Source organism: Harpia harpyja, chromosome 3 (assembly GCF_026419915.1).
Source record: "Harpia harpyja isolate bHarHar1 chromosome 3, bHarHar1 primary haplotype, whole genome shotgun sequence".
Taxonomy (NCBI): domain Eukaryota; kingdom Metazoa; phylum Chordata; class Aves; order Accipitriformes; family Accipitridae; genus Harpia; species Harpia harpyja.
Window position 1 is genome coordinate 63,537,608 of NC_068942.1, and position 288,358 is coordinate 63,825,965.

General features: G+C 43.4%; 1 protein-coding gene across 9 annotated transcripts; it reads right to left on the reverse strand.

Moving 5' to 3' along the window:
* Positions 1 to 24,794: 24,794 nt before the first annotated feature.
* On the reverse strand, positions 24,795 to 240,431 carry FOXN3 (forkhead box N3). 9 transcript variants are annotated; one of them, XM_052782952.1, is made up of 8 exons: positions 240,330 to 240,431; positions 163,973 to 164,529; positions 134,785 to 134,921; positions 101,955 to 102,019; positions 53,866 to 53,931; positions 42,506 to 42,614; positions 34,853 to 34,876; positions 24,795 to 32,256 (listed from the first exon to the last, which is right to left on the reverse strand). In XM_052782952.1, the coding sequence occupies exons 2-8, from the start codon at positions 164,513 to 164,515 to the stop codon at positions 31,707 to 31,709; spliced, it is 1,494 nt and encodes a 497-aa protein (XP_052638912.1). In that variant the 5' UTR covers positions 164,516 to 164,529; positions 240,330 to 240,431; the 3' UTR covers positions 24,795 to 31,706. The 9 variants fall into 9 exon arrangements, with proteins under 9 accessions (XP_052638912.1, XP_052638913.1, XP_052638914.1 ...); XM_052782953.1 differs by lacking the exon at positions 240,330 to 240,431 and adding an exon at positions 167,327 to 167,582; XM_052782954.1 differs by lacking the exon at positions 240,330 to 240,431 and adding an exon at positions 166,914 to 166,933.
* Positions 240,432 to 288,358: the final 47,927 nt, after the last annotated feature.

The following is a 288,358-nucleotide window of genomic DNA, read 5'->3' on the forward strand; positions in this document are numbered from 1 at the left end:
AAATCCAGTGTAGGACCCTATTTATATTCAAGTATATTCAATATAGGAAATAGAATTTAAAAACAAAACAAAACAAAAAACCAGCATGCAGTCCTGCCCATGCTGAAGTCAGTAACAATTTTGCACTCCATTTTCCTGGACTGGGGTTTCACACTGAGGATTTCGCTGCCTACTTTCACCTCTAAAATTGTCTGCTAATGTTTCACATTTTATAATAGATTTTTATTAATTTTTCAAATATTATCTTCTATTTCATGAGCTCTTAAACAAAAATTTCTGAAGGAGGAGGAGAGTTTGTATCAACCACCAATGCAGAGCAAATAAGAATTGCATGCAACTTTTAATAGAGAATCAACTCCAAGAGTTTGCAATATTTTTGCCATGGAGTAGCTCTAGATCTGCTTTCCCATCTCCTGCATTATGCTACTGCTGGCTGCTGGAATTTGATGTTAAAAAACCAGACAGGAAAAAAGATGTCTGTACGCAAACTACTGTCAATTCCACAAAGAGATCTTTTTCTCCTTTAATGTGTTACGTATAGTTCTCTCAGGTGTTAATTAAAACAGCAGCATGAGCTTCCAGGAAGTTTTGCGGGGATTTAAAAGATTATTTTTTTAAAATATAAGGGTGTCTCTTTGAATCAGTCCTGCTATTACAATGCACTGTTAGCAGGAGGTTTTTTCCTTACCTCATTACAACAGAAATATTACACACAACATACTCTGCAGTTTGAGTTCCTATTGGAAGGCAAAAATGAATACCGAAATTTTCTAACAACTAAGCACCACATGTACCATGATTACAAGCTATACTACTGTTTCCCATACTCTGGCATCTAAACTTGGCCTTATCCAACTTCCCCATCAATCACTGCACACTACTCTTTGGTATCATGTCATCATATTTCCATAATCATTAATCATGTTGCCCAATAAATCTTTGAGCAATTATTTAAGCTGCTCTCTTAACAGCTGTCCACTTCGCATATTGGCACCTTGGCTGCTCATTTACCAGCATGCCTTTGATCTGGGAACTGTTCAATCAGATCAATAACATGTAAGGAAAATGCAAATGGTTTGAAACAAGAGAAATTCTTTCATGTGGAATATTCACATTTGGAACAAGCCTTTCAACTCTGCAGCCAAAGCTTTTCTTTATAGTAATAAAGTTCTTTATAACAATTTAACGAATTACAGCTAGGTAATGGCAAAGCATATTGCATTTAGCAGCAGAGTAAAAGTGGTGGGTGTGAGATGGAGCTGGGAGCTCCCAGTCACACATGCACTGGCAAGCCCCCTCCTTCCCGGTGACCCAGGAGATGAGATGCCAGACTTTTCCCTGTGGGAGACAGATGTAGCGAGAGACAAAGGCCATTTGCACGTTCAGGTCTGTGGGAAACTGCCTCATTTATCCCTGTGCCTCCCCAGCGGCCTCAGACATGCCTTCCCCATCCCTTTGCAGGTCCTGGTCCACCCTGCAGACTCTTTCCCATCAAGCTCTCCTGCTCCCTTTCCCACCCTTTCCTGCTCTCCTGTGCATTGCTATCACAGGACCACTGACTTTGAGGGATCATTTCTGTTGGTCTGGTTTTGATGATAGGTTTTGTCATGTATGAGAGGACCTCTTTGGCTTCAGGCAGATGCACAGCTCCTATCTGTCTGTCAAGAAGATGCATGAGGAATAGGCAAGATTACTAAATACAGTTTACTATCTGCAATGACTAAATGCCAAACGCAGATATAAATTGTAGTGCACTTGGAAAGCTGATTAATTAAAAACCCCCAACGCCACAGACAAATGCTCAAGTTTTGAACGTTACTTTATCAGCATCATCCTACTCTTCCTAGACTGAGGGCAGATTATCATCAAGTATTTTTCAGCCTCCTCTAGTGAAGCTTTCTTAAGCATTTCAGTATTTTGAAACAATACTTTTTCTGCAGCCCTGTTTTCTAACGGTACCAACTCTCTTAGTCACAATTTACCATGGTGTTGTATAAATTTCCCCCCTAAAGAAGACAAAAAGGGAGGAAGAAAAAGTAATATACATCTTTATAAATTATTATATTCCATGCTTTGTTTGTTGAAGTGAAGGCTGTGTGATAAATGATGCTGCATGGCTGTGCAGTTCATCATTTTACCACAAACCTGCACAGCTAACATTTGTATTGCAATACCACCCCTGGGCCTCCAGTGGGGCAGCCCCCCTGTGCTAAATGATGTACACATATAATGAGTGACAGACCATTCCTCCAAGACCTTACAAGCTAGAGACAAGAGATTCCTACTAATCAAAGATGTCTCCTTTCTCCGAACTGATGAACAGCACATTTTGTTTCCATGCCACTTGTAGCCACAGATAGGCTGGGAGGGCGGGAGGGGGACAATTTTTATGATGCCGTAGGTAGGGGCTGAATAAAGAAGTCTGCCTCCATGACAGATGGAAAGGATGCAGTGGAGAGTACTGGAAGAACCTGGAAATATCCAAAAGCAATCTTCCTGTGGTATATGATGTGGAGTACAGACTTCTGTGGTGCAGCAGTATGGTTTTACTGGCCTTCATTTAGGGTAACTGATTTGCCTGTCTACCACTTATCAATAGTTTAGTCCCCAAGCTTCTGCTGATAAATACATGATATATAGAGAGAGGTACAGGATCAAATGCACAACATATGAACAAGTGTTTGAGTACAACTCATTCTTTTAATATGAATAGTTACTAGGATATGATAATTTATGCAAGAGTTATGAAAATATATATCTGTGTAACATCTGCATTGGCTATTTAACGTAAGGATAGAATACTTGATCTCAACTTCAACATTTTATTGGAAAAGTTTGGCCAAATCTGATGCAGTTTGGTACTTTCTTCTCAACAAGGTGCATCATAACCTACTCTGGAAAGAATGGAAGAATTTGGAAGATTGTCAAAAGGTTCTTGCTACACGTAATTTATACATCCAGTTGAAATCCAGGCCACCTTCCATTCAAGACAATGTGAACACTGCCATTGAGTTCAAAATGGGTAATATAACCTCCAAACAGAATATTACAGAATGCTTAAGCAAGTGACAGAGACAAATAGGTGAGCTGAAAATTAACTAGTATAATTGGACAGTCCTTTGGGGGCTTTACTTCAGATTTTCTGTTACTCACACCTTGAAGTACAGCTCTGTGCTGAGAAAAACATCCTTTTTCCAAGGATTTTGCTCATAAGACATGCACAAGAAATCTGTAGGCATAAGAAGATGCACACATTACAACAGAAGGTCATGTCATGAGCTGGCATAATAAATGGCATAATTCCTCCGGCTTTGGCAGCTTCCATGGAGCTTCCATGACTTCATGTGAGCTATGAGAATTTCTACCAGTAAGATACTGTCCCTTGCATGTTTGTGAACAGTACTAGGTACGGCCAAGTTATGAGATCTGATAACAAATGATAACGTGGAATTTTGGAGAAAGAAGCTGGCTGACCACAATTGGAGAGCCATTCAGGTGTTTAAACATGGGTGTCTAGTGCCCCTTTAAAATCATTTAGGATTTCACAACATGATGGCCAATATGACTCAGGTGATCTATACCCTTTTCAAAAAGATGCAAAGGGAGGATGGGTGATAGCTCATCTGACTACAAGAGCACTCAATAGCTGCTACTAGGAACCTGAAACCCACTGCTGACCTCCCATGCAGGAGAAAGAAAAATGTTTCCAAGTGCTAAGAAGCAGCAGCTCAGCAAAAGCGTGCAAACATGAGTGGTGGAAATTATATATAGGAGGAATATTTAAGTTGAAAGAACAAAGATTGGGAGTAGGAGGAAATAAGAGAGGGGGAGGAAGGAATAGCATGGAGCAGATGTTCCTTTTGTGGTATACATAATACTACCACTACAAAATCTGCTTCAGAGAGGGACATGGTCTGTCACGGACAGGGAGCTGCTGCTGTTGCTGCTGCTGATAGCAGTGGCTAGCAAATAAAGTGTGGTAAGGGGCACAGTACAAGGAAATGAAGCAGCGGCAGAGAATGAGATATGGCTGGAGAAGAATGAGAAATAAGAGGTTTAAGTCCATCCCATTTTGTACAGATTGCGGTGGGAGCATGGTGTTTTCTGATGATATGAGCCAGTACTCAACAGTCGTGCCTGATGGACACCAGCCCATGCTCCCGAGGAAAAAAACCCCTGTGTTTATTCCTGTGATTCATATTCACTTGTATCTGTTCTTTTCATTACTTTCCAGGCAGGTGACAGTAAAATGAAGGTGGCTGACACTCTTTTAAATAGTTTTTAAACTGAGATCTCCTCCTTTAATTTTGTTGTTTTAAGGAATGGGATTTACATATTGATTTTTAGAGAAATGCTTCAATACTGTACTACAGGACTTCAGTGGTTCGTACGAATGGCTTACAGACTTACTAAGACGGAAGGCAACCAAACATGCTAATAACAGCAAGCATCAAGTACCACAAAATATTACCTGAGACTTGTAGCTTAATTCCAACTATATCATCACTAAGCTCTTTAAAGGCTACTGCAATATCCAAAATGCCATAAAAATATTTTGACTCTGTTTTGCTTAAAAATAGTGAATCCTTTGTACTACTGTGACAGCTGCCTATGAGCTAGAAAATTGTAAGTCAGTTTAGCACAGGGTGATCAGATACAATAATTAACAATTTTACCAGAGTATGTCAGAGACTGAGAAATGAGAGTGAAATCCTGATCCTAGTGAAACCAATATTCTCAGAGACTTAAGGGGTCAGCTCTTCACTCCCTAAGTTCTTTATCATCTGGATAAATAATTTGTATTATGATTACATAAATCATATAATTTTATTGGTGTCTTGGCAAAAAGTACTTGTTTATATGAATAGCTGTTAGAAGAGTATGTCAAGAGTAAATGTTCCAAAGAACACGCACAACTGTTCTGCAACAAAAAAACTATTATAATGTCCCATTTTCTATTAAGCAACTGTAAAATATTTTACCCCCTTTCTGGTTTTTGTTTATTTGTTTTGCAATTCATTTGGTTTCCAAAACTTATTTGAAACCAATCCCAGGACTTCAACAACGTACAGACAGTTAGTTGCTGTGACTGGATCTTATTTAACCCAGTGAGAAGCTTTCAAAGAGCTGGTCCCTACCAGTGATCCCAGTAGTATGGGCATCCCTGTTGATACTCTGCAGTCTGAGATGATATAGGCTAGCGTTTGTACTCCTGGCTCAGATTTTCCCCAATGGCTCATCCTCTTAAGTTCTTCTGAGGTGTAGCTCACCCAGATGCTCAGTTTCCACTTGTGGTTCACAGTTGCTACTAAGGAAATGAGTTTATTCTTAAAAACTGGCTTGCACTGTGGGATTCTAATGTCTCTTCTTCTGGCGTTGCTGGTTCTAAGCAGTAAACAAAGGCTGCCACCCAAAGTCAGAGTAGAAGTAGTGGGGAAGTGAAAGGGTACGGATATGAGAAACTAGTCAGAATGAATCCTTCTGGAAATGTCCTAATAACAGTAGCTCCCCATTCACAGACATATCTCATCCCACCAGGAAAAAAGTTAAAGTGGGCAGCAAAGCGGTCTTAGGGCTCAAATGCAAGCAGACAGATGGGGCTGCAGTATAAATACAGACAAACTGACAAGACATAAAACTGCTTTAGAAATAACTTCCAGCAGTGAAAGTCTACCAGCAGGGAAAGGTCATTTGTAAGGTTTGTTTAGAACAAGACAAGACTAAACGCTGTGTGCAGTCCCGGCTTTCTGAGACAAAAGAGGTTTTCCACAGGCCACCGACTCCTCCTTCAGGAAGATATTTCAGAAGTCCTGTCTAAACACATGCAGTGAAGGATTTAGAAAGTAATACAGTAATGTGTTGAGTCAAAGGTGGATCATAACAAGGAAGTTTATTCATCTTCCTTGTCAATAATATACATAAATAAGTAAATAAAAGGGATCTTGGAGAGATCACACACGCAGAGAACTGCAAAAGCAAACTGGCTTCTTCAGCTTATCTCTACCAAGTAAGTGGATGGGGCTCTACTTCTACTGCTTTACTTCATATTCTGCTACCAATTCTCATGGAATTAGAAACCCTCTTCTTCAACAGCCATCTCCTTAGGAAAAAGAGTTTCCGTTCCTCCCCACCACAGTTTCTGCATGCCCAGGGGCAAAACCTCCCCACATTAATCTGCTGTGTCAGGGTACTGGTTGGAAAAAGATGACCTTGGGTGCCTGAACACAAATGACTACCAGGCTTTTCCTCGTACCGGTAACCCTGGGAAGCTGTGTCTGTCACGAGTCAGCAGAAGAAAGCTTTCGTGGCCCTTCCGTGGCTATGCATCTGTATTTGTAAGAACAATACGCTCTCTGCCTTAGAACTCCACCTCCAGCCACGGGATGCCAGCTCTTGCAAGTATCGACAACTACTCAGAGGTGCTGCCCATGCATCAGGGCCCCTCTCATGCAGCACACCAGGGCACGGAGGGCACGTGAGCCCTTCAGCATATATAGGAGTTCAATTTGAGGGACAAAGCTGGCATTTGGGTTTGATATAGTAGCTACTACCTTACACTCATACATCGTGCCATCCTTTTGTGTTGCAGAAGATGTACTTAAATCACAGATAAAACGCGATGTCTATCTATCTGCTGGGTGCCAACACTCAAATAACACTCAGAGCAATCTGTGCTGTGCAGCATAAATAGCCATGGCCTTAATTTTTTAATCCCTCATCTGTAGTCTCCAGTACACAAGATATGTAACACAGATCATTATTTTTTCCATTCAGTGCTCAGCCAATTTCACCTCATTTTTGTTCCTGGAGATCTCTAGCGTGCATCTTATATGTTTAAAATAAATACACCATCCGTAATTGGATCCTAACCAGACAACACTAAACAATCATACTTTTCATTGATACTCAAGATTAATTTCTAATATGAGTGGAAGGCTCTTCTGTATGCTTCAGCCGATATTAATAGAAGACATAGGACTATTCAGGGTCTCATTCCATAGACTCCACTTTCTGTGTGAATTGTAGACATATTATAACTATGTAACAAATCTTACCAAGAAAAATAACTTTAATTTACACCATAACCCAACTGGAGAAGCTATGCAGAAGCCATGCCAAGAAAATATTCAGAAAAAATAGCTATTCAATAATTTCCCATTTATCATTTGCTTAGTCACATTAAAAAAAATTTGAAATCTGTAATATCTTTTCCTTTAGTTGAAGTGCTCAATTTTTCTGAAAGGCTGCATTTTTGTTCAGGATGGCAAAACTATTGTATTATTGGTCTTTTGCTTTACAGTGGCCTTATGTTTCAGGATATAAATTCAAATATGAAAAAACCCAATTACCCCTTTGAGGACCATATTCCAGCATGGAGGCCAGCAGAAAAATCTGCCATCTCTCGTGACAGAAAGAGAGGAAACACTTTCCCAACACATGGGCCAGTCATGCCATCACCAAACAAATACAGACACGTGGGATGGGGGAGAATATGTTACATTTTCTGTTTGGGTTTGGAAACTTGCCAGCCTAACTATTTAATTCTGTTTCCCGATGCTTTTATCCCTCCCTTTTGAGTAAGTTTTATTAGAAGACAGACTAATTTCAAGTGACCTTTCCTCTTGTTTTGTTTGCTTGTTTCTAAGCGTTAGAACTTTTGGATGAAAGCAGATGGCCAAAAGGCAAAAAAAGCGATAGATTAGCATGCCATTTACCCTCCAAACAACTTCTTTAAAAATTCCCTTGTGCAAAGTTAAGAAGAAGAGGAAACGAGACAAGTAGAAAGACTTCAGGATTTTTCTTTTCCTTTTCCCACTGCATAGTCAGAGGAATAAAAGAGGATATTTATGAAAAGCCACCATGGACTGAGCCTGCAGTCTGATAAACAACAATAACCTTTTTCTTGACACTAATTCCTTTATTATATTTTTAGAAGAATTTAAAAGCCACTTATTTTTGAAAACTATGATTTCAGGAAAAAGTATAATTTTCACATTTCCTCTGATGTATTGTATACCCTGCTGTGTTATGACATTTCAAGTTTCATCAAGTCACATTAATTTACATTCTCACATGTTTTCTCAGTGGAACCTGCTCTTTGGGTCAATTTTCATTCATTGCTTGATCACTTTAATGTATTTGTATTACTGAATACTTGGGCCGTATTAACTGATCTTTCCATACCCCATGCTTGCAATTCATTAGCAATCATTTCTCTTCTCTGCACGAAGAAAGGAAAAAAGAAATGAGAGAGAGAGAAAATGAGAGAAAGACAAAGACTTGGAAAGAGAGTGAACAGCAATTTAGCACAGAGCCTGGGATGCAGCCTGCTTTGTCACTCGGGATTTGGTTATATTAGGAAGTTTTCTCTGGTGTGACCAACGTAGAGACTGGTGATCCAGTAGAAACCTGTACAGTAAATGCAGTTAAATGGTTGTAAGCCATCCTTTATTTCAACCTTTTCAACTTTGGTAAGGGTGTTCAAAGCAGTGCAAGTAAGTCTGTGTTAGAGATTTGTGTTGGCGTTAGGTAAAGCAGTCTGTTGGATCCCATCCGTGCAGAAAGCCGATGAATTTTCCAGGCTCATGCAATGCTGATGTGAGGGAGAGCTGGGCACCAAGTCCCATTTGTGGGCTTGTTCCTCATAGCACCACTTTGGTTGCCCATGCCTCAGCTTGAGCTTGAGAAGGCGCCCGAATTCCCAACTTAGCCCACAGAATGCAGTTTGTTCAGAGTGGCCAGCACAGCAGACATACAATATTGCCACTCTTCATCTCCTGACATAGATAAAGGTCAAATGATAAAACATTAAGCAAAGGAAACAGCCAATTTTGTCTACCCTTTCCCTATATTTATTAAATTAATGACTGAATGAACCACGGTGTTTCCCCGCCTCTTGCCACCCCCTGCTTGAAAGCGGCACATGAATACAAAATGAGCAATCAGGCACTCGGGAAGCTTTGCAACCTCTCAGTAAACTCCCATTCCCTCCTCAATATAAGGATGCTTGATCTTCTCTAGTACCGCTCTGAAGCCCTTACTGCATGCCACGATGAAAATCAGGTAAAATGGGCTCTGACGCACTGTGTAGGCAGCTGCTAATCACCCAGTAGAGAAACCTGCAGCAAGGGTTTCAAAGACTGTGCAAGATGTGAGTCTTTTTCAGCCATGGTGTAGCCAAACATGGTGAGGGTTGGACACCTCAGGCTTTGGGTGGAAGGGAGCAACCTGCACTTAAAAAAATCATGTTGCTTGCACCTCTCTGTCAGTGAGGAGTCACATGTATGTCTAATATGATCATGCATCCTAATCAGTCCCCTCTGCTGTTAAGGCACTCCCTTGACTTACCCCATATTGAGATCTTGCTTGTAACCCCCTCTTTCTCACTTTGCAGCCAAACCATGACATCTACAGGAAAGTGGAGCCTGCAGCAACATAGAAGGTTGCAACTTGTATTCCCCCACCTATATCCGTGTGGATACACACCTACCCCTAGCAGTGAAGACACCACATAGAGTCCAGCTGTTGTCTAACCTCAAGCTATATAATTCCATCTCCTGTCCTAAAAGCAGCTTCGCCAGTGGAAGGAGACAAGGCTGGGGGTGGGGAATTGTCCAAGACAAACATTCCTGGCATTTTGCTTGCACTGTCATTAAGCTGTTTGGAGCAATCAGGCCACACAGTACTTTAGTGACAGCTGGATTTCAATTCAAACCTCTTCTCCAAACTCTGACAACTCTGGGGGGAGCTGCCGTGAAGGTCAAACACCGGAAAACTCTAAGGGCAGAGGGGAGACTCCCAAATGTGACCACAGCCACAGAGACCCCAGCCTGCCCGTTGTGATGTCCTCCTATCCATGAATGAGTAGGAGGATGATACTAAAGCTTCCTATAGAGGGTCGAATGGAGCAGCCTGATGTATCAAAGCCTTGGGAAGAGGGGGGCAAGGAAGGCTTATCCTGGCCTGTGTATCACTGATGGCAAGTGATCCGGTGCCACGTGCTCAGTAGGAGAGTGATCAGCACAGCCCAGAGAAAGCAGCACAGATATGACAGCATGTCTGTTATCCACTGAACACTGGTGACAGAATGGAATGTAATCTGCATGTTTATGTTCAGAGATTAAAGACAACAACTGGCTCCAACAGAACGTGCTGTCCTGCAATGGAGAACAGAAAAAGATGCTTACGTAAAATGGCCTGGCAGCAGTGCACAGAAGGTACAAGCGGACTCATTTTCTCCTGCAGGCAGCACAGAAAGGGATTACTATTCGGGGGGGAGGGAGGCAGGAACAGGGAGAAAGAAATTAGGAGTCCAGATGTCTACTCTCTATATACAGTTTCCAAGTGCTTTGGAAATAAAATAGAAAAAAACATACTGTGCCACAAAGTCAGACATGTATGCAAGGAGTCCACATTTATTCAGGACTGAGGTTGTGCTATGTGACTTTAAGCAAAACTAATCAGCTGGACTGAGTCTCCTCGGTCTTCTCCAGCACCTGTGAACCTGAGAGGCAGATTTTGCAGACCTAAAAGTCAGTCCCTCCCTTCCACCGGGATGCAGCTGTCTAAATGTCTTGGTCTCTCTTAAGAGATCTCGGACTATAGGGTGGGTGAACTGTAAGGGAAGTGGGGGCTGGTGCGATCCCCTCATTCATGGCTTTGGCAGCTACAGTCTATATTAAATTAGTGGCCATGGAATAATTCAACCCATTCTGGAACCTAAGTGCAAAAAGGGGCAAGGTTAGGTTGGCCATGATATAGTCAATCAGAATTTAAATAGTATTGTAAATAGTATTCAAGCTTAATTAGGGCTGAGAGAAGGAATGCCAAAATGCCAGAGGCTGCCTTACCTTACCCCTTGGAGGAATACAATTCCTGACACTAGCAGACTAGAAGAAAGAAATACCTTAGAAGCCCTGATGCCTTCCAAACACCAGGTGCAGCACGATCAATATCTTACCTAGACCTAGATTGACCTTTTAGTTCCTTTTTGTGTCTTTTCTCATGGGAGGTACCAGTCATCTCTGCCATGATGAAAATAGAAAAGCTGCCATCTGCATGTGCCCAAAGGTTTATGAAATAAGAGAAGAGTATAAGAAACAAAAACAAGTGGCACTCTTCTTGCTATCGCTTCCCTGCTCTCTTCTTGAAGCCACTTTCTGTATCCTTAAAGATGCTGTCCTACTGGTGGTAAGCAGCGAGGTGGGAGCCCGTCACAGGAAAATGTGCCAAAGTTTCCTATTTTACTCACTGCCAGTTGACAGCAGGACAGAAAATCATCCCTAGGCAGTTAGCATAGGAAAGTTACTTTTTAACTGATGTGCACTGCACAGTATATGGAGACAGATCAATGGAGGACAATAGAAATCTAAATTGACAGTACACTAATAATTGTTGGCATTAGCTAATCAGATGGGATTTTAAAGTTCACACTGTGAACATTGATATTTTCTGTGTGATGGGAAGACAGTTTGAACTGATATTTTTTTCTATTAATAAGTGTTTGAAAGGCTGTTAGAAGAAATTATTGCTGTAGTAATCAGAGCTCTCTGTGTGAAATCGCTTCATAGGCTTTGAGTTTCATAAAGCAGGAGATAGATAGTCTGTATTGAAAATAGTATGAGCCTTTACCTGGCTGCAATAACAATGTAGAAGTTAGCTTTGCTTTAAATCATCTTTTAATTCATTCACCAATATGCTGTTTTCATTATAATCTCTGGAAGACAGGCAGGGCACAGGGCAAGGCTACTGAAGAAATTTTGGTAGTTATCTGGGGAGGGGATTCTGCCACCCTCCACTGATGGGCAATAACTCTGCCCTACTCCCTAGCCCCTCTGCAGACTTCACCAGGCAGCACTCTGTCAGGCTGGAGCTGCCCATGTAGGCTACCCCAGGTCTCCGCCAAGGGGAACAGGATCAAAGGACGCCAGCCCTGTGTGTTTCAGATAAAACTGCTAGCTGCCACTGGCTTATATGCCTGCAGCCCTGAGAGACTCTGCATCAACACTGGAGCGGGTGCAGTTACGTTTGTTTAAGCAAACACTGTCATGTTTCTCTTCTCACTAATGAAGGTCAAACCATATCAGATTTAATGGCATCTTTAGACTACAGTGCACATCGGGTTAGACATTTCCCTGTGTTTGCACAGGTGTTCGATGCATCAGAGGAAGGGCCTGGCTGGTTCTTACAAATATAAACATGTTGGTTCATAAAGATGAGAATGTTCTTAGGATCGTAGAATCATACAGTCATTTAGGTTGGAAAAGACCCTTAAGATCATTGAGTCCAACTGTTAACCTAACACTACCAGGTCTGTTTCTTGAGCATGCATTGGTTGTGTGATTAGTGCACATAATTTAGCAGCAGGTGGCTACACACAATGGCTTCTAGCTCTCGCTTTGACTGGGGAAAAATGTTATTCCCATTTCCCAGAGCGGAGCTGAGACTAATACTGTAACTTGTATTGATGTTCAACAATGCTGCGCCAGCTACTGCATGTGAAATCCAAATGAACCTTCCTTTTGCCAAAGAATTATATTTATGACATAATACACCTACAATATTATGCAAGAAGGAGTCTGGAAATGAGCGTTTGACACTGTCCATATCAGAATAGCTCTTCAGTCCAGAAAAAAACAACTGTTAACACCTTCTGATACTCCTTCCCAGCAGCCTGCTACAGGGGTGAACAGATTCACCCCCGCTTCAAATAAAATCCTTTTGTTTTCACCTTGTGTTCCCCACTCTCATTTCTGCCTTTACCTTATGATCAATACAGTCTAAGCTTAGGGAATATTATCAGAGCCATGATTTCAACCTCTAACATTATAATCCATAGGGTTGCTGGGAGCATTAGAACATCCAGGATAAATTAATTCAGTGTAAGTAAAAACTTTGAAGCTAGGAGCATCACCAGGCTTTTGAAGCTTAAGCCCTGTTTAGATTACTTGATTAAAGTAGGTCCAAAGCTTCACCAATCAATATATTTTGCTTAAGAGCAGTGTTGATACAGAAGCATATTTAATTGGATCTGCAGTACCCCGCCCAGAAGATGGTCCTTTAGAGCAAAACAAGATAACGTGCATGGGGGGGAGAGGGGCAAAATCATTGCCATGTTTTTGTGCGTGCCTGCGGAGATTACTTCCAGCAGTTGTACAGAATAGCCTGTGTAAAGGAAAAGGGAGCAGGGAAATGACAAGAAAATTATAGGCTTGGAAAAGAAGTAACTGAATCTTCTATTAGTTTAAAATTGTAAAAAAAATGACCAAATGCAAATAGATGTACCTACAGATGTGCATTATTAAAGGGACAGACCTGCTATTTGGCCAATTTAACTTTGGCCGCTAGCTTCGGTGGAACCAGGACTGATGGTCTGGTTACCTGGATGGCAACATCTCTGACAAGATTACCAGCATTGTACCCGTGGGCCAATATTGACAAAAAGAATGTTGGAGTGAGTCTAGAGGAGGGCCACAAAGATGATCAGAGGGCTGGAGCACCTCTGCTATGAAGACAGGTTGAGAGAGTTGGGGTTGTTCAGCCTGGAGAAGAGGAGGCTCTGGGGACACCTTATAGCAGCCTTCCAGTACGTAAAGGGGTCCTACAAGAAAGCCGGAGAGGGACTTTTTACAAGGGCATGCAGTGACAGGACAAGGGGTAATGGCTTTAAACTGAAAGAGGGTAGATTTAGATTAGATGTAAGGAAGACGTTCTTCACTGTGAGTGTGGTGAGGCACTGGAACAGGTTGCCCAGAGAAGCTGTGGATGCCTCATCCCTGGAAGTGTTCAAGTCCAGGTTGGATGGGGCTCTGAGCAACCTGGTCTAGTGGAAGGTGTCCCTGCCCATGGCAGAAGGGGTTGGAACTAGACGATCTTTAAGGTCCCTTTCAACCCAAACCATTCTATGATGCTATGATTCTATTTGTACTAAAATTAAGAAAACTTTAGCCTGACCATTAGATCATAGTTGAGTGTGGTGGGTTGGCCCAGGCTGGATGCCAGGTGCCCACCAAAGTAATTCTATCACCGCCCCCCTCAGCTGGACAGGGGAGAGAAAATATAACAAAGGGCTTGTGGGTCTAGATAAGGACAGGAGAGATCACTCACCAATTACCATCACAGGCAAAAGAGACTCAACGTGGGGAAAATTAACTCAATTTGTTACCAATCAACCAGAGTAGGGTAATGGGAAATAAAACCAAATCTCAGAACACCTTCCCTTCACTCCTCCCTTCTTCCTGGGCACAACTTCACTCCTGGATTCTCTACCTACCCCCCCAGTGGCACAGGGGGATGGGGAATGGGGTTTATGGTCAGTTCATCACATGTTATTTCTGCCGCTTCATCCTCTTCAGGGGCAGGACTCATCACACTCTTCCCCTGCTCCAGCATGGGGTCCCTCCCACAGGAGACAGTCCTCCATGAACTTCTCCAACATGAGTCCTTCCCACAGCCTGCAGTTCTTCACAAGCTGCTCCAACATGGGTCCTTTCCACAGGCTGCAGTCCTTCACGCACAGACTGCTCCAGCGTGGGTCCCCTGCGGGGTCACAAGTCCTGCCAGAAAACCTGCTCCAGCGTGGGCTCCTCTCTCCATGGGTCCGCAGGTCCTGCCAGGAGCCTGCTCCAGCGTGGGCTTCCCACGGGGTCACAGCCTCCTTTGGGCATCCACCTGCTCTCATGTGGGGTCCTCCATGGGCTGCAGGTGGATATCTGCTCCACCGTAGACCTGCCTGGGCTGCAGGGGGACAGCCTGCCTCACCATGGACTTCCCCACAGGCTGCAGGGGAATCTCTGCTCCGGCGCCTGGAGCACCTCCTCCCTCTCCTTCTTCACTGACCTTGGGGTCTGCAGGGTTGTTTCTCTTACATGTTCTCACTCGGCTCTCTGGCTGCTGTTTCTGTGTGCCCTGCAACTTTTTTTCCTTCTTAAATATGTTATCACAGAGGCTATGATAACCACTATCGCTGATGGGCTCGGCCTTGGCCAGCTTCAGGTCTGTCTTGGAGGCGGCTGGTATTGGCTCTCTCGGACATAGAGGAAGCTTCCAGCAGCTTCTCACTGGAGCCACCCCTGTAACCTCCCCTGCTACCAAAACCTTGCCACACAAATCCAAGACAGTAAGAAATGCCAAAAATACAATCATCTCATGATTTTTTTCTCACCTGAGAAGATGAATATGCAACGGGTACAACAGATAATGGGGGAAAGCACAGGTTTAGTTTTGCTCCTCTTGCTTCCTTGCTTTACCTCTAGGGTTAGTTATAGCTGTTTGGTTATTCACATATAAAACTTCCTTCAAATGAGGGGTAGGGCAGGGCAAAGTAGCGGGTCAAGCCAAACCAAAGAACACACCAAAAATGCTTTGCTTTCTTCATCAAAGGGAGTAATTGTTTTATGTCAGTAGAATGCGGATGAAATTAGTAGTGCCATTGGCAGAATTGCAGGCAGCCCTCTGTTTAAGGGCTGCTGAAGCCTTGGTTACATGGGGACCAGTTTGGCAAGAAGTGCATGAGGTCCTAGGTCCAGCACACAAAGGAACTTGCTCACTCTCAGCTGCACAGCAGCTCTGCACCATGTGGACAGGAGGTGACCTCCAGCAATGAGCTTCTCTGGTAGGAAAGAAGCCATGCATGCATGAGGTATGCCTTCAGGGCTGTGGGGAATGCAAAATCATGGCTTCGATACCAGCACTGGTGCTTAGAAACAAGGCTGTTGTTTGTATCCCAATGGAAAACATAATCCATTTAGACTTCTAATTGGACTTGATTAGACATTTAGACAACTTTTTTGCAGTAGCAATTTAAATGAATTAGTTATATTTTCCAGCCTACTGAACAGATTAGACAAGCAAATGATGTGCTAGCTTCATGGCACGGTGTGCCCCATCTGCAATACCTAAGAGTTCTGTAGCTCCTTAAGGAGCACCATGAGGCCTGACTCCACCACAGTGCCAGCGAGCCATGAAGGTAAGCTGCTCCCTAAGAGACAGGGACCTCTCCAGCCAGGGCCTGGTCCCACAGTACCTGAGCAAGGTGAGCGCGGCAGACTTGGAGACAGTAGCCAGGTTCTACCAAGAATCCAGATCTCATCAGGCAACTTTGTGCTTATGAGGCAGCTCTGAAATCAAGCTGGAAAGTCAATCAGCTGGTCAGAGTCAGGTTCAGTGACAGTAACCAGGGTTGGATACAGCACAGCGATTGCTGGGCAGGTCCACAGTGACAAGGCAGGTCTGGGGTCAAGCTGGGAAGTCAGTCTGCTGGTCAGGGTTTGGATCCTCAGGGTCCATGGCCAGGCATAGGCATGGCTGTGGTTGAGCTGGAGACTGGTACTCCTACAGCATAGCTCAGGCAAAGACTGACAGCCCAGGGCTGAGCTGAAATGGGGCTCTTGCGTCTATGGGCAGGGGTGTAGGTAGACACCCCAGATGCAGCTGGTCAGGGCCATTAAGGTCTGTTAGTACCCTGACATTAAATGTGATTGTGCAAGACAAACGTTTGCTTTTTCATTTCAGCAAGAACCTCAGTTTGGAGCTGGTGTTTGCTCATGTCATGATAGTAAACACTTCACGCGCAGGAAAAGCTCACAAAGAGGATGAAATGAACATGCTATGATACTTTTATGTCTAAAAAGGATTTTGCTCTGGAGCATCCGCCCCTGTACTGAAAACTTTGAGCAGAGCACAGGGTGGGTTATCTTAGAGAAGTGCAGGTGTTTGCTCAGAAGACAATGCAAGGCAGTGCAGTCTTCCTTTGCTGTGTTAAGGATCTATGCAGAAAGCATTTCTGACAGTTTACACTGGACTCCCTTGACCAGCACAGCTGCTGTCTGGCCTGCTGACCCCCCTGGCACAGCACAAAAGACCCCCATGGAGAGTGAAGTGCAAAGGTATCTCAAGCACCTCACAGACACTGATCATCCCTATTGCCAGTGTAAGTCAATCAGTGCTCCAAGTACACAGTCCCGCTGAAGTCTATACAGCAATGCCATACGGGGGTGTCAGAGCTGGTCCTGAAAGAGTCTTCCTGCTATACTGGTCTCAAGGTAAGTGAGCTCTGCTGCTCAGAGCACAGCACAGCTGGGATGTGCTGACCTGTCCCCTGGGTAATTCATTTGGCACCAACCACCCTGTGTACCTGCACCCAGGGGTCCCACCAACCAGCCTCCTCTCCTCCCCACAGTGTGAGTGGGGTTAGTTCTGGCACGCTGAAGATTTTCCTCACCAGTTAGCAGTGGAAAACTGCATGTTGCACCATATCCCCACATGCCTCACTGGATGTGTAGCTTCCACATCCAGACTCTAGGTAGCGTGAGCCACAGTACAAGAGAAAGTGTAAGTCTCTATTGCCAGAGGTGACTAAATCCCAGCCAGGATGTGCTGTGTATTTTGAGGCAATAAATCTACACACTATTTGCCTCCGTAACAGCCAGAGACTGAGACAAAAAATTTGCAGTTTGGAAGCTCAAACCCAAAGATAGACAGGGAGTGAGATGTCTTGGATAATATTGGGATTAGGACTGGGGTCTTTTCCATGAGTTCATACCTCAGCAGAAGACTGAGCAGATGACACCCAGCAATCTGATACGACTCACTGGTAAGCAGATGAAAACAATTTGATAAGACTCGCTGGTAAGGACATGCAAACAATTTGATAACACTCACTGGTAAGGACATGCAACAAAACACCCTGGCCCAGATGAAAAAGTTGTCAGGGCAGGACCCTCTCAGCTGGTTATCCCTTCCCTTGGCAGCTCACACCGCAGCTCAGGCTCTGTCCATCTCCCCACCAAGGCGTGGGCTGAGCCTTTGCCCCAGAATCCCAGCCCTGGCTCCCATGAAAAACCTCCTTCTTGGCAACATACCCCTTCCCTTTGGCAGCCCCTTTGCAGCCTGAATCGTACAGGGGCTCCAGGCTTTTTCTCCCTCCTAACCCTAACCCTTAACATTGGGAGTGGGCTGAGTGTCATCTGACAAGCCCTGGCCATGCCCCATTGAAATACCTCTGAGGGGCTAATCCTTCTGGCAGCCCACCTCTTCCCTTGGCAGCTACTTTCAAACTTCTGTTTGTTGCAAAATCTGTATTTTATAGTAACACGTCTTCCTTCTAAAATGAAATATGTTTGTCTTTTTATTTTTATATGCATCAGACAGTTGTCCTCATAGTGAGCTCTCATGTATTTTAGTGGCATTTACAGTCTGCATGAATAAACAACTGGAGGCACTTGAAGGGCTACAAGCTTTGCCTGCCTTTGAGCAAATAATCTTTTCTTCTGCCCCTGAACCCTGAACCAGAAATGATTATAATTCTACCTTGCAAACACAGCGAGGCACAAGTTATTACTTGGCTGTTTCAAGATGAATTGCTTAAAAAAAAAAAAAAAAAAAATCTCCCAGCTCTTGGAAATAATGAATGCTTTTTTTTTGCCACTGCTACTTAACCCTAAAACAGGCCACCCAATGGAGGCTTCGAAGCCCAGCTACTCATGGCTACTTGGCCATGTCCAGTCCTTACTTCTTCAGCAGTGACTTGTCCTACAGACCGGCGTCCCTATATGATCCCTCCAGTCGCTGTAAACACCACTGTTGATGGAGGCGATATTACCAGCCTGATGGAGGTGACTGATTTGCTTCCAGTTAGATACATTGTCACAGATTATTAATTTTACTGCAGCCTCATTTGAAGGGAGTGGTAAAGCAGCAAAGCAAGCAAACAGCTACTGTCTGCTTGGGAGTGCTAAATGCCCAAGCAATTAGTCTTCTCGTTCACTGAATTTAAGCAGCCCCCTGTTTTCACATTTGTTTACACTCCAGCTTACTAAAGCAAACACAATGCCTGTGTAAGGTGAGACCTGTCTAAGAGGTCAGATGCTGGGTTAAGTCAGAGGGCTCTCTTTGCAAATAGCTGTAAAAACAGAGATAAGAAAAAATGGTGAAAGGTACTTAGTACCCTGATTTTGTGTTTGAGGCAGCCAGCCTGCCACTACCTAGGATATGGTTCAGTTGCTCGAAACAAAGCAAAACAGGATAGTAAGGCAGAAGAAAGGAGGATGGGGACGTGACTTTTCAGCAGCAGAGATGTATCCTAACACGGTACCTGGGAATCGGTTGATGATTCTCTTCCAAGTCATTTAACAAGTGGAATAATTTCAAGGCTGTGATTTTGTTCTCACTCACATCAGCATTCATCAGCCTCCATCCAGCCCACTGGAGGTAACGGCGTTTAGCTTAACTGAGATTCAGGCAAGCCCTCCAGGCAGTTTTTTAATCTCTTTTAACTTTGGTACCTGGGTGAGGAAGTCACACAAGACAGCTGGGCCCCAGATGGCCAGGAGCAGCCACAGTGCTGGGACGGTGGCAGTGATGGCACCGAATAGGCAGCCACGGTGCTTTGGTGCAGGCAAAATGCTTTAAAAAGTGGTGAGGGAGAAATCTCTCAGAAACAAAAGGGCTAGCAGAGACAAAGCCATGTTGGCTTCCTACCTCAGATGCCAAGCACTTGCTTCTGAGAGGGCTTCTCCCCCAGTCCTTTCCCTATAGCTCCTGGATGCCTCAGGCAGCACCAGGAACCTCCCATGCTATCACCTTTTCCTCCTTGGCAGCCAGTGGGAGCTTTCCTTTGCCTTCCCTTCCCCCCTACCTTGCTTGCTAAGCTCAGCAGTTCAAAATGGCTGACTGAATGCTGTTTGCAGCCTTTTAGACAATATTCCCCAAATCCATTTTTTTTGGCATGGTGGATCACCAGCTAGATCTCGCTGCAGGCACAGCTCCTCCCCACTGCTGCGCCAGGAGGAGATAGCAGGCAGTGGCCACCAGGAACAGGAGTAGGGTCTCTCCTCCTGATTGATGATCTGCTGCTTACAATACCGTAATACGCAAAGCTAGTTGTATTTGATTACACCCCGGGTAGTGTGGCTTCTGTAACTGAGACGGTGAATGAACTAGGTTGGAATAAGCAGTGTATTAATTAGTATGCTGATAGCAGAATAAAGCTATTTTTAAAATCACTGAACAGCACTGCTCTTTACAATGATTGCAGAGATTATGTAAGATGATGATTAAAATCAGGTCCCTGCATCACAGACCAATCCGTGTTTTAAAGATGCAAAAACAAAGCTGCAAAGGAATGAGAGGAGACTGTATTATTTTAAAAGGCTCTCTGTTTGCTTGTCCTAATTCAGGGCAAAGCAGCCACATCGTCAACCCCTTCGTTGTCATTCTAACTCATCCTACTTTTTCTATTATATTTTGCCAATAAGCCATTTGTTTTTTAAGACTGGGTGTGTACATATGGAAATGTCGGCTCAGGAGGAATCTGCTGCGTCATCCCACAATACGCAGCTGAGTTACAGGGTGTCCCTAATGCACAGCTTCTGACTCCTAAGCTGCATCTAGCAAAAGTCTTTTCCTCCTATTTCTTGATGTACTAACATTCATTTAAAAAAGCAGGAGAAGAAAAATGTCGGCACTATCTTTGTGTATTGTCTAACTGATTGAAAGCAGACAGATAACAAGAAGTTGTGTCTCAGCAGCAGGAAGATATGACATTTCAGGACCAACCTACCAAAAAAGATGCTGCTGTTTTCAATGACAGTTATTTGGGAAAAGCCTCTAGAAACTGATTGTCATTAAAGACCTGGAGAGAACATCGCTTATGATGATAAACAGAGATTTTAAAATTTTGTGTTTACAGTCTCCTGCACTGTAATGCTTAGATTGCTATATATACACAATCATTATTTGATTTCTTACACCATGGTGAATAGCAGCACTGCTGATCAAATATAAAGCAGCAACCAATCCTAATGCAAATAGAAATATAAACAAAACCTGCAGATTTATAGGCAATCAAAATTATGTCAAATAGTGTAAGATTAAAAGCAGAGTGTATGTTTGTTATTAATTCTGACAGATGTTTGCTGTAGAGTGTTTTGCACGGAGTTTCTCACCATTGTTAATCATCTGTGTTTTATGATGAAGTTTAAAAACTCTTTAATTATCTTATGTGGATTGAACGTGCCCAGTCAAAGCATCACAGTGTTAAAGCTGAAGATTTATTCCTTTATAATGGTTTTTTAAGAAGCAGACGTCACAGAAACCATTGTTATTTCATTTCCTGGCATAATACAGGATCTGGAGTACATAGAACAAAGCCTTTTGTCGTTATTTACATTCTCTTCTTTCTTTCTAGGCAACTTCACCAGATAGCGTGCATACATGAGCATAAGGGTCAAATGAAGTCTCTTTACAGGGAGGTCCATAGTAACAGATGTTGTTGTGTTAATAAAGGAATTTAACATAGAGGACATACAGACTTAGGCATCCTGGCCTGTATCAGAAATAGCGTGGCCAGCAGGAGCAGGGAAGTGATCGTCCCCTGTACTCGGCACTGGTGAGGCCGCACCTGGAGTACTGTGTTCAGTTTTGGGCCCCCAATACAGGAAAGACATTGAGGTGCTGGAGCGCGTCCAGAGAAGGGCAACCTAGTTGGTGAGGGGCCTGGAGCACGAGTCTTATGAGGAGCGGCTGAGGGAACTGGGGTTGTTTAGCCTGGAGAAAAGGAGGCTGAGGGGAGACCTTATTGCTCTCTACAACTACCTGAAAGCAGGTTGTAGTGAGGGGGGTGTTGGTGTGTTGTCCCAAGAAGAAGTGATAGGATGAGAAGAAATGGCCTCAAATTGCACCAGGGGAGGTTTAGATTGGATATTAGGAAAAATTTTTTCACTGAAAGGGTTGTCAAGCATTGGAACCGGCTGCCCAGGGAAGTGGTGGAGTCACCATCCCTGGAGGTGTTCAAAAAACGCGTAGACGTGGCACTTCAGGACATGGTTTAGTGGGCATGGTGGTGTTCGGTTGACGGTTGGACTCGATGATCTTAAAGGTCTTTTCCAACCTAAACAGTTCTATGATTCTTTCTATGATTTTGTGTGTACCCATTTTGTGCAAGACACCCATTAGGTACCTGCTCCCACGAGCAAGCTGGGTGAGCCTGGGGACCCATGTTTTCCCTCGAGTGCCCTGACCAGGCGAGGTCTGTCTTGCTTGCTTATTTGGGTGCCCAAAGCCTCGCACCTCTGGCTGCGCAGCTGCTGAACTTCAGCGAGGAGACTGCAGGTGGGGATGCACAGTAGCTCTGCGGTCTCAGTGGGAAGCACCCTGTCTGTGCTGTCTGGGCTGTTTGCACTTCTGTAGCCAAAATTTGCAATGTAAAAGCTCACAGTCTGATACTTATGTGACCACACGCTTGCACAACCACATCTACTTCTACCCAGTGAGCAGGGGCAGGAGCCCTGCCATCACACTTTACCTGGGGACTGCTAAAGGGGAGACACGCAGGGGGCCGGGAGCACAGGAGCAGCCGCCCCGGGGGGGGGTGCCCGTACCCGGGGGGGTGCGGGCCGGCGCTCTCCCTCTGCCCCGTGCGGCCCCCAGGGGCTCCATGGCAGAGCGCAGCCACGGCACCTGCTCCCCGGGTGTCTCGGGGCCGGGGGCAGGCCCTGAGCAGGCCAAACACCACCGCCACGGCGGCCGAGGTGCTGAGGGACCGAGGTGCCGCCCTGACCGGATTCCAGCACCACCCCTGCGGGCGCCGGCCAGGAGCCACCCTGAGCTGGTCACAGCCGGTTCCAGCCAGCTGAGGGCAACAACAGGGAGCAGCCTGCTGGGCGCCACCGCTGCGGGCACCGGGAGGAGCAGGGGGTGCTCCTCCTCGGGTCTATTTCATAAAGGAACCAGCAAACGAAGGGCTGCTGGAGACCCATCCGAGGTCGAAAGGGGTCTGTGCGCTCCTGAGGGACTGCGGCCCGTGGACACCCGTGCCGGAGCAGGGACACCCCTGAAGGAAGAGCAGCAGAGGAACCAAGCAGCAGAAAGAGCCCCTACATCAATCACTTCCACTGCTCACGCTGCCCAGCGGCTTGCCAGAGGTGTTTGGACAAACTGAGTGCAACCCATGGTGGAAAGAAGGGCGTTGAGATGGGAGAAGAGGTAGGACAGGTGTTTATGTAAGCGGTTGGTTGGTTGTCCTTTCTAAATACCCAAATGAGCGATCAGAAGTCTGTCTTAATTGGCAATGAACTAAAACTTGCAATTTGAGAGTGTTTTGCCCATGATAGGCAAATTGCAAGGTTGCACAAAAAGCCTGTAGCACAACTGGGATTCAACGTACCTCAGATAGTGTGCCTGATCTAAATGGTTTAAGGCCCTCGCATAGTGCCCTACGCTGAAACAAGCCCAAGACCGGTCTCTTGGCAAGCTCGCTGGCTTGCGCGTAAAGGCTAAAACATTTTCTGTGGAGTCTGTGGGTCTCCCTGCTCCTCTACACATCACTACAGATCCATCCACAGACCGTGCCGAGTGATACTTGCTTAACTGGCAGCGGATGGGAGTGGGTATCCATTAGAGGAAGATGGTCCAGAGCACAGTTAAGTGTTTTTTCCTTCTCACCAGTTTCCTCTCATCTCGTCTCCTTGGCCAAGTTTTTTTCTCTCCTCTTTGCTCCGTTGCAGCAGCAGCGGACACTGAGGGTAGGTTACAAACGGAAACTTTTTCAGGCAATAAAATGAAGTATCAATTGCCCGGTCAGATATTGGGGCTGGGCATTTTTATGCTCTTTTGTGTATATCTTGGACATTTGTTTCTTCTGCCCCACTCCTCCCAGGACCTGTTTACATCCACCTTGTCCCTCAGATGCCTACCACGGTGGTCTCCAATACCAACAGCTCAGGATGGCATCAAGTGAGGGGGACACTTTTATAGCTCTGGGTCAGCTGGAGTTCAGCCTCAGCAGCCATACATTCTCATTACATAGCTGAGAAACCATCCTTCCTTGCTTCAGCAGCATCTCAAACCAGGTGTGGGAAAGATTTTAATTTGACAGACGAACAGGGGGGCTTTTTTTCTTCTCAATCCTTTTAAAAGTTTGATCTATAGATACATAAGGGTCTTCATAGAACACTTTGAAACCACAGTGTTTGGGATATGATGTTATTGATAAGAATTTACTATTCAGTTTAATTGGAGAATGCTATGAGGCAACTACAATTTTTTATACCCTTTATTATTCACTCTCTGAAGGGCTGACTTTTGCACTGTTTTCTTCAATTCTAGACTTAGGTTTGATTGCTGGATCTATACAGAGGGGCACCAAACAGGCTAGTTTTTAGCACTGGTGAACAAAGAGCATTACTGATTCCTGCAGCAGCCCAAGGTGACCAGGGGAGGCTCCAAGTATTTGAAGAGCAGGATACCTCCTAGGTGGTTACAGATCAAGTCAGTTGAGGCAGCTAGCTTTGAAGCTCTTGGCTCTACAGGATTTCCTCCTGCAAACAATCCCTTCATGCTGCAAGATAAAGGAGTGAAGTGGCAAAAAAATTAAGAGTTCTGGTGCTGCAGAAACCAGAATAAAGCCTGGGGAGGGTTGATGCAAAGATAAGAAAGCAATGTTTTTCAGGACATTATATATATATACACCATTAGACATGTCTTATTACTGAATCTCTTCTGATTGTTACTAATTAAAAAAAAAAAAGATACAACTCCCAGTGAAATCAGCTTTGTTTCCAGGCTGCAAAACTGATGAGAAAGGAAGATCAGGCCCTAACTTAACAGCAATTTAGTATGTCTAGCTATTTTCACATGACAGCAAATTAACATGAGCTGGTATCTACTGCAGTGAAGATACAGGTAACATCCCATGGGGGCTATTTAATAATGTAGGAATTAATTTGTAAAAAAATCACTGTTGTTCCTCCTTAGTATCTGGGCATATTTTGAAGCCAATATTCACACAACTACAGTTGTTCAATTGATGCAACTCAGTAATTTTTATTGCAACTGGAAGACAATACATCACAGAAACTTTATGGTAGGTTTTGGGAAAGTGTTATTTACAATAATAATTGATGAAATAGTTTGTCTTTGGCAATATGATTACACATCAAGAAAATGTAAAATGCAAGTATGCCTCTAAATCAACATTTTCATATTTCCTAAAGATCAGCTGATTGCACTTGCCTTCGGACTGCTCATTTAGGTAAACACAAATACAACTTAACATCACTGTTCATTCCCCATCACAGTTCATATTTTAATATTGATGAAATTGGCAGTTTCAGACGCCAAGTACAGGAAAAAAATTGGCTTATCACTGTACTAAATTAACTTATTGGCCAGTTAAGGTCCTGTGACCCTTAAGCACTGATACTAAATCTCTTGGTCTTTTGATTGCTTTATCACTTTTTTCTGTAAAACAAAATATTTCAGAAATTACAGATCAGAGTATAAAAAAAATGTACAAGTCCATAATGCTTTTCATACACACACAAATCATTCCCCCCAACATTTTACATCATGGCAGTTTTAAGTAGTGAGTGTGAATGATGCAGGCATGGAACTGGTTATCAAATACAGGTATGACTTTAAATTGTTGTCCCACACACATACTCAGGAAATGGACAATGCTCTAGCAACTTAAAAATGTACTTAAGTTCAATGTCATCTGAATGAAAAAAGAAAGTCTTGGGATTTCAGGCCAGAGTAAACAAATGAAAAAGATTCCCATTTCTAGACAATCAGTCATTCCAGAATCCAGCACTTAATTTCAGCACCCACTAAAATGCCCTCTAGCACTGAGGGCCAGCACAAGTTGTCATTTATCCCTTAAACCCTCAGGTGATGAGCGCTCATAACTGCTGGCCTGATCCAAAGCCCAACGAAATCAACTGAAAATAAAAAAGTGAAACAAAACCCCCTTCCATTGACTGTGAAAGGATGTTACATCAGGTTGATTTCCCCCTCTTTGCAAAAGGAAACGTGATACAGTAGAAAAACCATTATATAGCTTCAGATAAATATACCTTGTTTCAATGCTAAAACAAAACAAACCCCGAACTCCCCAAACCAGGAAAGGCTACTTATTAGAACAACTCAAAAGTGACCTTTAAATCATTTCTGGTTTTAAATGTACACCAGCAAAATACAGCACCATAGACACATTAGGTTGAGATTTTTTTTTTGGTCAGTGAAGCTAGTACTTGTTTGCTGAACTGTGGAAGAATTATAAGGTCATGTACATGATCAAAGATAAAGCAACCCAGCTGACAAGTCTCTGCTTAATTCAAGAATAACCAGTACTAAAAATAAAAATGCAAAAATAAAAACCCCTAATAAACCACCATCAATTAATACTTTCTAAATAAAAGGGGATTAACAGATGAATTCACAAATGTATGCAGATTTATACAGAACACCGAATGTTGTGTGTAAATCGTTATAAACTCCAGCTCAAAACAGAAACACACAAATGTATAGTTTGACTTACACATCCCATTTCAAAGGAAAAGAGACATCATTACAACTTGGTAACTGTGCTAACTGCAATATAAACCAAACAGAAATTCAAAGTTTGGCAGATAACTAAGAAGAGGATTATCACTTAGGTTATATAGCAAAGTGTTGATGTATATTACATAGAGTAGTATAAATAATAAAAAAGTATTATTTAAATTAGATCACAGTGCTGCATTATGTGCATAACAGTGTTTGATATATTACTGGAGGGCTGTGAAGAACACTACTAAAACTTAACTGGTCAGACGGTCAACACTGATACTCTGTTACAATCAGGAGGATGTATGGTTCAAATGCTCTTTTGGTGGCAAAGTCAAGAAAATGTTTCAAAGTATTTCCTACAAAATATGCCAATGAGCTATTCAGGCAGTAGTGACGTACCTGAAGGAGCTGGGTTTGCATTCTCCATGAAGTGAAGTAAATTGCATTGCATCTGAAATTGGAAATGCATTCTCTCGCTAGTTTTATTCTGATCCTGGAGCACAGGAAAGTAATGTTTTCAAAAATGCCTAGGGCCAGATTCAAGGAAAAATGGTAATAATAGTAGTGAAACGGTGAAGATTTCCAGGAGCACTTGGATGTCTATAGCTCCACTGACTGCAAAGGAGATCAGACCTTTCAGGTTCTAGAAAACCTCAGATTGTGCTCATCTACATCTTTAGATGATTTGGGAGCCAAAATCTCAGTGAAAATCACTCACAGCTATTGAGAAACCGGGACAAAGTGTTGTTTTGGTCATTTTATCCCTGGTGCCATTTGGTGTACAATTTAGGATTTCATGCTCTGCTGAAGTACGTTGATGTAACTCTACCTCACTCCAGTGAAGAATGCAGCCCCCTGAGTTTCTCTGTATCTTTTCCAAAGGTAGACAGTAATTCAGCCGAACACTGGGAGCCAATGCACCTCCTTTGGGATTCCCTTCTCCTCTTAAGGTAAGAGAGGAGCCAGAATATGGACCTCAACTGAATTGCCAGAGAGAAGAGAACACAGTCACAGGACAGTTCTCTAGTCCATGCCTCCTCGCTCCCACATCAGGCTTTTCAGCTGTAAAACCCTGTGATCTTGGTAGAACTACTGCTGGTTTTGCCAGGAGATCAGAATCAGACTGCTTTCAGAAACAGCTATGGGGTGATACATTAAAGCTGTTCAAGACCTGCGCTTGAATTTTTAAATGCAGGCAAAATCTGCATCAAAATGCAGTAGGACATCCAATTGCTTGCAGAACACAAGCATGGCTGGAAGATTTCACTTCCCCGCAGACACTGGTGAAATCTCCTTGTGGCATTAGCTCTGGCCTGCAAGAGCTTCTTGCTGCAAAAGGCATATTCCAAAGGAACCTGCCGTGAAGTCCAGCAACCCTTACAATTCATGCCCACGTGAAAACTCGCCACTGAATGCTTGCTGACCTACTGGGATTCCCCTAGCCCTCGCCTGTCTTGGAGAAATGCTAATTTGGCAATACTGATAGAGTGAGGAAAATGGAAAGTCAGAGATTCAACGACTTCTCATCCCAAAATGGCTTAGTAAGGAAAGCAAACAAAACCAAACCACCTCATGTCTGACAAGTGAGAGAGTTCGTAATACAGTGCAATTATTACTCCTTTTTGGCATGATTCAGTAAAAGTAGAGACAACTGGATTGAAAAGCTGACATATTTTTTGGAAAACAAATCAGTCCTAATTCTTACAAAAAAAGAGAACTTCTCTGATGGAGTAGAACCAGTTCTGACAAAGCTAACGTTGTCAGCCAGGCACAAAAATGGTTTAAAAGGTGACTCCTGAATATTTTATACAAATCCGAGTTACGTACTTCTCATCAATACTCAGAGTAAGGGTCAGTAAGGACAAGTTGTTTTTAAACTCCAGAAATAATCTGTTGATGGCATTAGCCCTCAGCCAAATTGCTGGTTCCTGAACATAACTTTGTACAAACTCCTACCGAATAATACCTCCTTAGCAGATCAGATTAAGAGCAACGACTTTTACATGAAAATAGATGCTTGCCAACATTTTAGGTTTACCAGCAAGTATATAAAGGAGTTGTTGAAGTCTTAGATAGATTATATATATATATCTATATATATATCTATAAATAAAGATAACCTGCCTCATTAGATATTTATGCAAAATGACTGTTTTCTAAGGTGAGTAATACTAGCAGTAATTATATATTTAACCACCAAGAGTCCACATTAATGAATGGTACTTGTTCAGCAGATACTGATCTCATTTGCACTGACACACTGCAATCAGTGAAGCTGCTCTGGAATTAGTGTCGTGACTGTGGACAGAATCTGGCCACCGGCACACAACCATATCGCTTTCCCTGGAGGACAGAGACGGCTGAGCCATGGTTTGAGTGTATTTTATGCCACTAAATTTGACTTTTCAGTGTTGCTTTTTGACAAATATTACACCACTCCTGAGCTGGTACAACTATGCATTAATGAGCAAAGGTGGTGGCAAACTGATACTGTAGTATTTGATATTTCAAATGACTCTCCCCAAAGTCCGTAAAAAGATGAAGGACCAAGTTTTCTTGTGCAGGGGTTGTGTGGTTCACATGCTGTGGACTCTGGCTGTAGGGAGCGTCGATCTGGGAAGAAGCTGATTATCCCAGTCCAATCACACAAGGGAAAAGCTATGGCTCATTCATCTCTGTGCTACCTGGCCACAGGACTGGTCCTTCCTGTCTTCCCCAACTTTATCTTAAGGGCTGCACACAGCCAACAAAAGTTAGTATCCACGTACTCCTGACTTAAGCAATGCTGGGAATCAACCCTGCATGCATCTGCCCCAGCAAACTGAGGGGAGCGCAGAGCTGTTCCTTGCACCATCTTTGGCTCTCTCCTTCCTTATCTGCAGAGTCGGCAGTTGTGCTGGGCTCTGGCAGCTGTCAGGCAGCTCCTGGATCCCAGGACATGCTGGGTGAGATGGGAGGAGAGGCACCATTTTGCTGTGCTGCCCCCAGTGTGGCCCTGTTCTTTACATGCCAAAATGCTTGCGGAGCACAGGAACAGGTCCAGACCAGCCCACCCTTCAGTCCTTCCACTTGGCTAAATGAACACACACCACCATGGGCATCTCCAAATGCAATTTTTAGTTCACTCCACTGAGTGGGAAGTCAAACCCTTCTCTAACTCACTCTTCATAAACTAGATCCGTCTTGGTGAAGCTGCTGCCTGAAACAGTTGTTAGGGATAAATATAAACCTATGTTCTTTTTAAGAAACAGACCATTTTGTTCTGTTAAGTGGTTGGTTCCTGGGATTTTCTTCTTGCCTCTAGGATATTCTAAGTGTAGAATGTTTCATGCCAAATTCATGAAGCCAAGTGAGAGAGACTGTCTTATTTATTTCACAGCTTCCCTCTGCTGTAGGGATCTCCAATCTAATAGTCATCATTACCAGGAGAGTAGCACTGTATCTGAATAACACTCTCTGTAACACTATTTTTTCTCTGGACACCTCAGTAAGGCTCTTTACTAACTTCATTTTCTCATGGCAAATTAGCAAAGCTATTTTCTTGGCTACTTATTCCTGAATCAAATCAGAGAGTTTTCCTCAATTAACCTCCCATTATTCTCTTGATTCTGTCATACACACTCACTACTAAATTTGCCCTCAGATTATTGCGTCATGTTACACATGTACAGACGAAGAAAGGACACACTTTTACTTTTTTTCTTTTTTTTTTTTTTCTTTTTTTTTTAAACAGAAGTAGGGAGAGGGGGGCTGAATGTGCAGACAAGGCAGTATAATTCAACCATCCAAGCCCTACCAGAGCATGAAGATTTTATTTTTTAATATTGCAGAGTAAGTTCCCCAACAGTCAGTGTTTGTCCCTGAAGAAGGTTAAACCTTAAACATCTGCTTCAAAAAAACCCCAACAACAACAAAAAAGAACCAAAACAAAAACAAAACAAAACAAACAAAAAATAAACCCCCAAAAAACAAACTCTAAGCCTAAGGGCTTAAAAATTAGAGGCATAGCCTTTTTCTCTATTTTCTATATTTATATGAAAATAATTCATGCGTCATGCTAAATACATTATTTACCTTACAAGAACTTTGTCATCTTTGAATAAAAAAAATTGTTTGCTTTTTGTAATCCCCCCCTCCCCAAAGGAATCCATGCAATGTGGATCAAATTTCTTCTGCTGGCTATGCTGGTTGAATCTGGAAACCTGTTGTCATTTTTGCACAGATGAATCCTGACTGACGGTAACTGCACACTCATTTCTGAGGGCAGTGTAGGAGCTCTTTTGTTGCACTTCTGAATTTTACTGTTCACCAATATGCTTTCCTTTTATTTTTAAATACAGAATGCTACTAATGGCAGGTTTTGTAGCTTTTTTCCCCCAGTTAGATCAAGGATTTGATCCACAGAAAAAGATTCTGATGTATTTCCTTCCTTAATATCTACTGTAATTTCTTAGACTTGATTGCTTTTCACTCAGGCAGTTTAGAAGACATAGCTTGTTTTTCCCTATTACTATTATTTTTTGCACGCAGTGCCAATCTTCGGGCTTATGGCTTTTTGAACATTCTTTTAATTTAATATAGAAGACAGAATTCAATGATTAACGATGCTACTAACAGTGACCCCCCCCCCCATTTCTTCTCGTTATTTCACTGAAACCCATTGCATACATAGTTCAAATTTCCCCAAACTTAAAGTTATCAGTCTTCACATTATGAGCCACATATAGTACGTGAAGCACTAAAAGTGCATTATGGTTTGCGCAGTTGCCACCAGTGGCTGTCCAAAGACTTCTATGGCACAACGCATCCAAGTGCCGCTAGATGGTTCTTGGTTTGGTGTTGAGAAGTAACGTGCCTCCTCTTTCCCCAAATCTCTTTATTCACATTCACTTCTAACCCAATCTTAAGGCCATTAAAAAAAATTCTTAAGGGCCAGGCCTGAATGATTACTAAATTATGCACAGCTCTTCTAGTAGAAGAGAGATTTCCAAGTGCCCAATTTTACTCCCATCACGTTAATGTTGATGTCACTGCGTATTCAACCATGCATTTTTGACAAGCCGGAGAAAGCAATGGCGATTTTGGCTTTTTTTTTTTTTGTTAACTTTTTGTCTTCAGGTAATGAAAAGCTTTTGTAAATTAGCTGAGTGTCAGTATGAGTTCTATGGCTTCAATCTCCTTTAAAAATAAAAATCTTAAGGGTCCAAAAAAAAAGAAAAAAAAAAGAAAAAAAAGAAAAAAAAAAGAAAGAAACAAACCAAAAACAAATAGAAAGAAAAACAAAAAGGAAAAAATTGCTGATATTGCCACAAATCATTAGAATTCACCTGACGTGCTGAAACAAAACTTTGTAAGTTCAAACAAATCATTGATTTGTTCTAATTTTTTGTGGTTTCCTTTTGCTCTTTCTGCCCCTTTGCCGTCCGATTGGTGATGTTGTTCAAACAGGATCGAATTCCTGCTAAATGCAGGAGCGATCCTGCTGCTTCTTTCATCTCCTCATCATCACTCTCAGGGGGCTTTTCTGTACGTCTCTTTTTAAGAGGCAGTGTGTCACTTGGTACTTTTTTCGCCTTCATTAAATGTTGCCTTTTCTTGTGCTGGGATGCATACCCACTGTCAGCTAAAGAATCCTTGGTCTCCTTCCGATTTTGCTTTTTGTCCTCCTCTTCTGTTTCACTATGGCTCTCGTGGCTCTGGAAGCTAACTTCACTTCCTTCACTGCTGTCTTGGCTACCTTTAGTTGCAAATTCATACTGGTCGTCAGCAGAGGAAGAGGAAACGGAGTCACTAGCAGGTGATGTGCTCCTGTGGTTGGAAGATTTGGCACTGCTGTAGTTGTGATCCTCCTTTGGGTCACCGCTAACAACTGGAGAGCCACAGGACTGTTCGCTTTCTGTCCGCATCCGGCAGTTTGTTATTCCATTCCTGTAAAAACAAATCAAAGCAGTCTTAGAAGCCACAGAGATGTGATCCGGCTTCAGTGCAAAAGATGATAAAGCCAACTGACAGATAGTATAAAATTATGACTATCAAAGTAATGTCCATGCAAGCTGGTTTCAAAGCCTGACTCAAATTGCTCATGGATTGGACTCCACGCATAAAACAAGACAGAAGACACGTAACAGCACAAGAGGCAGGAGCAAGTAGGGGATGATTACAAATAAATGATGTCTGAACAGTCCTGATTTACATTTCAACTAATAGTTTACACTTCCAAAATAAAAAGAAAAAAACCCCATTCTTTTATCTACTGGATATTAAATAAACTCTGATGAGTTGCATAAATATCCTCTCTCCTTTTCCATATAAAATGATACTACCAAAAACGTGGGGAAGAGACACTAGCTTTCTAGAGTAATTCTTTGCCTCCTCTCAAAGAGCTCTAGCGTTCCAAGGGTAGGAGATGTTTCACCTGGAAGTAGCACAGCTTCCATTTAGGACTCTTTCCAACAGAAGGAGCAACTAAGTATAAATCCCAGGTCCAGTCACATTTCTGATTGTGATCAGTTTATGAATAATCTTAAAAGCAATACAATCTTAAGCCACTAGCTGCCAACAAAATATTACAATGTGTTTAAAAACAAACAGTAGGAAAAAAAGCACTGGTTTTGCTCTAGAAGTTGTCATTTTCCCCTTTGGTTTTATGGCACTCGGTGCTCTGGGAACTATTGCAACATGATATATTTAAAAACTAACACTGTTCCTTTCTGCACTGGAAAGTATTAGAGCATTGCCACTGACTTTACAATATGGAATACAATGCTTGCAAGTCTGTTAAAGAAGGGACTGACCCTGTGCAGTGCTTAATTCCTGCTGAAAAGGAGAGGAAGATGCTCATCACTGAGTAAAGGCATCATCATTGCCACCTACCAGTCCACCAGCCTTGAACTCCTCTATCAGTTAAAAAAACCAACCAACCAAGCAAGACTGTTTAAACTACCACATGACAAACTGCTTTAAATTCCACTCTTGCCATCTTCATGCTATCACTAGAGTGCTTTTGCACACTCACGGCAGCGTTGAATTAAAACCTTTTCTTAAACACATGCACTGAACACAGATATTTCTTAAGAGGAATGGCACAGTGGCAAGCCCAGAGTATTACTGCTCTTCTACTTAAAAATGGGAAAGTGGATGTCACGTCTGGTTTCTTTATAGAAGAAACAGCAGAGTATTACCCATTTCTGAAAGGTAAGGCTGAAAGGTGGAAAAAGTAAGAGTGGTATATAATTCCACAGTTCCTATTCATCTAAATGCTCTTGTCTGTAGAGCTTGCTGTAATAAGAAACAGGCTTTTGTGAACCTATGACAGGACAATGCTAGAAGGTAGCAAATTAATCAGGCATTTCAAATGTTCTTATTTACAGTATTTTCAAAGAAATGTATATAATAGAAGGCCCAGTTATTAGCAAAGAAAGCCTCTTGCCAACGTCTTTTGCTCAACAAAATTATTTTCCCCTAGATTTTTGGGGAGGTTTATGATCCATAAATTATATACAGAACCCAGAAGGAATACACAAAGCTCCTTCAATTATTAATAACTAAATGCAGTGTCATTCATGATTGTGCAGCAAGCCAGCTGCATTTACTCTGTGATGGTTTGCCACTGCAGGGGTTGTCATTAGAGGATGCCAAATGCTTAAAAGAAGAAATCATCCATACTAAACTAGTTGTAAGGTGAATTTATAACCAACTCCTTAAGATCAGTCATTACAAGGAAGCATGTGATGCATTTTAAGTGACAGATTCTTCATTTTTAGGGTAAATTTACATTTAAAGATGTTAAACATTATCATAAATTAGCATAAAATTAAAGTTACTTGATTTTACTAGGCAGCTAATAGTCAGAGCAATGTGGCTCAATAAAAATCACATGCTACCAATTTTCCATTAAAAAAATAGCAATAAATTCTTGCTCCAAGGAAACAAACACAGGACAGAATAGGTGGGAACTCAAATGGGATTCCTACTGACTAGGTTATTAGTGAACAAGGCTTCTAACAGATGGGATCAAGATGCCCATTTTCATGTTATTAGATCTACTCCTATTTCTTAAGTTTGTACTGAGAGACTCAATAAAAGGAAAGCTACAGTTCCACGGAGCAGAGCAACCATGTGCCAAAAAGACATCCCCGATTTGCCCCACTCTTGAGTCTCTTGTGTTTGCTTTTACATAAAGGGGCTATAATTTGGATTGAAAAGCTCTGCCCATGGGACTGACTCCAGATCCCAATCCTTTCAAAAAAGCATAAAAACAGAATGAAAGGCCTGGGGATTACAGAAGCAGTGTCCTGGGGGAATGTGTACTACTATGGGGTTAGCATCCCACAGGGAGCAACTGCAAATAGGGATGATGACAAAGAAAAACAGAAGTCCACAGAAAGGTGCAAAAAAGAAATCACTTAAAAAAAATGGAAGGAAAGGAAATACCAATACACTTCAGAAGAAAGGCATCTATGGTGGAACTGGTCAGGAAATGGATAGCATTTGCATCTCAGAAAAATCTTTAGTTTTCACTTACATTTTGAAAGATTTCCAACCAGTTCTGCTTGGGGAAATAAAAAAGGAAGAGAAAGCAGGTCAAGGAGAGAATTAGCAAAGGATATTCGCAGAAATGAAAAAGGTATACAGGCAGAGTGTTTTAGGATATTCACAAGATCAAAAGTCATGTACCCTGAAAATAAATTAATCTGATTTGTATTTTGATACACAATAGCTCAAACATAAGATATGAAGAATTACTTATAATTGATATTAGTAGATTAATAAGTTGAATAAACTAGTATCTAAACCATTCATATTCTGCACATGCTTCTGAGACATTCTAAAGCTTTATATTGCTCTTATACAGTCACATTCCCACTAAGAAATGAATCTGTGATCTACTTAGTTCAATCTAGATCATCAGTGGACAGAACTCCCCTGGGTTTCAGGGCACAGATTTTGGCCAGCTGAATCTATTTTTGCTCACAGTTCTGGTTGTAACTCTAACTTTGTTACTGAAACAATAATAGATTTTTACAACAAGTGCTTGCTCTGATGTTTGGATTATTTTTAAATTACAGAGGGGATGAAAAGATATTTAAGAATTCTGTGCTTACTATAACAGTGAGGGGAAATTTATTTCAAGTAATACCTTATTTTTACCCTATTTTTTTGTTCAGAACTTTATTTCAAAATTTCCAGAAACTGATGTATTTTTCACATGTTTTAAAGCAGTGGCTTGCCCTTTCAGGGGAGTCTATGGGACAGTCTCTAGAGCTTTTCATCCTACTGACATGGACCGTTTGATTTGCTTGAAGGATCTTAACCATAGTTATACAGATAAAAGTACCATGCACAGATTCTTCTTAAAATACTTCAATTTGGCTGTAGTGCAGTGACACAACCCTCAAGCACTGCAGAGGTAAGTTTGGACTTTTGAAAGCCTGACTCCATTCCCATTGTTAATGGACAGGAGTTCTGCTACTAATGTCATCAGGAGCCAGATGGGACTCACAGCAGCTGGATCTCAAGTCAGCAGGGAAATAATGTCCTTTGCACAGTATTAGTGCCTCAGCCTTTCAAAGGGGTCTTCCTCAGGATGAGATGAAAGTAAGTCTCTGTCGTTTTACCAAAGCCAGACATATCTTCCTTAAATTTCTCTACTAGCTTTAAAAAAAGATAGGTAATCACATTATGTTTGCAAAATGGCAAAAAGTTTTGCTGAAAAATACTTGCTGTATTGCACACCAGAGACAGGTATGGTCCTTTGATGAACAAAGCAAACCTACGTGGAGTTTAAACATCACCTTGTCTATCTCTGATCCTTCTGGATGACAGACACTGTATACCCACAGGTGACAGTTTTGGTATGTCATTGGAAAAGCTCAGTTAAAGGATATGAAGAAAGCAGTACAGGTAAGTTGGGTTTGTGGATTTTGACAGGTTCTGGGTTTGCTAAAAAAACCCCCAACACTCTTTTTCACTGTATAGGTAACGTAATTTCAAAGGGAAATTCAGACAGTCAGAACTTTGAGCTACAGGTTGTTGAACTGTTACTTAAAACCACTACATGCCAGCAGACAGGAGGATGAGCAAACATACGAAAAGTGGTGCTCACTTGCTGTATGATGAGATTCTATCAGGGATTACTGAGTTAAAAGTCAACAAGAACAAGTCGGTCACAGTATTGATAGAAGCTCTTACAAAGGTACTTCACAGCATAATTGTATGCAAAGGACCACAGTAAATGTGAGTCATGAACTGCCAGCAGAAAGAGCACTCTGTCAGTATCAACAGCAGATCTGAAGTTAAGACAAATGCAGCCCTCTGGATTTTGCAAAAAAGAATAATCAAGTCAGCCAGTATTTTTGTCCTTTTAGTTACTGAAGGATTCCTTCAGCTGCCAAGGATAACTCATCCTGCCTGTTACAGGTGGGAAGGGGAATGCAATGCAACAAGGATGATTTGGGGTTTGTTAAGCTGATCATGCCAGCAATAAGCAAGAACATTAAGAATATACGATGAAGAATTTATAAAAGGAAGTACCTACCAGTTCCCTTACCTAGGCAAAAATAATCATTCACAGAAAATGTAAGTATATAATTTTACTTATGCTTTGGCACCTACGGTGCACATGTTACTTATGTTTGGTTTATTTAATCACTGCTTGAATGGCTGCTTCAAGGGAGGAAAAAATAAGCAAAAATAAAGCCAGCATGAGAAATAAAGTCACTATAATGAAAGCTAGGCCTGAGGAATAATCTAGTAATTGCCCTATAAATTTGAAGTGAAAATAATCATAAATAACAATTTTCCATCTTCGAATAAAGTTAGGCACAAAACTCATTCTTGTCACACCCCAATGATCAGAAGCGGCACAAGGAACTGTGGCATTAATAGCAGGAGAACAGATATTTTAAAATCTACTCATGACGAAGTAGGGAAGTAGGTAAGGTTTGTTAGTGTCGCATTTTGGGGTGTTTTATTGGTTTTCTGTTGTTTTTTAATTTTTTTTTTTTTTTTCAGAATAAAGGAAGAGCAGTAGCTCTGCCAGTGCAGATGCACTTCTTTTCCCTAGGAAAAGGGAACATTTTGTCTTGGAAACTTGAATGGAAAATTTTTTCTTAGGGAAATTCCCTGGCAAGCTTGTGTTTGCAATTTACAGATAATTGGGAAATTCCTTGAGAAGCTACACGTTTGGTGAGAAAGGAAAACTCAAAAAAAGGGGGGAAAAACCTAAGTAATTTCCCATTAATTTTTATTTTTAACCTGCAATAATTTAAAAACCCAGAGTAATTCCAACAAACACTACCAAAAGTAATTTAACCTATTATCTAAGTATAAGTGGCATATAAAGAAGTTTTCCCTAAGTTTTCAGCTAGCCTGAAACAATAGCTTGGATTCATTCTAGGGAAATACGAGCTAACAAAGGCAGTTAAGCCATGAAGTCTATGCTATCCTCCATCCTGACATTTCTGATGCATTGACAAACAAAGAGAATAGCAAATCCAGCCAAAGCATCTTTACTGGGACTGGCTTTGCTTAGCTCTTCACAAATCCTAAAAGTTTTACCCACTCCTTAAGGTTTCCCACCAAAGTAGCTGCAAACTCTTTCATCCCTTTTTCACCTCCATCTCATGTGCATTTCCTGGCTACTGTTACGGGATGGGGTTTTCATTTGGTCTTCTCATCAGAACAGGCCACTGAACAGGCCATTAAGCCTTGTTGGCCGGGTGTAACAGCACCTTAATCTGGCCAAAAAAATGGGGAAGCATGGCCTACGCAGTACAAAGTGCACTGAAGACCAGAGCTTCATAAACCCTGGATTCCCTGGGAGCCCATCTGAACGCTGTTCTGGCCTCTGTAGCAGTCAACATTTGGGGCAGAGGAAAAGAAAAAAAGGCCTAATACATAAAAATTACCAAGGATATTTTGTAAAACATCTTTTGCAGAATAACCTGGACCAAATTACAAGGCCTATGCCACACAGCTGGTGAGATTCTCTGTGGGGTGAAATTCCACCAACCTCACCTCAGTGCATTTGCCCACCTCAGGCAGATGAGGCTTAGGCTCAGTAGGTCTACTGTAGGACGAGGACAGGACGTGGACATAGACACAAACCACTCGGGCACTATGGATAACCGAAGAAAAGCACAAACATCATAGTGGAGGCTGTCTGCTGAATGTACTGAAACCACAGTTCAAACAGATCTAATTTTATATCAGCTTCCAAGCTTCTGCTCCTCCAAAGGCTTGGTGTAACTGGTAACACCTTACCCATGTGGAAGGTGATTATATATGATAGAGCTTCTTGCACCTTGCCAAGATGCAGGTTGGCAGATGCATTGGCCACTTTGATAGAGACTATGCCTACTAAAGTGGACACAGAAGTCCTCCTAAGTAAACATTTAAAAAGTATTTTCCAATGGATGTACATAGTAAGACCGAGAGCTCACCTTCTCAAAGCACAACCAACTCCTTGCTGCATGTAAGGCACTACTGACTTTGCTTGCTTTCATTTAATACCTTTGTAAGTCAGTATTTTCTTTTCTACATATCCAGACTATCACTGCATTTGCTTTTAGATTCTCTCAGGGAACTGTATGGGGATATGGTCTGCCAAAAATATTTATGATGGATCTCATGTTAGAGACATGCTACACGCTGTGCAGCTTTGAAGCGTTATTTTCCCCTGCTGTCTTTGGGTGGGTCTTAGACTTGTCAGCCGCAACATGGAAAATATGGATGGTAAACAAGCTAAAAGTGGTGTGAATAAAGTAAATAAAAAGCTACTGTCAAAACACATCCAATTATGCTCTGCTGTGGAGATTTAACACCAGAGGATGATTTTCAAAGTAAAAATAGTGTGGGATGCCTTTTCCATTTGTAGATTAGTTTGGAACGAAAGGCCTATTTGTGCAATTTAAGCCAAATGCACTACAATATAATGATGCTCTCCGCAATTGCTATTCTTTATTCATGGAAAGTGGTAGATTTGTTGTGTTTGTTAAATACTTTTCAGTAGGGTTTTTTAATCCAAACTACTAAATTCAATCGTACTTTATTTTATATATAAAAAATAATTACATGTAATTACATGGGAACAGCAACACATCGATACCTTGTGCAGGAACAAAATACGCTAATACATTCAGTCACATTGTTGAAGAAGAATAGCACAGTAAACTTTCCAACTGATGGGAGCTAACACATCAGAAATCACAGATTTCAGCATCTTAGTCCAGTGCTATGGTTTTGGCCTCCTTTCTGAATAACAGATAGTCAAAACACTCCACCTAATTACAACTGCAAATTTAACACAAGGCAAAATTTTTTGTTACTCTTTTGTGACACTAATGGCAGTCTGGACAACAGGAAGACACACTGCAAGTTATTCGCACGCAGTTTGGGGGACAACAAAACCAAAGACCATTAAGGTATTGATGAAATAAACATGAAATGAAATAAAGAGCTCAGACAGCAGGAAGTGCCAACAGAAGACCAGCACCTTACAGAAGAAGATATAACTCCTACATATGGTAACTAAAGAAAACCAGGTAAGAGGTTTAATTTATTATGCAAGGATCCACTACCAAGAAAATACTAAGTTCCCTATATGAATGGTGAAAACCACCTTTTTTAGGCCTTTCATTTAGAGCACTGAAGGAACTCTTCTCAAGAAAATATACATTTGAGTAAAAACTTTTTGGGAAGAGCTGTCTGGCTTTTCAATATATAGGCAGAGGCACATAATTTCTGCAGGTAACTGTAACAGGAGACTGCACCACCTCCCGTGGCTGCCCAGCAGATCTCCTTCCTGGTGAAAGCTGGAAGGAGAAATCAACCTTCCTGCACCTGAACAGGTCTAAAAACATCCCCTGCCAGCCTGACTGGAGCATCTCCTCTATGCAGGAATGACAGCTCTGTGTCAGCAGTACTCCTACTCTTAACTGCAACAGAAGAAGGCTGCACGGATGCCGTGGTAAATTCCTCCTGCTGCGCACGATAAGCAGAATTTATTCTCATGAGATGCCATGAAAGCCTGACATGACAGTTCCTATTTAGCCCTGTGTATCTGAGGAGAGGGGTAAGCACCAAGAAACAGGGTGTCATTTTTACAGTAACTGATAACAGAAGTATCCAGTCTGGAGAGGACCACATGATGTTCGAAGAGGCATCATGCATCCAGACTGACCTTCCTCCTAAAGAAATCCTGAATCTTATTCTCCCTGAGAGAAACAAGACAAAACTGCCTGCTGAACTTGCTCTACTGCAGAGTCCCCTAACTTCTTAAAAGCTTTCAAAGCCTCTTCTTCCCCCCACCCCCCTTACAAGAATTAGAAGAGGTGATATTGCAGGAGCTCTTAAACATAAGCAGACATCATGCAGACCAGGAATATATTCATAGCAAGCTATTTCTAATACTGCCTAAGGCTGGAGAAGAGAACAAAAAGAATTAGAAATGTCTGCATTAACTAATTATAAATGCTCTTCTCTGAGGCAGAGCAAAAAGAACATAAGCAAGGGAAGAGGTAAAATCCCTAATTTCCCAAATCTACATTAGCAAGTAGCTGGTAAAGATCCTGTTCTACCTGCTGGAAAAAAAAATGAGAATTAGTCCTCAGAAAACATGTAAAATTTAACTACAGACAGCCTTATGGCATAGCAATTTGAGGATGTCTACACAAAAGGAAGTTTTCAAGTGGCCTGGAAGGAAAAACAGTTCTATCTCCTCCTTGAGTCAACCCCGATTATGAAACAGGGTCTAAGCAGGAAATGCAGATAAACTCAAGAGAGAATATTCTGACCACTATGTCCTCCATTTAGTTTTGACACCTCATAAAAATTATATATAATTAACGATCCAGTAGTCCCACAGCTCCGCAATCCCCACTAGAGCAGAATACAAGTCCTGGCTAAAGCCAGTGGCAAAGCTACTGAAGACAGTTGACCTCACTGCTAGCAAGGCCATACTGTGGTAAAATGAGATGGAGAGGAACTCTGCAGACTTCTGGAGGATGACCCTCAGGGTTGCATCCCTTCAGTGTAGCAAATGTGAAAACCAGCTGAAACAGCTGCCCATCAAAAAATATGGATTTTATTCCAATTAGTGTCTTCCCCTCTATGCATTTTAAGCATCAAGAGTATATGAATGTCATAGGTTCTCTCTCTCTCCCCCCCGCCCCCTCCATTTATTGGATGGAAATACTGCGCGCCCAAAGGGCTAGACACCGATTCTGAAAAGAGATGAAAAAATAAAGAGCAAATGGGAAAAAAATCCCAAGTAAATAAAAATGGAGTAAGTAGCTATCAAGATACTTTATTTCACTGCCTTGCAGCCATTTACTGAGATCAGAGGGTGTAATTTCAACAGCCCAGCAAAGCAGGGTCAGCACTAATTATGAAACCCCACCCAGAATACCCAACTGCCTGAGCTGAAATAGCTTTTGCAGATACTGAGAGTTCTGAAAGAGAAGGGCACTGGCAGCACAGTTGACCAAATCAATCTCTGTTGTGACTGACTGAAAATGGAGCTACACCTGAGGCAAATTATTCTTCCACCAATAAACCACCACTGCTTTAAGTAAAGCAAACCACTGAACCACAGTTCTTATTGTCATCACTAGATGTCTCTTACTGCCCTGCTTTCTGAAAAAGTTGAATATCTTCAAACAACATTTTACCCTTGAATGTTTCGGTTTAACCTTGAAATAGAAACTGTAGTGAAACAAACTGCCTCACAAAGACCTAAGTTAATAACAAAATGACAGCGACATGTTTAGATATCTTTCAGAATTTGCTTTAATATTACTGTTATTCTTCTCACTGGTATTTAATCCAGGAAAAGGTCTTTAGGAAAAGGGAGTGAGGGAGGAGCAGGAAAAAGCATTTGCACTTAGAAAAACAGGTCACTGTAGGAGGTTCTCACCATAAACGGCCAGCAATTTGCTAGTGAAAATAAAAGTGCTTTTTACAAACCAGTGTGCAACAGACAGATATGCTATGACTATCTTGCAAAGAATGATAACCCAAGAATTTTAGGTGGCAGAGTTTTATTTCATTTAGAACCTCAGAAGTATTAGCAAGCAGCAAAGTATCTGTTGACCAGAGCTTACATATACATATACTTTTACATTCTCTGCAAAATAACAATTTATTTCATAAAGATCCTGCAATGAGCCACACTTACCTTACTGCAACAGCCATGCTTCCTATAGGGTTGATTGGCAATGGCCTGGCTCCAGGAAATATTCCTCTACTCAGAACTCGAGCTCCATTTTGTATCACTCCCGGAGAAACTAAAAAAACAAACAAACAAACAAACAAAAAAACAACAAAAAAAAGAACATTTTTTCTTTTAAAGGAAAAGTTAGAAAAATGTAGGAGCAAAATATGGAACTTAAGCTTTTCAATGAATTGAGAAAACATTAGAGAGGTTTGTGTAGTACACTGCTTACCTTGAACTTCTCAGCTTCAACTCTTGTGAATGCCATGCTATTTCCAATGCTATTTTCATGGCAAAAAAATTAACAGCAACCAATGATAACATAGCTTGTGGAAGCCACTGCCTAACCTAGTTGCTGCAGATCATTCCTTGTACAACTGAATCACTTTTGTTTTGTAATCGTCATCCTGCTGGGAATGCATGTGCTTAGAGTCAAAACCAGCTATAAGCGTAGATGTAACTATTTTGTCTACAAGAAGAAACAACGACCCTTTACAGATCAACAGAATATAAGCACTTCACTGCAAGAACGTAGGTCATAGCTTTTTATCATCCCAGCTTACTTTCTGAGCAGCAATCTCTCGGCCTCTGTCTCCTGCAAAATATTAACTACAAATGTGTATTTACCAGGAAGGGGAAGAGAAGAAGCTAAAAAAGCGTTAGCTCCATACCACTAATTAGCCCCTCTCTCTTGCCACCAATGACCTCTGTCACCCAGCCTGACAGCAGTCATGCGCCTCCAGCACACGGCCGGGTCACAGTCGAGCCTCCCTCATCCAACGCGGCGCACTGATGCCACTGACAGGCAACTGCGTAGGTACTGGCCACTACAGATGAGAGATTTCACTGGGGCCTTTTAACTTGGCTGTGTATCAACAACTGCAGCTCTGGCCAAAAAAATTTTAACCTACAACCAAGTACTTCTCTTCTATCCAGGCATGTTTCTGTGTGCTGCTCAGCCTAGGGCAGCCAACCCCCCAGCTGAAGGAATAGCAGAGGAAGCACTACAAAGGCACCACCAAAGGAGGAGTCTGTCCTTAGCAGGTCCTCGGCATTTTCCTCCTCCACTGTGGGATGCAGGACTACTGAACACAGTTCTTATCCTAGGCACTTACCAGGGACTTATGCGTAATGCCATTTGTTTGCACAGCTATTATGTCCCTTCAGGTTGGAACAGTAACCTCCAACAGCATCAACCTGAACTTGCTTCTTTAATGTCCACAGCTAGCCAGTATGCTCATGTTTTCTTTACTGTAAGTCATCAAACCATAACTTCCCCTGATGGGGAATGTCCAAAAAGAGAATGATAATCATAACTCTGGGTGTATTATTTTTAAACATACAGATATTATATAAATACATATAAGATAAATGTAAACCATATCACTTTATGTACACCTACAGAATTTTATTTTTAAACACATTACAGGGAGACTAGAAAAGTCATTCAGCCTAAGAATCAACGCATATACTTTACATGTCCAACTTCAAACGCTCACATCTGAAAATATTAGTGTATTCTGAGGCAGAGAAATATGGGCTCAGAAGTACATTATTTCTAAGCTGCTGAGGTACACTTCAACTTCCTATCAACACCAAGCCAGATCCACACCTCCCTTGCTGCCATCCTGATGCTCGCCTTGCTTCACTCCAGACCACACAGATTAGTTCTGGGAAAATAATCTTCTTTCTCCTGTTGGTGAGAGAACATCACCCCCCTCATCATATCCTGTCACTGTGTTATACCCACCCTTGCTTTTGAGCACCTGTGAAGAATAGGTCATTTCTATTTAGGTGCTTAAGTACAGCCTCAAATAGCTAAAATCACAGAACCTACTTTATAACAACTAGGGTCAGGTTTCAATGATCAAAATGATTTAAAAATTGCTATTGATACTTCACTACTTTGTGCACTTTTCCTTCAGCACTAGATTATGAGAAATCGGTCAAATCTGTTTCACTCAGGGGGCACTATCAGGATTTCAATGCTCCGATATTTGAGTTTCTAGATACTGTAGAGGAATGTTATCTTGCTAAAAACTCCAAAATCTGAATTTCTTGTTACATTTGTTTCAAAGATGGCCAAAATACCAGTGTCATAAAAGAAAAGCAGTCTGCTCAAGGATATGGCTAAACTAAAATGCACAGATAACAGGTAAACTCAAAGTAACAGATAAACCTGCTAAATATCAAAAGATCGATAAAAAGGCATCATTTCCAATGGGCATGGTTTTTCCAACAGGCTTTTAAGTGGGACAGATTTTGTACTGCACTACATATTACAGTTTCTCTACATATACAAAGTCCCGTTAAAAGAAATGAACCAGAAGTTTTGACCAAGAAAGATTTGGGAATTTTCTCTTTACTCCGATACCAACCATAGAGTTTTATACTGAAATGAAACATTTATGCATACACACAGAGCCATGTGTCAGTTAGCTATGGATGTTGCCTAAATATATACACATACAAAACTTCAAAGCAACCACACTGACAGTTCTACTGCAAAAAAAGAGCAACAGGCTCCTTGATGCCCAAACTCTTCTTTCCTTGGTTACCTCATTATCCTGATCTGTTGGCAGAGTTAGCTGATGCTTATCTTATCCTTTCTCCTCCTACCCTCTCTTTCTGCCTTATTGACAACTCCCATTGCTTCTTTAAAAAATCCTGTTTACTTCCCCACCACTTCTCTAAAAATACTCTCATCTTTCCTTCTTTACCTTCTCAGAGTTTCCTTTTTTCCTGCACTCCTATAGATATAAAATACACTGCTAAGTCTCATAGCTTAGACTTTCTATATATTGACACCCCCACTTGAACCCATCCTCCATCTTCCTCGACCCTTTGCAGCACACAATAGGTGTGCTATTCAGGAACACCCTCTTCGAAAGCTTCACCTTTAAAAACATCCCCCCATCAATACACACTCTCCACATCTTCCCTTCAGGAATTAACAACTGTTTTTAAAAAAAAAAAAGTAGACGTTTGCTGTCCTCTGAAAATATCCCCAAAGAGACAACTTGGTACCTATTCCTGCTTATGAAATTCGCCTCAATTATGTCTTGTCTGTTCAGCATGCCACCACTCACTGAAAGGCTTCAATAGGACTATTCATGCCAGAAGGGACCTTAACTTTTCTCTGAAGTACACCACCGCTCTGTATATTGAAATCACTACTCAGAATTCAGTAACTATTTCAGCTTGCAACAGCAGTGTTATTGCTACTGATTTTTTTGTTTCCCAAAACTCTGAATTACAATGCAGCAATACCACTACATCACTACTTAAGTTATGCAGACAGACAAACAGAAAGGTTGTACGCAAGGAGTCAAATGAAGAAGGACACTGGGTGTATCCTTTCAGTAAACATCTGGAACCATGGAAAAAAAACCCAACCCACCACAACTTGCTGGTAAATTAGTTTCTGTAGCGTTCTAAACCTAAAATGAAAAGCAGGATCAAACTAATTCAATGGTAGAAGTTATTAATTTCTAGTTATCCACATAACCAATGTACCACTGTAAGACTGATCTCTATTGCTCACACATCTCTACTTATAGCATTTAAAGCATCAATACCCATCCTTCCCAAAATGACATTAATTACTTTATTTTTAAAAAAATCTATGTATATAAACTGCTAATACATTGTGCCTGCTACCCAGACACTTTCCCTGCCTTCGTGCAGGCTGTATGAAGATGGCTACTTATTACCCAAGGAATTATTTTCACATGTTGGTACTTTTGAAGGGTTGTGGATTATTTACTGGAAAATATGTGGTGCTTTTATTCCAAAGATACATGCCTTACAAGCTTTAATTACGTTTCAAAACCATACTTTGAGGTGAGGTATTTATATTTTAGATTGAAGATTCAAGGTGTGGAGGTAAGATAATTTACTCTAAGCCATATCATCAATCAGCACCAGTCTGGACTAACACCTTACAGTCCAGACTCCTCTTTTCTAATGCTTCTTTAACCAACAGTACAGGCAGGTTACAGGGTTCCCAATTCCTAGGCAGAAGTGTGAAATGTAATTTACACCTTTTCTGTGCAAGTGCCAAGAGACATTTATGTCTGAGAAACTCAGCTCAAGAAAACATGCAAAAAGATTTGTGCATCTCTTTGATAAAGGTTTCCTCTTTCACAAAATGTTCCTAGTGAAATGCAAAGAGTCTTGAAACAAAATCATTATTCACCTTTCAGCTTTCATCACTCATCACTGCTATGTTTTCAAGGAGGCATTGGATCTCGTTCTGCTCTCAGGAAGCTTAAACCCAGGAAATACTTCCACTGGAGTAGAGTTAAACCGTGTACAGAGAATCTGCCCCTAATCTGCTGCATGAACGGGGAAATTATTTTTGGATCTTATGCTGCTCTGGTGGAATTCCACAAGCTGGGTAGGATCTGCTGGCATTTCAAGTCTCTACCAGCTAACTGCAGAGAGAAGCAATGCATCCAATGTAAAAAATCAAGACTGCATCTCTGAAATTCTCCAAGGGGGAAAATAATGGGTCTTTTGTAGCAAACTTCCACATTACAGTTTAACAGACAATGAACTGAATGCCATGTAGGAGAACATACCGTAATCTGAATCCATCGAAACACTATGTTCAGATAGTGTTAAAAATACCCAACAGAAGCCCTCAAAAATCCAGTGTTGTTTTGTAGCCTGTACTCAGCCTCTGGAGGTGGAAAATAAGTAGAAGGCCACATGATCACTCCACAGCCAGTGCAGGACTGTTTTAATTCAGAGCATGGTCTTGTGTGCACATTAGTGAATAGAATATCCCAAACTATGGACTTCTTTCATTACAACCCTTGACAGACTGCATCCATAATCTCTTACTTGCAAGCATGTGTGCGGGGAAAGCAAACTTCCCCTATCCAGCTGAGCTAACAACCTCATCCAAGACCTTTGCAACAATCAAAACCATGTTAGACTGGGTCCTTTGCTGAAGATTTGATTGTGTATCACACAACAGAGCAATTTGGCAAAAATGAAATGGAAAAAAGAAGGAGGAAATACTCAATGGATAGAGTCATCAAACACCCCAACAGCTCACTAAATAAGGAAACCAACTTCCTGCTTAAATGTTGGCACGTGGAAGTTAAGTGAAATATCAGCGCTGAGAGTGATTTGTTGTAAATCAGGAAAATTAAACAGAAATGGGTAACAAACATGTCTTTATGTCATCGAGGAAACAAGCGTACAGTTCATCAAACTGTCTAGCTCAAGGTAGCCAACATTTAGACTAGTGAGGAAGACTGAATAATATTTATTGAAAACAAACTTTAAAAAAGTAGAATATTAAGAGTATGAAGGTATCCTGTAGGGACAGACTGGTTCTCTGCCTCTTCTGTCATCATGTAGCACATGCATTTATCTCAGGGCTGTCTTCCCTGACCCATCTCTTGTAGCACAGAAGAAATCATTATAGACAAGAGATACTGAGTTTCTGCTAATATTTGTCAGCTTCAGCTTCTTTCTGCCAATCTCTCTTCCAGGACAGTGTTCAGCAGAATACTTTATCTCAGGCTACAAGAACTGAAAATAGAAAATTGCTAATGATGTATAATCTATGGGACATCAGAAGTTGCCAAAAGCAACTGTTATCTGCCAAATGTGTAACTTTATTCACTTCAACTCTCTTATCCCAGGCATAAATTTGATGCCATCTGCCTAACTTCTATTTTACTGCTCAAGGACAATCTTACAGCTCTTAAACTCCATAGTCTGTAGTCCTAACAAACTGCAAATCAAGGATACATCCAACAAGCCATTTACTCTAAACAAAAATTTTGGGGTGGGGTGGGGGTGGAAGAAGTGTATCCTGATAAACCTATCACACTCATACCTTGTCTAAGGACGTTTAATAAAAATAGTTCAATCTTCTGTGTTATTTTTTGTGCAAGCAGAAAACCACAGCAAGCCATTCTTCATTTTGGTGATGCTGGAACTGCTCAACAACAAACTAAACCATGGTGCTAAATCAAAATACGAGGAGCAAGGAGAAAGAAGTAGAAAGTATTTTGTAAAAGTAAGTTTTCTTCCCAATTCTGTTTCCTCACTTTAATGACTTGGTACTGAAACACTGAAGTAAAAATAAAAAAAAACATCCTCCTTAACAGAAGTTGAGGATGCCATTCCCCCCAAAATCCCAGCAACTGGTAGGGAAAGTTTATACCCTATGAAAATGTCTTTTCCTAATTTCCAATTTTCACTTTGATACAGAAACCATGACAGCCAGAAAAAATAGCTTTATGAAACATTTTACAGTCAACGATTTATCATTTTCTGATATAAAAAGTTAGGCTAGAAGCTGTCTAATAAGTTACGATAAGTGACTTGTCCACAAGCAGTACAAACAGAACATTACAGTCATTGAGTTTCATATACAATAAAAATGTCGCAAGAAAACAGCATGTTCTATTTGATCCTATTTGGAGGACTACTGTCTGTTATTAAGGCAATTTTATATCAATTTTTTTGTCTTGATTTTGTCTTGCATTAGCTTAAAAAGCAAATTTCATTGGGGTACAATTTTAGAAGTGTAGAGGTACAGTATTAGTAGATCTCTTTAGGGAATTTCTTCTCCCACCAAATTTAAAATACATGTATCTATTCTGGGTTTTATATGCTTTGAGACAAAGATTAATCAAGATTTCCAAACCAGAGAGACATTGATCTCACCACTGGAAAGCCTGCTTTTTAAGAAGCACCCAGCAAAACTCCATGGTCATATCTTCCCAAACATCTCTACCAGAGCACTTCGGTCTCCTGTAAGGAACCACCCATAAAACCAGTGTTGCAAAGTCTCCTGAAGGCCACCACTTTTCAGCTAACCTGGGTGCGTAGTGGTGAGCAGTATCAAAAAGAGAAAACGGGATGTTCAGAGCTGAGGACTCTCAGTTTCCTGGTTTCTACCCAAACCCTTTCTGTGAGCACTGTTTATAGCTGTTTGCAGTACTAAACTTCAGCTTGAGCAACGTACTTACATTTGTGTGCGATTCCCAAATTATATAGCAATGGGCAAAGGACTACTCATGAATTTGAAGCTATGTATAATATCACTGAGTCAGGAGCTTCTTGAATTAAATCAAGATTTCCAGTATAATCACTTTGACGGCAGCTTTGTTTCACTAGCAGTAGCAGTAATACACTACACACGCTCCCTTCTTACTGGTCCTTCCCTCAGAGCAAATGGTTCCAAGTTCAGAATGACCCCACCAACTAAGAAGGTACTGCTACTTAAAATGCTTACAGTGACTTGAATCTCAGGAAGTCCAAACACACTGCAAAACCACCAAAACCACAATGTTTTGGAAAGACTAAATGACATGCCCAGGATGATACTCTTGAGAGTCGGGAACGCTACACTGAGTGACAGCTGGTAACATTTCCTTTCAAAACACTGGTAAGAATTGAAGTACTGAAAATCTTAGCAATTGTACAAAACTAATCCATGGGCTTCATTGAGTTAGTAGCCATGACTTCTAAACTGAGCTTTACCATTTGTTCACTCTCTCCTTTTCCTCTGTCCTCTCTGTGAATTAGATTCCCATCAGGGAAAACAGGCCCAGAAATTTGATGCAACTTGCCCAAGATGGCCCAGCCAGTACCCAGTTCGCTGCAGGTCAAAATACAGTTTTCAATGCAACTCATGTATTTTGGAATTAATATTCATGTACTGGCTACTAATAAAATCCAAAGTATTCGTAACTTGTGATAGCTGCTGTTTCTTTTTAAACGTAATCAATCCATACAAAACTTGATGAAATACAAGGACTTCCATAAACCGAAGCAAAAAAAGTATTAAAACCATGTTCCTACATGCCCTTTCTTAGCATATCACAGTATCTTTCATGCTTTAGTCTTGGTGCCAGCTGGATTGTATGTTTCAGTAGAGTCTTGCACAGAGCTGGGTATTTTGAGCTTCTTCCTTTAGTTACAGCCTAGAAATATTTGGTCTGGGAAGATACTGCAAAGTGTTAATATTTTAGAAATTGATTTCTGATGTCAACACCCCAACTATAATTGCATTATTTCCAACCTTTAGTGACAATGGGAACACCCAATTTCATGAGTCTATAAAATAAAACCTGCACAAACACAAATAATCCCAATAATGTTGTTTTACTCTTTCATTCTTCCATATTATTTTTTTCCATGAAAACTAAAGCATGGGGTGATTGGGGTAAATGGTAAGCAATGTTTGTGCCAGCTCAGACACCATCTCAAGATTTCATATAAAAGCAAAAGCTGATTTTAAAATTCATGTGTGGTTGTTAGTAGTGTTTCACACATGGGTATGGAATTTTAAATGGTCATTTAAAACCATAAAGCCAATTAATCAATCTGTTACAAAGCAGGAACAGTTTACTTTGGATCTTCTAATGCCACTGAGATGGGATTCTTTTCTGACAGACTATATTAAAAGAATAAATTTTAATAAGACTTTGAATGATGGCTGTAGGTAACTTCATCCTAAAGATGCTTCTAGCACCCACATTGCCTAGACGAGCAGAGATTTTTATCCTGCTTGAAAGGTAGCTTTTAATCCAAGGAGATGCCTTCAAAGTCAAAAGCCAACACATGTAACCATCCACACAAACATGAATCCAGACTCTGTCACAATCTGCTCTGGAGGTATCCACATTTCACAACAATGGTTAAGTGTTTGTAGGACAGGCAAAGGCATTAATGGACCAGAGTTTTGAACTTTCTGACTTGTCAAGTTGTTATACCATGAAATAACACTCAGGATCTGCTTCCATCTGACCATCTTTGCTGTGGAAGTATCTGACACACTCGGAGTCAGAGTCTCAGACTGAAAGGGTGTTTTCAGTCAGGTATTAACACCTTTGGCCAAACTGTAAATTATGTCTGTCCCTCTTCAAAGCACTTCCAGGCAAGCTTGTCTTCAGAAGATGGGGCATTTTGCAGCCCTGATGGCTTGAGCACATCCTTGACACCACAGTCTGATATGATGAACAGAACTCTGAATCTTCAAGGGATCAAATGGTACCAGCATGCTTACTGCCCTGATCATTCACAGCTTGATTTACAGACCACTGTAGTCACTGACAAAGCAGAGAATGAACTGTGAGCTTCTAGACGATGCTCAGCATTGTGGATTGTGGATATAATTGGATTATAGTCCAATTGCCTTTTATTTGAAAACTAATTTTAAATGTGATTTTTCATGCAATTGTTTCTCAATATGCAGTAGTAATTAATTTGCTTTAAGTTGCCTGAGATTTTCCTAACATGGTAGATAAGTAAGATCCAACTGCAATTCATAAGACAGGCTGATTTACTTCCTCAGGTATCCATTCACATACACACACACAAATGTTTCTCCTTTGTAATTTAGAGGACTTCTCAGGAGGTTACGATAAAAACTTCGGCCCTTCCCTCCTGGCACCAGCCAATTCTACCCAATATGTGGAAGGACTCATGAAGTTCTGAGCAGACCCTACATTTAAGTTTAAAGGCATAGAGGAAGGCCTTGTTACTTCCAGACATCAAGGAGGGAGCAATGTGAATGAGGAGCCACCTTTCTGTTTTCATCTTCCTCTCACTTTTGACATCCCGACACAACAGTCCACTGGGAAGGTGACATGGGGGGAGAGATATGCCAAACTCGTAGAAGGCTAGAACTTCCTTCCTCAGAGCAACCTCTACAAACTAAAATAGCAATAAGCCATTTGCCAACCTGCAAGCTATCATCTCTATGAAGTGACAGTGCCCAAGTCTCCAAATCACTTCCACGCAAACACCTGCAATGCTGGCAAACATGAGCATGTGATAAAAATCTGCAGTGCGTTTAGTACACGCAGCTTACTATAGATCTCCTCCCTTTCCTCTCTGCAATCTTCTGCTCTCCAGTTCCTCCAGGAGTTCAGATTATTCTGCGTTTTCCCCATCCTTTTCTGTGCACATACTGCTTCATGTCTCCTTCTCTCTCTCACATACCCTTTTAACTCTGCACTTTCATTCTACCCCAACTTCTTTTCCCCTTTTCTCTGCCCCACAAAAATGGCTTCTTTAAATTTCTGATCCTTTGAAGATCTCTCATTTTATTCTTCCCACTAAGCCCAATGATAACCTCCTCTCCCCGATAAAATTTTTTCATTTTTCCTACCTACACATTGCTGGGATTGCTTGCCCTTTTACCATGCACAGTCCCTGAAGGCTGTTTAGGAGAGGAGGACAAGGACCACTCTTGGCTCTTTCCGGAACGGACGGTTTCTTGGTACATTGCGCTCTCCCTGAGAGGAGCTTCTCAAGAGGCATTTCTCTGGCAGGGTCACAAAGCAGGCTGACAATAGCTTTCCTTGGCTGCACAGGAAATGCTTTGATGGTAATTGACTCTCTTCCCCAGGCAGAGTATCAAAGTGCGAATCAAGGCTTCCCCTGGAATTTGGATTTGGTTGCCTGAGCTAGAACAATAGTGGTGATACTAGACAGGCTTGATAATGGCTTCTATTTTAACTTCTGCCTTTATTTTTTAGAGCTGCCTGTCACTTGGCATTACTACCATGCTTGCTGACCAGCAATATGTTTGTTTTCTTGTACTCCCTACTTTTGTGCAGTTGTATTCCTCTACGGATTCCTCTAATACCTTCACTGCAAGCTCTGTGGGGCAGGATGATTCCTGCACTATTTGCACAGCCCAGTACAGTGGGGGCCAAGGCCCCTTCAGAGCTCTGTTAATACACAGCATCAAAACCTTGGGCCTGGTCACAGAACAAGAAGGACAGCATTGGCAGGAAATGAGACCCTCCCTTGCTCCCCGGAGCCTGCCTACTGCCTTGCATCAGACAGAGCAAAAAAGCAAAATGGGCAGGATGTGTGCAAGGAAGGAGTTGAAACAGTGCCCAAGTGAAAGGAAAGTATCCAGATGGCTGTGGTAACTCGCACGATGGGAGTCAAGTCAAAACAAAATGAAAACAAAACCATATGCCATGTACCCTTCGCTCTCTTGCTCTCTTTCTCTCCCTGCCTTTCTCCTGGCTGTTGCCCCAGGTCTTTCTATCAGTACGGATAATAGTATGTTACTCAGTTATGTGTACGTCATGAATAACAATAACCCCTCTTTTACATTAGAGATCATGGATTACTATTATTCATGTAACAAATAATGTAATACGAACCACAAAATTACACTCATGTAAGGGTCAAGGAAGTGTAAGGGTCTACAAGGGAAGTTGAAGTCCTTCATTAAACCCTTCTTTTTATCTGGTACGCTGTATACTTATAAAATAGAGTATTAACTTTACACGTCTATGTTGCTATATGCTATAGAAATATCTACTCACAACCTGCTTGTATCTCAGGGGGAGTATTCAAAAGCATCATGGCAGTGGCAGCATCAATGTCAGGATCTGGAAAAATCAACCAATAAATACATTATTTACAACTGGGCTAATCTTCTTGCCCCCGTTGCTAAACTATAGGTTCAACCAAATCTCTGCAGTAAAAAGGTATAAGCGTTCATTATTCAGAGGGCTCGTTGATCACACATTGAATTTACCCCCAAACTTGCATGTGATCCCATTGCTACTATTAAGTAGAGCGCGGTGGTGAGTGTCACCAAACCATACTTCTGTGTGCATGATACCTTTGCTGTTAGCCTCATGAATTTGCTGTTTAATTCTGTGGAGAGTATTTAGATTTCATTACAAAGGATCTGTGAAAGCAGGTGCAACATCACAATTTGGAAGCAACACACAGGGATGAGCTGATGGTGGAGTGGCAAAGCGTAAGGAACACCTACACCTGAGCAAGTACAGAAGATGACACTCGGTCATTTGGATTTGTCGATAAGGATTTCAGCGGTTTGAGAAACTGTTGGAAGCTAAACCACTACAATTAAGGGAAAAATAAAAAAAAGAAACAAGCATTTCATTGAAGCACCAACTTATTTGCATCCGCATCCATTGTCACTTTAATATAACCAAAATCATCGGCTGGCTGCTGTTATTCTTAAATTGGTTTCTGAATCCATCATGAACAGTCACTTGACAGATGGTAAGTTATAGAGACAGAACAAAATATGATCCTTTTATAACTATATTCACTGGCTTCACACACAGCAGCTTGGCTGCTATGGAAATATAGGTAGCTATGACAACAGTAAACAACCCCACAACGGCCACTGAATAAGCTGAAAAGAACATCTGCCCCAGCAAAGCGTCCCAGCTGCCCTGGGGCGCAACTTGCTAATCGTGCAGTGATGCCCTGTGACAGAGAAAGCCGCCTATGCCATGTCCAAATAAATGAAGTGTGCAATTGAAGCAGACATAAAAACGCACACCCTGGCCGACTGCTGCCTCTGTGCTGCTAAACTGAATGACTAATGAGTATGCATTTGTTGTTTGGTTTGGGTTTTTTTTTTTTTCAGCTTGTCAGTATTTATACTAAATTACATACCAAAAAATTCAATTTAATGCTAATAGCTCCATGGCACTTTATTTTGGCTATTATGTCAGAAAATTACTTTTCACTGTTAAAAGTATATGTGTATTGTACCTTTATATATTTCAAATCTATTTCCAGTAATGTGATGTGGTATAAAGTCCTGCAATTTATTAACAATACAAAAGATGGAGAGGATTTCAATATCTGCTTAAGGAAAACAGAAATTCACTTGACCAATTAAGGAAAAAAAAAGGGATTTTTTATTAGTTTAAGTATGTAGTATTTTTCTGTGAATAGCTGGAAACACACTTCTAATGGCTACTCTATTATTTAATTGCTGTAACAGTAAAGAGAGCAACAGTGCAGCAGGTGTAAAACTAAAGTTGAAGCAGCAGCAGACTAAATTAGTATAAAAGGTGCTCTCATACTGGAAAGCAGGTGTCTGTCTGTCTCCTGGACAGGTCAGCACATCCTTTTCCAAAAGTCATCAGGAGACTCCTCAGAAAAGCAGCTTTACCAACTTATGTTCATCTTCAGGTTTGAAGGTACACCAAAAGCAGTATTCCTGCTGTGAGCATCTATGCTGAAAGTGCCATTTCCAAACAGCTTCACTCCCAAACACGTGCCATGTTGCAGGACTGGGTCCACACAGCACAAGGCCCACAGCCCACGCAGCAAGAGTTTCCCTTTAGTCAAACTGAAGAGGGATAATCTATCTAACATTAAAAAGCAAGACAAAGAGCAAAGAAGCCTGAGAAATAAAGCAAACCAAACCAGAATTCTTCCATCTCTTTCATATCATAAAATCAGGAGATTGTTAGACGTTGAATTTACTGTATCATAATCCATACAGCCAACTTCAGCATTCATTTGTTGGCTGTTCCTAAATTGTGTTTTCTTGTTTTACTTTAAAGAAGAACCCACTACTGGGTAACATTGTAGCATAATGTTAATTTTGCTGTTGAAAGAATAGAAGGACACAACCAGAAAAAACACATTTCCTGCTGACTTCGGGTTTTGCTTGTGTAACAAACTCTGTGCTTTGAGATAAAATTGATGCAGCCAGTTTATCTTGAAAGGTGCATTCTTAGCCTTCGGACCACTAATGGTACCACCATGTTTCTGTAATGACTTCATGAAAGCAACACGAGCTGTTTACAACACATGACTACATCCACAGCAGCTGTTTTCCAAAGCACAACCATGATTCAAGCCCATCCACGCCTGCTATGCTGTCTCCAGCTCTGTTTCTCTTGGTCTGTTCTTGAAGAAACCAGACAGCTGTTCCATAATGCCTTCGCAGAGGTAAGAGGGCTTGGAGACACGGACCCAGGGTGGTGTCAGTAGGACCGAGGACAACGTGCTTTGGGTTGTCCTTCTGCAGAGATCAAAGAAAAAGGTGGAGGGACTGGCCGCACAAGGAAGACAAGGGCCGAGGGCCAGCAGCCAAGAGACGGCACAAAGAGGTGCAGAAGCAACATCCAAGGGCAAATTGAAAGGCCGGTTCATTCTTGTGCAGCGTTTACGCTCACAATTTGGAGGTGTTCTCCTGAGAAGGATGTCAAGAAGAAGAGCCAAGAAGTAGTCATGAGGAGCAGCACTGAAGGCAGGCGAATGAAGGGCACCCTTCCTTGGACTGGCATTTCCTGCTTAGGCTCCTGGTACCCACCAGTGCCCACCCGCTGACGGCCCTTTCCCCACGGATGGCGTCTTCGTGAAGTCTCTTCCATGCGGATCCTCTCACTTCTAGCAGTAAGGGCTGATCTCGCGTGGCAGCCCAACCAGCTTGGTAACTGGATCCTCTCCTTTTTACCTGTCTGTCTGTGTTCGTGAAGCTGTGGATTTCATAACCAAGATCTCTGCCCTGCCTAAAGTCTGCAATTAACACAAAAGCTCCTGAAGTTATTAACAGTGGGTGGTTAGTGAAAAATGATTGCAGGAACATCTTTCCCTAGGAAACCAGGTTAAAAATAACTACATACAAAGTTTCGGAATTTGGAAAAGTAAGTATTTAAATGAATGCCTTCTGGTTTCTTTTTGCTAATTAAAGTGGTGAATTGACGGCATACACAAACTGTATGTTCGGTTTTTGCTAGTGGAAAGTAGAAGATGCCCAACTTTCCCAGTGGAAGAGGAAAGAAAGGAACAACAAAGAAAAGGAAGGATTGTGAGTGTTGTACAACAAAGGAAGAGTACATCAAAGTCTCAACAGGCAACATCGGAGAGTGACAAAAAAATAGTGACAAAAATTGCCAGCAGCCACAGCTCTCTCCCTAACAGATGACTGCTGTCTACACACTCAGTGCTTCATGCTACAATCTGAAGTTTCAGTGCTTGGTCCCTCATTCACCAAGTGTCCTTTGCCAGGGTATCAGAAAGGACCTGTAAGAAACCTTAAGCACTTAGACTAACTCATAAGGCATGAAAGCATACATTGCAATGCAGTTCAAAGCCACCACAGCTGCAGTACCTCCCCTTGCAGTGGGAGCCTACTGTTATTTTTTGCCAGCATTGCTTTCAAAGACAAAACTTCTTTTGATGAAGGCAATACAAACAAAGGATAAGTCACAAACCTCACGGCAGGTCTGTTCGCTGCATTTTAGATTCAAGTCCCTATTATTCAGCAAAGCGTTCAAAAGTGAACACCAAATCAGTAAACAGCATCTAGTTCCTTCATTGAGGAACTAACCTACAATTTATCACTCTGTGGAATTATATATAGTGCATATTGTCAAGATGTGACGTGCTTTGAGCCAAACTTCACTCTGCACATCACCTGTATAGATCAGAATCTGTCCTGCACAGACATGTGAAGTGGCAAAATAGTAGGCATGAAATATTTTGGCATGAGATTACATACAAACACTCAGCAATGCAGAGGATAGCCCTCAGGTAGCAGACTATTTATTCTAGAATTGACAAAAAATAATTAAAAACAAACAGGTACCTGAGAAAGCCGGATGTGACAGCTGTCCTTTTATTATGTTGTGATCTCCGATCCGAGTTCATTTAATAGAGAGAGGAAGTGTTTTGTAATCTTCCATATTATTTTCATATTTTTACTCCAAACTTTGATCTGATTTCACTGAATGCTTCAAATCTATCCCCTTCCAACTAAGTCATAATAAAAATTAGGATAACACAGTCCCTCTTGATTTTGCTAGATGGTATTTATTTTTACAGCCATACTATAAGGCTTTAAAGAAAACAGCAGTTGAAGCAGTTCAAAGCAACCATGGCCTGAATTTTCCAGCACAGATGCCTAGAGAGAGGCACTTAAGATGCATATTTAGGTACTACTAAAATGTTACTGCCAACTGACGTAAAAAATATAGTTAGTAAATAAACTGCACCATCTGTACACTACAACCATTGCCATGTTATCTCATCAGGAAGGAATTTATAAGATCTTCTTTAATTTAAAGTTACTACATCTAAAATAGAACTGTTTTTGTAAAGAATATCACTTCACCATTCAGTATGCTGGTTTTTGGCCCCTTCTGCCTCAGCATCCTCCACTGCTTTTTTCCATTCAAATGCTCTCCTCTAGCTGGAATGCATAAAACTTACTGCCACTGTACTCAGAAGATAGAAGTCCAGTTTATTACTTTTCTACAAGATCAGTCTTTTTACTCCCTGCCTCAATTCCTAGCACAGCCCATTCCTACACATTTTTTGTGATTCGATCCTTTGATATTTTCAATTTTCAGCAGCAGGAAAATGTTGCAAAAGCAACACTCTGTCTTCCACCTTTTACCTTCAGGCTTATTAAACTGCAACAGAGCAAATAGCAGCTTGCCTCTCTTTAACTTGTCTGTTAATAGATGTGCCTTTTCCCTTCCCACATCATGATGGTTAACCTTGGTACGAGTTGGGTTAGGTCAAAGACATAGAGAATAATTAATAGAGTGAAGGCTTCCCCCCCCCCCCTTTTTTTTTTCTTTTCGATTTTTAATTTATTTTGCCTGATGACAGAATAAGAACATAGCTGTTAAAATAAAACTGCAATGTGCAAGACAGAAAGAAATACCTGAAGAGAACTGTAAGCATGGTAATTCTGTCAGAGTCCTTGGTGTAGGATGCAACTCAGGCCACTTCTGAAATATTTAAATGAGGTTGAGAAGAGCTCTTAAAATAAACAGAATACTTGTGGAAGCGTATGGTAAACCAACAGGATTCAGAACCAAGAGCTTGGGAAGAAACAAGACATTATATTCATACCTCAAGAACAGTGCACGAAAAGACCAAGAATAAGAATTCTGGAAGCTGTATAATAGAGGCCAGGAGGAAGCAATTTCACTAGCAATACAAAACTGGTCTGGCAGTCACAGTGGTTCTCCCATGCCTTTGAAAGGATCTAGTATGAGACACAGAAGAAGAAAGGTACGGGTCTAAACGAACCAATAATTTTTCCTGTTTTTTAAGTTCATTTCCAGCACTGCCAAGTAAGCTACAGCACAAATTATTCTGAGAGGTCTAATTTAAAAAACCATACAGAATACTTGTAACAGAAACCTTCTTCCTGCTCCTCTATTTTGTTAAATTTGTATCATCATGAAGCTATACATACAATTTCCATTCTCTAGCAATGCCATTTTATCAGCTGAAAAACTGTATAAACAAACAGTTACAACATATATGCTTGTTAAAAATATTAGCTTTAATAAAAAGAATGGTAGGAGAAAGAGTTACAGAAGGTCTTGCGCATGCACAAACTCAAAGAGGTTCATCTATCATTTGGAAAGCTGTATGAAACCAAAACATATCATCCTAACTTTTCATCTCAGTAGTAAAGATTAAGATCAGTTAACTGTTAAAAGAAAGACTCACAACACTGATATATATTCTACCAGTGCAAGATAAAAATCTTTTAAGAGACAGCTAACTAAAGAGAGATGAGATATAGATCTTATACATAAAAATGGCGTATTATAATACATTCTCTGCTTAAGAACATGGTGGAGATGTTTGCTTTGGTTTTGTTCCTTTATTTTTAAAGTATTTTTTCATTTTGGTGTACACTACTGGCAAGCTTAATTTTCAGTGCTGAAGGATGTGAAAATAAAATTTACCCATCACAAATGAAACAGTAAAGTCTTTTTTGACTCCATGCAGTCTGTGCAGTGTGTAGTACTGAACAGAAAACATCAGCTGGAGAAAGCACCAGCCAGTGAGCCTAGCACAGAAGAGAGAAACAACGTGCTGTTCCATCATGTACTTACCTTATTTGTGATGAGGAACTTCAACCATCTTCTTAACTGCTTGCTGCAGCCTCAGCTTCGACAGTGGAAGATGGGATTATGAGGGCCGTAACTCCTTGCAGCCTTACAGATTGCACACAGATTTTTTTTGACCAAAGGATACACATACCCACAAATGCACATGCTCTTTGTCCCCAGTTATGCAGATGTGTGTTAGCTCTAACTGGGACATCAAGGTCATCCTTGCTCAAGCTTTCATAATGTCCCTGCTGCTTACAATAGGTTTTTCTTCCAGCGAAGTAGGAGGATGGCTTGCAGGAGGAAGCCCTCTAGAAAACTCTTACCATTTAAGACCAAATAAACCATACCTTATTGTCCCATACAAATGTTTGCTGTAAGGACTCATTTCTTTCTCAGGCTATTTCAAAATACATTTGTGTCCACCAGACCTTGAGAACTGAGTATGTCTTTCAGTCCAGCAAGCGCAGGACATGCCAACTGGAAAAGAATTGACACATCTCGCATAGCCCGAGTGACCCTTGGGGGAATGTTTACAGTCCCGCCCCCCAGCCACTGGCTCTGTAGGAAAAGGTGGCTTTTGGGTACTTTCACTGCAAGATGAGTCTTCAGGAGGGCTTCACCCAAACATCCCAGCTACTGGAACCACCATGGCACAAGCCACAGCATGAACATGGCAAGGGAAGGCTTGGGGAGGTGAACATAAATTCCACACCAGTTTCAGGATCCAGAAAGCAAAGGGGAAGATGTCAGATAAACATGAAAACAACAGTGAGAAAGGTATTTCAGGGATTTAAAGGAAAAAAATGCTACTAATGATGAGAAAAGGGGTCAGGCATGTGACACCGACAGTGAAAGGACTGTATATAGTCTAACTAGGGAGCCAAATGCAGTCTAAAACCAAAAACGAGAGCAGAAAAGGTGAACAAAAAACCCAGTAGCTAAAATAGCTGTGTGCTAATAATGCAGGCAGACTGACATAACAAAAGAGGAACTCAAGGCACTAGTGTTATTACAGGAAAATTCACAAACAGGGTGGAACAGCAATTATTATTGAAACAGGTGTCAAAAGGTCTGTGCTTTTCAAGGAAAAGAAATACGGGTTTTATATGGTAGGACACTGTCATGCAATAATGAAACAGCAGACTTTGGAAATAGAAGAAAACAGAAAATGTCTGGAAATGCTGTGGAAAGATGGTCAAAGAAGACATCTAAGAGAGACACTGGGTCTGCTCTTGACTTCCTGCACCAGATATGGATCTGGATAGCACTCTGCATCATTGAAGAAATGGGAATTATGTCAACACAGGAGACTAACTTCACAGTACAGACTGGAGAACAAATGCTATTAACCACAGTAAGGCCAGTTATTCCTGGATGTGACAGCTGGCAAGTTTCTTTATCCATGTTGCTGAATGAACAAGAATAGATTCTTTTCTGCTCTTTATCTTAAGTAATGAGGACGACTTTGGAACAGGGGACCACAAAATGATTTGGTTTAGATTAAGTGGGAAGGATAACAGCAAGCCTAATTTTGTTTAAGATCTATAATTTCCAAAGAGCAAGTTTTGATGAACTAAATGGCTCCTGTGGAACCTCTGGGAAACAGACTGGGCTGAGGAACTCTAGACCTCAGCGTGAGGGATGCTGCAGTTTCTGTAAGTCACTATGCAAAGAGCTCACTCTAAATCGTATCCTGAGAAAACTAGGAAAGATTCATTCTTTCAAAAAAAGAACAAAAAAGCTAAAAAGCCAAGCTGTACAACTGAACCGACGTGGAAACTGACTTTAGGAGAGAAAACAGAGAGCTTGGCTTACTCAGTTAAGCAAAACAAAGGCAGAAAAGAAGTAAGATTCTGCCAATACAATGAGGTGACCATGGGATGCCGGGGGGAAAAGCAAGGAACAACTATTAAGTTTAAAGACAGTTTCAGTAAAGCAACATTGGCTGAAGACAGAATGGTAACCAGAACATTTCTATAAATAGACCAATGGTATTTTGGGAAAACTCTTCTAACAGGAGCTGGAACAAGTAAAAAGTTTGAATGTGAGTTTTCAGAAGTATTTACGCAGTGTTGTTGCTCACAGTGTGACCCAGGGAAAGGGACTCTCCAGAAGCTGCCTTCCAAACTGTGCTTCTCTAGGGCAGGTAAGCCCGCTGCAAAACTCTATGACAGAGAAGGAAAGAGCACAAAAACACAGTCATGAAGAAACTATGCCAGTGGAAGCCTATTTGCACAGAGGCTCATCTACATGCACTTGCAGAAGCACCAGGATGATGTCTGACACTCCAGGACCAGACCTTGCAGCACTTCATGACAAAGCCAACCTGCAAAAAGCTTACGGGCAGTGCTACAGATGCACAGGACCCATGCCTAACAGCTTCCAGGGTGTGATGTGCCCTGAGCTGCTGAAGTCAGGCGGGATGCCTGAAGCTTGGTGGCTATCTGCACTTGGAGGAGAGCAGCGCAGAGCTGGAGCCTCGTACCTGACAGTCAAGGCAGTGTGGAGTGGTGATGTAAGCCCACAGCTGTCATATGCAGCTAGCCTGAACTCTGTGGCAGCAGCCTTAAGCGTGTAAGCAACACTCCTGGTACAATGAAGAGGAGCTAGACAAAGGCTACTCCAGTAGCACTTGAACCATGGCACTATGAAGGAAAGCCAGTGAGCAAGCCACGTGAGACCTGGCTTGCAAGTGGTCTCATGTCTCCCATTGCACTCCCACGCCTGCATATCAACTTCTGTTCAGACTCTTCTCCCTTCTGTTTTCCTCTGCAGGACAGTGGAGCAGGTCCAGGCAGGAAGGTGCAGAGAGGTGCCCGCAGGCAGAGCCTCGTACGTGGGGGACTGGGAGAACCAGAGGGGCAGGATGGTGGCCCACAGCCTAGGGAGGTTTGTGCACAGGGGCTTCCTCGTGAACCTAGGAAAGGCTGGGAAAATTACTGGCAAGCCCAACAGTTCCCACTCTGGTGTATGCTGTGCAATCCTGGGTTTCAAGGCATGGATGTAGGCAGGACAGCTAGAATTGCCACCAGGAGTATGTTAAAAAAAACAGTATAAGCATGACCAACTAGCAGGTACACAGACAGGCAGGCATGCAGTCTGCCGGGGCTCAACTCCATACCACACAGCCATGACAGCCAGCCCAGGCTTGCCCTCCTGTTCTAGATTAGGTGTTTTTTCCTCAGGAGGGAGGCTGGATAAACGGAGGTGTGTAAGTGCTAATTCTTGGGTAAAGTCCCATGTGAGAGAATAGATCACTTTTTGTTTGTAGAGTTATGTCCAAGACAGGCAGGCATATTATAAATAGAAAAAAATGAAAGTCTGTACCATTTACTTCCCTTCTTCCTAAGATTGAGACCAACTAACAGTCACTAGTATGAATCAATCAATAAACAAATAAATCAAATTACTAGTTTTGGAAACCTATTATTAAACGCATTGCAAAACCCTGCTGGGGCAACTGTTTCTCCCTTGCCAATCTCTTGCAAGTATATCCCCATTAAAGACCAACAGGACTAGACACAAACTTATCCAAACAAATGGAAGCAGACTAAAGCCTATTTTCCATCAGAGCACACGACAATCATTATTTTGCATTGCTGCGAGGCAGCCCCAGCCTGTAAATGGAGACGCTAAAGACTCGCCCAGGTCCGTGGATGATGGCTTAGCACTCTCCGCAGGGAGTGATGTTCAACATGGCTGGAACAAGCTGCTCTTCTGCTTCTCAAAAGGAAATCAATGGAGGAAGGAAGACAGCCCCAGCAATACGGCCATCATCTGACAAAACTGGTTCCACTCTTCCTGCAATACTCCTTCTAAACTTCTTTAATTTTCAAATAAAGGAAATGACAGAAGAGCAGGAATCTAGTGTTTAGGGCCTTTTGACTTTTTTTGCTGGAGAGGTTCCCAAGTGGGCTGAGGGATGACACACAGGCCAATGGTAAGGCAGTGCAGGAAGTAACATCATTTTGGAGGATTATTATCATGAAATATGAAAACAAAGATAGCCTTTGAAGATCTTGACATTCCCACTGCAGACATCTACAAGATAACCAATGGAGTAGCAGAATTACTTTCTAATTACAACAATAAATATTCTGAGACCATTTTGGCCTTTTTCAGTGAAAGCTCCTGCTGAAAGCAACACAGGGAACATAAGCTGCCTGAACACTGAAGACACTTTTAAGAGTGAAATTAGTCAGCCTTAGGTTGGGGCTTTAACTTAGCTTAAATAGCGTATATAATACTAGGATTTATTTAAAACAACTGCAACACTGTTTAGACTAAGCATTACATCCTAGTCATTATGGGTTTTTTTTTGTTTCTTACTTCAATACTTCATAGAAGAGATTTTGTAGAAGATATGTTGCAAACCTGAAAAAAACTATCAAACTCGCTTTCACTTACATTCTTCTTGAATTCAGTTGCATATGTATCTCAGACCTTCCAATAAACACTTTGCTAATGCAAAGATTTAGTACCATCTGCGCTATATAGTAGCAAACGTGTAAGTTAAATATTGGCTTTGCTGGAATATTTACTTAAACATTTCAAAAACAGAGGAAATACGAAATGCCATGAACTGAAATGTGAGAGAATGATTCACTTGAGTCTATAGAGAGCGAGCACAAATGCAAGACTGCAGCTCAGTCGCATTTACAGGCCCCTTGGATGCTTCTAAGGTGCCAAACTGCTATCATGTAGCTTCTTTCTAACCAAAACGGTTGAAACAACTTTTTACTGACTATGTTACATTTTAATTAAAAAAGAAGAAGAGACACAAGATTCGACTTCTGCCAACCTCCGATTTGCTATGAATGATCCTGTTCAAACTCTGAATTGCCGCTAGCTGACAGGTGAGGTTATCGGAGGAGTAAGGAATGGGCAGAATACAACCAGAATTCCTTTACAAACTCTTTCAGATCCTCAGCTGAAGTGTATTTACTTCACAAAACAGAGTGGGTAAGCTAAGGGGCTCTCATCCCGTTCTCTTTATGCAGTGAACAGGGACCCAAACTGACCACATGCACAGGCTGTGCCTAGAAGAAGTTGCTGGACATTAAAAAAAAATATGAAATTAAGCTTTATCCAGATAGTAGTGAGAGTTGTGGCTGTAATCCAGGAAAGCACTTATATGTGTATACAAGCCAGACAACGCGTGGTGCCTGTGGAAGAGGATCAGAGTACCAGCATCCTGCAGGGCTCAGCCCCAGACTGGAACAGCTGGGCAGCTTAACTATAGCTCAGGACAGTTTTGTAAAAAATTAGTGCTTTCATTGAAAGAAATCACAAGTGTCTTTTGCGCCATTCTCACAGGCATACAGCAAGGCCGGAGAGGAAACCACCTTTTAAATGATGCTAGATCTTGTTTGCCTTGCAGCTCCCCAATGTAGCTCCCCATCCCAGGCGGCCGTGTCCTTGCTGGGGAGGGATGGCTGTCGCTCCAGCCAAGTGAGCAGCATGACAAAAGCTGCCATAAAGAAAGAGAAGGCTTGCTTCTAGTAAGTATGAAGTCTTCTCGTCAATTTTGTGTTTATAACCAAGTAGAAAAAATGCTGCAAGTTTCTTTTTGTACTCCAAAATGTCAACAAACTCTTGTGAGAGCTGGTTTACTCATTTTAAGCATGAGTTTCTTGTCAGTGCAGCACACAGGCATCTCTCCGGCCTTTTAGAGAGTTCTGTTTCATGTACATACAGCAAATGGTTCATACTAACTCTGCCAGCTCAAATTCAATTTACTAGTGTGATCTGTGTGTCAGTTCTGTGTGTCTGTGAGAGTAAAGCACCAGCTGTCTGGGGAAACAAATCTTAATAATGTTTGGTAATCAGATCGATTACAACAAAACAAAACAGAGAGAACCCATTTGTCTTGCTCCCCTCCCCATCTCTGCCTCTCTGCGCACTAATCTTTAACGATCGCCTGCCCTCTCACGGGAGAGTCAAATGGACAGCGACCCACCACCGCACAGAGGCCCTCCCAACTCATCTCACCACCCTTCACGGCCAGAAGATGAAGAGTTTCTAAGCAGCCCAGTATCTGTTGAAGATTTCCCTCCCCACTCTGAACCTCCCTGCTTCTCCCTGTCTCCAGCAGGGGGTAGAACTATCTCAGAGTATAAGGGTGGCAGACCTCCAGAAAAGCCAATGCAGAAAGAAAAAAGCTCCTATTTATTTTTCATTTTAATGCCATCATTTACAGGCAAACAGCTGTCTTGCACGCAGTCAGGAATAGAACTGAAAACCTTACAGGGATCCTTTCCCCTCCCCTAACACATACCTGATGCCCCAATTTAGAAACAATTATTCATAAATCTGGTGCAACATTTCATCCGGTACAACAAACACGCTAATGGCATGTATTACAGTCTTTGTAGGGCCTTTGTTATAAAAGCCACAAATATTCTGCCATTGGGAACACACAAACGAAAATATTTCTATTTTATGAAAAACTGTCAGTGAAATTCAGTGAAGTCAAAGACCTGGTAGTTACAGGACTTCTTAGTGCAGAAAACCAAGTGCTAGATTGTACAACGACAATACAGTTATAGAAAACAGTGTAAGGCCTTAAAATGGCTGGAGATAAGTTCTATCACTCACTTGTTTCAGAGGAGACTAACAGTGGTAATTATGCCTGATTAAAAATCAATGTTGCTAGACTTGACGTTAGCTGGGAAGGGCCTGGAATTCATAAACCCCAAAACTTTTAATGCCAGGAAAGCATTGAGCTACATCTTCCTTTATCAGGGATGAATGTAAGCAGCTCCCTTCCTTTTAGTTTCAAGGCAAAGTATATAGAAACACGTTTGAGGTTGGTTTTCATGTCATTACTGGTATTTTAACAGAAGTGTGAGGATTTATTTGCAATGTTACAAAGAGCTTATTTATAAAGTTAGTTTTAGAAGTGGGAAAACTTCCTTTTCTACTCCTCTCATGCCAGTCAGCAACATCAAATGTGATCTGGCCCTCAAATCATGATAATGCAGCACAGCTTGCTTAGGCTTTTTACTGATGGGACTGCTTTGAGATTGCTAGAAAGGATGCTGATGAGTATTAACTATGATGTCTGTCATTTTGTATCTCTGGGTAATCCTACAGCTCTACCATTATGATAGCAGAGTGCCTCTCAAGAACTGAAACACAGAAATTCTCTCTTCTTTCAAAATTTTTAGATTAAGTAGTTTGACTAAGGGTATATGTGTACATCAAAGAAAAAGAGACATGCATGTGCATACACGTTACTGGAGAAAAAGTGCAGAAGGTAGAAAAATGAATTTTTTCAGCAAACCCTGTAATAACACTCTGGCTGAGTGTGTATCCTACATGAACTCTACCTTCCCCGGTCCTCAAAGCTAAGGCTACACTGCAATGTAATTACCGAAGGAGGTCACAGCTTTTCAGGGGGCAGAACTAGAGGAAATCTCTTGGAAAGCTTTGACTATTTGGACAACTATGTTGGCTTTCCAGGCTGGAAACTAAACAGATACATTCGTAAGAGCCTCTATACAACATAGCAGTAATTTTTTTTTTTTTTAATCAGCTGAAGGGTTCTGTCAGAGCAGCAAATCCATTTTTACTGGAAAGTCATGTAAGGGTATATATTCCACCCAGACCAACAGAGAGGCTCTAAGACCACTGTTAAAGATAGATGGAGCAGATATTTCTCGCCGGCCTAGCAAAATGGTCATCCAATAGCTCTGAAAAACTGAAAGGCCCCCAGAGCAGAGGCAGAAGCAATGGTCTGCCACAGGAAGGACATTCCCTAGTGCTGTCCCATGTTCTCCACCACCACACTTTTATCATTTGCTCACAGAAATCTGTATTTGGTACAACAGACCAAAGCCCTGGCTGCAAAGAGCTGCGCGATTGCCTCCCATGTCAGCTGATGCCATCATCTCCATGACAGGAGATGCACAAATCTTGCATCACCACAGTGCTACCAGCTGACCAAATCTAGAGGAAGCTCCTCACTGACCCCACACAGATGTTTAGTCTTCTCCAAATTTGCTCGTTTGCACACGTTCTTATCAAACCGACCCTTACCTTGCTTTAGGAATGTGGCTAGGGAAGAGCAGCTGACTACAATTACATCTGTATTTCACAAGCTGGCAAAACAGTTTTCCTTTCAGATACCCTAAGCGTACCCAAAGCTATTGCCATTAGTGGCTTGCCCCTCTTTACCCCACAGAATGCAACTGAAAACACCTTTCTGGTCAAAACCTTTCATAATACTTAAAACATCACTGCCCTCCAATTTTCCTTTCTTTCCACTTTCCTGTTCCTCTTTGGCATATATCAGTCCTTCCAGCAGGCTTTTTCCCTTTTTCCACACAGATAAGTGCATGGTACCCATCGCTGTGGTACCAGAGCTCCTCACTGCTGGACAGATGCACCAACACACTCTGCCCAAGACCCCCAGCAAGGCTGGGACAGGGCTGGGGCCTGAGTTTCGGCGGGGTCAGAAACACAACCCCTCCGGGGCAGACAGCCATAGCTGAACACTGAAATACAATGCGTTAATAAGTAGGTCAGCTTGTTCCTATAAAAGCAACGGGTTTAATGCCAACCGTGCGTACCAGTGGAGTAGGAAGCGACTGCTTCCCCCCCCCCCCCAGTTTCCCACATTCGGCCCCTTCGAAGCCTCAACACTCCTGCTCTGCCGTTGCCCTCCAGGCGGCAGGGCAGTGCTCATGGGGTGCCTGCAGCCCCGCTGTACCTTGGCCCGCAGCAACTTTGCCTTTGCAGGGCTTCGGTCAGGAGCCACCGCTGAAACCTTGCACCAGAAAGCAAATTCCAAGAAAACAAACACTATCGCTAGGCAATTGAAATGCAGTTGGTAGCAACAAACAAACCTGCAATGTCTGCAATGAGGATCTAAGGCTCTGTTCTTGCCAACAGGTTCAACAGGTTTTGACTATTAAGTCACCTCGAGCTTTATTAGTGCCTAAAAGGGAAACACTGCAAAGATCTTGTCACTTGGGGTTTCACTGTTGTCCCTGCTTTAGTGCAGCTCCCCCCCCTTTAGCAAGGAAGTATTTTGACGCTCTTTAAATTAGTCAAGAAAAACATTTCCCTCCTGTCCAACCAAAACATTTAAGCGTCCCCACGTACTATGTGTGCCTGAAGCAGGGCTGCACGCGAGCACCTGCGGGAATGGGAGGTGGGGAGGGGGCAGCACCCTGCCTGCAGGGGAGTGGGAACACTTTTCAGTTTGCAGGAGTTTTCAGTTGCGCAACGAAGCGGACCTTGGAGTGAAACGTGGTGCGAGATAGCACACTGGGCCTTCGCGCAGCAGAAGCACACCTGGGCTGCCTGCTCACCAGGCCCACCAATACAGTCCTCAGTGATCCCACCATAAAAACCTGGGGCTGAGCCTTACCCACACAGCTTCTTCACCTTATCACAGCTGATACAGAAAGCTCCCCTGAACAGAAGGATCACTGCTTGCAAAGGACACCAGTTTATTTTAAAAAAGGCTCTGATACACTCTTGTCATTTTCTTTAAATATAACAGCAGTCAATGGCATTTACTAAATACAGTGCAAAAGGCAAGACAAACGTTTCTTCTCTCAATGAAGCAGCTCACTATGATGCCTCTGCAAATGGGTCTCCATGAATCAACCCAACATGGCATTGCATGAACTGCAAGACCACAACACAATGCCCAAATACCATCTGCTCCTCCCATGAGCTGGTCTTGAAAGCCTTTAGCTTTTGTAAACAACTGCTGGTCCACTTTATTTTGAGATGCTCCACAATGTAGCAGAACACACTTACAAGCTGACTATAATCAAAAGCTTTATAGTCTGCTAAACTTGTTTTAAATAATGCATAAATACCAAAAAAGACACACTGTACTCTTCATCAATTTTCATGTGAACTCGGTTCTCTGTCTGTTGCATTTTCTGTTTATAGCAGCACGGCTTTAAACCACAGAATAAATAGTATTATTCTCTGTTCCCTTTTAGCTCTAGCCCAGAAACATACCCTACTTTTAATTACTGTTTTGGTAGAGTCCACCTACGCAGACGGGCTATGCTTGCATGAATCAACTGGTATCTCTGGATTCAGAGCACAGAAGAGGTTAAAAAAAATGAGGGCACTTATGTCAGCCCCTCCTTCCTCTCCCCTGCATTTCATCACACTGAAAGGGTTTAAAAGTAAAAAATTCCTTCCACATCATATAATCCTGGCATCTGCTGTGCAGCAAATCAAGCTCACTCATTTTGCTGTGTTATTCCCAAAAGTAACTGTACAGATTTGGGTCTAGAACTCCATTTTCCACTCCCTGAAGCTTCCAAATACCTGTTTTTCCTATTTAGGCACATCAGAAAAAGCAGTAAACACAGCTAGTAAATACAAAGCAATCTTCTCTGTCTAAGTGCAATTCTGATTGCATTACTTAAGAAATACAATTTCCTGAGGCTTTTTACTACCTTACTTTATGATACACATGATATGGTATCAATCTACCAACTTCCTTCTGCTGCCCCTTTCTTCAGCGGCCCGAAGCTCACCCGTGACATTATGTAGTTCAAATATGAAGCCATTACCAAGATTAAGCCACAGAAAGAATCCAGTCTAGAGAGTGAGTAGGTCGTTGTGGTCATGTTTATTATTTAATAACAGTGGGAATAATTCATATGACAGCAACAATTCTCTACCACTCCATTTATCAATTTCAAAGTAAAGTACCTCAGACTCCAGGCACTGATGGCAGACTGAAGGCTCAATCCATCTGGACTCTCTCTGTTAAGCCCTGGGTCCATATTCAAGGATGGAGTCTAGAGTATGATATATGGGAACAGTCCTTCTTCACCTGTACCTACGCCTAGCAAACCTGTGCCAGCAAAACCTTGGGAGTAGCACGGCCTCAAATTCACATCCTATTTCCATGCAGACACTGTGGTTTCAGATAATGTGTTTCATTCTCCCTTCTAAATGGATGAAGTTTAATTATTCTCCTTTGCATAGGCTGCCTGGCCGGTGTACTCACTCTGCAAGCTTTTTGAGGCAAAGACTGTCTTATTACATATATGTCCTGAAGTCTACAATTTCTCAGGTTTTTTTAACTTGACTAAGAAACCTAATGTCCTCACCGAAACCTTTCTCAGATATATCTTTTTTTTGCGAAACAGAGCAGTGTCAGTCATGAAGCTAACATAATCATTAATTTTCTTCTTTAACATGCTTTCCTTCACACCCTTGCTATTTGTTAATGTGATTTTCAATACACATTGAAGCTACAATGAAACAGAAACAGGAAGAGAAAGGAGGAGATGACCGTAAAACTTAAAACGTTATCCCAAGAATCCCCCTATTCCTACACAACTCACAGATGAGGCATTTTACTTTCAGCTTGCTTTTTCCTACATGCCTTCATCCTGCAGTCTCGACAAGTGATGAACTACGAACTGGGTTTCCAAATCCTTACAAGAGGGCCAAGGTTTTTGCTTTTTTGTTTGGCTAATCTTTTCACATCTATTTGCCTTGCTGCCACGACAACTAAACAGCACATAAGTGATTTGGGTTCATTCAATAGATTCCAAATTGGGAGCTGGCCTATTTTATTTGCTTTAGGGCAAAAGGAGGAAGCAAACAGCAGCTTTGTAAGTGAAGTTGCCGATACTCTCCTCTCAATTATGGCTGTGAAAAGATATAGAAATGCAAAGTACTCTTTATACAAACAGAGTCACTTCATGCTGATCCAACTTGTTTCAATTCACTTTAATTTGATTCCACCTCTAGAAGTGGTTTAACTTTGATACCTACTATGGTTTTTTACATTTAGACAGATTGTTTTCAACTCAGCAGGACAAAGTAATGTTAGTAAGTTCCATTTAGTTTTGAGTATTTGCTTAAAAGGGGGGTGGGAGCTCACAACCAACAAACCCTGTGGCTATGACTAGCTCTCTGGGTGCACAATGCCATCTTCTCATTTGTATCATCTGACCAATTCCCAGTGCTAACATTGCTTAATACTTTTAAGACTTTTCCACTAAGGTGGAAAAGAAAAAGCAACTTTAAAAGGTCTAAAAAACACCCACAAAAGCATTTTTTAATAATTACTTGCAAAGGATGTACTGCTGCATAATAATTTTGCAGAGTAGCTGCAGCAGGCAATCAGGTCTGGCATATGGTACTTCAGCTGCAGTTTGAAATAGGTACTGCTTTGAAGCACAACTTTACTGCTCCATGACTTTATGGCAGTAATTTGAAGACTTCTTACCCAATGTAAAAAAAAAAAAAAAATTAACAAAAAGAACCCACTGGAATCAGCATATTCTTTAATAAAATAAATGTGTTTTGAACCCTTCAAAGTTCGTTGAGCTTCTTCCCAGCCTGGCCCTGGCAACTAAACAAGTACAATACACATCATGGCAAGGGGCCAGAGTAATATCACAGCTAGGAATCCCCTTTCTTTAAAAGTTTACCCAATTGCACGAACGAGATTCAGCATTTCTTACATGGGTTTTAAAAACCAAACAATTCCTGCATCTTCACTGAAATGTAACTCTGTCTCTTACAAAATTCTGCAAGGAGCAGAGTTCAAGAGCAGGGGACACAGACAGGCTCACTTGGCTCCTCCAGCAGAGCAGGGGCATCTCCCCTTTCAGCTACTCCATATGCACTGCAGGCATTGGCAGAGAACTGTGAATTCAGCAACATCACGCTGGGATGTAAAACCCCATAGCCACTAACACACAACTATCAGAAAGTCCCTAATGCTGCCTTACTCCTTATTTAATACATGCTCAAAAACCATCATGGCACCTATATGATTAAAAATTTAAAAAGTAATTGGGATTCTTTCTGGGGGAGAGGATGGAGGAATGGAGGAACGGGAGAGGAACAACAGATTTCTCCCCCGGTAACACCACCTGAAGATGTATGAGAAAAGAGCCAAAAAGATGCTGCCTCAGAGGCCCAAGAAATTCTGGGCAACTGGTCAGGCAAATACAAAAACGTACAACCAATACAAGATTCACGGACCTGGAGGGGGACAGAAGTTTGCTCCTTTGTAAGCTGAAGGTAGAAAGTCAACCAAAAAAGACATAAACAGACCTCCACAAAGTTGACCCAACTCTAGTTTCTGGTGTTGATTACAGCCCTGTAGAGACACCCCCCCGCTGCACTTCCCACACGAAGGTTGTCGCATTACACAAACACTACAAATGATTAAAAATTACATGAAATTTTACAAAATTACATGGTATGCTTCTGCTTCTGTTGCCAGCCCCAAAGTGTTTAGCACACTGTTATGCTATCAAGTTTTGTACTCTGTGCCAGTCACTCCCCAAGGTGTTTATGTGAAGCACTCAGGCAAAATGAACAGAACATCTGTATTCTATTTGCTAATGAGCAATCATCATTTCTACAATTCTCCAGCCAGGGATTTTGCTGTTTGGAATACTAATGTCATTTAAAAAAATTAAAGGGAAAAAAAAAAGTTCTGCTCATTAGTACTACAGTTACTAAAATACTTTTGCGGTATTTACAATGCAACCAGGCTTCCATTTCCATTGCTTTCCAGTATTTTTACAAAATTAGAGCTTTCAGAAATAAAAACTTTGATGATATATACTTAATATATTTTCAGAATTAGCATCATTCGCAATGCAGCTCTTGCTTTAATTACATTTTACCTGCACAGAGGCAAGGATTTAAAATAAACTATTATAAAAGCTTTTCAAACACACCCTACTGAAGATTCCCTTCATTTCTTGCTTTTTATATTGTGGCAGCACCCACAGCAGGCTAGATGAGGTAAAAAAGGAGTTATGAAAATACAGGCCATGGTCTACAAACTTAATTATATGAAATTCCTATGTGCGCAGAGAGAGTGAGAGAATACAATAGCTTTGAAACTCAGGACGTGTTTTGTCTGTAGACAGAAACAGCTATCAGTTTCCCTTCTAACCAATAGATATTTGCATCACATGAGGACGAGGATTATCCTCTGACGGAAAGGTCACATCGTGAAAACAGCAACATGCAAGGGAGCGCTCTCAGCTGCCTCCCCTCACTGCAGCACTTGGGCATTTTGGATGTGAACCTCCCTTATCATCCCGTGCATCAGAAATAATTCTGCTGAAGTCAGTGAAGTTGAAGAGCAGCAAAAGAGATCAGAATGGGATATTAAAGTCGACAAACTCAATTGAAGTGGCTTATATAAGAATCATCTTTATACTTGCTCATGGCGTACCGAAACATAACTTCCCAGGCAAGAGAAAGATGACTAAATACAGGATTTGATTGATCTAGCTAAGAGAGTCCGATATGGTACTCATGCTGCCTGTGGGAGGAGGTGAGGGGAAAGCATCCCTGCTAGGCAGAAGGAACACAGTACACCAGAAAGGTCTGTTTTTCCACACGAGAGCAGAGATGTATTTCAACACACCGTGATACCCTTTCGGTCTAAAAATAAACACCCTCATCCTATGATCCACAATTGCATCAGGTAGGGTCAGTACATTTCAATCACCGATGAGATACTCAAAGGCAGCTCTGCTCCCCAACAGGATGAGATGTCTCGGTCGCTGTAGCCATTTCCCAGCGAAGACATCACGATGGAGCATTTCTGTCCTCAGCTGGGGAGGCTTTCTATTGCCATGGCAACCGGCAGCAGTCCACACACCACAGAGGAAGGAACGCATCCCATCACCCCGGCAGGACCGGAAATGCCGTGCCATACTTAAAAGCCACCTTCCTTAAAGACAAAACAAAACCACACAGAAGAGAGCGAGAGACCCCAACTCTCATCATGCTGGATGAAATCATCTGCTTGTCAGAAACCGCTCCCTCGCCCCGCACGCTCGGCTGTGGACTGTGCTTTAAATCACTCTGAGGGAAGTGTTTTGTTTGGCCAAAATACCCAGCCGGCCTCATTTCGGTCAGCCAGACAGGAGGCAGCCTTTGCTTTTTCAGCATTTACCTCTCCTTTTAAGCAGTTGCCAACCAACTTGGACATAGTCATGTCTCCTCCTCACAGAGCTTCCAACTGGTGGCAAAACCAGACCCAGCCTGTGCAGAGGCACTGTCTGCCTCAGAAAGCAGAAGGGCCCCCAACGCCCCCCCCACCTCAGCCAAGTATGAGGCAGACCAAAAACAAGGCTAGATGATAAGGCAAATAGTTGTTTCTTGTGCCAGGATAAGGTAACTTGCACCCGTCCCCTTCTGCCCTCAGAGCGCAGGCTGCTCCACCCAAGCCAAGGAAAAATGCACTACCAGGACTACTTCAATTTGGTTAAAGCTTTCTACATCTGTTTAAGGAAATAACACAGACCTATTTTAATACATGGTTGACCACAAACTGTAACTCTCTTTCGCTTCCCCAGAACTAATTATATACATGTCACTAGAGTGTCATACATCTCTCTCTTTCTACCTAGAGAACACATTTTTCACTGCCGCAGTCTAACACATTATATACTGAATGGTAGTCTCCATGCAACAGTTTAGGGAAAAAAAACCCTAGTCCTTCACATGATGTGTGTACTTTTATAAACTTACCTAGAAATAACACTGAGCTATAGCGGTTATTATTTAACAACACATCCAATGGGGAAAAATAAACCACACACCTTATATAAATACCGATAAAAACCTTTCTTCTTACTATGTTAGCAGTAGCCTACATTCACACCAACAGCAAATATAAAGGAACACCGTGTACTTGCACTGAAACAGCCAGCGTGCCTTTACTGTGAAAATAAAGCATGAAACCATATTTAAAAGCAAAAGAACTTAGAACCTAACCAATGCTAAACACAAAGTTACAGTTCACTTGAAGACACAGAATTTGTGACCTCGCAGTTTGAGCAAAGCTGCCAAATTATCTACAGAGGGACAGAAGATTCTTTTAAAGGGAAATACAAGAGTAAGCATCCAAACGAACCTGGAAAACCCCAGAAACTATTGAAGAAAACTGTTAAACTGACCACGTATAAATGCCTGCAATAGACAAAATAGCAGGGAAACACCAGACTGAAAGACCAAGAAAAAAAACAGTTTACGCAAACACAGAGTGCCCTTCATTTGCACATCAGGATTCCCCTTATCACTGCAGATAAAATGGATACCCAGAGGCAAAATTAGTTGTTTTCATCATGCAATGCCTATGCAATTTTTCTAGAATATACTAGCAAAGAAATATGCCAATTCTGTTTCAAAGTGTGTTAGAATCACAAATATTGATGTGTTTCCTCAACTTCAAGAACAGAAAAAACAGAACTAGCATTGGAAGTTGAATGGCTCACACTTATTAAAAAGCAATGAACTAGAACTGAACAAAAAAGCCCAAACAAACATAAAAAAGTACAGACAGGCCTTTGCCTCCTCTCAAATCTCCAAACATCCCCCCCCCCGCCAAGTATGACAGCATGCTATATTGGGCCATGTACTGGAGACACACTACAAATAGAACAGGCTGCCATACTGAACCAACATCAAGAAACTACCTCTTACAACTAAATTTTAAACAAAGCACTTTCATGAAAATTGAAAAATATAAGGACACCAAGAAAATCTGATGGAATTCAATGTAACAAATAAATACGATTAAATTTTCAGTTTCTGTTTTAAGACAAAGAGCCAGATCTAGAGGATATTCTCACAGTAAGTCCACTAATGAGGAAGTTAGATGTTTTGAGCACAAAAAAAATAGTATATTCAAATTTTAAGCATGGGAATAAAGTCACCTACCTTCAAAGTACTTGTGACCAGCAGAAGTCAAGGGAGTTGAATCTTACTTTCTTCTTACACATTAATGAAGTAATGGCCACTCTCGTCATTACTAAACTAGTTTAAGCAGTGCAAGATTGTAATTAGGAGAGAAAATTCATACACTAGTCCCCAAAGGAGAGACATACAAAGAGCATCAAGCAGCAGGACTGCAGGAAACATCTGATAACCAAATGTGTGCACACAACATAAAATGGAAACATTTGTTTATTGACAGTTGCAAAGTAGGCTAAACATTTTGTTTACTGTTATCTCATTTTCAGTATTAAACAGATCATTTGAAAAGAGGGCAACAGGGATATAAGTTTAACAAGCATGAAGCACGTCCATGTACATATGTTCATGCTAACAACCACAGGGAACTTCAGCTCTTTACCTTCTGCCTTTTCCCTGCATGGGACTACAACAGCAGAACAACTTCAGTGCATGCCAAGCACGCAGCACAGAGTCTCTCCTCCCGACATCTTTAGGCAGCTGTTGAACCGGGCTAACTGCTGGCAGCCAGGGCTATTCCCTCTTTGGTAGCAGCGCTGCCCAATCGAGGCAGAGTTTGCAGGTTTCTGGCTTCTTCCCTCCCCACCCCTCTGAAGTGAGGGTTCAGCTCTTTTTCCCAGTCAGACCTTGGCTCCTGGTACAGAGAACTGGCAGAAAACTCTTCTGCCAGTAGAAGACAGAGCCATGCACTCTGTGTTCTACAGTCAAACTTTTCAGGTTGGGCTAACACACTGGTAGGACATCTACTGCTATGGATATAAAGGCTTGAAATAAGAAGTCCCCAAAACGTCAAGCCCTCCCACATTGTTTGGATCCCTTTTAAGATGGAGCATTCAAGCAAGTTGTTGTGTTTAAGTTCAAACTAGGGAAAGAACAACCAACCCAATTTTAAATGATCAGGGTTGTGATAGAGACATACTGACAAAATGAGAAGGCCAAGTCAATGTCAGTGCTGTGCAAGCAATGGAGGATGTCTCTACCCCTTCCTGTAAGACAGTACGCACAATCGCACAGACCCAAAGGGAGACAGACACAGACACCCTCAGTCCTTCCAAGTCAGCCTCTCTCCAAGCAGCTCTGCACTAGGTGAGCCTCGTCCTTTAAATGCACCATGTTAGACAATGCCGTTTCCGAAGAGCTACTCACTGAAAAAATTCTTGCTCCACAATTAGCACCCACGTGAGTATGGAAAATCAGACCTATGGCTCTTGTCCAGTTCCGGCCCTCCTGTACTGAGTCCAGGACAACAATTTTATAATACACTACAGTATCCCGTACAGCTGTGTCAAAATGCCATAACACTGATCGCCTGTGACAGGAGGCATTTGTACTAAGAGATTTTTGAAAGCAATACAGTATTTCTTTGTGTGAAGTAGCTGAGAAATAATACTCTCAACCCCCCCCAACCTTCTTTTCCTTTGTGCACTGCCAAGCAAAATGGGCCCAAAAACATGCTCTCTTTATTCTTTAACTGATGGAAATTACGTTAGAGAGAAGCCCAGCACAAAGGAAGTTTTGGCAAGGAATGTGCCTTTTATGTTACGTTCCATAAAACACTCAAAGATGTATTGACTGATATTTACAAAAAGATGTTCTTCATACATCTATACACGGTGGCTGCTGCAATGCTGACTTGATCTGCACTTCAAACTGGCAATATAAAACAAAACATTTTAAAACATATTTGATACAAGCAATTTTTTAAGAAAAAAAGTCTTCAAAAAGCCCCCAAACCCTATTCCTTTATGTCTATATTTTAAACTAGTTATAGCAAAGAAATGCCAACTTACAATGTACTTCTGAGTATTACTGAAAATAGAAGTGGCCTACAGTGTAAGCAACTGGTTACAAATGCATATGGAGTCTTTGTTCCTAAATAAAACCCACCATAAATAATGGCATAGGCAATCCTTGTAACCTCCTTTTCAGAGCCTTAGAGTTGGATTTATTCCCCCTGCTCGCTTGGTGCTTTGCCACTGGCAGCATTGATTTTCTGCCCTCCTCGATCACTGCTGGAACTTGAAATCCAGAAAGCGTTTTGGTTTCAAACTTGTGCTCCATTTTCAGCAATAGCAACAGTTGTCTGGAGTAGTTTTTGTTGCAAGACAGCAAAGAGCCAACAAACCACACAAACACAGGCAAGGTGTGTAGCACTGTGCCAGAAGAAACAGTCCTTCCCAGTAAAACCTTTCCACCACAGGTGTGATCTAATCTACCGCTATGGAGTTTTGCTTATTGCTGATACTATCACTGTGCTCTCAAATGCTTTAATAGTGGCAATTCTTCCCCAAAAGGCAGTCTTATCCACACAGCCATGAAGCTGTTCAGCAGTAACAATGCTAAAAAATTTTCCAGTTTTAGTAAGTATAAATGATACACACTTGCCAATTCCAACTTCTTGATGAGGTCTAGTTGGCATACACTGGTGGGGTCCCCCCTGGGGTGGCACTTGGCTACTGCCCCATGTCCCAGTGCAGCAGGATCCTGCCCCACCGCTGGCCAGGGACATAACCACGTCACCTTCAGATGAAACCAGGGGTGAGCAGAGTGCAGCAGGGCTGGGGCATGATCCTCTCATGCACCGTCTTGCACTCCCAAGGAACCGGATCACAGCCAGTTCTCAGCAGGTACTCGGGCTTGGTGAGGGAGTGCTACGTCAGTGTAATGCAGAGAGAGTCACCACATGCCAATTTGTATTTGGTGATGCCTCTGAAGATATATTCTAGTTAGTAAATGCAACTGTGCCAGCAAAAACACTTTTTAGTGGTACACAGTTTTCTTGCAAGGAGAATTTACCTGTAAAACCACATTAGCAAACCCTCACCAACACAAAATTTGCCCAAACCTAGTGCTCAGTACAGCTACAGTTCTGCATTTCTTGTAGAACGAAATACAGCACAACCCATGAAGTAAGAAAAAGTGCTCTGAATTATTTCCAAATAAGTACTTTGAAATATAGTAATTGCAGTGATGCTTTAAAAAGTTACTCATATTTCAAAATATTGCTGCTTTGCATATTAAATCATTTCTACTGCACTTGCAAGAATTAGAAGCTTAAAGATCTGGAAGGTCTTTAAAGAAATGAGTTTTCAAAACAGTACAGAAACTTAATTTTCTTTATTTCTTTTGGCAATTGAATCAGTACCATAACTTACTCTCCCTGACTTTGGTAAATCACCCTCTTCCCTGAACACAAGAAAGCATTAAAACCGGCCCAACGTTTGGGAAGAGTTTTAGGTTACAGACAAAATAAACATTTTAAAATACAGAAACTGAACTGAAGTAATGACTCATCACCCATTGCATCTCCCTGAAATCTACTTCAGATATTCTATTACTTCAGGTTCTGTCCGTTGTTTCTGGAAGGAAAGGAAGTGCTTGCTTGAAAGATCCAACTAAATAAAAGCCATGGGGGGCTGTTCTCCTCCTGTACACGTGTTGCCCCCAATAACGTGACTGGCAGTCAGACACACCCACACAGGCGAGAGAACTGCATACAAAGAAAATATTTCAAGTTCATTAGTAGTCAAAAGGCCCCTTAGATAACATGATAGTACTACTGCAACCTCTTCAGAGTTTCAGTCTGTTTACTTTTGAACACGTGCCCCAGCTCTAAATCATACAACTATCAAAGTGCTGCATAAAGGTCCATCAGTCACTAGGAGGAAAAGTTACACACATAGAAATCTTGCTTCTTTAATGTCTTCTAAACCCACAATAAAACTTACACTTTTTATAATTAAAGTTAGGTTATATCCAGTAAATGATGTTTATGTAATTAAACACTCGTCAATACTGTGGGCAAAGGAAAGCCACTGGGAAAGTCAAAGCTGCCAGCTGAAGCCTTGCATACAAATGGTGCACTGCCACAGGATTTGCCTTGTGCAAAAGCCCAGCAGAAATTCAGGCAATGCATGAGTCGCTTCTCTACCGCATCTCTTGAACATTAAACTGTTACAGCAAGATCATTTCACCTTCAATTGCTTGCCTCCTCCCCCATTTATCACTCAGTACACCTCTCTGTGTTAATTGCTTTTTAAACATTGCTCACACTTAAAATTCAGACTCAGCCTATACCATTTACTTCCCAATATAACTTGATGTTCCGAGTAAAACACATAATTACTGTATTAAAAGTTGTACAAATACAATTAACAATAAGGTGGAAACTTCCCCCCCCCCCCCCGCAATTCATTTTACATGCCCTACATGTAATTCATATACACGCAATTCAACATACATGCCCTAATTAAGCTTAAAGTCCCCAATTTATGCTAATATTTTGGAACAAGCTCTTTTTTGCCTGTTCAAACTACATGAAAGGGTCTTGTCAGCACTAACTTCCACAGCAAACTCTCAGCCTTTATGGGAAAGTTTTCTTTAAATTTCCTTCACTGAGAACACGCGCAGTCTGAAATCCTTTGGCGAAAGCTCCTGTAACTCAACAGACTTCCAGGGGCCAAACAGCTAGTTCTTCATGTGACATAGCTGAACATCACTGCTGGTGTTCCTGTCACCTACCAGTGATAACACTGCACTGTGTGTACCAGACGTGCAGGTTGGTACCAGGACTCCACACATGGGCAACAAAAAAGTGGCTTTAGTACTCGTATTCATAAACTGTGTACGCAAAACCTTTTATTCCGCTGTATCAGCTGATATACCACTCCCTGAAGCTCCCTTATAAAAGAAGAAGAACAATTAAAACCCGTCAAATTTTAGACAAGGCAACACTGGAACACTGTTCTCTGCATCAACACTAGTAAATATGCACAGTGCAAATCTTGTGCAAACTTTTTTTCTTTATTACTGTGTCTGTGTGAAATCAGGACTTCCCCAAAAACTAAGCAAAGCAACACTGTCAAAAGGTTAGGGGGGGAAGTAACAGGTTTTCCACCTAAAAAGAAATGGTAAAAATTTTCCCAAGACTACTTTTACCAACACCCAGCACTGCTTGCTGTGAACACTGCCTTACACCACAGGCTCAAGTAAGAGGAATCTGTTTGCTTTTATTCTGCTAATGGCCACAGGAGAAAATGACTGCAGGAATTATCATCAAACCTGAAGCATCATTATCTTGAATTTATTTACCCTCTCAGGAAATGTAAATTTTTATTCATACCTCTGGACAACAAGAAGTTCAGTTCTTCACTGCAAAGTTTAGGGTTAATTGTTCTTGGAAAATAAAGATTTTCAGGAAGAACTGAAGTTGTAAGATGTTCTGGTTTTAGTTCAACAGGATAATACTGACTTTCTTTCCTTTTTAACTGATCTCCCATGTAGTGCTTTGTCACTGCTGATTTTTTTTATTTTTATCTAGCAGCTCAGCTACTAAACTCTTCCTTCTCTACAACACTTGCATCTGTTTCCACAATCTCCCTTCTAGGACAGGACAACCTTGCCTTGGAAAGCGTAAATATGAAAAGCCCATCCTTCTTTCTTGATTCAGTCAGTGGCTGCTGCAGAAATGGAGGCAATTCAAAAGTTCAAACATTTTGAGAGTGCGAGCCTACTTCGCACTTCAGAGCAACAACTTCGAAGTTGAAGTGGCTGCCACAGTACACGGCAGGTTCAGATGCGCAATTGATAGGTGGTCCCAAACTTTAAGTAGTTGGTGCCTTATTTGGAGCTTTTGATTAGAGAGCTTGCTAGCTACTGACGGATCCCTCCACCAGCCACAGCAGAGCTTCTGAGCGAATTTAATCATAAATGACCTACAAAATCATCTTTTTATAATGCTGGTACAATGACATGTGCCTTCCTCTACAATTACATGATTTAATTGAAAGTGGTAGAGAGAGGGGAAAAAAAGAAAAAGCACAGCTAGGAAACCATTATCAAAACCAGCTAGAGTGGATCAACAATTTGCTCCTGCTGTTTGCCCTAAGCAAACTGGTCAGTGTCTCATGGAGCGGGCACGTATCATCCCCCATAATAAACAACTAAGCTGTGCTAAAACACTGCCAATAATACGCATAGAGCATCAATGCAGCAAAATACTCTGCCAGGGAAGAGAAACTTAGGCTTGCAACAGATGCTGCAATTAAAATGAAAAGAGCTGCAAAGCTACTCTTAATTTCACTCCAGAAGTAAATTGTTTAACTGTAATTAATGATCAGTTTATTAAACAAGCATGAGGCTTTTACGTCATAATTCTCCTAAAATCCTCAGCTGTTACATAACACATAAGACTGAATTTACATGGGCTACTTTTATTCTGAAACATCAATGTTCATTTATCCATCAGGGGTCCAGGAGGATAGAGTTTACCATTCCTTTTGAAGTCAAATACAATGTGATTTTACTTGCTTTTCAAGATTAGCTCAGTGTTTGCACTTTCGTGTGTCAGGCCAGTTTTAAAGACTCACTTTCAGAAGTCCCTGGAACCTACTGCATTTATCACAGCAACAAAGCCACAGGAAAGGTCTTTTTGGTTTTTTTACGTTTGCCTTTCCCCCCCCCCCCCTTTGTAAAAGTATAGTACTTTCTAGCATTCTTTTCTTTTCACAGCACTTTTAACAGACTAACACTCCAACAAAGGCAACCCATTTCATCACATTTACCGAGTCCCAATTGTGAGGAGAGACTATAGATTTGCCAGTGAAATGCTGAAGTTACTATCCTCTGCTAATAAAACTTGCTGTAATACAGTGCAATGCAAATATTTAATCCTAGCTACTTTGCAGAACACAGTAAAAACAAGCACGTTCTCAGTGGCGACATCGTTATGCTTTCTAGGGTACTACCAGACATCTCAGCTTCAGTATTAGAGAGAGAAAAAAACCTTCGAGTTATGCTTCAAAACCCCTAATCCATAGTGGAGCAAAGAATCACAGGTTTTATAGCCCTTTCCACTAACTCCAGAGAACACAAGCAAAGAACAAAATACCACCCTGTCAGCTTTGAGAGAGCCGTTATGGTCTGCTACCCATCAATGCAGAGAATGATTAAGTCTTGATTCCTGGTGCCAAAGACCTCAGATAAAGAAGCGAAGCATTAATTTCCAGCCATGATCACACTTAGCAAAGCAAGCGAGGGAACCAAGAGCAAAGTATGCTCAGCTACTGAAGTTTGTTGTGAATCCCTTGGAAGTAAGATTTCTTTCTATGATGTCAAAAAATCCATTACGTGGAAGCACCAGCAGATATTTATTTATCTGAGGTTAGAATGGCTTCATGAAGAAGTAACAAATACTTAGTTTGGATGACAAATCATTCCACAAACATTATTAATCCTCCAAGCGGTAAATATTTCAGGTTTCAAGAGCCAATTAGAAAGGTCAGCATTTATCTTTTTGTCTGTTTCTAGCCTTAATAACTTTTGCACTCTGCCTGTAGAAAAATCATTGAAGGCAAAGATACAGAGGTTTATAAATAGGAAAAATAATCTAGGCATAATAAGAGAGGGTCCAGACTGGACAAAAATTATCTCTACCTGTTCTGGTTTTGATGACTATAGCCTACCTTAATCCAAAATCTAATTATTTGGATTAGATTAGGACAGTGGATTTTCCTGAAATGCCCAGGCAAACCACATGCAATTTCATATTTGGGGCACATATATTTGGTTGCATTTCATTTCCTAATCCCTTTTAATTCCACAAAGGCATTTGTACCTTCTTTTTCGCATGACAGGAAAATTTGTCCCTCTGCAAAAGTTTAAAAAACAAAATCCCTGCCTCTAAACCCAGCAAAAGACTGTTATTTGGCTTTCATTGTTACTCATTTGCTACACCTGGGGTCATTGCAATTACTAAGAATCCGATAAATTCTACAGTTTTTCAGCTGAGAAATATTTTGCAGGGGGATTGGTTTGTTCGTTTTTTTGAGGTGGTATGTGCCTATAGTTCCATAAAAAAGGCAAAGCAGCAAGTACAATAGCAGTACCCACCTCTGGCCACTGCATGAGATCATTCCACCCGAGACACAGAATATGGGATGTCATGCAGAAGCAAGGATGCATACAAATCAGAGTTATGAATGCACAGTAAGACAGCAAAGAAAGCAAGATTGACAAGATAACAAAAAACATGCCTCCCATGTAAACATTTTTTGATTACTAAATGGGAACCTTGTTTCTACACTTACAATAAATATACGATCAGTCCCACCTATAACAGGTTTAACACATATAAACTGGTTCCTGGTTAAGTTTGTTCAAGTAGTCTTCACGAAGAAGAATCATTAAGAAATAAGTAAAACTTCTTATCTGCTATCAAAAAATTTCTTTTAAAACTGATGACTCTTTTCTGTATTCTTGAAGCAGAGTCCTCCATCTCACACTGCTAATCTCTACTGATTTGACAAAGATGGTTTTGTTCCTTCCCTGACAGAAGGAGGATACCCAAAATACATTATTAAGAACAAAATAAAAACAGTTCCCCCAAAACTATCAACATACATAAACCCCCGTTGCTTAAAGAGGGCATATAATTTGGACTGTTTGCTTCAGTACAGTTCATAGAGGCTGCACTGAGCAAGCATGTAGAACTTGCAATTTACTTCCAAAACATCCCCTTAGGGAAAGATCCTCGGAGAGATTTCCTAAATGCTAGTTTGTACACTATGTGTTTTAATTAACGTACAGAATAGAAATTACCATTTAGATAAGATAATGCTCCCCAGCCACCCCACCCTTGCATTCTGAAACTCTGCCAGGTTTCTCAGCCCCTCATCCGCTCGTATTTCTAGCAATCGTCAGGCCCTGGTTAGCATTAATTCAGCTGCAGTTGGAGAGTTTCTCCAAGGCAGTCTCTTCAATTCCAAAGTGCATGAACTGCTTAATTTGAGTGCTCTGCAATTCAAGTACTTTAAATAGAGAAAATACTGCAGGAAATGACAGACCTTATAATTGCTTATATGACTGCTCCAACAGCTGTACGGACAGAGTGAGCTGCACAGGTATGCGCAACCCCAGCTGCCAGTAGAGACACTCGAGCAACAACACCTGAGAAATCCTTAGTCTCCTGACTGAAATTTCAGAGACTTCACATGCAAAAGTTCAGGAACCCACAACAGAAGATGTCACTGGGGTTTGTCACATGGAAGCTAGCCCAGATCTTACACAGCAGCCATGCCTGCAGTGAAGAGTCATACAGATTATTGGAGATAAAAAGATACTTTCTGGTCATGGAAGTACTAATGGGATTTACAACCACTTCACACAGATAATCTGTTATTGCCCGGTTCCTTTCCCCACTCCTTGGTCACGATGTGCACTTCCTCACTTGAACAAGCGCAGGTGGTCTTTCATCCCCTTTACCACCTGCCTATTCCTGGTCTTTTGTGAAGCTATCTTGCAGTATATGTCCACCATCAACAAAGAAAACCTATGGCAAATTTCCTACCAAACTGAGAGACCATGCAATTATTCATTCAGTCCTTCAAAACTCCATGTCCAAAACATACAGGCAGATACTTAACAATTCTGGGGCACGCTCCTAGACTATGATGGGAACCTCTTTCAAGGTGGATTTTTTAAAAGTGTGGAGGAATCAAGGAGGGATCAGGGATCCTGTGGCTCCTGCCACACCCAATGGGCACAGGCTTGCCCTGAAGAAGTTGCTCAAACTCTCCATTTAAGCCAGGGGTACTGGTGCTCACCCAAACCAACTAAAAAGGGTGCTGTGTGATTTAATTAGATTATGCTTTAAAGTATTTTGAAGATGAGAAGTGCTGTATGTGGCAACCGCTCAGAGTTTTCCAAGTAATTTATCATTCTTGAAAACATTTCATAATTTTTGAGGACAAAAAAAAAAAAATATCTAAGGGGTCCTATTTAGACATGTTCCATTTAGATGCTGGATACTGCAGGGCAAAGGTCTGTCATTTTGATCTTCTGCAAAGTGCCATGCCACCTACAGAAAAGTACTGCCTGAATAAACCTAGGTATCATAAACTACTTCTATTAGAGTGACCAGATTATGAAGTCCTAAAAAATGCAAATACTTTTCTTTGGTAACAGAAACTGACCCAGAGATTCAATTCAGTGAAGGAAATAATAAATAATGACACCAGCACGTGTAATGGGCAGAGGCAAGGGGAACAAACCCCCAACTAAACAACTAAGTAACAGAATAATCTTTTTAGTTAAATGGATACCTCAGTCTCTACCTGAGTAGATTCAAACTTTTAGAATGGGTGCTCAGGAGTTCCTTTTTTATTATCCTTCCAGCACCTCAGATAATACAATAAACAAACTCATTCCATCTTATACAGAATTGGCATGCAGCATGCAAAAGCATGGCAGAACCGGTAGTCCAGATTTTCTTACATATACAAATAACTGACCTAAGTGAAAGTCATGAAGGTGGCAGAACCAAAAAACCCCAAACCCAACTCCACCCACCAAAAGGTGAAGCACTTAAAAACTAAGAAATGCTATGTTTTGGTAGATTTGCAGTAGCCCCCCAAATCTCAGTTTCCACAGTTAATGCACTGAATAAAGCAGGAGACTAATGGAAAAAAAAAGATTAAGCAATTACATAATAACAGGATCTGTATCCTAAGTACACGTAACAGGAGAGTTGAATTAAACTTGCATGGAAAGACATAAGCTTTTTTTTTTTTTCCCAGCCTATACTTTACTTGTAGTAGACAAATCACTACCAATAGCTAATTAACGTAACTGACAGTCAGCTTTGTCAGTAGAATACATTAAGGCAGAACAGCAGCCTGACGGGGTTCAGCAAGCATAGAAGAAATACGACTTGTGAAACCACTACCACAAAGCAGTGCAGCGAAAGCTGGGACGAATCTTTGTGTTGGTGTAACAAGAACAGCATGTAAAAATCTTCCCAAACTTCAGCATTTGTCCTGAACTCATGAGAACTGGCTAAATCATGAGTCATTTAGGAAACTTAGCACTCAATGTAAAACTGTTCCTTGCCAGCTCACAGAATCCAAGCAGTGAAAAATGTATACCCAAATTCTCAGACAGGTGAGTAGGATGCAATGGGGTGTTTCTCAAGACATCTTTAATACTAAGTATAGTCTACCCCAATTAGTCCTCATCACCTGGTTTCTCCTTTCATGGGTTTCAATGTTGCTTTTCCAATTGCCTCTTTTCAAAACAGTAGCTGCTCACACAAACTGTGGGGTCAAACTGAGAGGCTGTTTCCTTTTACAGAAGCCACCTAGCTCTGCCCTTTGCAGGGGCCTCCTGGCACCAGCCAGCTGAGGATCACCACCTTCCCCAAGGAGGGCTGACTGCAGCTCCCTGCCGCGTAACCTTAAGCAGCCAGTCTCCTGGCCAAAGGCAACCACCGCCTTTCAACCAGTGAGGACAACGGGAAACCCTCGTTTCTTATTTTGCATGCAGTTTGCGTACCTGGAGCTACTTATCACACAGGCTTTTTTTGCTTCTGAATGACCAAATGTCACGCCTGCAGGGAAGGACTTCTAACAGGCTTCAGCTTGTTGGCTTCCTATGTAAATTCAACAGCATTTCGCTTCCCAATTTTAGGTTAATGAATACTGAAGAAACAACCTAAATGAAGAATCCAGGAAAGCTGAGGTGTTGAAAAAGATACCTGTAGTAAGACAGTGCCTCAAGTGTGTTGGGTCCTATACTTGAACACAACAGGCAGTCCCAAACAGCAGTGCAGGTGGCTATTTTAACTAGCACAGACATACACGTGGAGGCTCATGATGCTAATTACAGTTACCACACAGTGGTTCATGCAATTCATGTCCTTTGATAAGAATATTCCAATTTTCATCAAATTATTTGTGAAGTAGTATTTGTAAAATAACCTAAAATATGTGCAAAGGATGGCAGAGGGGTTACACATTTACAGACACGGTTGCCCACATGAGTTAAGAGTTCAAAATGAAACCACAGCTAGTCATTTTCAAACCAGAGTCTTCCAAGGCAGCAGACAGGCAGAATGAACTGCTGAAGCTCGCAGCTCCTCTCCTCTCTCAGGACCCTTGGCCAGCCACTGCAAAACTTGGGTGTGCCCCAAATTGCAGGTTACAGGCTTTTCCAAGAAGCAGTTTTAAGATTCTTCGCGTATTGTCTCAGGTCTATAAAGCTGTCCCTCCTCCTGTCAGGCTTACAGAGCACGCTCCCCTAGGATATTATCTGGAAAAGAATTTCAGCTTATGGAACAGGTTTACCAGCTGAATAAAACATTTAGAGGAACTGTATACATTAGGATCTGTTTTCACATAACAGACCTGTTCTAAGGTACATTTTTTCCTTAGTATTATTTTAAACTAATCTTCAGTGGAAAAGATTATTATCCTGCTCAAAGTACTGCCACAGCATCTCTACTTGTTCAGATAAACTAAAAAACCCGAGATGCCTTTAGTTATATGCAAATCTCACTAATTTTCCTCCTCTTGCAAAATAAATATTTAAGATTTGTTGTTGCAGTTAATCACAGAGAAAGCAAAATATCAATAAAAAAACTCAGCAATGTTTGTTTTATAATCTTTGCTCACTGTCCTCCCAAGAGTGGAGACTAAGGGCTACCTGGAAGAGCTTAATGTGTGTCACTCTTCAAAAAAACCATCTACATGTAGACAGAGGGGGCATCTCTAAAGATAGCAGTCAAATCATGAAATGTTTACAATATAAATCATGACACCACCAACCTATATGCATCTGCAAGTCTGGCAAGAGAGTAACTGCTGATCCTAGCAACAAAATTTCAGAAGGATTCATTTCAGAAATCTTCCAGTAAATTTGGATCCTGTTCTTCAGAAGTAACTGGAGCTCTACTAACCCCATCATGACTGAAGACAAAAGCCAGGGAGTTGTGACCTTGCAGTACCGGGTGCTCGCTAGGTTCTGTCCCCATCCAGTTCTGCCCTGTCTCATTTCTGCCTCCAAGCATTAAGCTGTTCAACAGATGGTATGGGGAAATTAAGGGTTTGCTGGGTATTTTGAGTATCAATTTGAGCAGACTGTACCAAGCTGTTTCTCTTGCTTCTCTGTACGAAACTGCACTCTTGAGCACTCATGTTATACACCAGGTTGCCTTGTCAGTGATTAATACTGTCCAAAGCACTAAAAACAAGTGTCAGTGCTGTATTCTGTACTGGTCATTGTCAAGCCCCTACTCAGATACCAGTTCAAATGTTTCAGGCTTCATCTTCTTACAAATACTACACTGGCTTCATTGGCACAGGAAGGGTAGACACAGCTGTATTTGTGCAAGATACTGTAACCCATTTAAAGAAGCAGCTAAGTTGCAGGCACAATAAAAAGGAACTATCTAGAAAAGCAAAAAAGCAAAACCAAATAGAAAACCTCAGAGACTGACTACAACCCAAATAAATAAATAAATAAATAGATAGATAGATAAATAAATGTCTCTAATTTCTGAATTGATCATGCATCTTGGCCAGCATTTGTTATTTTATGCTTCTAAGCCACTAACTCATTTCTACAAGTTTGAAAATGTAGACCTAGTTATTCTTACAGTTTATCAGTGTGACCAAGGCAAGTTGTGATATTATTAAAACCAAAAAAATTCCCTCCTCTCTCACCAGCCACTATAGCAAAATTTGCAAGAGACAGATCCAGAAGTATACCTTGACCTCTCCAGACATCATAGAGCAAATACACTGTCTTCTACCTAAGACAAATATAGAAACCTGTCTTTGTTTGGTAATAGAGTAAGTTGCTACTGACATAATAACATCCAGGGGAAAAAGTCAACACAAACTCATGGTAGTGCTTACACTAATTAAACTAATTTATTTTTTCAAAAAAACCCAGACAACTTTACAAGACACCTAATTTTTTTAACTCCAAATTGCCTTAAGCATTAGCAATTTCAACTGCAGTGATCAAAACTGGAACTGCTTGAAGGGGAGAGGGGAGGAAAAAAATCATTAAGGGAACAACTTCAGAACAGGGTTATTAGTTAGTTATTTGTATATATAAGAACAGGGCAGATGCACCAGATCTCTAGCACAAGAAGTGATACTTTTCTACGTAACTGTGTATTTCTTCATACATGTTCAGTGTATTAGATAACCACACATATTTATATTTAAATGCATTTATTTAAATATACACACAGGCACAGACATATTTGTACACACACAGCTGATCAGGTGGTCTGGCCTTAGCCATTTTATTTTTTCATCTCCAGGAGAAACAACTTATTGTTCTTATTTCTCGGGAGGAAACAACTTAATAAATTAGTATCAGAAACTGAGTGCTGAAACTCAACATGTGTTTCACACAGCAGCATATCCTATTTTATTAGAAAGAAAAACAATGTACATATTCATAAAAAATAAATAATGTTTAAAAGCTGCAAAGCATGGATATACTGTAGAAATATGAAAATGAAAGATACGCAGGAAGTGTTCTTAGTATTTTCATTCAAATTGGGCATATATGTAAAAATCAGGACTGGAATTTCCCATCACTGTATGAACAATTTTAATTTCAATTTCACCTTATCCTTCACCTTATTGTGCACTAGAGAGCAGTATGATGGGCTAGATATAGAAATAAGTACTGTCAAGAGGGAAAGAGAATTTACTACCTTTATTGTATGCAATTGCAAGCACTGTGAGACTCTGACCTATAAAGAGAAAGGAAACTAAGAGAAATAACTTATAACATGAAGCCAAGGATCCTATAATGGTATTTCCAAATTGACAGAGGTTGTCCTGAGATAATTTAAAGAAAAGACATGTTTTCTTTGCTAATTTGTGATTGGTATTAAATGCATTAAAGAGAGGATAAATTCTTTTACCAGCCTAAAAGTCTTACAGACTCTTCTCAAAGGTCACCTTTTTAAGAAAATGAGAGTTTATCCCATTCTGCTGATTAGAGAGGACTGTTTTTTAAAAGTTCATCCTTCAGGATCCAGATGCAACTTATCTTTCCTTTACAAAGGGGGAGGGATGCGAGCAAGAAGTGCTGTATACAGTAGGTTCATGTTCACAGCCTACTGCCTTGGCAGGTGTATTTCAAGTGGCTTGAAACCAGTAGTGTAAAACAATACTTATCCCAAAAGGCTCCCTAGCTTTGGTTTGGTGGTTTCTGAACATCTGTGTTTCTACTGATAAAGAAAAAAAATTCTGCCTCCTTCCCTCTTGAAGTCCCAGTTCAGTTTTGGGTCTGTTATAAATTGCAGGAAAATAAAGTGGTGCATTCACAGTTTTAAGAACCAACTTGGCCATCCCAGAGCTCTGCATACCCTCAAGTGTACCACTGAAGAGTTTCTAGTGGTAAGATTTATTCCAATATCTGAAACCAACAGATTTTTTTCACATTTAGCTTAAATAACGCACAGCAGTGAAATGTGCAAGCCACTGACCACCCTTCCCATTTAAGATAGCCTCTACTTTTCTCAACTGTTCAAATAAAATTAAGCTCTCTTAGTAGTATGTCATTTCCATTAATTTGCCATTTCTTCTAGATGTTTAAGAAATGCCTTTTATATAACCAAGAACTTACCAATCTTTAACCAGCAGCACACAGATCTGCTCTGACCAGCAGGGAGAAATTCTTAGCATGTTAGAGAGGAAAAATTATTGCCAATGTCAACCATGAACAACAACAACACAGACAGCATACAAAAAACCACAAGACATGAACAGCACTTGGACTTCATCACCACTGTTTTTCCCCTAATGTTCTTCTGTTTACTAGTTATGAAGCCTTGGCTTCCCCAGGGATCCAAAAACATGTAACTGCCCATCACACAAGCAGGTCATAGTAAGAGAGCATCTTAAAAATTCCCAGAGCTTCTGTTTTAATTCTCTCAATATAGGTCTGTCTCAAGAAACCTGACATGTAGGCAAGGAAAGCCCAACTTGACAACAGCTTTCCCTTTCTCATAGAAATCTGCACATCACCAAAACTGCTCATAGCAACACAACTGCAATATTATTATTTAAGTAATCTCCATGTAAAGCACAGGCTTACGCCTGTCTCGTAGCTGTGCTCTCAAACAGAATCTAGAATTATGAAAGCTAAGATTACTTCTAATATCAGCCACCTTCACATCTTAGGAAAGCCAAACATTCACAGGCTCTCAGCATGGAGCATATGCTCCAGCTCATCAGCCCAGAGATTTTGATGGCAATAATCACAATAATCTCACAGTTACAGAAAATAAATCTTTACACACTCCACCATTTTCCGAGTTGCCATACAAATTTTACTGCTAGTTTCTAACTGTGACTTGTTCAGAGAACTGCTGTTGTAAAATGGGATCTAACTGGTGGTACGCTACATCCCTGTCATAGGCCACTGAAATTTCCTACTCCAAGCCCCAGCCCAGCCAGAGGTGGCCTGGCCCCAAATTCCACCTACAGAAAAGGTTTGACACCAACTGCTGTCAGACTTGTCTCTGTATCTGCAGTGATCATGCCCAGGACTTCCCAGCTACATGACAGTGCCTTAGCAGATGCTCTCACTATGCCACCAGGCATGCAGAAACCCTGGGCACTGGCAAACAACCCCCATGCTCTGAGCAGATTATAGCTCCTGCTGGGGAAAGGAAAACATTGATGGAATCCTGGATTTATGGCAGTCCTGGTAAAGGAGAAAGCCACTGAACAGGAACTTGCCATTTCTCTTGCTGTATCTAGTGTACATCTTCCTTCACTGAACTGAAACCCAAGGGTGGCACGGTTTTCCATTTGTAAGTCCCACAGCTGTGTTTGGGGGTGGGGGGGGACATGTCTCTGGACACCTGTGCCAATGCCTACAGAAGGGCCAGTCACAGAAAATACTTTTCCTAAAAAAGCTGAGATCAGCTAATGGCAATTTAAAGGAAGTAGATGCCAGTGTTCAAATCGCAAAGTCACAGTCACATCACCTGCAGGACCAAACTGAAAAGAAGCTAAGAATGTATCTGAAGCCATTTAGCAGCATCCTTGGAGCAACACTAACTGTAGATTACCTCAGCACTGAACTCTGGTTAAGGACCATCCAACTCCTCACCTCCTTCATGCTTTGGTTAGCATCCCTGTTCTTTCCTACACTTACACTAGTTATTGAGGCAGCCAGGCCAGCACTGCGGGGACTTGCAGCAGCAGCAGCAGCAGCAGTTATTTCTCTCTTTGGTGTGTATTGCGAAGTGCTGTTTTACTGCCACAGCTCACACAGCCGTTGACACTGAAGGTGAAACGGGCAGGTACACATAGATGTATCCTCTTCTCTGCCCAAGGTTAGCACTGCAGTAGGACTTGCCTTGCAGCACTCACCCACACTCTCCAGTTGGCAAGGAAAGTAAACAAAGCCAGTAAACTTCATCTTGAGTCACTCAGAAGTAATAATTTCAAAAGTCACTACACAGGACTGTTAGAAAATAAGCAAAATTATCTGTAAAGACAGCAAAGACACCTATGCAGATCTAAAACATAAATTACTAAGTTTAAACACAGTAGAAATTTAACTTATCTTTGTGTACGTTGCAATGTGATCTACTATTAATGACACCTGTCTGCCGCAGTTCGGCTTTCTTCCATCTCAACTTTAGAGGCCAAAGGTAGCTCAGATGTTTTGGTCACAGGGAATATAAACAGCCAGTGGTCACATTTCCTTACTAATGGCTCTAAGATCAATGTTAACAGTACCACACTTCAGGCACTTAATAAATTACAGCTTTTGCCATTGTCTTACACACTCAACTAGAAAAATGGGAATAAAAAGGCTATATACATACTGCATAACTAATCCATAGCACCCTATATAAAAAAAGTCCTACACAGAACACAGAGCTAAAATGTCACACCAAAGTGACCATTTCTGTATGAATCACTGCAAAATGCTGTCTCTCACTGGGTTTTTATTGAATGCACAGTGTTAAGCCATTTTAAAATCCTCTCACAAACACAAGCCCTTACCAGCACCCTCAGGACCCCAGCAGCCCCCTAGGGTTTTACCCACTTTCCCAAACAAAGGAGAGCTCTGCTGTTCAAATTACTCCCTTAGAGACACAGTGCACAACCCCTCTGACTTAATTCTACTTTTTCAATAACACCACTGCAAACGCAATGAACGCTAATCATAAAAAAATTATTCAAATATTTGGTCTCTACGGAAGCACCCCGCGAATCATCTTCCTGGAAAGAAAATCCTGAAGAGATTGTCAGGTAACCTTCATGGGGGGTTGGGGGGGGGGGGGGGGGGGGGAAGAAGGAAAAAAAAAAAGCTGATTTAAATAATAATGCCACGTGAATGAAGAGTGATTTATTGTAACAAGGAGACATAGTAGCTTTGCTGTTAATTAAATTGGTCGACCAAAGCCAAGTCACCAGCAAACATAGAGCACGACTGTCACCACAGTTTCAAAGAGGGTGGAATGGGAGCTTGGAGAAGCAAAATTTGAAGAGAAAACATGGTGAAGTCAAAAAGTTTGGTGTTCTTCTGATGAAAGCAACCAAATGGGAACTAATCTGGACACTCAAAACCCCAGATCTCCATACAAAACAGTCATTTATGGAGTTAAACAGCCAATTTCTTATAGTGCATCTCTAAGAGTAAGGAGCTTAATTGAAATTTCAATGGGAAAAAACCCCACCCAAAATCTAAACCACACATCCCTGCAAAAGATAACAAACAGCACTGTTGCTTTTCACAGTTAGGTTGCCCCTGTTTAAGGTTTTCCCATTAGTGGAGCATTGGAATATGATACAGAGCCAATATTTTGTAGACTGACAGCTCAGGGCAGTGAGAACCACTATTATTATCCTCATTTCAGAGAGCAGAAAACCAAGGAATTATAAGCCGAAAGCAAAAAAAGTATTTAGATTCTTGGGGATCATGAGACATCCAAATGCACATTAGGAAACAATGTTTAGCTGGATTTGGGCCTAAGGGTCTTGCCCAAGGTTCTGTCACAGATCACAGCTACAGATCATAGCACCTAAGTCTGGACTGTCTTGCATTTCTTTTGGCCTTTCTCCTTATGGTCATCATTACATTTAAGTATTATAAAATATTAAATTATCTGTGATATATATGCTACCTTGACATGTTGGTTTTTGTTTGCACCTCTAGGTAGCAGAGGAAAACAGAGCATTTCTCTCCAAGTTTGGTTTTCTTTTGAGGTATTAAGACATGCAATTCTGAAAGTTAAATGCACATGAGACTTACTGAATCCTCTTGTCTTTCAGCTCTCCCCTGCTCCTCCTCTCCTCACCCCCGTTAGCACCAGCAGGTACGGATACCTTGCGTTCCTTGAAGGGCTGCACCTCTCCCCCACATGCCCAGGACTTGCACCTGTCCTGCTCGTGCAGTGGAAAGAGCAGGTGAACTGCATTTCCACCAGAAGAAAGAAGCCCACTATGCCTGCAGGGGCCCTCAGGTATTTGTTGGTAGGTGCTGACAAACACATCCCAATTGTTCACATTACTAGAGAGCAAATGCATGTGGCTGCATGCACGTAGGCATCTTCTCTTTGCGAACTTGTTGTCAACTTCCATCTTGAAGGTAACGAGAACAACTCCTCCCAAACCTCTCCAGAGAAAAGACTGAGTAGCTTGGATGGGCAATACCTGTTGTCCAAAGAAACCGTTCCCTGCTGTTGTTATATTTTTATCCTCATGTCACTATTAACATAAAAACGCAGGCTGAACATCTTCATTTGTAAGAGCAAATGATTCTAATTTAGCCTTCTCAAGGGAAACCAGCAACAGTTGCCCCTTTTCTGCCTCCTGCCCGCCAGCTTACTTCTACCTCAACAAGTACCTCTATTAATAGCTAACACTTGGAAATGTGAAGTCCCAAATCTGCTCTCATTTCTTACAACTACTCAATGGACAATGGATTAAACAGCCTGTTTGGTCATTTCAAGGATTCTCAAGCTTACTAGAGAAGAAAAAGATCTCTGTACAAATGTGTGCATGTGTTCATAAATGAGCTGGTTACCCATCTTTTTATGTAGGATTTCTCAGGTCTGGGCTGTCCACATTTCATACAAAATAAACTTTCTGAATTAGGGATGCAATTTTCTCGCTCTCTCAAATAAATCACCATTCTCAACCAAGAATAAAGTGATCCGTGTGCTTTGGCAATTTCCTTAAAATCTCATGTTATGGTCAGGTATCAGATGTCAGTACACTAACACGTGAAAGCCACCATCTTAGATTGAGGGCATCAAGGACTGATGCAGCAGCAGTGCCCAGGGTTTCCATCTCCGCTCTGCAACGAACTGCAGACTCACTGTCTCATGCTGGTTTTGGTGATACCTGACCCTGTGAAGACAGTGTCTTCCAACTCTTTCCTGCCAGAGCTCCTCACAGGCAGTGCCAGCTACAGCTATGGCAGTTGGACCAAGGCAGATCACACATGGGCTGCTGGAAACATCGGTCAGAGATGAAAGTGTCTCATATAGTGCTTTCCCAAAGAAGAGGGCAAGCCATCCCCATGTTAGCATCCTATCGTTTGCTCTGTTCTGGAGCATGAGGATGCCTGTTCCCTGCAGCCAATGGTAGAGAGTGAACAAAGCAGCTTGTGAGGTCTGGGAAAGACAATCCCTCCTTTCTCAGGCTCCCTCAGCCAAGAGGGACTGGAGGCCACACGCGACTCCTCACTCCTCCCCTCCTGTGTTCTGTGAATGGGAAGGGATTTTTGCCAATCTTTTTTTCCATCCTAATTAAAAGAGAATCACGGCTTGAAAGGAAAGCCATGCAGTCTGGACTCAGTTCACTGACTGCTGCAATCCTGTTCACAGGTGTGAGTCCAGGTCTGCAGGATCTGTGGAGCAAGAGCTCGTATCTTTGATTTAACATCCACAGGCAGCAGATTTAAACTGTACTGATCATCAGAAGAGGAAGTGTAGGACTTTGCTCACAGAAGAAAGCAGACAGCACGGCAAAGATGATTGTACCTCCAGTTGGTTGGGAACTGCTGGAAGCAGCAATCCAAGGTGGACCACTTAGTCACAGTGATGAGGGCCACCTCCGTTTTCAGCTCCAACAGCAATAGGGACTGGATGACCCAGGTTCACTTTCCTTCCCTAATCACTAACTCTGCTACCACGAGGGCCTGCTTCTGCCAGGCTTTCACTAGAAACTCGGGAAACTTACCCAAGAATGGCATTAAGCCCGGCAGACGCGTACTTGCTGTAAGCCAGAGGGAAGGCATTGTTTTGTGTCAGCCACTGCCCAGTCATGGGGCTCTCACATCTTCTGGGGCAACTCCCACAGCTCTTGCACTCATTTCAATCCCCACTGCAGCAGCAACAGCAGATGCAGATCACTGTTTTCACTGCACAGCGCTCTGTTTCTGTGCCAGCTGTAATTACACTCACAAGCACCTTCTACATATGCTTCCTTGCAACTCAGGACAGGACAAATTCGATAAAAGAAGACATAGTAATACGCTGCATTTAGTTTAGCGTGAGGGCAAATAAGACAAAAATAAATAGAGTGGTAAGTTCGGTATTTTTTTTCCTCAAAATGAAAGTTTTATCTTTAAGAAACAAACTCCAAACCCTCCACAGTCCAGTTACATCTTACAGGTGGCACTCAACTGCTGGAATTTATAGGACTGCTGCTAAAAGTTAATTTGAAAATGTATTTTTAATTTATTCAGGGAGAATGTTAGGTATCTTGAGAGCAAAATAGTTCTATTATTACCATTGATCTGTGAGCAACTGCATCCTCAAGTCTATAACATGAGCTTAACACCCAAGACCAGAGCAGACACAATGAAACTGACCTTATCTGAACACAATGCACAGTTTCAAGGTCTTGAAGTTAATGTAATTATGTCCCCGCCTATCTCACCCAGCACAAGTTCCTGAAGAGTTTAGAATACATCTAAACCTTTTGCACTGTAAAGACTTTTTTCTGTCATACATTTTATTAAATAAAAATTGATGTGTTATGACAGCTGAGAACACAAAAAACAGTGGGAACAAAGGCTCTCCATATAGCAAGTTTAAAAAAATTAAGCCATGATTTGAAACAAAACCACATATGTACAATAACAAGTTACAAAAACCAACAGCAAAAGTAAAGCAGTAAGAGCAAAAACCTGTTTTATCTGGGAATCCTGAAGGCTGGAATGCAGCAATATCCACAGAGGTACAAGTAAGTTTTGAGAGAAGGTATCAGAGTCTGGTAAGGCGAAGGTCCTACCTATATTAAGCTCTGCATGGGACTTCATGAGAAGACCAAAGAACACGAGGATATAAGGAGCAATCCTTACCCAGTAGAAGGAGCTCAACATTTCAAAAAGCACCTGAGCAGGTGACTTACTCAACACAAAAAGTCAATTTATTGTTTCTTTGTTTTGATTAGAGAGTTATTGCTAGGAACAACAGTACCATGATCCTCAAAGAAGAAACTGAGGTAGCTGTCTTGTATCTAATAAAATCACAGGCAAAAAGAAAATGGCATATAAATATTTTGTTCAAAATTCTTCAACAAAGTACAAGCAAAGATAGCCAGAAAGGAACAGAGAATTAATCCTGCTCATGTCAAAGACATTAAGGCCACAGAATAGCGCCAATGAATTTTAGTTTCCCTTTCTCTTCCTTTGCTATTTTGAGGTACACAGATAACTAGTTTCTCAGTCACTTTCTCTGGAGAGATATGTTAAATGCTTTACAATGGTTAAGATTACTTTGCCAAATAGTTCAGATATAAAATGAATGGAAACCAGGAGCCTCTACAAGTCTTTCTTGGCTAAAAAAAGTACGACTTACATTGTGGAATTTTTTTCTCTTCATTCCCCAGACCAGAAAATGAGCATTTTCCTTAACAACTCAGAAGAAATGAGGTGTGACAAGTGCACATGAATATCACATTTACTAAAATTTCAGAACTATTCTGTATTATTGTCTATAACATGCCCTGAACATTCTTTTCAAATGCAGCAAAACATTTATCAAGTAAAAATAATTTAAAATCCCTTTGTTACCTAAACTTTTGTCAATCAAAAGGTAGTACTATAACTTGAAACCAATAATTGAGTCAATTTTTCATTCTCCTATTTGCATGAAGCTGGATATAAGCACTGGAAAAAAAGACTTAAGATGGTCATGTAAGGTAGGACTCGACAAACCTCTCCACCCCCTCATCTCACACCTCCCCGTACCCGCTAGCATTCCTCTACACAGGTCTTTTGGAAAAAGACAGTCAGAAGCAGCAAAGAGGTGGATGCACTATTTCCATACAACCTGCTAAAGCCTGTATGTGAAACAGCTTATTGTAGGGAACAATGAAAGACAGAAAGAAAAAAAAAAAGGCTTAGTTGAGTTATTTTCTTTTTAAAATTAAAACCAGGAAGTATTAAAAGATTACTTTCTTGAGGTTTTTCTTCACGCTCTCTCATCCTTCCAACCTCAGTCATATCATGCATATTAGAGTTCAAATTGGCTTGGTTTTCCACTTGAAATGGCAACGCAGAATGCCAGCTCAGTTAAAGGTCTGTTAGGCTTTGTTAATTGCTTGAAAAGGTAGTCATCTCTTTTTCTCTATTTCTTTAATATGCTGAAATGTTTTGGGCTTTTAGGGTTTTTTCCCAATTGGGAAGGCAGAGGAGGGCAGATGAGAAGAAGGTGGAGAACAGCATACTATTCTTTATTGGGAAAAGGCTTTTAGCAACAACTGAGGTAGGAAGGACTACAAAAGAGTTGTTCTTAATTCCTGAATATCTTGCGTCATAAGAAGGGGTAAAACATTTGTGCCATACAGACTTGACAGAGTAGTTTACATTTTATGAACTCAAATTATGAAGACTGTGTATGTGCAGATACACATTTAAAACCAGAATTGTTGAACAACTGAAAACGAATCAAGCATATCCATTCACAACAGTTTCTTTTTTTCCTTTACCAAAAAAAAATATTAAAAACTCTAATTCTTTCCATTAGGAAGGACTGCAAAGGTAGCAGATCTATCCCATCAAGACTAAAGCCAAAAGCTGCCAAACTCTACAATTTATACCATCTCCTAGTGTTAAGAAATAATCTGAATGCTTTAACGTAATTAAAACTTGTTTGACCAAATCTCAGTATATATATTAGATAACAGAATGATGCAAATTCCTAAGTATGTGCAAGGAATCAGTTGAAAAATATTCTCCGCTAAACTACAGATGCTGGATTACTTTGGCGTGTGGAAGGTGAGCAGTACTGCCTGCCAATTACTTGCTTGTGAGCCTAGTTGTGATTAAGGCTCCATCCTAGGTGATTTGGATAAGTGTTCCGGAGAACATTATACAGCATTTTCTGCCAGAAAGAAGGCCAGAAAACTCTTGGCACCATGAGAATGAACACAAAACTGAGACACTTCATGGACAAATACTTGCAAAGACCATAAAATTATCCTAAATGGTGTAAGTTACTTTTGCACCAGAGACAAATGCATGCAGTCTGGGGAAACAGCCATCTGTGTTCCCAAGACACTTCCATTAAGAGCGACAGTAGTTCTATGTACTCAATGGCAGAAATATAAACACACTCAGCAGTGAATAATGATTTTAAGAAATCTGGTAAGATAGACTGAAGATCTTCACCTATCACAACTGCAGTCATACAGCTTCTGTTTATATTGCCCATCCAATGGAAGTAGGATATTTAATATTCCTCTATGAATATAAGCACCATTAAACATGGTAGGTTTCTTGAGACAAATACTCTGCCGCTGTTTTCCCCACAACACCACCACTGTCTACCTTTGGGCACATTTTGCTATCAGCACAATTAGGGAGTGAAAGAAAGGATCTCCCTCAAAGAACAACCTCGCTTCATCCACAGAACTAAAAGCAGTATTCCTGGAACATTTCCTTCTGGGCACTCTTTATCCACACAAAGGAAAAAAAAAAAAAAAAAAGCCACCCTTTGCCATATTTTACAGTAAGCAAATTAATAATCTGAGGAAAGAAAAAAAGCAGCAACTTTCATAGACTACACTCACTGTATGTAGTAAATTGTCATTTTCAAGGCACCAGATGCGCAATAAAGGAGACAGGTTAAAGGAAACAAAAACCATTTGGTTACTTCTTGCCCAGCGAGTATTACAAAAGCTGTGCAATTTGCAAGAGGTATTTGTTAAGCAGAACAATTACTCCAAGATGTAGTATCCATCACCTACCTTGTAGAAGGGCTCCATTTCTCTTGAAAAAGGTGCTTCCTGGCCAAATGGGTGGACCTGATGTGCTAGAGGTAATAAGAAATAAGTGTAAAGAAGATCTCATTTACATTAATCGATTATAAATTACTATTTGCATTAATTCTGTTTTGGTTTAAAGCTAATGTAACGTCATGGCATTTTGCCTTCAAGCAAGGGTTTACAATTTCACGTTAAAAATAGGTTAATTTGATTCAAGATTCACATTCTCTTCACATTCTCTCCTCAGCAAAGCACACGCCCACACTCTCTTAGAGGAAGAGAGAAAAAAGCAATTTGGAATAAATAATAAAAAAACCCTCAAATCAGTGTCAAAAATATTTACTGAATTCTCAGTACAGCAACATATACGCCTTTTCCCAAAGCCATCTGCTAAAAACCCAAATGCTTTATGGCTTCTACTCAGCTGTAACAACCCCGGCTAACACATCAACCCAGAAAAGCCTTGGCCAGACACCGGGCGGCTTCTGTACTTCCACCAGAGCACTTCGCCCACCAAACCCGCTCACACGCAGAGGTCACCTGCCGCATCAGAGAACACACAGCTCAACGAGCTGTCCCGCGAGCACCAGCATTAATGAAGCTCGGCCTCTGCCGTGCGCGCCTGCTTGGTGACCATGACGGTTCCTGCGAGACCCCCGGCAGGGTGGTGGCCACGGCCGGCCCTGGGGCACCTGCCGCCTGCGAGTGCACGCCTGCCCCAAAGCCCTTCCCTGAACTCGGGCCACCGCCAGCTCCCTCTTTCACTTCACCTCCTGCTTGCGCAGAGGCTGCACGAAGAGAATGGCCTCCGAGAGGCCTCTCCTGTGACAAGCGTGGCTGCAGGCGAAGAACGGATTCAAACTCAGGAAAGGGAAGAGGAGGAAGAGGAGGGAACATCGGGATGATCCTCTAAACCTTGCTTCCTTCACTGCCTTGGAGCAGCCCCACGGCACTGCGGGCAATAGGACTGTGGAGCACCCGCTCCAACAGTCCGCGGTGTCAGCGGGTCGGAGAAGCAGGGAGGCTGTGAGGAAGGGCCTCACGGCCGCCCACACCCCTCCTCTCCCGCAAAGGCACGGGAGCACCGCTGCACCCACACCACCACACCAGAACAGCTCTCCTTCCTGCAGCAGCTGCCCCACAGCCGCGTCTTTCGGCAGAAGGACCAAACTTCCCAGGCATAAAAGGCAACCTTGCTCTTTTCTTAACAGCGCAGAGGACTGTTGGCCACGTGCACCCCTCCTTCCACTAGGGCACAGCTTGCCCTCCCCAGGGAAATCCACAAGCGGTGCTGCCCAGAGCCAGAGTGCCACCGCTGCTGCTGCTCTTGCTGCGTGGGGAGTCCTCGCCAGGAGAGGCACTACCTGTAGGAGTTCACTGATCGCATCCGAGGGCTGAGGCACAGCAAGTATTTTAAAAGCACAGTACCTAGGGGAAATACCTAAAAACACGGAAAAGATTTGTAGCAGCGCTGTCAAGGCAGGTGGAAGAGACAGATTGCCAGGGGGGTCGTTCCTGTAGTCATGAAACATGTTTCAAAGTCCTCTAAAGCTTGAAGACAATCATAGATATTTTAATATACTAAGCTTTTATTGACTTTAGTATCATGATGGCATGAAACTATGCTATCAATATATAAATAACTGCCCTATGCCCAAATTCAAGCACAAATTAAAAGCAAGGGACTAAATATCCTTCGCTAAGATTACTGTAAGGCACTCTGCCTTTTTAAGGTAATCCAGCTTCCTCTTTGGATGCAAATTGTGAACCAAGCCCCACACGCCATTTCTGTTCAAAGTTACTTTTGTCTCCTCTTGAGTTGACTACCACTACGCAAAATGCGATGAAATGAAAACAGATGTTGTCTATTACATTGACAGCATTAGCAAAGTTCTGATAAAATGCCATATATAAAAAACACACTGCTTTCACAATTATTCTGCAGAGACTCTTGTGCTAACGTATAAAAACTTCACTGTGTTAAAATACAGACTGTAAAAGGATCCAAAGCAATTACATGAGTAATAAAAGCCTTTAATACTCCTGAACAAAAAGGGGAGTTGAGAGCGAGCGAGCGAGAGCAAAATGACCAAAAAGAAGTTAAGTAGGTCTACATTTGTAAGTGCTGGAGTGTGCTGGGGCATGCACTCATCTGAATACACATGCTCACTTCATAGGGCTTAATGTAACCAATTGTTTGCATTCCTTATAGTAAGCGCCAGCTCTTCAACTCACATGAAGGTCAAGAGCTGTTGAGGGCATTCACACTCCTGTAGGACAGGCTCACAATTTAATAGCGCATCAGAGTCCAGGATAATCTCTGGGACAGGACCCATCAAACTACAAGTGGAAACCCATAGCGTAGTCTTCATACTGTACAAATTTGCCACAGAAATCAGAAATCACAGCATGGCAACTACATACCTTTCAAAACCCCAAGAAAAAAAATGGTGAAATTCTGAAATGAAGCCATAGAAAAAATTTACTCCCAGGCTGCCGTATGCCTGTATGTGGGTGGAAGAGGGTTAAAGCGAAGAGAGGGAAAAGCATATATATTTGAATAGACAAAATGTCTCCACTAGAGAAACAAAGCCATAGTGATTTATCTTATTTTCCAACTTGAAAAAAGGCCCAAGGCTCTCATAAAAAACTCCATTTGATTCAGCACAAACCCACATGAACTGAAAAAATTAACTGTGCCTTCCCAGGGAAGGAAGCTAAGGAATTCAGGCATGTAAATAATGTACCACAGCAACTGGTCAAGCCTTTCAAACAACAAACTTCTGTGTTTGCAGGGCTTTGCTGAAGTTGAGCTATGCCTGATCTGCGTTGTATAAATTCTCTTTCTGTTCCGAAACTTTTGCACGTGAAATCTCAGATGGTATTAATTATTAAAACATACTTTAAGTTGAGAAATGACAGAGTTAAACTATCTCTCACTTTAAAGTGTTCAAAAGCTGCTTCCTCCCTGTTCCACATTAAGAAACCATTTGAAGAAGTTCATTCTTCTAAAGACCATCTATAATAAAATAGACCTGGTCCATCCCAGGTGTTTTTTCGAACAAATTGTTTCTTCAGTGTAGTCTGTAAGCTACTGGAGAAAAGTGGCTGGTTGTCCTATAGAAGCAACAGCATATTGCGTATTTAGGCAAAATAAAAATGCAAAATCTGGCTTTAGAATTTCCTTTTATAATCAATACATGCTGTAAGATTAATACTTATGCAATTAGCATTATTGATGGCAGAGTTTTTCCCCAAACTTATCAACTAAACACACTGACTAAAGTAATATTTAATTTCTAATAAATCCCCACACACCTACTAGAAGAAAAGCAGTAACTAGTTTGAACTCTTATATCAGTGCAAAGAAACTTGTGGCCTAATACATTTTCATTATACACAGGTTTGGACTGACTTAACTCCCACCACAGGGCACTTGGCGGGGGCGGGGGGCGGGGAAAGATGGACTTGGATCAATCATGAAGACCTGAGATTTCAAATTAACAACTTGAAAGAACATGAATTAGCATAGTTTATGGCTAAGACGACATGTGAAACACCAGCAGTTACCTGTCAAGGACTGTTGGTTTGATTTGCAGAAAATACTATCGTTACAAGCAAAGGGCTATCCAAGCTGCAACAGTATTTGTAGCAAACGCATAAAACAGGATCCAGGGGTGCAAGTTCATGTCCGTCTAGTGCAGAATCCACCTCTCACTGAAGCACAGTCATTGTCACTGCAGCATCCATGCACCACCACAGGGAGCAAATGAAGTATTCACACGCTTGCTGAAAACCAGCAGCTGAGAGAACTGACAACTAACAGTGTTTAACCCGTGAGCATCTGCTTGTGTGAAATGAGATAAATGGAACTAGGAGCCACCCCTGATCAAACGCAACCCTTCCCGGGAATTCACTATCGATTTTTAACAATAAGTGGAACTCGATTTCCACTCAAGGCAAGCGATATACTGTTTCTCCTCTGATGACACAACCAGTAGGAAACTTCGTCACGCTGTAGGGCCCTAGGCATGGGAAGCCGCCTGACCAAGAGCTAGCAGGGATTTTTCTGAGGGCAGGCTTTTCCACAGGAAAATGTTGCTTTGCTGAAATCTAAAACATTCCATGGGAATGTGTTGATTTTGATACCACTTGTGCTGGAAACCAGGCCGATGTGAAGGTTGGCTGGCCAGCCAGTGAGGGTTCATGGCAGCCAGCCAGCCCAACCAGGAGCTCCCAGGGCATACAGAAGCAATAATGCATGTGAGCCCCCCCCCCCCTCCGATTCATTATTTCTACCAAAACATATGCCACGGATTTATAAAAATCTTTAAAAGGTGCATAGGCTTCAAGAGACTTAAAAAAGGAAATACATATCCTTTGTCTTCTGGAATTCACATTACAGCAAGGAGACTGCAGTTCTTAAAGCCAAGCACTAAAAAAAAGCCAGGGTATGAATTCTCTCTCACAGTTGCAGTATTTCACAACTATGCCAAAAACTCTCACAGGCCTCTTTGTCAGAGGCCTGATTAGTAGATTTAAAAATGCCAAACAACTAAAAATTCAAAACAAATTCAATTGTGTGGGACTACACACCACAATTAATGGATGATGAAAACACAGAAGAAAGGCAATAAATATAGGCCAATGACTGTGTTACCAAGAGGGTGATGGTAAGCAGGAGGACAAAGAAAGGGGGGAAAACAAACAAACAAGGCAACCCGCCCCCCCACCACCCCCAAACACACATGTCAAAGGCCCCTGAGGCTAAGAGCTATTAGCCCGAAGAAGGAAGGCTCAGGCAGTGAAGATGCTCCACACATAGCTCGGCCCACCACGGCCAAGAGGTGGTGGGCTCAGCTGCTGGGGCATAGCTGGTGCCAAAGTACACCCTGGCTCTCAGGAAAGCTTAGAGGACAGGGTAAGACAGCTCAGTAAGGGATAGAACCATGAACGGGGTCAGCTGTAAGCTAACAAGCGGTTGCACACAGTATACCCAACACAGAGCCTGCAGTAAGCAAACAGCTGCTAGACCAGAAACAAACATGCTGCAGTGACACAGAAGACCCCTCTCTAGCCCTTACCCGTGGCAAAAATGATGAGCACAAGCCTAAGAAGATTGACTGAAGCGCCTCTACATGCAGCTCAGCCCACGGATTTTGCAAAAAGGTGTGGCAGGAAGAAATACAACTCTTCCCCTCCTGACAAGCACAGTAAGTTCCCAGTAATGCAGAATGAGTGGACAGGAGAGCACCCAGTTCACTGCGATCACCACCCTTTGCCCTGGGGTCGATGGCAGTTATCAGGACAGCAATACAATTGAAAATTCCCAGGAGCAGAAGCTGTAGCTGACAGATGAACTGAACAAAGGCATTGCTGTACCCTCGCTGCAAGTACTCCATTACCAACCACCCACAGTACAAAATACTTCACTGCAAGTCTCACCTACACCTCTGATGAACAGCAAACTGAAGGAAATATCAAGGACACCAAACCTAGAAACAACAAACCATTTTGTCAAAGAGTAACCAACAGAGCATCTTGTAGGTATAGAAACCCACCTCCGAAAGTTTCTGAAAAGCAACTAAACCACAATTATTCTTATGTTCAAGCTGCTGAGATAACAATAGCTGTAGATGCCTTTATCTGGCTGGAGCCCATGAAACCCTGTATCCAGTGGCAGGAGGGAAAGATGCTCCTGACAAGTACATTCAGCTCCTGATGCAAGCTGGACTCAAGACTGCTACCATAAGGTATATAAATGGATGTCCAAATAAGCTGGAAAATCATAATTTTTACCATTCCTTGAGAAGTAAATTTAGGATGGGGTGGTAAGTGAGAAAAAACTTTTAAGTAGTCTACTTTTGTGGGAATACAGCATCCCTTGATGCTGAAAGATGCGTAGTACTTCATTACGGCAGTCACCCTGTGTAAGGCATGAGAAATATTCATCACTACAGCAACAAGCAGCCTTCTTGGCTCCCACGCTACACAAAGACAGTCTGCAGAGCGGCCGTTGGATGGCATGGGAGGAGGTCACTCGGTCCAAAGCACACAGCCACGAGCTTGCAGAGTGAATATGGGACAGACGGCACCTCATTCTGGTTGAGGACTCCCGTAACACTTGTCAGCTCTTCACTGCTTGCACAGCAGAGCTCAGATCCTTCTATTGCCATATCAGCTCAGTTTTCTACACTCAACTTTAATGCCATTACTGGACAGGGGCTAACAAGACTATTGCACTGCGAAGAGGGGTTAATGCTCTGCACCTGGGTACATAACCATAGTTCTATTAAAGAATTTATCACTCCCATTATGAATTTTGAGCAATACAGAAGTATTTAGATACTGCCACACCTCTAACACATGCGATTTGTTAACATGGAAAAAAAAATTTATAATCCCTGCCAGCAGCTTGCTGGCAGTTAATATCACAATTAGCAATCACCTAGCAACAGGCAAGGAAGCTTCCTCTCCAATCAAAGGGAAAAAACCTCTACTAACCTGGGCTAATGACAATACATTAAAAAATATCTAGAAGGTACGTGTTAAGGTATTTCCTGATTTTAATGAAAACTGATTACTTCAGAGATTTTAAATACATAAACCCATTACTCCATCTTCTCGAATTTTCCAGAACTAACAAAACATTATTCTTAAAGCGATTTATGAATTCACAACACTAATTTTTAATTTATGAAGGCTGATCTAATATTCTGGTAATGCTTCTCTTTCCTCTGCAATTCCCTCTTTTATTGTCTCTCGGTATCTCTCTACTTACTGCCACATGTGAGCTTGAGACTTTAAGCTCCTAGATGGTGTCTTTCCTGGTTTCTCTAGGGTGTCTAACACATTTTTGAGCGAATAATAAAATTTTGATCTCTTGCACACTCTAAATGAGTTTTCTATATGACACGACTGCCAGAGGGATTATATCTAAATTTTTATTAAAGACAAAAGAAAAGTTGCTTGGGAAAGCTATTCACGAACAAAATGCCTGAAAATAAAATTTAATGGTACTTTTTGAAGGATGAAGGGGAAAGTTAGCCAAATCTTTACATTTTCCCAATAGCCAAAGCCATTCTCCTTCCACTATCTCCACTTAAAATAAGTAATTAAGCAGGAAAACAGAGAGAGGGAGAGGGAGAGAAAGAAAAAAAAAAATCAGGATAAAAAAAAAATCTTCTCAATTTTTCAGAATTTGGGATAAAAAGGGTAATTCCTGATTTCAAAAAAACCCACATGGTCATGTGTCTTTTGGAGCCCATCAATGATTCTGCTGTGGTGCTCAAAAGACTCCTCTCACTGCTGACGTGATACATGAAGCTGCCTTGTCCCCTTGGTGAGACTCCGTAGCCTTCAGCCAGAATTTTGGTCTTTGCCAAGAGCTGAATATACGTGCACAACAGAGGATTTGTTCTTTAAATAAATAAAAATGTCATAATTTCTAGAGAGTTGTTTAAGAGATGGCTATTTGAGGTATGCCAGCCACAGTGCAAAATGCAAATTTCTCACTAATCCGTGTTTAAATATTTTAACACATTTATTGTGAACACATGTGCTGGTTTGGCTGGGATACAGTTAATTTTCTTCATAGTAGCTAGTATGGGGCTATGTTTTGGATTTGTGCTGGAAACGGTGTTGATAATACAGGGATGTTTTAGTTATTGCTGAGCAGTGCTTGCAGAGAGTCAAGGCCTTTTCTGCTCCTCACCCCACCCCACCAGCGAGTAAGCTGGGGGTGCCCAAGAAGTTGGGAGGGGACACAGCTGGGACAGCTGACCCCAACTGACCACAGGGGTATTCCAGACCATAGGATGTCATGCTCAGCATATAAAGCTGGGGGGAGAAGAAGGAAGGGGGGGATGTTCAGATTAAGTAAGCATTACAAGTGATGGAGCCCTGGTTTCCTGTAGATGGCTGAACGCCTGCCTGCCAATGGGAAGTGGTGAATGAATTCCTTGTTCTGCTTTGCTTGCACACATGGCTTTTGCTTTACCTATTAAACTGCCTTTACCTCAAGCCATGAGTTTCCTCACTTTTACTCTTCTGATTCTCTCCCCCATCCCACCAGAGGGGAGCGAGCAAGCAGCTGTGTGGTGCTTAGTTGCCAGCTGGGGTTAAACCCAACACATTCTAATTCCAGGCTGAATACTGAAATAGGAAAAAGTCCAGATATATTTGAAAAGTCATGGTGAGACAACTGTCACATGTTACTTTTAATTAAAAAAGATTTGTCTCCATTGGGAATTGGGAGATGCTGGCTATCAGCCTCCAGTTCTAATTTTGCCTCTACCACTGAATCACACAGTAACTTCAGGCAAGTCATTTCATCCTTTCTGTCTCAGGTTTTTTTTTTCTTCTTTTGTGTTAAAAACAGGAATACATTCTTATCGACATAGTCTACATATCTCTGGAAGGAATAAGGAATTGTTAAGTAACAACACAATAGGTAAGGGAATAGTCTTTTGAAGTGCATGTAGTTAAAGAAGGAACAACATAGCTCACTTCTAGTGCATGGGTTGTTATTTGTTCCTGCTTTCCTTATTTTGAAGCAAGGAAAAACACTGCAGGTTACTTCACATGCTGTAGTGTTGTGTTGCTCCTTATTTCACAACTGCTATTAAATGGTTCCTAGACTATCTATCACTGGATGAAAAGCTGGTGGTTGTCAGGCTGGGGAAACTTCACAGTTATCTAAACTTACTTATGTGATACAGAGCGTGCCTGTGCCAGCTCATGCAGGCATGGCAGGTTGGTCCCCTGAAGCCCAGATGAATAGAAAATCCCATTTATGGACAGCCATTGGCCTCTGAGACCACAGAGGACCACGGCCTCTTTTGGGCTGTAGCAGCATCAAACACTGACCTGGCCAGTGGGGAGAAGCTTGATTCCCTTATATTCCACAAGATCAGAAATGGAGCACTCGAGTTTTCTGAAGATAGCCTTCGTTTGTTGAAAAACAAGTGATGGGGAAGAAGAGGTTCATTTCTGTTTTGGTTTTACTTGATTAGAATTGCACTGGAAGGAAAAAAGTCTTTAATCTCAGATTCCAGAAAATAAATGACTCCTAGCAATTGCCTATATCTAGGCTCACCTTCATTTTCAACTTGATGTAATGAGTCTGCTCTGATAGTTAACGCTACAGCACAGACAAGGCTCTAGAGAACTTCCATGCCGACCACCTGAGCAACCAAACCACAGTGGACCCGCAGAGCTGCCAACCAGGCACAACACTGTAAAGCTCTACTAAAAGAAGCATTTCTCCCAAATTGAAACTGATTAAATTTTTAAAAAGCCCAGGGTCACCCAATTGACTTCTGTTATTCTAGTCCTGAATTCTCCCTTTATTATTTTTGCAGAACTTCAAACAGCTTTGCTGATAGACCTGCCTGGATTTTATAAATACTTTCTATAGGAGGCTCCCACTCACATTGCTAACCAAGGCTCAACCATGGCCTGTCAGTCAACTGGACTTGAGATTAACCAAACACACATCTCTGCTAGAATGGCTTGTCACCCGTTACTGAGAATATGCCTCTTGTTCATTTCAAAGACACTAACATACCTTGAACATGCACAAATTATAAACATGTGCATACGCAAAAGGGCAAATCTGATCTCCAGTGCAACAGAAATAGATGGGAAAAAGGAATGGAAGGCCTTTAAGTCCCCCCCCAAATGCTTCACATTGCTTGCTGAAATTCTTGCTTATTTGGTGTGGTGCGATTCCCCATTTCACCAATTTAAGTACTAAGGAAACTCAAAACTAAGCATGACCCACAGGCTGCTGCCAGTATGAACTCCCCCTCCACCACCTGCTCAAAGCCAAGGCGCTTACCAGCTGAAATTTTCCATACTTGGTCTTTCTCATTAATCTTGAATGAATGTGGTTCAGATGATTCAGAGCTAATCTGGCTTCTGGAATTACAGCAGCAGAGGACAAAACGAACGTTTAACCTCTCCCCTGGAACATTTAACCTCTCCCAGATGCTGAGGGTATTTTTCCCTGGAAAGCTTAACGTGCTCATAGGCTCCGCAGCACTGCTGCAGAGGAGTGTGCAGAGATTTGCAGCCACTGGGCCATACACCAAAACATTTGATGCACATGTCAGAATATCACATAAAAACGTGAGTCCTGCATTCAATGGTCACACTCTTATCCCCCAAAAGATCAGTGCCTGAGGATCATACTGCACAGCATGTAAGGTGCTCAAAAGTTGAATGACAGACAGTTGTTCTGGTTTCGGCTACGATAGAGTTAATTTTCTTCCTAGTAGCTGGTACACTGCTGTGTTTTGGATTTAGTATGAAAATAATGTTGATAACACACTGATGTTTTAGTTGTTACTAAGTAGTGCTTGTCCTAAGTCAAGGACTTTTCAGTTTCCCATGCTCTGCCAGGTGCACAAGAAGCTGGGAGGGAGTACGGCCAGGACAGCTGACCCAAACTAGCCAAAGGGATATTCCATACCATAGGACATCATGCTCAGGATATAAATGGGGGGAGTTGGCTGGGAGGGGCGGATCACTGCTCAGGGAACTGGCTGGGCATCGGTCACCAAGTGGCAAGCAATTGCATCATGCATCACTTGTTTTTCTTCTTGGGTTTTATTTCCCTCTCTTTTTGTTATCTTCCTTTTCATTACTATTATTACTATTATTATTATATTTTATTTCAATTATTAAACCGTTCTTGGCTCAACCCACGAGTTTTACTTTTTTTTTTCCGATTCTCCTCCCAATCCCACCATGGGGGGATGGGGGGGAGTGAGTGGCTGCGTGGTGCTTAGTTGCCAGCTGGGCTTAAACCACAACAATAGTTTGTGGGAGCTTCTATCTCCAGTGCAAAAGTTTAATGCATAAATATCAAGTTATCCTTGAAGATACATCTTTAGAAATAAATTGCTAAGGCATAAAAAATTGAGTATCAAAATTTGTCAGTTTTCACTCATTCACATTCCTGTGATTACTCAGTTTGAAGCACTCAGAGCTGTATTTTAGAGATGGGGGAGGGACAGACCAACACACACACGAAACTACAGCACCTAACACTGGGCTGTTTCATCTCACAGTCTGGGTCTACAGACGTAACAAAAGAGGGAAGAGAATACAGTATTTTTTGCGTAAGGAAGCATTGTAGAGACATCACCTAGATCAGTCCTCCCACCCACAGAGCTATAGAGATACCATTTCCATTCACAGAAAGGGAAACATACACACAGAGATAACAACGTACCTCCAAAAGTCCCAGTAACCCATGGCAGATCAGGACCAGCCCCTAGACGCCCCACCTCTCAGCTCCAGGCCCCTGCTGACAACCCACACTGCCATCATCTTAGGGCTCCTCTTCACTGACTGACATTAGTTGCACCTACAAGAGTTCAGTGTTTCTCCAAAACGGATCCCAAATGCCTCAGGTTGTATGCAGGGGAAGTTAAAAGCAGAATTATAATATGCCCTCCACTGGACAGTAAATTTAAAGCAATTTGCACAAGTTTGACTAAATTCTATCCTATAAGCCCAATCAATCAGGAGAAGATGGGAATTTTCCATTTATTCCAGAAAAGTCTTCAACTCAACAAAGCCTCAAATTCAAGGGGCAGAGCAGATGAGACCTCACAGGTATTTACACTGCAGAAGTCTCTTCCCTCTTTACAGCCTCTGCCAAAATGAAGAAGCCCCACTGAACTGTGGTTGGGAACTGTACATGACCTGTACTTCTCTGGTCTCCAGAACAAGAACACTCCTAGTTATTTTTACAGTAGCAATAACCACAGCACCCAACTCCCGCTATCTTCTACTTAACATTTTCAAAGCAGAGCTATGAAATAATGAATTTCACACGTTCTGCAAATCTAACTGTAAACAAATACTCAGAGGACTTCATTCTGACTCATTTTTAAATTATCTTTAGCCACTTTCATCTTAGCAGAAAAATAAACCTCATACCTGTAATGGGAAATAAAATTCAGTGTGCATCTTTATCCCTAATCCTTACCTCTCCAAACAGCTGTTCAGCCTGTTGAGAATACTAACATTGTACTTAGTAATATTCTAATAATTCTCTCAAGTTACAATATTACCTGCATGAATGAAGGAAGTCACTAAGGAAAAGAAAAGCTGACCTTCACATAATTTACAGCGAGAAGTCACCCTTCTACCTTTAAGCCAGCTATTCCTCATATGACTGATGAAGCTGTATCTCTACCAAGAAGGAGACTACTCTTCCAGGAACTGTCTTACAGCATTGTTATTTCAACAAATCTCAGCTTCCCTGGTGGAATCCACGATGTGGTCTAAGTTTTCCGCTGTTTGCTGCCTCTCCTCAGCTGTTGGTGCAGAAATTGGACGTGACTCAGTAAGACAGGGCTTAAACACTCTGCTCTTCACTTTGGAATTCATAGCAGAAAGCAGAGGTGTAGAAATAAAGGCTGTATGAAGGAAGGTGAAGGTGGGCAGGCAATTGCTTTTGTGATGAGATACTGGTTTCTACACCTCTGCTTTATCCGCTGTGACTTCATGCGGGGAAGGTTGAAAAAAGTCGTTATGAACATGAAAAAAAGTCACAAAAAGTTGCAAATATCTAAGTTTACTGTTTCTGCATGGCATATCTAATCAGCAGTTTGGTAACAACCTTGTGCCAAAACACAGAAGCCTAGAGATAGAGTTTAGGCCATTCGCTCGCTCTTGATAAAGCTCAAGAAAGTTAAAGAATAAAGCCAAATACGACAACTGAGCAATCCTCTGTGCCCCTCGCTGAACAGCTCTGGTTTAACAGCCAGTGGAGGAGATCACAAGCTCTCTCCTCAACAAACCAAGAGGTTCTGGGAGGTCCATCTGCTGGTGGGCAACACCAAAACCAGAGGTATTTCACTAACGGAGACCACAATCTTTGTGGGCACCAAAAGTTGCTGCTAAGGGTGGGCATGGTTATCTGTCAGGTACTGTGTAATTCTCCTGCCAGTTGTATCAGTATCTGCCACGCGGTTGCAAAAAATCCTCATTAGTATTAACTAGCAAAAATATGTTCATGAGTGTATGTGCACTCTCACTCTCTCTCTGTAATTAATCCCTGGAGTAAAGCTGTTCCTTGGATCACCTCAAATATAGAAAATCAATGAGTTAGATTACAGGAAACAATTAATTATGGTTCACTGGTGTTTAGAAAGAGACACTGACACCCTGACATCCCCAGATAGCATTTGAGCCCTCTAAAGCAGCAAATCACAGAAAGTAACAAACTATGCTTTTCAAACATCAGATGACCTCAAGCTTGCTCATTCTAGTGAAATGATACTAATCAGTCATAAAATGAATGGGACATAACCTTTTAAACATTAAAGAGGCAATTAATTTATAGCACATCCGTTTACTACAACCAATTAAGCAGAAATATTTTCTTCATGTGTTAATGTAACTTCTGACAAATCATGGGGGGGAAAAATGGAACAAACGACTTTGCCAAACCACTCCAGTTAATTCTCATGTTGGTGGTTTCATTGATAGCCAAGTCTCTTTTTCCAATGTCACGTACAGTGCATCACTGAATTTTCCAGCCAGCACACAAAGTAAATGCACATAAATTGGAAAGCAGCAAGCCCAGCCATTTGCAGCACTGATCCATCCAGGTAGCTGCCTCTGCTAGGTGCAGCAAATACCACCTGCAGTTCTCAGTTCAACTGGAACATGCTCAACCAACAACCCCTTTTTATAAATCCCTGAACCTAAATTTTAGATCATAGAGAAACACGACCTGAAGTAAAGCAGGACTTGGACACCACCAGCAGAAGTTGTTGTCATCTCATTGCACTCTTTACCCTTTTCAAACCATTCTTCTGTCCTACTCCTAAGAGGACTTGCCATTCTGTTATCATTGCCAACCCCTGCTTAAACTGTCTCCTCCTCCACATTAGCTCCTCTGCTGAATCCCTTTTGGGTTTTATTATTGTCTTTATTCTATTTCAGAAAGTTTATGGCTACTTTGTAGACCCTTTAGCATCTCAGCATGGGACAACTTCACAACGAAAGCCTTATTAAAGCCATTTACACAAGTCCCATAGACAGGACAAGAGCGTGTGTTTCTTCACCAACTTGCGTGGAAACTCTGCTGATGGGTTCGCCTCTCGGTCTCTCCCTCTTTTCTTGGAGGAACTCTAGAATAGGTTGTGAAGGCTAGGAAGCAGCAAGCCAGATTCACTAGATGATATGACAGCAGTGTAATGGAATAAAAAAAAATGGACAAAAATTTAGCATTTAACAAGTGCTTTGGATGGGAATTAAGACGCTTATTTATAAGCGAGTCCAAAGGGAAGAACTCAACTCCAAGAACAGTATGCAGAATGTCCTATTTTAATGACTTTGTCTAGAGAAAAAGGGTCCCTCTATTAAAAGAAAGGGTTTTCTCAAACAGTATATTCCCCATACCACCCGATCTTGCCCATTACTCAGGCTACACTAGTGACAAGACGATGCCTGCTAACCTCTCAGTGCCACACTGGAAGACAGCTTTAAGCATCTGCCTACGAAAGCAGGTTCAACAAGGGCTCATGTGAAACGCAGCAGTAAGGGAAATCAAGAGCGTGGCAGAACTCACTACTCCTTTATGCCAAGAAACTTCCCTAAACCTGTGGGCATAGCGAACTGAAAGCAAGGCTTTCAAGCCTGCCTACATCAGTGTTTCACACTGAGAAGTTCCACTGAAAAAGAAAAGGAAAGAAAGAAAAAAAAGCTGGTAATAGATACATTCATGATCCCTCCACACCTTTTGAGTCTCAGCCACTCCAAGAGAAACAGCTTCCCTCTTGGGAAGGGCAGAGAGTCAGTCACCATTTCATGCAGTCTTGCATGAATAGACTAAACCAAAACATTTCCTATTAAATCCACAATGTCTGTAATTCTCTTCAATAATTCTCCCTTTTGTAATTCTCCTTCTGGAGGGAGAGGGGAGGGGGAAGCCCTCTCTTTCTGCTGTCTCCAAGCAAGCTCCAGTCTTCAGCCTCTGACACTTGAATGCTTACTGTTACATGAGCGCATATCGTGGTCTCTTTGGTAGGGCAGCAAGGCTTAGTGCCCGCTTCCCTCCCAGAGGAAGAGGACATACACCACTATGGCACTGACAGGAGACGGTGCTTTTAATTCAAGTAGGAACTGCCTGATTTGCATCTCTGAGCAGGCCAACAAACAAAAACCGGCACTGAAACTCATCTGTAGGATGGGTGGTGAAAGGGTGACTCCGGTGCTGGTCTCGACCAGGAAAAAAGTTTCCCCAAAGAAAAAAAGGGAGTTCAATCTGCCTCCTTTCCTTGGCTCCCCTTTTAAAGAATACAAATAAGCTTCCTGAAAAACAATGGGCCTTTTGATGAGGCAATAGCTTTCCTCCGTGTTTTTGTTTGTTTGTTGAAAACACTTTGATTTCGCAGGAAGCACTAACAAATGCAACCGCGGATCAACTTAGTTAAAGAACCTTAAAAAGCAACAGGACATACATCTCCTACTTCAGCCACTAAACTGGATTGTCTCACTGGCTCGAGCAAAACTGCTGAATTATTTCCCTAACAAAAGAAAGGCGCTTTTAGGTCCTATAATCTCATTTCAAATCCTTTTACCCACTCCCTACTCTTTTTGGCCTTGAAATCGCAATCCTCTTTCAGGACTAATCTTGGGACTAATTGGTGCCAGCACTCCAGTTTCTCTCGCCGTTTCTTCCCCCTCCCTCTCGCATTGTTCAGGTGCTGAAAAGGACGGCGGGCCAGGGTTCAGCGCCCCTATAATGAGGCTGTTCCTACAGAGTAACTGTTAATAATTAGCAGGAAGCATTTTGTCTTTAAATTGCACAGCACGAACAGCAGGATTTTGCAGAGCCAAAGAATTGCTTCACTGTTGCTCAAGGAGCTCCGCAAGTTTGCAGGCGATCTGCAGGCCGGGCACGCGGAGGGAGGGCCGGCTGGCACGCAGGGCACCGTGCCCGGGCCAAGCCCTGCCAGCCGGGCACGCAGGGCAGCACGGGCAGCACCGGCGCTCCCGGAGCTCCGCCGGCAGCGGAATGGAGGAGGGCAGCAAGGGAGACGCCTGCACACCTCACCTCCGGCACTGCGGCCGGCCGTGCTGCCGCCCAGGAAGGCGTTGACGTGACAGGACTGAGGCAGCGCGGTGAAAGGACAGGCTTTGTTTAAGAAATATTCCGGAATACAATTCCCTGAAGAACAACTAGCAAAGAGGAGATTGAAGAAAGCCTGCTACTTTTCAGCTAATGACTGTATTTGCAGGTAGTGCCAAAATGGAACAATGACTTCTCTTACTGAGGGACTACTTCCCAGCCAGACTTGGAAGCAAAATTAGTTTTTCTGTAATTGGAAACTTCAGTCTAGCAAGTGCATTAAAACAAAACCACAAAAAAGCTATTTCCAATGGATGTCCGTTTCCAGCAAACCTAAGGCTAACCTTGAGCTTTGATTCAGGCAAAATAAGCCAAAAGCTTCAAAAGTTTTTCAAGCTGGTAGGACTGCCTCACCGAGAGTCCACATAAAGTTGTGACACTTAGATGTTGTACAGTGTCTTCTACTGCCTCGAAGCTGAAGGACGACACAAGAAACTCCATCTGATGAGATACACATTGCTTCCATCGTAGCCCCAAGGAGTGCTCTGGAGTTTAAATGCAGTTGCGAGTACGTCCGCACCCTCATTCACTACTGCACACTTTTCGGCATCTGTAAGCAGGTATGCTATGAAGAATATGTTAGCATTAAAAAAGGAAAAAAAATACAACTTGCCTCACTCTCCTGAAAGATCAGTTCTTGCACAGCATCAATAAGAGACGGGCTGTCAGGTGCCGAGACTCGTGCAGAAGCCGGCACACAAGACACAAGGTCTCACTAGGTTTAGGAAATCTACTGCCAGTGCAAAGAGGCAACACCAAAAGTTTCTGTGTAAAAAGGCATACTCTCTCGCACACTCGGCTGGCATCTGACTATCACTGGAGAAAAAAAACACAGTCTGTTACTGCAAGTACCCTCTAGAAACAGTATGGGTACACAATAGCCACACAGTAAGAACCTGTTATTTACCTCCAGTCACAGAAATCTACAGCAGGTTTGAACACAGAGCTGAAATTACTGATGATTTTTCTTCGTTTGCACCATAGATTGAGATCAGGTGGTGTCTTGGTGGCTTTTGAATTAAGATGGGTAATAGGTATGCTTAGCTCTGTGCATATTACTATCCTCTGAATGTTAGGCTCCCCCACCACACTAAAGCCACCCACGGTGTGACACCTCGCTGAGGGAATCATGTTACAGAAGATCAGCTGGAACAAGTGCATTTAAATTCTCCATCTCTTGAAGATGCAGTCTGCAAACCTTGTGCTCAAGATCCATTGCTTATTTCTGTTTGCCTTTCCATCAGAAATTTCACACGGAGGACTCTCCTCAGGTCATCCAATTCAGCTTTCTGCCAACAGAAGACTCCTTCCTACAGTCAATTTTCTAGGATTTTATTGAGTCTGCTCTTCAGCACTCTACCAGATGGATTTCAGACCATTTCCTTTAAGAAATTAATTCAGTCTAGTAAGTTCATTATTTGCACCTGGTCAGTGACCAAGGAAAGATAAGCTGGAGTCTATGTACTTGCCGCCTCCTCACATGCTACTAAAATGGCAAGTTTTCCATCCAAGTGTCAAAGTCTGTTCACAACAGCAATACAACAGAGCCAGACAGACATCCCCATGAAAATCTGAGCATCTGCGTTCACAGAGGGATACTGTTTACTTGTTTATAGCACCAAAGAAACCTCTGTTTTCTACCCTGCAGTTTCAAAACTGGAAATCAGAAGACAGCAAGCGAAGATCAGTTCCTGCAGTCAGTTCCCTCTCCCCAAGTTGGAGTCCCTGGGTAGCGTTTGCGTGCTTCAGTGCGGTCCAAACTCCTGTGCCAGCCCAGGCTGCTCTACTGCTATTGCATTAGAGCATAGGCTGAGAGATGCAGCAGACTGCCAAACTGTGCCATGTGAATTACCCTCTCTCACCAAGCTTGTGAAGACTGAGGAATCATGAAGTTGAGGTGCAGCACCTCTTTCCCCAACTGTTGCTTTACCCAGCACTGGAAAACTTTTCTATAGCATGTAAGTGACGTGACAACACAGGTTTGCAAGTCAAGAAACCTTTAAGGCAGGTTTGTGGCACTCACCTACCAGAACACACCCGAGTCAACACTAAGCACGATGATGCCTCCATGCTCTTCTGTGCAGAAACTAAGCCTTGGGAGCCAGACGTAGCATAATTTTACTAGCACAGCACTGTGCCATCTAACTAGTCTCAGTAAGATTACGGTTCAGTGACATATTTTCTCTGGTAGGAATGCTTTAAGAAAGCCTTCACCCCTCCTTGACAAGCCCCAATCCCTTAAAAAAAACCATAAATCACCAGGATCCCATTTACAATGCAACTACAGAAGTATCTTCACCAGCACAACTGAGAGGACAGTTTGCTATTGTACAAGGGCAGCAAGAGCATCTTAAAATGACTTTGCAAAAAAACCCCAAAGAAAACACACAAAAAAGGAAAAAAAAAACCAAAATAAAACCAAACCAAACCCCCAAACCAACCCTCTACTGAACAACCAGAAGATACTGCTCCCAGGGCCCTCAGGTAGCTGCTTGAGAGCTAGTCTGGAGACTGCTGCACACCACTGTCACGCGTGGTATGGTACGCTTTTGTTGTCTTAGACAAGTCAAAGGGCAAACTCAGCGGCAAATCCGAACAGCTTGTGAAAAGTTTCCTCTGTTAGTTTGGGGGGTTTTAACTGATCAGACAGCAACTGTTAGTGGGGTTTTTAACTGTAGTGCCTGAAAGTACCACCCACAGAGTGCTAGCCCACTCTTCTCAGGGGCATCTCATACCCACCGTAGAGAACCGAGGATGGCAAATGGGCACAGAAACAGGCAAAAATGAACTACTTTTTTTTTTTTTTTGGCAGTGCCACTCAACACAAACTGAACTCCTAAAGCTCTTGCTCCATGTCATTACAAAATACAGAGCTCATCAATACAACTTTCCCGCTGTTTTCAAAGCAGGGTTTTGATGGTAATATCCCCAGGGAGATGGCAAAACACCAGCTCTACCACTTCCAGCACAAATTTCCACTCTCTTTTTCCCCCAAATCTGAGCAAGTCTATTTCTACATCCGAAGGCAAAAGCAGCAAAATACACTTAATAACCAAAACATCTACATCGCTTTAGCAATATAGCTGATTATGGCTCTTAAACTATCATGGAATAAATGTGTTTGTATAAAGTCTTCCTCTTACATTATGTTATATTTGGAAGTTACAAAATAAAAGCTGGCTACTCCGGAAGCTTTGTTTGTTATTAATTCCCTTAAGTTTAGAAAATTATTTCATTCTAATTAATTGTTTTACTTATTTTTTTAGTCTCATTAGAAAAATGGTCTTCATCTTTCATATGCAAAACAGCTAACGAGAGAACATTTTTCATATAGAGAAGGAACTCCAATTAATAGAGATCTTAAATACTTGGGGAGCTGTTATGAATTTTGCCATTGATCAGACAGCTACCTGGAAAAAAAGTCTTTTCAGGAAAGTTACATAATTAAAAGTAAGCCAATTCTTTTTTGTTTAGATTGTTTCTCCATCTGCTAATCCAGATTAAACATAAAAATTAATGAAACCCAAATGACACCGAATTTGCTAAATTTACATCTTTCATATACTTTTACTGGAACCTGCACCCTGCACTGCCATCAGTTATGAATTCCCAATGCTGCATGGACGTATTAAAGCATCACTACATTTTTAATAATCTTCAGTATCTGCCTTACTATGCAATTCATTTTTCCAAATTTTACATATTCTGTCTTAGAAAACACCACCACCACCACACTCACACAAGACTAAAACCCAGAATTATACATGCTTCCAAATACTGAATTGAAAGCATCAAAAAAAGAGTCTGTTCTGAGCACCTCAGTTTTTCAGACTAACCTTAGGAAGTTTTCCGTCAAGCCTGTAACCACTGTTTGAACAGAATTTCTTTTTGGAAGGATACATAATGGAATCCTGATAAAAATAGTTACAGAAAAAACCAGTGAGAGGCGTAGAGCTCTGCAATATTTATATTATTCAGGCAGACAACATAAGAGTACCCATCAGTGAGGTTAAAAAATGCAGCACAGAGAACAACTAGCAACAGCAGTCAGGTATAAGGGGCCATAAGCAACAAATGCAAAAAACCATCAGCTGTATAAAGTTGGACACTGACTACTACCTTTGAAAAGGGCAGAATAATAAACTACAGTTATTCCACTTTCACAAATAAAGTCCATGTAGTACTGATTCTAATACCAAAAATATGTAATACAAGCTAATGAAAAGAAAATTTAACAAGTGCACGCATGCTGCAGCAAGCCAAGAAAGAAATACATTTACATTTGTATTAGCAAGACCCATTGGCTGTGCAATCTTGGCTGCTTTAAGAGCAGAGCAATGAAAAATTACCATACATAACTGAACCATACACATAAGCCCACAGAGTGAGTTCTGGCAATTAACAGGAGGAGATTGCCAACAAAGCAGAAATGAGTCAGGATGAAAAGAAAGGAAAGATCTTTTATAGACCTCTGATCCACACTTATATCTGAGCTGGCCAATCTCTTCAGTCATTCCCCTTTCACAAAGGAAAAAACGATCTTAAAACACAGAGGTAGAAACCATGCTACTTTGTAAACAGATACACAGGTGTACGCGACAACCCAACCAACTCCACTCTGAGCAGCCGAACCACACTGCACCTTACCAGTGCTCCTCTTCTTGTATCCGCAAGTTATTCATCAACAAAATGAACTTCTCTAATGTGTTTGCTAGTCAAACTGCTTACACAAACCCACTTCAGACTAGTTGTCTCAAGCAATTCTCCTATCACTGTTGCTGTATTTACTCTTTTGTAATGAAAAGAGGTCACCCGCACTAAAACAGTACATTTTGTTTCTAAGTGCAAAAGAGAGCAGCTTCCCTGGCAGCCAGGCTGCCTTTTGACATAAAAAGTACACTGTATATACATATACCCATGCACTGAAACCCCCAGAGGTTTGCACGTTTATCACTAAAACCACATGCAGTCATAGGGGAAAAAAAGCCTCAGATGCAAAATGGGGAATCTTATCAAAAGTATAACAACATGAAAACCACTGAACTGGATGAAACCAACAGCCTGTTTGGTCCAGGGCTTCCATGACCCAATGCCAGAAATGAAAGTTTCACAGAAAGTGGAAGAGTGGCATAGCACGGTAAATCTGTGCTTGCTACTACAGCCCATGGGGACTTGAAATATCGGAGAGACTGATTTAAACCTAAAAATCCCACAAGGTCTAGTATCCTCTTCCAGATGTATTTGTATTAGCTCTGGACATGGTAGTTAAACAAAACTTCACCATTTGGGGGACTATTGCTTAATCCTTAGCCTTGGCATTTTCCTGCGGTAGCAACTTCCATTAACTAATTTACACACTGCCTAACCCTCCTGCCCTGCTTTTTTTAACCAGTAGCAAAAAAAAAAAAAAAAAAAAGCAAATGCTGCATTTTACAAACAGTTTCATAATTTAGAGACAAAACAAATGCCACTGACAAGCACCCCATGCACAGACACTGCTTTGGGGCCACCTGGAATGGAAAGAAACCCAACAAGAGTTTCTTGAAATCCATCTGAAACGCAGCCCCTTAATTCTCATTTATGCTTAGATGTACCAAAATTGCTTGACAGATTTTCTTTAAACAACTGTGGGGTTCCCAAAATTAAGTCAAAACATCTACAAAAAAATACAGTCCAGATAATAAAATATAACCTTCAGAGTTTCATCGTGGCTTTACTGAAAAAGAACAAGAAGTGCAAGTGCTGAGCACTTCTGTTTTGCAAGGGGAAAGGGGAAGGAACATTTTATCAGGGCACTGTGGTATAAAACACATTGGACAAGCAAAGAGCTATAGCTCTCACCTCCTGTCTTTTCACTTTGGGACAAAGAGGTGAACATGGGAGGAAGACAGCCTCTCTTCCCAGCCATACAGGGTTTTGCTGAGGATGGAAATTTCTCTAAGGACCCCCTACCTCCTCCAAGACACAGTTTTTATATAAGTGTTTCATTCTGATGAAACAAGCAGCTTGATTTTTCCTAGTCAAAATTCAAAACCTAAGTGTAAAAAAGTTTCAGTATGAAAAAATACTCTATGCTTTTTGTTCCAAAACTTCAGAATGAGACATTTTAATACCATTTAAGCCCTTTCAGTTTTTATTCCTCTGAGCCATGGAAGTTCCTGTGAAAGGAGACAACTGTAGCAAAATAGTTTTATTCGTATAAAACCCTCTTCCATCAAAATAGGAGGAATATCGCTTTTACATGGTAGGATCATACAATCAGAGGAGAGATTCACACACATTAAAAACTGGATACAACAGAAATCCAGGTATCCAGAAATCCAGGCGATGAAGGGAGTTATAAAAGCCAGAAAAAACATGGTCAGTAATCACGACCTGCACGTGGCAACTCCAGCCCTTAGTTGAGGTTTTATGACATCAGAAGTGAAGTCTTAAGTGGCAATGGTAATGAAAAAAATCACAATTCAAGCATTCAATTATTAACAAACAGAATTATCCCAAAACTTACTTTCTTCAACCAAACAAATTAAAAAACCTGCCTTCTCCAGAAAGTTTACCAAACTATATATAGAGATACTATACTATCAGCATAGAATCATAGAATCATTTAGGTTGGAAAAGACCTTTAAGATCATCAAGTCCAACCGTCAACCATGCCCACTAAACCATATCCTGAAGTGCCTTGTCTACGTGCTTTTTGAACACTGCCAGGGATGGTGACTCAACCACTTCCCTAGGCAGCCTGTTCCAATGCCTGACAACCCTTTCAGTAAAGAAATTTTTCCTAATATCCAATCTAAATCTCCCCTGGTGCAACTTGAGGCCGTTTTCTCTCGTCCTATCACTTGCTACTTGGGAGAAGAGACCAACACCCACCTCGCTACAACCTCCTTTCAGGTAGTTGTAGAGAGCGATAAGGTCTCCCCTCAGCCTCCTCCAGGCTAAACAACCCCAGTTCCCTCAGCCATTCTTCACAAGACTTGTGCTCTAGACCCTTCACCAACATGGTTGCCCTTAATACTGTATATACACATATCTATATGCTGGGATACCATACGTATCCCAGAAAAAGTGTGTTGGCTAATAAAGATTCAAAAAGACTAACCCATTGAAACTTGTTTTGAGCTTTTTATCTGAGAATAAATATTTGCAAAAGAAATAGCTTTCAAGGAGAACTGCCTTTCGCTTAAGATTTAGGGCCACTGGCACTGCAATATGATAGTGTAAAAGCTCTAAAAGTTTAGGACACCTGCACTTTTTTAAAAAAATCATTTGCAGAAAGACTGATTAATCCTTTGAAAAATACTGGGTCAGATACAGAGGCAGGGATTACGTGGACACCTAACACAGGTATGAAATACAGCTGCACTTTTCTCTTAATTGTATGTATAAAATAATTGGAAACACTATTGTGACAAGCCTGGCTTCGTACACAGGTGCCCCCTATGACTGGGAGATAAGGAAACCAGAGAAGATTTTGTTCAGGACAAAGACCAGCTGGTCTGTGAGGTCTGAAGGTCAGTCTACCTTTCCCTGAAGCTCAAGATCTCCCAACCTGCTGCCAGCTGGCCCAGAGCCCAGGCTGAGGCTCCACCATCTAGTTCAGTTTTTCACCTCTACTGAGTAACCCAAGGCCAGATGGGCTACCTCCATCACCTGGACCCCACCTTGTTAGGATATTCCACAGTCGCACCATGATCAGCAACGAAACGGGACCCTCTTATTGTTCTGCTTCTCACTGATGTTGCGCAGAGAAAAGAGGAATTGATTGTCACTAGCCATGCTCATCTCCCAGGATGTTCCTCTATGGACAACCAGCATTTTTATGGTACAGTTGTCACCTTCTGTTATGACCTGGGGAGAAGCCGGGTCACTCGCAGACAGTTCCTCCAGCTCTTGGACTCAAGTGGACTGTCCCAAGATGATGAGGAGCTGCCAAGCAAGTCTGCTCGGCCTCTTCCTTAGCCAAGGCCATTGAACCTGTGTGCAGAACTGACACTCTCAGAAGTATATTACATATGGAATATATTGGTTACACAAATATTGGGAGTTTCGCATGAACTGCAACAGCTCCCTCACACTTAAAGCATGTTCTCTATTCGCCAATATATATTCAAATGTTAGGTAAAAGGATGAAAGGTCCACCCAGGTTTTTAAGACAGAGCTGCAATTCTTGGAAACAGTTTACACACCTTACTTTGAGTCTAAACTAATATTAAATAAATAATGATGAGTTAAACTGCAAAATGCCTTAAAATCACATGAGTAACCATTACGGAAAAGCCATCCCTTACCTACTGTTTGAAAGACTCTGAAATGTTAACATTTTTTACTCATACAAAGTTTATTAATATCAGATTAGAAATTGTTCTAAGAATGTCAGTCTTACAACAGAACTGCAAATAAGGTGACTTTCCTTGTAAATCTCTCTTAATACAGGCACCAAAGAAGTCCAATAACTAATAGAGAACTGAAGAAAATCTAAAAGAAAAAAAAATTAGAAATAAATTTAACAAATTTAACTTGAGTTCTAGAAATAAAAAACCCTTTTCTGAATCCAACAGCGATAAAATGTGACACACTATGATACTATTTGCAGCTTCCCAAGCTTCATGAGTCTGTTTTCAAATGCAGAAATCAGATGATTTCCGCTGCTGTAATATTGTATGATTAACAAACGTGATGCTCATGTCGGCCACTTTTCATCACACAAACACTAGCTCCTGAGCCCTAATTTTCAACTACTAAAATTTCAGTGAACTGTTATTGAATTTCATTACACAGGCTTCCCCACCCATGCAACTGCTGCAGTTGTAATAGTGATGCAATGGCTATTAATGGGATGGAGAGTGAGAAACTAACTGAACACTGCCAAGTAACCAAAGGAGAGGTGTGCCACGTGCTCTGTTTTTTGCCATACCATACGGCTCATGCACTGCGCAACACATGCTGTAACTGCACAAGAACACACCTTGGGGACAGCGAGGAAGAGGGATGGGGAGCTGCAGAAGACATCTGCAGAAGCACAGCACTCACATGCTTCCAAGTTTCTGCAGTCAGCAATTCAGAGCTCTGTCAATGAGGCTACTCTAACAATTTTCATAGGGAAACACCCAGGGCTAGAGAGGGATTTACAAACAAACTAAGAAAGATTTCAAAACACATCCCTAGACTTTCCTTTTCTCATGAACTGAAGTGGAAATATTTATGGTTACCATTCCAAGCTATCTTTGGAATAAGGCTGTATTTATCTACAGAAGGCACAGAGAAGGGGGGAAAAAGCTTAAAAAGCCAAGTAACTGGGAAGACTGTTCAACAAATGGGTCTATGAATAATAACAACATAAAGCAAGGAGCTGGTGTTTGCCCAGCACCTAGAGAAACATGACAGGCTAAGGATGCTGCTTTACAGCTCTTTACCAAAGGTCTGCAAACACGCAGCCAAAACAAAGACTCAACCAAATCTTTATGTATTTGGCAAATGGAAAACAAAACATTTGTACTATTTTGGGTGTATGGATGAGAAAGAATTGAAAACATCTCAGCTGAGAAGGCTCAGAAGCTTTTACCTAATTTTGAGAGGAATGAAAACATGATTAGAGGGTTATTTTTATTTCCACCAGCCGTTCCTGCTGAGCACAAGGGTGCTGCAGAAAGGACGCATGAAACTGTTGTGTAAAAGAGGGCAGACTTGGGACTTTCTGCTCTTCTTTTTCTGTCCAGGGTCTGCTGCCACCTTTCCCGATTTATCTCCCTCCCCTTCACCTCCCTCATACTATAATGTACAAGAACATTCCTTTTAAAAGTTAAGAGCTGATCTGTTTTGTTTTCTGAAACTATGCTCAGTGGGATACTTCCCATATCACCAAAGTCTACTGGCTAGTGAGCTGATAAGAGTATGTTAGAAAACAAGTCTTGGATTGGCAAATCCTCAATTATTTATGCGCTGATAGCATTACAGACATCTCAAGCAAGACTCAAGCAAAAGTTCTTTTTTCTTTGCTATTGCTACTTGGCACCAAGCAGAATCGATGTTCTCTAACTTGCCAGAAAACAGAAATAAAGCAGCATAATCCCAAAGTATATATGCTCTCCAAATCAAAACATGTTATGGTGTCAGAGGGCACAATTTGGAAGAACTTGTGTTCTCTGTGATCTCTGAACTACAAAAACAGTGAAAAAAAATTCCCCAAAGACTCCACCTTAACACCACACCAAGAGAAGAAAACTCATTCTGACTCCATCTGGGAAGTAAAATACCTAGATTGGTCTTGATAAAGGGGTTGTAACATGCACAGAAATTAACATTAGACTGCTCTATCGTCAGCTTAATTTCCTACTGAAAGCAAAAACAACAATACAGAATTAAATCCATGTTTCCAGACTGCAAAGGACAACCAATTAATTTCCAAGTCTCTTCCTGCAGGGAGATGCCGTGCAGTGTCGTTCAGTGCTTCAAAGTTTTCAGTGAACAGAAAAAGGTTGTTTGACCAACTTCACCAAATGGCCACAGACAATCATTTCTGATCTCAACTTATAAAGCGTATGGATAAAAAGAGTGCTTATATGTTGTCCAAAACAATAACCTATAACATACTGACTTTGATGCAGATTTAGCGTCAATAAACAACTGCAAAAGGGAGAAGCTTGTGACAGTAAAGCCAAAACCCGCAAATATTTGGAGGAGCTGTTCCAGTAACATCAGTTTCCTAAGCAGTCGATTCACAACAGCCGTCCTCGGCAGGGAACACTTGTCTGTTTTGCAGCCGCGTAACAGCTTCAAAGTTCCCCATCCTGAGCAGGCTGTATGCCAACTGCGTACCGACAGCGTGCGGGGGTGACTGCCCGAGGGGCTTTGCTGCAGCAGTGCGTGGGGGGCGCGGGGGTCTGGGAGGCGCAGGCACAGCAAGGGCCCTGCCCGGGGAGCTCCCGCCGCACAGCCGCCCCTCACCCTCCTCACTGCACGGCGGCAGGACTGGTACTGGTGAGATGGAAGTAGAAAGCTAGGACTAAAGAGAGGTAAGACTGTGTGTTTTCAGTCTCAAGACAGGCAAATGCAATTTTTTTTTAGTTCAAATCCAAATGTAGGCGTACCCAGGCCACCTCTCCTGCCGTTTACCACAGGGCTTCCAGTCAGCAGTGATGGCAGGTCCTGGCAGCTAAAGCTTTTTTCCTGAAATCCAAGTTTCAGAAATTTTTCATTGTGTCTCTATTAATAAATTTCAAAAGTTAGACAGGGGTTCATAATCACAAAGTCACCTTTTCTTAATCTCTACCTCGGGATAAAGAATAAAGAAAAACACTTTTATCAGAAACAGGTATCAAAAGACAAGACACTGGAGAAGTGATGAACGTTTAAGAAGCTCATAGCATTTTTAGGGAAGCCAGCAGCAGCAGCAGGAAATAGTTAAAAGAGACAGTAAATTTCATAAAACAGAAGCCACTTCAAATTTTTCAAATCCCAGGCTGGCAAAGGTCCATAAATCGTTTGGTCACTCATGTACCTGCAGGCCCTCTGTGATCCATTGGCCTACACCTGTACCATATGCCTCAACAAGGGATGGGGAAAGGAAATTCAGATCACGAAGCCAAGCACATTTAAATGAAATGCTGTTCTGGAAAGTGACTCCACACAAGAAGCAGGAGTGTTTTTCTGCTGGCTCCTGGTGGGTCCTGGTCCCCGCCAGCCACCGAGGCTGCAGCACCAGCCGGGAGCCCGGCAGCGCAGCGGGGCAGCTCTGCAGCACCTGCTCTGCCAACAACCGGCAGACGCCACGTACACCTACTGCAGATCGACTCAGCTCTCCAATGACCAAAATTGCACTGCAGTTGAGTTTTTGCTACGTGTTTTCCTGTGGGTTCCAGCCCTGCAAGGCTCAAGCCCTCTCTATGGAGGGCAGCCAGGCTGAAATGCAGTGAAGCACGCCAAAGGAGATATTTTTCTGATAAAAGTGCTTTTATGTGCACAGGTGGACTCCACGTCCAAAGCCAAGCACAAATCCAGTTCAGAACTAACTGGGGTCTCAATCTTTCCTGAAGGAGAACCTATCAGCCAAGCTCACCCACGGAGCTGTTCCAATGGGAAGGAACAAACCAACAAGGAACCCAACGAAGCCTTTATGAACAGGCGGGCTGGAGCAACACAAGAAAGAAACCACTCTTCAGTTTCTGTCTCGGGCATGTTTGCAATCTCATCAGTTACACGGCAACTTAGGACAGATGCGTCAATGTTTGCCACTGGTTAAACAAACTACAACTAGCAAAACACACCGGAAAAATTAAAAGCAGTGCAGTAATGCTCCACAAGTCTGTAAAGGGATCTAGCCAATACTCCTAGGTGGTCACCCAGATCTTCAAATATTTTTTATCCATCTGTGAAACTAATAATTTCTGTTATTTTACATTACATTTCCTGATAGTTTTCAGCAGTAGAAGGAGAAATACAATTGAGAACTAGCCCCGTGTAATACACACAGAGAAAAGAAAAATCCACTTCAAGATCTCCTCAAAGTGCTACTAGAAGAGAAAATCCCACCTACAGCTCAGTTAAGAGTCAGAAAACTGGAAATAAAACATATAGACGAAATATCAGGGCACTGACTTACATAGTTACTTAACCAAGTTTGCGTCTATAAATGTATTTCAAGGTTGCTCTTGCCAACACAATTGTAAATATTTAAAAAGAAACACATTAGACTAAAGCAGCAATTTTTCCACACCAAGGAGAGAGCTTTTTCCTTGTAACGCTGTGTATCACTGTTAGTTTGCCCTTGAAATTCATCGTAAATGACATGATATATGCTTCAATTAGAAGAACCAGATAAAAATTCAATCTTTTTTGTTTGGCATGAGTATTGTTTTTTAAGAATACACATCCAATCCAACTAAAATTAAATAATTCACATTACTACAGTCTTCTTCTAGCTTACTGTTAATCTTCACCCTGAATTGCAGTAGCAATTCAGACAACTGCAGTTTGAAGTTCCTTCTTATGTACAAACACTGCAAGATTGCTTTTCTCCCTGAAACTATGGTCTTCTATACATGGAGCCCAATATAATCCAAACTTCCTGGTTTGAATCATATGTCTAATCTTAAACGATACCAGTATTAACACTGACTCAGCCATCCAAATGTGTGGGTGCGCATTGTAAACCTCCTTCATAAAAGGTCCTCCCTGTTACACTTATGCAGGATGCTCTAATGAAGCTGTAAAGCTAAATCATCTGATGTAATTAACTCTGCTCAGAAAAGGAGAATTTGTCTGTTCAGTGACCATCTTGCTTGAGATATTTTTACAATACATTCCTTTACTCTGTGCTCAATTCACCCCTAAGGTGCTTATGCAGATACTAAACAGAACATGTGATTCATTTGTGTATCGTTATTCTTTTAAAACATCTGATAAAGACAAGCAATAGGTCACTTTGCCCCTGTGGAATCGCACCAACTGATCTTTATAAACGTTGTAATTCCTCTGATTAATCCCGTTCCTAGAGGCAGGAGTAATATTGGTGAATTATCTGGTTCCAGACATATTTCATTAATATCAGGTGGCATAGTTTCTCGTAGTTGTGGGCTTCAGTTACGTAAGATGGATAGACAGCAAAACCTCTGCCACCCAAGGATTTTTTCTAGACATATTATCTTCAGCATCAGAAAAATTTCCCTTGGAATTTGTTACTATGACGATGTATTGCTCTGGAGATCTGACAACGGTGGAGTGGATTTACATTTTCTACCCGTTACTGGGTAGTCTTTGTGCACATGAGAAAGCAATCACATACATATGGGATTATTGCTTTTCCAAACACACAGGGCATGTTCAACTACTTGTGAATATATCAGAAATATATTTGAAAAAAGGATTTTGCCATGTAACTGCCAATGCAATTAATTCAACAGTCACCGATGGCCTAGACCAGCCTCGTGTTGATGTTTCACCAGTCATTAGTATATGAATAAATAAATATTTTAGAAGACCATGGGATGATTAAGATTTATTTGACAGCGGAACTGCTGCAAGATAGCCAGCTAAAAATATCAGCAAGACCACGATTTCTTCATACAAAACCTGGCCTCCTTTGGGCGTCTATTTGCGAGGCATTTGCTCCCGCAGCCATGCAAGCTCTTTGTTTTATGATGCAGTCACTATAAGGAAGACTTGAAAACCCTTGGCAGCAGCAGCAGTGTAGCAGCCGCTCTGACATCCCACGGTTTCCAAGGAGAGGAAGTTTCCCTTTCAGTTTTGGGACTCGCTTGCAGGTGTTTCGGTAGCACCCTCCCTCTCCCTCGCACAGAAGACAGCTTTCCCATTTGCCCAGCTACATCTGGGCATCGGCAAAAGCAGGCAGTCTTTCAAAACGCCTTCTTGAATCCCATGCTCTTTGGCACGTGCCAGTACACCTCTCCTCTCCCACACATGAAAACAGGCTATGAGGTTCTGGCCACCCACCCCATTAGAAGAGGGCAGCACAACTTTTACCTGAGGTCTGTGGCTCTGCAGATGTCCTTTGCCACGCACAGCGAGGACGGGAGAGCAGCGGGCACATGGCTGTGCAGGATGCAGGGCAGCTGCCCCAGGGCAGGCTCCCTGACACCCGGCACCCAGCCAGGGCATCTCTACGGGCTCATCCCTGCAAGGACCCCTCGCGCCAGCGCTGCTGCATCGCTTCCTTCCACCTAACCTGGAAAAGCTATCTGCGAGCTCCTGCAGGCAACGTCTGCCAGCAAATTGCACAGCGGTTCTGGCAAACCTTACCTATTAAGTCAACAGTCACTTCCAAGCATAAAAATTCGGAGATCCTCCTGCTTTCCACTGCGTGTGTTTGCTGGACTTTTTTTGCTTGCAGGGATTAGAAGGGATCAAAATCCCTCCATTTCTATGTCAGACGTGCATTACACTTTTACTTGATACGAGAATCTCTGAATAAATCTGTATGGGCATAATTAAAATACTCTTAAAAAGGCGACGGAAGTGATAAGGCTCTGGAGCCAAGCCTTGTTCAAACACACAAATTACAATTTTAATGCTATTATTCAAATTATTTATCTATCCTTCTGCAAAGCACAGCAGCGGTGGGATCGCTGGGAGCAGGGGAAAAGTGAAAAAATCCCTTCTAAAGGCGGGTACTACGGAAAATATTTTTCTAGAGCTCCACATGAAACGCAAGACAGAGTGACCCGCGCTGCTGCTGGACCACTGGTGCTGTGCTGCTTCAGGAAATCCCAAACTCCTGTCACCTCCGGCTGCTGGCTGACCCCAAGCTCACTTCAAAACGGGGGCGGGGGGGGTAAGAACCCAGCGCCTGCAACTCTCCGCGGACCGCAAAACCCGGTACAGGATCCCGATTTTCCAAAAACTTTCGGAGCGGCTGCCGTTGCTGCGCAGGGTTACCCGTTGCGATGGCAACGGCGCGCGGCTGAGCCCCAACGGCCGGTCCCTTTCGCCCGGCAGCGCCGTGATGCAACGGCACCCGCCTGGGCCACGCGTTGCCACGGAGACGCCCGCGTTGCTATGGCGACCATCACGCCCACCGGGCGCCGGCCCCGCGTCCCCGTCCCCACCCTCGCCCCCCGGCCCGGCCCGGCCCGGCCCGGCCCGCCGCCGCGCCCCGCCGCAGCCCGCCCTCCCCACCGGCCTCAACGCTGACGCTGAAACGGCTCCGGGGAAAAGAACAGAAAACAAACAAACAAAAAAAATCCCCCAAACAACAAAAAACCCCAAACCAAACAGCGCCCCCAAGCCCCACCAGAGCCACCACTGTCACTTCTTAGTCCCGGCGATGCTGCTGACCCCGACTAGGGCTGGTTAGAGACACCTTCCTGTGGTACAGCACTGGCCACGACCGGCATTTCTGCCCCAGCCGTGATGCGCTGCCAACATTTGGAAAAAGTGAAGAAAACGATTTCCATATTAGCAGTGAGGAGAAAGCAGTTGTGTCAAAACCTGCCGTTTGCTTCCCTGCTTGGTGGACGGCAGTCGTAGGCGATGCCTCTTCCTCCACTAAGGTCAGTCACAAGCAACGGCCAGACCAAAACCAAACGCGAGACAAATGAAAAAAACCCACCCCACACCTATTTCACCGAAGCAAGGCAGAAAACCGGCTCTTGCTCTCCCCCACACCCCTCTGGGATAACCCGAGGGCAGGCACTGGCGCGGGGAGCGCGTAACTACAACAAAGGCTGTTTAAGTCACCTGGGCAGGGAGCTCGCCTGGAAACCTGAAGGTTGCACAGGCAACACAGGCCCCGTAGCTCGCTCGGGGAAAAACCAAGCCCATCTGTCCTCCGAGTGAGGGTCCTGTGCTTTCACCTACTGCAAAGGGGATAAGCGGACGCCTCAGAGCTCTCCATTTGCTTATACGTATTTTAATTTCAGGCGTTCTTTTGCCAAAAGGCTCTGCAGCTCACGCAGGAGCAGGACTGCAAGCTCGGCTCCGGGGACTCGCTGCCGCCGCCCGCGCAGGGGGACGGGCAGGTAAGGCGTCCCGGCCGCACTCAGAGCAAGGCCAGGCTGCCGCCGGCGCTCCCGGGCTTTCTTCGCTAGCACGTTTCCAAATGGCATCACTTAATTACATTTAACGTCTTACCCAAGATTCATACACAACACTGGATGAAAACATTTAGAGTTGTAAAATGCATCTAGTTCTTACCTTTGATATGCCTGAGGAGATGTGGGAGGTGTATTGAACACATGCGAATATGGGTGATAGGGTGTCTTTTTCAAAGCCTGAATAAGATTTTGTCTATATTCTGGGTCTATACACCACAAGGACCCCTTTCCAATACTCTGCAAAGAAAAAAGAATTAAAAAAAAATCAAATATTTGATCTAATGGCATAGCCTTATTTATTTAGCAGTATTTGTCAGGAAAAGCAGTGGGTTTGTGGTTTTTGTCTGACAGAAGTGAACATAGTTTGCTTGCCAGAGATTATTGCTCCATTAATAACATATTGCAACTGTATGATTTAAATCACACTTCTGGGGGGAAAAAAGTAAGAACGAATGTTTGCTTGCTTCCCTACCCACCCCCCCCCCCCCCGCCCCTTGTTACTAGTGAATATGATTTAATAATATCTGGCAATTTCCCCATCACCCCACATTGGAAAAATAAGCAGCTACAGCTACTGTTAAATGGAAACTTTGAAGAAAAGTAGGTTCTTTTTAGAAGTGATTTTCTTTCCCTTTTGCTGTTATACGAACAAGAAACAAGGCGAAAAAGGAGGGTTTTAAACACCCTAGCAACTGTTTTAAAAATAAAAGGACTTCATCCTTCAACCCACATGACATCAGTGCCATTATACTACAAGAGGAAATTAATCATCTCTTCTCCCCTAAGGGGAAAAAAAATACCCCAAAAACCCAAAACAACAACAACAAAAAAGCCCACAGTATAATCAGAGTTTAAACCATTTAAGGGTGTTGTGAAATTGTGATCGGTGAAAACAACAGTTACTGTAATTACTCTTTCTGGACACATGGAGCAACTCAAGCAGTCAACTGGTAATGCGAAGACTACGCTACAACTCAGTATTTATTCTGCAGTTACAAGCAGTGCAATTTCAGTTCTTGTCTCAATCCCATCAGAGGTCAGGGTGCAGATATTCTGAATTGTTTTGTGTGAGTTCTCAAAAAAACAGAAAAACAACTTTCCCTCGGCTCCCCTATGAAAGCATACAAAATGACAGCTCAGGAGCAGCCTTGGTCTGCTTTTGAACATATGTAAAAACAAACACCAACCCTGACTGTTGACTGAACTCCCCTGGCAGGCTTTCAAGGCATTATGATAAGATTTTTGGTAAATGTTGATGTTTTCTGGAACAGGTGGGGGAGGCTGCACTACTACCTCTAGCCACTTTTCAGCCCAGGACAGGACCATCCCTTTTCTCAACTTCAACTTGAGCAAGGCTCTCGGTTTCATGTGTTGAAGAACAAACACACACACACACACAAAAATCACACCAAAAGTGGAATATTATTTTCTAAAGCCACAAGGGAGACCAAGACGTTTGTTTCCTTTTGAAAACTTGTCATCTTTGCAGAGCCCTACCAACTCCTAAGCCCTCTGCCTCACAGACAACTTTAGGCTACACAGGGCAACGTGCAAATTGCTTACAGACCTTGTTCCAAGCTTACAGACAGCAAATCTGCACTCAATTCTCCCCCCAAAAAATAGAAGACTAAAAAAGAAAAATCTTCCCCAACATCACTGGGTGGCTGTGTGGGAGCAACTAGCAAGTTCACAGCACCGCATGAAACTTGGCTTGAAAGAAGGAAAGGGCTGGCACAACCTGCAGGAGCCACAACCGCTTTCTTTCAGAAACAAGCACATCTGCTGGAGGGATGAAGAAGGAACCATCTTCTGCATGCTGCTCTGGTAGAACCAGGAACAGGGGGTCAAGCCTCTTCAGGATGGCAGGGTTCAAGCCTGCCTCTCCCCTTGCTTCCCAAGGACACTCTACCAGAAGGCCACTGAACAGTCTAAGGGGAGACTTCTTCCAGCTCTCGAGGTGAAGCAGGGCGCTTGCATGGTCAAAAAGCCCAAGATTCAAGGGGCTAGAGAGAGCGAGCAAGGAAGACTCTAAGGCTCTCATCTTGGTAAAGCACTACAGCAGATGACTGAAAGATCCACTGCTGGTGTCAGTGGTGGAAGCTGTGTGCCACACATCTCAAACCAGTTTGCAAAAAGGAGGTGGTTATGTTTAGCCCTCTTTTAAATATGGGACAATGAGCCAGAGACTTGACGTGATAAGCCTAGTAAGTGACTTTTTAGGCAAAGGACAGAGTCAAAAATAGCATCCAAACTTCTCAAATTCCACTTCCATGCTCCATCCAAGAGCCAGAGCAAGAAGAACATAAAATTTCCTTTTAAGCAAGCAACGTGCAAAACTAGGAACGTTTTTCAGGAGAAAACCTTTGCTGGATTCCTTACTCCTTACAGCACGGGATAAGCTTAAAAAAAAAGCTACACTTGAATACCATCTACCTTATTTGTACTTACTGGAACACAACATATTGTTTCCAAACTTCTCTGTTTTTTCATTTACTTCCAAGACAGGCTTTTCATCTACCTGGAAGAGATTACTCCCCAAAACCCATCAGAGTTAGTTCAAGTTGAGGGCCTTACAAGATGAAGTCACTACTGAAGAGTAACTTCAAAACCTTTCATTACTGTTAAGCTAAAATTGTTTGGCTTGCCCATATTCTTGCAAAAGCCAAAAATAATCTCACTGAAAAACAGAAACTCTCTCACACAGAAAGCATTGAGAAGAATTATACTCCTTGTTAGAAGAAACACTGGGAAAGCAGATTTGCTACATTTTCACTGCAACTGAGCTGTCTTATAATTTAGCAGCAAAAACAAATGCAATTTAAGGCAAAGCTCTCCAACCATGCAAAGCTCCTTTTTTAAGGTAGTTACTTTTGTTTTTTCCACAATCACACAAGAGAGCAGAAATAAAAAGAAAACTGAAGTGTCATCCGGTCAAGAATCCTTCTTGACTGTCAGAGGTGTGCAGAGCTTTGTTAACTGGCTGTTTAGATGTGTCATTATTCTTCGCATATACAGAGCAATCAACGGAAAGGAAATCATTGGATCTCAGACCCATCGGTTAGTGATTAATTTCCATCTTATGACACTTGGCGTGCTGCTTCACTACCTCCTCCAAGCCAAAAGTCAATAGTGGCTCCAATCAAAAACCAGCAAGGAAGGGGAAAAAAAAATCCCTGGATTACATTTGTCTCCCAGGCAACAAGTCACTGAGGAGTGGATAACAGCCCCCTGATCATCTCAGCACTGGAGTGCTTTCAGACCTCCTGACATGCTGCCTCCTCTCAAGGCCAGGTACAGCCACCTCCCTCCCTCACTCCTGCCCATCACAGGTTACCGCTTCTGCATTCATGTTTAAGGTTATTAAAAACAAGGGGAGTGTTACTACGAGTCCCCTTCACCTTGACCAAGAGTAGACTATAGTTGCAGGTAAGCTATTTCAGAGGTACTAATGGGGAGAGAAAGTAACACATAGAAGTTACCCCATGAAAATTTATGACTGAATACTTTTTCTTTTAAAAAATTCCTGATTATCTTTTCTATTAAGAAATTGTTATGCTTTTTTCTGTCATTTAATATTGTAAGTATTGTAGATTCTATCAGGATATTGTGTATTAAATCCCAACTCAATTCATTTGCTCTTTCTCATATCTGAAATATGAAAATCTGATTCCCCCCCAACAATTAAAACCAGTGCATTGCCATGAAAAGGTATGTGATACACTCAGTGTCCAATTGTTTTTTCTCCCAATGGACTGCATATAAAAGTTTTAAAGTCCTACTTTATGCAACCTATTAGGATCCAAACAAAAATGTTTGGTCATCTTTTAGTAGAATTGAAAAAAAAGTTTGAAATTCAAAAGAACTAAAATGCTGCCTGTCAGCTCTTTCAGTTGTTATAGTTGGGGATAACAGCATTATCCACTATTAAAACTCCTCTTTATGAAGATTTTGCTTCCATATACCTCACAACTAACTGCATGGCCTTACGTATCACCTATCGTCTGCCCAGAGCTCAATAAAAAAAACTTGTGTGTTGAGCTCTTTCCAAGACCAATGGCTGGGAAAAAATATATACCCTGTCTATATAAAAATTCCAGAAAATATTTATATGAGGAATTTTGTTCCCTGGTTATTTTAGCACAGACTTGAAATGTGTTAGGAATGCAACTTTTTTTCCTTTTCATTGCCATACAAACAGTCTGCCCAAAATGAAGCTTTGGGAAGAGAGCAGATACAGGAACCGCAAAACACGCGGGCTCAGAGGGACACTGGCAATTTAAAATCGTACCTTCTGAAGCTCCAGTTACACGTTCGCTTTGAATGCGCATGGGACTGCGCTGAAACCAGGGAGAAGCAGCTCCAGGCACCCACATCTCTTGCAGCAGCATCACCACCAAGAGGGTCCTCTAAGGGAACAGACCCCTAAGGGAACATCCCCCAAAAGGAATGTAGTGGATGGAGGGGTCTGAGCTGCTGCTTCCCTGGTCCTCGCTGCAATGCTCTCCTCTCTGTCCTCTTACCTGTGCCCGGCCCTTCTTCTACAAGCCCATTTCAGTCATTTTCCTCGAAGAAAACTATTTTGCTGGCACAATTTTATGTCATTTAAACTCAATGCATCTCTCAGAACAGCACACTGAGAAAAGAAAACCAGGACTCTGGCTGGACACAAAGCAGCTCAGAAGAGGAATGGGAAAACTGGTGTGACGTAGAGCAGGGGTACATGGGAGAGAGAGCTGGGGTGAGCTGGGCAGTGAGGCTGGCAGACACAGCCCCAAGGGAAAGACCAGGAGAGCCGCGCAGCCGAGACCAGAGACACCAAGATGCTAGGCACCGACACAGGGCTAGGCTCGGAGGCTTGGAGGAGAGGAACCAAAACAAGAGACCCACGAGTGCGTGAGTGACCCCACAGCTCTGCACAGGCATCCAGGCTACACCAGCAAGCTGAAAATTATTAAACTGAACTCTTCGAGTTAAGGACCCTGCTACTTCAAACAAGTGAACAAACCCAAAACCAAGCCAACAGCTCCCCACTGAGTAGATCTGTCCTTTTACTTCTCCACTACTAAACCAGGAGGGGATGAGTGGCCGTGGCTAGACTCTCCTGAACCAAAACTGTCAGCAACATGAATTAGGCATATGGCAGCTACCCAGGCTGAATTGGTGTAGATGTACACCATCTTTGAGAAACATGCCATGCTGGTTGCAGGGTTGCTTCAGGAACTGTAGAAGCAAACAGAAAAAGCACACATTTCCCATTACTTTGTCATGGTTTAAGTGCAGCCAGCAACAAAGCACCATGAGGCCACTTGTTCACTCCTCCCCACCAGTGGGATGGGGAGGAAAAAATGAAAAGCTCATGGGTTGAGACAAGAATGGGGAGGGATCACTCACCAATTATGGCCACCGACAAAAAACAGACTCAGCTTGGGGAAAAAACAAAGTCAATTTAATTTACTACCAATCAAATCAAAACAATGATAATGAGAAGTAAACCCAAATCTCAAAACACCTTTCCCCCAACCCCTCCCTCCTTCCCACTCCTGATTTTCTCGACCTCCTCCCCCTCCAGTGGCACAGGGGACAGGGAATGTGGGTTGCGGTCAGGTCATCACACATTGTCTCTGCCGCTCCTTCCTCCTCAGGGGGAAGACTCCTCACACTCGTCCCCTGCTCCACTGTGGGGTCCCTCCAACAGGAGACAGTCCTTCAACAAACTTCTCCAGCATGGGTCCTTCCCGTGGGAGACAGTTCTTCATGAACTGCTCCAGCGTGGATCCTTTCCATGGGCTGCAGTCCTTCAGGCACAGACTGCTCCAGTGCGGGCTTTCCCATGGAGCCACAGCCATCTTCAGGGGCACCCACCTGCTCTGGCGTGGGCTCCTCCCTGGGCTGCAGGTGGGCATCTGCTCCCCCGCTCCCCTCCATGGGCGGGGGGGGGACAGCCTGCCATCTCACCACAGGCTGCAGGGGCATCCCCTCCTCCCCCGCTCCTCCTCCCCCTCCTTCTTCACTGACCTTGGTGTCTGCCAGAGGGGTTCCTCTCACATTCCAATCCCACTACTCACTGCAGGTTCCCCTTCTTAAATCTGTTCTCCCAGAGGCACTACCACTGTTGCTGATGGGCTTGGCCTGGGCCAGAGGCGGGTCTGACTTGGAGCCGGGGAAGCTTCTGGCACCTTCTCACAGGAGCCACCCCGCAGCCCCTCCCTCGCTACCAAAACCCTGCCACACAAACCCAATACAACTCAGAAAAAGGACATTTCCAACTAGCATCTGCAGTCCCATGCTATCAAATCTTTAAATCACACCACTACGACTTATCAGTCCCTGCCTAGCTCAGTGTGAGTTCTTGAAGCCGTTAATGCAGGACCCGTAAGTAACACTAAGGACACCTTCTGCAGTGATGAGGAATCTTTTGGTTTCAGTATCCACTATTACTGATCTAAGCGTTTGCTCTCATGGATGAAACCTACTGTCACAGCAAATGATCTCTCTGCTAGTAATAGTGGAGAGATTACTGGGTATCAAAAGGTTCTTACTCGAAAGAAATATTTATCCTGAGCGCATTGTGCACAGCTACCCTGCAACAGCGGGCTTGAAGCAAGCCCTTCACACAGATTTGCCACCAAGTTTATCCACGGGAATGCCATACAGCTTCTACAGATGTCCGAGTATGCCATGCAAGCACAGAAATGTTTCTATAGGATCAAAAAGAATTGGATGATAGAAATATCCATGATGTCACCACAGAATTTAAAACAACTGTTCAAGTAACTACAGCCAGGACCAGAATCTGAAAAAATAATTTTTTTAGACCAGAAATAGATTTCTGTGCGTAAGGTACAAATAAGAACAACATTTCTCAGCTTCTGTGTCTGCACCACATCTACTGTGGCGGCACGAAGTCATCAGCCTCCTCCTGACAGATGCCATGTCTCTGGAACCACTGCTGACTGCTCACACCTGCACATGGAACCTCTTTGGGTGCTGAGAGCATGCCCAGGGCTGTCAGGCAGCAAGGACCCATACAAGCTCCCAAGAGAACCGGCAGGATGGAAACATCTACCCATGAAAAGAACAGGGTATTTCACTCACCACCCGACACTGCAGTCACCCAAAACACAGAGCGATTCTAGAAACCTTCACTAAAACAGGTTTCTGGTTGGTTCCCAGGGACAGCAAACACAAATTCCCCTCTTCTCATCTTATGAAAAAAATCTATTTGATAAGTGAGAGATTTTTGTGAGGAGATGGAGAGGCGGGAGGAGGGGAAGTAAAATACTTTCTGAGTGGCACCTCGTGACACCTTGCCTTCAGGTCTGAAATGCACCAAGAGGAACACAAAAATCACTCCAAAATCCACCTCAAGAGAAAATGACTTGCTTAAGTAACTTCCTTGCACTATGCAGAGACACCTGCCAAATGACTTAAAAAACACCCTGCATTACAACACAGATTACACATCCTTCACCAAATATGCCGCTACTCTTGAAGGTTTCCAAGCATTGTGCAGGCACTATGGGAAACAAGTGGCTCACAATTACAAAATTCACCAAGACTAGAAAATGCAAGTCTACTGCGACCACTAATGCCGTGTTGAATCAGCACTGCACCAGCAAGGGCAGAAAGGCTTTTCAATATCCAAAGAGAACTTGTGCAACCAGGAACACTGCTCAAAGGCCAGCTCTGTGCTATTCACTCACAGACAGCGATGCCAAGAAGAGTGTGCCTTACTTTTTTAGTTCAGCTACCCATCCCTCATGTTAGCCTCCTCTAAATGAAGGGCATCACTGCTAAAATAGGACCAACTCAGAATTGTAGTTCCTTCATTTACATGAGGCAGAATTAGCATACTAGTACAAAAACTGGGGAAAGATAGTATGTAACAAATTTTAAACTGTTTAACTGGCAAATGCTCAGGAAGATTTAAGATTAAGATGCCGAAGTTAGTCTGCTGGTCTGTTTAAAACTCTGCTGGTTATCTTTGCTCATGGGTATTTCAAGTTATCGGGACACATAATGTTGCTTTCTCTGCCTGCCTACATTTTTTTCTCCAGTTTTAAATAGTTTTTTTATGAGTGGTCACAGATAATAGTAAACCTTTATCCTCTTCAACAGCTATGCACCTTGCAGATGAGGCTGACAGGTTCTCTAGTTACTCCTTTTTTAAACGAATGAAGTAATTTGCAGAAAGACACAAACAGAACATTTGAATCATCTGAGGTCAGCTACTTAAAAAAAAAAAAGAAAAAAGAAAGAAATATAACTGCTAAGGAATTCTTAAAGAAAGAAAAACAAAGCCACTGCCAATGATTGCTATTATTATAAAACACATTCCTTAGATCCACTGTAATCTCACATAAAAATTACAAATAACTATTCATGCAGTTTAAGGGTAGATTTTCTTCATTCTCTTCCAACATTTCCAGCACAGATCAGTGAAATTCTACATGGTCAGTTCTAAAGAATTGCACTATAGACCTTAACAGCCATTTTAATGACAGTAACAAATGCATGGTAAGCATTTAATTTTCAGAAACCCTCACACAAAATCCCCCTTACCTATGAACTCAAGAGTTGGAAACTTCCCCTGCCCTCCTGAGGAAAGTTTGGCAATGTTATGTGACAGCTTGACACCAAGAGAAAACTAAAGTAGTATTTGCATGCAGCATAACAAAACCCTCACACCCACTCCTCCTGCATGGTTTCAACTCTTTTTTCAGTAAACTAGCAGTCACAGCTCAGCTCAGGCACAAAGCTGAAAAAGAGCTCTGACTAGCTAAAACACAATTACATGACCATAAATATATGCTCATTTAACGCATTAAATTAAAGGTTTGATGGGAAGTCTTGCTGAAGTATAGTGTTCAACCCAAGTAAACCAGTTGCATCAAGAAATCACCCACTTTTCTCAAGAAAACAAAAGGTTGGGGCCTTTTAAATCTTATTTTGCTCCAAGTAAAAACATCCATTAGTTCAAATCACACAAGTCCAAGTCTCTGCTTTTCATGTTTACCTCTTGGTATTTTAGCTCACTTGCTCAATGAGCTACCCCAGACACCACCACAGCCCTCAACCTTTTAAACCCCTGGTTTGCCTTTAGGAAAATGGCCTGATTCTGCCCCAAGTGGTGCAGGGGCATCAACCATGCCCATGCCTCTCGTGTCCTTCCAGTTACAAAATGGGCACTGTCTTTCCAACTGGAGAGGCTGGGTAGGTAAGTAACTTCACTGAGAATGAGAAGGATGATTATAGTGGAAAAGGCCTACTTAGCACAAAACAAAATAAAACAAAAAACCCCAAACCAAACGGGAAACCAAGCATGCAAATAAACAATGCTACAGGAATAAAAAGGCCAGACCAGCACTGTGAAGTAACAGCTGGAGAAAAGGAAAGGCTGTGGTACTCCACAGTCAAAGAAAAAAATGCCTATTTCACAGGCAAGATGTAGTGTAAGATCCTGCAACACAAGAAAGTGCTACCGAAATGCGCACTGTCCAGCAGTCTTCCAATGTTAAAGGAGTTCAAGTCTCGCCAGCACAAGACATATTAGAAGTTTTATTTTTACCTTTGGACTTGTACGTGCTATCAGTGTGAAGGGCCCTGCTCCCGTCAGCAGTGCCTTCAGAGGCTGGCCCCCATACAAACCTCTGAAGAGTGCCCCATAAGTAGAGCCACAGGCACAGGTCCTATGGCCTTGACTACCTACCACAAGTAGAGCAAAGAAACAGTGGGTAACATCCCACTGCAATGGCTGCGAGACAGCATAGGAGTGACTGCGTGGACGGTTCGGGTTTTACACAAATGAAGGCATTCATGGGATCTTAAGCAATTTTTTACCTCGGCACTCCGCCTCGTGAGTACAGAGAAGTCAGAAATGTCTTCTAGTGAGTGACCGACACCCACCAAGTCTGAACTGCTGCCAAAGACTACAAACCCAAGGCATGTCCGCAGAGTTCAGGCTCCTGATCCCACAAGGGGCACTTCAACACCGGGTCTGGAATGATTCTCTATTTTTATTTCAATCACGGTAACCCACTGCCAGATAACACCACGGGCACAGCTGGTCTGCTGCTCCTCCTCTAGCTCCTCCACTGCTCCTCCAAGCACACCAGCAACTGTATGTCCATTAGTACACATAAGCTCACACAATACTATTGCCTACAGCCGGCAGTGGATCTGCTACGCCACATTAGCTTCCCACTGCTCTCATCATCCTTCAACAGGCTCAGGAGGTGTTGCATTGTGTCACCCAACTCCAAGAGTCACATTTAGCCTGTTAAATATCTCCTTGTTGAGTTTACCTGCAAACCACCCTATAAAGCTATTAGGCTGCCATATGGAAATCCTGCAAGCAACTGAAGAAAGCACCGTCATTAACTGCCCTTAAACAATGCCTGGCTCCTATATAAAGTAGTAGTACGTTGTTTCATGCTAATGCCTAGCAACCCCAGACGTTCCACAAAGCCTCTCCAGGCTAGGTGAAGTCTGGGCGCTGAAGAAGACAACCTGTGACACTGCTAGGGAGGAACAAAGTGCAAGATCAAACAGACACAGGGAGACTGGGCTGGGAAGACAGGAGAGCCCAAAAGACAAGCCTGTCAGCATGACGGGCCATCACATGTCATTCTTCAGGGACATTAGGTAGCAAGTAGCATTAATAATGCTGTTTCAGCCTATAGAATTTCTGTGTATACATGGAAAGTGTAATTATCCCTACTCTATTGAAAAGAAAATTGAGGAGACACAGAAACAAAAGAATAAAAAAGAAGTTAAGTGCTCAAGGTCACCTATAAAGTCAAAGGAAAAAGAAAAAAGAAAAAAAATCCCTGAGACTCCAGACCAACAGCCCATTTAGTGGGATGTGTTAATTTCATGTCAGAAAGGCACTCATTTAAATACCCACTAGTCATCCGATACTCTTCATGTTATCTAGATTATACAATTGGAAAAGACACAAATTGCCTTTTCTTACAAACATATAGGAACATCATATATGAAAACCTAGTGACAATTTTAAAACACAACCCATCACACAACAGATATTAAAAAAATTATTCAACACTTGTATCTGCTAAAGGTTTACAGGTAATTTTTTGCCTACTAGTGTATTAATGATGAAATAAGCCAGTGAGTGAATTTCCAGGGGAAGGGGTTAACAGCTGGTAGAGACAGGTGGGAGGGAGTAGGTTGCACTAAATCCATTAGAAATAAGGAAGAGCTGACAAAAGCTAATGGATTTGCACCATTTCCCCCATAACTGTTCATTTCACACAGGGTTTTTCCTTGCTTAGTATTTAATACTGGTTCACACAATGAACTGAGGGGGGAAACCAGGCGCTTTGATAAATGGCTTGAGAGGCTGCCTGGATGTGGGGTTTCCAAGTGTCCCTGGGCTCCTTAGGGAAACAAAGCTGTGCTCCGTCCTGAGCCCTGCTTGGTAGCCTCAACAGATCCCCATCACCTGCAGCAGGCACACGCTGAAGAAAAACCATCCTCCTGCAACAGAGACCTCAGTGTCACCGCACATCTATCAACACACAAATTATTTCTGCCACTTACACATACTCCAGTCTGCTTGTGTCCCATTTCTACACTAAGTTCAGAGATACTTATTTTTTTACTATAATTTCTCTTTCCCACTCCTCTTTCTCATGGCTGAATGAAACCCCAGAAAGCAAAACAAAACACCACCCCATGCTGCAAACATCCTCCAAAATGAGGCAACTTATTGACTGCATTTGAAGCCTTCACCTCACTCACACAGCACAGATCAGCACAAACTCTCCAGGGCAGGGCCCAGCTTCAGGAGCCTCAACAGCCCAAATGTCACAATCTCAAACCCCACGGACTCTGACAAACCTGGGACTTCACTGCGACTCGGCACCTTTGCAAGCAGCCTACACTAATCCTCCTTCCTCCCAAACACCAAGTACCATCACAAGGCTCTGGAGAAACACCTCCTAAATTCACCAGTAAGATCGATGGCTCTGCAATGAAGGCGAACCATGGCAAGACCAAGTTTAGCTCCAGGAGCAAACCAGCCTCCTGTGGGGAGGTCAAAACCCAGCCGCTGCAGCAAGCGCGCTCCCTCTTAAGACACCAGGCACCCTGGCGGGACTAAAACGGCAGCACCTGCAGGAGGGGGCTTTCCTCGCCTGGTGGGATTTGGCATCTTCTTTTTATTGTAATACAAAACAAACAAGAAATCCCACCTGAGAGCCACACCACTGAGACATACACATGGCCAGACAGAGAGCAGCGAGCCCCCGCCAGGCCCAGCTGCAGAGGAAGAGCACCCCCACCTTCGGCACTAACCTCTTCCTGTGTATTCTGGAGAGCTGGCCGTAGAACCCTTCCCGGGACAGGCAGAAACACACCTCGACTGCATCAAAGCTGTCCGGCATGGGGAGGCTCTGACCCCAAGACTATAAGGGAATTACATACCCAGGCAGAGACGGGCAGTGGACTGCTAAGCCGCTTGCCTGCCTCCACCCACTACCATGTCGCAGGTCGCTAAAAAGCACCCTCTCCCGATCCTAGCTTTAACACTGGTCTCCGCCGACAGCTGCCCCGCAGCCCACCTGTGCAGGAGTGCACAAAAGCTCTTCCCGCTCTGGCTAGTGAGATGCCCCAACCCACTGGCGGCAGGAGACAGCCAGGGCTATGGCATTACCACAAGCACAAACTTGTGGCATACGGGTTAAGCACAGCATGTCCTCCCACCCCTGCCACACTGGCAGCAAGCACAGTCCCCTTGCCCTCCCTGCAGGTGTGTGGCACCGGCCCACCCTGCGCCCAGCCCCAGGGGATGAGCATCCTACCACGAAGGTCGGGGTGGGAGAAGCAGGTGAGAAATTGTCCTTCTCAGCAGAAGGATGCGGCGGCAGGGGGAGAAAGCAAGCTACGTTGCCAGGTCTCATCCAAGTCATCCTCAGCGTGGAGCAAGTTAAAAGAACAATAAGGGAACTTCTCATTGTGGGAGCAATTAATTCAGATGTGCTTACGTTTCCTCCCATTTTTACTTTAAGTCCACTGTAGAAGCACAGGCTTGTAAAAACAGTAAGAAGATTAACTTGCTTAGCCTTCAAAGCCGTATTCACAGCAAGATTCATTAAAACTGTAAGAAGACCCCCTTTATTATTTTTCTCCACACGGCATCTCAAAAATAGATTTGACAATTATAGGATTTTTGTTGCCTTGGGTTTTTTAGGTGCCTGTATTTTTACAAGCATGGCTACTGGTAAAATGCTAAAAGCAGCAGATGCAACAAAGCTTGGCATGAGGAACTTCTGAGCATGAGCCACTCAAGCAAGCATATTTTAGAGTGGATAATTAATACTGCATTTCGGCTTCCCTGAGCACCGCCACCAGTAAAACATTTGAAAGTGTGCAGATAGTTTATTAAACATGTCGAAGTGATTACATTAGAGAAATAAGATGTAGACTCACTGGTGTGCATGGATTTAAAGCAAAAAAAATGAATATTTAAGTCTAAATTTTTTCCAAGGAAGCTAGCAAGTCCCTGATCACAACCTACAGCTTGGCAAGAACACGATTCACAGGTTTATTCATGTTATTTCCCAGGCAGACTAGGGAGTGTCTAAATACTATCAAAGTCTAAATACTTAAGGATCCTGACTCAATATAGATTCTTCCTCTGTTTAAAGTCCATCTCATTTTTCCAGATGCGATTCCAAATCCCACAGTGATGTTGCCATTTCATACAAAAAGCAAAGGAAAAGCGTGGGTTTCCTCAAATTCACAGAAGAGAAATCAAAAGGCACGTGATGGAGGCAGCAGCAGAGAGCCAGCCTGCAAACTTACTGAAACAAACCCAACAGAAATAGAAATGTCACTCTTCAGGATGCTCTTTCAGCTAAGCTGGTAGCAAACAGGATGTGAGCATCAGTCGCTGTGTGCAGAGAAGAGGTTATTTAAAATAGCAAGTTCAGGCACAGACCAGGTTTTTTACCCAGTAAAGAAAGAGTGGGAGGAGGTGGGGGGGACCTTTCAACCGGCACACCACAGCCCTTCCTACTTGGGTTTTCCCCGGTCTCTTTTTAACTGAATTATCTCGCAAGCAGTCGTTTTCAAGTGTGATGTTCACAGGTAGCCCCCATGAAATAGGGCTGCGCGGGAAGCCTGTGCCTGATTCAAGAGTGCCGGGAGGAGGAGAAGGAGAAATAACAGGCTCCTCGGCAAAATGAGACCATGGACAAGCTCAGCAGTGCCAGCAGCCCTGAGAAGAGGGACCGGGCCGCTTGCTGAAAGACACATTGTCCACAGAAAGGAACGATTACTGCTTGGCTTGAACATGAGAACAAGAAGAAAAACAGTTTGGAGCAGGGGAGGGGAAAAAGAGAAGACAATGCTTTTTGATGGAGTCTAGAAACCTCTGGAGATTAGAAAAGCTGTATCAACTTCTACATTGCGCTAACTCACTGTCTTCACCCTCCCACTCCTTGGTGTTTACTAGCAAGCTATTACTCATTCTGATCCCCGTATACAAAAAGGCTGCTGATCAATATTGCACAAGGGTGATTAGTGCTCAGTGATTAAACATCAGTGTATGAACTTACCTGACTTAACACGCCTGAAGTGGAAGGCAACAGGGAGAAACAATTTCTGAGCAGACTCCAGTAATGAAAATTGACAACTTGCCCAACATCAGATGTTGATGTTGTGAAGAGTTCATAAGTAACAAGGAGGAGAAGATGTATGATAGTCTCAGAAAGATGGAAAATTGTTTTCCTCCAAATTATTCATGATCAAATATGCCTTTGAACAGATCTACCATCTAAAGGAAAAGAAAATCTCACTTAAGGATGCCAAAGCAAGGCTATTTTGATGACACAGGTGTCATGCAAACAGGCCTGCTGTGACCTGAGTCACTGCTCCAGGTCTCCTGTGATCTTTTTTTCTATCAGCTTCACACAGGAAGCCTTCATATTTGACACACCAAAAATAGCAGATGGTTTACAAATGAAAATCTTGCTTCAAAAAAGGTTGCAAATTTTTTCCGAAACGCAAATGCACTTTCAGCACAGTGCAACAATGATTTAAAGCACTTGCCCCTGCCACGCGTTCCTCAGACAGACTTTTATGAACAGTTCCATTTCTAGATGATGCAAGTAAGAAAAGAGAGAACAAAGAGGGGAAAAAACCCACAAAAATAGCAATCGGAAGTGAATACCTGAATGTGAAAAGCAACCAAAAATAATGTACAAACTCCTTTATAGAGAAAAATGCGTAGCTAGAAAACGAGGTCCAAACTGTTGAAAGTCCTATCCAAAGACTGACCAAAAAGGAAGGGGCACCTTGTAATTGACTCCATTCATCCTACTGATGATGAAAAACTTTGACAGCAGTGATCTTACCTTTCAGAGCTGCATAATGTATCAAATCCTCCTGAAAAACAGTAAGCAGCCCTTGAGCATGCTGGTGGAGTGAAAGTCCACCACTGCTTGCCCCACAAAAGGAAGCCAGATACACCAGCTCCAAGCGCCAGCCCATGAAAAAGGGCTGGCATCCTCCCAAGGGTCCTTCTTCTCTTCATAGTCACACCCAGTGACCACAAATGCTGACATCTGCACTGTACAGAGGAGGATTTCTGTAATTGCTGTGTTTTCCTTGCAGAAGACTCTCCAGGGCAATACTAAACACACCACCACCAAGAGTTTGAAAGAAACTTGACAGATTACAGCTTTATCGTAACCTCCAGAATCTGGCTTTAATATTGCCAATTCATAGCATTTTTAGTATGTTGGGATTCTAGGTGTTTCTAAAGTCATGAGATGGTGCAAAATCATGAAGGGGAAAAAAACCCAAACCAAAATGTTTCCATCTGTCTTGACTTCTGTAAAAGAGCCTGTAAAAGATCTTAAAGGCTCTAAAAGAAGGCACATATCTCCCCTCCCCCATTAAATGACAACATGATTTTTAAGTTAATTTCGTAACTTCTAAGGCCCAAATCTCTATATAAATAGCCCTCCACACCATCCTTATCATATCCATCCATATTATTACACACACACCCGTAGATGCTAACATTACTTGATCTAAGTATAAGATCCACGCAATACAAACACAGAGAATTTATTTGGGCAATTACAGAATTCCCTTCCTTTCCAAACAAAAGCATGTCTCTACACAGTGCAAGAAGGCCGAGGCTACATGTGGCGTGAAATGAAATGCCATTTAAACCAGCTCTGGAACCGTTTTATTGTCTAGCCTGATGCCAAACAATAGGAATCAACACATAGTCAAAACAGGAAAAAAACAAGAGTTTACTGATGAAGCAAATTCTTCCTCTTTTTAATGTATGTCTAAATTAAAGATTCAGAGTACAAATCCAACAAGTTTGTGGGCCCTGTTTTATAAATTGGGAGGGAAATAAATCGAAGTTGATGTGGCACACAAGTGGATAATTACACCACAATTAAGACACGGACTCTTGTCCCGTCAGCTCAAGCCCAGCCAAACGCATTTTTGGCACACTAGACGCTGGAGGGTGAGTGGGACTCAAGTGCTGGTGAAGGAGCAGATGGTAATTAGCAAAAGTGGTTAGATCATAAGCATGTTTACTTTGAAACTAAAATAACGCAAGGATTTTAGCGGGGGGGGGGGGGACGGACGGACATTTTCTTTTTTTTTTCCTAGTCAGCAGAAAAACAGGATGAGAAAGCAAGATCTTTCCTACAATTTCAATACTACAAATTAAAATCAAAGCTTTCGAAATGAAAATTTTATATTTCTTCTCAAACAAGAGTGACAGAAAAGCTTGTCTCTTAATGGAAAGGGTCATAATTACATTTCTGCTTTTCCAAATTCAAAATTACTCCACTCTAAAAGCCAACAGCAAATGACACATCAAAGCAGACGTGCTAAGCCAAGAACAGGGAACTTCAGTCCTCCAAAAAAAAGCATCACTGCCCAAAAGGCAGTGATGTCTTACAGGTGTTTTAGCAAAACCTGAAAGAACAAAAAATTTGTCAAAGTGGAGGTGTTTTACTAAATTTTGAGTGGTTTGTTTTGGAAAAAACAAGACAGACTGTTCAGGTTAGTTAAGACTCTTAAATTAGAATGATCTGTTTAGACTAATTGGTAACCAGTTGTGGCAAAAGAACACGTCTGTCCTAAGGAAATTTTGCAGAGATGTACCACTATGATAGCATCTTGTTTTCCTAACACAGAGATGCAAGAAGATAGAAAGCTTTGTGTGACAGCCCAAATCCATACTACTTTTTGCTCCCATTTTGCCTTAAAAGTGTTTGGATGATCTAAAAAACAGTATGACTGTGTAATGCTTTTTATATATAAAATATATTTGTATACACACACATACATATACAGATAGAGAGATACAAAAATGAATGAATTTAAGCAGAAAAGGAGGTACCGCCTGAACAATAAAATCCCATTTGTCTCAATAGCTGGGAGCTAGCACCGTACTGAGTCTTCTGCGCAATTTGTCTCTATGACAGCTTCCTTCCTCTTTCTCTGCTGTGCAGCCAGAAGTCTAGAAAGTATTAGAACTTGATATAAAATTGTAAAAAACAAATCTACCCTCTTTTACAACAGCAAGGTTTATAAATTTAAACCCAAGCGTTGAGGAGGAAAACATTCATCTTTAGAGAAGGGGGTAAGAGAGAGAAAATCCAAATAAATTAGTGCAACGAGGTAATTATGTAACAATAAATGCGCTAACGTTAAGTGCCAAAACAGGAAAAAACATTTTGGACAAGTTCATCTGCTTCAAAACAAACCATGCAACACTGAAAGCGCCAGCATTTGTCCGATTTCCAGCCATCTCAGCCACATCCTGACTCTCTAACTTTCCATCTCTCCCAAATAAAGACTGAAAACCTGCACCTCCCATGCACGCCATGCATTTCTTCCTAACTTAGCTATGCAGGCAAGCCAACGAATCACACTATTCATCTACAGCTCCTTAGTCCTAAAGTACTTCAAGAAGGGTGGAATTATGTAAGAATCGTATCATTATTTCCAGTTAAATTTATAAATAAATATAATCTCTGAAGGGGATTCCTGCAGAACTAAATACCTTTTGATCCAGGAGCTCTGTACCATTTTCTCTCAAAGTCTAAGCGTAATTGTAGCTCCATCTGAGCTGGCAGCACGCAGTTCTTACAGCCGTCAAACACTCCTCTCCAAAAGCCTTCAAAGTGCTCCCGGGAGCAGTGAGGACCTCTGGAAGTGCAGTGCTTCTGTGTTACTCTAGGGCTGGAGAAGGCTGCACGCAGACAGCCAGTGCAAGGTAGTGGTACTAAGGAGAATCTTGCAAATACAGCTTTTCCTGCATGGCAAAGACTTTATTCCTGAAGATGAATCATGCGAAAACTATTTAGTTCTCCCCACCAACTTAAAGAAAACAGATCTAATTGCAAAACTGCTATGTTTATTACGTTCTGTATCACTCAACCTTAACAGTGATGTTTACACACACACCCCAACCTAAAACCAGACCATTTCGTGAACGATTTCCCTATTTTCACTGGAACAGACATAACCTAAGGAGAGGTGTGTCCCCACTCTCCACCCTAAAGGGTGAGGAAAAGAGATAAAAATATGTAAATGAAAGCTTGAGATAAGGTATCCAAGTACCTAACCTTAGTCTTGCATTAACCCCTGCAGCCGCTGCAAGTTGCACCGTAGGCATTTTCTTTCAACTGTAAACTCAGAAAAACATTTACAATAGTTGCCTCATCTCAGTGAGTAACCCTCCCACAGTAGACAGCCATGGGATCTCATCAATACAGCTCTGGAGCAGAGCCTAATTTTCTGCTCATAGCTTGAGTGAGTGTGAATTCAGCATTCAACTAGATTATCTTATGCAAAATCCCATCAGTAGGTTTCTGTTCCATGTACTGTCACAGACACTTTTCCATGCCATTCCCCATACAGAAGCCTGTTCATTCCTCTGCTTACCAACAGTCGTCTTTCAGCAAGTTACACCAGCGTTTCAAAATCCTGATGGCATTCAACTAGTGGTAAATTGCTACCATTCACTGCTGCAACGAAATACAGCAATTCAGCATGCCGTAGATAGTGTTTTGGTATCTTAAGTCACTAGCTGAGGGCAGCAATTTGGTTTCTTTTCTACTGTAGCATGAAAAAACCCACTCACATTTAAGATCCTTGGAATGAGTCCTCCCACAAATTCCTACATCAGTTCCCAGGAAAAAGTTTCCGTAACACCCAGAACGGAATTTGAACAACATAACTAACGAATTAAGATGTACTGTCTCCAAAATTACTATTATGGATAACTGAGTAAGATCCAGAGACATCATTTATGGCCACAGCTGTTGCTTTCCACAGCTCAGTCCCAATTCTGCTGTTGTTTACTCAAGAGTAAATCAAAAGCAGCTCCTCTGAAATCAGGAGTCCAAATTGGTGGGAGAATAGAACAAAACAAGTAACGTCCCAGCCTAAGAAGGGTCAATAGTGATCTACCAAAAATTCAGGAGGAAAAAAAAATTATGCCAAAATAGAAAAGTCACTCCCCTTCTTCCTCCCTACTGTTGCTTATCTTACATGACCTCTATCACTGATGAGTCTGACACCACCTACAACTATAAGAAATATAGGACTTTGTGGAAGCCAGTTGAGTTGCCAGTAAGTATATAAATCTTGTCAGCATCTAGACTGTTATAAATGTGCTTATTCTCCAGAAAAGATAACCACAGTTTTATTGCCATTGCATTAATCTGCACTAAATGACCAGACATGGCAGCAATGATGAGCATGGTGTGGGTGCAGTATCTCAACTACTGGGCATCTAAGCAGCTCCAGCCACTTCATCAGTAAGATCTGAAGGCAGGCTAAGAGAAGCCCCAGGCCAGCCAGACCACTGAACAGTGAGTGAGTGTCCCAGTAGCCATCCACAGAGCCACTGTCCAACAGCAACAACATTTCTGCTTCTTCAGAAGAGCCGCCTTTGCCTCCACAATTAAAGAAAGTGTACGGTACTACTTCTGTGCCTGAATTCTTCCAAACTCACACAGGAATTAAGTCAGAAAAACTAAGATACAAGACTGATACAAGCATTCAAGCAGATACACAGGATCCATTTTACCTTTAAAGACATCAGAGCACAAGTGTCAAGGACAGGGACTCATAAGCGCACCAGAATGGACTGCCTGTGTTTCTCTGCTGCTTGTCAATTAAGCACTGCCAGATAATCAATTTTGGCACCTCTTCTCTCCCCCTAGCCCACCTGTAATAATTTCCCGGCTCTGGAGCTGAGCAAGTACCCTGCTTTTGGCCAGCTCTGAGACACTGGAGCAGGTGGGGAATGGTTGTGGGAGGGACTGAAACTAACTGGGAACTAGATGGAATGACAGATGTTAGGAAGCAAAATCAGACAGTTTTTTCCTTGAGACCAAAACTTAAATACTGAATGATAACAAGCCCGTTGCTACTACTGAAGAAAGCAAAATGTCATTGTTCTTAAACTACTTAATATCAAACTGACTTAAACCAGAAGTACCAGAAAACCAGCAAGATTCATATGTGTCTCATTAAGGTAAACTTTCTTCAGAATCTTCCTTTACCTAGAAAACAGGAGACTTGACTTATACTGGTTCAAAATACCAGATTATGAATCAAAAGATGGAAGTAAATACTTAAGAGAGAAATTTTTACTAGCTTAAAAAATACTTAGGAGCATGCAGCACAGTCTTTCCCTAGATGCTTACTGAGCAAAACTTCACCAGAGGCAGACATGTGGGTGGTTTTTTTTAAGCACATCTGTGTTCACAAGATTAACTGCATCACAACATATTGCTTTGTTATAGCTACATACCATGTTTGCACCACGACCTCATCTAGCAATGGTCTGCCCAGTCCTGAAATGACATAAGTCAATTACTTCTATACGCTAAGCCACCACTGACTAATGTACAAATACCAACAAACTAAATTAAAAATAGAGTCACACTGGGTCCCTTTTTCATAAGGATTCCAGCTTGTGCTACCCTGGACCACTCCTTTGTGTTAACTAGATTTACGATGAAGATACAGCAATTAGCTGAAAATAACGCAGAAGGAGCAGGTATGAGCAGCCTGGAGACTCCTTGTCAGACCCCACCAGGCCAGTCGTCCAAATGACTTTACCAGGAATGTGGAGCTGCCACAGGAATGAGCCACGGTTTCAGCTGCCTGGGTCAGCAAGTGGGACACAGCAACTGCCTGAAACCAGAGCAAGGAAAGGAAGCTTCTCCAGCAACTCAAAGGCTACTTCAGGCTGCCTGAAGAGTATTTTCAACTACTCAATTATTTTCAACTGCTCAATTACAATCAAGTCTCTTAAATGCTTTTTCATGAGGTCTTCATCCAGGAAGAGAAGCCATGCAGCACAATTTACTGTGCTCTTTACGCCAACTTAAAACACTCCACTTCCCTTTTAGGAAAGGAAGGAAGAAGTCTAAAGGACACGTATTTTGTAATTAAAATGGATTATTTGATGTTTTGTTGAAGAACTGAAGTGCGAGACAGAAAAGTGCATGCTTGGCCAGACCAGCAAGCCCAGTTCATCTCTAGCGTTCAGCCACAACCAGAGGTAGTGCAGGTGCCATCATCAGCCTGCTCCTCAGGGGCATGCCGTGCCTACCACCATAGGAGTTTCACGGGGATCGCCCATGGGCCAGCACTCGTTAATGGACACATAAAGCGCTCCTGTGTATACACGTACTCCAGCCCCATCATCAGCAAGGCCTCTTGTGCTGAAACCAGAGCACGGCCCCAGGGTCCGTGCTTCGTTTGCTGGCAGTGACAATGGCAGTTCGCTAGCTCTCCGAGAATTAGGAAGAAACCTAGGTGGTGATGGGGATGTAAAGACAGCTACGCAGAAACGCCTGACAATTGATTTTATGGATGTCCTTCCCTCTTCCATAATAGCTTTTCAGAGGATCCACAGCACAGCTCCACTCAGAGCCACCCCTACTGCAAGTATTAAGACTTTTGGGCAACAGAAAGAAAATTCTTGCAAAGCTGAGAAAACACATGTGTGTGTGCACACCCACCCTCGCACAGTTTTCTTAGGACCATTTCACCCATGTCATATGGGCCCAATCCAGCAACAAGCACGTATCTGACTGAACATACAAGCAGCCCCAGTGATTTCAGCACAGCTTGTGCTTTCGAGGGTAAGAGCATCCTCCGCCCTTTCCCTTCCCTGTCTTCTCCCACTGCCGCCAGGTCAGCTCTGAGCTGGCTGAAAGCCGTGGGCACGGTTTCATGCCAGATTAAACATTGCTGAGCCCACGGCCTGTGCTGACACGGGTGCTCGTCTGACCACAGTAACCATGAGCTAAGCAGGGAGCTGAAAATGAATCCAACTAAATTCGCCCACTGAAAAATAACCCAAACGAAAATAAACACAAATAGTTTTCAGCCCGCTTACTGCATGGTGACACACGTGCCAGTATGAGCTCAAGAGGGGAGGCAATACAGCCCCGGATCGGTTCAATCCCCCAGCAAAGGGAACAGGTGGTGGCCAGGTTGGGCAGGGACCATGCCTGATGGTGGCAGCCCAGATTTTGATCCCTTTAAATCAGCTGTATAACACCACAAAGAGCCACTAACGCAGGCCACTTGAACAACAAGTAACACAGTCCTGCTCCTAGGGGAAAACCAAAAGAAATGTCTCCAGCAGAAGCAAGCCTCCCACTGTATTTAAACTTCTTTTCTCATTTCACCCTATCCTTTACCTTGTGGTAGGGACCACATCCATTATCCCATCAAGCACTCGTGCACTGACTCTCCTTGCAGCTGCCAGCCTCTTACCAGACCTCTCTTCCATCAAGAATGGCTTGCCTCCTTAGCAATCCCAAACAGAGGTATGCCCCAACCTCCCCATCATCTCTACTCCCTCCGACATGCTGGCACAACTGTTTGTTGGACTGCGCTATGACCCAAATCAGGGAATTAAGCTGAAAATCAACTCAAGAATTAAAAAAAGAGGGAAGATAAAAATCCAGCCAGATCAGATCTCTGACCAGATCCCTGGTTTGTCACAGAAATGCAAAAGTTCATCCGCCAGGAACGTGTTGGAGCGAACAGCCAGGAGCAAAGGAGGTGCGACCATGGCTGAAAAACGGACTCATCAACCCCACCACAGCCCAAGCCCAACAGGTAAAGAGTGGCTTGCTCCTGCTTTCCTGTCTGGGCTCTTTCAGTGCTGCTTAGCATCCTTCATATCATCTTTACTGTGGGTTAAGAGCACAGACGCGGCCAGTTACTCCAGTTTATTTAACCTAAATAGCCAATACCCTCTGGTAGGTCAATAGCCTGTCAATGTGCAACTAACACCCCAGTTACCCAGCAGGGCACCTGCCCACGGGCTATCTTAACCAAGAGCAAGATAACGTAGGTACCTTAGATATAAGGTCCAGAGGAGTCTCTGGATATTGCCAGCTCTTCATCACTACTTGAAAAAGAACTGATTATGCTTTGCACAGCTCTAAACCAGTGTCATGGTTTAACCCCAGCCAGCGATTAAGCACCACACAGCCGCTCGCTCACTCATCCTCCCTGCCCCCGCAGTGGGATGGGGAGGAGAATCGGAAAAAAAAGTAAAACTCGTGGGTTGAGATAAGAACAGTTTAGTAATTGAAATAAAATAAAATATAATAATAATTGTAATGAAAAGGAAGATAACAAAAAGAGAGGGAAATAAGGTCCAAGAAAAAAACAAATTATGCGCAATGCAATTGCTCACCACTTGCCGACCAATCATGCCCAGCCAGTTCCCCGAGCCACGATCCCCCCCTCCCAGCCAACTCCCCCCAGTTTATATACTGAGCATGACATCCTATGGTATGGAATATCCCTTTGGCTAGTTCGGGTCAGCTGTCCTGGCCATGCTCCCTCCCAGCTTCTTGTGCACCTGGCAGAGCATGGGAAACTGAAAAGTCCTTGACTTAGGACAAGCACTACTTAGCAACAACTAAAACATCAGTGTGTTACCAACATTACTCTCATACTAAATCCAAAACACAGCACTGTACCAGCTACTAGGAAGAAAATTAACTGTCCCAGCTGAAACCAGGACAACCAGTTAATACAGGCAGACTCCACTGCAAAGAGTAAGCTCTCATGTAAAGAGAAGCTTCACTGGAAGCTAGTGAAATGGAAACATGTGATTTCCATGCACAGCTTTAGGAAATCTGTTATTTAAATATTCTGTATAATTTCTTGGGTTTGCACTTCAAAAACAAAACTGAAAGGGTTCAAGAAAAGCTCTCCATAAATCGTTTGCTATCTGGAAACCCCACATTACAATATGGTTCTAGAGACTTTTATGACTGCTCTAGAATGAGATGACCCTCATTTCTCTAAATAGCAATTTGAGGTGAAAATTTCTGATACTAGAGAGCTTTTTAGTATGACAGACTGGGGTATAACAAAATGGATTTCAAGTTACACTAGACGAATTCCAGCTTAAAAACCACAACATCTCCTTTTAACAATTTGGAAAATTAACAGTTGGACCAGCTTATTTAGGACATTATTTTATTAATGGAGTCAACATCATCTGAAGTCTTTAACATGAATCTGAGGGGTTGTTTTGGTCTGGTTTGTTTGTTTGTTTTTTACACTTTAGGTCCACCAGATGTTATAAACGCAGTGAAATTCTGATGCTTGTGTTGTTTGGGTCAGTCTAGGTGATAACAGTATTAAAAAGGGAGGAGACCATTCCTATTCCCAGAGTGCCACTGTGCTTTCACAGGAAATATCCTCGAATAATAACGTTAAAAAAGGGAGGACAGGGTCCCTGGTCCCTTGCCTTTGTATATATGCAGACTGGATTAGGGGATTCTAAGGAAAAACAAGTAGGCTCCTTTTCCTCTCACTCCAGCTAGGGCTTACATTTCTGCAGGGTTTTACCTGTCAAAAGCCCAGACATTACCACATCAGAGGAAAGATGTTGGCAGGAGGGACTCCTGAAAAGTCTCCTGTGACCAAAGCGTCCCCCACGGCTCTCATCTGGTGCCCTGGCAGAGCGCTTACGAGAGGCAGGCAGTGCATTAGATGAGGACAAGTTGGTCATCGGCTCTCACAGAGCCCAAGGACCACTCGGGAGTCCTCAGATCTCACAGCCTGCTCCAGATGGAGGAGGAGCCTGGCTGGATCTCCATGACCCAGTTATGGACCACGTACTTCTAAGAATAACTTCCACATCAAGCGAGGAGAATTTTCTTCTCCCGTCCCCATAAACATATCCTTTACCCTCATTACATTTTTATTAAGACATCCCTCAGCATGAGTGCCAAACAAACCTTTAAGAGACGTGAATTTCTTCAGCATGCATACAGCTAGGAGCATGTGTGCGTTTCCCTATCTCAGACAACACAGGGCAGACACAAAGAGGAACCCTCTTGATAGGATGGATGCACGAAGAAGCACAAACCGGGGAAAAGATGGCAGAATAGCAGAAAAGAGTATGGGATGACAGCCCCAGCTTCTCTAACCATGGGCTGTCCACGGAGACAAAAAAATTGCAGAGAAGCCAACGAGGTCAAACATCCCTTCCCCTCATCCACTCATTTGACAATAATCATCGAGAAAGTTTGCATTCATAAAAGGCACAAACGTATCACATCCCCTGAAAATATAATCCTACCAGCCCTTGTTCAAAGCAGGAATCCCTACACAATCCCTAAACAAATCTTCAAGGGGGGGGGAAAAATAGGGCTTAGAACAAAATTTTTCAATAGACCCTGAGCTAGAGCAGCACTAGTGGGCGCAGCTATAATTACAGCAAACCTACATAATGCGTCTGAACTAGCTTAGCCCTTTCCCTGCAAGCAGAGAAGCTGCCACATCAGTAACTCCGTTGCTAGGGCAACTGCTTACTTTCCATATCAACTGCAAACTCGTTGCTATGGAGACACATATACAAGAAAAATTCCTCTCTATAGCCAAGGACCAGATGGTAGGGAAGTCAGGGAAGTCATGGGCTAACGGGCTGTACTAAATGGGACACACACTAGAGGACATTTAGATCTGTATGTTCACAATAGGATTAATCTGAATGACTGAATTCACAGGTCTGGCAGTATAAACAAAGCCAGGGAACTCCTCATCTACTCCCCGTCATGTGATACTTCACACTCTGGCCAACTATTATTAAACTGCTGAGCTCAATGCAAAGAGGTTTGTACAATCAAGGGCTCAGCATTTTCCCTTCTTCGGCCCGGCTCTCTGCCTTGATCCAGGAGATCAGCCTCATCGCAAAGTTACATGAATAGTCACTGTCGGCTTGCCAGGTAAGCCTGATAGCACTGCAGCTGAAGTGGAATAGCAGCAATGCATAAACAAATCCAAGCAGAAAAATGTCTTTTCCTGGCGTTCCACACCAGACCTAAAAGCACCGGGACAGGGCAAGACAAAAACTGAAGTGATGCAGCCTGTAAGTATTTTTTTCCCCCATGATACAAGGATCTCACGTCAGGAAATGCAAGCATCCATAGACAGGCAGAAAAAGCTGCATACTACTAAATACATATTTAGCCCCATGAATATAAATTACTGGCACCCAAGATTGAGAAAACTACTATGCAGAGGGAATTCAAAAAAGAATTAAGTGTTCAGCAGAACTTTTTTTAAAAAAATCATTACTGAAAGGCTACACAAACAAACACTGGAAAGCACAACTATGAGAGGAAAAGCTTCTAGCTTTTCACAGTGTGTCAATGCACACCAACCAGCAAATGCCTGCAATTCCCAGCACTGATTAACTCCTTCCCCCCCATACTGTACATGTTTCAGAGCCTATCTTGTTAGCATTTTATAACATGCGATTTGTGAAATGCTTTTTTTTTTCCCCACAAAAAAATCAGTGAGACAGGCAGACTCCAAACCTGCAATTTGCAGAATCTGGCTGGAAAGGGGAAGGAGTGGCATGAAATGATTCCTTACCAAGGAGAGTACCCCCTTCCCCTGCCCTAAGCCTCAGCCCAAAACCAGAGAACCCTTCAGATGGACACCTTCCTTCTCAACAGCCGAGATACTTGCTGCAAGGTACTCAAATCAACACCAAGCATGTGTGTGTGTGCACACACACAAAGGTATTTTCAAAGCCAGCAGTTGACGTTTACAGCTTTCCAATTCCACAATTAGCTGTCAAGCACCTGATTCAGCAACCCTGACCAAGCGCCAATTCTGCACTCGGGACTCTGTCTGCCACATCCCTTGGCCAGGACACGAGAAAAAGCCCAGCAGGGGATTTAAATGACCTGCCTTGCTGCATTTTACATTTGAGATTCTCATCTCATTCACCTTAATGCTGGCAACCTGCAGTTATTAGCATCTCCAGGAGATGGAAGAAATTATTTCTCATAATCTGGAATTTTCCAGGAATGAATAAAAAGCCACATCGTTATTCATACAGGCAAGGCCTCCCACCACACCTTGTTGTCTAGCTATGTAACCATGGCTTTAATCATAAATTCGAGACGCAGGTGACTAGTCATGCATTGTGCTCCGCCACTTCCCTGTGGAGAAGCAGTGCGTCGTGGTATTGTTCATACGGGCTCAGCGGACTGCCGGATATTTGACAGATAGACATGAAGACAAGTTCCTCATAGGAAGGAAGCTGTAATCTAAATAGTCAACTTGTAAACAGAGGAAGAGGAATAGAACAAAACACAAATGGCAATGTTAAACACATGCCTTGCCTGTTACAATATTTTGTGGTTTTTTAAAGGTATTGTGTGAAGGTTTCTTATGGTCTGGGACAGGATCATAAAGGTCTGGTGCGGCATTTGTTATTATAGTCTCACTTCCAAACAAGAATTTAAGACTCAGGTTTACACAAAACAAGATCCAGTTCAGGAACAGGTTTTTTAATCTCACGCACAATCTTTCACAGCAATTAGTTTATAAAAATACCAACATACAGTGTGTGATCAGCAATATGTGGACAGCAGATTCTAGGGAGTAACATTTAAAATAAAGAAGAAAAAAACAAAGATAAAAGTGTCCATCGTCTAAAAAAGGAAAGCTCCAGAGAAAAGAAAGTTAAGTAATCTAAAATGAGAAGTTGCTAGTTTATGGTAAGGTATGACTCTTCCTCTAGAGTTACTTGAGCTCCTATTCCACAGCATTTAAAGTTAAATCGCACACAAAATAGGGAGAACAGCACCACCAACAGAAGTCTAGTTTCAGGGTAACCAGTTACAAGACAATCACGGCATTTACTTCACTGAAATACAAAAGTTGAGTGCATCTATTGTTTCTGCCAGGAGAAAGTGTCCTCTTTCTGATCTTCAGCCAATTTTAGAGACAGACGGTCAGTGATGCGATTTTACCCGCTGTTTATTTCACTAACCTGTGAGAAGGCCTGTGAAATTAATCTGCAAGCTGATATTTTTATCAGTATACTTGTACTTTGCCAAAGATTCATCCAGACCACTGCTTCTTGAGACGGTCCCCTTCGGAAACTGATACCTGCTCCCAGGCAGATTGACAAGGTAGAAGGCTATGCAAAGGACTGCCTCCACCGCTCGGCTCGCTTCCCCATTCCCTCACACACAGCCCCTTCCTGCAGACACCACTGAGGATTCAGCAATGAAACCAGGCGACAACAACAGAGATCTGAAAGCAAAAATGTGCTCCCCGGGCTTCTGCCACCACACCGGTCACAGAAGCTACACGAGCCCAGGGAGAGAACAACCAAAATTTTAGTGAATGGTAACTTTCACCTTTGATGCCAGACCTATCTCCTCTCCTTGAAGAGTTACTTTAAAACCTGCCTGAACTGGAATGAAGCTTCATCACCAAAATTCAGAACTACTTATGTTTGTTTAAGAGAAAGAACAGTTTTTTCAGATTACAACACAGACAGGGAAAAAGCGATGGGCTCTTACATAAGGCATACCCTTTCACTATACATTTGTATAAGCCAAGAACAGCAAGCAGCCTATTTATAACATGATTACATTCATCTAGTATAGCTGGAAACCATTACCACAGCATGATAACTAAAAACAATATTTAACCACTATGCATGAAGACACCAGCTGGGGGGAAAAGAAGAAACACACACACACCCCAAGTATTTTCTTACAGATGTCTAGACAATGAATTTAATAAAATCAGAATGAGCCACGCTAAAGAAATGTTGGCTCTCTGAATTTAATGAACTACGTTACCAGGGACAGCGTTGCATATCCTGCGTTTCACTGCTATGGACACATTCTGGGATTAGCAGGTGAATATTTTCAGAGCCAGACAGGTTTCCATAGTTCCAGACTTACCTGACTTCTGTCTTTGTCCACTTTCTTAAAACACTTATTCAAGGATAGATTATGTCTCACAGAATTTTTCCATCCAGTGGGTGCGTTTGCAAAATACGGAAAGTGTTCCAAGATCCAGTTGTATATATCCTTTACGGGCAGTCTTTTGGTTGGCGAGTCCTCAATGGCCATAAATATGAGGCAGCTAAAGGAATAAGGAGGTTTGCAGTTGGGGTTCTGCTTGGCATCATAGGGCATGTCAGAGTGGGCAGGAGACGGCGGCGTGTCATCACCGATGTCCTGAACAGGGCTAACGCTCCTTAACACTGAGTCCCCAAAGCTTTTCAGCAAGTTCTTGCTCTCGTGTAACCAGTTCAAATTAGTTAGTTCTTCATCTTCCATGGCCCCTTTATCTAATCTGATGGCAGGCAAAGAGAAATCTAGGTCCTCGTCATCATGAAGCGCCTTTGATAAATCGCTATCTTGGTAACGTTGGCTCAATCCGCTGGGAACACTAATTCCTGAGCCCTCTGGCTTCTTACTGGGAGGCATGACTGGACCCATTTAGACAGCAACTCCTGGGAGAGCAAATCCGAAGGAAGGGGAGAAAGAAACAGAGAGAAAAGTTAGCTCATAAAAAGATACCGCGTAACATTTTGACAGCTTTTCCCTAACCGGTCAGTCGGCCTTTTGCCATCTGTATTAAAAATGACAGACTCACATAAACACTCATCTGCAACTGTTGAGTAAAATAATCTAAAGTCAGGGCAAGGAAAGAAATTTCAGTCGATGGAACAAGACGATAATCCCGATACACTTCAGTTCTGCATGTATGTGAAGCCCCACACAGGAAATCGTAAAGACATGTCCCTTTAATGACAAATATGTGTATCAAATCATTGAATACTCTGATTGTATCACTTTAATAAGCATGTGAACTAAAAATAAAAAAATTTAAAAAAAAAAATAGAGGGGCTTAAGGCCAGTTGCTTCAGATTAAGTTCAGCTGTTTCACTTTTGAGGATGATACAACAGCACCGTGATTAAAGCCACTCTGGGTAAAGGCTGAGGCAGCAAGCATCCAGTCTCACCACAGTCGCAGTTGCAACAAAACTCAGAAATGACAGCAGAACTTCAAAACCAGTAAGGGTGGGAGAAAGGAAGAGGGAAAGCAACCACAGTAGTTTTGGGACCAAGGCCAAGACATGGGAGAACAAGCGCCAGAGGACTAGAGCACTTCAAAAACATATATAAACAGAAAAGACTAACATAAGCTGAACTGTATTTCAAACACAGTAGAAAACAGACTCAGAAAGACTACCGTGATGCTCAACAGTGGCCCAGGAGAGGTGGGACAAGCTGCCGAGTGTACTGCAGCAGCAAGCCCCGGGCAAACACCTGTGAGTGGTAATGTTCGGGAGGACCCAAGCCCTTCAGAAGCTGGCTGAGGTTGGGCACCTGACCAACTAACAGCAGCAAACAGGAGCCCAACAATTCTACTTCAGAAGCAGGAGACAGGCTCCCTTAGCTTCTCCGTACAGTAAAACTGCCAGGATTTAGGTCTGGAGATGTGAACAGAACAAAATAAAAATTGGAAGGAGTTAATAACGCATTTAAAAACAACGAAACTTCCTGCACAACCGCTGAAGGAGAGCAAGATGATTCCCTGTATCTAAAATGTATCCTCAGCAGTTCCCTGAAGTCATGCTGTCACACAGTCAATACTGTAAACGAAGGGCAAAAAACCTACAGGTAACATCAGAATGAACCACCCATCCACAGGAAAAAAAAAGGAGCAAGATAGCCATTCAGGGAAAGAGAAATGATGGACTTCATTTCAGCTGTTACAAAAGGGCAAAAATGAAAAAGGAAAGTTCTTTGGGTCTTCCTATAAACACTTTACACCAAAGCAGCCATTACTAAGAGAGAAACATACAGAACTTTTATGCAGAGAAGTCCCTTAATACACACCATCACCCAACAAGCTCAGCGAACATGTGTAGTTTTACACAAGTATCTGGAAGAGGAAAAAATACCAAGGCAGATATAAACACCGGGAGGCCAAACTTACGTAGGTTCCACTTCCTAGCTTTCAAAACAGCATCCCGCACAGCCAGAAGGTAAACACGAGTATCACCGGCGTCCAGGGGCACCGGCATCGCCTACCTACGCTGCACGCTCAACTTTGACTCCAAATGGAAGTTACATCCCATGAGCTTCTAAACAGGAAAATTATATGATGGCTGACAGTAAAGTAATTTAATTGCACTGTTGCTATGACAACATGCTGCTCTCTTTCTGTTTAATTTGCTTATTTGCCAGTATCCACCCAAAGGGCCGTATCACACCATTCCCCCCCCCCCTTTTTTTTCCCCTTTCTTTCTTTTTTCCCCTCTCCAGGCAGCGGTCCCCGGGGGTGACCGGGCGGCCGCGGCCCCGCGGAGCCCCCTCCGCAGGGAGGGCCGGCGGAGCCCGGCCGGACAGCCTCCCCAGCGGGGCCGCCGCGGGCGAGGGGGGGTGCCCGGGGCCCGGCCGTGGCTGCGCCCGGGGGGGTTTAACGAGGCCCGCGGCGGCTGCCGCGGCGCCCCGCCGCCAGACAAAGGAGCGCCGGTCACATGAGAGCCCGCAGTTGGGCGAACATTTTTAATCCGCTGCCAGTTGCGGGTGCTCCACCACGCATCTACGCGGCCGCTCGCCCGACGGGGCCTCCGCGGCCCGGCGGCGGAGGGGGGGGGGCGGGGGGGAGGAGTGAGGGAACAACCGCGGGCGGGGGGGGGGGGGGGGGGTGTGCGGCGGGGCGGCCCCCCTGCGCAGCGCTCCCACCGTACTTGTCGCACGGGGGGGGGGGAAGGCGGGGGGCGGGCGTCCATTGGCCGCCGCGGCAGCCAATCAATGGCGTTGCTAGGATACTGGGACTGCTCCGGCTGGGCGGGCGAGGGCGGGCGGCCGGCGGCGCGCATACCTCCAATGCCGGCCAGATGTCACCGGCCCTCGCCGGCCGCGCCGCGCCGGGAAGGCAACTTCTCCCCACGCCCGCCCCGCCGCTCGCGGCCCGCCGGGCGGCGCCTCTTCCAGCCTCTTTTTTGTACGCGCGTGTGTGTGCGTGAGCGTGTCCCGAAGTCCTTGCCCCAGCAGCTCCCGGAAGCCCCCGGCGGGACCACCTCGGGCCGGAGGCGGCCCCGCGGCTCGGCCCCGCGGCGCGGGCGGCCGAGCTCGGCGGGGACGCGGCGGCGCGCACGCCGCGGCCGCGCGCCAACTCCTGGCCAAGTTGTGGCGCGGGGCCGGGGCGAGCCGAGCCGGGCCGGGCCGGGCCGGGCCGGGCGGGCCCGCCGGCGCCTTGCGCAATCCCCGCGAACAACGACAACAACAACTTACCTGGCGGGGAGGGAGGGAGGGAAGGAGGGAGGAGGGGGGGGGGGCGGCGGTTTCACCGCGGTCCCTTCATGGCTGTGGCGCAAACTTTCATCTGACGGAGCCGGGCATCGCGCGCCCCCGCCTCAGCCCGAGCCCCGAGGGTGCCGCGGGGGTCCCGGCGCAGGGGGCACCGCCGCCAGCATGGGGCCCGGCCGCCGCCCGCCCCCCCGCCCGCCCCGCGCTCCCGACGGGCAGCGGTCCGCCTCGGTGCGAGCCGAAGAGCGAGAAATTGTTTCCACTGCAAACAAAAAAGGCGACACATGACCAGGGAGGGAGGGGAGAGAGGGAAAACGTGGGCTGGGCCAGCCGAGACGGGAGAAGCCGCGGAAGGGAGGGCCGCCGGCGGTGGGGGAGGGCGGCGGCGCGGGCGGCACGCCTCACGGCAGGCCGCGGGGACGGACCCCGGCCCGCCGCCACCCCCCAGGGGCGCCCGCCGCCGCCCGCCCCCGCCGCCGGGAGGCGGTCCCTCCCGCGGGGGCGCCCGCCCCGGCCCCGGCCCCGGCCCGCCGGCCCCCACCCGCCGGCGTGGCGGCGGGGTCGCCTCCGGGGCGGGCGGGCGGGGGCCGTGGGCCTCGCGGCGGCGGGGTCGCGCCGGGCCGGCGGCGTCTGCCTGGGGCGGGCGGGTCTTCGAGGTCGGGAGGAAGCGGGAAGCGCCCGGGTACAAGTCTGCGGTGCGGAGAGAACGGACAGCGCTGCCGGTCCGCAGCGGCGGCGGCGACGCTCCCACTTGTACGAGTCTCTGCCCCCGCCCGTGGCCTGGCGGCCGCTGGCCACGGGAGGCCCGGCCAGAGCGACCGGCCGCGGCTCAACTGCCATCAGCTGCGCGGTGGCCGCTGAAGGCACCGCCAAGCACCGGAGGTCCAAAGATCGAGACGCCGGAGCCTTGCTTCTCCCTCCCCCCTCGAGAGGAGCAGGGGAGACATCCTTCACCGCCGAAACGGCGGGCTCCGTCCTGCGCATCTCCCGGCGGGCAGTTAACTCCTGCCCAGGAGGGGGAAAACCTGCAGGGCCACCAGGGACCCATGACTCGAGCCTCCGGTGCGAGGGGAGCCCGGCAGGCAGCTTCGAGCACGTCCGTCCCGAGCCAGGTCCTGCAGAGGCGGGCAGGGCAGGGGAGGAGGGCACGCCTGCGGGCAGCAACAAGCGGGGGATAACGCAAGGGTCTCTGCTGCTGAGGCAGCGTATCCTGAAACCACGGCCTCTGCTGAGGGTCTGTCTTCGCCTTGTGCGGGGAAGAACCACGCTGCAGAAATCTGCAATAACTGCCGAGGAAAAAAAAACCACTTTATTTCTTTAGTCTACGGAAATGTGCTTTAAAATAAGGCCCGATTTAATTAGGAAGAACGGTGCATTTTCTCCTCTGCTACCGGACCTTGACATAACCAGTATTAACCCGAGTAAAAAAAAACTTAACATCGGTTAAATTAATTGGAGGGAACTAACTCGATTTAAAAATTTTAAAAAAGTTGCCCGGTCTAGACAGCGCTAGTTAAACGTACGGTCTCCCACATGCAACGTGCTTGACCTCAAGCAGCTTCAGCGATTCACAGCACAGAATTAAGGTATGGCTGTCCACCCGCAAAACAAGGACACGAAATTGTTTCGTAGCCGATCCACGAAAATCAAGGATTTTCCACTCTGGGCAAACAAGGCTTGCAGATTTAGCATACTTCATAATTAATTTTTCCTTTCAGTATAGAGAAGGTCTGCTGCAGAAAGGTATGAACAACATAGTATGAGTTAGAAATACAGGTATATTGGTAGATCCTTTCCAGTGCAGCCCTGGACACAGAAATTATCCCTAAGCCAAGAAGAAAAGCATTTTAGCCATTTTATTCAGAAAAGTTAGGACAGCTGTCTTGAGACCTTGCAGGAATACTGTGCTGGCCCACACAGTCGATATTATCCTGCTTAACCAGGATCACCACTGTATCCTCCTGCATGTCTGTGTCGGTACTTAGTCATTTCCCAAGGCACAGGTTACCTCTCTTAATCTCTCTGACACTTGCGAAATTCACATTTTTAGACAAGAGTGGCAACTACCTCATTCTCAAAGCGCAGGGCTGAAAAGCGTTTCCTTGATTCTCTCATACTAGAAATTCCTGTCATAACTCGCTAAGACCTTTTGCTGATAGCTTTCCCTCCCCTACCCAGTGAACTGCTATTTCACATTCTTGCATATTTTCAAGACGACAGGCCAGCAGCTAGATTGAAGAATGGTAAGAATACCTACCAGGCTGCAGACTATCATTGTTAGCCACTGGCAACCCTGCCCTGTGACTCCACCAGCCCCAGCGCTCCAGCAGTCAGCAGACCATTAGTTTACACAGTTCTTATCTCATGGCCGTTTGGTTTCAAACCCAAACTAAATTACCAAGTCCTAACTCCACCCACCTGAATTTACTCCAAATGCTTCAGACGTTTTTCTGAGTGAATCAACACTTCTCTTTATCAGCAAGCAAGGAGATTTATCACATTTATCATCACTTGTAAAAGTCAAGTGTCTTAGAACAGACTACCAAGAAGAATTCAGCTAATGAGAAGTATTTCTGAAGTGAGAAGGGGGAAGCCTCCTGAGATGCAGAATAGCATGCAAAGAATATTACACCTTGAATACATTATGTATGCGTCCTATTCAGGTACACGGCTCAGTTCTGTTCAAAGTTAGTGCCGAATTCCCCATCGATATGGGTGGAATAAGATCAGTTCCAGAGTTTTATACCTTTTCCGTGGTGGGTAGGAGTTTCCCCAGAGCACACACTAAAGATTACAGTGAAGGACCGCTGCGAGACATTTGCTGTGTAGACAGAAAAGCCAGCGTGATCGAGCGCAGGGGCCAGCAGCGGGTGACACAGAAGCCTAGGAGAGCAGGGGGACAGACTGCACGCCGGGTCGGAGGGCTGGCACGGGGCTCCCGGCTGAGGCACCCCGCGTGGGGCAGCGGTGCGGGGCAGCCTCTCGCTGGCTCCCACTCACCCCTGCGCTCAGCAGCAACCGGAGCTGCTGGCTTGCAGAGCGGTAAAACACCAGCAGTGAGGTAAACACCGATATCTTGCCTCTTGGGAAGACTGTCCCCCAGCTGCTTCTGACTCTTTGCTGGAATACTTAATACAACTTATTTAAGAAAGGAGAATACTGTCTGACACGGCACCACTGAAAGATCATTAACTGCTGGCTTAGAGACTACAGCAGCAGCAGAACATCTGATGTATGACCATCAAGTAGCTCACTGTAATCTTAGGGAAGCCACCAAATTTATTAGGGTGTCAATTTCCCCATTTCTAAGACAGGAATAATACTAACTCATTTAGCAGAAGATTTGCAACACTGACAGATGAAAACTGTTTGTACATCAAGAGCGAAGTATCTGCCATACTGAAGGCCGATTAGAAGTACCAACAGTGCAGAGCTACACTTTAGCCTTGTGGGCTAATATACAACACTCTAATCTTTCCACTCAGATTTCAGAATACTAACTGCAGATGTTGCAGCATCTTATTTAATGAGGATTTCCAGCCATCGCCCTATACTCCTTTATCTCTTATCCTCCTCTAGATTGGAATCCCTGATAACCTCCCACAAGCCATCGAGCACATGAACACAGCAAGGGTCATGGGCTCTTTATCAACCCTCCAAAGCTCATCTTCCCCCCTCCATTTCCATCTCTGCTGGGAACATCTTCCTTTGCTAGTATTATGACCATGCCACATGACCTTGCTAAATATTTCTACTTTCTGCCCTCTGACCTCACCAGTCTCACCATTCAAGAGACCTGCACTTTTTATCCTCACCTTTAAGCCCCCATTCCTAACCTGATCTCCAATTATAATGTCTTCATTGACTGGCATCCTTGTAATGTTTATTCTCTCTACATCAGAGTCAGATTTCTTCCCTGAGGTCTGCTGCAAGTTTGCCAACTAAGCTTGCTCATTAGGATTTATAATTTGACATGCAGCTATACCCAAAAACCTCCCAGTTCTGAAAGGGTCCTGATGTGCAGGGTACCTTTCAAAGATGGAAGTGGACAGGGCTGCTGCCCCTTGTGATCAGCGATCAGACCCTCATAGTGGGACACGTCAGGCTCTCACACGGTACCCTGGCCATCTCATTTTGTTCCCATTCTTCCCCCATGCAGAATGACTGGCGTCCCCCATCACTTTTGCCATTTCAAAACTTCTATTTTCTCTGAGGTAATGGATGTAAGCTTGTACAGAGCAGAAGCACGACGAACACCTTCAGGCACTATTAAAAACTAAATTGTGAATACAATACGTGTTTCTTCGTTTCCTCTTTCACAACTCCTGTTCCCAGCGTTCTTCTCCAGTCCCTCATACAGAACCTGCAGCATCAACACTTTTTTATTTTTAACAACGCCAGACCAGCCTGGTTTTGTTGTTTGCGCTATGCCCACTTTTGGGGCAGAGAAACAGCCATATCTGAATTCCCACCCGAACAGCCGGAGTCTCTGCCTCTTACAGAGGTAACACACCTAACCCGGATGACAAACAGTTCCTCGCTCCCGTGAAAAACAGCAGCTCTTGCCTCGCAGCTGCTCCGAGCGCAGTCCGTACCCTGCCTTCCTGCCCCATGTCTTCTACAAGCACGCACTCCCCCTTTCTTCTCCCACCCCAAGCACTAGAAAGATACAAGCTGCACATGCAATGAAGGCCCAGCTTACTCCAGCTTACTGATAGGAGATCTGTCCTTTGCTTACTCACTTGAGACCATGGAATCAGATTTACAAAGCATTTTCCCAGCCTTTCATTTAATTATTCTTCAAGTTCTCATTTACCCCAGCTGGCGAAACCCAACAGAAACAGAACTGAATCAGTGAGAAAAGGAGCACCGATATGAAGCTTTGTCAGAAGTGCAAGAAAACAAAAGTATCTACAGCATTTCTGTTTCACAGGCTAAAATATAATGCATTCCTTACAATAAAATCCAGCGTTTTTATGAAATAGTACCTTTATGAAATAATGTAGGCACATTTACGATGTTATAGTAGGAACACTTTGTTGTGGTTTAACGCCAGCCGGCAGCTAAGTACCACGCAGCTGCTCGCTCAGACCCCCCCACCAGTGGGATGGGGGAGAGAATCGGAAAAAAAGTAAAACTTGTGGGTTGAGATAAAGACAGGTTAATAGGACAGACAGGAAGAAAATAATAATGCTAATAATAATAATAATAATAAAATGACAATAATAATAATACAAGAATTGGAATATACAAAACAAGTGATGCACAATGCAATTGCTCACCACTCACCAAACGACGCCCAGTCAGTCCCAGAGCAGCGATCTGCACCCCCTGGCCAACTCCCCCCAGTTTATGTACTAGACATGACGTCACACGGTATGGAATAGCCCTTTGGCCAGTTTGGGTCAGCTGTCCTGGCTGTGTCCCCTCCCAACTTCTTGTGCCCCTCCAGCCTTCTTGCTGGCTGGGCATGAGAAGCTGAAAAATCCTTGACTTAGTCTAAACATTACTTAGCAACAACTGAAAACATCAGTCTGTTATCAACATTCTTCTCATACTGAATCCAAGACATAACACTACACCAGCTACTAGGAAGAAAATTAACTCTATCCCAGCCGAAACCAGGACAGAAGCAAAAGCAAAATGTTGCTGGGATAAACGTATCTTTACTGGAGTCTTCTGCTATAATGGCTATATTGGTCTGAAATCACACCTAACCTAACACAGCTGGAACATTAATTGCAATACAAGCCAGTATTTCTGGTACTGTTGCAGTGTTTGAAGAGGCTGAAAAAAGAAAGAACTGTTTTCTGAGGTTTGGTGCCTGGACTCTGCTATCTACTGTACAGGTGTAATGCCACAAAATGTGGCCTGGAGTTATCTCGACATTAGTATTCACCATTTGGCAGCTGAAGTCAAACTTACAAGTAATCAGCAGAACCAGAAATCAACTGGATTTTTGTTCTTAAAAGTAAGGTGGAGGAAAAACAGCAGCCAACACTGTACAGAAGTAAAGATCAGAAGTTTGGGGGAAAACTGTAAGAGAACCAAGTTCTTTTATAAAGTTCCCCAACAGTATTGCCAAATTTAATTTCTAAAACTAAGACAAAATTCTTTCTGGACAACATCTCAAGTCCTGCCTCAGCCTTCCTGAATACAAGCTGTTCATTTCATCAAAGACTTCAGGAGTTTGTCCTTTATTTTTGCATCTATGCACGCAAAATTAAGTTGCAACAGGACCTCACAGGTAGTAGTTTGTGTTCACATCTCGTTCAACTGAGGATCTCGCGACCTGACACTAAACACAATTTGCTATCACTAGAGCTGTGAGCTAGTAGGCGATTATTCTCCTCTGACCATTTGTTTGCGCCAGGTGGATTTCCTAGCCACGATTGTACCGAGTCCCAGCTTGATTTCCAGCTCTTTGTAGCACAGGATATTCCAGGGTGCTTTCCTCTACTTAGCACTCGGCACTACTCTTCCTGTACATTTCTTGAACACTGTTCCCGGAGGAAATCCTGCGAGATGTGGGTCTAGATTCCCAGACTGCGGCAACGCAGAGACAGCTACAAGAGCCTGTATGAGGTGATGCAGTGACGAAGCACAAGCAAGACTGACCTACAGTTGTGTCTGCGAAGGGATGCTGAGAGGATGCAGGTTTGGGGAAACAACCAACATGTCATAAAATGATTAAGCAGACTTTTATCCTTGGTGTGTTTTTAGTACTACATACCAGCCTACCAAACGCATCAGGGAGCAAGGAATGGAAAGCAATGAAAAAGTGCAGTGGGAGGACTAAAAAGAGTCAGTAGCATCTGCAGAAAGCTTCTGCGCTGTCCTGTGCTCCCCTCCACAGCCACAGGTGAGGCGGGCTCCATGGCTGAACCTGAGAGCAGCTGCCAGGCAGAGCAGGTAAGCAAGACTTGGGAAAGAAGGAGGAAAGCTGGCACAGAAAAAAAGCACAACTAAATTACCCACATCCCAGCAGCAACTTCTGTTGCCAGCTATGGCCGGAGAACCACCCCCTGGCTGCCAGATTCATGTCCTGTGAGGTGGGTTTCCCTGAGTAGCTTTTGGCTTCTCCATGGTGACAAAAGTTCATTATGATTATGGTCTGACTTATCCACTGGGGCATTAATTTATGCCAAGTCTTTTGGCACTGCTCTAGTCTTTTTGGCAACAGGTAACTTCAGTTAACAGCTGCAGACATCTGGATACGGCGCATCTGACACCTCACAGATATTTTGCAGGCAATTTTCTCATTCCACAGGTTTATCACAAGCATGCCACAAGGACAGAGTGGGCCTCAGCAGCCAAAGCACTACGAAATTATCTTGGGAATTTTTTTTTCTTTAAATCTGCAGTCCTGTAAACATTGATAGTTATGTCTCCTTCTAAGGTTCAGCTAGTTCCAGCCCAGTTTAGCACTTCCACAAACATTTCAAGGACAAAAAAACGCTATGGCTATAACAAAATTTTGAAGCACGTTTGAGGAGAAAAATCATTTTTATTGCTTGTACATAGGTAGAGCGTTTTACTTATTCCACATCATTTGTCCCATAATCTTCAGTATTTTTTTCCATAATGGAAAAAAGAAATACAACATGAAAACAGCACAGTATCAAACCAAACGTCACATATAACCAAAAAAAAAAAAAAAAGCTATCACTGGAGAAAACCCTGCAGGTTACTGGACCAGCACTGCGCAGCAGAGCAGGGGTTTCAGTAGAAGACAAAGGCCAGTTGAGGCTGGAAGGAGACAGGCTGTCCTGCCACAAGCCAGCCAGCCGCTGAGCTGTCCTTTTGCTGTGCTGTTGAACAGAAGGCCCATGTAATGACAACCACAAAACTCATTTAAGCTCTGAAAAGGTGACTAATGAGCTCATTCATGCTGCCTATAAATTATTCACTACAACACTGACCCCACTCAAGACAAACTGCAAAGTAAACTTTAAATACAGGGATCCGGAGCCTCCTATGTTGTCAGCTTCTGCCTGTAAAACTTTTTGCGATCAAACAGACACTTCACTTGCTTCTGCCCCCTTGTTAAACTCGCTGCGATGTTTAGGCCTTCTTTTTTACTACCTCTAGCAAAGTTAAAGCAGCGGCAGCTGCTACGTATTTATTTCTCTGTCGTCAAGTCTTTTTCATTAGTAGTTGCAGGTAATCGTGAAATGCTATAAATAGCTTTAAATTACATTCTTCAGAAATTAAAGTCTGACCTCAAAATGAAGGCCGGGTCTAAAGAAGTAAGAAGACAACGGCACATGCATGTTTAATGAGAAGCAGCCCATCTCCAGAGCCTGTGCTTATTGATACTTCTGTGAACACCTATGATTTGTGCCAAAATGAAAACAGAGGACTTTAAAAACACACTTTTCATTTTTTTAGGTGCTGGACTGAAACAAGCTTCTGATATGTTTAGAAACAGCCCATTTCTAAGAATGCTTTTGTTATCCTGTTTAGCGTGAAATAAGAGACAGGTTATAGTTCAATGTTAGCAGCGCAAACGGCGGTGTTTGCTGCTGGGGTGGCTGGAACAGGCACTGGCTCTCTTCAAACAGTACTTTTCTTTGGAAGATAAATTGCTCACAATATTTACCAATTAACTTCAGTAACTCGCTGCATGTTGAACTAGCAACTACAAAGTGACATTAAAGACACTGTCTTATATGACATGTGTCTGATCTTCAGTGGAAAAACGTTACTCACACCTCTGGTTACACAATCGAACTCCAAAGGTTGGAAACAACTAGATAAAAGGGAAAGCCAGGAATTACATAGCTAAAGTCCAGTCACTGTGTAAGGTATAAGACAAGGTAAAGTGTGGGAGACGTAAGGCAACATCATAGTGATACCTAAATACAAGGAAAAAAAGGAAGTTTGCAAATTAAATAACCATTGCAATTTTACTAATCACTCTCTTTCTTCCAAGCTGGAAGTGCTGTAACTAAGCAGAGTAAGAACTTCTGCACTACTTGAAGAAAAGGACTTTACTACCTAGCGACAACCATGTGATTGGTCTTCATTTATTTACATCCAGGATTCTGAATTTACCAGAAATGCACAGAAACCCTGTTGCCCTGTTAGTACTGCTTTGTAAAATGATGATTAAAAAAAAACCCCAAATCCCCTGACAAACACAAGACAGCAACAGAGCAGCCTACACCACATAGCATGCAAGTCTTAACTCATCAAAAGCTCTCCACCTGACGAGATTCCTGAGCCTCTTGTAGCTGAAGGGTGTTGGCAAAGGGCTGCTTTGAAACCCGTCACATGCCGGACCCCACTAACCTGTCTGGCAAGCGGAGTTCACCTCCCGGTTCAGTGGTGGGAAACGGAGGTGCTTCCTGCAGCCAGCTCCCCCACACCCTGCTCCTCATTTCCCTAACGAGGCCCAGCAGTGATGTCAGTTTTGCTGCAAGGCATGATTTGGTCCAAATAAAAACAACCTACAGGTGGCTACAAAATCAGAGGAATGCCAAATCTGGAGGAGGATGAGCAAACAAACTGACGGTACAGCTTTTAACTGCATGCAACAAAGCCAACACTTGGCTACAACTGCCAATGAATCTGTTGACTGGTCAATGCCACTATTGTTGAGGGTGCCCTGGATGGCTTTGACCTAAGAGGTCACCTGGGGGGGGTCCCTGAGACACCGGTCTCAGCAAATTCATGCGAGACTCCCATGCCATGGGTAGGGTGCACAGCCAGCACCAGCCAACTGGGTAATCCTCACCACCACTTTGAGGCCAGCTGATGTCGCTGAGGTGAAGGCAGCTGGATGACACTGGGTACCAGGCCAACCTCAGCCCAATCCAAAGCCGTGTGCAGCTGTTACCTCTACTGGAAAACTGCTCCTGCAACTCCTCCTTCCTCTCAGCTCTCCAAACCACACAATCTCATGGTTCTCAAGACCCTAGTGTGTGCCCATCTGTCAGGAAGGTTGCGCTTCTCTGCGCTTTGGTCATACTGTTACCACAAAGTGTAGAATTTCTTACCAGAAATGAGCAAATTCAGACGTTCACAAAGCAAAAAATTCACATATTCAACTCAAACGAAAAGTTGTGGCTTCTTTGAATTGCACAATGCTCACCTCCTTATATATGAAATTGCCTCTCTGCTCATCCATTACCACGCACAGGTCCCAGTCCAAAGAAAGCTAACATTTATATGCTCCAGCGATTACAGGGTAGTCAGTGGGAGAGCGCAGCTTTGCAGAGTGAAAAAGTCCGTAAAAGCTGGCCAGATGAGGCCAAAGAATACATGTATCACCCTTACTTTTACTTACGTCTACCTATTGTCACAACTTCTGCAATAGTGGAGAAGGCAAAACATATGGGCTAGAACAAGCACTGCCATCAGTAACTTGCCCTTCTGCTACAGTGCTGGTCTTGCACACTCCTTGTACACAGCCATGGTTGACTCTGGATTCTCATACACACCCATCAGATTTAGGGAGCCAGAGGCATGCTGCACTCACGCATGAAGCACAGGACTGCAACTGGGCCTAAAGACACTCTCTGTCTGGAGACTCCCCACAAATCCAGCGCAGGGAGGGGTCCCTGGCACATGAGCTGCTCTGGGAAATTAAACCTGGCACGTGCTCCCTAGCTGTGGACCAGGATCCTGTGGTGTAAGGTACCGAGCAAGCAAAGGAAGAGCAACTGTCTCTGCATCAAAATCAGCCAAGTTCAAGAGACAACAGGGAAACAAGAGGACAATAAGGCAAATTTGACCACTTAGGTGCCCACCGCTGGATTTGGAGGACTGCGTACTTTCACTGGATTTTGTTGATGGCTCTCCTAACGCACCTGTACACGCTGACTTGGCATCCGTGAACCCCTCTGTACTTGCAGAATGGCCCCTGTCGAGCAGCTAATCTCCGTGAGTGAGCAAGCACGTGTGTGCGGGGAGGTGTGTGTGTGTGCCTGCATGCCATGGCAAGTATGTGCTCCAAGTCTCTTCAAGACTGGGATTTTGGTTGTCAAGTACCCAAAGTGGGTTCTTACTGAAATTAACGGGTTCCACTTGAGCAGAGTTCCTTCATAGGTCAGGCAGATAGAATAAGATCTTGAAAGTGGCCAGATGGAAATTTATGCCTGTGCTTGCCTTATTGAGTGGGAAGCGTGATACTGGTGCCTGCAGAGTCCTTAGGGAGGTGGGCTGAAGCTACTCTCAGGTACCCCAGGGCACTGTGGCTCTCCTGCACTATTTGATTGCACCCTTGGATTTACGCCAGTGCTAACTAAATCAGCATCCAACCCTCTACCTTTATTTCTCCCCTTATGTCCCTGTCACATAACTCCCATTTAACCTTTACTGTTAGAGCTGAAGAAGCTGGTCAGACCAAAGCTCCTCTTGCCCACATCCAGCCATGTCCTAAGGAAGAGGCAGGGCAAATGCACAGTGATACTCTGCAGCGTCCTCCTGTACTTCCAGAGACCTGCTGCTTAAATGCGATCAGATGCTGTGGTATGCTATAAACCCAAAGATACTTTTTCTTCTATCAACTTGTCTAAAAAAGGTTCATGTAAGCTTCAGCATCAACAGCCTGTAGCAAGCAGTTCCACTTTTTAACTATTGACTGTGTGAAAAAAGTTCTTCCTTTGCTTTAAACCTGCCACCTGATAGCTTTACTTGAAACCTCTATTTCTTGTACTATGATAATTACTGTATATCTAGGACATGTGACTCATGTCTATGCAGACTTCTCTTGATTTTATAGTGCCTTTCTAGTGCTCAGACAGTGCTACTAATATGATTAATTCTGCATTTCATTCTTTGAAGTAACTACAGGTATACATTAACAATAAAACATAATACATAAACATACCCATCAATGACCATCTATCTAATCATAGTCATAATTATCAATATTGTGTCTACCCAGATAGGAGAAAAGAGTGTGCTTTTTCAATAAAATGGTCCTAACAACATGCTTTCCCCTGTAGTCGCACTCTGTAGTTTTCCCTTTATACTCTCACTTTAAGTACCTGGAGCTTTTCCAAGCACTTAATATGTCCATACAAAATGTGGAAGCAGATCATTCCAGCTGACGATATCTTTATCCATGGAGAGAACAGCAGCTGGAATATACTGCCTCACACAAACACAAGCTGTAATGGATCAGGCCCTATGCAGGTTCAGTCCTTTAAAAAAGCTGCAGCTTCAGAGCTACCAAACTTCTCGGGGTGGTCCAGTGCAAGTTGCAGCCTCTGGCTTACACCTGGCACCTGCCTAAGACAGCAGGAGCATGGCCAAGGTGGAAATGGTCTGGGAGATAAGGAAGGACTGTGGAGTGTGGTGGGGAGGGCTATGGGGAAGGGACAGAGAGAGAGTGCTTTCAAAGAGTGGCATGGGGCTATGTCGAGTCCAGGGTGGTGATATGGGAAGCAATGCCCTTGCATCATCTTGTACTCAAGTTTCAGCTCTGGCCCCATGTGAAAAGGGCAACCCCTGCTCCAACAACCTGCACTCATCATTACACATTACCTCCTTGTGCTTGGATCGATGCAATAATAATAACTGATAAATAAGGGTGAACATACATGCAGGAACTTAATTTCTGCTCAAAGTATCCTCAATTCTTTACCTGTGCTTCCAGGTTCTGGGAGCACTTCCTAACCGCCATGCACAGTGCAGGGCAGGAGACCTGTCCATTTTGAGGCAAAGACCAGCAGTGTTTTGCAGCTCAGCTGGCAGGATGTTTCTGAAAGCAGCTCAGTTCAGTCAACAATCTCCCTCTAGAGTCCAAGCACATCACCTCAAAAATATGTCTCAGCTCTTCTGGCGCAGAGCCTGGGAACCCAAATTTGTTTCTGATCCAGGTCCTCCAGCTGGCAGCGTAACAAATTGCTGTCCTGCCACCAGGATGGATAAAGCCATTTTTCACTCATTATGTTATTCAAAAATAGAGCAGGAGCTTTATTTAAAACAAGAAAGCAATACACTGTGCTTCAGGAAATTAACAGGGCAAAAAAGCTCTTTTGCTTTATAAACCACAAGGACAAGAGATTGAGTTAGAACAATGTGAGTTAACATCCCAAGGAGCTTGATGAGAAAAAACATACTCCGGTTACAAATTCTACCGCTCCTGGTCTTGCGGCTAAGCCTAATGTTACATCCATGTCAGGCAGCCTGGCTTTTCCTGCGGATTGCTAATATTTTTCCCTGCAGCCTACAGAATGGCTTCAGGCAAAATGGTACAGATCCATACCAGCTACTGGATGGGATAACCTACGGGTGTTCCCCTCCATGAGCATGGGATACAGGTGAAGTGTGCTGCAGTTAGTGATACCTCTGCTGTTCTGATTGCACCTTCCTTGGGTGTGAGGCATCACTCACTTTCTTGGGGCACAATCCTGCAGCTGCTCCCCCCGTGAGAGGCAGGCCTGAGAAGCAGCACCCTGAGCATGAACCCTGTTTATCTAACAAACTGCGAGGACTCCACTGGACTTCTGTCAGAGGCTTGTGACAGCGGTAACAACAGTTCCTTTAAATTCAGGTTGTTACTTAACAGCCAGAAAAAGAAGAGCGGACAGGTGTTATCTTGTGTCACCCGACGGTTACCTGGCTACAGCTGACTCATTCACAATCTCCTGAGGAGACCCTGCTCTCCCTTGGACTCTCCCTCGCCATGGTGAGGGAAGGACTGGCCGCGCAAGCCACTCATGCCGACTTGCTAGCCTTTGCCTGCAGGATCCTTCCATCCTCACACTGCCCATCACCCACCTGAACTGCGCTCCTGGAAAAGTGATTTACCATCAGCTTTTATTACTGACTGGGTTATTTTTCCTATTAACCTAAATCAATATACTCATACAGTAAACATCCCAAAACTCAAGTCAATATAGAGAATTCATAAGGTATTACAGATTTATAGATATTTACAGCTTTGATTAGAGATCCTCAGATGGATGGTGCAATGGAGGCATAGCCAACAGATTAGATTTTCAAGTACTGATGGTAACTTGTAAGGAAAGCACTGGAAAGATTTAAGAGCCCAAGTCTCACTGACTTTTAATTGACTTTCAGTGAAGTTAGTATAGCTATAGCCTTCAGGTACTTTGAAAAGTGTCATCTTAAAGCCCTGCCTAAAGGTTTGCCTGTCTCTCCCCACTGACACAGCACTCCTGTGAGAGGGGAGGGCAGTTACAGCGGGATATTCATCTTACAAGATGCTTGTCTTGCCTAAGGGCAATGTCCTGCACAGAAATGAGCGTGACCCTGGGTATATTTGGCCCTCAGCCATTACACAAACCAGTATGGCCAAACTGTCTGTGGCTGCTGTTAGTCCTGTGCCCGTCCTGCTGCGCAGCAGGCAGGAGACAGCAACACAGACAACTGAATCATTGTCTCCCCCTCCTCTGATAGCTCTACTTTTAATTTCTAACTCAGATGGATGAGATGGTAACACACCCTGTTATACAGATTCTTCTGTGAATTATTTCAGGACTGTGCATTGCAAGTACTGGTTTAGGTCCTACTCCTAGGAGGTTGTGCTGGTTTTGGCTGGGATAGAGTTAATTTTCTTCAGAGTATTTAGTATGGGGCAATGTTTTGGATTTGTGCTGAAAACAGTGTTGATAATGCCGAGATGTTTTTGTTATCGCTGAGCAGTGCTTACACAGAGTCAAGGCCTCTTCTGCTTCTAACACCACCCCACCAGTGAGGAGGCTGGGGGTGCACAAGAAGTTGGGAGGGGACACAGCTGGGACAGCTGACCCCAACTGACCACAGGGGTATTCCAGACCATATGACGTCATGCTCAGTATATAAAGCTGGGGGAAGGAGGAAGGCAGGGGGATGTTCGGAGTGATGGCGTTTGTCTTCCCAAGTAAGCGTTACGAGTGATGGAGCCCTGCTTTCCTGGAGATGGCTGAACATCTGCCTGCCAATGGGAAGTGGTGAATGAATTCCTTGTTTTGCTTTGCTTGCGTGCGCAGCTTCTACTTTACCTATTAAACTGTCTTTATCTCAACCCACAAGTCTTCTCAGTTTTACCCTTTTGATTCTCTCCCCTATCCCACTGGGGGTGAGTGAGCGAGCGGCTGTGTGGGGCTTAGTTGCCGGCTGGGGTTAAATCACGACAGAGGTACTGATCCCCAAAAGGGACGTGCCCAGCTCTGCGCAGACTGAGAGAGCACACTCAGCGCGATGGAGGCCCGAGCCAGTCCAGAGGATGAAACCACTGCCAAATCATGTTTCTGCAGAGTCTACTTCCCATATGCTTAAATCGTCCCTTCTCTGTAACTATTAGCAAGCCTCCACTCTTGGGAGCACATATGAGCAATCATCTAGATTTGGAAGCTAGTTGAAACTAAGGGGAATCACAACATCCTCTGGTGTGGTAATCTCTAAGGATATATCTGCTACCCCCTGCATGGTACGGTGTAGGGACAGCCAAACTATGGCACGTCCTGTAAGCAATATCCCCATGCTAACACAAAGATAAACTCACAGTCCAGGTAGATGAACTTCAAGAGAGCTCCCCTGCAGTTCACTGGGATACCTTCAGACAGCACTAGGATACCTTTACAGAGCACTACACAGGCATGCCCCTGGAGACAACAGATTGTTTTGGTTTGGTTTTTTAAAGGATCTTTAACAAGCAAAAGTCACATTCAAAATATTAATTTTTATTTAAATAAAGGAAAATGTACCAATAAATGAAAACTTGTCTTTTTGTCCTGGGCTTCTACACTGCAGAAGAGGGATTCTCTGCCCCGAAACTTCTGTAAGACTGTTATACAGTATTTCTTATATTTAAATAGGTCACCTGACAGGGAAAAATATCTATGCAAAATTTCAATAAAGCAAACAGATTTCTGATCAAGACTGGCATCTGGCAATAGCTATAGATTTCCACAGATTCATTCCTCATAGCACAGAAGTCATATGTCTGATGCTAACTCAGATGCTTATGGAAAAATCTTGCATACATTAATACGAAACACAGCAACTTCCTTCCATGCTTTTAGATCATCCTCTAGAAAAACAGAATAGCACATCCCTGTTACAGAGTTCTGAAAGTAGATCAAAAATCCTATATAAGGAAAGATTTCTGTATTTAGCTCCAATTAATTTGACTTCAGTACAGATATGCTGCAGCCAAAAATAGACCCTAGACTGTTTGGCTCCCATTTTCTGTTCTAGCCACTACACCACACTTTTGACAATGATAGGTACTTTACATAAACATTGGTTTCTCTCAGTATTATATATGTTCAGTTGCCCTTTCAAATCCACTCTACTTCAAGTGGGCTGCCACATACACATATTCTTCAAATCAGAGTTCAGTTTGACACTTTGCAGAACTACCTCCTTACAATACAATCCTCGTGGTATATCAGCTAATTACTAGGAACTAAATACATGGGTTTTATCAGAATACATCTATCAGACTTCATTACCCTGCTGACTGCTGCCAGCTGAGCGTAGTATCAGGTACAGGCACAGCATCTAGAAACAATTGCTTGAAAGCACAGAAATAGGAATGGGACTTCAGCAAGAGGTAAGGTCAGGGCAAACATCTGTGAGAGAAACATCCCAGTATTGCTGCCACCAGTCCCATGCAGGCCAGGTCTCACCATTAAGTGTGTCAATTTAAAGACTCTGCAAAAAAAAAACCCCCAAACTTTACTTGGACCCCAGCCTGAGGGCCCAGGAAGGGCAGGTCTCTCCAAATTGGCACCAAATCCTGCACTCTTTATTCTTGGAAAGGTTTTATTTACATTATTGCAATTCTGGGTAAGGATTGCAAGATATAACTCTGAGATCAGACCTATAATCCTGCCTCTCTGTTTACTGCATTGATTGTGCTCTTTTAGACTCTGATCTCGCCATTTCTGCTTAGCGGAGGCTCCCCTCTGTTGGGGATGGGGAATTAAAATGGGATTCAACTGAAAAGCTGAGGCAGAGCAGGGAATGATGAAAACACATCATCTGCCATGAGCAGCCCTCACCATGGTTAAATTTAGAATGTAGGCTCCTCAAGCAGAGAGATGATCCTCTTTCTCTGTGGGGCACCAGTCACACAGTGCTACATAAATATTAAAGTAATAATTGATGATTAATTAATAATGGCTTCCTTTTCCTCATGACCATCTCTCAGCTGCCATAAGAAATACTCATTTCCTTTCTTCTAGATGCAGATACAAACAATCATTCAAAAACTTATCTCCTCAAAGAAAATTCACTTTCCCACTCCTTTTCACTAAAATATGTTTTCTGCAGCATTGGACATGAGATTCTGGACCATTCACAGGCACTCTGTTTAAGAAATAAGCACTAATTCAAAAAGCCTCAGAAGCCACAATAACCAAAATAAACATCAAGAAGGCAAAGCTGAGGTACAGAAAAAAAAGCACATCTATTCATTCCCTCTTGCTCTATAACCACATCCTCTATAAAGACAACAGTCTTTCAATAAAAACCATTTTAGATGCTGTGAGAAGTATCTAGGGATACCTGTGTTCCTTTGGTGACTGTAGAGACGGACATCTGACTCTGATCTTACAGCTGCCTTGTATCAGTGTATTGTTCTTCCTTTTGATCTGCACCAAATCTGGTTTCTGTAAAGTTAGAAAACCTCCAGAAATTCAGCAGCCACCGGTTCCTTTTGTTCATCATCTTGCTCTGCCCATCTCTTCCTAAGCCAGGGCAGCCTTACTGCACCTCCACCTACCAGCCTCAGTCCTGCCACCAGCAAGTCCTCTTGCTAGTTACTTAGTCATCACACAGTCTTCTAGCAGATCTTCTAGCTACTAGACTCTCTTGTAACCCTCCTAGTTATAAAAAAAAAACAACAACCACCCCAAAATCCTTTATTCTCCATCTGCCATATTCTCCTAGCATTCAGCCCTCAAGCTCCAAAGTTTGTTTCTGCTGCCTGAGTTCACTTCTCTCCAATTTTGCCTGCTTCCTGAATGTCAGATCCTACCAAAGCCTTTCCTTACCAATGACACTACTACTCCTCTTCCTTCGCACCCTTTTTTCTGTTGGTTTTTGTTTGTTTTTTTCCCCCAAATAATCAGCCTTAGTCTTTCCCAGCTGCTCAGCTCTGCAGGTGTCAACCACCTAGAAATCACTGACCAAGCCTTAAATCACAGACTAAGCCTTAAAATCCAATTTAGCTTTCAAGATAATTATTAAGATAATCATGCTTTTTAAATAAAATTCTGTTTCCTTGTGGAAAAAAATTAACAACATCCAGAACATCAACATTTGTCTAGGAAATTTCTTCATGGTATTTTCACTGATAAGGAATGCCATCTCTTAATAATCCCCCAGGTCCTCTTTAGAGACAATTATTATAAAAACAGATCTTCCTAATGAAGATAGAGTTACTGAGTCCAGAAGTTTTAAATCACTGATCAGGATGGCTGTGAGACTCTGTGCAGCAATTAGTGTTAAAACCAGTTTTAAGATGAAGTTGGATCGCTTTCTGAAAGTGATGCTACATCGGTGAACCCCAAGGGGCCCCGTGTGCCTACAGCTGCGCAGCAGCCACTTACCGGGACCCATGAGGTCATATGCAGCATGTGCATTGGCGTGTATGTGTTACGTAAGCATGGAAGGACTAAAAGCACATGAGAAGATTGTAGGAGAAATTAAAACAACCAGAAACCCACGTGCAGGAAGCAGTGTGGGGAGCGCGTCGGGGAGCCCCACAGCCCAGCCCCCGGGAGGCTAACAGGGGCACGCGCGGGCAGCGTGCCCCGTGAAGCACGCAGCACGAACCTACATGGCCGTAAACGCGAGAGACGCTGGGCTTCACCTGGTTGTCCTGTACACGCTGAATGGCAGCCTGGATGTAAGAAACTCCCTCTGTAAAGGTTTCACCCCATGAAATAGTTTCTCTGCATTTTTAAAGCCCATAGCAAAAGGACAGCTCCTGCCTCCAGGAACATCATCTCACAGCAATGGCTGACGTTCACCACGATGCTAAAAACGTGTTAAAAATTCTTGGGCAAACGAGTGAGGGCCCAGTACTTCAGCCCGGATCCTGCAGCTCCCACAGCCCTCCATTCAGGCAGAAGGCTCCTGCCTCCTTACGGGAGGAGGGCCTCAACAAATGAGTGCAATTAAAGCATAGATAATGCATCTGAACATGTGCGTTCCTCATTTATTTAACAAGCACAGTTTAGCTTTAATTATTTATGATAACACTTCAGAAGAAACTAGTAAACATAGTGCAGTAGACTCTACTGAAGTAAGAAAGCCCTTGCTGTGGGAGACTGCCCTGTGGCCTCCTGCTCTGAAACCTCTACTGGGACAGGGACTCAAGCCTCACTTAGTAAAGAATTTATGAGGTGCAAGGATTAGCACAAATGAGGAATTTGAGGTTGTATTTGACTTTAAAAAAAAAAAACCAAACCAAAATGTAGCATGGAAAACAGTGAGCAATATTATAAATGAAACTTTCCATTAACACGAACAGTCTTATTCTGAGTTGTCAGTGTTGAAATCCTCTCACCTCACCTACATGTGCAGGATAGTAAGTAGGTGCGAGTGACTCAAGGAATCTTTAGACCTACTCCTCCTCCCTCTCCCACCAGGAAAATCAGGAGTTGTTGCAAATCAACGTATTTACTATACAAGTAGCTAAGGAGAAGGGGAGGCCTTGGTCCGTTTGAGCCAGGCCATGCAGGATCAGACATTGCCTGCCAAAAGCCCACAGCCTGCCTTAGGGCTGAGGACAGCAGCACCCTGCACGAGCAGACCGACGGTCTGCAAATGTCGGGTTGGTACCAACAATTTCTTAAACACAGCTGGGGAGGGGCTTTGTTGGGGAGGACGGGAGGAAAGGGGCCCGTGAAAGGAAAGGGCAGGGGACGCCTGGATGTCGAAGAACAGAAAGAGAAGCAGCTGTGAGAAGAGGGGTAGGAGCACACAGACAGCACCCAGGAGCAGAGCGCCTGGGCCAAGGCGGTGCAGCGGTACGGCCATCTCTGGCCACCGCCTCCTGCAGCTCCCGCTGCGGCCGCGGCAGCACCCGGTGTTGGCTCCTGCTGCCCTGAGCCCCGCTGCAGGCAAGGGGACCTCCCGGGGCACACCTCCGATACACCCCTCTGGACTTCTGCCATCCTTCCAAATCCAGCTATCTGAGGAGGAAACGGAGCTTTTCTGGCTGTCTCCCTCCTCATTAGCAAAGCCCTTGTCCCCATCGTGCATGGCTCACTGCTACCTGCTTTCGGAGATCATTGGAAATTTCAGTGGAGAACGAAAGGGCGTTGCAGCAGGAGGGAGATGGTGCCAATACTGAGGGCCCATTCTCAGTTGCACTGCTGCCTGTCAGTTGCCATAGAACATGCTGCTGTCTCTTAGCCTGGATTAGTGCACCCAAAGGTGTAAAACAGAATGGCTTGAAGCTGAAAATACTCCAAAGTCACGGCGCTATTCCCCGCCTTCCTGAGACAATTGCAGTGCACGAAGAATCTGGGTTGTCTACTGAAATCCAAAAATACCTGCTAATAAAGATCACCACACAGAGCACTGCCAGGCAATTTCAGGACACTTGAACCGTCAGCATGTTCAGTTGGTTTACATGGATCTTTGGTGAGCGGATGAATAGCCTACCTGCAGGAACTGACATCCAACTCAAAACCATCCTGATGCACAGACGTACAGAAAGACCATGCAGCCCTTTCCAGACAGCCGTGCGTGAATGCAGAGATGTCCAAGTCTCAGGCCAGCTTGGGATTGTTATTCACCAGGGAAACCTGAAACTAAGTTTAGCACTTATCTGGAATCAATTCTTTCGCCCTCACTCTATACAAGTCAGGCCTCTTCCTTAATGAAAAAGGTGCTATGCACTCTAGTTTTGCCTTTTCTATATTTCGACTTAAGGTATCGCTGGCTGTGTGTAATAGTTTTGCTCCTGCAGAGCAACCTTCTGAAAAGGTCAAAACAAAACACTAGGAGCCAAATTCATCGCTGGTACAACTCCATTGACTTCAGCAGCATTACACCTGGGATAGATCCAGCCGTAACTGTTTCCATTAAGGTAAGTGGAAAAGAAGTGTACTTGCTGTCTTAACTTTACTTTTCAATTGATCTGTTCTGTTCTACTCTGTGTTTCATTGCAATCAATAGGAATATATCTATTAGAGAAAGTTACAGCACAAAACATCTAAATAGCTTTTAAAAAAACTTGGCTTCTCGGTTTATAATGAATGTCAGGGAGATGAGAAGGTAGCACGCATTCAGTGTGCACTCAAGTGCTTTATCTTTCAGAAGAGGATAAATGTAAGCAGCTACTGCAAATATTTTTATGTATAAGCTACATCATAGCCAACAGAGATCTTCCTTAAAGATCTGCTCTTGATAGCAGACATGAGCCGCCAGCCCTGAACAACAATGTCAAATATAGCTCAGATATTACACGGATGGGCACCATAAATGCTTCTAAGAAGTTAGATTAGGGGGAAATAAACTTAACTTCTCTGGGATTGTGTTCATGTTCATCATGTTCTGCTCTGCACCACGTCAGCCATGCTGACAGACTCCTTCTTCTAGGCAGAGGTAAGATTATGGGAATCTTATTTGTATTTCAAATGCTTGTTTTGCTTTCCAAACTTTCAATGCTTCTTGCTTCAACTCTCCTGTATATGCCATGATGGCACTCTACCACTATACCAGTGCCCATTGCTCTGGCTGAAACAACACCCAGAGCACCACTAACTGAGCCATTTTTAATAAGTCATCCTGGAAAAATACCACAAATCAATCTTTGGGATCAGCTTTAGTCATTGAGGATGTCATGAAATGAGATGACATTACCAGACTAGACAGCTCCTAGCATTAAATTGTAGTCATGTGGCTCTTTTAATTTGACATTTAGAATTTCATTTAAATCTTTGCCCAAAAACTACAGAAATATCTATTAATGCCTTCCATTATTCCAGATTTTAATTTTTATTGCATTTCAGTGTCATGCATCACTGCACTGGAAGCTTCAAAAAGATGTTGCAGACTCTGCCTAGCAGTGAGTGTGCTGCACCTCCCAAACTGGGACGTGGGACAGGCGATGGGTGAGACCAAGAGACGGAACAAGCGAAACTAAATTGCAGTTGCATCACTCCATTGCACATATGCTATATACCGGTTTTAGATGTGGGATTTGGATTTTTAGACAGGTTACTGAGGGAGAGGCTCATCTGTTGCTGGAATGCTATTATGCTCACCTACAGCCACAGCGCTCTCTCCTTCGCTTATGCCAATGCCAACAAAAACTGTCTAAGGTCGTCTTAGTGCCCTGAAGGACCGGGCACTAGAGTATACCCATGTGCTACCTCTTCCACAGGATAAAGACCCTCTATCCCGTACTGGCGACTTACACGCGCTCTCATTGACTCCCTGTTTGAAGGCTCCATTGTGAAATTCAGAAGGATTGTACCAACTCTCGCACAGATCCTTCGCAATTTATCTCATGTCAGCTCAGTCAGCACCAGTGACCAGGTCTCAGGTGCTAATAGCCATCATTTAAAGGTTGCTTTTAATGCACAATCAGTCAAGGAAAAAGCAATCATTTTAAGGAATACTATTGTATTGATTTAGTTTGCATCACTGGGATGTCTTAGCATAATGGATAAGGTATTCATGAGGAGTGTGCCACACTACTCCCTGTGAAAACATTCTTAAGACGTAAATCATGAGGCAAGAAGGATTTGGGAAAGGGCCTTTTTCTGCTCTTCATATTTGCTTGCTCTTCTTTTCAACTGAGTATCATTCACTTTAACGTACATATTCTGAATAGCTATGCAACTCAGAGTAATTCAATTTTCCCACCACAATCAACAAAATGTTCTTCCCTTGATCACTCCACTTCGTACATTACTTTGTGGCCACTTCAGTGTCAAATTTGGTCTTCCCTGCAATATCCAAATCCTCCTAACACAATTTACAGCCTACTCAGAGAGTACCTTATTGGAAATAATAAGGATAATTTCTCCTCTTACTTTAAAGAGCTCTTGATTGGGTGCTTTCAATCAGCTGTTAGCCAGAGTTACCTCAGGATTTCTCAAGTTCTTATGGTGAAATGGGACAATGCCATTTAGCAGTCAGAGAGCATGTTTAATGGATCACACTAATCTCAAGGAGGGCCTATGAAACTCTAATTTGTCAGGTTTCATTACTTTCAATAATGACTGTAATTTTCCTGAAGCATTCTGCTCACTAGGAAATTATGTACCATAGTTTTGCACCCCATTTTGTCTAACTCTGTATTCAGAAAAATTGAAGGCATCTCGTTCTCCATGGCTACTACCCAGAAGGGGCCTGCAAAAGAGGGGTTAAGAGTTCACTGTCAGATGTATTTATCTCAGAAGCAGGTATAATTCTTTTGCAAACAGCAAAGTGTCAGTGCAAAGCCAAGCTGATTCAGGGTAATAAAAGCACTTCTGCAAAGCTTTTAGGTGACACTATATACCTCACAAGCTTTCTCCACCCCTGCATCTACTTTATCATCCAATACCATCATTACCTTGACCAATCTGCACATTATTTCCTTTCCAAATGGATCGATTTCAAAACAGCTCATCTGCTAATGCTCAGCACAGGTTTGGGCGATTCTTCTATTGTTTCAATCATTTCTTTGAGGAAAATTCGATCCTGTTAAGCAAACAAAGCTTTTATCTCAGCTAAAGATGCCTGAGCTACGGTCGCCAAATCTTGACAGATCAAGAGCTTCTTCTGAAACCCTCCTTGCAGCTGTAGCACCCTCAAGTGACAGAGATGTCCCAGTTTAGTTCATTACATGTAATAGACGGTGTTAGCTATAACCCAGCACATTAAATAGGTGAGCTATTAAAATTAACCGAGTCCTGCACATTTCTGAAGGAAGATGTGCCGTCTCAGTAAACGACTTGGTGATCTCCCGGGTTTTGATCTGCTGCAGCAAAGGAATGGCTTCCCAAAGAGCAAAAAAAAAGGCACATACGGCTTCACCCCAGTTTCCAGGGGCTACTGTCTGTGCAGCTAATTCTGATTTGGAGGGCAAACCAGCATTGATCAAGATTCGAAAGTGAACCTGTCAGGCTTTCTCAGATGTCTTTGGAGATTTGGCTTGGCAGTCCATAAGTAATGCAGAGTGTGCAGATGAGAAAGCCCCAGGCAGAAGAGAGTGGTCACAAAGGAATAAATAGAGCAAAATAGATGATCTTCCAGTTGCTCCTTGTGTGGCGAGTCTACTGTACCTTTATACCTCTTCACTCTGCGATAACCGTGCCTACATGCTTTATAAACAGAGACTGGAGCGGCTCTGTCCACAGCCATTCAAAATCCTCTTTACAAGGCACTATATACTGAATGGGTGCAAAGTAATTTTATTATAAATGTCTGTGGTTAAATTTTAAACTCTACAATCATCTCCCAGGATCTTTTTATGTAAAATTTTGTCAGCTATGCTAAGGAACAGTGTTTACCAAGACCTGCCTTTCATACAGTCCAATGTAGCATCGCTGGAAATAAACACCAACTTGGTTAGAGATTCTCACTTGCAGGTTCGTCATGCCGGCATTTATATGATTTTCCTAGCCTCACTCAGATACGCATGAAGGGCCCAAAACAACAGGCTGTAAGCATGAGACCAAAGAGCATTACTTTCAGTTCATTATTGCCTTTAACACGCCAGTCTGGTGCTGGACGGACCATTCTGTTTCCACCAGTGAAGTCCTGAGCAGTAGCCTTAGCTTTCCTACACTGGGCACTTAGTGCTAGTCCAGAATAAACCAGGAGGAACTTAACCCTGCAAAAAATGTTGCCCAAACCCTAATCAGATGGTAGAACACTATTTTACCTGAATCCCTCTAGGTTTCCCACAGGCACAATTTTTCACACACAGACTTTTCAGCTCTTGTACAATAGCCAGATGTGCCTATCTTCACGTGGTGCTCACCTGAATTTACTTCACAAGTGCCTTATGTCCCCAAGAGTGTAGCTGCTGGAGACTAGGAAATCAGCCCTGTTCAAAGCAAGAGATTCAAATGTCGCTTAAACTTGTAAATGGCTGGAGCTGAATGGAAACTTTGTGGCTCAGCCCATCACCAGGTATCTAGAGATGCCTTAGTATGCCAAAGCAAATACAGTAAATAACCCTATTATTTCTACATGGCATTCTCATTCCTGATTTGAAAAAAGCTTTTCAAGTAAAACATGCTTTGCTTTACCTGAATGCAGAAACAGCTCTCTGTCCTGCTGTGTTCTGTTAAAATGCTTCAAATGGCCCTTGGTCTTCTGCGCCTAGGGCTGATGCACACGCGCTTATTCCAGCAACTCCTAGGCTTAAGCCCTCATTGACAAAAAAGCCAATTTGTTGTTCACTGCTTTAATATCAATGTCGCAAGAATCAGAACACTTTTGAAATATCCCCCTTGATCATGTTTGTGACTCGGGCACTTGGGAAATTCAAGTCACTTTGAATGACGTCGTTTTATTGGGAGAACATCAGAAGTAGCAGGATCTCTTATACTGACATATTGGTTCCACTTTGCTAGACACACGGGATCAAAGTCATCCCTGGCGGAACTCCATAACCTTCAACAGACTGGATAAATTTGGCCCCGTATGCCTGTAGCAGCTGGGTACTACAATTGTTTTCCTCTTTTCATCCATATTTTGAGGCTACGGAGCCTGATTTTCTGCTTGCAAAGCAACTTGAGATTTTTGTGTATGTGCAATGTGAGGCAATTTGTATTATCTAACATACATGATCCTGGTATGATTGTTATGGTCATCTGTGGCACATACCTAAATTTTAAATTAAACACATACTATAAATAGCCTAGGAAGAATCAAGCTGGAGATTATTTTATCAGACACTCAGCAATCTGTTCAACTGGCTTTCCCGCTTACTAAACATGGCATCAGAGTCCATTTTGATTGTACAATTATGTTTTCTTTATGTAGCATCTCCTATCATCTATTGTATTCATATAGACAGAAGCAGCTCGTAAATACCATTTCACATTCCAAACAATTTGCTATAGGCAACTACATCATTGCTTTGTTCAAATAAATTTACATAAATCATTATTAGAATGTTTTATCTTTGCAACTTTATTTTGCTCCCAGAGCACAGATTAAATGCGTGCTTAAAGCAGAATATTTTAGAGGGAGTTATTCCTGAACTGCTTATGAGACAGGAATAGACATTTCCATCTAATTTTTCATTCGTAATGTAATTTCTTTAGTTTTCTCTGTACATTTAAAAACCGCACATCTAATTTGCAGGGGTTTCCCTGGAAGTGCGCAGTAGAATAGATGACTGTGCCACAATCTGTTCATCCATCAGCTGGTACTTCCTTTGACTCACTCCGCATTCTGCTCCAAATACTTTGTGGGAAAGGCCAAGAACGACAGTAAGTCCCACTTGCTGCTTGACATGATTATATTACAAGCAAACTGTTGTTGTTAACCAAAATTTGCAAATAAAGTCACTGGAAGATAAATCTATTTCTAGTAAATATTTCTGTGTTTGAATTAATTGAACAGAGCTAGTCCTTGCTAGCTCAGATTTACAGCCCGGCATCCACACATGCATCTCGTAACGAAACGCGTTGTTGTTAGTATTTTTCAATTACAAACACATACATCCTAATTGTGCTTGACTCAAGCACCGTGACAAGTGACTCGGAGAATAAAACCAGAGGGCACAGTCACCCAGTAACTGTCCCTCAAGCCCAGCTCTTGCCGCTTGCCAAGCCTGAAGACACAGCGGACCCGTCCCACGGCTGTCTGTGCCCGGCAACAGGCTCGCATCTGCTCTCCAGAGCCACCGACGGGAGCCGAAGGACAACCAGCGCCCGGCAGCTCCCAGCTCCGCAAGCGTCCCTTTCCGCACACCTCCACCCAGCGCCCCAGGGCCAGCCTGCGGGATCCGTCCCTGGCAGAGCTCCCTGCGCAGTGACCAATTTTTAGAGACCTGGCAGGCCCGTGTGGGGCCCGGGAGGTCGACGTGGAGACACCAGCTCTCCACGGCGGGCTGCAAACTCCCCGCGAAAGCCCGGCTGCAGCTCTTCCAGCAACGCTGCTCCCACTCCCACAGCTCGCTGGTGTACCACGGGATCTGGCCCCTCCGCGCTGCAGACCTGCCCTAGGACAAGCCAACCTACTCTTTCAATACGCTCTCAAACTAAAATACAAGCTTTTAAACACAGGCATGTTAAGCAAAACTTGATCTTTGATTTATCTCTGTGTCCAACACTGCTCCCACTTGCCCCCCTCCTCAACTTCTGTGTGACCATTCACAGAGTTGCTTTATCCCCTCAACTCCCTTCTAGGGAAGAGCGAGCCCAGAGCAAGTGTTAAGACCCCAAGTAAAGGCCTCAGGAAATAAGGAAACCAGAACAAGACCTTTTGTTACTCTGCACTGCTATCGTAGATCACCTTTTTATAGATAAGGAACCTCTCCTGGCCGAGCAAGTACAGCCACCGTTTTTTGTACCATCTCCGCAGCTGTCCCAGTTTCCTTTGAAATGAAACCCAGGTACGTGGATGGGAAAGAAAATGATAGTCCAGATGATCCACAGAGAGGTCCCAACAAGTGCTGTGGACACAGCCATAATCTTGGTAAGTATTATAATGCAGAAGCCTTGATGAGAACTTCTGTATGACCCTTTCTTCCTCCAGAAACGTGGCATACCACGTCTTCTGTTACACTTAGTCCACTTGCATGTCCTGTTGTAGGCATCGCTGGTATGTCTCAGCTGCCAGCCCATCAGCTATACATCAGTTTCAATGGACATGAAAAATGCAGCAGAAGCAGAGACACAGCTGAGAAGCCTGTATCAGGATTCAATGCAAATACCACCTGCCCCAGCGGTGTTTCATCTCAGTCTTGATCTCAGAGATAAGCTGGGAGTTGTGCAATTTGGAGCTACATCTGAGTCACGCCCAGGGTGTGGGAGAGGTTCAGGCCAGAGGATGCTCACTTCCAGGCTCTTACAACTTTGTGCTAACATAGATAACTCTCTGCTATTTGGGATAAAGGGGGGGGGGCGGGTGATTGCAGATACCAGAAAAACCTCTTGCAGGTCCTTGCCTTTCCCCTTCCCGAGCATTCCTGCCCTCAGACACCAGCAGAATTTCATCCAGAGCAGAAGGACCGACTCAAATCTCTTCACTTATACTTAATCTAAGTATACTGCATATCCCTATAGGTCTGGCTAGATCTATTCTCGAACTAGCGTATCATAGAAAATTGCTTCAAATGTAGAGGCTTTCCATTCCACAGCCACGGTGATACCGTGTGAATAGCAAGTAACTGAGTACTGGGAACCCAGTGAAGCTTCAGTAATACAGCCATGGAAGATAGCAATAATTTATCATCTCTGCAGTAGTTTAATCCCAGATGCACCATTTGCTAATTTATTTCCATATGTACCTGGCAGATAGATTAATCAGCCATCTCTCTCTGAAACCTAGATTGCACTTTATCCCTTTAGTAAGCAAGAGAAAACAAATGTACACAGCAAAATAAGAGTCCCTTACTGAGGAGCTTCGTCAACCTTTACAGCTTGCAGTTTTCTTTTTTAGCTTAACAATGGCTTTTCAAAAATGTAACACCCAAATCTGCTTTCCCATCAGTGCATTTCTCCATCTACTGAAGTGTCTTTGCTAACGCTTGTGAAAATGAAGGCAGAGGTACGGAGGGGATATCCCTTCTACTTCTGGAGTCAGCTGAGAGAGCAACATAGTCCAACAAGAGAGGCAGCAGCCCTACACCCAGGGCCAGGGCCATCTCCATGGCCAGCAGCGACTCCTCCGAGCCGAGGAAGCTGTTTCTCTGTGCTGGGGTTTGCAGAGTTGCAAAATCGGGATAATAATATTTTACAAAACATTTCGAGCTCTACTGAACTGATTACTATTATCAGCAATAATGCGCTTCCGATGCACTTAGCCCTTCTTCTGGAAAACTCTGCAAAGGGGCCGCACTTGCCAGAGCCAAGCAGCTGTTAGCACTTCAGTGATGTTATTGGTAATAAATACAGTGTCAATTCTGTGCCTGGTGCCCTTTAAGGATCTGTTTGCAATCCACTCTTTATTTTGATTATAAGACATTATCTGCATTAAACATAATTAGTCATATTATATCATTTGCCAATCTAAGCATAGTCACTTGAAAAGGCGGGATGGAGTTGAATGAAAGCGCAGCATGGTCTGAAGCCCAAGGAGATGAAGTAAGTGGGAGACGGCACGGACCCGGAGGGGACACAGGCTCAGGCATCCCCTGGCCACAGGCTTTTTGTGTGAAGGGTGTCACTTGCATAGCCACGCTGTGACTCTGTTCCCTATGTCAGAGCCTAAGCGGGCACATGCAAAACATCATTATCAAACCATGGAAGAGTAATAAAATGATTGCTGAAAATGAAATTATTTATGAGCTTGAGTATCCTCATAACAGTTACAATAATCAAAATACATAAATATTTGGATATGCTACTGACAGATGGCATATACCGGAATAATCATACAGAATATGTCAGTTTTCAGAATCAGCTTATTCCAGAGTTGGCATGTTTCAGGGATTTCTGCTACTAAAATAAGCACCTGCTATTTGATCCTCCAAAAATGTATTTTCACAAACACATGGGTGTCTTTTGATAGAAAAGCTACAGGGCTTGTCACCATCCACATACACTACCCAAATAACAGTGTACTGCCACCGGCTTCCTTTGCTTCACCTGTGTGTCAGTTGGAAAGGCAGCAGCGACCCGTCTTGTTAGAGCTGGAGTTGTCAGGACAGAGTGACAGTGCCTTGCCAAAGTGTATCGGCAGTTTGGGTTTGATCCACATGTTGCCTCTGAGACAAAATTTTTCATTTGCAACCCCAGGAAGAACAACCCAACTTCTTTTGCTAATGCTCCTCTGTCAGCAAGTCTGAAAAAAATCAAGGCTTTTGGAGACCTCTGGTTGGAAATAGTTAATGTTCATTAATAATGATTAAAACAATTACAGTGGACAAATACGCATATTTGTGGTGGGCACCAACGAAGCGGCAGCCTGTGCCCGGGACTAAGAAATCTATGTGGAGAAGACAGCCCCAGGTGGAGGAAAGGAGGAGAGTAAAGGCCATGTCCCCAGCAGGCTGCTCCTCCGTCCCTGCACCCAGGACAGTGGGGGACAGGACCAGCATGCACACGGGAACAGGGACACTGTGCCGTCACCCCCCCAGGATTATTACTAAATAGCAGCCTCCTTCCTCCCCTGAGGGGGGACAGCCTGGAGGAGACCCTGCCTCAGGTGAGTCTCAGCCACCGCTGGTGTCCTCGTTTCAGCTGGGATAGAGATAATTGTCTTCCTAGTAGCTGGTACAGTGCTGTGTTTTTGAGTTTGGTATGAGAAGAATGTTGATAACACTGATGTTTTCAGTTGTTGCTAAGTAGTGTTTAGACTAATGTCAAGGATTTTTCAGCTTCTCATGCCCAGCCAGCGAGAAAACTGGAGGGGCACAAGAAGTTGGGAGGAGACCCAAACTGGCCAAAGGAATATTTCATACCAATAGACATCATGCCTAGTATATAAACTGGGGGTGGGGATTGCCGCTCGGGGAGTAACTGGGCATCAATCGGCAGGTGGTGAGCAATTGCACTGTGCACCATTGGTATATTCCAATCCTTTTATTATTACTGTTGTCATTGTATTAGTGTTATCATTATCATTATTAGTTTCTTCTTTTCTGTTCTATTAAACCGTTCTTATCTCAACCCATGAGTTTTACTTCTTTTCCCAATTTTCTCCCCCATCCCACTAGGTGGGGGTGGAAGTGAGTGAGCGGCTGCGTGGTGCTTAGTTGCTGGCTGGGGTCAAACCACGACAGCTGGCCCCAGGACTCCTCCAGGCCCCATCCTCCCTTTAGTGAGTCCAAAATGCATTGGCCACTGCCCTCCCAAGTAGTAATTCCTCTCCATGAATACCAGTATTTCAGAAAAGCTGTTTACAGCACCACGCAACAAGCCATTTTAGCATATAGTAGTTGGTGGTAAACAGACAAATTTAAAAGATTAATAGCATTCATTTATTATGTTACACTCTTTTCAATTTTCCCAGACAATCAAATTGGTAAATTAGAGCCATAATTTTCCACCAATTAATACCAGATGTGACACATTTTGACATTAAAAGAGTAAATATAAAAGAACTGTCAAATACTTCATACCCCTAATACAACACTGTCTGAAAGGAAAACCTAAAATCCTCACGCCTCAGACCTGTTCTGAAACACAGACACAAAGGATGCTGATGTTTCCAACGACTGCACATTCACATGCTGCATGCTGACCCCTTGACAGTCACTAGCACCTTTCCCAAATGCATGTTGACTAAAAAGCTCAAACCTCGAAGCAATATTTATACCTGTAAGCCAGTACAGGACATACTGTCATAATATAAATGGAAATGCCAATAAAAAGTAATAGAAAATGCCAAAGAAAAACCAGGGTCATTGCATGTTTTTCAGCACAGTACGGGAAAATGATAGTTACCAGAGCTTTTAGAAAAGAAAATGGAATCCGAAAATCTTGATTTGGCTGCATTTATAATCAGCTGATCTGGTGCTTCTCCTTCGCAACAGCTTCCACACTAGGATATCGCAGCATCAGTTGCAGGACATTCTGCAGCATGCCACGGTCCCAGAGTCAGCCAGACTCTGTGTTCATACAGCTGACTGGCACAACCAAGTCAAGGGAACCTGCCTGGCACGAGGGGACCACAACGCGCAAGATCCCAGGGATGGGGACGCAGAGGTGCTCTCTGTGGCCATCCCAGCTCCCCCAGGTGTGCCAGACCCTTCTGCACAGGACCCAGCAGTGCTGCCCACACTGCTCCAGTGCAGCTCTGCTATCCAGAGAGGAGAGACACACAGCTCTGGGAGCAATTAAGGTTCATCTGCTTTTAACTCTGCATCAGCTACAGTTTTGGGGAGGAGGGAACATACCATACAGCAGCTCTCCTTTACTTCAGTTATAGCCATACCCCCTTTTTCCATATAGTCCCAGGCGGCATGGATTTTTGATACAGGCTGAAGGTGACTTTGTGAAGAAGGAAATATCCCCTTCACACACCACGCCCCTGCCCAGGCCCTCGAGCAAATCTCCCTACGAATCTTCCCCATTTGCGCTGTGGAGCTGAACTGGGATCACACAGTCCATCACCAGTATCACATAGCCCTCTCTCCATCAGTTCTCCACCGCAACCTCCAGTATCACTTCCCAAACTCACCAGGCAGCAATTGCTGCGGACTTCAGGTTTCACTACAATGTACAATGAAAGGGAGTGAAACGAGGAGGATGCCTGGAAGACAAGAGGCATTTTCCATCAGTGGTTGCTTTGCAACCCAGGGCAACAGGCAAAACTCCACCATAATTACATCCCACTGGCAAAGTCACTGAAGTAAAATGTGTCTAGGTGGAAATCACTCTCCCTCTTGTGTCTCACCACGCTCACAATGAATGGGCTTCTCACGCACAACCATATGCCATGTTTTACCAGTACAGACAGGTATCTGACACGTTTCCTCGTGGCCAGACTTAACCAGCCAAATCTGGTACTCAACTGACGTCAGCAGAAGTTGTTTTTTCTGATTAGAAGTCATGGGCTTTGCCTGCCTTTTGACCCAAATTAACTGGCTCCATCAGGCTCCAAAATCTGCAGGGACATTGAGCCACAAGAAAAAAGCTGGACTGCAAAGGGTCTCAGCCACATCTTCAGCGACATTACCAGGAATCTGCAGAAGCGTCCCCGCAGGGTCCTGGATCCAAAGCAGACAGTGCAAAGCTACAGTCTGCTGGCACAGGGGAAGACCATCCCTACTGGCCCTACAACATTTGTGATGGGATGAAATAACAGTCTGAGGCTTCAGAGCAACTGTGAAGCCCAGCCCAGCCTCTGTCTGGACACTTTCCTGGAAAGATATGAGAATAGGGCTTGAAGCAGGATCAGCTATCTCCCCTTTTCAGTCTTTTCCCATAGACGGGCAATGGGGGGCAGAGGAGAATGGACTTTAAATGGCTTTGCAAGAGGAACCCAGATGAAAACAAGTCAGCTACAACTGAGAAAATCCAATCTACTTACACTGTCCTGCACAGAACTAATTTTGCCCGGTGCAGCTGTGACCTTCATGAACATCAGGTTAGTAGCAGCCTTACTATCTCCAAATGAAGGTGGAAGACAGTCGTCCCTTAGCAGGCCACCACAATGTCAGAGAGAAGAGTTCTTTTATAAAGCACAGTCTCCGGATCAAGAGGAATGCTACCGGAAGATTACACTGCAAATCTAATCCCCTATCCCTGATGCTCAACAATCTGATACATGAACCTGCCTTTCATCAAAGAGGCTGGCAATTGCAGTATTAGGCAATTCGAGCAGTGGGTAGGGAATGAGGTTGCCAGTTGTATCAGCCAGCTCAGGTGCAGGTGGATGGCCACACCAGCTCCTCCCACTGAGGAGTCCTTACACATGTGTTCATCCAGGTACATGTTGCAGCACATCTGAGCAACAAGTTTTAAAAAGGGTCTTAACATTTTCCAAAATGCTGGTACAAACTGTCTCCTGACCATCTTGTCTCCAGGTATTTGCACAATGCCCATCAAAGTGGCATCTGAGAGCTTTCAGTCTTTAATGTTCAAAACGACTTTTGGCAATCTCATTCGCACTTCCCAGAAAGGGGGGGACAGCACAGGCCAACTACAGAAAAAAGAGTCATATCCATTAACCTTGGCTACCCAAAAGCCAGACATGTACAAAATGTAGTTGTCCAGGTCCCACCTGCACAAGGCAGAGGAGGTCAGAGGAGCAAAGGGGCCAAGTGACTTGCACCAGAACATGTTGGCCAGTTAGTGCTGCTCAACTGGTGATGTGTCACTAACAGACGTTACTGGTGTTACTCCTCACCTTCCAATAAGCACCATACCGGGGCAGGTGGAGGAGGCTATAAGGCTTGTATTTCTAAGCTGAACATCTGGAAAAAAAAGGATCTTGCTTTCATAGTCTTAAATCAGGAATAACCTTACCACAAGCTGATATATAAACGGTACTTTGAAATCAGAATCAGGCCCATCAGCTACAGTAAGTTGTTTAAAAGTACTCAGAGCATATAGCCTAAAGAAGTGTTTTACATCTATGCCTTCCCTGTAGAAGGGATCTCAGTGCACAGAAACTACCTGTGTCACAGACTAATGGTTTTCTACCAGCAAAAATAGTGAACTACATTTAAAGTATCTGCAAATAGTAATGAGGAGGAGTAAACCTCTTGACAGTAGGTGTACATTTGCTATACAAGGAACCCACATCACCAGGAAAGATTTTTAAGTGGTCCACAGTGGAAAGAGGTGTAAAACCACTGCTGGAGACGTCTCTGTAATTGGCTAAGGGACAGAGATTGCCACCTATCTCTGCAACAGGTAATTCATCTGGGTATTGAAAAAAATAATTTGGCCAAAGGGAGAAAGATGCCAAAAAAGTTTCATCTTAATTTTATTCATTCAGTTCCTATCATTTCAATAGAAATAAATAGCAGATTTGGTTACAAGCACAATGCATGCATAGCACATGTAAGCACAGTGCACAATACTATTCACCACCAGTAGTGCTGGAATAGCTAAACTTTAGCCGTAACCTTTTTTGTTATCTGTTTTATCACACATTGTTCTTATGCATGATTTGTTACCATACACTGGTTTTGCAGGAGCCTGCATTCCCGCTCTCTGAAGACGAGTCCCAGGCTGTCGTCCTGAGAGAGCATGGCACCTTCAAAACATGGACCTCCTTGCTTTGCAGAGAGATGCACGTCCAACTGATGGCTGGAGGTGAAAATTAAGCAGCCTAAGATTAAAAATAGCAATAATTTACCAATGGGACAAACTACTAAGGGAAACAGTGATCTATGTCTTGTCATCTCTGACATGTCAGTATACGAATTCGAACAGCGTTTAATAAAAGACCAATTATTGGGTGCATTACTCATCTGCGTTATATAGGGTGTGATGTTACCTAGAACACTGGCATCTTCTCCACTTAAAATCTGGGACTCTACAAGTCCTTGTCCACATACACAACACAGTGACTGCTGTGCTCATTTTATGATATACGAGAGATGTGAACCATTCTGGGCTTTTTCCAAATCAGCAAACAATTTTTTTTCCTGTAGCAATCTCCATCCTGGACTTCCTCTAGTTTTGTCGGAGGAGTTCTTGGTGACTCACATGTGGATTGGGAGCTTTCTCAGCCCACAGCTGAAGGCAAGGGTGTTAAATATTTAATAAAGAGACAGCTTTGCTCCCAAATGTTTTGGATAAAGAGCTGCTGAGAAAAACCAAAATACAAAAGGGTTTTAGCTGCTGGAATAAAAATATCTTTTTCCCTTCTGAACAACCTGGCTGCCCTCACCTGGGTTCCCTCCTTGGTGCTCACAGCTGTCCCCAGCTGCCACCACCGACCCACGCCTGCACTCGGGAGGGAACCACACTTCAGCCAGGCTCCTGTGGCTGTACCCATCCCACAGCCAGGCTCGGCTTCAATCAGGTTTAACTAGCACAGTAGTCTAAAAGCTGGTCTGGCCTTAGGAGCCCGGTGGTCCCAGCAGGGCCTCACTGGTACTAACAGCTGTCAACCAGCAGAGATGATAGCAGTGGTAGGGTGTTTTGGGAATTGTTTGTAAAACACCCCACAACTGTTGCCGCATAGCAGGGCAAGGGACACATGTACCCTCACTTGGTCTAACGTTTGTCCGATTGTTTTTTAACAACAGGAAAGGAGTGAACATTCAAGAATTTCTGCTTTTTAACATCCAATATGATATTTGTATTAAGCAAGTAACTGGACCTTCCTAGGTCTATGGTTCCCAACACCTTATTATCTGCTGACTTGATTCTGTGCAACTATTATGTGACTATGTTCTTTGTTTCCTTATGGTAATTTCTATACAGTTAAAATACTGGAAGTTGGAATGCAAAAGAAAGTGAAAGAAAGGATCAAATCCTTGGACAGTGAATTATAAACTCTATTTGTTATCTGCCTACAGACAGCAGGATGAAATCCTTATCTAAGCATCAAACAGGGTTTATTTCGGTATTCTGTTATCTCTGTTGAAGTATTAAAACAGCACATACCATTGTAATGCCAAACCCTCCTATCAGAGTACCCACCCCATACAGAGGTGGTAAGATGTATACACATTGGGCCAGGATTTGGCCACCACTCAGCTGAAAAACTGAAACACACTTTCACTGTGGCTGTCCTCTAGCTCCACAACCCGAGTATACCCTGAGGGCATACACCGCCATCCTCGGTTACTAATCTAGCAGCTGATGATCTCCAAGACCCTTGACTTTTCAAAATAATCCTGAAGAAGGTTAGCACCAAGCCATCCATAGCACCAACTTCTACCTCACTAGTTTATTTGCTGGGAACATGAAAACTGATGAAATTCAACTTGTGCAGCCATGAGCAAGGACCTTCTCAGCGGGGAACCCTGGGCTTCAGGGTGGACCGTCACCTGCAATGTACTGTTATAAAGGTTAGCTTCGGCATTTATCATCTGCAGGGTGAGGGGCAAGACTCATCCGCTTTGGTGAACTTTCTTCCAAGCCAGCGGCATTGCTGGGACACAATCACCATGTCCTGTGTTGTTCCAAAGCTGTGGACATCTGTCAGGAATAGTAAATTTTACTTTCTCTCATTTAAGTGAAATGGGCTTCCAATAAAAAATTATGTAAATAATGCTAAGAATAATAAAGAAAACCAGTTGAAACGGCATGGCAGCAATTAGCCACAGGTCTTACAGGGACTGGGCAAGAACCACAGCAACACACTGCTAACAGATGCAGCCCAAGCCCTGCCGTCCACAGGAGGAAGGTGAACCAGAGGCGAAGGCTGCGTGGGCGTACTTGGTACAATGCAGGACAGGACCCGTGCCTAAAATAACGCTTGCTGCTGGAACTCAGATTTTAAGATTCAAACTTCATGCCAACTGTAGCTAAAAAAACAGAAAGCCAAAATTTGAAGAATCCAACTTGAAAGCTTCTTACTGATACAAACCGAACAGAAGAATAATGACTAACTCGGAAACATCAAGTAGAGGTCAATGTCTGCCTCTCTCTGTACCTCACATAAATACACAGTCCTTTCTACCCACTTCAATGGCCACTTCAAAAGAAGCAAGCTCTTTGAGATATTTCACTAGACCAAAATCAAAAATTCTGATTTTGCTTATGCCTTTCTTCTGCTGCCTGCAGGCTCCCCATCCCATTTTACTACAGGATGGAACTGCAAGCAGAATGGGACCAACCTCTCCTGTCCCAGGGTGAGCAACAGACAGGACCGAAGCCCTGGGACTAAGTGAGTCAGCAGAGATGGTCGGCAGCACCTAAAAACAGACCTAGGCTGTTGCCCCTCAGTAACCAGCAGACAGTAGCTAAGCATCTGCAGTTATAATCATGGGAACAGTTAACATGCCACATATATAAGAAATTCCTTATTTTTGAGGACCTGTAAGTATGAATGGTTCACCTCTCAGAAGACTAAAATAACAGATTTTTTTTTTCCCAAAAAATATCACTAGTTTTTGCCCACTTGACTCAGAGAAAGAGACTTTGCTTTTACTATCTTCAAATATTAATAGTGAACTGCCAAGGCACATTTCTTATTGTGATACACTTGTATAGCTGAGTAATTCCCACTGGCATTAATGAGAATCGCTTATATAAATCTCCTTGCAGCAGGTTAAAAACCTCATCCCATAATCACGATCATGGCTTTAAAGAGGGTCATACACAATTTCTGTCTCTCTCCATTACAGGACAGTTCCTGTGCTCAAGTTCTCTGAACATCCCCAGTGTAGTCAAGCTACCCTAGTCAAACACCAAGTTAGGGTATCATCCCAGCTCTCTCTCATAGAGCCAAACTGCATTCACTTTGCTAAGGAAAGTATTGTCCTTGCCTGGATGCAACATGCTGTCTGAGCCATTGGTGGTCCTGCTTTGGGATCTCAAATTCCTGCTGGAAGGAAGAGCACAAAATGCTCACTTTCATTTGCTGCAACATCCCATTATAGTGGTTTCCATTACTATCATTTCATGCACCCTTTTCCCTGCCAGAAGAGCTTAGAAGGCTTTTAGGGTGAAGTAAAGCCTTCCATCTCATGGTGACAACCTTAACTCATAGTGTTCATCTGAAAGCAACTCAAAGAGCAGAGACAGCCTCCAGTACCAGCAGGTAGATTCCCCGATCTCGGGGGCTTGTGGGAGCTGCTGGCTCCTTCCTTGCCCAGAGACCTTCCTCGATCCATCCTGGGAAGCTTCTTCGAGGACAAGGTTTCCCCAGTGCCACTCAGATGCTGCAGCTCTGGTCTGCCGAGCAACGACGCCTGTCTAATTCTGAAACAACTCTATTCTTGCACCGCAACAATGTCAGTTCATCTGAGTCCAATTAAACCCCCAAAGAATGATTCACAGCAAACTGAACCGTATTTACTTTCAGTTCATTATCACACTCGCGACTTGTAATTTTGGAAATTTTATATTCTGAGTACAGCAGCAGGCTACAGGCTGCACACCTCTTGCTACTGTATTGAGACATGCCTGAGAGAGATGTCTTTCTCTCTTCTTCCCCTCCCCCCCCCTCCTTAGAGGGGAATTAAGGCAGCAGAGAACTTTAAATGCTTTGATCTATTCACAGTACCCACAATACAAAATCCTAGGTAACACACAAACCAGAGTAAACTCCATCTTTAAGCTGCTGGACCAGTCCCAGGATAAAGGTTTGCTCTGGGCAAGGACAAGACAAGCAGGTTCTTTAGTATTTTTTGTTTAATTTCCTTTCAACATGAGCCTGGGCTGGCGCACAAATGAGCACGACTGCTCAAATGAGCCACACTTCTTTTTTAGGGCCCTGTTCTGGCAAAACTCCCACTGAATTCAGCAGGGATTTGGCAGAGCGGGAACTGAGGAGCAGCCCAGGACCCAGACCTGCAGGACGGGTACATAAGCACCGGGCAGCATTTAATTAAATACATCCAAGTTCTACAACGTGCAAATATTTGTAATCTTCACGAATGCAAAACAATACAATTAAACCCAAAATGCTCAGCTCGGAGACAAGACAAAACTGGTGCTGAGATGCCAGATTGTATCGTTACCAATTCTTAAAGCTCGTGGTACCTTAAGTGCATTTAAAGGATCATAACTATTACAGCCCAATTACCAGTGGGACCCCAGAGCAGGTGCACTCATCTAAACAGAAGCCTCAGAGAAAGCAATTCAAATTGAAATTGCTACAGGATTTTCAAAGTGTGAAAGGGACTTGTTGAGAGTAATTAAAGGCTCCAGGATGCAAAATAAAAAGGACATACTCTATCCAGACATGCAGGAAAGAAAGCATCATCTCCAGGTATGCAAATTGATGGTAGGAGGTGAGCTCCCCAGCAGCAAAGTGGATGCCCAGAGGGTGCCAGGGCAGACAAACTGGTGGGATAAGCAGGGCAATCTGTCTGCGTGAACCCTGCTTGATACTATGTAGTTATCACAAAGCGATTAGTGTGACAATTACTGGCTAACGAGCACAACGATCTCCAGATAAACATGGTATCCACCACAGGCTGGCATGGCCAAGGGAAGACCTTGGCAGGCAAAGGAGGGTAGTGACTCATAGAAGATTGCAGCCATGGATTTAGGGTGAGACACTTTGGTGGTATCAGCTGGAAGCACCAGGAGGTTTCCAAGATGCAGCGACCAGCAAGCAGAACAAAACATGCAGCAATGCTGTGTCACACATTAGACTTGAGCCAAAAAAAACCCCAAACAACCCTCCCCCCCCCGCCCCGAGATAGAAAACAATACAACAAAGAAACTACAGGCAGTAGAAAGGAAGAGGTTTCCCAGGACACGCTGCAGGTGCAGGTGGGATCCAGACAACCCCGAGCCCAATCCAGGAGATGCTCCCGGTGGCAGAGCAAGGTGAGAAACACAGGGCCTGTTGCTATTTGGGTTACGATACTTCTAATTTTTCTTCTGTTAAAGTACTGCTGTGGGGTGGTCTCAGGCTCTGGTTACCTCTGAAGGAAAAAAAAACCAAACATGTAAGTCAGAAGACTAGCAGCTCCAGGGTTACTCCAAGGAGACTGTGCTTGAACTCCAGAGAGCAGCAGGCAGGGAAGGGCTGCCAGGACCAGATGAGCAGCAAGGTGGGATCCATCAGGACCCCCGGGCATTGCACACTGTATGTTGCCTCTGCTTTGGGTCATACCACAGAGACTAGGGCCTCGGTCTCCTCCCCTACCCTGGGAGCTGCAGCTAGGAAAGCAAGCCAAGGAAAACACAAGAGAAACCACCATCTCCCACATTTTCCTCCTTTTCAAGAGCCTGTGACGCTCCAGCTCAGGGATTTTCACAGTCCACAAGGGCACCTGGGCACTCCAGCTTAATCCTGAAAGTCAAAAAGAAACTTAAACATTGGAATAAATAAATAGCAGTGCTACCCTGCAGAGGTTATTAAAGCATTAATTTCAACAGACAGATGGTGTGGAGAGAGAAGGGCTATGTACAAAAGAGTGGAGCCAGGAGCTGGACGTGCATTTTTACCCCTGATATTTCCACCCTTTGAAATACCTCCTGCTCTCATGGAGAAGCAAATAAAAAAAAAAACTAAAAAAAACCCCAAACCCTAAGAAAAACCGCCACACAAAAAAGCCCCAAAACAAAACCCACACCTTGTACCTTCCATTTGTAGCAGTAATGTGGAGCTAGAAAAGTGCTGCCATTGAAGAGCGTGAGCCTGAGGTTTGCCACAGGCAGATAAATAACGTCTTTCAGAGGAGGTGCTGTAGCAGTAGCTTGTTTCCTACTATCCAAACCCACACAAAAGCCCCCGTTGTGTTTCGGCGCTCCAGCAGCCCCTCGTGGTGCCACGCGCCAGGGCAGAGTGCCAGGGCCCAAGGTGCTAAGCAGGAGGGCACAGCGAACCCAGTATCATCTCTTTCTTCTACAGCTCTGTTTAGTTTATATGCCATCTGACTGGGACAATACACAGAAGTGAGGAAAAGTTACGGGCACATGCCTAGATCTCTGACTGCCATAAATTTGTAATTTTATTGCAGTAATATATCTGTCATAACAGTGATTTGCCTGTGGCTATTCCACCTTGTGTCACAATCCCATCAGATCTCAAAACTCAAAGGAGGAGGCGCAGGGCAAGAGCAGGAGGTGCCCAGGCACTCATCCTGCCACCAGCGCTCGCCCCCCCCCGCATCAGCCCCGACTCTACGCCCCAAAACCAGGTCGGGGGGGCGGCGTGCATGAGGATGCACGGCCCTTCGCCCCAGCCCACTGCTTTATGCACCGCCTTGCCTGCCCCACATCCCGGCTGCCATCACCAGAGGTCCTGTTACTCCCGTGGCAGTGCTCTTCCCTGCTCTCCCTGGTACCCCCTTACCCTGCAGCTCCCTGGTGCTGAGAAGACAGGGCTGGTGCTCATGCCAGCCCGGGAGCGGCAGGGAGTCGAAATCAAGTTTTGCCAACGCTGCTGAAATAACCGGATTCCTCTCTGGGCATATGGTGGTATCTTCAGGGACAGAGGAAGCCGCTGCTTCCTCCTTGCCAAATTCCTAGTATTTATGGAGTATTTACATGTTGTGTATCTCAGGTTTCTCTTCTCACTCCGGCTGCTTGCTGTGGCAGCATGACGCAGCCTGGCCAGTGGGGGCCGAGGATATCCTGCCCACAGCACCCACCACGCTAACTACAGACAGGCAATTTTAGCTACTTCGATCTACTACGGTTTTCCGCCAGATTTAAGCAGAATAGCCTGCAAAAAAAATGAGCCGTTTTTAAATGCATCCGTAAAACACCATGGCCTCCCCCTTGAGACCACAGCACAGTCCAGGGAGAGCTCAGGAGCAGAAGGGACCCACCTGAGCCCACCACAGAGGTGGGTTCCTCATCCCTGTTCAGAGGTTGCTCTGAATGACCATGAAGGATACAAGCATGAAAGCACAGCTATGTCTTTTTAACACAGAAAAGGTATTTTCCAAGATGGACCAGCTTCACTTTTTAAGTGAGCAGGGAAAACCAGAAAAGGGGAAAAGGTACCAGCCAAACAACCTCTGGCGCTGGAAAGTCCCCAGCCCTAGAGGAATTATGCAGGAAGGATGATACAGAGGAGAATCTCAGCTTCCACTAAAAAAATGCATTGCCCTTGCTCTCAGAAATGAGCCAGAAAAGCTAAAAACCAAAACTGAGTGGACAAAGCAGCTGACTGCCCAAGCCCAGAGGCTGGGGAACCAGTGGAGATTTCTTCCAGATCCTAACTTTGATTTGGGCTTCACTAGAAGAAGGTCTCGCCCAGCCACCCCACGTGGCAGCTCATGCCCCAGCAGGAAGGGGCTAGGCAGGCAGGGGGGCAGACCGCAGGAGCTGAGACTGCTGCTGACCGGGAGAGGGGTTCAGCTTTACCAACACAACCACACAGAAGTTGGTTATATTGCAAAATCACTCTCCTGACTTGCAGCCCTGTGTTTAAACACGAACATAAAAAATGACACGTGTCCTGCAATGTTCAAAACCTCAAGTGAGGCACAAGCAGCTTGCAGCATCGTCAGATGAAGAACCACAACCACAGGTCGCCCCGTGGGAAGACAAAGAAAAGCCAGCAAGCACATGGCACCTGAGGTGCCTCCTTGACCCGGTGCTCGCTCTGTGAGCCACCGTCAGCCACAGACTCCACCTGCCCAGCAGTCCATCCCCAGGACCCAAACCCGTTCCAGAGCCACAGTTTCAGACGTGAGGACATTACAGCTTACGTACCTTCTAGACAAAATGAACACAGCCATGTTGATGTAACCATTGGCAAGCACAACTATGTTACTTTGAATTGGGAGGGGGGGGAATCACTCGCATGTCCAAACTGAAGCCAAGAACAATTTTGCCAATATATCCAGAAAAAGCATAGTCTTATGTTTCCCAAATATTTCCAGAAGATATTATGGAAGGGTCAGATCTTCATTAAAGTGTGACAACAGCATAAAAATATATCACAATGATAAAAAAAAATTTACCTTCTTAATAGTACATTTTTGAAAGGAAGCCAGCTGGCATATAAACAGGTGATGTATTGAACAGGTTACAAACAAATACATGTTCTAATGAAAATGTTTGCATTTTTCCACTGAGCATTTAAAAGATATTCACAGCAATAATTACTATGTTCTTTGAATACTTAACAAAGAGACGGCTACATTTCAAAAAATCCACTTTCCAAAGACTGCATATGATTCTGTGTGCCAGTAAGCTATCTCAGAGCAACAACTACATACCTTTTCATATGTATACACTCATAATACATACATATTCATTTATATACATAAATACATATACTTTACACATATATATTATATATATGCTTAAAATACATATTTATAGGAACAAGTCTTGTTTAAAGTTAAGTAGAATTTTATCATGTCAGAAATAAACAAATTGCAGATTAAATTCAAGAGTGATGAATCTGCCTGACATAAGGACGGGAAAAACATTTCTTCTTCAGGTTTTTCTTTCACATTAAAATCTGCACATGCTCTGTGGTACCAGTTCAGTTTCAATTTTTACTAACTGTTTTCACAATTAGCATTTCACTCTTGCTTTTCCAATCTGAAAAATCAAGGTTTAGGACTGGCTGACAAAGGTGATGAGAAGTTAGTGAGGAACAAACTCTCCCAAGGTCCTTTCAGCAGGGCGGCAGCTGGGACTTATGAGCCCTCATGCCCCACCAGGTGAAGACAGACCATGAAGCCTTAACATTCACAGGGTAGCTGGTAAAGTTCAGTAAATACATTAACCTTCTATATGTATTTCCTTTAGTTTCAGTTGCAGTCCAGAGGAAAGTGCCTTTTCCGACACAAAATCTTCTAAACCCTTACAGGGAATTCCAGCAAAACAACTTTAATTTTTTTTTTTCCCAGACATGTTTTTCTTCATCTACACTTCACAGTAATCCCCAAATTCCCAAAGGGAATCAAACATTATTCCTAGGTGTCTTCATGAACTACTCCTAGATGTCTTCATGAACTGACCACCCTTTCCAAACCATTACAGACTCACGCTTGCCCAGGTCTCCCCTGCCCCCTCACTCCTCTGCAGGCTTACTCAAGAAAGAGAGGGAGACACAGCAGCTTTAGCCTCCAGCCGGCCTCAGCATCAAGTAGCCATCATCCATGCACCCATCTAGATCATGGCACAGCTACGCTGCTCCCCTCCCCATTAACTTTCTCTACCCAATCAGGATGGTGGAGATTTCAGACTTTCACTGACTAGCGAAGATGAATGGCTACCACAGGAGACTCGGGTGAAATGCAAAACTTTCCCCCCACCTGGGTTTCATTCCAACCTCTGCAACATCCTTTAGTCAACAGAAATAGCCTAGAAACTGCTGAATTACAACGTGGGTACGACAGACTTCTCTGGAGCAGGGAAAATGAATTAAGGAGTCCCTCTTTCTCTTCCTTGCAGCAGCTCTCTGCGGATGTTCATAAGAATTTGCGAATGATTCAGACAGCAGCATTCACCAGCAAGATCAGCTCTGCCAATTATTCTATCTATTAATTTTAAGAAACCCCTGAGAGGCTGAGCCTGTCACAGACTGGGAGCTGAAATTAGTTCACCAAGCAAGAAAACTTTTTAGGAAACTCTTGCCACAGAGTTATGACTTGGACCCTCACTGGAGGGGGCCTGTGGACTCCACTGGCAAGAGCAAAATACTAGCAGACCTGTGTATTTTCCTCAGTGGAGTATGGCACAATTAGCAGCATTAATGGATAGACTATTCATTTAATTCAGTTTTTTGTTCCCCAAATAAAGTCTTCTGTCTGTTTTTTATTTGGTTTTATAAATTAACCTCTTTCTTTTCTCATTAAGTAAACAATGAATGAAGGATTACTCTGTGGGAAAGATACAAGTGCAAAGGGCAGTGGTTTTATACTGCTGCAGCAATTTCCTTTCATGCTTCCAAATAACTCTGCTCTAGAAGGCAGAAAATCATTGACGTCTAATCATTTATTTAGTAAGATACACTGTTTTAGCTTAGGGAAACTTGTGGCTGGAAAGTTACACTAAAAATTGGTCTGTTTATGAATGGCCCCCGGTCCTTCAAACAGTGATGGAAAAACTGTTTGTGTGCATCAGACATTAAGCAGCAGTGCAGTACAGGGAAGGAAGGACCATGGCCTGATGCACTTTGTTATTTGGACCTGAAGTTCCCATCAGTCTCATCACGGGCATTTCTATCTACACTGTACCTCTAGTGCAAGGTAGTTACACAGCTGAGGATCCCAGAGACCTGGCTGAGCCATAGCTGGCTGTGAGGTGGACCTCTCCAGGGGGCACTTCGCTGCTGGTATGTTTGTCCCAAGGTTCAGCTTGTTCTGATCTGACTGAACCTCACTTTCCCTCTATGGGTTTTAAAACAGCCACGCGCTAGGATCGTGCTGAGAAAAGCTAAGCTTTACATAAGACAAGGGTCTGGGGAGAGCTTACCACTGTCGACAACTATCTAATGGGAGGGTGTAAGAGGCTGAGCTGGATTTCCCTTGGAGGTCTAGAGGAACAGGGCAAAAGGCAAGAGACAACAGACACAAGCTGAACACATAAAGTTCCAGTCGGATCATGAACAAAAAAAACTTAAAATGAGGGTAGTCAAGTGTTTGAGCAGACCACCCAGAGAGGCTGTGAAATCTCCATCTGGGAGCAACTGGCTCTTGTTGGCCCTGAGCAGGCTGTTGGACCAGATGATCGCCAGAAGTCCCTTCCAGTCTAAATTATGACTCTAATTCTGTGATGCTATGTTCAGGTTTTGAAAATAAGGAAGGTCCTGGCACTACATGCACAGGCAGATCTATCTCAGTCAAAGCCAAAAGCAGTAGCAGAAGAGTTGTTACCTCCTCTGCCTTTTCAAAATTTCTAATATAACAAAGCTGAAGACGTTTCCAGAATCTTACTCCTGTGCATTTATCCCTAGCCACTGCTGAAGGCCCTTGGCACTGGTATGCCCCTCTTCATAATGTGGTACCTTATACCCCTACTGCCAACAGGGTGCACTACATGGGTACACAACTTCTCTCTTGGTCTCACCAGGAGGAAAAGCCTTGGCATGCCATAGAGTGCACACATGTGCACCTGTGGTGTGCAAGTAACCATGGATGCAAGGAGCTTTGCACTTAAGAAGAGCCTCTGTTACATGCTAAGCCACTAACATAATATAGCCATGGTATGGGTACATGATACCTCTGTGTTTTCATGTCACTGCTGTATGCCCTCTGCTGCTGCAGCCTTGTTTAAGTTTGGAGGTGCTAACAGAGAATTACAAGCCAGTCACACCAGGGTGGACCCTGCCCCATATTCAGGCTAAACTCTACTGCTAAGTCTGGTTCCTGTGTTTCTGTGATACAGGTGTAGGGGCATCTTCAAATACCTCCAATGGACAAAGGTGAATGAGAAAACATACTCAAGATTTCACAGATACACAGCCAAACACAGAAATTTAATGAGTCCCAAATCCACATTTTTCTTAGGCCTTCCACAGCACTCTGGATGAAGAGTTGTTTCATATCAGCAGCCTCCTCAGGGAGGCTCCTTGAACAGCAGCACTGCCGAGCCATGGACCACCACCGCTGTCACACAGAGGCCAAGGGATCCTGCAGGCAAACAGGCTCTTCCTTAGGGAAGCCCCATTTCTCCAGAGAGGCCAGCAGACTGAAAGGATTCTCATAAACCCTGCTTTCCAGGCTGGGCAACAGCTCTGTGCTGCACTCCTCTCCAGATGCATGAAAACTTTCTTATTTAATTCGATTTAAAGGAATTTTGGAATTTTGTTTCAATAGGGACAATTAACCAAGTGGCCGAGAGCACTGTATCCTACTGCCCTCATTCTCACTTCATCAATCTTTGTGTCACCCACAAATTTTATCAGAAATAATCTTATATTTACTTTCAGATCACTGCCAAAAATGATGAATAGTATGGGGGCTCTGACTGCTCCCTGCAGAATTACATTAAAAGTGTTCCCATTCAGTGATGATTCCCTATTGACAACTACTTTTTGAGCTCTGTCAGTTACCCAGTTCTTACTACATTTAACATGTGCTTCAGTGAAAGTTTATAGTACTAATATTTTAATCATAATGTCATGTGAAATAAAATCAAACGCCTTACAGAAGTTTAAGTGTATTACATCTACACAGTCATCTTATCCCCCAAACTTGCAATCTCATCAGATAAATCAGGTTTGTCTGACAAGAGATATTCTCCAAAAAAGAATGTTGAATGGCATTAATTATATTCCCTACCTTTAATTCTCTAAATCCTCTATCAGTTCTTCTATTCTTTTGCCCAGGATTGATGTCAGGCTAAGCTGCCTGCAGTTACCTGGGATGTTCCTCTTGCACACATTCACCCATTGTGAACTTCCAGCAGGTGTAAGAAGTTAACAGAAGCAGACCAAAGATCTTCTACATCAACTTCTTTCAGGATTTTTGACTAGAAGTTATCTGGCCCCACTCATCTGAAAACGTTTAAACGCTACCTCACAGATCTGAGAAGGCAAAGATGAGTTTGGTCGGAAAAGGACAGCACTGAGGAGTCTGCTCACACTGAGCAGGTCCCTTCATTTTAAGGAATGCTCTCCCTTGCTCCCTACCCCATTGCCATCAGTCAACCCAGTCAGTAAGCCAGGCTTACATTTCACACCGAGACTAAACTACCCCACAGCAATCTTTGTGAGCAACAAAATACTTTCTATCAACTTCAGGCAGGAATCTCTCCCCATTGTAGTAGATGATGACCTTACTGCAACTTTTTGTGTTTTATCACCTCTCAATTAGCAATAGCCATGCAATCTACCCAGGCATGAAGCCTTCAGTGCTATGGAGACTGCTGCTACTTGTACGAAATGCCTCGTGCACCTCTTCAGCAACACAAGACATGGCTGTCCCATAAGCTTTGCACCACCCAACTATATCAAATCCAGACCAGTGTTTTCTCCTGTTCACCAAGTCCTCCACAGAACGGGTCCAAGCTGTCTACAATATCTCCAGCAGTGCCCAACTGAGGGCTGCGGTCAGCAGTTTCGGTCTTCAAGCACAGTAGAGCTTTCCACTGCATTGGGAAAGCAGTGCAGGAAACAGCACTTTCCTGTGAGCTGTGCTGAGTCTGGGGCTAACCTCCCAGGAATTAAGGGAATCTTATCTAATAATACATAAAATAATACACAAAATTCACCTACCACAAAAGACCTAGTATTGCATCCTGAAAAGGGACGTGACAGATCAATGCATTTCACTGAAATGCCCTCCACTGCCTAGGGATAATTTGTCTGATGGTAGGAGGTGGTGCTCCAGATAGCTAGGACACATACCAGACGGAGCTTTATAAATACCATCAGCCTGATGTGCATCCAGAAGGGAATACAGAGCCAGTGTGTTTGCTCCAGTCAGTGTTGTTAAAATGGGAGAAAATTATGCATTTAAATAAAACTCTTCTAGCAGGAGGTACAGCAGCACTTGAATGAGAAGCATTAAACACGCTTATTCCACTTCACCCATTAACTATTTTTAATTTTTAAGCAAGTTATTACAGCTACTATAATATTATAAATATTATATTACTCATTCAAAAAGATTAAATGGTCTCAAATAAGAGGAGATATTCTTGTTGCTGCTTTAGTAGCTCTTTGTGATTGGCTACCTGGCTTCTGTACCATTCCTCCATGCTTCTCTAGGACACCACGCTGGATGGCACTGGGTGATCTCAATTCCTCCTCATCCTAAGGGAAAGTAGAAACACCCAGCATCAAGCAGAATCAAGCTCTGAACATATCGCAGTTAAGTGAAACCACGTTGTGGGCCCATTTTGGTGTTACATTTGTGATCCATATCACGTAATCTAGGATGCTGCAAAGTGCTAACCTCTGTCTACGGCTGCACTGGTCGCCTGGGCTCCAGAAGAGAGGCAGAGCAGCATTCATGGAGGCAATCACCTCATTAGAAGCACTCCTTGGGCTGAGCCAATTTGCACCCCAAGCACCCGTTTCTCTCTGCAGACTACAGAGGGGCGCCGGCTGCTTTCGGCACTTAGGGCATCCACACCACACCGGCCAGGTGAGTCCCACCACACAGGACAAACAGCAGGGCTGAAACACTTCCTCCAGCTGTAATATAGGCTCTAATCTAACAGTTTACCTACACGTACTACAGGGTAATTTCTTATAATGTAAACCCTTTAAGGTGGGAAATAGTCCTTTTCAGTTTGTGTTTATACAGCACTGAGTAATGGCAGGATCATAGGTCAGAGCCAGGCTCATCAGCAGTCTTTAATAGTGCAAATTGATGACATACTCATTAGGACCAGTACTGGTAAGGGTGAGCAGGCTCCCCTGCAAAGACCCCGACTGACTCTTTGGTATGCGGCTTACAGCACATTCCCTTCTGACCCCTCAGTGAGGGGGGGGAGAAAAAAAGTTGATGTCAACGTGGGAAGGGAAGTCTTTCTTTGACCTTTCCCTGAAATGGGAACCCGTGAGCTGCAATCTGCTATCTCTGTCAAAAGGAACAGGACCCATCCCCACTGGACTCAGCTAAAGAGAGGACCAGACACCAATCCCTCATAATTAAGAGTGAATATGGCAAGAGTTGTGCTCGGACTGGGACAGGAGCAAGACCACTTGTTCCCTGATCACACCTTCTATTTTAAGAAATGTTTCTCACCAACAACCTGTGATTCATTCAATTAAAACTTTAATATGTAGCCTTTTTCTGTTATCCAGGCTCCCATCCAGTAAACATGACATTAGTTTTTCACAGCCTTTATTCGTTTCCCAACAAATAAGCACACCAGCATTCTGAAAACATTCCTCCTTTTGAATTGCAGGCATCTGATGCTCTGCTTCCAGGTACTTCTCTCTGCCACCCTGTGTACAGCCATTTTGGAAACAGCACAGACAAAAACAACGGCATTGTCATTGAACAAAGCTCCACTATCCAGGTGATGGAAGTTATCAATCTAGAGTTGAAGGACTTTAACAAAACGAATAGGAAAGAATCCGTGTAAGGTGGAAGAACGAGGAGACAGAACAGCCACTTTTCAGTCAGGAGCCACACACCATATGCTTTAGGAAATAACAAGTTCAATAGTCAGTTGATAAATAGCTTGCCATCAGAAAGTGCATTGAAAATGACATGTAATTGCCACATATATAAGCACAGAGTAAGCAAGAGCCATGCTGAACCATTCCACATGCAGCTCACTGCTGCTGCATGTTTTTGCCACCTGCTAACACAAATATCATCTCAGAGGCAGTCCCTGCTCCCCTAAGGTCACAGGCACATGGACGGAGTCACCCCAGGACAGGCATATGAGGAAGAGCCTCAGAGCAGCTGCGTGCCCGCAAACAGCTGCTCCTTGGTGGGGTGATGGAGGGAGGAACACAGATGAAACTGGAGCAATGTTTCTTGGGTTGGGGCAGATTTATCTCAGTTTATGGGGCTGCATCATGTGGCTGTAAATTTTTTTCTCCTTAGGACAGCTGGTGCTTTCCCCGATACCCCTTTCGTGTTTCTATACCCTAATTTGCAGTGGTCAAAGAACCTGATCTGACAGCACCCATGCCAACAGCACCTTTACTGTCTTCCCCAGGTTCCCAGGTCCTGCTGGCTCAACGACACTGCTCACACAGGTCCAGATCCAGCAGGGACTATTAAAAGATTTAAAGTCAAGTACATTCATAACTGCTTTCCTGAATCAAACCCTAAGTAAAGAGCTTGTCAACATAAATAAAGTTGCCAGACCGAGACCATGAAAGATACCTGTGATTACGCAGGTAGGATTTTGTGTGAGCTTTTCAGCATGATTTAGCTCCCGCCATTGTAAATGTGCAAGAATTTTAAATTCATCCTAGAGTGTGAGATTGGCACCTCTTCTAAAGAAATCCAAACAGTGAATAAATGCATCCTATAATAATTAAATATTCCATAAAATTAAAGAGACACTGTCAGGTTCTATCTGGCTTCAAAACGTTGGCATTACACAACACTCTCCAATAGAAAGAGCCCTTTCCTTTGATTTCTCCAGAGGCTTCTCAGGCTGCATCCCAATGGTGCCTGTCCTACTGCATGCATGGCCGGGAGTCCTAACGCTGGACAACCACGGGACGGGGAAGTACAACCGAAGTGCAGGTCAGACCTGGACCTGCCCCAGCTGAGCCTGATTCAGGAACTGAAGAAACAACCAAAGAGCGAGAGGTCAGTGACACATATGGTATTCACTGAGCTCCTACAGCCCGTGGTTTTATTTGTTATTACAGATAACGGCCTTTCTAAAAAGGAGGGAGAAATGGTGCTGGCAACATAGCTTTAAGAGCCCGAGGGAGGGGAAGCACAATGCCAGTGATCTGAACAGCTCGCAGCACCTGCTCCCAAACCGAGGTGATGTAGTCAACTGAATTAACAGTTTTAACAAGGATGATGTGACACACATTTTATCTGGCCCTGGCACAAGAGCCAACTATTGAGAAACTTGACATCCCCCGCCGGCTGAGCCTGCGCGGCCGTCCCCTCCGTGCGCATAGGATGCGGTACCGGGAATATATTGTGGCTCAGCTAAAAGCAGAGCGGGTGGCAGGACATCCATCTTCCTCCGGGAAGGTTGCTGGGCAACTGGCAAGCTTTTGGCTGGGCACTGACGTCTGCATGCACACGCGCGCCTCCTCCATCACTCGCAACTAACTTGATTTTGATGGATTAACATAAGATGAAAATCTACTGTGCCTCTCTCTCTCTCCCCCGACACACAGGGATCATTAAGATACAAAGGAAAATACGATAAAGCATCGACTTATAATGCATGCAGAAGACCGTGCAAAGGAAAACGCAGGCACTAATGAGATTAATGCTCTGAAGTGATCCCTTATTCTATGGTAGAGAAAAATATTTAGTTGGTAAAATCTCATAATAATAATAAAGCAAAACACAGATACATGCCCAAACGCTAATTCTCTTGCATCCTCGACTCTTTCGCATCCTTCAGAAATGCCATCTATTTTTTCACTGTTCCTTGTCAGACGATGTTTTAAGACTATTTCCGTTTACCTGCTGGAGATGCACCACTGGGATGCAGAAGTTCCCTCTAATCCGATCCAGCCAGGCATTTATACCACTCTTATTAGCTTGGTATCCAAGTACCCTACTGAGCTGCATTATCATTAATTGTTTCTCAAGTGTCAGCTACGGGCTCAGCTTTACACAGTACAAAGCAAAGATAGGATCCCTGCCCCGAGGAGTTTTACATGCTAAACAGATGGTTAATGACAGTAGCGTAATGACAGCCTTTGGACTGGTAGGGGATAACATTTATGGAATGGGGAATAAATTAATCAGGATTCATGACAAACTGCACTTGCTGTTCCTGGAGAACTCTGAAAATCTGGTGGTGACTGTTTTTCATGATACCCTGGAAATGTGTACCGGGCTTGTGACCCAAAACCAGAACCTCGGGTTTTTTGCAGATGAAAAGCTTTATTCTAACCAAAATTTTTTACTGAAAAACTGACCAATCTTCTTCCACAAAACACACACAGGGCGTTTTGTCAGAAAGGGGGAGAATTTTAACTAAACCAAAAATATTTAATGTAAAAAAAAAAAAAATATATATATATATATATAAAATGTTTTAGTTACCCCTGAGTTTAAAAAAGTTCTTTAAAAAAAAAGATGAAAAGGCAAAATGGAAAATGACCTAAGAGCTGAATGGGAATCGGAGATTAAGGCAGCAGATCATGCCAGTGGGGTGAACGCCGTGCCGAGAATACAGTAACGCACAAGGCTTTGGGCAGGTACAAACAAGGAGCTGGGCAGAACCCAGTAACTTCAAGGACAAGAAACTCAGACCTGCAAGGCAGGCAAAGGAAGCTGATGAGGATAACCACACCACGTGTGCATTATTTATTTCTCCAAGACCGGCATCAGGAGCCGTGCAAACAGCCCCAGGTGGCAGCAGGGACATTACTGCTGGGACTGGGCCGGGGAGGGGACCATGAACACCCACCAGCAGGGACAGGGCTGCAGGATGCTGGGCAGCATCTGCCACCGCATTGGGCTCAACAAACTAATTCTAACTGGCTGGGTCGTTCCTCAGGCTCTTAACATCTGGTTGTGGCAGGGCTCAAAACAGTGTTTCTGTACTCCTTGCCAGCACATTATTCGTTTCAATATACATATAAGGGGACTATTGGCTGTCATTAGCTAAGAGACCACAAATCCACGGAGCCTGACTTCTGGAGTACCCCATGCACAGCTGATGCACATGGGTGGGACAAGCAAGGTCAGAGACCATTTGAATTCTTCTAATGCAACAGATTTTAGCCCGTTGTGTTTTATTGCTATTGATGCTGATGTTAGTATCTTCAGTGCCAGAAAGCTCTTCATAATTTGGGTAACACATAGCATTAAGTACGGGGTATTTCTGTATGATCTCTAGAAGTCAATTTTTGATTTTACAATACAACCATGTAAAAATATTTTTTCTACTCTGTTTTGCAGTGTAACGCACAAAATGTTTTTTTTTTCTTCTCAATCTTATTGTGACCTTCTAGTATTGAGCAGGCTGCACCAGAGAGCTCTTCCCCACACACTAGTGCTTTCCTGCATTCTAGAAACACATTTCCAGTTTCTTATTCAACAATGACTCACTCTAAATTCCCTTGTGGACTTCACAGATCTTTAGATAAGAAGACACTGAAGCAGGAACTGTGACTACAGAAAGGCTTCTCTTGGATGGTGGAAGATGCAGGTCCAGCCACCTTTCAGTTATGTTGCCCCAGTTCTAGGCCTCCAAGTAACATTTTCAAAGGCAGTTAAAAGGCAAGGTCCTTTTTCCATTCCAACTGAAGTATTTAAGATCTTATAGCTCATTGAAAGCCACAGAAACTCGGTCACGTGTGCCATTTCTAAACCGACCTGTATTGTTATTTCTATGTGGGCACCTAAAAGCTTGCACATGTACATGCAAGGCAGGTAAAATACCTGCAAAAAACATCACAGAAAAAAAAAAAAATCATCAGCAATTACATTAAGACCAAAAAAGGTATAACCACTGAGCATTTAAATAAGGACACAACGGAACCTTTTCCCCATTTAGATGAAAACCTTTACACCTCCCAGTAACTTCAATGTAAATTCAACTTAGAACAGCTCTGAGACAATCTAAAAATGAATTTATGAACAGAATAATTGATAAGACTCTTGGGTCCTTATTTCTGTGTGCTCACATAATGGCAATTAAAGCTAAGCACCTTTGAACAGCCTCTAAACAAGCACATGGAAATCTAGGAGAACCTCTGAGTGGGGATTATGCATTAACCTAATGTTCATAATCATGTTCAGAAAGTTTGCTCTTTCAAAGCTTGAAACAGAAATGTTAATATTCTCAGGCAAATAAAAAACCTTAAGCTATTGCAAAAGGCAACTTTTGAATCAAATATATAATAGGTAATAAAACTTCAAAGGATTCATCGCACGCTGCAATTAAAATGCCCAACACAGATTTTTGAATCGCCTTCTCATTTCTAAGGAAACCTTTTTCCTCCAATAGCTAAATTCAGGTGAGCATCAGATCATTATTTATTTTACAAATAAACATATGCTTTCATCTGTGCTGCAGTGAAAAGAGCACAGCATCATAGACCAAAGTGGCAATCAAAGCCAGTTCCACCTCATCTAATCTTGTTCTTTAAGGGTTCACAGTATCAATCCTCTTCTCAGAAATCTTCAAGTATGAACAGTTAACGCAAAACAATGAGTGGCTGTACACAAGAGTAACAAGACCATAGGAAAAAATCCCACCCCCTCCCCAATTTCCAGACAATTAACTGGAAATCTTCCATATTTTAGAAGAGGAGAGGATATCTGTGTACAGCATGATGATAGATATGAGCAACAGATAGGAGCAGGCTCCAACAATTTCTGGTTAGCTTGCCTAGGAAAGGCAAAAAATAGGAACATCCCTGTGGAAGGTAAAACTTGTAGCTATGGCTTTACAATGAATTGCCGAACAAAACGCAAGCAGCAGGCAACTCACTGTCAGATTTGACAAAACACCTTGAACTCTTATTCTCATTAACACAACTGCCGATTACACAGTTCCCAGTACTGTAACTGAAGTCAATGCACCCCCACGGACCCAGCCAGGTGAAATTACCCTGTTTGATTGCAGTCCCCAAGTTGCAGAAGCAGAGGACACATCCTTGGGATGGGAATCCTCCGCAACTGCCTTATCCTAACAGTGTGAACAACTGCAGCATGAGAGCAGGTCTTGAGCACCAAGTTGGTATCGTACCGGCCTGCAAAAAAGTTGCAATAGACGTTCCTTTAAACAATAAGCAAAGAAATCATAGTAGGGCAGATGAATGAGTAGAATTTTTCTAATTAAATCAAACCCCATAAAATAGAAACTGCATGGTGTTTACGGCAGGAAGTCACCGACATCAGCCTAAAGGACTTATTTAAGAGTGGTCCTAGTAACAGCTGAACTAGCTTGAAGTCTTACACCCAAACTACACAATTTAGGCACTCCTTGCTTCCATTCGACATAGTTTCAAAAACCAGCTCTTCTGTAGCACAGAATTGAAAAACTGGGGAAAAAAAAAATCCCAGGCACTGCATCAGAAATCACTTCAGCTTATTTGGTGCCTTTAATTTTTATAGGAAAAAACCCAAACACCTTGCACTTAGTTAACTCTCAGTATGATGGTATCCATTTATCCTCAGACAAGTTCAACTTTATCCCTTGTAGCCTGTCCAAAAATGTAACAAAATCAAGATGGTCTTGTTTTTTAAGGACCAAAATCTGAGCATGACCATTTTCTTTTCTTCATTAGCAGAAGAATCCATATGTGGGACATAGGATGAAAACATAATAATGCTTAGATTTTGGGGGAAAACTAACACCACCAGGACAACAGGGGGAATCAAGAGAACAAAAATTAGAGAACTACATTCCTGTGGCCTACCAGAGTCTCTTTCACAGTATCTAAGAGGTGATGAGGTCAACCTACCACAGATGATCTCAGGATCCTCAAAAGTCATCAAGACCCTTCATTAGGACGAGGATTTTATCCGAGTCTCTGATAATTAACATCTTTTCTGCAGATGGCCTGAACAGAGGTTACAGCTGCTACTCTAGCTCCTCAAATGCTATTTCAGCTAGGACAAAATCCCACGAACAAATAAAATCTGAAAGCCAAGCCTCCTATGGCCAGGCACAACAGCCCCAACAGTTCCCAAACGTGCTCCTTTCCATTTCTGCTGAGGAGAGTGACTGTTTGCAAGTGATCTCAGCTGCTTACCTGGACACACATGGATTTTCCATGGATGTGTGCTCCATCTTTACCTACGCACTTCTGGAAATCCCCACTTTGCCCCAGATCTAAAGCGGCACCAGCTGCAAAGCCAGAGCATGCTGCGTGCATCACCAGCGTGGACGGCTGTAGGCAGCTTCCTGAGAGAAGGGCAAGCCTTGCAGTGACAACACTTCACAGACACCAGCACATCTGGATTTTGCTCCAGGTGTGCCACAGACTGCTAGGTGATATCCAGCCACCTGGAGCATCACGGTCCCCATCTGCTGAATAAGGGCAATTGCTTTGTGGGATGCAAGAAATCCTATAGATGTCAGGATAAAAAACAACTTCCTAATCTCATTCTTTTCCTACTGGTAATTATGTCAATGTTCCTCTCACGAAAACAAAAAACCCCAAAGCCCATATGTTACAGCTTTGTTAAAGGACCATGTTTAAAACCTGAAGAATCTGCTAAGTTTAAAGGCGCACAGGAAAAACATCAGGTGTAAACACAGAAAGCGCATTTTGTTGGTAGATATACTATGTCAACAGATACATGCCAGCTGAGGAACTGATATAAGCATATGTTTAAATCTAAGAAGAGAGAGACCTAGACCGAAACAGAACTGAAGGAGAAGCTGTTCCCTCTCTGAAATGGCACCGTGTAGGAAGAAAATGCTTTTTGTTGTGTTAAAACATCTCAACATTCTTTCTTCTTGTTTTTCTTAAACCTTCAAAACAAGACTTCCATACAGAATGGTGCAAGCAGAACTTAATGTATTAAAACATAAACAGTTTCACCTCAGGAGCAGCCACAGATCAATATGTGTACGGTGGCACTGAGCTTGCAAAACTCGCTCAAACTCCCAACTACAGGTACCAGCAGTTTGCCAGAGAGAGGCTACTGAAGCCTTTTATAGCAATTCAAGCTACAAAAGGACACCCCTCTATACACAATTATCACAGCCTGGCATATCAAAGCACTCTATATTCGAGGGCATCTGTCCACACGGTTGCAAACACTACTAACTAGATACTAACTTGGCACTAACCAAGGAGCTAAAAAAAGTCTTACCGTGGTCTACCACTGTAACTAAACCACTGTTTGGCCCTGGATTAATGAACATAATACCTGACAAGAGCAATTGGAGATTAATGGCCTGTAACTGCTTGGCTACCTTGTGCTCTATAGGGTCAAGCACATTAATGTCAGCAGAGAAATACTTTGTCTCAACCTGGTGCTAGCACTACAAGGACCCAATGAACTTGGAGATATGAGGGCTAGGTGCTCAGAGCCACTTTCTGTCACTAAGGTTTAGCGGTGGCCGATTCTCATGAGGAAGGGTCCCGACGCAGCAGGACTTTAGCTCCCCTGCAGCACACAGCGGAGGGATGTCCCAGCCAGGGCACATCGCACATGCCACCCTGCAGGACTCTGACTGAGGCGGGAGCTTCAGGGCAGCAAAGGCAGCAGACGTAAGCGAGAACAGGTCACTGCCTCCGGCCAGGGCTGGGGTGGAGACAGCCCGAGACTCAGACAACCGCAGGCAGCCCCCTGACCCCATCTGTTCTTTGCTTGGCACATCTTCGTACAGGAGAGAAATACGGGCCAAAATTTTCTCTTGCTCTTGGTCGCTGCATTGAATTGCAAAAAATTCACCACTCTAACATTTGCAGAAATATGCCTTTTGCTCTGTTTTACAAATCTGGTGTGTTTCCATGGGGCTCAGGACCCAACTCCTGAGCAGTGGCCAGGCTCGCTGGAGCACCTCTGCTCACCTCCGAATAACTCATGTGCTCAGGCTATACAGCTGAAACACTGCAGCCTAAAGCAGCACTCCTCAGATCTGGATCCCCACACGTATGCCCATACATAGTCCCCAGCTCTGCCTGAATTAGGGTTAGCTGATTATTCATCTGCTTTATCTTGGGGGAAAAAGAAACAACAGATAATCTGAATATTAAACTGGAACCACTCTTCCTGAGAAATTGCTTTCTGGAATGTATAGTGAAGAAAAAAAAAACGTAGGTAACTTATACAGCTCCCAGGGGAAAAATGAAAGAGTCCAGTAAACGTGCTGAGTAAATTTGTAAGCACATGATGCTGAGCCTCCTTCGAACTCCTTCAGATGAACCATTTCCCTATGTCTTTCAGGTAGCAGAAATTATGTTTGTGAGACCGCTGTTCATACGCAACTTCTGGGTGCAGACAGGAGTATACTAATACAACAAAAGGTTGTATTACCCTACGCTATGTCTTCAAACAACAGAGTAGTTCGAAATAATTTACAAAACCTCTCCCTTAACCCCTCTGTACCTTGGTTTCTCAAATGTAAGTGTGGAAGAAAGGGCCAGAAGGAAGGGAGAGGGAAGGACGACCCTGCGCTGCCTTGCAGGGCTGGCACCGTAATACACACACCACAGATCATGAGTTGCTCTGATACGACAGGAGCAGGAGCCACAGCAGCCAGGATGTCCTTCCACACTCAGTACATGCTTGGGAAGTGTGTCTTGGCCACAGAGGTCATACAGCTTTCAGAGATGCTGCCGGCACTCAGAGAGGGGATGCTCGGTTCGATGCACCAACCCCTCTCAAGCTCCAGGGCTTCCCACGGGGCCAGCAGCAGCCAGAACTCTCCTGCTGTGACCCAAGTCCCCACCAGCACTGGATGCTCCCCTCCTCACTAGCTCCAGCAATATCCCTTAAAGAGGACCTGGAAGGAGCTCCAAACATACGTGTGCTGTAGGTATCAGCCCCTAAAACATTGCTATGGAGCACACCGGAGCAGATATACAGTAGAGCACATCAAAGGAAGAAACAGGTGATAAAAAGTGGCAGTCTGTAAATGCACCTTTGACAATTTTTACTTTGCAGTCTCCTCAGCCAACAGTGCTTTAATAAAATATAGTCAAGAGAGCTAGCTTCAGCCTGCCTCTGAGAGCAGTGGACCTCCGGCCATGAGTGGGCATGGGGTAAACAGGGGTTTCTTTTCCCAACACTACCCCCTCTCCCCCTTCTGAATCCTCACCTGCCTTCACATACCTCCCCATCCCAGCAAGCTCTTTGGGGCAGAAACCCTTTTATCTGCATGTCTGCAGGATGCACACTGCAGCCAGCCCCTGAGCCTCATAGAGCTTCAATACCATCAATGCTACAGCAGGGTCCACCATGGATGTTTGACTCTCAAGAGCAAAATCAGCTCTGTCTAGCCAGAGAAGAGGAAAAAGAGACCAAAACAAAACCCCGAGCATTAGTCACTGTTAACTGTTCTTTCCAGAAACATAATATTGAGAGGATTTCACATATTTCCTGGCAGGGAGATTTCATAGTGGCTTTTAAAAATGGATGATTAGTAAGTTATAAATCCCCATAGCTAAGATCAGCAAGAAATCCTTTCAAACACACATACATACACATTAAAACTTGAGTATTTTACCTTTCCCCAAAAAAAGCAATCGCTGCTGTCAAGTACACCCTTCTATTACAGACACACTCTTTTTAAGAATAGCTAATCAGAAAAACATACAGAGGTATTTAATCAGGTGGGTTTTTTTCTTTAATGACCTAATGTTTTGGTTTGCAACTGCTGCCAACTCATGCTGGGTGGAAATTTAGTACTGTCAGCATTTAATTATTATTTTAACACCGATTTCTCTACCTTCCTACAGTGAAGAAATAGCTAGAAAAAAATGCAGCAATGAGCAGCTTTTTAAGCCATTAGACGCCATCCTTGTTATTTAGCCATATTGGAAATGACCATTTAAGGACACACAGAAGCTCACTCTGCCATCCCCTGTTAGGGCAGATGCTCCCCAGTTTGCATCTCCACAGCTAACCGGAGGAACAGTGTCCAAGGGACAGCCAGAAGGGACTGCGAACACCTTGCCCTGGAAGCTCGCCAGGCTGTGACATGGCTCATCAAAATATGTGCCAAAGAACTGAAAACACAAAGCACCTGGTTGGTGTTGTACCTTGGGCCATAAAGAACAAATCAGACTGGTTCTTTTTGTCAGCTTAAAACCCATTTTCCTAATTTTTCCCCTCGCTGTCTGAAACAAATAAACTCAATTCTGCAACCTGTAACAGGCTACAGGGAAAATATGTGTGTTGATCTGCTGCAGACTGCAAGATGGGTTTATTTGATTCACACAGTGGGGGAAAAAAAAAAACAAAAAAACCCCCAAAACCCAGGCTGTATGATTTCAGAGGAAATTCAGAGCTGTGCTGCTCATGGTAAACTCCCAGCACCATGCAAGTGTTGCACTTCATGGTGCTCTGGAGCCGGGACGGGTGCATGGAGAAGGCTCTCCCCACACTCCTAGACAGTCTGGTGAGAGCTCGCTCCCTGCTTTCTCCAAAAAAGCAAGATTTAGGGTTCGTCCCTCACAAAAAACAATGGAGAAATGAGACTGCGGCAAAGCAGGGCTCCTGACAGCATGTGTTAAATAGCACAAAGCAGGAAGGGCTGTGAGGACGCACGCGGATAACTTTATCTTCCAGAGCGGATGGAGTAGTCAGCCACACACTTATTAAAACAAGTATTAGTCTGTGATAACAATCTAAGATAACACTAAAAGGTTTGTCACCCAAGGAAAAAAAAAAATAGAAGCCAAAAAAAGATGCTATTGCTGGACCCGTGTCCATAGAAACCACATTTAACCTTAACAGAAAGTCCCACTACACCGGTGACTCCTTACTTGAGAAACACAAGCACCCTGTTTCGTATATGCTGACCTTTGCATACAGTCACACTCATATGTAAAAGAGAAACATGTATATATAAACTGACAAGAATGGAGGTTAGGAACAGGGAGGTGACAAATTTTATTTCTCTGACGGCAAGGTAGGGCTCTCTTGCCAGTTGGCAGGAATGAAGCATTGCTCTCCTCTACCTGAAAAAGAGGTCGTGTATGTGGCGTTTAATATCCAGATGGTCACTATAAATGGAACCTACCTGTGACAAACAGAGGCAGCTATTTCATCTGCTTAATATTAACTCTTCTCACAGCATGCTTTACAAGTCACATTCCTGGAGCGAAGGGCACGTGTTTTAAGAAGTCACGTACAATTCCAGTTTTGCGGAGTAAAAGAGAGGGAAATAGCCTTGGTCACTGAGAGTATTTGAATGTCACTTTGTTAGGCTGTGCATTGCATTTGACAGAGCTAGCAAAGGAAATGAGAAGTGATAACTGATAGTGCCATGATTAGATCAGCCACCTTGGGAAAGGTGCTGAAGCAGAGATATTTCACTAAAATAAGGAGAATCCTGGGAATAGATTTCTGGCAAGTGATCGCAAAGGAGATATGGCCAGAATTAGAAATGGATTTTGCAGGCAGATAAAATGTAATAGATAGAAGGCAGCTCAAAATGATATATTGTGAGGGCCTATAGAGTGACTATAAAGTTTGTTCGCAGTTATTTAACATAGAGATCCTAGAAAGACTTAACTTCAAAATACACTTGCTGTGTTATTAACTTTAATGTACAGAAATAAAACAATGTTGCATTAAAGCTCTCTAGTAAAAAAGTAAGCTGCCTTCTGCCCAGCTACCCACCTCTGACTCCACTGGAGTTGCATTACTTTATACCACAAGATAGAAGTGGAACAGGACTCTCTTCTTGAGCTTCTGACTGGCAAAGAAAATGTACGTTTCATTATTTTATCTTGAGGGAAGTTGCTTTAACAATGAAAGATAACTACTGGCAGTGGTAATTAATGCATTGTAATAAACTCATTACATGCATTTCTGTAATCTAACCATGTTTTCTTCTTCTGCAGCTCACAGACGAAGCAGTTCTTTAGGCTGCTACTTTAGGGGAAGAGGGTTAGCTTTATTGGCTATTAAAAAAGGCTTCAATCATCCTGCTGTCCACGTCTGTCTCTCTGTCTCCTCCTTAGTAGGTTTAGCCAATCAAATTTAAATTTAAAGACAACTAGCTTCTTGCAGTTCTGTAAATCACAGTGGCCAAGACAGAGACCTTATGAGTATGCTAACTCGGGGAAAGGCTGCTACCTGGGTTCAGTCATTAGACATCAGAGTTCATCTCCACAAGACAAACGCGTTGACAACCCATCTTCATTTGATCCCATAGTCACAAGACTTCGAGATCAGTCTATGGGCTTAAGGATCTGCGTGTCAGTAAAGGCCAATACACAGCGCCCAGGGGGCTAAGTTTGGCCCTCTGCTCCTCACTTCATTGGCTGGTAAGGTGTTGAATTTTGTACAAACAAGTAATGGATTGCATGTTGTTCATAACAAGATACAGATTTCACAGTTACAGCAATATAAATCTATGTTGCAACATATCTGTGTATAAAGAGGTCTTCTCATCCACTAGCTCCAAAGAGCCGTATGTGCATCACTTACACTGTCAGAGTGGGAATACTCACATAAATCACCTTTGGTACCAATGGCGAACGAGCTTGAGAGAGCGAGGGTAGCTGGGGAAGAGCCAAATATTAACACTGTTTACCTGCCATTGGAATACAAATTAATAATAACCACCATCACCATCACTACATCAGTGATGGCAATGGAGCATCAATTTCTGCATCCATAAAATCAGATGCAACTGCCACTGCATCCCATGGGAGCTCCGCATGAATACATGGAGGTAGACTTTAAATATCAACCACCTACATGATCAAATACCAAGCTATTTGCTCAGGCAAAAACTTCACTGAAATCAGCTAAGACAATCACAGTCGATAGATTTTGGCATGAAAAGGGACAAGCTTCAATTTTTGCCAGCGTTCATGCCCACATTGGCACCAGAAGGAATGACTGGCTAGATTTTCCAAAGTGCTATGCTGCTTGCTTCAACATTTGTAGAAGTCAAGGCACTTTCTCACCTACAGATGTTGCACCTGGGCTGAACCTCTTGTCCTTTGCATTTGAAACAAAAGTTTCATTCCCAGCACTAGTACCTGAGAGTCTCTATCAAAACAAAGCTCTACTTTCAAAATAAAACAAGCTCTTCCCAACAGCCCATGAGCTGAATCCTGCTGCCTGACTTTGTTGTTGCTGTTTTGGATGAGCGAGAGCTTGGAGGGCAGTTTCTGTCTATATTAATCAATATTTAGGTGGTTTCCTGCCCATTCATTCATGTGCTGAAAGTGTTTTTGACAGTAAGAAATCCACTGAACGTAAGCAGGCCAGTATCAGCTGCTTGAGAAATGCCAATAATACTGTGCATACCCTCCAAATTTCCCCAATGTTCATATGCTATTAGCAGGTGACAGGAACTTAAATAAAGCATGTGAAATATGAAAGCAGGACAGATAATTATGTTGGTGTAGAGACTTCTATACTGGAGTAATTTTTGCGTCAAATACCTTGTTTAGGCTGTAGGTTTTTGGGGTCAGAAAGAAAATCTTCTTTCCACACTATGTCCATGACAGAGCCAGGTGCTTGGGATCCCTGCTGCTCTGTGGTCCCAGCTCTTACCCCCACACACAATTAGCAGTAGTTAATAGTAGTAAGCAAGACTGAACACAAACTCGGAATGAAAATTACTACGACAAAAAAAATCTGCTCCAGATTTCAAAGCAATTCCTGAACTGCCCACGTCACACCATGAACAGGCATACTCATTTGAGCAGAGAGCACTTTGCACAAAAAAACAAAAAGGGAGGAAGCCTGGCTTGAATAAAGGAAGTGCAGCCCACACGGGGAGCGGGCAGAGTCCACCAGCTTGGGACATAACCCTCTCAGGGAGAAAGGGCAAGTGGGCAAGACTGATACTATTCTTATCATCAGCGTAGCAACGGCTGTTGCATGCAGCCCCTTAATGAAAGATAACACAGCTTTTCTGGTAAAAAAGCCTTTGCTACTAACACTGTGAAATTATCCCCCTGGCCACCTCTGGACAGAGAGATCACCAGTCACGAACAGGCAATGGGAGTGTCCCCACCCATCAGAAATGGCACCCCAGCTTACAAAAACCAAAAGGATTTTTAAAATGCACTTTACTTGATGCTGTGGGTTTTTTTTATTTTTCTTGTCTTGGTACAATTAAACTGGTCTCATTTCTAGTCAGGCTGTTTCCAGTCATTGCAGCGGGCCCCAGGACTGTAAATGGGTTGCAGTTGCTCCAGTAATGAGACCTGCTTGAGAACAAGGGTGACCATCCTAACACACACGCCTAATTTCTACACTTTACCTCTTTTTTCCTACATTTACCTCATTTTTTCCCATCTGCGCTTTCTTCCTCCTTGCACAAAGCTGCTCCATGGTGATATATGTCCAGACTGCAATCTCCCGCTCAGTCACAACACATGCTGAAGCTGTGGTATTTTCCTCAGACCATCTTCACCACACCCCAGCCCTGCTCCCACCAGACATGGCAGACCAGAAGGGAACCCACCCTCCGCCTCCCGGGCCCCCCCGTGCCCATGGGTGGTTCAGCACCACCCCGCTCCCCCCCCCCGGGGCCTAATAACGGGGGTCTGGCAACCACAGCTACAACGCCGGTATATTTAATCAAAACCCTGTGACTTCCCAGCACCTGTTTGAATTTCCTGAGCAATAACCTGACTGCAATGCCTACCCCAGGAGCCCGACTGCAACCAGCACAGCACCCAGCTGGAGGTGCCCAGGGTAAAGCAGGGCTGACATGGCCACTTCACCCCCCAGAACAGCGAGGCACAGAGCTCTGCACAGAGCAGCCGCAGCAGCACCGTGCAGCACGGCGTCAATTAGTGATGCTGCCGTAACTATCCCCAGGACGTTGATCTGCACCATTACATGAGACTGCTTTGCAACAACAGAAGACAGGGAGAAAAAAAAAAAATCAGGCATACCAGTTAAGATGTAGTTTATTTATAGCTCAGCTTTTCAAAATTTACTAATTGTAGTAGAGACTATTCAGGGCTCACATCTCTAAAGAAGTCAATGTCATTCCCTTTCTCTTCTCAACCCTAAATAATATGTGGTAAGGTTTTTCTATTCTTGCTTCCAGACTGAAGGACTTTCGTCCCGCCTTGGCTTCATGAGATGCTGTCTTCTGGCCCTCCTCGTCCAGCGACGGCTCTGTACCTCCACGTCCTCCCCCCCCACTCACCAGGAGTGATCTTATTCACTCACACATCCATCGCTACCCTGCCAATGAGAAATATACTTTCCGTCGCCGACTCTCCTCTCTAGCCAAGCCCATCTCTCAACCTGCCTTGCTGACATCTCTTGGCTGGGCATCTTGTCGTCAAATCAAACCCAATATAGCTGCAATGGACCTTTTGATCTTTCTTCACTTGCCCGGCCTCTCTATCACTTTTGAACAAACTTCCATCCTCCCTGTTGCTCTGGCCTGTAACCTCTTCCAGTTTCCCCATCCTCCACATCTTCACTCTTCTTGTAATACCACCAGAAAGACCATCAGCTGTTGTAAGTCAGTGTAATTCCACTAACTCCAATGGCGTTCTACCAATTCACAAGAGATGAGTTTCTGTCCTGGTGCCTCTAAAAGCAAATATATTCTATTTGACAAGTAAAAACCTCCAGCCAGGTCCCTCAACATCTACTGCATTTATTACTGTGACCTCTTGTCCTCTCCGGTCTCCCAACAGCCACACTCTTTCCAATACACGTAACCTCCTGAAATTCTTACCCGGCCCTTAGTTCTCCACTGCTCACAACCCAGAAGTTTCCCTTCCACTCTGAAGCCTCCTGTACCTACCCACTGTCCACTCCTCAGCCACGCTTGGCTTCTTATGCCTTCTGAATATGCCTGAAGTAATTTGGTGTGCTTACAGTATTTAATTAGCAGTAACAAATCATGTACTAATTCAGAGGCTTATTTTATGGTAAAAAAAAAAGAAAAAAAGGAAAAAAAAAAGGAAGGAGAGTCACCATGGAAGTTCAACACCCAATTTCAGATTGGGACACAATTAAAAAGCACCTGTTTAACACAATGTGGGCACACAACTGCAAACTTATGTACTTAATCACCAAGACTACATGAAGTGTTACATCTTATTTGTGCCATCCCAATACCAAGCACTGTGCTATCCCAGGTAAGGCACCTGGAAGTTTCATAACCATTTTAATACCAGTATAAACCTCTGCTTAAACCAAACATGTTGCAGTGTAAAATGATGCAAACAACAACACCCGTGTGTCTTCATGCTCTCTGGACCACACCGTTAAGTTTTGTAACGGTTGGAGGCTTGGCACTTAGTGGCTCCAACCTAACCATCGCTGCTATCTTTGTACAAATGTTTCCATTTTGTAAAAAAACCAACCAAACAAAAAAAGAAAACCAAAAACCCTTGCATGTTTTGTTCAGTTTACTATCTATTGGAAAAAGAGAAAAGCTCTTTCCAAAAAGCACAATAGCGCCTGCATTTAGGCTTTTCCACACCTGGAGGGATGTGAGAGTATGGGGGCAAGATCAGGCTCTTAATGAGACTGCTAAGGAGTTCACCATATGCACAATGCCAGAATGATAAAATGTTAATGAAGTGAAAGTATATTAGTGAATTATTAAAATTTCGCTCCTCTCTGCAAAGCACAGAGTGAGGAAAAACTCAGTGAAGATAATAATAAAAATAGGATCAAAACATTTGGATCCCTTCTCCACCTCCAACAAAAAAGCTTTACAAAATCTGGTGTTAAAATTAACATATTAATTGGGTAGCTTCTACAAATGATCTACTGTAAAACCCAGATCAAAACAAGTTGAAGTAGGGGGTAAAATGAGATTTAATCCAGTTAAATCTGGATGGGTCAGACTTTCAGCTTCCTCCCATCTCTAATAACCTCTTGTAACCCCTCTAATGTCTCCGCTCCTTTCCGCAGCAAGCCTAGCCAGCAATTAAATTGGCAACGAGAAGATCTCACTGAGGGGAGTAACACCGAGCGCAGTTCTGCAAGGATGGGTTGGGCTGGGGAGTTCGCATCTGCTTGCTGTGCCAGAAGCCGACTTCATCCAGGGAAAAGGTTGGCCTCTCTACAAAGCCCAAGAGAAAAAACAAAAAGCAGCTCTATACCAGGGAGCCGCAGAGCTGCCAGGGGTTGGATAGGGGAGCCTGGCGAGCCTGAGACAGGAGACAGGATCACAGAAGACACGAGGCCACTCCTTGGTTCAGCAGGGCGGGCACAGGTCTTGCAAAGAACTACACTAAAAAGAGCAACAGCTTTGCCATACAGTATTAAGAAGCAATTTCCAATAAAGCTGCCATTCTGTGAAATGCTTTCCAGAATCTAGCTTGGATTGCCTTGTACGTAAAGCCCCGTCTGTTAGGAAGTCTGGTGTATTTTCCTTGCAACGAAAATATGCCCAGACATCACGAGTGGGCTTTATCAGCAAACAGGTGGCAGGTAAGCAGTTTGCAATTAGGCTCCCACTGGGGAACCTCACACTCAGCCTGAGCAGAGTTCATGTACAGGGTCCCACCACAACACAGCACATGGGAGGTGAGCAAAGGAAGAAGCCAGTGTGGGCCAAAACCATCCCAGCCCTTAAATAATAACTATCTTTATTTGGTTTTAACCTATTTTCAGTAAAAGGTAGAAACATCTAGTGTAGGAAATTTCATTGTATACTAGCATTAATATAAATTCCTGCTCATGTTGGAAAAAACAACAGTGTCAAACAGCTAGGCAGATCTTTCCATTCAGTGGCACCTACCAACGCTGACCACAGATCACACAGCCTTGCCATCCATCTGTCCTGCTGTCAGTGTTGACAGAAAGACCATCTCCAGCAAAGAGACTCTTAGACTACAGACAGAGAATTAAAAGGAAAGAGCAACAAAATACTGTCCAGCATAATAAGCAGAAGTTTCACCTCCAGCAGACTTAGCCTGTCCAATTTTTGCAGACATTATGGAACAGATGAGCTTTATGGAGAGTCTTGAAGGAGCCTAATGTCACTTCTGTTCCTCCCTGAGAGAGGTGGGGAAAAACTGACCCCTGGCAAGCAAGCGGCCACCAGCACCTGGGCTAATGTGAGGGTGATCCTACACAACTTGAACCACCTGAAAGTCATGTGTCCAGCCATGGCAAGTTTTAACCATTCCCCAGACCCCTCTCACCAGCCACCTCCAGAGTGGGGCTATCCCACCACTTCGCACCCATCCTCAAGGGGCACAATTGGGGCACAGGGAGCCTCGCTCCACTGTGGGCTACGCAGGCAGCCAAGGTGCAAACTTTAAGCTAGGCAACCAACTTCAGTCCAGATCAACTGAAGTCCCAAGACTGCTAAAGGCAGTGGCGTTACAGTGAAGTTAAGGAGGGTTTGAGTGGCCCTGATGATTGGCAGTTCGACTTTGGGCACCTTAAATGAAGTAGGATTTCCAAAGCCTAGGAGAGAGTTGCTTCCCAAAAACTGCCTTGCCTTGCAGAGCTTCAGGCTGCTTTCCCAGAATCAGCTGATCACTTCTGCGATGGCTTCAGCCGTAAGTTTTACATTTAAATGAAATGCTGTTTTGTTGGAGTCCTTTTTTTTTTTTTCATTATTTTGTTACAGTTTTACTTTGGCTTGGCCATGAGAGCAGGTAACAAGCCAAATGCGGTTTCATTAAAAATATTTCAAAATTGTGGCCAAAGTCGTGCTGCACTGTATTACGTCTGAAGTCATGAACTGGCAAATTCCAGCATCAGCCAGGACAGTCCCGTTCCAGCCCTGCTTAGGCTTCTCAACAGCCCTGGCAGCCTCTTCTGCCAGGAACAGCTCCTAACACCAAGACATCTCCTATGCCAAAAATCACTACTTGAAGCCACTCAGCATGCCAAGCAGCTTCTTACAAGTTTATGTAACTTTTCCACGTTTCCTCCTCAAAACCCTCTGCGAAAGTTCAGCTTAACACCATAAATTCTCCGTTGTGAGTCAACATCGGAGAAATAACATTTATTTCCCTGAACCTCCCTGCTTACTAGAACACAAAGACCTAAACCCAAGCCCTCGCCTTTAGTCTGGACCTTCATCCAAAGCCGTGTCTAATCTTACAAGCCTCCAACCTGGCATCCCAGCCATGCCACGCTGGACAGGGACCAGTAAACGACTGGTATTTTCTGGAACCACTGCTTATATTCTCACCCCTGACTCCACATCCCAAATACATACACACCGCATTGGCGCATTAGCACGAGTGCACTCAGGAAAGGCAGACACATTTTCAAAGTTTTAATCCATTAGCAATTGCTAATTAAGGGGTAATTAATTTGACTCCGAGCTCTGCTCCTAATTTGCCTTGCAACTTTGGGCAGTCCATGTGAAAGGCTACATTTTGGCTTCCTATGCTCATACAACTTTTGTGGATATTAATAAATGAATTTCTGTAAAGTGATTTATGATCCATGATGAAAGGCAGTTCAGAAGTGTAAGGACTGCTCCTATTAGTAAAGTAACTGGTGCATTTTTTGATCTTTCATTCTAAGCGGGGGGGGAAGAAAAAAAAGCCTATCGGAGTATAATTAATGAGGCTCAAAAGGTATAAATTGCAAATTGGATACTTTTGAAAATGTGGCCCAGAGAGGTTGGTGGGGTGGTTTTTTATAACAGCAAAAAAATGGCAGGACAACACAAGCATTTAATTTCTTGCATTTCCCTTGGGAACGACTGACACTACAAAACTTTTACAAACTAAAACCATTAGAGATAAATAAGAGTAGCACAGACACGAAGGATGATGGAGGGTAAATCTAGAAAGTACCTAATCCAGCTCATTTCCTTCACTGCGCAAAAACAAGTAACTGACACACTTCCTGCCGGCGACCCTTCCTGCAGATAAGGGTGCTCCCGACAACAGGAAATTCACTTATAGAAGCAAGCACACTTTCGCTACCAAGCCAAACTTTCTCCATTTGAACTCCACAGCTATTAAAAGCAGCATCTGGCTCATCAGACGTGAGCTGGATTAAACGAGCAACTGCCCAACTCCCCAAGTCTTTCCCCGACGCAGGGAGGGGGGTCCCAGCAGCTCCTGCACCCCAGTGCCAGCCCAGCCCAGCAGCCAATGGGGACTCCTCGCCCAGAAGCAGGCGCTGCTCCCTCTGACTTTACCCTCCCTTTAGGCTGCTCTGCCGACAGCCAGAGTTTAAAGCCAGGCCTTGGGTTTTTCGGATGGCAAGATCCAAAGGTGTGGGTGGAGAGGGCGCTGAGCACCTTCGCCTCCGTGCCCTGCAGGATTTACCTCCTGATGCACAAGGCTTGTTCACCAGCCCCTGGTTTTCTTAAGAAATAATAATGCAAAAAGTGAAATATGCAAGCAAAGAGGCAACAGAGGTCGAAGCGGTCATTTAAGGTTTCAAAGCGATGATTTATACAGTGGGTGAAGCATTCAAATGCTTCTTCTCGGCTTGGTCACTGCAAAATGAAGATTAAAGGGAGCAACAAAATGAAATGTTTTGGAGAAAACACAGTGAATACTCAAAGACATATCTCCATCACAAACCTCTGAAATCAACGGCTGCTGCCGAAGAAAATAAGCAAAAACACTGAAATCTTTCTTTTGAGTTTGCTGTGAAATACTTCTCTCCAGCTCCAAAAGCAAAATAGCTCTCTCCTTTCACACACAATAAACTTTCAATAGTCCAGCAAAGTAAAACTTCAATTTACCACAATAATAGTCTGATTTTCTCATGCTGCATTTATCAGTAATGAAGTATATTTTATTCTCGTATCTCTGCTTTTGTCCTCAAATAGCATGCTATAACCAAATGGTGATTTCTTTTTTTTTATTAAAAGCAATCGCACAGGGTTTCCCATAGCCATTTGCTTTTTTTCTTTTTTTTTTTTTGCAGGTGAGGCGGAGTTGTGAAATGGCCTTAATACTCAAGTCCAAATTATTACATTTTAATATAACATTGAAATGAGGAGGAACAGAGGGAGACCTAATCAATCCCAGCTTTCTCTCCCAGGTCCATAGATTCCCATGAAAAGAAACATGGCCTGGTCATTCGATTAAAAAAAAAAAAAAAAGTCATCCCTCGCTACTATTTATTTTAACCCCCTTGGTCCTGCCGCTTTGAGCCTTTCCACCCACAGCAGGCAGCCCCCAGCAGCAGCTGGGGCAGGACACCCACCACACGGAGGGCAGCCCGGTGGACACGGGGCAGGCAGGCTCTGTCTCCCTAACTCCTCCTTGGGTGGAAAGTGCGGGACAATGTCCAGAGAGGAAAGAGGGGAGACGGCGGCACGGGGTTTTATTGTAAAATGACCTTGATTTGACAGGCACGTTCTCAGGTTTCAACAGATGCTGTGGGAAAGGCAACAGCAGCCAAGGCGGTCTGCAGGCATTTCTGATGATATGCAGACTTTTTCTTTTTTTTTTTTTAAATAAATGGGGGGGTAGTCTTCGCAGTTTCCATGACAACAGTGTCTCCACTTGTCTGTTATTAGATACCATCCGCTTCCTGTGTCTAAATTTTTAAACCAATCAGAAAAGTGTTTATAGATTTTACAGCTCCTGGGACAGTCCCTCTCCTCCAAGAGAGCTACTTTAATGACACGTAACGCTTAGGCAGCCAGGGCTGCAAGGCCTTATATTTTTGGCTGCAAAGTGATCACAGTTTATGTTGTTTACCGGCTGATACGTGGGCTACGCTGGAGAAAACCGGGGGGTTGCTGCCTGATTTACTGTGCCCGTAACAGACGTTACCACGTTGGGTTTTTTAATACCACACAAACTCGTTTTCATTGTTTGTTCCTTTTTGTTTCTGATTCATCCCATGAAACAGCACAAGCTCTCCCTGCGTGAAAAATGATTGTCTAAGAGACGCCGTTATCCCACCGGAGTAACGGTCTGCTCTGACGTAAATGGCTCCACAGTAAAACATCGCCTGCTGCAATTAAAGTTTCAGTAGACTGGCTTGTAAGAGCAGTCGTGCCGTAGCCGTGCAAACAGATTTTCACAGACATATTTTTGATAATATAAATAATAACTGACCGCAGCGTAGTTGGCAGGTTAGTAAGGAAACGCTTCTCCAGGGGGCAGGGGCACACGCATATATCGTGCAGGAGTTAATTCACCGTAACTCCAGACAAGTTAAGAGTCAGCACTGAAGAACAGCAAGCACGGGAGAGACGACGTGAAAACAAGAAAACACCCTTCCTGGCGGCTCTGACAGACCAGCCCTACCAGAGGATGCCCTTCAGGCGTGCGCGCACGCACAGACGGAGCCCCTGAAGTACCGAGCGGCTTCTTCCCGGGCACGGATCTCACAGGCAGGAACAAAAGGGCCACGTCCGGGCGCCCCCGCGGAGCCGGGGCCGCGGCCGGCGCTGTCGGGGCACAGCCCGCCCGGGATGCGGCCCCGAGGCCGCTCCGCACGCGTCCCCTGCTCGCCCCGGGGGGCACCCCCCCCCCTCGCCCCCCGCTGCCCGCCGCCGGGCAGCCGCCTCCGCGCCGCCCTCTCGCGTCCCCAGCGCGGCGGGGCTGCGCGCCCGGCGGGGCTCGGCGGCGGGACGGGGGGCGGGCGGCGCGGGGCAGCCCCGACTAGGCTAACGCCCCGCCCGCGGCGCCCAACGGCCCAGCGGCCCCAAAAGTTTGGCCGGGGCTCCCCGCCGCGGGAGGGACGGGGCGCGGGGGCGGCGGCGACTGGCCGGCACCCACCCGCACTCACATACACGCGCACGCTGCCGGTGACACCGCGAAACGCCATCGCCGCGGTCGTTACCTCCTCGCCGCGGCCCTTGGCTCCCGCCGCCGCCGCGGGGGTGGGTGCTCCCCGCGGCCGGCCCCGCTCCGCGCCCCGCGGCGGGAGGCAGCCGCAGCCCGCGCCGCCGCCTGCCGCCCCCGCCCCCCCCCCCCCCCGGCGGCGGCGCCGCGCCCCGCCGGGCCCTAGCGCCGCCCGCCCGCCCCGCCTCGCCCCGCCCCGCCGGGCTGCCCCCCCCCCCCCCCGGAGCTGGCGGCGGGTGCCCGGGCCGGGCCTCCCCGAAGGAAACTTCGGGGGGGGGGGGGAGCGGCGGAGCGGGGAGCCGGCGGGAGCGGGCTGGCGGGTGCCGCTTGCCGGGGGGTGTTTTCCCGCGGGTGCGTTGGGGACGCAGCTGCCCTGGGGCTGGGGGAAGGCGGCGGATGGCCGGTCCCACATTTTCTTTCCCGTTCCTCTCTGGGGAAACGCCGCTCGGGCCCGCTGCCCCACCGGGGCGCCCACCCGGCCCGGCCTGGCCCGGCCGACTTGTGGTGCGGGCAGGCAGTCCTGTCCCCGTCCCGCCACCCGGGAGGGGCGCGACCCCCGGTGAATGCCTGCACGCCTTGGCTGCCTTCCTCGGCCATCGCGTTGCAACCGTGAGCGACCTTCGTGCCACTGGAGCCAGTCTTCTCTACGTATTGAAAACTGAGACATACAGACCTAAAACTGGTATTTTTGTCACCCTTTTACCGACCGGGAGCTCCAGCCGAGGCCTGGCACCTCATAAAACTGTATTCTTTACAGCTGAAAACAGAAAACTCCCCCATGCCAGGAGAGCTTGCAGTACCCCTTTGCAACCCTGGTGCCAGCCTCCTCCTGCTGCCTCTCCTGCCCTCCCGTGAAAGTGGGTGAGAGCGAGCTTGGGACCTGTCTGTGAGTGCAAAGGCTGGCAGGGTCTCAGAGGGAGCTGGCGCTGTCAGCGCTGCCACACGCTCGGGGAAGTGTCAAGCCTGTAAAGGGCATTTAATTATTCATCGTAAATTTACCTGTCTCCAACCAACCCTATAGAGCGACAACTCAAGGTACACGCGATTGCTGTAGTGATTATAGGAACAGCCTAGCTTTATCCCTTTAGATTTATTTTGCCAGAATGTGGGAATGACTGGTTCGGGATGGGCTGAGATCTTTTTACCCCAAGGGGATACATCCTTTCCTTGACACCGAGTCTGGACAGAGGGCAGAATGAGAGCTGTGTGCTGCCAACCCTTCTTCCTGCCTACCCAAACTCCACTACTCAACTGTACAGGGCTCCCAGCCCCAGACCCAACGTGCTTTGGTGTGGGAGGGACACAAAGAAACCCAGATTCTGCACCAGCATATTGCAACCTTTGGAGGTCAACAATATACAAAAAGTAGCAACTCTGAATTTTGATGATAAGATTTGGAAAAAAAAAAAAAAGGGAATGTTTTTCTGTATCTCTAGCAAATACGGCATTACTGGTAGAAGGGAATGGAAATGTTCCTCTGCCCCTTTTTCTTGCTGTCTCAGGATGGATTTTGATAAGCCAGCACAAGTTGAAGTAGCAGCTTGGTCCTTTCATTTGTAAAAACTGCTGGCATGAAACTTCTCCCTGCCCCCACCTCGGTCCTAGCTATATCCCTGGTCACTACTCGTCTGTGCAGATGGCCATAACCTCCTGTTGATTCCCTGATGCTCGCACCTCCAGTGGATGGACAGGCTCAGTTTATTCCGAAGTGAATATAAAACCCTGGGGTTTCCTGAGCAAAGTTACAGCTTTCCTTTTACAGGTGGTTTTGGTGACATGGAGATGGAGGCATTCCCATCCCACAGGATTCCTGCATTAAGACACACAGGTCCCTCGTCCTGTTCAGCTGAAAGTTTTCTACTGACTGCCTAAGGCTGCAGCAAAGTCTTACAGCAAAGCACTGACAAAAAATCGGAAGGTGTGGAATAAACCCAGCCACGGGCTCCTTTTCCAGGCTTGTGTCGTAGTTGGGAGGGGTGGCCATTGGCATGGCAGCCACTGGAGATGCTCTCATAGCAGAAACACCTGATTCAGTTTTAATGAAAACACCCCAAGAGTAGCTGAGCATTTGGGCTCAGCTATCAATGCAGCTGGAGCTGGGGACCCTGGGCACCGTGTTAATAACAAGACATCTATTAATTGTTTTCAAAAATGTAAATATCTGTTTGCAACATCACTACATAAGGAAATCCCACAGATACCAACAGGAGTCTCCACGAAGGGCAAAGTCCTGACCCCGTTGAAGGAATCCCCGAATCGCATAATCATTGGAGACACTACAGGTGCTGATTACCCTTTGCAGGGCTGCTCCATATCAACATTATAAAGAAGGCATTTTTTCCTGTGCTTACCCATTAACTCTAAGCCAGGTAATTTTCCTAATGAAATCAGTAGTAGCGTTTCTTCGTCCTTTGATCAGGTCATCTGAATTACTCTGTGCCTGTATCTATGCTAACCACAGCAGTTTTAAACCTCAGCCTAAGTTCCTGCAAAATTTAGCCACAAGTATGTGCATTTCCCTTCTTCTGTTGTTTGCTCCCAGTGATGCAAGCTTCATTATTCTTTCATTTCTTCCTCCTTCCTCCCACTCATGTATTTGAGGCTTTCTTACACGCTTTGTAGCTCTACTTCCCACCTCCTCTTCATTTAGATCCTTCCTAAAGAAAAGAGTGGTTTAGAAGACACACATTTGCAAGGGAAAAATATTAATAGTGGAAACTTTTTCAGAGATGCATTTTTCCTATGTCTCCAAGTGCATCTTGTCTCTCCATATCAATCTTAGCACTGTTAACTCTCCCATGTAGAGGGCTGCTTTGTTATCTATATCTGCCGGATGAAATTAATGGAGATGAAATTCTTACCTCTCTCCAAACGGGGAAGAATTTATGATTTATCCTGTAGAACGTTTTCCCATGTCCACGTCAGTCCATTTTGTCTAATTATCCTTCAAGTTTTTCATTAAGCCTTGTTTTCTTGGAGAGTCTGTAAATCCAGGCTCTCCAGCTGGCAGCTCCTGGGTTATTTCTGGCCTCTTGGCCCAAGAGCTTATGACCCTCAGAGCAGCCCCAGGGTGCAGGCGGCTCTTCTCCTACCTCAAGAAAAATAGTCCCTCCCGCCTCCTCTCTGCTGCCAGCACAACGCGGTGCTCGATCTGGGGACAGACAGATGAGAGGCACTTTGCCGCAGGGATCCCTCTTGGGAACGGCTCCAGTCCCACAGGGAAGGCAGCTTAAAAGAAGCTTGACTGCATCTACAAAGTAGCTGTAGGTCCTGCTATAAACCCCCTCGTGTCTCTTCAAGGACTTGCTGTAGCACCATGTGATTATTTACCAAGGAGCTGAGTTCGGAGGTGTTGCAGGAGATGTGCGCAGTGCTCCTGTGCGTGCTCTGCTCCAGAACTGTTGTGTTATGTTGTTACCCTGCTCCACAACTGTTCTGTTATGTTGTTACCCGTTCCCTTTTTTCACTCTGTCCTGGTTTCAGCTGGGATAGAGTTAATTGTCTTCCTAGTAGCTGGTACAGTGCTGTGTTTTGAGTTCAGTATGAGAAGAGTGTTGATAACACACTGATGTTTTCAGTTGTTGCTAAGTAGTGTTTAGTCTAAATTCAAGGATTTTTCAGCTTCTCATGTCCAGCCAGCAAGAAGGCTGGAGGGGCACAAGAAGTTGGGAGGGGACACAGCCAGGACAGCTGACCCAAACTGGCCAAAGGGGTATTCCATACCATATGACATCATGCCTAGTATATAAGCTGGGGGGAGTTGGGCGGGGAGGGATCGCTGCTCGGGAACTAACTGGGCATCGGTTGGCGGGTGGTGAGCAATTGCTTTGTGCAGCACTTGTGTATTCTAATCCTTTTATTATTACTATTGTCATTTTATTAGTGTTACCATTATCATTATTAGTTTCTTCTTTTCTGTTCTATTAAACCGTTCTTATCTCAACCCACGAGTTTACTTCGTTTCCCAATTCTCTCCCCCATCCCACTGGGCAGGGGGGGAAGTGAGTGAGCAGCTGCACGGTGCTTAGTTGCTGGCTGGGCACGACACACTCCCAAAATTGTTTATCAAGACTGGGATGGCTGAGGAGCTCCCAGGCCCGGTATCATGGGTAATGGGAGCCATATAAAAATTTCCTGTGTTAGGAAATTGGTCACTGTACAACTGCTCACTCATCACTTCCAAAATGGCATTTTATAGCTGTGCTGTTTACCCTTTTTGTTTCTTGAACAAGTTTAGTCTCTTCATTTGAACACAAAGATGAAAATGCCAGTGCTTTAAGCCACATCACGTGTTTTCAAGGGCAGGAAGATGTCAGTGATTTTTTTCCACTTACCCATTTGCTGTTTGTATCCGACAGTGCAAAACCAGAAGCCAAATAAAAAAAAAAAGATTCATCTCATCTTTCAGATATACAAAATATAGCTAGTACCTAAGATTTTTGTGTGCCTGACTTGAGTTATACTTAAGATTTTCGTAGGACGAATACTCACCTGTGCAGTTCCAGGTCAATATACTGTTGCCTCTAGAGGTACAGGGCATACAGCCCAGACCCTGCACTGAAACACTCCTGTTTCCCGTGCTGTACACCCAACCACTCCACCACGTAAGGCTGAGCCCCAGACAAAGTAGTGAAATACAGGGAGATTACGGTAATGACATTCCCTCTTTCATGCTTATGAATCAAGTCCCACTCACATTCCCCATGGACAGCCAGACAGACCTTTTATGGTCACAAAGGGGTACTTAATTATGCACATATATGTGTTCTTGTACTACTTTAATAACAGTATAAGAGTCACTTGAGCAATAGATTTGATTTTATGAACCAAAAGGATAAAACTCAGGTTCTCTGGTGGACAATGAAACTGGATTTCTTCCACTCTTCCTTATTTTATTTTTGTTAATATCACCCTTAAACTTTGAATTATCCTGCAAGTATTAGGGCTCATTAACTTTGTTTCGGCTTGTACTTTGTGTTAATGGGATGGTTTTTTGTAACAAATATGAATCACTTGAATGCTAAGGCTTAAATGTTTAATAAAAGTCATTAGTAGAATTACGTGCAAGGACTTATAAGAAAGATGATGGTGGTGTTATGGTTACTGCTGTACCTCTGGCTGTCAGTGGTCTTTCTGACTTACCCTCTGCTTATGCCAGGCCTTGAGCTTTTACCTTTCTGTGGATGGGATAATCTGATTCTCGCACGCTTACAGCAACCTCCAGCCTACATACCTGGTGCCTTCTCCAAGCTCACACATGTACACGAGAACAGAGACCTTCAGTCTTCCTGCATAACCCAAACAACATTTTTAGAACAGAAGAGCCATTTAACTGTTGTAATAAAGCATGTTGGTTAAAAAATATTTCACATCCACTTTATCTTGTAGTCTTGCCAACGTCTACTAAATTAAACATCTACAGATCTGAGCACTTTCAACCCCTTCTGGAGTCTTGCTCTCAAAACCTCTGTTTAAATGGTTCTCTGTAAATTCTCTAGGGTCTTTCATGTCTTGCTTTCCAGGCACCCACATTCCTCCCAGGGACATCTCTCTAGCGAGCCTAGGAGGGGCACAGCCAAAACATCACAGTGAAGGGCGCTTGCTTTGTTTCCCAAGTGTTTCCTCAAAAATGTATGCCTGGATCCATCTTCTCTCTCCTGGGTACACATCTTGACAATCCAGCTATTGAAGTAGTTCAATGTATGCACACAGTAAACATGTCAACACATCACATTCATAAATTATTACAGGCAATGCCAAATCTGCCACGAAGATTTTTCGACTTGAAGCCGTAGAAGAGGATCTTCAGTGGCAGAAATGCTGAAAGACTGAAAGCAAAAAATAAGAAGGAGGTTATGTATTAACCTCATGCAACTAGGATCCAAGACAGCATACGCTTTATTGCCAGTGGAAAAAAGACTGATGACTATTCAGAGGCAAATTTTAGAGTAACATAAAACTACCAGAAAACATTTATGAAGCTCTTGTGTTACTGCCAAACTTAGTCCTACCTGTCTGTCTGAGGGGATCACTGGGAAGCACGGTAGTCTGTGATGTTTTGTAAAACTAGTTTTTCTTTTCTTTTCAATTCTTTGATTAAACATCCTGGAATTTAAACAGTAGTTACAGGTGTTGCTTATGTTGCAACCACGCCGATAAGATTCACTCAGTTTTTCTGGCTATTCTAGGTCTACCCTGGGGCAAAGGGATGCTCACTCTGCCTCCTCATTCACATCAACATCTGCTCCCCAGGCCTCTCCCCCCCCCCCCCCACTTTCTCGTTCTTCCACTTCTTCCCACCCTTCTCAGGCTGCCCCTCGGTGCTGCCCTCCCGCCGTGCTGCCGAGCACAGGGAGATGTGCTTTCCTGCATCTCACTTGGGGGTTTAAGGATTTTGCTCCTTGGTGTAGCTCTGCTCCCCCTCTGAAGTGACACTGCTGAGCCACCACCACGCCCTGTGTGACAGCACAGCAAAAGCTCCAGGTCATTTTTTCAGGCGGTTCAAGCAAATCTACTTTATTTACCATAGAAATGGACTAAAAATGTAGAGCACCCCAGTTCTTTGTGGCTGAGGAGCAGCCAGAAAGTGCTACGACGCTGCTGCAAGTGGCTTCTGCAGCTGCCCCGACAGGTCTCCCGGAGCTCTTTGCCAGCTCAGCAAATCCGGCCACCCCATCCCCAAACCTGCCGCAGAGGCTTTGGGCTGCCACGATGCCTCAGACCTGGGTAGCACAGCACATGCATAAAGCCAAAAAGAGTGAAGATCAGACCATTAATCTCTTAATCTCTGTTACTTGGGGATTTGTCAAAACTTGGGGCTGCACCTGGCATGACGGCTGTGCTTGGCAGCTTCCCGAGACCCGGCTTGGGCGGGTGATGGCAATCTTAGCTCTACCGGTGCCCAGGGCTGTGGAGGAGCAGCTTCAGGTCTGCTCTGGTGTTGTGCTAACTTGCTGTGTGCCGCTGAGGCTAATCGTTCATCCTGCAAGCCTGCATTTTGAAATTCCTGTGTAACTTCATCTGGCTTTGCATTTCCCAGTTATGTAGATCTGGCTCCTTCCAGCAATGTTTTTAGCAAGGCTCCTGACAAATTATACCCTGGCCTTCATCAGGGCACTCACCAGCCAGCCATTTTAATTATGGCAGGTTTTTTTTCCAGCATCTTGGTTATTTCACTGGCTTTCAGGTTCTGAAATGAATGGTATCTATCATCTGATTCATTGGGTCTTTTGTTTTTTTCTCTGCTTCTGATATGGTCTTGTCTTTCATGTGTGTAAAGAGTAAATGGTCAGGAAAGATATTTTTACTACCATCCTATTTGTCCAACATGCCAACTACATATTTGATACTTCTTAGGCATTTAAAAAAACCCCGATACCTGTATCAAAATGAAGGAAGTGAAAGTAAACAAGGAAACCTCACAGGTATTAGCCCCCATACCTGATACAAGCACTAGGACTGGAGTGTTGTGCTGTAAGAGGACAAGAGCCTTTTGGCTGTTCTGCCTTGAGAGGGATGGAGAACACTGACCGCAGATTTCCTCACAATCTCCCTCTTTCTCACTTGCCAAAGTTTGTGCTCTGTTCTATTAATCTCACCTGGGCTGATATTAGTAACCTGGCTTTGCTGGATCACATTTAATTGTTCGTATATTTGGATTAATTTAACATGAGCTTTACTGAAAGAGTCTTTCCTTCTGCAGGCTGAGAGTTTTCTGTTTCTAATAAGCACAAGCGCTATATTATTCTATGGTCACCTCCTTGTCCCTGAGAAAACAAAACCTCCACATTTTACTGGGATGAATCAAAGACAATGATCAAGTTGTCTTGTAAACTAGCTTTTTGCCATTAAATAATGTAAGTCATAATAATGCAGTTAATCAGAAAACAGAACTTTTTCTGCCAATTTTTTGCTTTTCTTGCTTAAATGTTTATGCTGCAAGGGTAGCCCATCTGGTTTAGATTGTAGGATGGAAATCACAAGACTTACCCACCATCCCCTGACTTGTAATTCTGGAAAAGGCTGGAAGTAGTTTGGCAACATAATATGTTTCCCTGCCTCCTGTAGAAATAAATCTCCAGCTTCAGAGTAGATTGAAGCAGACAATGGTGTAATTTTAAGCCATAGACCCAAGATACAAAATGGGCAGCCGAATCCAGATTCAGATTTCTAATAAGTCAGTGGTTGGAGTTCACACTGAGGTTTGGGCTATTATAAATTAAGTGGGGATTAGCTGTGCAATCTATGTTCAAGCCCAGGTTTGGACACCGCACCCCATGAAGTTCAGCAACACCTGGATGTCTGGGTCTCCAGGCATTTCCCCCTAGAACTGGGGTGTTAATAGTCTGGTTCCTTCAATAGTTCATGAAATAATACAAATGCAAATGAATGCTGTGTCTGCAGCTATTGCAGAATTATCCATTGCAGGTATTTGCATCGTGATGGTCTCAGTACCATTAGTGTACTACTTCTCAACATTCATGCAATCAATGAAACGTTACTGTCTCCATTTTACAGGTGAGGCATGAAGGCGCAAAAAGACTAAGACAGACACACATGGAGTCTTAATACATCTGGGAGTTGAGTCCTCAATGAGTGCTGCAACAAGAGAGCCAGCCCATCCCCAGCTAATACAGATATCTGATACCTAAATAGCACTCTCCTTGCAGAGTTCCTAAAGCCCTTTGCAAAGGTAGCTGAATAGCCTTCTTCCCAATTTGCAGGTGGAAAATGGAAAATGCAAGCAAATCCCTATGAAAGGGTCTTACCCACTGCAATGACTACCTGAGTCAAGAGAAGGAACAGGCTTGTGAAATGCTTTGATATAGCTGGGTGGGACATTTACCAAATTATAAGGAATGATTAAATACAGTTGCCGTTTGTTCATAAACTGTTACACGATGCTGTGTCTAATCACAGTGGAAACTCAGAAATCCCCATGTGTCCTTGTTTGGCCAGCAGCAGGAGGGGTAGGAGGTGCCAGGATGACAAAGCTCTGTATGCTGGCCTGTTTTGGCCACTCTGGATATATCCAGCCACGTGGTACCGATAAGGGCTTTGACGCTATCTGGCTGATTTGTATAGAGTGTGGAGCAAGTTGTCATTTAGCCTCTTTCAGATAACTGATGTGGCCACTGGTTTTCGTTACTAAGTGACCATCAAGATAAAGAGAGATTTATTGCTCTTAAGGCAATGAGGCAAGTGACGCATTCTTCACATGCCAAAGCAGACATGGGTAGTTCTTTCAGTAACACCTGGGTTTTTACAAAGGAACAGGACTGAAGCGGGGCCAGAGATCTGAACCACTACCTGCTTTAAGAGACAGCATATCCAGAGGTGGGAGCATCACAGCTTGGATCTTTCTCTATGGTGGGTCAGCTTGGAACATGGGGGCCATTTTTTTCTCCTGTCTTAGATTAACATCTATCTGGAGCGATGCCACCAAGGCTACACAGATCCTCCACACTACAGAGATAGCTGTGTCCCTGTGCTGGGGGAAGGAGCACAGCCCCGGCGCGGGCGGGAGGGGACTGTGTGGCTGGTGGTGGCTCTCGCACTGTGCGGCTGCATGCAGAGAGCGCAGGCTGGGGCTGGCAGAGGAGTGGAGGGGTCCTGACTCTGTGCATCCACCCCTCTGTATCTGGGCCCAAACGCTGGGAATAATAAAATTTGTCAACGTTTTCCTCCACAGAATACAACTCTCAAGAACAAATGGCACCATTGTTTACACTAGACAAGATAATGCTATGATAAAATATTTGAAATAACAGAAATAATAAAGTACGAATGCTGGTGGAGATAGGAAGTCACAGCTTGCGGATTCCAGCCAGCAGGTGCTGGCACTTATTTACCCATGAAATTTTGGTTCTGTATCCTATTCTGTCACTACTGGAAAACAAGGTTATGAACCTCAGACTTGGGAGGCCCAGGCTCTGCTGCAGACTCTCTGAGACCTTGGGGTGGATGTTTGGCCTCTTGCTAGTTCAGTCCCTCCCCGTGAAATGGGGATAACAGTTCTTCTCTGCTTCACAGAGCCCTTGCACAGATAAACACATTAACAAGTGCAAAGCCCTCAGCTACCAAAGCGATGAAGGCCACTTAAGTGTGGTAAATAGAGCAGAAGATAGAGCATTGTGTGAGGATGCTGGTTAGCCTGCATTGCTGCGGAGTTCAGCAAACACCCGCTGCTTACTGGCTCTCGGTGGTCGCCACCTTCTCCAATACCAAGATTATAGCCTCAGGTCACCAGAAACTCCACAGCTACCCCAGAACATCTGATGCCTGGCATCAGCCACCGAAAGGTTTTACCCCCAAACCCCTCCTTCAGCTGTGCTCAGGTTTTGCAGGGGCAGGCGTGGAGGTTACAGGCAGCACCTCCCAACCTGCTGTACCGTGGGGTCCCTCATGCACCCACTGAGAAACACTTGTGGGGCCACCTTCAGAGTTTTAATGTACATTATTAATCCAAAATACCTAGTTTTATGGTTGTGGTGGGAACTATAACTGGGAATTTCCTGACTTTGGTGCAGACAAAAATCTCTGCGCAGGGTAACATGGTCCGGCTGGGAGTGGGGCAGGGCTGTGGAGTTGGTGCTAGCATTGGGCACGGTTGGGGGTTTGGTGTACATTGGGGGACTCCTGTGTGCCTGCTGAAGCTGGAATTGGACTTAGATTATCTTTCAACAAGGATGCACATGATATTTTGCCCAGCAAGCATGCTTTCCAGCCATGCAGTCCTCCACCACTGGGCATTGCTTCCCCTCTTGCTCCTCCTGTGGGAACACCGTGTCTCAGGGGCTCATCCTCACGGGGAGGATGGACTACGGCAAGGTCTTTTGCTCATGACCATAACCAAAGATGGAAGAAGTACCACTGGGCAAAAACACCCAGCTATATTTTCCTGGAAATGTCTATTTCTGGAAAATGCAATGCGTCGAGTAACAGTGCAGCTCTGTTACCAAAATATGAGGGACTCGGCCTAAAGATCCTTCTGAAAAATGCCTGTTAGCTAGTGCAGGCTGGGTTGCTTCAGCTAAAAATCAGTAAGGCAGCAAAAAACTTATTCTTCAGAAAGATGTTTTCTGAGCGCTGGGGCTAGGTCATTTCTAGCAGGGGTAGTTCAGGAGCGTGCAGGCAGGCAGACTCAGGGAGAGCACCCCAGCTGCCCAGCTCCGGAGGTGCTGCGCCTGCTGTGGTGAGTAAGGGCTCTTCACCATGTGCGTACCGCACTTCACTCCCCTAACGAAGACGGGACATCACTGGGACAAATACTGCTCCTGCACTGTTATACACATGTGCGAGGTACGCATGGTGCTGCTGTGGATTTAATTCACTTACTGTGAATTAAAATGTCTGAGCATCGCTATGGATATACTGTCATTGCACTTGCCAGAGGGAGAAATGGGACAAATCACTCAGGGATGCACAAGAGACAGGAAGGAGCAAAGAGTTCGAGTCTCTGCATTTCTCACTGAACTTTCTTCTCTGGACAGTGTTATGACTCCACAAACACACCTCCTCGGGCCTCCCCCCATCTGAGAAGTGTCCTCTGCATGACTTGTTTCCATCAGAATTAGCTGTTTAAAATATTCAGATATGCCTCCCACCTTTTTTTTTTGCTTTTCCTCTGATCCTAGAAATACAGATAATGTCCCTCGAGTGGCCAGGCTTACCAGCCCGGAGCGCTTGGGTGAGCTGTGAAAAGCAGCACATTCACCAGTTGTTAGAAAAATGTCCTAATGCTTGCATAGCATTGTGCTGAGGTGTGTAAAGACACAACACATATGTTATGGCTCATTATGGGAAAGGCACCAAAAAGAGCAGTTACATACAGACACTGCATTACATACAGCACAGCCATTTGCTGCGGGATGTCAAGCAAAAATTGAGAGGGAGATTTATTCACAGAGAGCAGGGCTTTGCATTGTAAACAGGCTTGCTGACCTCATTCTAAACAATTTGGGATCAAGGTCTAATTTCACTGCAGGAGGGACCTCAGGCTCTTGCCCTAAGAGAGATTCACAGATTACAGAAAGGCAACGCAGCAGAGGAAAGCGATACGCCGACGTGACCTGCCAGCAGTTTCAGCCAGCGGCTTAGCCGAGCCCACTGCTCCCCCCACTCGCTCCCAGCCCGGCCTGTGGGTCTGAGCTGGGCATTTTGGGGCCTCTCCCCAGGTCGGCCCCTGCCCAAGACTCTGCCAGGAGAAATGCTCAGGCTTTGCCCCTTCTCAGGCTGCCAAAGCCACATGGCCCTGGCAGCAAAGGTGGCCCTGGGTCACCTGGCTGCTGTACCATGTCCCCAAGACCTGGAAAGGGGAGGTGGCATCAGGAAGAGGTGGTGGCACAGGCAGAGGAGTGGGAAAAAAGCTGGGACCTGGGAATGTGATGTTGATCCCACTTCCTCCCTGCTCCAAGTCCTGCCCGGGTAATGAAAACAAGAGGACACAGGGACATCAAAGAAATCTGAATGATGCCACCCACCACCTCCCAGAGACACTAAAAGCAATCCGGAAGAAAACACATTATCTCCTGGGAGGTTAAATCAGCAAGCCATTACCAAAAAAGATAAAGGGAGACAACTTTTTTGAGGAAGCAGCAAGCACAGGGTCCTCAGAGGGATCAAGCAATCAAGAATACTCTTTTGCCTTTGTTTCTTCAAGTCAGGAATGAACCAGATGCATATGAAATATTTTCAAAAAACCAAACCCTTGCATTACTTAGTATGCTGCGTTACTGCATGGTGAAGAAAGAGCATTGTAACCAATTATATGCTTTAATGAGAAATGGGGCTGTCTCTCCTCGCCCCTTTTCCCCGCAGAAGAGATCAGTGCGCTCAGATCCGGGTTTATTCCCTCGATTGTACACTGGCATTTGCTCTCATGACTGCAGCAGTGCCTTTAGTGGCTCCTCCTCCCTTGCTCTGTCTGAAACTGGAACTCTTGGAAGCTGAAGGAAGGTCCATGTTGCAGCTACATGAAGATGTGGCTTCATTGCGTCAAATGAAAATTATAACAAAGGTTCATTTACCCCTTCTTTGAAGAATCTTAAAATGATAAGCGGTGAATCTGGTCTCATTTCTGCCTATGTTTTGTCGTGAGAGACTTAAAAATGTAGTTTGGAGGTTATCAGGCTGATAGTGTCCTCCCCAGAAATCACATTTCAGGGTCTTTTCCTCAGCCAGTGAGTCAAGGTTGTCTCAGCTTTATCAGACTTGCTAAACAAATGGGAGCGTTTCCCACTGAGGCTGTTTTGCCTTCCGTTCTGGAAGTATGGGGCACATGGGTGGGAGAAGCAAGGGGCCGCCGAAGGCAGGCTGGGAGCTTCACGTACGGCAGATACGCACTCACACACAAATATCCAAGAAGCAACAACCTTGAACTTCAAAATTTCAAACTGGAGGCTGCATACTTATAAAGCAAAATAAAATATTTTGAATTTCCAATACTGCCCACTGTGATAACAACCTATATCGAAGTGTCTGTGGTATTTCTGGAATGCAGGGTGGCTGCATATTTGCAAATCAATGGGTGAAACTTTCTACATTTATAATGATATGAGGGATCACAGGAGCCGTGATGGAACCACTCTGACCAGTATCTGTCCTGTCACTCATCTTCTAGCAATAATAAATGATGGGTCTAATTCAACAACATTCACATCTAGCTTTTATCTATATAGAAGTTCAAAAAGTAATCTTCCATTGCCCTGCAATGAAACTGGCTATATTTTTTGATGAACTGCGCTCTAAAAATGTGTCTGTACTTGTTATCACCATGCCTTGGTTATGAAAGCCTAATGCCAAAAAAATGAACTTGCTTACTACATTATCAGGACATGCTGGGTTTTTTTTCTGCTTTCACCATCTGCTTGCTTTCATATGCTTTCCATTACTGAGACAGCGTATTACACTGCTAGCAGAATTAGGAGGAATAATTTAGCTCCCAAAACAAACATGATAGTAAATACAATGGGCAACATTCTGCTCTCTCTTCAGTCTGTGCAATCCACTGAAGTCTGTTCTGTGACACCTAACTGGGTCAAATTATTTTCTTAATCCTAAAGGTGCAGCTCCAATTGACTTCAGTGAGGAAATCTGGGTGTAGATGAAGGAGGAATACAGCTCACATTATGCCCAACACCTAATTTAATGGAATAAGGGGTTTTCTTCATTGCTGTGGTATGTTACACTTTCATCTACTTACTGAAGTAGGTGCAATCTATTTAAGGCTTATCTAACATATACCATGCATAGAAATTGCAAGGAAAGGTCTCGCTAGGCTGGTGTGCCTGCTGGGTGAGGGCAGCCAGCAACACCAGCTTCACAGAGCAGCAGTGAGCAAGAGACCCTTTGAAAAGCCAGTTGTAAAGGGATGCCTGAGGAGGGGCTGTGCTCCACATGTGGGCTGGTGGGAAGAGAGGCATCCCAGCACAGTGGTCACCAGCTATCGGGGACTGCAGCTGCTTCACCCTCTTATGAAGACGACCTGAACCCAACAGGCTCTGCTCACTGGCATGCCTTGGGAAGCCCTGTCTGGTGCTGGACAGACGGCTGTACTTGGGGTTGGCTTGTGAAGGAGGAGAGTGGCTAGACTGAAAGCCTGTTTGCGTTGTGTGAGCGCAGAATTTTTGTGCTGATCCAGTAAGGAGGTGGCTTATGAATTGATGTAAGTGCTTTTGAGAGCATAACCTCATAAAACAAAAGTTTTTCAGGGATCACAAACAAGACTGCAGGCTTTGTATTAACAAGATGTAAAATAAGACAATACCTTTATATGCTATAACATAAAAAAACCAAGCATGCTAGCGATCTGTAAGGACTTGGCCATTCCTGTTTTTCTTACAGACACAGAAAAATATCGTTCTGCTGTGTATTCTTCTCTCATTCTGCTGGGGAGTCATGCACTCCGCTTCCATGAATGCTCTTCAGCATCAAGATGATGCTATATCCCTTAGTCTCAATCACTTCCACTAGTATCTCCACAAGGAGATGATTAGTCTGAATAAAAAGAAAGCAGCAAAAAGTGAAGAGGTTCACTCCATTGCATAGGAAGAGCAATGCAGAGAAGGACTTTGAGGTGAAGCTGAACATCTTCTCTTTATTGCATAATTACAGAGAACACAGAAGCACCACTTGTCACTGCCTTATGCACTCTCCGTTCTGACACATTTACTAAAGCTTGTTTTCAGGTTTCACCATAAAAGAAAATGAATGGAACCAGGTTTATCTCTGAAATGAATTGAGCACATGGCTGCTGATTCTTTTCACCCATACAGCACCATTTTGAATGTTCTGAATTAAATCACTGCTTAACAAAATAAACCATAGTATATAAACATTAATTAATATTCATAGTAAGTGAACTTCCTTCCAGATTTACTTCTGGTGAATAGATCTTGGCTCTAGTCCTTGAAAACCAGCACTGAAAGAGCAGAGCTGAAGCTGTTATAAATTACCGTTTGTGATGGCAGTGTCATAGACTAGAAGTCTATCAATGTGAATCATCGTAAATCAGGAAGGAACTTACACAAAATGTGCTGCTGCAATAAACAACAGGCTTCTGCAACTGAAAAGCTCGATTGACATCAAGTTCTTGATTCAATAAAACATTACTTTCTTCATGACACATAAGCTTCGCTTTCACAATATGGCCCTGCACTGTTTTGCATTAGGATGTTAGAAATGTTACTTCCCTGAGCTGTTCGACCTGGTCTCCCCCCCAGCTGGAGGAGCTGCAGGCAAATGGAACTTAATAGGAAATTTAGGATACTGATATATAGTGTTATTGTTTTAGCAGGTTTACTCTGACTTAATAACATGAGGAAAACAATGTATCTGGAATATATATGGCTAATAGCTCTAGGAAACTTGTTTATCTAATGTAGCATCTAGCTTACTTGCAGAAATTGTAATGGATTCTTCTCTGTGACATGGTAAATCATAAAGATTGTGTAAATAGGTAGATCTGAAGATGAGAAACACTGTTGAGGATCTACCTGGCAACAGACACCCATTGGAAATCAAATGACCATTTCAACTGGCAACATGGTATAAATCTTTTGTTATTGGGTTGCTTGGTTGTGGTTACTTGCAAATGAATTTGATTATTAGAAAAGGGAAGATAATAACCAGGAAATATTTGAGCTCAGCAAGTTATATATACTTCCCTGTTGACTTCAAAATGTGTCTAAACACATACAAATCAAAACAAGTTAGTGGCATCAGTGCCTTCATTATTCAATCCACTTCAGTTCATCTTATGAACTGCAAATTAGTTCTTCACATATTTGTCATGATTAGGTTAGGTTTATGAGTGACTCATAATAGATGGAGAGTGGAGTACACAATAAAGGATGAGGAAAAACCAAGGAGGCTGGTGTCTCTGGCATGCCTCAGGTGGGGATGATATGTGGTAAATGTGCACTTCTTTTCCTCCAGGGGGGCAGAAAACATTAGTATAGTATTTGTACAACTCAGGTATTCCCAATAAAGACCTTGAAATACCTGTCCCTCATACAAGGCAAACAGGTTTCCAAGGGAAGGCTTTACTGCCTTTTTTTTTTTTTTTTTTTAATCTGGAAACCAACTTTTAAAAAAAAGAGAGAGCACTAGAAAGAGAGAAAAAATGGTTAGCATTGTTATTTTTGTTGGGATCTCACGGTAAACTTCAGTGCAAGAGGAAAAAGAAAGGATGTAACTGAAACTTTACATGATTCAGCACACAGATTAAAGTATGTGCCTCTATTCCCTGTTGGCCTAAGGCAGAAGATAAGGTTAAGAAAAGTTAGAGAAAGGGCTACTTAGTCTTTACTAGTGCAGATTAAAGGATTTGAAAGGCCTAAGGAAAATGCTATCCTAAAAATGACTTGATTTGCTTGTGTTTCACAAATCCTTGGAAGGTACATGCTGTTCAGGAAAGATGGAAATAGAGATTATCATGGCAGATTAACATTGTACTGCCATGATGCGGTAGTTCATAAAGGAAAGAGATAAGGCAGCACGGATGGGAAGCAATCTGTTCAGGCTAAAATAAGTCTGAGGAAGGACGGTAAAGGTTGGTTCTACTGCATCTCTAACAGCCCCCAGAAACAGCATCAGGAAAGGTTATCATTCTCCATAATGCTCTTACAGAAATATCACACCTCATGCCTCAGTTGCAGAACAAACACTACCAGCAATATTACAGCCTAAATACTCGTGGATCGAGACACTCAGATTTCTTCATCAAAGAGCCACTGAATCAATATGCAGAGCAGCAGTTAAGACCTGGTTTTGGTAAGCAGGGAATGCATCATGCAAGAGCTAATCATAGACAAGAATTTTGCAATGAGAGGACATGGGCTGGCTCAGTTAAAATTAAATCAAAGAATAAACAAAAATAGACCTGTTACTATTTATTGAACTAACTACCAGGAAACAACTAGTGAAAATAAGTTGACCAAATAACTCAAGGACTTCAATTTAGGAAGGGCTTGACATTTAGATCAAAGCAGCCTTCAAGTAAATTGGGGGAAAAAACAACAGCTTCTAGTGAAATGCTTCAGATCTAACAGGATGAATAATCACTTCAAAATGGCTGTTACTCATAGGGAGATCAGACATCCCAGATTGCCAGAGCCATCCTGAAAGATAGAGATTGTCCTATATATATCCTGGCAAAAATCTCTGAGACACTACAGAGCTCTGGATTTTCCTTGTCCCCTCTCCAGGCAGCAAGAACGATCCCATTCCCAATGCCACCATGACAGAAAGATGGGGACAACATCAGCCCCTCGCCAGGTCACACACCCCAACATGGGGGACGTGCCTCTTGCCACAAGACACAATGTCCCTTTTATAACAAAGCAAAGTTAATCACTTGAAGTCTAAGTAATCAAAGCACTTACAAGAAATGGAAAAATAGACAGATCAGCAATGAAAACTGACTTGGAGGTCGGAGAGTGGAGAAATACAGTGGAAACTGTTGAAAGTGAAGCATTGCAAAGGAAATTAAAATAACAAATGACTCCTCAGCTATATAAATAAAAGGAGAACAAGGAAAAAATGGAACTGCTCTGAAATGGGAATGATGTGAAGATTAAAGGTAATTCAAGTATGGTTCCAAATCTAAATGAGTACTTTACTTTGGTTTTCTGTAATGACAGCAATACTGACTTTAATGGCAGAAAGCTGGATGGACACTAGGAAAGAAAGTCCTTACCTGGAAGTGGAAGGTAGTGTGTTCAGGCAGGGAAGGAGGGAGCAAGAGTAGGTGTTGTCCCTCCCTGATTCTGAGCGATGCAGCACGGTAACCAGGACACCAAATGACACTGTCAAGGGGCACTGGCTTCCTGGATAACAGCACTGGTAGCACCTACAGAAAGAAAATGAAAAGTAATCTGGACAATTACATGTCCTTTTGCCTGAGATCAGTTTTGTGCAATTTGTTAGGACAATTTCTGAATAAAATAAAAGTTGAGGACATGAAAGTAAATGGGATAAAACGTAACCTGAGCTTACCAAATAATATATTCTTCTGGAGAAAGAAAAGAAAAGAATTGTAACTATCTGGACTTTGGCAAGGCATTTGCAACAGTGGGAAGTTACCATTTAAATCAGCATGTGCAATGCACAGCACAGCCGTGCAGCAGGCAGTGATGTGGCTGGTGCAACGGGACCACAGGCTTTACTGAAAAAGGAAGGACTGTGCTGAGGGAGGTTTCTGCACAGGGAAGTGCTGAAAGTAATGCCCATGGACTGCTCTTGTACAATAACTTCATCAGAGGCATTTACAAAAAAGGAAGCTATATTAATATATAATATTTAAATATATATTTCTATTAATAAAATGTTCTGATGTCACAAGTTTAGGAAGCATTGCCAGTGCAGCAAAGGGTCAGAATATCATGCAGAAAGACCTAGATGACTTTGAAAAACAGAAATAGGCTGAATTTATCTGGAAAAGCAAAGGCTGGTAGCAAAACTGTTGCAGTAAGATGGAAAGCTGAAAATTAATTAAAGAAGATAAAAATCAGAGGGTACTCAGCTGCAGGGTGAGTACTTCTATAAGATGATCATATGCACTCCTAGACTGTGGTGAATGAACTCAGAACTGTTACTTATCCTCGGAGAAGCATCTGTGCCATTGCAGCCACTGAGCAGGGTCCGCTGCGGATGTCTGTACCGTTCAGGTAGCGGGTGACACGCGAAGAGGAATTCAGACCTGAACAGATGGGGAAGGACTTCTGCCAGGCCCGAAGGTCTGCCCGTCTTGCACGAGGAGTCCGGAGGTGCGGGGGCTGCTCTGCTCAGAGAAAGTCAAGGCTGGGAGGAGTGAACACAGTAAGGAAGTGAAATATGAAGGAGCAAGAAGAACTCATTATATTAAAGTAAATCAGTTGTGCACGGGGCAATGCTGGAGGCAAAACCATCCAGACTGAGCAGGGCCGTGCAACTAGGAGCAAGTAAAAGTCCTTCAGAAGGGGGCTCACTGCCGCCAGTCTTGCCGAGCCCAAGCAGACCTCGCGTCCCGCAGCAGGGTGCGTGGGGCCATCGCAGGGTCGCAGCCCACCTCCGAGAGGGTGTCCGATGCTGCGAGGTGGCATGTGGCACAGAGGCAGCAGTGCCCGAGCCAGAGCTCTCAAGCCCTGCAGAGCCCACGCTGGATTCCTGCAGAGAGAGAAATGCCTCTGCAGCGCCTGCCCCACCGTGGACCCTGGCCAGACTGGACACTGGCCAAAATCTCTCCTTTCCCTGTCCACCATCCCAGATAACGAAGTTTGTCGTATTTATAACTTATTTTGCTTCTTGTGCATACTTCCAGGTATACACTGTCCTGCAGCTCGAATAACATCCTGGCAGCTGAACAAGGCACTTCATTTCTGTTGACTGAGGGTTACATCCTCGGGTACTCCAAACCAGCAAAGCTACGTTAGCTTGCCCTGGCTAGAGATCTAGCCAAAAATATCTAATGGAGGAGAGAAAATACATGAAAAAACCACAGATATTAAGCAGGGCTTTGTGTCATAGCTAGCACTGGTGCCCTGAAGGCTCTGGTTCACTGAGGGGTCCTGGCGCAGAGAAGGGGTAACACTTGCCAAAGGAAATGCTTTTTGCAGTGTTAGCTTCCTTCCTGCATCACGGTGCTCCAAGGCTCAAATCCCCAAATTTTCACAACTGCCCCAAGAAATGGCTGCATGAAGCATAAGTGAGTCCCTCTAGTATTGCCAAGCGTATCCAAATACACGAGAGCTGAAGCCAGCTATGCAGGTGAAACAATCCTGGGTTCTGTTTCTGCCCTACTTCAGCAGGACTGAAATACTTACATTTTAAGGAGAGTCTATAAATCTAGCTGTACACACATACACATGCATTCATTTAATTTCACTATTATGAGTAGCTATATAAAACTCCACGAAAATAATTTGCCAGATTCCTACCCCCTCTTTATCTAGGTTATAACAGCTAGTATATGGATTTATATTTTGGACCTAATACAGTAATTGCAACTTTAATAGCATATTATCCTTTTCCTCCTGATGGACCTGGCTGAGAGTGTCACCCTAAAACTATCTGTGTAGGTGTACAGAGATGGATGCTTAACCTAACAGCCACATCATTTCTGATCTTTAAGAAGAGCCCAGTGCAGGATGAACAGTGCAACTCTAATAAAGTGATTGTAAAATGTCTTTTTTTTCAAGGGCTGCAATTTATAAAGTTTTACCACTGTATCCTTAACACAAGAAACCTGGCAGTCAGGAGGAAACACACAAAACAGCCTGGCTCGTAGGAAGAGAAGAGAGGGATGGCTCTTCACCTGCCCGCCTGGGGTGAGGTGTCCTCAGCAGTGGGAAGGGGAAAGCTGTGGCCCTAAGCAAGCCCCAGGATGCACCCGTCCTGGGGCTGGGTGGGATGGTGAGGAGGCAAATCTCCTGGGCTAGGAAATGGTGAAACAACTTAGGAAGATCTTAACTGATAACGCAGAATTGCTTTTTTCTCTCTTATAGCTCTTTTTTTAGTAACAGCTTTCACTGTTGCCAGCCTGCATTTTTGGCACTTGCTTTACCTAAATAAAACAAACATACGCCTTTCTTATCCAGTCTTATTGAGTTATAAGACCAACAGTGAGTGCTGTGGCAGCAATGATCCCCCTTCTCACTGGGATGAGAGGTGTGTTTGGGCCGTATCAGGCTGCTCTCTCCATCTGGCAGCCTCTGCTAGGTTAGGAGATTTTGGGAGTCTGCAGAAACATCTCTCAAGTTGCAAGGTCCTGGCTGCAGGCTGTTAACTATGTAGACATTTGTGATATATAAAGATTAATCTAGCTGACATATGAATAGAAATGCCTCTGTGTCAAAGCACCATAAGAAATGAGAGCAAAGTTTAAAAGAATATGCTATGTTGATTACCAAGGATGCAACTGGCAGAAATTGAGCTATAAATGCTGGGGAGTTTGTTCCCATGAAGACCAGTTGGCTACTCTGCAATAAGGCCCCATCAGAGATGGTTCACCAGCAGAAGTCTTGTACTTTGGTAACAGCAAGATGGGAGCAAGGATATACCATAACTCTTTTGTCATCATCCTCCTTTTGTCTCAACAGGAAAGAGGATTATAATCTTAAGATGCGGAAACAAAGACAAGGGGGAGCAACCTTGCTTTACATCCTTGGAGCAAGGACTGAGTGAGATCTGAGGCCAATGTATTACACCACAGTAATTTCTCAACTCCTAGAGAGTATAAAAGGACTATCCCAAAGGGAGTTTGTCATTGCCAGAAAAGAGGAAGCCAAGAGACATGATGAGGGCTCAAGGCTCAGCATCCCTTGTCCTTGCCTCCCCGGGCAAGACAGAAGAAAGCTCTTGAGTGGGTGTGAATGCATGTGAGAAATGCATGTGTGTGCATACATGAGCAATCTGAGAGAATGAGCATGAGGGACTAGAAATAAAATTGTTTCAAATAAAATCACCCTTCCTTTTCATAAGGTCTTACACTGAGTTTTGTTGCTTTCATTTCCTGCAACACATAGTGACAAATGCAGGGAGGACTGTTCATCAGCCTTTTTGACAAGCACTGGAGAAGTGGCAGAAGTACCTGAAACTTGGAGGTCACTCCCCTATTGCTAAGATCCTTTTCCAAAGTATCAAATTTTCTGGTCACCAAACACTACTTTGCTTTTGATGAAACACCATCCCATATCTCTTCCAGTGCTATTTATTTTCGCCTTTTTACATTTCCTGGTCAAAGTGTGCCCTTGATTTTACTTGGAAAACAATATCGGTCAAGTTGCAGCTACTCACCAGTGTAACACCCCTTGGCCAGGTTCAGGATATTGGTAACAAATTATGTACTTCTGCATACTTGTGCCTTGCTATTTGGTTTGTTTTGTCTTTCTCCAAAAGGATACTTGTACTTCACTTTCAATTAGAATTATGTGATTTACTTTCTGAAGGAGCAAAAGTTAAGATGTTATAACACAATTATTCTCATACTGACCTTCATGTGTTTCTCATGTGACCTTCGGTCTTTCTGCTAAATATCCTGAACTCCCTTTTTTCTACAGTTTATCATGACTCACCATTACAATATGTTTTCTTCACTTGGTGGAGTCTTGGGTATGTTAATTATGGAATGAATTTTCTAGTACAGCTGGGATATCATCACTAGTGCTGCTGTGCTTTAGCAGTCTTAAATTAGGAAGATACAAGACGAGATTTCTTAACAGAGGCAAGTTTCCTTTACTGCTGCACTTGTGTGCTAGTTTCAGCTGGGATAGAGTTAATTGTCTTCCTAGCAGCTGGTATAGTGCTATGTTTCTGAGTTAGGTATGAGAAGAATGTTGATAACACACTGATGTTTTCAGTTGCTGCTCAGTAATGTTTAGTCTAAAGTCAGGGATTTTTCAGCTTCTCATGCCCAGCCAGCAAGAAGGCTGGAGGGGCACAAGAAGTTGGGAGGGGACACAGCTAGGACAGCTGATCCAAAGTGGCCAAAGGAATATTTCATACCAATGGACATCATGCCTAGTATATAAACTGGGGGGGGGGGGGGGGGGGGGGGGGAATACCAGCTCGGGACTAACTGGGCATCAATCAGCAGGTGGTGAGCAATTGCACTATGCATCGTTTGTATATTCCAATCCTTTTATTATTACTGTTGCCATTTTATTAGTGTTATCATTATCATTATTAGTTTCCTCTTTTCTGTTCTATTAAACCATTCTTATCTCAACCCATGAGTTTTACTTCTTTTCCCGATTTTTTTCCCCCATCCCACTGGGTGGGGGTGGAAGTGAATGAGTGGTTGCATGGTGCTTAGTTGCTGGCTGGGGTTAAACCACGACAACTTGATATAATAAAAAAGGAAAGAACTGAAAATAGGGTGGTAAATGTATCATTGAATTGTTTTCTGGACCATTGGGAAATGCTGTCTCTCCCTGATGCGTGGGTCTGTGCCCATCCTGGGCCCCCAGTGAACACTGACACACCCAAAAGGCAGAGATCTCTGACTGGGTAATCTTAAAAACATATGAGGTAATTCTTGCTTGTTGGTTCAGCACTGGTGAGGTCACACCTCCAGTATGTCCCAAGGAGGACCTGGAACAACCAGAGACATACCAGATGGGAGGATCAAAAGAGATCAGCTGCTTAGAAATCACAATCTGCAAGAACAGGCTGAATGAACCAGGGTTGATTAAACTAAAGGGAAGTCCGAGCTGGAACATTAACAGCCTCCTTTAAGTACAACCAGGCTGTTGCACAGAGAAAGGAAATAAAGTAATTTCCATGCCCATGATGGATTGGACAGGAAGTAATTGCGGAGAAGTAACGGACGAGAATGTAATTGCAACAGTGACAATTTGAGAGATTTAGGTTAGATATTAGGAAAACCATAAACAGGATAGAGATGCACTAGAAGAGATTCACTGAGGCGGCAGTGGAATCACCATTAAAGAAGGTCTTTAACAACAGGCTAAGACAAACATCCTTCAGGGTGCATAGTCTGACTTCCAGTCAAGCAGAAAACTGATGCCTTGCCGCCACATCTACCTCTATTCCATAAGCCATGTCTAGCACGACAGTTTCTGCGACAGTCCCCCAAACCCCAGTGCTCTCTCTCAGTCCTGGTAACTACAGAGAAAACAGTTCTCCACATGTAACTCACCCTCTAAAGGCAGGCAGCATGGAGTTTATTGACTGATGGATGTAGCAACATAGATGTCAAACCTCCTGGTACACTCTACAGGGACCTGTGACGTCCAAGCATCAACTGGCTCATATCAGCATGTATACTGTTACATGTGCCCTCCCTGAGCCATATTATTGATATGAATCATTGCATTCTACTTCAATTTATGCCACGGTGAGTTCAAAGGGAGCACTGCCATGAGCTCGAACAGCACAAGACGTCAAAGGAAGTGCAGTCTTTAGTATCCTGGGAGGCTCCTAAACATTATCTCACTTCAGCCATGAACAGATGGCCCTTATCTATGCTAAGGAAGAGCACATTTTCTTTCTATTGCAGCAGCAAGATGCTCCAAGGCTGTTACTTCACCCCTGGTATCATGGCTCTAGAAGAAGCAGCAAGAGAGGCAAGACAGAGCTGCAGTTTCTGTAGAGCTACCTCAACGCTGCTCAGTTTCTCTGTGCATCTCTCCTATAGATCTACTTCTGCATTTCCCTGAGATGTGAAGATGAAACTTCAGGGCTGTAGCATGACTCCAGCAGTGTAAGAGTTGGCACTGGCTTGCTGGGATTTTGACTGTGCAACATCCCTGGAGGCTCTACACCCCAGTTCCCTGGGCTGTAGCTTGCAGCCCACTGGGTAAAAGGCATTGGCTGTGACTGGCTATATAACACTGTGATGGATAGAAGCAGCCCAGCTTCATTTTGAATCCCAGTTTCTACATCACTGTGGAGAGTCTCATTGAACTGCTGCTTGCTGGAGGAAAGGAGAGTGCTTTTTAGTAAGAAGGTCTTAATTTCTGCCCTGGCTGATGCCAGCAGTAGCCACAGCATGAGGCATGGTAACAACTGTGAAGTCCTTTGTTGGCCCGTGGCTTGTAACAATACATACGTAGCTCCCTCAGGCTTTCTGAGGATTAATTAGCTAATGTTCATGAAGCTTTGAAGATAAAAAGCACTCTGTAAGTGTTAAAGGATTGCTGTCTTGATGTGTCATCAGGATATCAAGGAGTTACTTCTTGCTCTGCAAGGCGCAGTTACTTCAGGTGATCCTACACAGCAAGCTATTTTTTCCCCACTTGTGCTGAACTTCAAACTTGATTGGGGAATTATTTCACTGAAAGATGCAAGAGTCTTCTTTTCATCACAGGCTCCCCTCACTTACATTGGCCATGTCCCCACTGCACCAAGACTGTGTCATGAGCCATGCTCCTGAAAGGTTTATTTAAGCTTTCCAACACACTTTACTGCAGGAGAAATAATGCTGCCAGGATGCCAAGAAGAGCAGATGCAGCACACCTAGCTCTGCCTTCCTCTTCCGCAGCGACAACATGCTGTATTGGTCCAGCACTGCTCAGTTCCAGCCTAATGCAACACACCAGTAATTTGCTTTCAGTTGTCCCTAGTATCTCTTCTCCAACAGTGACAGAAAACAAGAGAGACTGTCAGGTATGGAAACCAATTCACCTATAAAGACATACACTAATTTCAGAGAACAATAAGGGTACCTATCTGTACTACCCCTTCCTAGACACTTATAATCACAAAATGTTTGTAACACATAAACTGCAGCTCAGACACCAGTGGTCCATCACACTGGGGCTGGACGAAATTCACTGCTTCTGGAATATCACCTGGCTCACCTCTGAGCTGAAATCCTTGTCTTAAAAGGTAAGTTAATCCTCATTGAACCCTGGACGCTTATGGTTGAGTGTAACTCAAAACCAACTGTCAGCCCTAGAGCATATTAGAAACTGGAAACAACTTTTGATGAAAGGAAAAAAAAAAACCAAACCAAAACCCAAACAACAAACCACCAAAAAACCAAAAAACTTTTCTAAGCTTTCTGGGAGAAGAAAGCCAATTCCTTGACTGACAGTGCAATTGAGGACTTTCAAGTACTTAGCTCAGTCTTAACATTCAGGGGGGCAGATCATGCAAAGCTAAGCAGGATCTGGAAGCAGGCATCAAGTAGTATATTTGACAGTATCTCTTGGTACCCAATTTCTATCAATGTCATTTTAAATCAGAAAACTACAGTCCAACCTTGAGTTAAGCACTTAAATCCCTTTAGTTTTCCTCGGTTACTCTGAACCAAGATTGATTATTAGTTTTAAAAATGTCAGGAAATTAAATATATGGAATATTTTTTCTAAAATACTTTCTGCTTTAGTTGGATGAGCCAGTATTTTCTAAGGGAGAAGCTAGTTCATTAGGGTATAACAATCCTTCCAGTTGGACATGGTTGGAGAACCTTAGAAAAGCTCTACAGCTCTCATCCTCTGGAAAGAAGGATGGGGCTTTGCAAAATTCGGGATAATTAATTCTGTTTCAACCTCCCTAGGTATAAGATTTAATATGTGACATAGACAAATGCATTTCATCAAACTGAAGTCCACAGAAATTTAGGCAAAGATATGAGATGATGTTACAAATATTACAATTCACAAAACTTTGCATAACTTGGACCTAAAACAAAGCCTGAAGTTCTGAAAGTTTCCTGGTTTATGTCTGTATCACCCCAAATCTGCTATTTTATGGAAAGATGAAGATGCTAGACTCAACATATTACACATCCAAAGCCAGAGGCGGCAGCATCACCTCAAATGGCTGCTGGAAAGAGTGTTTCCTACACCACATGCATATACTCATGCTGGAGGACTTCTAAGGATTGTGAAGAACAACTCTTTAAGAATTAGATGAGACTGATTTCTGATTTTTCAGCTGATTTTCTTGCTTAGCCTAGAGAAGAGATATCTCTGCTTTTTTTAAGGGATCTTTTCAGAGCAGTTGCTGAATTGGGACTTCAGGCAAAAAATTCTCCAGTATTCTCTGGAGAGGAGGCTAATGCATAAGCATAAGGTTTCATAATTTTATGCAGATAAAAGTATCTTGACCTTCTAGTTCTGGACAAGCAAGCCATGCTGCAGTGATACTAATTGAAAACTGGAGGCTCCAGCATTTTTTATAAAACTTCCAAAAAATTAAAAGCTTCCTGCTATTAATAATCAGCTATACAAACATCTTCACAAAAAAAGGGAATAGCAGTAGCTACAGAAACAGAGTTAGACAGATGACCACTCATTCTGGCTTATTGTTTATTTCACAAAGGGACTACCATGTGCTCTCTCAGCCAAAATGACCCAGATAAGGCAAATCTGCATTTTGTAACCATAACTGACTGAGATGCAAAGCTAGAAAATCCCAGCAGGGCCGTTTCAGCTACAGCAGCATTCCTCTTGCAGTTTCTGGTTTTTGCCCCTATGCCATTCACATCTTTTCAGCTCCAAAATGCTCCCTATTTTTAGTACACAATTTGAACTAAAAATTAAACAAAGTGGGAAATAGCAGACTGGAAATCACTGTCCCAAAGCATTGTATGGTAATTGCAGACACACTACATGTCTTGGCCCCATTCTCTTTCCACCGAGTTGAAGGCCAGTTTAACAGATCTTCCCTCCTCGCTCCTGTACCTGTCTGTTGTCCTTGTTTTGCTCAGTGTATACTTGGTTCCTTTGCTTTTATCTTCTCTTAGTTTCCTATTATTTCCTTTCTCATAACACTCTTGCTCTTGGGCTAATTCCTAATGTGCTTGCACCAATGAAGCTCCTATTGACTAAAATGCTGAGGAGCAGCTAGGGGCAGGAGAGGACTGGAAAGGACTGGGGAGGGACAATGACTTTATACAGATGAAAAATTTAAGTGGCACAAAACCAAAGTAAATCTGAAGCATAAAGCTCTTACCCGCCCCCCCCCCCCTTTTTTTTTTCTTTTTGCTTAGAACTTAATAGAAAATAAAGTCCTTGTAAGAGGGCATGAGGATACAATCACTGTCTGTTACTCGCTCTTATTTATAAAGCATAGTCGTGTTGCCTGGTGATTCAGTTAGGTGAATAAAAGGGGAAGAGTTTAAATGACGGAAATGCAGAGTAACTTCCTGGAGCAAGCAGTCATTCCATCAGCATAAATGCCTTCAAAATTGGGTCCCTATTCTAAAAGATTAATAGTATTACAATCTGCTCCAGAGACCTCTGAAATTAGCAGAGATCTTTCAGTCTATTTTATCTGGCTTTTGATTAGCCTCTTAGCATAGACTAAAAACATGACAAGGTACAATAGAGCTGAGAAACAAGGAACGGGGAAGGAAATGTTTGCCAGAATATTACAGACAACCCTCATTAATTCCAGAGAATTATGATGTCAAGTCCCAAATAGCTGCAAAATGTTTGAACTAATATGTTCTTTCTAATCCACACTTTATTTTTAAAGTGGAATCATTATGCAAGTGTCACCTGAAAGATCTTCACTGCTTAAATTTGCTACATTAGCCTTAAAGTTACTGCGTTATTAGAATCCAAGATTACCAAGGTTAGTCTGCAAATAGCTCTGCCCAGAAACACCACAGGTTACATTTCTCCTGGCTATAAAAATCATTGAAGTTCAGACTCGGGTTCACTGGGCCACGGGGCCCAAGCCCATCGCAGCCACACACTCTGGCAGCTGGCGCATGAAGTATTTTGGCAGGCTGGCTCCCATCTCCCATACCTCTTGTCTCTGCATGCAGGGACCTTTGAGGACATGCAGCTGGCACGTGTCATGCTCTAAATCTCCAGCATGGCCTCTGACAAGCATCCTGTCCACTTCGGCCTCTCAGTACACAAATGGCCCTTTCCCATACAAGTGGGTACCCTGTTGCACAGAGGTGCCCAACTGAAAGCTCAGCTCAGAGCAATTTTTCTGAATAAAGTTCAGAGTACAAGCCATTCCTGTATCTCAGGTCTCTGCTATTTCCCTAGACAACACAGCTACCCTCAACTTGGCAAAACCCAGCGTGGAGAGAAGCAGCCCATTGCAATTGCAAAAAATGCATTTGAGAGTCTGGGACACACCGTTCCACCCCATGTTTACAACTGCCAAACACATAGTGCTTTCGCTTATGCCATACAGCTTTGCAAACTATGTTAGCAGCAGCATACACATATCAGTGACCTGTTACAGTCTGCCCAGAGAAGCCTAGTGCTATGTGTGTACAAAAAATAAAATTAAAAAAATATACTGCTTTGCCCCAGTTCAAAGGGCCTGGGGAACATCCAGACTACTTCATACACCCTAATGCAACCAAGACATTGTGCGGCAGTACCTTCTGGCCTCTTTGCTGCAAGCCAGCACCTGCGGGTAGCATCATGAACGGGATTAGAGTACCAGACTGCCCAATTTCTCACACCAGAGATACTCACAGTCACCTTAACCAGAGCTGAGTCCTGAGTGCCCTACTAAAGAGGCAGTATATCAGCAGGAACCCTTACACATTCAACACCTCACAAACAGGGCAGGTGTTTCTAGTTGCCTCTGAAGGCACATTTGGAAGGTGTGGATGAGCCGGGTCAAGGCAGGTGGGTGCTGCTGGCACCTGTATTGCTCTTGGGCCTCGGGCTTGTGCACTGGCCAGCTTCTCCACATCAGCACAACTGGCCAGCTTCTCCACATCAGCACAGGTTTAGCTGCTTGCAAACATACTGCAACGAACAACCAAACATGCAGAAATTACAAATGCAAGTGGGGAGAGGGTGGTCTCAGCTCCAAGCTGATAAGAAAGTGTAAAGGTAGCCAGAGAAACGGTTCATCTGCTTAGCCTTTTCAAGACAAAGCATTTGGTCCATAAATTCCTGCTGGGTTTGGTAATAGTGTATGAAGATCTCTTTTACTCCCTTTCCAAATATGGGCTCTTAGGGACACTTCAGTGCCAAGGCAGCCTCTATGCTGTGGGCATGACTACTTTGCAGTGAACCCTGCTGTCTGGTTTCACTGGGGTGGTTCCCCACAACCCTCTCTGGCCTCCTACATGCCCAGTTTTCTTTGCACGGAAAGAAATATGTGAGGGAGGAGAAGGTGTTGGATCTTCAGCTTGTACCTGAGCGTGGGGCTCACATGGTCATCAGAGCAGACACAGCTGCAGTTCAGCGGACTAGCCTTGGGAGTGCAGGGTACACGAGATGCTGGCATCTTGACTCAGGCTGTTTCTAGAGCTACAGAAACACCATAAAGAATTGAATGGAAACAATTCAATGCACAATTGCATAGACTGGTATTTGATATGCAAAACTTGATCTGTATTCCTTAACAGATGTGTTCCATGGTCACTCTAAAACCGCTCCTACAAAATCACCTGTGCGCAAAGCACTTCAGAAACACTAGCACAGCGTCCAGGGAGGGGAGGTGTGGCTGGGCCTATTTCACAAAGCAGCATGCGGAGGTAAGCAAAGGTGAGTGATCCTGTCACATCGGGGAGTTCAGGCTTGTGTTTACCTATACATAACATTTCTGACCATATCAGAGAAGAAAAAATTATGGTTTGCCCAGGGAACTAAATAGAGAAGGAAGCTGCTTTACATGTGATTAATGGAGAGACAGGAGAATGTTAGCTTTAGCATCGCCCACCGAGGGCCAGTGCATGGGTACTGCAAGGCAGCGCTCCACAGCTGTTTCAGTCTGTTCAGCCTTAAAAGCATGGGCACAGCTTCTGCAGGGCATCCAGGTCACGCTTCACCTGCTCAGCATCACTGCCATCACTGCCAGGCTGTGCCTTGGGGTGTCTCTTCGTGGCACCTTTCCCTACAGTGCACATCCACAAGTGGGATTAGAAAGAGGAGCTCACAGCAAGCCTTCCTAGGGCAAGGAGAAGGACCTTTCCTGGGGTGCTGGGGTGTTGGGGAGCTTTTGTGGGGCTCCCAGGCTATGCAGCATGTCCTGCAACTCCATCTCTACATGGTTACCTCCAGCTTCCCTTCCTGTCCCCCCACAGAGCAGGGACCCACAGACGCTGGCATGTGATCCATGGTGCTGTTGGCCAAGGGATGAAATACACTCAGTGCACCAAATCTCAGCCTTGCCCCCAAGGCAAAGACCGAGGCACAAGAACAAGGGAAAGCAGAAGCACAGGACACTAATGCCTTAATTAGTGCTGCTCCCCCATGGCACCTTCTGGGGCAGTGGCTGAACTTTACTGCTGAGCTTTCAAAGGTGTATAAGTACCAAATCCACTTCTGGGGATTTAGGTTAAACTGGTCTGGTCCGATTTTCATAAGTGGAAAGTATCTGGGACTCCCACTGCAACTCAACACATGGGACCATTCTAAATAAAAAGATAGATTCTGTGTTTCTGTGCTTTTCAAGATATTTACTCACTCTTCACCTTTTGTTTTATGCTTGAGACACCATTTGAATAATAAGATGATATATCAGCTCTTTCCCTATTCTTTAATGCATTTTAAATAGTATTCTTTCCTGTTCTTGTAAAAGCAATGTTAAAGGGACAAATCTGGCATACAATTGAGGTAAAAGATATTTCACATAATCAGAGATCAACAGGCATGTTTTCAAGTGCTTTCTTTTTCAATTCTTTCCACCAAAATGTGTTTAAACACAAATAAGTATGTCCTGACAGTATTTTCTAATTGAACACAGAAATATTATTGTATTGAAACATCAAAGCCTAGAAGTAATATTGACAGTAAACAGATACAGAAGTACAATGTTACTAAATGCAAAACCGTAAAAAGTAAACAAAGTAAAAGGGAATTAAGACCTGATCTCAGTTTTCTCAGCTGCAGTGTCACAAGAGAATAGAAGCTGTAAAATGTGTTGTCCAATATGATTATTTCTCATAGCACAGAAATACAGAGAAGCCTCTATCTTAGAATTCTTTAGGTTGAAATTCAGTACCCCAACCCTCTGCTCCACAGTAGCAACCCATTTTTTGTCTTTTTTCAATACATATTCTTCTGTCAGGTTTAGTACCAATTTTTTTAATTATTATTATTTTCATTGAATAAACTTAAAGGATTTGCTTCTTTTAATGCATTTTATGCCAAAATGTTGGCATTTTTTTCAATGCAAAAACCACATTGTAGTACATCTGAAGAATATATACCTGCATGAGCAATGGCCCCATGGCAGGAACGTGCACTCTTATTAGCCTGACTGGGGGCATGGTCACAAATCACTCAGATGAGTTCATTGTCTATATTCAGTTTATCCACGGAATTATTGTTTGAGGAGCTTTGGCCAAGAAATGTAAATGCCTTCCTGACAATGTCAGCAAAATAATGAAGAGAAATAATGTAGCAGATGTAAGTAGTTTGCCTGCACCAAGTAAATATTCATCTGCATGTCTGCAGGTGAAATTACCCGCATAACTTTGCAGGAGGGTAGAGGGAATCACATCTATTCACCAGCTTGCAGTCAATTCAGAAATAAGAAGTATGCCTGCTGGGCTCTCCTAACGCACCTTAGCAGAGGTATAATAAAGTGTTATGTGAGCAGACGTTGTTACCGACTGACCTGGAGCACAAGTGCTAGTGAGTTTTAAGGGGAGCTGAGCTTGTATGTGCTGGAGGAACTTCTGAAATTCCCACCTATATTTTCTCAGCTGTGCCTAAATCTTATAATTTGCCCCTGGAACCGAATCAAACCACGGAGAGCAATTTCGGCTCATTGTAGTAATGGACAAATTGATGTTGCCTGAGGATAGCAAATGCTCCAACTGCCCAGAAATTTAGGCAGCATCTCACGCTTGCTGTGAGAAGCTGAAATGTGGATTTTTAAGCTGTTGAGCTTGGCAAACTTTGAAGAGGCTTGAAAATTATATTGATTGAGCATCATACACAAGACCATTATTCTTATAAAACTCTTTCATTGTTCCCCCCAAAAATATTGTTGTAAGCGCAGAAATGTAAAGTGCTTTGACAAGAAAAAGCAACAGCAAGAAGTAGACATTGGCTGACTTCTGTAAACCTGAAAAGAATTAATCTTTTGAATATAGGAGTCAGATTCTCAGCTGTGGAAAAAGAAAGGCTCAGTTCCACTGTCTTCAACATAATTGTGCTGTCAGAGCCATCTACCACTGTGTCATAGTCACAAGACACTCTTGTGCTATTATCACAGATTCCTCCTTATTCTAGCATGGGCAAGGAGACTGCAGGGCTGGATATGGTGGGGAGAGAAGTACAAAACAGAGAGGGGGGAGAAAAAACCTTGTGAGGAAAGAAAGAAATGCAATGAAAGAGCCCGAGTAACTGCAGTGTTAGCCACTGTCTAGATGCGATTGCTTTGAGTACACAGGGTTGTCATGAATTTTAGGGGAGCCACACTGCATACTAAAAGGTCTGCCCTTAGACCGGCTTCCTCCAGGGCATCAGGAGTGGGAAGCCAGACTTTCCAGAAACTCACCTAACACCCCAGTGTCAGAGTACACAGAAGGGAGCCAGGTAAGCAGAAGACAAGTTCTCAATCTAGAGGAGACCAGAGACGGCAGGGAAGAGAGAGATGGATGCAGCATTGCTCGTTTCATGGGGACTAGCAGGGAAACCAGTCTCAGTTCATATACCAAGTGGGATTTCAGGAATGAATTGGAGGAAAAAAGCTTGGCCCAGCAGGCTTCAAGGACTGTCTGCAGGAAGGGTCAAAGCAGAAACGTAGCACCAGAGAGAAGGGCACAAAAGGGGCCCAGCTGCAGCCTGGCCCCAGGCTCGGCTCTGGGATGCCAGCGGGCTCGTGTGGCAGTCGGGACAGCAGCAGAGGGCAGCAGGAACGGCTGCAGCCACTGTGGCAGAGGCCTTCCCTGTGCTCAGATGTCCCCCACTCTGAACAGAATTTCTTCCCCCTGCCCTTGCTGCCCTTCTCTCCACCCAGTCCCCTCCCTGTCACCAGCTGTCCATATTCAAAGCCTCTCCACAGTGGCCACATTCCCCTCATCTCCCCTAATTCTCCAGCAGCCCCGCCTTTCCCTTTGCTGCCCCTTCTCCCATGGCTTTTCCTTTCCAGCCGCCCTCACCGAACCACGTGCATTAAGGGGGAGGTGCTGGTGGGCTGGTGGCACCTGCAGGACCGGGGGCACCCGCATTGACCACGCCATGGGCCTGCCCTGCCAGTTTTGACCACAGGCTTCTTAGGAGCGGGCGCTACCATCAGCTGGAGTCCCAGGACATTGGCCTAATGACCCATGTTTTGTATAGAGGGTCAGCACCTGGAAGCTGCGTGGTGGCTGCAAGGGGGAGAGGCTTTTTCATGGCTCCGTGTGTGGGAGGAGGAAGAGGAAAAGGCGGCCATGAGGCTTGCCACAAGCCTGAAGCAGGCAGCAGAGAATTTGTTGAGAGGGACTACGATGTTCCTGTTGTTGTCAGCCCAAGGAAACTGGGGGAGCTGTGGTTCAGAGCAAACCGGTGCTCTCTCTGGCTGCCGAGGATCCGTTAGATGACCCAGCGCGGTTGTTCAGCCAAGGAGGACCGGGGGCTGCAGCTTGTCGGCCATCTGTGCCTGCCAGGCTCCAGCCAAAACAGCTCCCCGCAGGAACCCACACCGATGCTCACTCTCATTTTGGCAGGCGAGGAGCAGGAGATGAGGGAGGAGTGGTACAAAGCTCTGTCTTAAGGAGGATTATTAGTGTCAACGAATTTCTGTTTTCCTGTAAGATCTGTGACTGATTCCACCAAACTCCTCTTGCAGACAAAATCTGAAGAGCTGAGGAGTACAATATAAAAAATGCATGTGTTATGCAGAGCCATACTTGTCTTATCGCTCTCCTACCTGCGGCACATCCTGTGTGCCGCTGACTTCGTTTAAGCTATATTAGATTGAGGACTTATTTTAAAGAAACACCCACTATCTAACTGAAAAGCATCGATTCATATGGATACCTACACTCAAGCATCAAATATTGAACCCCTTGTCTACTGAGTTCAATGCCTGAGTAAAGGCAAATTTGGATCTGAATAAAAGCCTCTTGCATATTTATCTGAGTCTAACAATTCTCCATGAAATATTAATGTGCCTGTCTAACTATCTACTTGCGCATTAAAACTTCACACTAGCTTTGCTAACACATATGGCTGGACTTTAGGAGCAGCAACTTGTGAATAGTTCTCAGTGCAGCAAGGCATCAAGTGCCTGTGAGCATTTTTACTCCTTGAGTGTAATATCCTACACTTCTCCCAGCCTACATATGGTTATTTACTTCCTTCTCTCTGCCTTAAACATCTGAGACAAAACAAAGGTGGAGAAAGGGGACTGGGTGAAGGGTATCCAGCATCCATCTGGCTCTCAGCTGTGAAACGCTGCATGTGCTGTGGGTTGTATTTTTGACAAGCCTTCAGATACAGGGGATTTCTCCTGGCACATCCCCACGTTGTGAGGACTGTAGTCTGATCACAGGCACTTCACTTCCCTTATTCAGGGAAACCTCCTGGCCACTTCAGTGGGAATTTGAGGAAATGCCTCAGGCTTGCCCAGCTGCAGGCTGCAGTGCCATAGCCATGTGGAGTTGCTTGTAGCCATATTTGCCATGTCTGAGTCAGACCGGATGATGTAGTCAGAAGATCATTTTGAATTTGTAGATAATTTTAAAATGAAGTTGCATTGAATGAAGCATTAGCTTCATCAAAAAGCCAAATCATGCTGGATTTATCAAACATCACTCAGCTATGAACAAAACTGTTATTCCTTCTCTGAGCTTATTTGCTCTTTTCATGTCCTCTGCATTAATTTCCCTGGGGTTTCCTACCCCTAAGTACTGTCTGATGAGGAGAGTCTTGCATTCGGCCCCTGTTACACAATCCTCCAACTGCCCGGTGACAACAGACATAATTAGCCCGAACGGGAGGGAACAGCAAAAGATAATCCTGCAAAATGACAGCTGCAAACATCCCATTTGATAGTCTTCAGCGTGCGCTAACGACTGTTTTCAACACATGCCAACGAAACACAATGCAAACATGACTGTGGAGTGGGCATGCACGAGAGCTGAAGAAAGTAATACAAAATCTTCTACCAAATGATAAATGGGCAAAGAATCATTATAGATAATTCCTTGCTGACATATACGAGCAGACAGATCTTGGTCCATTTCTGCCCTCAATTACATGGTGCAGTGACCAGGCAATTTAAGGGGGATGGCACCTATGTTAGTGATGGCAGCCTAGATCCTCCACATATTATAATTACAGGAGGCGGGGCAAGTTTTCAAGCATGCCTAAGCACAGCTTACACCTAGTTTTGTGAGCGAAGCATATTAAGCATGCTGATATTTATTATTCTAGTTTTATATCTAATAATAATATCTAATAAAATCAATCTAATAATTATGCTATTATTACTACTAAAGCAAATACAAAGCACTTAGCATTTTGTCACAGAAATGTATAATTTTTTTGAGTTTCACATTCCTTGGAGCACCTGCCTTAGTCTAGTGAAACATGCCTTTCATTTCCTCAGCCTTTCACAGGATGTATCAGATTAGAAGAAGCTGTAACTTACCTTTACTGTAAAACCATTGAAGTGACTCGGGTCTCTTTGGAGATCAGTTTGTTCAGCTACTTTTACTAGCCTTAAGAAAGGTAACGGACTTCTGGAACTAAAAATGTTCTGCATCTTGGAATACACTTATATGTAGGTATCTAAAAATGTATGTCTTCATTGTCAGGTAGGACGATGTAAGTAACTGTTAAGTTAAAGTCTGTTGATAATGTTTTCTGCTTACTATCATTAATAATAAAATGTCAAACTAATTCTAAAAGTCAAAACTATGTGGAAGGGGAAAATGTGCTGCATTTAATGTGGACAACAAGCAAAGAACAAGTCAGACTATTCTGGGGGGCACCTCAAGTCAGAGGTCTTGCTATGTGATGAGGAAAAGGGAATTTGTTACTCCATGTGACAATGCTTTTATGTTTGTTATGTATATTGACCTACAAGATTTACTGTGAGGCTTGCACAGTCTTTAAGTATTAATTTCCTTGCTTTTAAGTCTTGTTTTGTAAATGCTGTGATAGATAATTATCTGTAGTAATTTCACAATTGTGGCTTTTGTAAAGATGTCTATTTTCTACATTCTCTTGTTCTTCAGATGTATTTTTCAGATTTTACTTTTCTGATAGATAGCTAGACAAAATAATAAAATAAATGGAGTCATCAAGGTCACGAGATAATTAAAAAAGAGCGAAGGTACCTGTGGCTGGAACTGGATATTGATGTCCCATTGTAATTATACCTGGAAAGCACCAGAGAGCAAAAGTGCACTGTCTGCACAGAATACGAGCTGTCGATACACTTGCAAAGGTGTGGGGCACTGCAGCTGCTGGGTAGCACGCTGGGTGCCAGCACCATCCCAGCCAGGCTCTCCGCTTTGCTCGCCAACAGTATGGGCAGCAAGGACACGCAGCGCTGTGCAGCACATGCTCTGCTTTGCCCTCAGCTCTGCTATGGAGATGTGCTCCCAGTTCTCAAATAAAGGCAATTCCCTTTCCATTGTACTATTTCTCACCTTGAATACTATGATGTGATTTACTTTCAAAAGCCTATCTATCTATTGGCATCTCTAAAGCACTTATCTCCATGGTGTGATACCTTAGCATTATACATGGAGTAAAATAATTACAGTAAGACTGCCTATGGGCAGCTTGTAATGATGGCAAATATTTTCATTTATGCTACTATTTCTATAGGTAGTTTTGAAATAAACAACGTGCACTTGCTCAGCTTCCTATGAAAAGATTAGTTAGATTTATTCCATTTCCATTTTTCTGTTTCTCCTGAGTTTCTTCCTTTTTCTCATCCTGCACTTGAATTTCCTCCCTTACTTCTTTCACATTGCCCCTAAAAGAGATGAGAACAAAAAAAGTCAGAACCTTTTAAAAGAACATTTCCAAATAATTTTCTAAAGAAAATGACTATGCTGGCTAAAAGAATGTGTATTCCATCTGCTGTTGCTTAACTCACAGAGAAAACTTACCTCTTTTAGTTTGTAGCAAAGCATAGCACTGGATGAAGCTGAATAGATATGTGAGCTCTTTTGTTGTCTGAGCTTATATTGTCTAAGCTAATAAACAGACCTGTTTTTACTATGTTACTATTTCTGGTGACAAGATCAAATAAATACCCAAATATAGTTGGGTCTATTTAATACAATGATTAGAAGATAGACATGCTTACACCTAAACTCTTATAGAAACCTGAGAAAATGATGAGTTTTCATCCTGAGATAAATGAGACACAAGACCCCCTGTTTGAGGGACAGCACTCAGATCAGAAAGGAGACTCAGACACAGTTATGCAAAAGGGACAATTCACTGAAATTACAAAAGTCTAATTAGAAAAAAGCTTATGTTATTTAAATTGTTTGCAATGAGTTCCTGTTCTCATGCAGCTTATTTCTAAAAAATATGAAGTGTCTTTCCTTCTACTTGTATACTTTCTATAGACCTTAATTGGAATAAATTTGCCCCTTAGAATCAAGTATAGATCCATCCTTTTACCATATAATTTAATAATCCCCCCATACCTGCTGGGGTTCTTAAAGGGCCTTTATTAATCTTCAGCAGATAAATAAGTATCATGTAAATAACCGTTTACATTGTTATTTACAACTGAGTAACGACCAAAACTGCCAGCCATCTTCCTTCCCCAAGAAAAAAAAAATCATCAGAGAGATCAATGGGTAAAAAGAGGAAACTTGTAATTTACCCTGAATTCAACAGGACCAAAACCAGGTTCTTAACAAATCATTGCACATCTTTATATATGTTGGTAGAAAAGTTTGCTGGGAAGCCTCCTCAGCTTGGGGGGACCAGAAGGGGCTGCAGGGAGGACCCTGGGGGACCCCAGGGGGTGGCAGGAGGGAGCAGACCCAGACCTGTGGGGACCCAGGGAGTGGCAGGTTTCCCCAGGGAACTGGGGAGAGCTTCATGGGCTTACCCAGCCTGAAAAGCCACTGAAAATCACAGGATGGGAAAGCCAGGCTTGGGGGAAGGATGTACCCTGCAGGGAGACGAGGGCAGGAAGGAGGCTGGTTTCCAAACCTTGTGCTCTGTTTTGGGCCAGGAAGCTTAGTTAATCTATTGAAAAAGGTTATCCTGGTTTAGTTCAGTATTATAGCATATCAATAAATGGCTTCAAGCTGAGGCAAGGGAGATTTTGGTTAGATATTAGGAAAAATTTTTTTACTGAGAGGGTTGTCAGACATTGGAATAGGCTGCCCAGGGAAGTGGTTGAGTCACCATCCCTGGAGGTATTCAAAAAGCAAGTAGATGGGGTACTTCAGGACATGCTTTAGTGGGCATGGTTGATGGTTGGACTTGATGATCTTGAAGGTCTTTTCCAACCTAAATGATTCTATGATTCTATGATTCTATGAATAAGACAAAGCTCTAAGGACTGGACAGTGTTGGTGTCTTTTCACATGCTCACTTTGAAGAAAAAGAGGGATGTGCCTGGCTCAGGGTTGCATCACAGGTAAGTGCTAGTTCCCAAAGTGCTGTGCTGCATGGAGAGGAGAGACTCAGGCTTCTGGTGGAGTAAGAACGGAAATGCAAAGCAGAGACAACTGGATAAAATTTACTTTTCTTATTTTTTATTTTGTCCTCCATGTTGTTACATTCTTAATGCATACAGCATTCAGAAAAAATTCCATTTTTAATAGAGGGAAATTTCAGATTCTCAGCCATTGATATAAACCAAGGAGAGGTCTCTGTCTTTGAGCAAGCGTTATGCTTTTTGTAATCATGACAGATGGTAAAGGATTTCCAGGGATCCAGAGATCAGCTCAGTCTATCAAAATTCTGCCCTACAAATGAGATAATGCACCACATGCCACTTTGCAGACCCCAACAGCTAGATTCACTTGTAGCTGGCAGCATCTTGGCAAATTCTGCTCAATGTCTTAAGCAAAAAGGGGGTAGAAGAAAGTTTCTGAATAGCAGGTGCCAAGCTCTGCTTTCAGAAAGCCAGGGGCACAGGGGAGAGCAGTCCGTGGGTTTCTGTCGGCTCAGCAGCACAGCAAACACGAGCAGTACTGCATCCCCCTCGCTTCCATCCAGTTCCAGGGAGCATTCGAGCGCTATCAAGGCAGTCAGACATCTATCTCCTTCACTAAGCACCTCACTTCAAACAGCGAGATTTTCAAAATGTTGAGCAGCTACAGCTCCCACTGAGATCACTGAGGGTTGTAGCAATTTAGCATGTGTGAAAGATTGGGGGATTTTAGTTTCCACATTTAAATATCAACTTTGGTGCCTAACTTCAGGTGTCGAACACTTACAATGGGAGCCAAAGCAAATAAGCATGTCTGCTCCTGACTAATACTTTTTGGAAAGCTGAGCCCATCAGAAAATAATGCTGGGAATGAAGACTTCTTTCAGGAAAATTGTTTTCACATAAAGACTACTAGAACAAAGCAATATTTTTTTTTTAATATTTAAGTATTTCTTAATGTATTTACTCATACAAAATAACAGTCATTTCTAATACAGGACCATGTGTGTGGAGCAAATAATAGAATAGACTGGAGTTTTCTCCACTACATCTTTTCATATCCTCACTTCTGCTTCTGATTAGGTTGGAAGCACAGTGCTGGGATGGATTAATGAACATCTACCCAATAATTTATGTGACAGGAAATTGAACAACCAGCTCCTCGGCCATTATTTCTGTGAATTTCCTAAGCTGTAAATGCATCAAACAGTAACAGAAAAACATAAATTCTGTTAAGCAAAAGGTCTCATTTTTCTAGGTATGTCAACAGACTTAATGGGAAAAAACCCTCAGAATTAACCTGTTGACAGAAAACCTGTAAGACCAAATGTTTACTTGTTTGATTATGAATTACCATGGTGGCCTAAACTGGCTGAAAATGTTAATGATTTTAGATACCCAGTAATATGGGATCCTAAAATCTAAAAAAAAATATGTTGGTTTCAGAAAAAAGCCACATATCTGCCACCCAAACCTCAGACCTTTTACAAAATGTTTTAAATTGGGAGTCCAAACTGCTGGATACCCTAAACAGCTCAGTATTTTTACCCAAATGTTAGCTGGTGGACTTGGAAATAGAGAAAGGGGAGATTCTTGGTGAGGAACATTACTCTGACAGGTCCACAGCTAGATGCTAAAGTACCATCTTCCAGATGTCCTACAGATATAGAACTTTATTTTATTTACCCAAAATTAGGATTAATACCACTAGGAGTTTATAGAATTAGTTTTGAAAAACTGGAGAGAATTACTAACTTTGTGAACCTGCCAGCCATAAATTTGTAATCTGATGAAATATATTTGAACAAGGAAAACTCTGTGGTTCCTTAGTAACTAAAACTTCAGTGAAATTTAATTCTTAGGTGTGTTTAAATTGTCTGAAATATACTACATCAAAACCCTCAGCAGCAGCAAAGAGCAAGGTGCATATGTCCATTGAGTAATACAAGTATAAAATTCAATTCTATTTTTTCACTTTGACTGCCAATTTTATGGCACTTCATTTAAGCCTGAATCTCTAAAGAATCAATTCAAATTAGCCTTATAATTTTCCCCAATGAATCTGCTTTAAAATAAATTGAATAGGAACATAAGACTTAGTAAATGAGTATAAAATTCAAGTGAACTTCTCTGAAGGAAAATCTCTTTTAATCAGAAGACAAATAAAGCTCAGGTGCAGTAATATATGACAGCTCTAAAAATAGTTTGTCCTTGCTGGTGGTTTAACATTGGACAAACCATACTTCATGTAGTTGTGATGTCTAAGGGTTTCATGCCATGTTACTGGGAATATGAGTTGTTATATAAGATTGTGTTTTAAGGCAAACATAAGAATCCTTTTTTTTTTTTTTTCCAAGAACTGCCGTTTCATCAAATCTTAGTGATGTTGTGGCAGCGCACCAGTGCTTTTTGACTTCTTTTTGTACAGTTGCGGTTCAGAGTGAGATTTATGCAGTTTTCCATCACTGACAGTGGCATTACTTGTTACAACTTTGGATGTTTTCTGGCACAGGTGTTTAAAGTTTATCCTTCCTAAGCAGCCGATAGGAAGTCGGGGGATTGCATACCTGTGACCAGGTACCTTGACCACTGGCAGTGGGCACAGGCTCCGGGGGACAGAGCAAGGAGGTGGGACAGTTGCAGCAGTCATCTGCCAATTCGGCTCAGCCTTCTCCCTGAGGAGGAGGAGAACAGCATGTCTGGCACTGGGCTGGAAATGAAGGCACAAAAGCATAGCTAGCAGCCAGTGGAGTTGTCAGGGAAAAGCCGAGGATGCTCACCTAAGGTGATATTAACAGATTTTGACCAATGACAGGGTGTTCAGAAGAGCACTGAGCCCAGATGCCAACAGCCCTTCTGAGTCCTATCCCCATCACTAATTTTCACTGTGTCTCCTTGGCAATCCATTTAGCTTTCCTTTACAGTTCCGAATAGCAAATGCTGAGAAAGTGCTAAGTTTGATTATCATATCACATATACATAAAAATCACTTTGCGTTCTACTTATACACAGCTACGTTCAAGGTGGAAAGCTGAAACTGAGATAATATTAATTCCAGCCACAACTTCCAGCTGCCCTGGTGTCAGGTGTCCCCAGTAATCTACCTAAAGAAGGATGGTCAGGAGGTGGGGGTGTTCTCCTCTGGAATCCTGTGGCTCTTGCCCTGTTGTAGACTTCAGAAAGTTCACCTGAAATCCAGCTGAGGGAGGTGTCTCCTGTTGCCTCACACAGCAGCAGAAATCCAGGTCTCAGCTTGCTCAGCGCTAATCACAAGCATATTAATAAAGCATTCAAAGGAAAAAAAAATCATGCCTTCACTTTGTCTGATGCCACACTTTTACCGAGGTACTGAGTAGTCACTCGTGTTGTCACCTTTTTTCTGTAAAAGCGAATTAAATCAGCAAATCAGATTGCCTCCAATTTATTTTTTAAAAAATACAAGGAACAGATAAAATAAGCAATTGCTCTGCAATGGCTGAGGCAGGCCTGTGGCCGAACCCAGCAGCTCCCACCCCTGGCTCTGTCCTTTGCTGCTGCATGGACTGTGAGGAGAGTTGCCCTTCTTGCCACTGACGTACCAGTGATTGGAACATTTCCTACCACCATCCATTGCAAAATTGTTACGTATGAAAGACAGCAGCTACATCCAACATGCTACCAAGTCTTGGTGTTTTGGGAGGAGCTGGTGAGGGAATGGCAGCATTACCTCAGGAGTCCTAAAAGCGTGAAGATGGGGACTTGGATTTTCCAGCCCCAGAGGAGGCCTGGCCTTGTTTCGGGTGGCACAGCAGGACTGTGTGACTGCCCCGCACTGCACATGGTGACCCGGCGCTGGAGACCGTCCACATCCAGGAGGTGAACAAACCCTTGGGTCTCTCCCTGCGGCAAGAAAACAACAATGCACAGAACTCAGGTTTGTATCAGGACAGACCCTACAACACTTCCAGTGTAGCTCTTCTACACTTATTCTGAACTTAAAAGAAACCACCTCACAACCTGTTGCGGCAGCATGGGCTGGTGGCTCCCAGTCGGGCCCATCAGTGTCCTCAGGGACATGATACAAATTCTACTATTCTTATGTTTCACTCTCTCATACAGACAGATACAGTACTGAAAAGAAAAAGCCCCTCTGCATATCTGACAACCTTCATTAATATTATTTCTGGCTTCTGCTTGAAAGAATACATGGCTAATATCCATTTGGGCAATGTGATGCCCAAGATGGCCAACAGAGAACAAATGACAGGAGTACGAACACTCCATGGATACAGTCAGAGAAGTCTTCATTCAGGACACCTCATTATTCACTTAATTATTCATTTTGTTTATTTACAGTAGAGATATTACACATAATATGGTGTAAATCCCTAGCATCCTCAAACACCAGATGCTGGTTTTTCTCTCCAGTCCCAAAAGAAAAAAACAAAGCATCACTGTGAGAATTAACAAAAAAGTCCAATTAAATTCCTTGCCAGAATGTTAATTTCCCAAAGATAAAAGCAGCAAATTAATAATAAGCTTCTAGTCACCTCCCTTATCACTTTTGTGCACATTTGAAATGACAATAATCTGTGTTTAAAATGGACATTATTAGGTAGACAAGCAAATTTTAAAACTGATTTTAAAAAAGCCAATATAAAATGCTTCACCATTTTCTTGTCTCAAATATGGGTCAAAGGGAAGAACTGCTAAGGGCATTGCTCCTTTGAATGACAAGTTATGCACAAATGTTGGCATAAAGGCATGGGAGATGGGAAGTCTTCACACAGAATACGGAGGACCACAGCAGGGGCTGGAAGGATCTCAGAGGTCGTTCTTTCATCTCCTTGCCCCATGGAAGAACGGAGTATACCTAAGGTTTTTTTGGCAGGTATACATTCAGCCTGTTCTTAGACCCCCCCTGTTAATGGGTGTTTGACAACTGCTCCAGGCAATAGATCCCTGCCAGTCACTCCCTGATCATTAAAGAGTTTTTCCTGCTTTAAAGTAATCTCACTTGCTGCAGTTTAATCACGTCACTTTTTGTACTATCAATGGACATGAAGAAAAGGATTTTTAAAATTTTTTTTTCATATCTGCAAGTCTTTTGTGCATTTAAATAATGTTACTATGTACTTGCTCAGTTTTCACTTCTTCCTGGGATTTTTTTCAATTGCTCTGACACCACCCCCTGTTTCGGCTGGAGAAGGGCAATGCCATACACACTTGTGTCAAAGGGAGTTTTGCCATTTACTGCAGTGGATGCTGGCCTGAGCCCCAGCCACCTTTGAATTCCGCTCTTCCCTGCCATTTCCTCTCTGCCAGGGAAGCCCTAGCAGTGTGTGATAAAATGGGCTGAAGGCTTCACACTGCCACTCTATGCTCATAGTGAAAACTAAATTCTTCAGTCCCCAAATAATCAGGTATCTTTCAGCCATATTTTCATTCCATTTAGAAAAATTATTATTAAAATGCACATTTCTTGAAAGGTTTTGACAAGGCATTGCTCTTTTTTTACATCAGCGTCCTACAAAAGCATGCAGGCTTACATTAAACACACTTCTGTTTCATGTGTGGGACCAAATCAGTGCTTTCATTATCAATGAGCAACACATCTTAAGTTGCAACCAGATGGCACTTGAGCAATTATGCACATATATTATCTGGCACAGGAAGGAGAAATATCAAACATAGCTTGCCAACCTACTGTTGCCCATGTGATTTTTATGATAATACCAGAGACTATTTCACAGAGGTGAAATATTTAGGTTTTCTGTTGATTGATTCAGGAAGGGATATTAATAGATTTTGCAAAACATGCAAAAATGCAGTATTCGCATAGCTGGAGATCAGTAAAATCAGTCAGAAAACAGTGGAGTAAGGACGTTATCTCAGCAGGAAGAAAGACGAACTATGTACCCTGTTCTTAGAGGCAGAGACCCTTTTAGACATGTTTGTGGAGTACTTTGCCTACTGTGATCCTGTGCAAGGATAGATACTGCTGCAGAAAATATTCCTGAAATAGTGATCAAGTGTATTTAAAGGAAAGAAAAGGTTTTTTTACTGGATTACATGCAGTTTCCAGCATGCTGGCTTTAAAAGTCATAAAAATACAAAGTTTAAGATAACCCTAGCCCATATTGCAGGTAAGTGAACATCACATATATTTTGTAATGTACAGTAACAGTGTAACTGTAGTTAGATTAACTGCTATGCTCTGAAAAGTGACTATAAAATTATATCATGGTGTTTCTTGTTTATTGGGCAGCAATGATTTTTGAATTGAATATAAGTTGTAAGTAAAAAGGTGCTTCACGTAGTTGCAAATGTTCCAACAAAACTTCCAACAGAAGTTGACATATAACTAGGTTACTGTTTTCATGCATTATCATCAGAATTCAAGATTCTGCCGACAAAATAAAATGTTCACTGACACCTCTGATTCCACTGACTATGGATGGGATATTGAAATATGTCCCAGGGTATTTCTCTGCTGTGGAGCACAGTTTAGAGACATCTACAGTTAGCAGTAGATGAACTAGATCAGATATTGAAACCAGCTTAGCTTCAGCTACTTTTCACTGACATAAATTAGCTCATGCATATCTTTATGTCCTGAGTCAAGCTCTAAGGTATTCAGCCATGATGTGTTGTATGTTACTTCAGTGAGGCATGCCACTAATTTTCATAGATGCTTTTGAAAATCCCGCTTTTACCTTCACTGATACCTATGTAGCCCTGCCAGTGTTGGATTTGTATTGGGTGAAATGGATTACAAATCAGCAGACACAACTAATATTGCTATTATAAATCATGCCTATCAAATAAAAATATACCAAACAAAAAAGTTTCATGTTAATATAACTGCTTTTGTATGAAAACCACAATTTCATTTGTGTATCATCTCCCTCAGTACTTTAAGTGCATTTCTAGTGTCATTTTCCAAGGTTTTCTCAATTCTTCTGAGGTGCTTTGGTCAGCCAGACAGGCTTGGTCTAGTTTGTTTCTGGACGCTTCTCAGTTCTGTTCTTCAAACCAGTGTCCTCAATAAGTCTGTATCAGCATTTCTGCTATACCATCAGCAGTTTAAAGACAGTAACGTATTTAAACCTTCTCTTTGTTCATAACAACTTTATTCACAGAAGTCTAAATTTTGTTTAAACTAGTGTAAACTAAATTCATGCTGTTGAAAAGTAAAGAGAAAAGCAAGTAGAAAGGAATTTGAAGTCATTCATGTTAGAATATGAAGATTCAGGCTACCTCTGGAAAACAGCGAAATACAATCTGTTTAACATTTGTCTTCACTTCAGATTCTCCTTCAGAAGAATTTTTAGGTAGACTTCCCAGAGATATACGCTCAAAGGGTCCTTGCATTAATTGAGATTTTATCTCCTCGAAATTTCCACTTTTTCATGTAATAACAGGATGTCACGTCTGTAACCATTGTGTAACAGAAAAAGTGAAGAAAACCTCTAAAGTGAGAGATGGAAGATAGGTACTTCAATTATTGCCATTCACTTGGGAAGATGTAATATTTCCTGGAATCTGAGGTACTCTGTACAAGCTCTCAGAGAAGCCCACAACTTTAAAGACACACAAAGTTACATAAAAATAACCATGCCTATGATCTTCATTTGTTCATTTTATACCATTTTAGGAATATAAATGGATGTTCAAAAGAGTATAAACTACATTTACACTCATTCTAACATCCCTTTGCAGTGTGAGAATGGCATAAAAAGGCCTAAATATAAATAAGAATTGTAGATAATGAATGAGATAATATAATACCCATTCAATAAGAAATCACAGGATGGTACTGTACTTATGTCAATCAACACATTTTTAAAAATCAGATCTTGTTAAATAAACTTGACATGATTTTCCTATGAAATTACAAGTCTGGTGTATTAATGTTGTTCCGATATGACAGCCTCTGTGAGGCCTTTGACTCAGTACTAAACAACATTTGGATTTTGAAATTACTGTATAAAAGCAACACAGCATACACTAAAGGGATTCAAGCGTCCAAAAATATCCTCATTTCTGAGTTTACGAGGAATCTTTTCTGAATTATTTTCCAGAAAAGTAATTTTGTGATCTTTCTTTATTAATATGTTATTCTTTAATGATTGTGTTAGGTTGTAGATTAATGAAGACTTGCAAATAATTAAGTGGACAGCTCATTATTTACCACAGTTAAACACTTGATGCAATACACACAACACATCAGGCACATCTTTGTGAAATACAGGGATATGTCATGGAGAAAAAATAATTTTCTTATTTTCAGCCCAAATAGATACAGGTTTTGAAGTAAAATATAACTGAAGGATTTTCCACTTCTTCTTCTGTATGCAAGTCGATCTTTGGATCTTTCCATCTTTGATACCAAGGTCCCTGTTAAGAGCTATATCTTTGCTGAAAGCATGATAAAAGTCATTTAAAAGAAAGTAGGTGTAAGGGAGAGCAAAGCTGCCACTGAAGAATTTCCTCTGTTGTCAGAAGGCTGTGGAAGACTATTAATTAGCAATTAAAATCTAATCTCATTTGTATGCTTCCTAGAAAAAAGGAGCATGCTGTAAAAGA

Coding starts and splice junctions, on each gene's coding strand:
- FOXN3 (XM_052782952.1), bottom strand. CDS start 164,515: ATGGGTCCAGTCATGCCTCCCAGTAAGAAGCCAGAGGGCTCAGGAATT. Junction 102,020..134,784: donor TCTCCTCAGGCATATCAAAG/GTAAGAACTAGA, acceptor TATTACCTCTAG/CACATCAGGTCCACCCATTT. Junction 53,932..101,954: donor AAATGGAGCCCTTCTACAAG/GTAGGTGATGGA, acceptor TGATTTTTCCAG/ATCCTGACATTGATGCTGCC.